Consider the following 288,358-nt stretch of genomic DNA (forward strand, 5'->3'; position numbering starts at 1 on the left):
TCCTTCTAAAAATTGGATCTCCAAAGGCAACATATCTCCTCCCTTAACACCTCCCTCCCCTTGACAAGGAGCCGTCATGACAAGATGAGAAGGCTTAGGCCTGTCACTTGTCCTTTCTGCAAACCAGTATATGCTTGTTAACCAGTTAACCTACAACTGGTATTTATTTTTGCTGACAGCATTATCTAAGAGATAAGGCTCTAGTGTGTGACTCAAGAGACCCGGGTTCTATTTCTGACTCCGGTACTAAGCTGCTGTGTGACATGGGCCTTGTCACTTCACTTTTCTGCCTATTTTGCCTTAACCCTCTTTGCCAATTGAGAAATAAATTGGGCAGGGGTAGCGGGGGGATTAGGATTGTTTAAGATTGTTAGCACTGCTATAACGCTAACTAATAGTGTGTCAAAATAAAGTGTAGCAGATGGATATATGGGAAAAAAGGATACGCAATGGCCTTCAGAAGGATGGAACAAATGCAATAAAAGACACTGCAATGACTGTAGATTTTATCATTAAATTAGCACAGCATTACCTTGCAATTGTATTTTCCACCAGTGAAATTAGTGGTATTTATTTCACTAAAATTTAGATGCTGCATCATAATCCTCACCACCACCTTGGAGGGACAAGACAAATTTATAATGTGCTTTCTGTAGTAAAATTTTAAGATATAGTAAAAATGTGTTTGAGGATTGTGAACTGATTGACCTCTATGATACTGTTTCTGGTTGATCTTTTTTTATTAAAAAAGAACAAGAAAAAAACCTCAATTCAGAGAGTTGTGCCTAAACATCTCAAGTTTAAAGATCAGCATTAGATTGTCATAATCTTTATTTAGTACAGTGTTGTGTTATTTGTTTAAAGCTGACACTTCCTGACATTATTAGGTTACATCTTAGGGAAATATTGAGAGTTGTGTTTGAAGCTGCATTTTAGATTTACTGCAGCTGCTGTAAATATCAGCTAAGCAACCTTCATAAATTATGCTAAAGGCATTTCTGAGTTATATAAGAATTATTCCTGTATATAAATGAATTTCTGTCTTTAGGTATTTGTAGACTATTATAAAGCTAATGAATGTATGGAATTTAAAATTTTATATTTAAGGTTTGTTCTAGATTACACTATTATGAACACATATATGTTACAGTATGTATAGCATACATGCACATTGACCTTGCCATTAGTACAATTATTACAGTTACAGTTTTTCCTATAGCCTGGCACAATTTGCAAATGTGTAAGACAATACAGAAGCATTCAGACACATCTCTCTGCTGACCCAAAGGTAATGAGGAAGGTTCATAGCTCAGGTATTGGACAGATGAGGAGAGAGGTTACCCAAGTATTCTAACGTACATTATAAAGATGCTTTGCCCCGAGCACTGTGCACACAGTCCTCACAAAGTAGCAAAAAGCTCAATCTCACAACAAGCAAACATGGATTCTTTTGAACTCAAGAGGACTGCTGTCCTCACTGCTGAAGCCATGAGACAGAAACCATCGCTGTACAGAATTTACTCACAACCTCCCCTTTGTTTTTGAGGTAGTCTGCCCTGAGTCAAACAAACAGATCTTACAGGATGAGACCCAGTGGAGTTAGGCAACTTATTTAAACAGGAGTTGTTAGCCAAAGACCAGGCTCAAGCCTCAGTCATTTCCCATGGACAATCCTTATATCCATCCTTAGCTCTGGTGTTTGTGTGAGTGGCTCCATTTGCGTATGCCATCTCTTTAAATTTTGTAGCACTCTGCTGCAGTCATTTACAGCTAGCACATGTACACACACACAGACACAGATTCAGACATGTGCACACCCACAAACACTGCGCTCTTCACTGCTCCCTTGCACTGATTTTACTTTTGATCTTTCACTCTCAGTGATTCATTTCTGATGAAGGGAAATGACAGGCAAGAAAGAGCCTACAGGCAGCTTTTGTGTCTAAAGACATAACTGATCAACTGGCAATATGAATCTTCACAATAAAATCCCATATACTCTACCCCAGAGGAATAAGCCAGTTTTATATAGCTGCCCTAACCCTTGCAGTGGCAGGAGCACTTCTGCACGGGTCTGGGAAAGATTTCTAGTGGGACAAATCCTCCAGATCTGCATGTCACGTAAGATACAAAGCAAGTGCAGGCACCAAGTAACTGAACTTGAATACATTTTGGGCCAGCTGGGCATGTACATAAGGCATTGCATGTGTAGTCTTATGTGATGCAAGGAAACCATTTACAAGGCCAGAGATACCTGGTAGTGGCAGACATTGCACGAGCTCTGTGATAGTGTAAGTCTAGGTGTAATGAACCCTGCCTGGCCCTCAATTATTAGAAAGAGCAGAGTGTAAAATGAGTAAGAGATTGGAGCAGTAATAGACTCTCCAGTGACACAGTAATGATGGCAGCTCAAAGGCAACTGCTGGCTGGACAGCCAGGAAAAGTAAACATACTATAAATCATTTGGCTACAGGAGTTTGGCTCTAAGCATGCTTCACAGCTTAGGCACCCATATCGCTATTTGCTTTCACTCATAGAAAAGCTGTAGTGGAGCTGGCTGTAGCAAATGTATAGGGAATACATAACCCTGCTTTTAAAAATTCTTGTGCACCTTTGGGGCATGTCCTATTGTCAGTCTTTGTCCCATTGTTTTCCACTGGCAGTGGTGGGATTTCTGAATATAGGGCAGTCTCTCCTCTACTGCTTGTCCCTTCATATTGCAGTGTGAAAGAGCAGCATGGTTCTTTGAGTTACCAGCCCTTTGTGCAATAAAACCATATTATTTTATTGTAAGTAGATCTCTGTGGAGACTCTGAACTGCCTGTGCCTGGCTCTGCCAAAGCAAATCTTTGCTAAGGGACAGTTGAGATGTATGGATTACATCTGTGATGCATTTCATAGCTGCCCTTGCATTGAGGGAGTCCCACTAAACACAACCCAATATAGGATGAGAATTCAGTAATTAACCACAGGGACACAAAATGAAAACTTCAGAATCATTCTGAAGAAACTGCCCATTTAGAATCTATTCTACAGTGACATCTAGCTCCTCCAGCCAAGGGTGAACATGTAGTGTGCAGACATGTCTGATCATATAAGATCTCGCAGCCTAAGAGGTCAAGTGGCATGGAAAAAAGTGGGAGGACAGGAAGGCAGTCAATTATATTTATGAAGGGCCTGATCCCAAGCCCTTTCTATTAAGGAGATTTCTATTCTTCATTCTTTATCTGTCTTTCTATTAACTTCAACACTGGCTTTGGACTAAGGCCAGGCATATTTGCAGTGACAGTGAATCTATTATTTTATCTTTCTGTCTGTGAAAGCAAACTGTAGGAATGGGAGAATTCTTACAGTGCAAAAGGTACTGAGCTATCACCTGCTGTTGCCAAAAAAACCTGTAATGTAGTTTTCCTATAATAAAAACAATAATAATTCTTCAGTCATAGCTTTATGATTACACAACATCGAGGCAATGCTTGTCTTCTTCTTGTCTTAATTTCCATAATTCCCAGGCTGCAATGCAGAAAAACCTTTTGAGATATTAACTAGATTATAAAAATGTCATGTCAGATTTGAAAACTGTCACTAACATGAGAGTTTTAATTATGAATAAATTAAAAAAAGAGAGAGAAACTGCTTTTCCAGTGGCAATAAGATTTTGCATTATGCACAAACAGTAAAGCCTAGAAATGTTCAAAGGCTGAAAAGTAGAAGTGAGATAAGAGAATGGATTATTCTGGAAAATAGGGGAAAGTAAAACTGATAAAACATTACTATTCAAATGATATCTTTACAGCAGTCATTACAACGGCATTAATGTTGTTGGAACATAGGGAGAAGCAAGGTTATAAACCATTCAAACCAGTACGCCAGAGGTTTATTTCAAGAAATTACTTCTGCTTGTAGCAACATATTACTAACCAGAGCCCTGATCTAGCCAAAGCTGTGCAGGGATTGCATGGGACTTTACACCATAAAGCACACATGCAAAACTCGTCACTGCAGAAAAAATTCACATTTGGCAGCAATACATTGCCAGAGTGCTATGCAGGATATGCTGATTTCACTGAGGCTACTTACATACTTCAGTTCAAACCTAGGTTTAAATGTCTTAGACATTGTGTTCCTGGCTCTGTCAGTGAACGTCTGTCTTCATTTAGGATTAACACATCACTATACCTTCCGACATATTTACCTGCCGAATGGGACCATAAGCTGCACCCAGTCTCCTTTCCATCGAGAATGTACCCAAATGCCTGCACAATATGGGCAAGAAAAGCGACATCTACCCCTAACTGTTCTGTGGCTTCATTTATCCAAAAGTAAAATGCAGGATAATACTCAACAGCCTTGGTAAGACCTTGCTGAGATACCAGCTATGTATGTCAGGAAAATTTATTGCATGCTAGGGAGCCCACACACTCAAGCTAGCAGAGGTAACTGCACATCAGCTCAGGTCTGAAAGCAGTTTAGCTCCATTTGCTCTAGCTTAGCAGCCCAGTGCCAGCACTGCACAACCATGACTACGTGGCTGACAAAACCACAGGTTGTCCTTCACCGTGCTGGCTTGGATCATCACCAGCCTAGAGAGGACCGCATCATGCCCAGTTGCACAACACAGATATACTGCAAGGGGCACGTACAAGTACTTGCCTGCCAGAAGATACATTTCAGCTGCTTGCCCACAGTGAAGTTTTTGCTGATGTGTCTTCACTGCCACTGCTTTCTATTGTATGCAAACTAAGTGTCTCCCATGCTGCAGCTACTGGTTTCCTTACTGTGTGGACAAACCCTTGGTGAACATGCAGGGAGTCTTTGGAAGACTGCTTAACTGCAAGCAATGCCCTGATAACCAGGGTAGAATCTTACTGCATCTAAATTAGAAAATAGTCTGTGTTCTTTGTGGATCCATAAAAGATTTGCAATTGTTGCGATATCCAAAAGATGATTAATAATTTAAAGCACCAAAATAAAATCATTATTGCCATCTATTCTCCTGACAAAGATTTTTCAGCACAGGAGACTAAAGCATTAGCAACCCCACATTTAGGTAGGAGCTGGAGTAGCTGCTAAAATGGTATTTCATGTTTAAACAGACTTAAATTTACCAGATCTAATGGATAACAATATTTCAAAAAGAGACTTAATCTATTTCATTACATTTTATATTACTTTGTTTAATAAATCATCTTCCACTAGAAGCCCACTCTAAGATGAATTTGACAGACTTTATAAATAATGGGTCAATATCAACTTTGTCATAAATTCATTTTTACTTTGGATACAGGCCCAGTGGGTACTTTTGTATTGCTTTCTTGCAAATGAACAATAATTCATAATTAACTTTGACTTAAAAATGTGACAATGCATTTTCTTTTGTCAAGTGTGGGATTTTCCCCTTTAATTTTCCAGTGAAGAAAAATTAATTCTCCTTTAATTACAGGTTTAGATAATGCTAATTTTAATTTACTTTTTTGTGTTACACTGGATGGTTTGAAATCCGGCTAGCAACAAGAACAGGATTAAAAACACACACTGGCAAAAACAATGCATGGAGGAGTAAGTCTAATGTTTGTCAATAGCTCAGGTTGCTGCAGGGGGAATTCACGTTCCTTAATTCAGCCAAAAAAATATTTCTTTCAGTTCTCTTATTACTTGTGTATTAGCTCTTGCAGAGATTTACAGCAAACTTCAATGTTCCTGTGTTAGCAAGAGGATGAGCTTGAGGCTGGAGGAGGTTTGTTCTACAGATAAGACCACTGAGTGGAAAAATTCCATCCATCTGTGGGGCCTGAGGGGAGCCCTTTCCAAGAATGCCAAAAAAAATAGAGGGTCCCTGAAAATATTCTGGTACCCTTCTACTGCAAGTTGTGGTCTGTTGGAACAATGGAAGGTGCTACTTTACAGGAACTGTAGGTATGACTATGCTAGCTATGGGTGAGGGGTTGTAAAGAAGTTGCCTTGCTTTATGGGAGCTAACACATTCATTTTGACCAATACCAAGCCAAAGAAATTTAATGATAATCATGAAATTATGGTGTGAGGGTGGAGAATGTCTCAAGGTTACAACTTGGATGGGAATGATGCAAACTTGGCTGTAAATTGATGTTCGGTTCAATGTGGAAAGCGTGTCAGCTCAACAAAATGAATAGTCTTCAACTCTGCATTGTACAGGAGTGAGGAATGAGAGAGAAAAGGAAACAGATGCAGAATGTAAAAGCAACACAAGGGGACCTATTTTGGCCTGAGAAACATGACTTAACATCTGCTGAATTTTGTGTTGCTTTCATTTCTGGAGTTAATAATTTACAACATTCAGTCTAGAAGGCAGGACGGTAGATCCTGTTGCTTATGAACAACTCCTTCTGATATGAGTGTCACTAATGGGAGTTTTACTATTGAATCCAAATCTCACTCAGTCCCATTCTGAAATGCAAAATTGGACTCCTGCCTTCAGTTGAAATTAATTTTTGTTGGTCCATCTGCAGTTATAAACAAAAAATTAAAAAAACAATGTACAATTTATGTCGTTCTGGCTAGTGCAGAGGATTTTGAAGCAGTTTTTCTCATAAATTCTTTTAATTGTGCTAGGTGCAAGAGATACAGTCTATAGAAATTTACTACGTCTCTCCACTACCTCAGGAAAGATAAAATGAAGGGAGCAAGCAGCATGTAAAGAAATAATTTGTCATAGGACAAAGTCTCAAAGACCCACAGAAATCTAAATGTCCACTCCTAGGTTTATCACGCAATTTGAGCAAAATTGTTTTGTAGTCAAGGGCCTAAGTCATGGAACTTAGAAGATCTGTATTCTGTTCTTGACTTTGCCCCAAGCCCTGTACGTGGCTATAAGGGAACAAATTATTTAATTTCTGTTGCCTTCTCCTGTCTTATACCCACTCATTGTCTTGCTTCTTTAGACTGGAAGCTTCTGTTAGCAGAGTCTCTCCTACGATAACTTAGTCTAGTGTGTTGTACAATGAGGTTGTGACAGGAACTGGATGTCTCAGTAGTACTGTAGTATAAGAAATAAATGTGAGAGAATTTCACAGGGAAAGAAGAGATATATTTAGTTCTTTGAAAGAAATGTTTGGACCCTCAGGGAGAAAAACAAAAAGCAAGTAACTCACTTGATATTCCACTGCTGACAGTCTGATGACTTTTGCAAGCTCCAAATGTATTCTCCTCCTTTCTTCTACCCGTATCTTCCTCCTCACCAAATAACTAACTGGACCTATAAACATACATGAATTCACTAAACCAATAGCTTAAATAGTGATAGCCTGTGTAAAGGGATAGATAGTTGTTCAGCTGTATTTATAACCTATCTCCTACTCACCTTAAGTTTTTCTTGTTTGATTGTACCTCAGCTGGAGTTTGTTCCTTGTACAGGTAGGTTTTTATTGTATTCATGGAAGTCTGTTTTTTGTCTTTAGGAGAAAATGAGCGAAATCAGTGACAGGCTGAAATTCTGATGAGCTGTTGTCCAATATCTGCTCCTTCCTTTGTCCCAAGTGAGTAGCCACAATGTTGGAGCTTTCAGAGCTGTTACCATTAGGATAACAGATGAATTGTTAGATACATACTTGGTGCAATCTTCTGCACATATGTGTGTGTATATATATTTGTATATATATAAAATGTATATTTGTACACACAAAGTCTTGTTTTATTTCGCTCAGCAGAAACATTCAGAGGACAGTGTTCTTGCTGAGAAATCTCAACTATGGCACTTCAGCAGATCTGTGCTTCTGCTTTCTCCTAGCTTCAATGCTCACAATTCCTTCCTCTGGCTTGTTCTGCTCTGGCATTCAGACCCTAAAAAGGTTGTTTAGAACCAGCCCACCTGTGACTTGATTTCTCATTATCCTGGGCATGGAACAGTCTTTGGCAACGAAGGGTTTTTATAACATCTTTGATCATCTCACCAGATGACAGCCAATAGCACCTGTCAACACAAAAGTAAGAGAAACCATATTGAATCCTCTTGTTTCTTTCCGATCTCTTTTGCTTCTAAAGCAAAATTGTATCTATTTTCCTCTCTGCACCCCACCTAAGATGACAGTACGGTGAGTTTTCCCTGCCTTGTTATCCTATTTGGCCACACTCATCAGATCACAACCTGGAAGAGATTTTCTGTGGAAGTCTTTTGGAGGGGGTGATGGATGAGTTGCAGAGGAAAGAATGAGGCAGCTTTAGAAGGCCTGGAACTGTTGTGTGCTCTCTCGGCTTGGGCACTGATGTGTTTCAAGTCTTTTTCACAGTTTTCCCCTACCCGATCACTAATGCTGTTTGGAACGAACTCTCTTTTCTTTCCCATTAATCATCTCTAGCACATCACTGGCATTTTTCTTTTTCTCCTAGTGTTCAAGGTCAGCCTTATCCTGTGACAGAAAAGCACGCACTGTGTCTTTTAATCGTAGATCTGAAAATGTATGGAAGATGTACGGCTTTAATTCCTTAATCTGTTTAATGCAAGCAATGTTCTGCTATTGCAGCTTAACATGCTGCCTGATAAATGCATCACAGGCACAACATTATCAGTCACTTTCTAGCTTTTTTCCCAAATCCTTTTCTTTTCCAGTAGGTAAATGAGGGATAATTCGACTGAGATCCAAGTAAACACTGTGAGTTAGCTCCCAGGTCCTCTATAAGAGCATGGAGTGCTTGCATGCCTTGATGAATTCTGCAAGGGCTCTCAGATGCTGGTTGGTTCTTCCTGTTTGAACTGCGTATAGAAACACGTGGTACTTACAGTTAGTGCACCTTTGCTCAGGGTTTGTGTTATCCAGTGGTTAGAGCTGATTTTAATCCCTGCTGAGAATTATCCTAAAAATGTGGGACTTTAAATCCTTACCCTCATTCAGCTGCAAGTTAGGTAAAATGTTGTATTTTGGCCAAGTATCATTCCAGTCTTTGTTTTTATTGAACATGATAAAAAACTGTATCTTTCTGAGCAAAAAAAAAAATACAAAGCCAACTCTAAGAATAGGCAAAAAACTAACTTAGCAGGAAGTTAAGGTTGGAGAAAAAAAAAAGGAAACATATCCACAGAGGTGCAACATGGCTTGTTCTGGTGCCATACTTCTTTCCTGTTAGAACTGGCAACAGCGATGAATTTAATTCTCTTACTGATTTCTGGGGAGTTTGGAAGTCAAAAGGGTCAGGGTCCAAGAGTCAATCAGCACTATCTAAAGATTAAGCAAACATGCCTTGGCTGGACAAATAAGCGAAAAAAATTGGCTGTGCCGTTTTGTTTGAAGTCCTACAATTGGGTTAAAATTCACTCTTGTGCTAAGAATGATAGGCAGGTTAGAAGCCCATTAGAAGTTGTGGTTCTTTTCCAGTTTAGTTGGCCAAATTTTGTGCTAGGCCCTTGCAGCAAGATTTCTTATGGAGAGTTTTCTATACGAATGGGTAAGCCATTTTAATTGCTGATCATCACAACTCTCCAAGCTAGCAGAGGGTGTCTTTAGAAAAAGACATTTCTAAATTCCCCAGGGATATTCAGGGAATGTGCTTCTCCTTCCAGAGGCCTTTGAACAGAGCTTCAAAACTGAATTACTAAACCTTTTCAATTTCAGAAAAATGTTTGGTTCAGATTCTTGGACAAAACCTCTGAGGTCTAGTTTTGTATAAGTGTCACATTTGAAGCTCACTTTGAATGTCATATTTAAATGGGAGCTTCATGTAGATTTGGGCCCGCTACCATTCTTCATGCAGAATCCACAATGATTTGAGAGGGAGGCCTAGTAAAAAGCTACCAGACAGAGTGTCTGTAGTTTTAATAAGTGACAGAAAAGCTTTTTCGTTTATTGGAAAAGTCAGAGAAGATTCTGCAGATAAAAACTGAAAATGTTCTGCATGGTAACACACACAATTGATTTTGCCAACATCTCAGCAGCTGTAATGGTGAGAAATATTTTACTGGCAAGTGCTATAAGCTTCTTAGAACTTCGCCATTTAACAACTTTTAAGACAGAAACTAGAGGGAAGGTAGGGAAGAGATGAGATAGGCCAACAAGAGTGCTGACCCTGTGCTAAGATAATTCTAATGCAGTGAAGGTTTAGATCCTTCCTCCTTCATTAAAGGAGAATCAAAATCTATTGAATGAGTTCAACTATGCTTTTGGATTTGATTATTCTTTAGCTGAATGAGCAGGGAACAAGTGATTAAATCCATCGCCATTCCTTAGGAACACAGCTTTCCTTGTGTGTTTGGGTCTTATATGGCATGCACCATAGTCTACTGTCAAAAAAGAAAGCAACAAAAATTTTTGATTTAAATTTATCACATTTTTATAAGCGGGGAACACACACATCCTATAACAAACTTACTTTGTGACCTATTAAAAATCCTCTGATAGAGAGAATTAAATATTTTTTTAATTGAATTTGAACTTTAAAATGCATTTCCACATGGAAGTGTATTCACCAAAAGGTGCTGTAACTGTCCACCTGGGATGTGAACAGGTAACAAAAGGCAACACCTGATCCTATCACCATGCTCCAATACCTAACAAAGCAGACATCAAACACAATTTGAACATCTGGTTAGACATCACCTCTCAAATAATTTGTTTTCTGGACAAAAAACAACCCTAAATATTGCTGCTTAATTTTCATCTTATTTTTCAGTCTATTGTATCGTTCCTTGTATTTTCCCTGAAGTAGATGAATAGAGAATAGTCATTAAACTACAGAGTACATCAGCTAGCCTGAATATCATGACACTGTTCCTAGGCTGATGATGCAGCTTTACCGTTTTACCCTTAATGAATGTACTTTTCCACACAGCACATAATTAGCTGCACTGTGTGCATGTAAGTGAGTTTGAAAAGTAATTATGTCAAATGAAAGACCCATCAAGGGTTAATAGGAACAAAGATGCAACCTCAGGTTCAGCAAGTGTAGCTTGCTGAGTTGCTGCATTGAGAGGAAATATGACTGTAGATTTGCCCTTATTTTATTTCCTTCATTCATTAAGCAGTGATCATTGTCAGAGTTAGTAAGATTGGGCAAGATGAACCTTTGGACTGGTTCACTTGGTCTTTATTCTTCTCTTTTCACCTCCTGGTATAGTTGCAGCTCATATAAAGTAGTGTCAAAATACCTACATCCTGGGTACTATTTCTCACAATTATTAGTTTGTTATATTTGGGGATGGGGAAGGATGAAAAGCTACAAATAGACTAGGAATTTCCTTGTGTTGATTAGCACAGTGATGTACCTTTCACTTCTATAAAGCATACTTGATTGGGAAGGAATAAATTGAAGACTCTGAAAATGGTTAATAATTAGCTCTACAAATTAGGCTTTGTAAGCTGGTTTCACTTACTATGTAGTTCAGCACTTCACTAACCAAACTTACTTAGCTCATGGTATTGGGGAAATCAAAAGGAATTAAAAACCAAAGAACTAACAAGATACAAAGAGTCACTGGCAAGTTGCTGGAGGGTTCTAGCAGTTGCAGTTAGGCTACTGCTCACATGTTTTTCTGAGTCTCTTTTCTGCAACCGTCTGTTGTTTTTACTATTTCAAGCTAAGTCATGCTCTCCCTGGATTCCAGTGTCTTTAATGGAAGCAGTAATGAGCCTTGAGATATTTGTATCATAACAGCCTTTGTTCACAAGTGTCTCTGATATCTTGACAGAATGATCCTGGAAGGGAAAACCTGTTATGTTCAGAAAATGCAGGACAAGTTGCTACCCTTAGCTACCATCTCCAAAATTGTGATATTAATAATTCTTTTTCTCCTGCCCTTGTTCATTTAGATAGAAAACTCATCAGAATACAGATTGCCTTTTGTTTTCCTCCTGGCCAGTGAGACTATATTCTTGGTTAGGGCCTCAGCATCCTACAACTATCTAAAGAAATATCTATCCCATCTTGGTTAAGTCAGCGGATGAAGGAATTGTGATGAACTCCACTGTGAAGTTTGGAATAATACTGCATAACTCTGTTTTTGCTCAAGGGACTTAATGGTAGAATGTCAGGGGGGTTGGAGATGAACGTTTTCCACAGGAAAATAATTATATTGTATAGTTCAATCCAATGTCATGATAATTACTTAGGCATCATAATTAAGTTCACCAGAAACTATTTTTTTGTGGTATTAAGAAAGGAAAGCATTTTGGACTTACAGCTTAAGGCCATTAGATGCATCTATTATCATGGTAGTGAGTATCAAAGTGAAAAATAATGCTATGTTCCATCTCTGAAATATTAATGGGCACCTTGATTTTCTGAGTTTCTGTCTTCAGTGAGTGTCTTAATCATTACAGGGTCATCTGATTTGTTCAAAGATCAGCTTCAAATCTAGAAAAATAATGTAGTTTTCTAACTCAGGAAATAATCCAGGTACTCTGAGCAGGGTAATTCATATTTAAACCAGGGACATCCAGATATAAGGAAAACAAAATGGGACATAGAAGATATGTTCATATGAAGGCAGATCATGTGAGAGGTACTCTGTCCCAAATGTCAGGGCACATGATAGGAAACTGTCTACATCCTAAGGAAGACTTTGAAAAGTTGGGATAAGGGTGATTCCAGGACTGTCTTGACTGACAAAGGCTATTAGATCCTAGCTTGGATCATTCTTATCAAGGTGGAATGTCAATGGTGCAGTTCTGGCATCCAGCTGCAGAGAGGTAAATATTTCCAGAAAAGAAAAAAGCAAGACCAGGGTCATAGGCTTATGAGGCCAGGCTTCAGAAACGAGTAGTGTGCATTCATAACCTGTTTTAACAGATACTGAGAGTCCTGCAATAACTAACAATCATGCCTGGAAACAAAATGGCCCTGGTGACATAGATTACAAAACCTACTACAACAGCTGCAGATGCAGTTGTGCCAAGTATTTAAATAAGAGCTTGGTCAAAGTCAAAAGCAGGAAGTTAAACTGGGGCAGGGAAGGCAAATCTGATGAATAGTGAAGACAGGCTGGTGTAAGAGCAAGCAATACCACCTGTACAAGTGGAGGTACACTGGAGGAGAGCTGATGCAAGTAGAAAGAACTGGTGGAACCAAGATAAGATCATTGCAAATCGTCAATATTTTTCTGTGATCTGAAAAGAAGAGGCTGAAGTTTCAGAGAGGATTTCTTAGCAGTGTTATTTCCTGACATTTGGGGAAACAGGATCCATTTGATAATTAGGTCATGTATATAAGAGATGGTTTCTTGAGTAGTTGTGAAACATCTGCTTGAGAACATATGTCCCTTAGCCAGAGGCAAGAGAAGAGTTTGTAATTCCAGTTGTGAGTACAACTATAGCTCTAAATGGCATCTGGACCATTAAACCAAATTTAAAATACTGAATTGCAGGCATTTTAGAGGAAGGCAGCTTGACTAATGCTCAATAATCACCAATTTCAGATGAAACTCAAGGAAAAACGAGACTAGAGAGAGAGCTGATGGGGCAATTCTAAATTTCAAAATAATTTTCAAGAGCATGGAATCTGTTTGGCAAACACTGAAATTGGAGCAAAATTAAAATTCATTTACAAAATGTTTCTGTATCTAGCTTCATCTTTTTCCCACATCAATATAACTTTCAGTCCTCAAGCTATAGTCTTCCAAGGGGAATGTACAGCAACCAGAGGAAAATTAAGAAAAAGGCTTATCTCTTTCCCAAAATCACAAACCTCAATTTTCAGAAAAAGAGGACAAAAGTGATAGCTCTAGGACAAAGGTATTGAGATCAAATGAAGCCAATTTGATATGTGATTAGAAATTTCAAAATATCTGAGAAGTCATGAGAACATTTGACTTCCTCCCCAGAAGAATTATAAGTGGATTTAACTGGAGCTGTTTTACTTTTTGATCTTTACATGTGGATATATGTATTACAGAAAAGCATCAGCACCCATAGATCATGGTGATGGCAGCATCTGGATAGATAAATAGAAGAAAACTCACTGTATGTGAAAGTCTGGCCTCATTAAAATCACTGAAAAACTCCTATGAACTCCAAGGAAAAGGAGGGGAATGTTTTCACCTCAAATATTTTTTTAAGGACAAAATATCTGAATAGTACCATTAAAAGAAAGGTATTCTACTATGTACTGATAAATAACCTAGAGCTTTAATCAACTTCTTACGCAAAGATGGACTTTTTAAAAATCTAACTGGAGATTTAAGATATCCTAAAGGAACTTTCTTTAAGCATGAGTAATTTCACTCAAACTGTTGGCACTAATCATCTGCTTTAGACTTAACATTTGCTTTAGTGCTGTGCACATTGGTGGCATAAACTGCAGTGCTGCAATGCACAGGCTCACCAGTTACTCCCTAAGTTTAGGAAGGACTGTCCCCACGAGCCCATTATTACTTGACTGTTGATGAACATGATGTTCAATAGAAAAATTTGTTATTAGGCACAGGCAACTAGATACACCTCTGGCAACTTTTACTGTAGAACTTTCTACACTTACAATATTAAATGCATTATATAAGAAAGCTTTGTTTAAACTAGGTGAGAGGCAATGGAATCTCAAAGATATTACATGAGGTTAAAAAACTTAAAACTTAGTGCTCTGAAGGACCATGAATAAGATTGCCTTTGAGCAGCTCTTCCTAAATTGCGGGTTATAGCCTCTTCCAGCTCCAAGCCCCTGTGTTGAAAGTGGAATGAATAAAATCTTTATTAACGTAGCAATCTGCCACTCTGGTATTTTCTCTGAACATTTGGGAAACCTGTAGAGGACTCACAAAAATCTCATTATATTAAAGAAAAAGTGATTTTAGTTGCAAGATGAGAATTATATGGATGAGTAAGCATCAGTAAATAAACTTATTTTAAACTGATACCTTGGAAAACCTAATTCTAAAAACAATTAGTGATGAATTACATTTAGCACTTGGGAAGGTCATTAAACTCTGTTCCATACATGAGCAAGTGCAAAAAATATTTACAGCTCAAAGGTGGGGAAGGAAATCTATAAAGTTTTTTCAAGCCAAGGAAACAAACTGGGCAATGTGAATTGTCAGCCTGGGTTCAGGAAACAAACAGTATTCCTACATTCTGTGCGTACAGCAAGGAAGTTCAAAGAGGCCAAAAGCTACATAAAACAGCAAAGCCTCTCAAATACTCCATCAGCTCTCAAGCATTAAGTTCATCTTAAAAAAACTTCAGGATTCCAAACTGACCAGAAATTGAGGTCAGTAATTTTTGTGCCACTCTAGCAGTTCCAAGTCTTATCCATTCACACTCCTTATAAATGCTACTCTATCAAACTCTTTCGTCACCACCTTGCCACTGTTAAGCCAGAAATGAGAAAAACAGGGAGCCCAAGAAATAAGTATAATAGATCTACTGTCAAAACTGTATTTGAGACAATCAATCTGTAAAATGACCCAGGGTGGGGCTCCTAGGGAGCCACAGCATGTTGAATCTGCTGGGCTTGGATACTAACATACAATTTACAGAATTCAGAAATTGAAGCAAAGAGCTAGCTGGAAATTTTTTAGTATCATCCTCAAATTGGGCTGAACATTATGATTATCTGAAGGAAGCAATGCTCTGTGGACACAAGATCTGCTAGAGGCAGAAGCAACAACTTCACTAAGGTGGGCTGTGTTAATTAACAATGTGGATTAAAGATATGAAGGAGCCTATCCCAACTAAAGAAGTCAGTTATGGTCAAAACATGGGACTAGGACTCTGGAGTCAATTTGGGACTGAAGCTTCAATTCTGGCTTAGGTTTCTGTTTCCATCAGAGACTCTACCTGTGATTTCACTGTCAATGGGAAGAGGTAGAGGAGCTTCTCTTCATTTCCTCATGGCTTAAACCAAGGCAGTGATACCTTTTGGCATCCTCTCTCTGTTTAGACCGATACTATGCCCCCTATGAAACCCGCCCTTCATCTAATGTTGAGATTAGAGCTATCTAACCATGCTGTGAGAGCTATCTAACCATGGTTATATAGAGAAAGGTGGAAGAATTTTAACTGAAGAAACTAGTATTCTGGTGTCTTCATACCACTACAGATCACAAAAGAAAGGCTTAGTAACCTATCTGCAATACATTAAAAAGCACAAACTAGTCCAGAGGATTAGTTCTAGAGGATTTGGTTCCAATATGCACTGAGCTCAGTTTAAAAGAAATCAGTTATTAAAACGAAATTTAGTCAAGAGGAGAGGCAAATATTGAAGATAAGGTAGTTAGTAACAAGGCCCAGTACCTATCAAGTCATGATTCCTCTGGTTAAATAGACTACAATGTCAAATGCTTTCATCATCTGATCATACATCAGAGCAATATGTGTAAAAAAAGTTCTCATTACTTTAAATGTTTGGCTTAAATAGGAAAGAGAAGAAGTAACCTTTTTCAAAGCTCTTCAGCTTATGTAAACAACCTGATACCTAATGCTGGTTGTACCTTTGACACTCACTCTCAAAGAGCCAAATTTGACAGTTTTTCCTCAGGTAAAACACCCATATAAATCAGTGCATGGGAGGCACAGGGACAGGAGAAGGAATGAAATTGAGACCCTTTGGGCCACAGAATATATGAATTCCTTTTAATGAGATTTTGATTACAAGCAGTAGTGCCTTGAAGCAAGAACAACAGCAATAATCTCTAACATTATTTTGGAGGAAAAATTTAAACATTATAATGTTAATGCAATGATTGTCCATTTAGGCTAGCTAATGATGAACCACTGTATATTACATAGTGCTAACCAAATAATATGAGGAAAGATATCTTTTATGGGATTATGTAAAAAGAGATCAGGTTTATCAAGATTGCAGTCACTCACTTGGAAGCTTTCCCATCATCAGGGATGAAAACCAGACATAATGAGATCCATTTCCCACAAATAAAAATGGAAATATGTGCTTAGCCTATTATACAAAATGAAGAGGAATTCAACACCACATCCGTATCCTCTCACATGGTAAAGCCTGACTAGAGAAGAGGCCTATAAAGATCATTTTGTTTGACTGAAGGATCCAAGTTCTTTCATTAAGGAGCCGTATTTTAAAGGGGAAATTGCAGTATTGTGCATTATTGATAGCTTTTTATGAGAGAAATGTGAAACTTCCAAAACAAGGCACAAAATGGATGAAATGAAGTCACTCTACAGTGCTTCATTATCCATTCAAAATTCACTAGAACTTTAGGAAACTATCTGGATAAGTTAGAGTATATATAAAAAAAAAAAGAGCTGCCTTTGAAAGAATCTTACTTTGCCTTTTCCCTTTCGCTCCAGATGAAAGTTGGTGATTTGGAAAGTTCTGGTCTGAATGTGTTTCTGTTAAAAAAATCAAAACCAACACCACAATCCAGGGCTGTGAAGCTGTGTGATGATAAATCTTGCAGAGACCAACAGGAGTGCTCCTGGAGACCTGAACTTACAGAGTGCTTTGTGTTTTTTGCCTGACCTGAAACTCCAAACTGAAATCCTAATGGCCTTCTAAGACCCATTTGTTCAAAGTGAGGTAGACCTCCCAGCACAGTATGAGTTATCAGACTATTTTTGTCATACCTCTGTCAACCAGAAAAGAGGGTAAAGAAACCATGGACTGGGTCTTGCAAGGATGCAGTCAGCAGTGAGGAAAGCAGGTTAGCTTTTTTTTTTCGACTCTCCCAAGCTGAGCTAACTGAATAGAGGAGAAAACTGCACATCTGCCACAGTCACTTAGAATGGGTCTCTGCCTGTTGTGCCTGTAGAGCCAAGAAATCTCAACAAAAAGAGCAATCCCTCTGGGCAAAAGCCGAGACAAGCCCAAGATGTGTCTGGGAATCCTGGGTGTATGAGAGTGTGATCTTCTCTCTTTTTTCATGTACACCGTTTTTCCTGACACGGGAAATGGAACAGCTTCCCCACAGCGGCTACAGCAATTGCTCCACAGGCTAGTGACTTTAGAAAGTATTTGATGCTTTTCTGATTTATTTTAATAGGGTTTAACTGTTGGAAATGCGGGAAGCTCACATGCGCCTGTCAGAATACTCTGCAGAATACTAGTGAGCTCTGCACGTTCCTTAGAGGAAACCCAGCGGTGCAGAAACTGTCGATGCTGCAGACCTGCTGCTTGAAATTTACTGCTCTGCTTATTTAGTAGATCATATAAGGTATTACCAAGGCTAAGATATGGAGTCTGAGTTTAATACAAACTCCATCTGCATTCGACAGCACAAAACCTAGTGCAAATGTATTCTCACATAGCTGAATGAAAATGAACACTGCCTCTGTATTAAGATGCGCTCAGAGATGTGCTATAAAAACACTCCTGTGCCTCTGGAAAACAAGCTTTTATTAAACAGACCCTGGATGCAGTGGGATAAAGTCTGTATTCGGGACAAGATAAACCCTGCTGCCTAGCAGGAGATGCTGCAGGGACAGTAAGGGAGGCAGGCAGGCAGCCAGCGCTGTTCGAGGGGGGTTAAAGTAACCTTCACGCAGCTCTTCCAGACCCACAGAGGCCCAATTTGGGGAAAAACAGCTCTGACTCCGCAACAGAGCCAAGGTGTTAACCCTCAGCGCCACTGGGGATCCTTCAAACGCCTGGTGAAATCGGTATACAAGAAAAACCACACAGAATCTTTTCAGTTAGGCTCGCTGATTGATGGCAAGGCATAACTAAGCCTTTTGCGTGAAACAGAAGTCTTCCATTTTTATGGGTCAGCCTGGTCACCCAGCTAGCGAGAGGAAGATTTCCCTTTCCCTTTGGTAGCTCAAAAAATTACTGAGTGCCAAATATATATATATATATATACGCCAAAATAGCCTCTGTGAACAGAGGCTCCCTATAAAAGTGCGGGGCGTTGTTTAGCGTTGGTCCACCTGCACCTACCTGCTCCATGGGCTGCCACCTCCCTGGCGAAGGGAGACCTGACCGCCGCCCACGAGGGGGCAGGAGCAGTTGAGTGCACCAATCAGAAAAAAACTCACCCCCAGCCTGAGCGGGATTGGCTGAGCCTGGCCAAGGTGGGCGGGGCGGCCGCCCCCAGGAGAATCTGCCCAGCAACACAGAAGGTTCTAGCAAGAGCTGGGTGTTGTAGCCTGAGAGCTGTGAAATGGCGGCAGCGAGGAGTGTTGGGGTTGCCCAGGAGGAGAAGATTAAGGCTGAGGCTTGCTGCCTACCTCAAGAACTGCAGCACTCTAAGGGCCTTTTGGCTCATCCACCCAAGGCCCCAGGACGGAGGTAAGGTTTCCTGTGTGAGTGCGCACGTTTGTTTTTCTCCCCTGTCTTTGATTAGGGCGTGTGGCAGTTCGACGCCCCTTGGCTGCAGCCAGTGGAATTCCTGCGGGCTTTGGGCTTGTGCAGAGGGGCTGCCCTTTGCCGTCGGAGCTACAGCGGAGGGCTGACAGGGTGCTGGGTTCGGTGGCCCTTGGGGCCGGGGCGCCAGTTGCAGCTGGTGGCAGTTGCAGAGGGCCCGGTAACTCAGGTGGTCCTGCCGGGCTGCGGCCTCTGGTGCAGCGGGAGTCGGGCAGGGGCTGACTGGGAACCCCGCGCTGAAACTGGTTTAGGGAGGTGCTGGGGAGAGTTCCCGCTGCATGCAACTGTGAGGGCCGCAGCTTTCCTTTTAGAGGTAAGCTTTGCTGTTCATTTAGGCTTTTGTTAGTTCAGGAATGGCGTGTTGGAATATGATATATTTATCATGGGGTTATTCCGAGTCTTCTGGATATTCCTGTTAATTCATAACCATAGAAAGCATTTTACATCACTTTTTTGGAGCTCTTTTGGCCTGCTCTGCTATCAACCTCTCAGTGTATAACTATAAAACCTTTCAGATTTTTAGCTGGAGAACCCTTAAATCCCACGAGTCATGCCTGCCAAAAGTCAAAGGTAGAGCCCAAGATCAGCCAGGAGTAGAGGCTGGGAGAGCTGCAGAATTTAGGGGTGAAATTGAACTTAGATGCTGCACTGCCAAGTGATTTCCTGTTACGCTCTAGGGCCTAGGCGTGAGCCTGCAGACTGAAAATGTCTGGACACAAGTTGGGAGATAGTAAACAAGCATGTTATTTCAGGCCCTTGGGCTCTGGAGGATGAGAATGGGGAATGCATCTTGAACCAGACTGACTGCCTTTTTCTCTGTTCATGGTCTGGACTTCAGCGAACTCTGAAGAGATTCCTGTTGAGAAATTGTACATGGGGCAGCATGTTTACTGGCGATGTCAGCTGATGTTTTTAGGATATAATTAAATAGCAATTTTTTTCTTTCATTTTCTGTCTCCATACAGAGAGTTGTGAAAAGAGCATGTTGAGATCTATTCTTGGTGAAAGTGTGCATTTGCACTTCTTTTTTTAATTATTATTTTAGCAAGCACTTTCTTTGTATAAATCCACACAGGAAACCTGACAGCATATATATGAAGCCTCTAAAAGCTGACATTAGTTCTCCTGGATCAGTGACATTGCAATAGAAATGGCTGAAGTAAATATTTATTGGATTATTTCTTAATGTTCTGTATCCTTTAACTAAAACAAGAACTAATGACTATTCACTGGATATTAATATTAACTGGATATTAATGTTAATAAAAGCATTTTGAGTTTTGTTGTTTCTGTAGAATTAGTTAATTTGGGTTAACTTCATGCCCAGTAAGGCCTGTCTTCAAAGTTGCCAGACATTTTGTATCTTTAGCTTAGGAAGTATTAAGGTAATTTTTGATAATCAGGCTGACTTGCTTGTCTCCCGTTTCCCTCACACAGATGTTTTCATAGATCGATATCTGTGTGTATATCCTTGCACATATAACTCTACTTTTCCTGGGACTTACTCCGGTAAATTATTTATATCATTACTAGAAACAAGAAAACTTGAGAGTGTTTGTCTTGGCACTATGACAGGCATGGATTCTTTTCTTCTGTCCTAGTCATGGCTGTATCCCTGAAATACATGCCTGATGTACAGAACACACGAAGAGAAATGAAACGCATTTGTTAAGTCATTGAAAACAAGTTTAACTGTCTTACCTTTCCAAGAATTAAATTCAAACTGTTAGTCTCAACTGCTGTTAACTCCCCTGTAGGCAAGACAGTTTACACCGGCTGTTGGTGTGGGGTGTAAAGGTTTACCTTTTCATGCAAAATTCCCTAATCTTTCATTTACATTATGCAGTTCTTTAACCGCATAGCCGTTGTCCAAAAAAAAAGTGCTTCCAAAAGTGCTTCCAAACAATTCACCCTTAGTAATTTGTCAAATACAGAATTTCTTTCTTCTACTCCTGGCTCACACTGAAGCCTGTGGCACTGTCTTTACGTAGTTCCTGATGATGAGATTTAAATGAAAGTTCTGACTGATGTGGCAATGAAATCTTGTGATGGTTTTACTCTGGTTTCCTATGGAAGTGACGTTTAGGCTGTCATTCTGGCTGTGTGTGTCCCTGTAATAAATATTGAACATAAAGGCTAATTTCAGACAAATGTGACTGGCAAGTAGAGGTCTCAGAGACAGTTAAATTCCTAGTCATTTGGGGAGGAGAGAGAAATCTGCTCCACCTGTGGGATAAGCTGCAGTGACAGTTTGCCTTGACTCTAGCATGGTGTAATCAAAAGGAGTGAGTACTATGGTAAATATCACAACCATAGGAAATATTTTAGTCACAACCTTCACCTCCTTGAATATCAATATCTGTGAATTAGCCATCAGAGACAAACTTGGAAGAACTGAGCTTTATTTTTTCTTGTTTCCAAGACTGGGTGAGAAGGGTTGTGTTCTTCATCCTAAATTTCTCTATAATATTCCAGGTTTAGTTATACCATTCTGTTGTCCTTTGTTTTCTCCACAGTTTCAAATGGAGACCATATTCTTCAAGATTTTGTCCGAATTCTTAATCTGGTGTTTCCTGGAGCTGGCATTCCAGATGGTTGTATTTCATGGTTGGATGTATTGGTTCAATATATTACTCCATGAAGTAATCCCTTTATGGAGAAGCCAAAATACCTTTAGTGTCCTTTAAAAACTGAACAAAGCCACATTTTTTGGAAAGGGTCATCTCCTGCATTGTTACCTAATGGAAGTGGATTCATTTGCTGTGTGGCTACGCATCCGGGAGATCTCAGAAGGAACAAATGGATGTTGCCACAGGAGAAGTGAAGCCCTTGAGAATCTGGTTCCCCATTTTAAATTAATTTCTAGCATGCCTTTGCTAGAACTAAAAAATCCAAAAAGCTAATGGATCCTCCAGAGGAAAACTGTCACATTTTTTTCCTTCAGTTGAACCATGAGTTTTAAGATAAAAGTTTCTTTCTAAACTGGATCTCACTGGAGTTCTGGGATGTAAGGAAGAAACAAACCTTAGGTTCAGTCTCTGAAGGAAAAAATAAAACATGCCATGATTCTAGTATGTGATTCTGGCCAAACAGTTTTAGTGAGTTCGAGAATAAATTATTCTTTCTCCTTACTTCTGTTTTTGCTTTATGTCTGAAAGGTTTTTTGTAGTATTTGTCTTTCAGTGTATTCAAACATTTTGTTCTCTGTATTTTGTGAGCTTAACATTGTTTCTAAGGAAACCTTACAAAGCATGGACTATGATTATATCTGTCATTAAGTATTTCTGATTTTTCAGCCCTATTGAAATTACTACCATTGTGTATCAGCAGAGTCAAAGTGCTTTAGTACATCAGCTAATTTATTGACGGCGTGGGTTAGTGGGAGCGTCAGTAGAATGACAATCAAGCAGAGTAATTCCCATGGCTCTCATTATAGTTTTAATCAGGGTTAGCAGAAAAAAAAAATGTAATAAGAGATTGTTCAATCAGACAAAAGTAGTGTTAATCCAGCTTTAAGTTTTGCTATTTATCTATCTCATTCCTAATAACAATCAAACAATGTAGGTAGCATGGATACAGCTTGTTACAGCTGTGACAAATACATTTATTTGCTTTGTTATAATTTACAAAGTTGGCAGATACTAATGTGGGAAATGGATTATTGGTTAGACACACATGCTGTTTATTGCATGATCCTAAGAGCTGCTGAGTGAAGCAGAGTGAAAAACAGATTTTTTAGCCTTGTGGCAGCTATGAAATTCCGAATGAAAACGATTCCTTAAGACTTTTGCTAGAGCTGCATTTAGAAAATGTTAACTTTTTTCTCAACTTCATAAGCAGTTTTGTTTTGAGAATTCTGAGTTCTTTGTTAATTTCTTGCTTTTTGTGATTAAAAAAAGTAAGAAATGAATGGAAAGTTAGATCCAAAATAATTTCTGAAAAAAATCGAGAAGTTTCATTAGAAGATTTTCAAAAGAAGCCTTTTGAAATTTTCAAAAATAACTTACATGTGAATTTTGGCAGACTAGGCAATTCTTCCTGAAGTTTCACGTCACTCTTGTGATGCGGCATCAGCATGTCATTTTTCTGGAAAAATATTTTATTAAAAATTTTGACTGGCTACATATGATTCAGTAGGAGTATGAAAAGGCACAGAGTCTTGGCAAAACTATGGCAGCCGTAGAGCTAGGCAAAATTCCTTTTAATGGTTGGGATGCAAGGTCTATAGTGCAAATAGAGTAGACTATTCATTGATTTCTGGAGTGAAGCTATGTTTTCTACCTCCCCAGATGGCTACTTTGCCCATTTCTGCTGCTTTTCACCATTTCAATTTTAGCTTGGATGATTGTGTGATAAAATAAATCAACTAAACAACACTGTGCATTACAAAAAACAATTTTCAAATATTCAGTGCATTGTCTACTGGGACAGATGGATGTGTTTGTGAAGTACTGGCACAAATCTAACCTTACAGTCAGCACTGTACCAGCTCTTGTGTCTTCCACCCAGTCCCACCTGCCTTGGAGAACTCTTTGTCTCTCTAGCCCATCTAGACTGGGTAATCTAAAAGTAATTCCATGTCAGTGCTTTCCCCTCGCATACTACTTTAGTTTGGCACCAAAAAGATGTATAGGAGATAAAACTTTTAAAATATGTTCATAGAGATAGTTTAGATCACAAGAATAACTCAGTACAGAATGTTCCTGGCTGCTGGAAAAAGAATCCAGCTCAAACACTGTCAGATTTCTGGAATCAGAGAAGCACTGAATGTTGGAGGTAGTTCAGAGAGAAGAGTGGGCTGTAGGGGCTCATATAAAAGGAAACATTAAAAGAGTGAAATATGTATAGTTTGGCTGAGCAGTGGCTACAGAGAGACATAACAGCACACAAATGTTTGAAGGATCTAAGCACCAAGGAGGGAGTGGAATTCTGCATGCTAAAAAGGGATTTATCTAGGAGTAATGGATGAGGCTTTATGCAGCGCATCAGGAAAATCTTTCTGAGAGAGCCTTCAGCTCTGCAGTGCTGGGGCATTAGCCGTGCCTAGGGAGCTCTAACATGCCAGAAGTACTAGGCTAGAATGGGCACTGAAGGCACTTTTCACTACTGAGCAGGCTTTTGTTTTCTGGCAAGTTGAATTTTCTGGATGTCATTCATTGCTTAGTTTTGGAAAAATGTATCTGCCACCTCTGTCAGCTGTTTTTAAATTGTGAAATCTATGCTTCCATTAATTCCAAAGAAGGCTATTTTGATGGTAAAGAACTGAAAGATTCTTGCTTAATCCTGTGTTCTGTCATAATGTGAAGGGCCACTAAACACTGTAATAGAGGAGCAGCATTATGTATGCAAAGGAGCACCTGCATTAAAGGCTTCACCTTGAAGATGGAGATGAAAGGAAGTATCTGTGGACCTTTCTTAGAAAGAAAGATAACAGAATAAGGGAAGGCAGGATCAGAGAGCAAGCACCTATGGTTCCATAGATCCTTCTAACTTGCAGACACTTGACCTTAAAATGATTTGGCATAACCTAGACTTTGTATGGTTTCTACTGAGGGGGAGTCCCCTAGACAGACAGCTCTCTTTATTGAGCCATCCCTTGGCCAGGTACAAATCCAGACAGGGCCATTAAAGTCCTGCCGCATGTGATTTTGTTGTCAAAACTGTTCCATGCAATTTGTCTCTTGATGATGTTTTTCTGTGTATGATAAGACACCCCTCACTTCTCCATAATACCTCCTTTAGCAGGTCATTTTCACACACTGTATAAGATTAAAAACTTACATTATTTTAGTGATTGAATTACTAACAATTTGGCAACTAAATAACAGCAACACTTTAATTACTGTGAAAATGCTTCTGTAACCATGAGCAACTCTAATTTGATGTCAGGCTTAACTGTTCCTTAAAACTGAAGTTATTTGTCCTTGGAGATGCTGAATAATAGCAGATATCTCTGCTATTGAACCTTGTCTGTCTGTCTTGCTGTTGTGTTTCTTTTAAAAGAAAAGGGATACTTTGACAAGGCAAATAATCCCCCCACAAAATTAATGGCAGGAGAGAGAATCTCAGACTAAAATATAAACAATTTCTGCCTTCATCTTTCTCTCAGTTTTCTGTGATACTGGCAGATCTGTAGATGAATTGGAGAAGGAGGTCTCAGTAAATACAGGCAAACTGCCTGAAGTCTCACAAGGATTTTCATGACAGAGAGAGATTAGTGCGAATACTTTACTGATGGGGAATTTTAAAAGAGGCATATATCCCACTGATCCTAATGATGCAGCATTTATTGACACACGAGGAATGTGACTCTGTTACGTGAATTGTTCAACATTACACATTAAAGAGCTGATCGCTTTCCAAAGGTAGTCTATGAAGTTTTGCCAGTGAATTCAGTGACAGCAGGACTTGCTCACTTTACAGTACTGAGAGAGAAAAGAACACAGAGCAGTGCTTCTGCCTAGAAAATGAAACTTCAAATATAATTTTTGGTGAAGGTGGAACTTCAGGAAAATTGGGGGTTCACTTTGGTTATGTCTTCCATAAATGTTGTCCAAATGTCTTTGCAGTCCTGGAGAGTCTCTCTAGGACAAACTTGGGCTGCAACTCAAGAAGACTTTGCATGGCAGCATTCTTGTTTCTAATTTTACCTTTGTCTAGCAAATAAACTTGAAAGTGTGCAAGAAATTGGGTGAGGAGAATGATTTGAACTTAGTGAAAATTTTTTTGGTACCATGGATCAGATAAGATTTCAGGTCCCTTTTATTTGTCTGTCACTACACTCTCTCTTTTTGCTTAATAAAAGGTGCTTTTGAAAGGTTTGTCACCTGTTCAGCTTCTATTGAGAAGTAATATTTTGGGGTGAGAATGAGCTTTTCCTACAAGAATAAGGAATTTAAGAGGAGGATTTTCACTTTTTTTGAAATAGCCCAGCTTCTTCATTGAAAAAAAAAAAGGAACATAATTTATTTGGATAAAAGATAACTGTTTTCATCAAAAGCTGAATATTTTGCAACATTTTGTTTTCTGTTTTCATCCAAAAATGGAAACACTTTCATTGGAACCTTCAGGGGAGAAAATAACAAAATGTAGAAGCTTCTCATGGAAAATGGTATATGTTACTTGGCCAGATGCCTTCTAATTCAGAAATTTTTCAGACACAGAATTAGAAATGGTGAGATCTCTCATAATTTTGCTGAATATTTTCCCTGAGGTTAATGATTAAATTTCAATCCAATGTTTATTCTTTACTTTTCTTAGAATGATGCTTTCCACAAATAGGGAAAGATCTCTAAAATGCATTCTCTTTAAAATGCTATTTAGAATACATATACTAATTTCTGGAAGTATATTTATAGTCTTCCAAATGCTTCTGGAGACAAATATTGTACTGAAAACAGCCAAATTTAGATTTATGCAGGGTGTCTCTTTAATAATGAGACAGATGTATCCACACCCTATTGTGAAAATATCAGAAATTTATTGTCTGTTTTTGCATGGTGGACACAAGGGCAAATCGTGTAAGTAGGTGTGATCCTTGAGCTCATTTGCCCTTTCTTATCCAGGTTAGGATGTAATCCAGAGAGAGAAGTACCTTCCTAGACAGATTTGGTGTTTGTGTTTTGGTGCAGAGCTCAGCCAAAAATTCTTATTGTGCACGATCAATAACTGTGGCCATTGAAGCAAAAGTAGAACAATTAGTAAGCGAAGTGAGCAACATGGGGAGTTGAATGGAGCAGGCTGGTGAGGAATGACACACATAGATGCCAGCAGTAAAAAGTGGGAAAATAAAGTAGAACATCTGTCCAATTTACCTAATTGTGTAATAAAAGAAATCTTGCTTCTTAAAGTAGCACACAGAAAGCTTGTGCACAAAATATTCAAAGCATTGCACCATTTGAGAAAGGGAAAGGTGATAATACCCTCTGTTGCTGGAAACCTGGCTGGCACGTTTTCTTTGGGTGAAGACGTTTTGGTTTAGTAGACTGAATGCAAGTCAGACCTGGTTTCTATTCCCAGGTCTGCTACTAACCAACTGGGTATATTTTCTCCAATTTGTGTTGCTCTTTCCCTGTTTACCTTTTCTCTATCTTGTCTTAAATTTCAGACTCTTTAGGGAAGAGTTGCTACAGCTCACTGTGATCTCAGTCTTGGCTGGACTTGGCAGGTGTTACTGTAATACAAACAGAATCTCATAATTAAGAAATCCAAGATGATAATTTACAGTAAAAATTGTTTTTCATATGAATACTTAAACTGAGAAATCTGTGCTCAGATATCGTGACAGCATTGGATAAGTAAGAATAAAAATTTAGCAGAGTATGTGATAGATACATGGGAGGGAAAGGGGTCTTGCTAAAGTATTAATGGAATATCCTGTATGAAATTTTTTCAATTTCATACTTGAAAAAAGTTTAGATATGTGTCATGAGACGATGTGAAAGAGTAGTGGGTATGACCAACCAAAACCTGTGAAGTGAAATTCAAAAGAAAATGCTAGATTACGAAATTCCCAACAGACTTTTTTTGCCTAGATATCTCTTACCTGGGAAACCCACAGTGGGGAAAAAAAACATCCTGATTCAGGGGAGAAGCAAGTTTTGAAACACAAGCATTTTCTGCAAGCTGAAAATTCCAGAGTTTGACTCAGGTGATCCAGCACAGTGTGGGTAAGTACTAATCATGCTGAGGCTGATATATGTTGCATTCTTTACTGTGTCAAGTACTAGCAAAATACGAAGAAGCAAAAGTTTCAGAGTTGTGTAGGTAATTAAGCTTTGGATTCCTAATAATGATAAAACTAATTTTATATCTAAAACATTGGACAATGCTCCCTTAGAGAACAAATGAAGAGAGTGAAAATCCTGTAGACAATGAACAGTGAAAGCTGTGTAATAGTCTTATCATTTTCTGTAGCAGCCTTGGTTGAGAGAGCTGTAATTAATTATAAGAAAATGACAAATGGTCAAGGCTGTGCTGAAGTCAGTGGCTCTGGTGCTTGACATTGTAATGTGGCTGGGGAAAAGCTTGTCAAATCAGGGTTGTGTTAATTTATTAGGCAGCTATGCATGCCAGGCTGAATAAAAGGAAGAAAAAATACACTCTGGGATGTTACCCCACATATTAAATATTGGGGAACTTTGATCATGTGTATACTTTAAAGAATAAAGTAATTTTACTCACCTGACTTCTGTGCCAGATGCTTGCTTACTGTTCACTCACACTTCACCTAGCAAGCCACTGCCAAAAGTCTGTACATGGTTATTGGTTACCTTTCCAAGTATCAGGGGAATAACAGTCTTGGGTTTGGCTCAATATGTGGTCAGATGCTTGTCAGTAAGCTACAAGCATTTCACAACATGTCTGGTTTAATTCTTAGCAAAACCTATGTTTCAGAATGTTTCCTTCAGCTCCTCTTCTTCTTTATGTGCTCTGTGAAAATCAAGACAATCCCATGGCTACGTTGGTGCGTTAGCACTTAAGCATGTTAGATTCCAGTCCTGGCTATGTTGTTGATCTCCTGTATGACCTTGGGTCACTACTTACTGTGCTTTTTTAAATTTCTGCTTTTCTGTCTTGCCTATGATTCATAATGACAGGAACTACTTTTTTGCTGTACTGACCCCAGCAAAAATTTCAATGGGGTAAACTCATGCAGAAGATTAATATTTGAACATAAAGGTTAATGCGCAGTTTGCTTTCAGCATGCCCTAACATGCCTCTTACCAGGGATTTTTATTTTTTATTTTTGTATATCCTAAAAATGTGGCAAAAGCCTTTGAGTGAAGCCGAGTGAATAAAATGTGACAAGCAGCGTCTAAGAATCTTGGGCCCCCGTGTTCTTCTGACACTAATATGCAGTCCTTAAAAAGCATCATTGTATTGTCAGTCCTTAGAGAGTATCGTTATACAGTCCAAACAGGCTTATGTAGGAAATGGACATTTTTAAGGCCATCAGATATTCTACTAATTCTCCCTGAGCAGCAGCCTGTGGGCATTTAGCACAGATGCTACTAAAATTGTGATATATTGGGAACTTTGTCAACAGTCCTAAAACCTGCAATTCCAGTTGCATGACCAAGTATAGGGAGAAATTATCATAAAACATGATAAAAACATGATTCTTACAGGCCCTTAATCTTTGTTGATCTGTGGCTTGCCTTAGAAACTTTATGTATAAATTTTTGTAAGGGTGGAAGAGATCCACATATGTGGTCACACTTATATTGTCTTCATTTTTCTCTGAATATTGGCTGTCCAGGTGTTTAGTTACATTGTGTTTGACTGGTATTATGTCTTATACCAGAATGTGAGGGTGTGTGATAGTGCTGCTTGTGCTGGCTCTCCAAGTGGCTGTCACCATCTCATCCTGCTTTTAACCAGTCATTAGACTGTATTGAGAAAAGGTGACTGATGCAGCTGACCCCTTCTGCTCTCTTGCAGCATGTTGCAGATTAGGGCATCTTTGGCTGAATGTTAAGCGTACATCTACTGTGATTCAATTCTAAGCAGTGCTATAAATCTGTCTATATAGATGTCTAAGATACGGTTGACATGCAAAAATTGTTTGAAGTGCTGAATTGCCAGTTAATTTCTTGGTTTGCCCTAGAGGAGTCTACATTTCCACAGAAGTGTGTGTTCTCTTTTAAGCACGAGTCCAGGAGCTGGAACTCCAGTGATCCAATGATGTGCACTTTGCTTCCACTGGCAAATTTTGTATTCAGAGGATTCTCACTGTTCCGTTTAGACATGGGCTGGTATGGCCACAGTCCTCTGGACTGTGGGGTTTTTTGTTTGTTTTTTGCTTTAAAAAAGGCTATGGAGCTTATAGCTAAAAGCTGTTTGTGGATTGCTTTTAGACCTCCTGATATCCCACTATACTGGCGATGAAGTCCCAAAAGAGCCATTAGAGTGGTGCCACAACACTGCAGTAGCAGAGCAGCCTACTGCCACTGCTTGCCAAGACTTGAGAGAGAGACTGAATACTATGGTACTTTTGAGACTGGCCACCCTGTAAATACTGAGCATCTTGTGCAGACCAGTTTGTGCTCGAAGGGGACCATTCAGACATCATAACACAGTTAGAATGAGTGGATTCTTGACATGGATAAGAATCCTCGTGTGGGGCAATGCCACTTGCACATTAATGGCACAATTAAAGCTGGCCCTGAAGCAATTGGCAAGCCAGGATGAGTTTTTTTCTTAGTTAAGTTTGCTGACTGAAGATGATGAGTCTGTGTTTTTATTTTTTGTTGCTGAGGCTCAAGACATGAAAATGTGTCTGAAGTCTTTCATTTCCACCTATTGAAAATGCTTTTAAAAGGAAATAAGCAGATGGCTCTCATTAGCACAAGAGTGCTTTAATCTTTTGCACATTTTAAATTTTATTTTCCTTTCAATGTTTGTAAGTAAATTGGTATAAAATTAAGACTTCACCAGAGCAATTGAATTTCACACATTTCAGTCCATGAAAGAAGTGGACTCGGTCCAAATTGCAACAACTGATGTAATCCTGGCATCACAATTATCTATTATGATCAACAAATGCATTCTAAGTGAATGAAATGCAGTGAGGCTGGCCCTTACACATCTTACTCAAGCAAAACCTGGTGTATGACTGGGTATCTTGCCTCTACAATTCAAACAAATAATTTTTATTTTAAACTCGAAAAATACAGAACTCATCATTTTAAGGAACGCATGCAAGAAACTGTGGATAGAATTTGCTATTGGTATAAATTGGCAAAGTTGCATGGATGTCAATGGAGCTATATAATTTTCACCACAAAAAACTGCCCCAGTAGCATGCTGTGGGAGTCAGCTGGCAAACATACTAAGTTACCTAGATTCTTCATATGGCTCTCTAGCTGAATAGTGCTCAGCCTATGGGTGAATGGGATCCTGATGCTGCATTCTGAGGAAACAGAGGTTCTTAGACCCTCTCTCTTCACAGCTTTGTGTCTTCAGCTCATTCTTCTGCAGTTCAGGCTTATTAAATTCTGTTTCAAGCCAGGGTGTATGTCCTGAAATGGCTGATGCCACAGTTTTTGGTCCTGCATGTGTTCAGTCAAAATACAATTCCTGAGTGAATTAATATAGGAAAGGCAGTGCTTTCTAGATATTAGAAGGTCCTGACTTCCCTTGAAGTGTTATCATGAGTTGTATTTCATGTCAGAGTGATCCATAAGACATTGTCCAGGGAGCATTCCTTGTAGCACTGTGCTGAACAGCTTAGAGTTAAGTTATGAATGGTATTACATCACATCTTGTGAAAGCAGTGTTATCAGTAGGTTATTACAGAAGCAAATGGAAGGTTTCTGATACCTATCCTGTAAACGGTGCTACATTTTTAGGGATTCTTTTTATATAATAGAAGTTGAGGTCTCATCCTCCCCTATTTATCTGAGGAAAAGGTAAGGTTGAAAATTGGAGGCCTAGTAGATTCGCAGCAGCAGAAAATGAAATTTAAGAGGCTTATGAGGGAAGATTTTTGTTCCGTCTGTTTAAAAATAGAATTGGGTATCGTATGGTGAGTTTTCTACTTCCTAAGTCACTTTTTTTTTTCTGAAAAAGAATGTTTATTTTTGGTGCCACTCTAGAACATTCTGATGAAAAATTAGCTTAGGGTTTCAGTTACATTGAGGCATTTTATTTTGAGCTTAGCCTTTTAAAATATTAAATGTTTTAATAGAAAATGATTCAAAACACTCATATTCTGATACTATCTAACTGCTTTATTTTGGATGAGGGGAAAGTGTTTCAAGCAATACTGTGTCAAAATCAGAATAACTTTAAAAGGTTCGGCATTTTTCTTTAATTCCTTTAATTTTTAAAATTAGGTGCAAATGATATTACTGCTGACATCCTTCAAGCGATTTTCATGGAAGCAGTTCAAGTGTCATCTTGACACTCCTTTAGGCCTCAAAGTTTTATAGATGTCGAGTGGTCTTGTAGACCATCCTTCTGCTTTATGGCAGGATGAAGTATACTGTGTTGGTCTAGAGAAATGTTTTTCTTTCTTGTTTTTCAACATCTGCAATGGTGGACAGTCCACACCCTCTGAAGCCAATTTGTTCCAGTGCTGAAATAGCCCTGCCATTTGAAAGCTTTTCCTGCTGTCTGCCCTTGAACTTCCTTGCTACATTTTTCCCTTATTTCTTTTGTTCTGTCTTTAAGGGTGAACATACTGTTGTCTTGTTGTTAACAAGTGCTTGTTCCTGTATTTAAAGATTGTTGTCATGTTCCCCCCTCATTCTTCTCAACCTGTACGTATTTGTACTTACACATGCATGTACATACAGGGTGTGTCTAAATAAAAACATGAAACTCATTGTTAATGATAACCACTTGTTTGAACAAAAGTAAAAAAGTGGGGCCCTCAAATATTTCAGAAAGCTGTCTTTTATTTGCCATCTGAGATTTCTTGCATGAACCAGATAGCATTACTACAGTGACAAGTCAATTATATGCCAACATTCTTGCATGAAAAATAATAATTTCCAGCAGAAAGCAGTCATACAAAGTGCTGGATAATCTGAATATCTCTGACTATCAGCTGTGTACCTGTGAATTTACAGTAGAGAGCACTGCCTGTTCCTTATGATACATTTGAATTCAAATATAGATGTCCTTTTGGGGAGATGCCCTTTTTATAAAGGGACCATCATATTACAGGACTAGGCTCTCATTTATACTGGGGAATGCCTGTGCAACAGGTAGAAAGCCTAGTCCTGTTGTTTTAGTAAATTAAGTTTCAGAAGAAGAATGTTACGCAGAAATTACTCAGATTTTCACACTTGTATTCAGCAGCTGGCCTAGTGAAATAAGAGATTCGGCCCTGTTTTCCAGTTAGTTACTGACTGGAGAAGGTACTATGATGGTCCTATAATCCAGAATAGCCTCTGTAACCGTATAGTAAAGTCTCAATTATTTATTCCTTCAGTTCATTAGTGGCTAGATTCATCCCTTTATGCAGTCACTGGTAAAAAATTATTAAGGTTATTAGAAAGAGGTGTTTTAGGATTAGCTAACAATTAGGTAACCTTGGAAATCCATTCTCATAGAAGCAGCTGCTGCACTCACAGCCTCAGTGTGTCAGAAACATCATGAAAATAGGTAAGATGCAGTATCCTGAAAAACAGCCCACAGGGCCAGTCTTTAAGTTTCTTCATATGCTGCGCATCCGCATATTCATTGTGGTGTGTATATATGACCCACACTAAATTCAAGGTACTCTGTTCTATTTGTTACCATAATTCCATTAACATGTGGCATAGTGATAATGAATCTTGTTTACCTAACTTGGTATGAATGTCTTATGGTTAAAAAGAATAATTTTTTATATTCTAGCTAGAAAATGTCTTTACTACACTGTTTATTCACCTATTTTGAATATTAAGTACCTCTTGCCCAATCAAAAATGCAGCTCATGATTTATATCCTTTAAGTCTAGAACCTCAGATGGTGTAAGCTAGCAATTGTTTCCCTAAAGCTGTTTATGCTGCCAGAGTATCTTTCCATTTAAATATGTGAATTCTCATGGAACTATCAAAATGTGGCTTTTTCGCTGAAGCACATTTAGTATAAAGTATTGAACTAGAATTGCCTTTTGACTGTGCTTGTTTACTCATGTTCAGAGATTACTTATTTCACGTTCTAAGGGTGAAAAAATACCAGGTCTGATCTTGGATCCACTTAGCTCTATTTCATGCTTTGTGTAACTTCATGGACCCTAATGGAGTTACTCCTCAATTACAACAATGTGAGTTAGATCAGAATCAAGCCACCAGCTTTATTCTAAGCACTGCTAGTTGAACTGAAAACTACATAACTAAATTTCAGCAGCAGTTATCAGATCTCAGCATAACAGATAAAAGGGCACTCCCAATAGCAGAAATCCCTTTGAGCTGCAGGAGAACAGAAAAAGGCAATTATGTGAACTGCATGCTGTTCTGTCAAGAGCAAACATTAGAAGGACTCCACTGAAATAAACTTGCTATGGCAATACGATTTCAACACTGCCTGTAGATTTATTTCACAGGCTCAGAAGAGCAAATAGAAAAAGGGGAAGAGGAAGATAAATGAGAACTTTAAAAATAAAATTCCAATTAAAATTATTGACTTTTCATTTTATATGAAAAATGAGAATTTTTTTGAATAGTCTTCCCTGTCTCATTCTCTGCACCTGGTAACAAACAGAAAGGAAAACCTGTCATTTCCTAGTAGGGGTCTACAAGCTCATGAGTTCATGAAGGGTTATCTGAGACTTTAACATCTAATCTAAACCTTTAAGTGAGATGATTTATGAGGGCCTTCACATAAAACTCTGACAGTACCAATTGTATTGTTCATAGATACTTACAGAGAGGATTTACTGGTGGTTTTTGAAAGGAACATAAGCCATAGCTCCATATGAGACTCGGGCCTGCATATCTGAGGGTAAAATGTGCCCCAATACTTGCAAATATTGCCATGGTATTTCCTACATTTTATCCAGTTAAATCTCATGTGGAGAGAATTTAGATCCCTGCTGATATTTAGCAATTACAGTCTAATGCTTTGATTAGTAAATGGGACTTGAAAGTTGACAGCAAGCCTATGGACAGCAGAGTTTTGGGTTAATACAGGGAGATGAAGAGTTCCAAAAAGATAATGCAACGGAATGAGAGTGGATAAACTGCTGTGTGGTGCAGTTTGGGGTTGCCAGTGTTTCTCCACACTCCTTTGAAAAAAGGACCTAATCACAGGACCAAGTTTGTTCTCATAGCACATGGGATGGGATTCGCCTCACCTAGTTGAACGTATCTAAAAGATACTTGTCTCAGCTAGCAGCCTAGGCCAGCTCTTCTGTCTGTTGAGGCAGGGGAAATAGGCTCCTGAAGTGGGTAGGTGATCCCACTACTTTTAGGCACCTCTCAATGACTGGGATAAGTTGCTCTCTGGAGATGTGTTGGCCACTGAGAGCTGACTTAGTCTTAAATAACTAACTTTAAAATAGCTGCAGGCAGGTGAGATGAATCTATCCTTAAGTATGCCAGTCTATGTTGATACTACCTCACCTTTTTTTTTTTTTTTTTTTTTTCTCCTTCAGGTCTCATCAAATCCATACAATATACAAAACTAACCTGACAGAAAAATAACTTTGACGGGACTTGTATAAATCCATTGCTATTGCTTATATTGCCACTTCTTTTTGGATACCATTTGACTTGACCATTTTAATTTTAAAGCTGTCAGCTGGTTTCAAAAACTAGGTTTAAAATTCATTTTAACCACTTTGTTACTCAGGAAGTTTTACTAAGTATCCTGTACAATAGAAATTTACACATAGATGGTTTAGAGTGGAAAACTTCTAGATGAGTTCTTTCTAAAAAAGCATTAAGGCAATCTGCATTTTCATTTGGAAATCAGGGTGTATGTGCAGCAGAGTTAAACTCCATGCTGAGCCCTAGTGAGAAGTCCCATTCCTCAGTGTCGTATTTGCCTTTAGCTCTACTATGTGAGGAATTAGTCCACAGCAGTGATCAACAAAGGTAATCTGTGCTCCGTAGGGCCACAAGAAGTGGTTCACTGTTGGTAAGCAGAACTACGTCACCTTTGTATGGTTGATCCTAATGATGTGTGCTGGGAGTTGGGAGGGCTTGGAGGATCTAGAAACCATAAAAGGTTTGGATATTATTCATGATTCTTTTATAGTGGTCATATGTGGTTACTAATGAGAGTTTTCAGCCAGATCATGTAACTATAATAAGATAAATTAAAAAATATTAGAGGAAAAAGCAGGATTTTCAAATCTCGCTCAAGCTGGTATTACTCTGAGAGATGAGTGCTAGTGTCTTTTAAACACATGTATTTAAGGGGCCGGTTACCCACTGAGAGTGGTGTGTATCTTGCAGTGTGACATGCTTCCTGAATCCGTGGAATGCCGTGTTTGAATATCCCACCCGAAAGGTACTTTCCTCTAAAGTACAAAACTGGTACTTGCATCCATTGGAATACTTCACCTCTTGGAAGAGTTACTGGCAAACTATGTATTTTTGCAAGATCTTTGTTACTACTTGTTAAATGAAACATGGAGAAGACAATCAGAAGAATCTTTTTTAATCTGTTTCAAGCTGGCATAAAAGATCATCTCTATTATTAAGGTTTGGTGCCAGTATTTTGAATGTGTATATATCAAAACAAACTAAAACTGTTCTTCTAGCAGCTAACTACCTATATAGGTGTAGTCCCATATTTTTCTGCCTAGAAGTTTCTCCTCTCATGTTTATTCTTCCCCTGGAATATGGTTTTCTTCAAGCAAGCTCATGTTGCCTTTGGTATCATTCTGCTGTCATTTTCAACCCATCCCCTAGATCTCCTGTCTCTTCTAATAGGCCTTTGCTTCCAACTGCTGTCTGCAGGCCTGTTTCACTTTATTCTTAGTAAAGTGATGCTGTTCTTTGCCAAATTCTGTCTGTCTTAGACACAAATTGTCTCTCTATCTTTGCCATTATATCCCCTTGTAGCTTCACTTTCTGCTCCTGCAGGCCATGATTCCTGGCAGACTCTCAGCTTAAAAAGTCCTTGCGTCTGCCACAGCCACTGGCTTGGGTCATTACTGGCTTCCCAGTCCTGTTACAATACATCTCCTCCCTGACCACTGTGAGTTTTTATCTCACGGTTTAATAACATGGTGATTCTTTTCAAGTTTGGTAGCATTCCTGGCGCAGTTACCTCAGTAACTGGACTTTTCCTGAGCTCTTATTTTTGTTAACTTCTGCTGGCCAATTTCAGATTGACAGGAGAGAATCCTGTGTGAGATGAGAGGTAGGAATAGTGAGGCCTGTCTTTCTGAGATGCCTTCAACAAGCAGTTTCATTCCCTGGATCTCAGTTTTCCAGCTGTCCTAATGAAAAAGTGCATATACTTCATGACATTTGGCAACTTAAGTTGAAATCAGGGCAATGCAGAACTTTAATACTGTTGATTTGCAAGTATCTTATATTAGGGCTAACACCAACTGTCAAACTGTTTAAGCAGTGTATGGGATAGATACCATATGTGTTTCTCTAGCTCCCCCTTACCCTACCACGTCTGTCCTCACATGCACTGTCCTCATCCTTCATTAAGAACTTTTCCAGCTTGAGTGATAGAGATTACAGCTCTGTACCCCTTGCAGGAGGTGCGAGGTGTTGTTATTTGGTAAAGAATTGTACATTAATAAGTTCAGGCAAACACCTAATACTGATGCCAAACCAATTGCTTTGCCAGCCCTTAAAGCACTGGCTTTATCTTTAGCATTGATCTAAACTTTAGGGAAAAGCTGTCGGGAGATGAGCCACATATTGATTTGGTTTTCAAGGTTTTCTTGTGTGTCAGCTTCTGTGAGAAAGCTGATATCACAGTGCAGCATAGTTACAAAATTGGCAAAGAAGAACATTGTTTTGGATTGGTAACTCTTGAGTTTGGGCACACTTTGCAATTGAATATTCAGTCATTTTCTGTCCAGCTTGTATTGTAACTATTGGCCTGCTTCTAATCTAAGTAATCAGAGGAGTCTTTTGGGGTATAGTTTCCCCTTGTCTTGGAATCTGTGCCCAGATCTCTAATGGGGATTCCCTTCATGCCCAGTAAGGTATCACCTTTTTTGTTACAAAGATAAGATCTAGCATTTTGGTCCAGGTTTCAGATTTTGATTTCCCTCTGTAATTGTTACTCTGATGATTATTACTGTTGGTACTATAGCTGATGTTCTTGCTGGGATATGGGTGCCTGTGCTCAGCACTGTATAGAGGAGGAGTCATATCCCTGAAGTGTGTGCAGTCTAAATAGCTGATGAATGAAAATGGTCAGGAAGAACAACTTACCATTAGCAGTTCAGTGACAGAACAGAGAATACCGATAATGTCTCTTATATTTGGGGAATATTCTGGCTTCTGCTCTAAGTCCATCTGTGGAGGGAGTCCTCAAGCTGGAATCGTAAATCTCAAGCATGGTCAGGAGAGAGATGAAAGAGCAGATCAAAGTATTTATGATATAGTAGATGACGTGATTACAACTCACTCTGTATGGAAACTGTGGCATTCTCCTTGCTTTGTTGCAATTTCCCAGGCATGACACAATTCAGAGAAGTTGATCAGTATTTATTCTGTTTCGCTTTACCTGTTTCCTCTTTTCAGAAGGAGTAACTGTACCATTATTGCTTACACTTGCTCTTTGGGGCAGGAACTTGCAGATAGTCTTAGATATAATGCTGTTCTTACTAGGCAGACTAAACAAAATTAAAAAGCTTTACAAGTAAAACAGAATCTAGTGAGATGATTGTCAAGGAATGGGAAATTTCCGGTGAAGGTAAGGGTATTTTTCCCCCAGGCCCTTAGACAGAGAGAATGAAAATAAGGAAATTAGTTTAAAATAAAATATTTTATCTGGGATCAAATAATGAAAACCTCATTTAAAGTATTACTTCTGTGCTTCATCCCTTCAATATATTTTCTATTATTTCTACAATAGTAATTTCTAAATGAAATTATTTTAAAATATGTGCAGTAGCACAGGCAATTCTATATATTATGGGAGAAATTTATTGTTAGTTCTCCACACTTTGTGCTGGGTTAACTGCATTATAATAGATTAAGAATGCAGTGTTGACTTCTCTAGAAACATGAGTTTATTCTGCAGCTCCATTATAATATTAAGTCTCTATTTACATAGTTAACTTTATGCCCTTTGGATAGAACCTTCCTTTTGTGTACATATAAACAATATTGATCCTATATTCAAAATTTTAATTTTTGCATCAAGAAGCCAGCATTCCTTAGAAATGAAGCTGCTTTGTACACTAATATTTGGCACATTTCTAGTTATTAAAAGTAAAGCATGTGTAGAAAGTACTGTTACTTATGAATTAAATGCTAAAGATATGTGCAGTTATGCAGCGCACTTCTGAAAGTAAATACAGCTTAGTTTTGATAGCTAATTTTTTTGCATTTTCCCTAAAATTGTTAAGGGGCAGTGAATCATGGGGAAAGGGTTCTACTTCTGATTTCCAAAAACCTGGCATTTCTCATCTCCAGTGTAAGGTAGCAGTTACAGTGCAATGACCCTTATACTCCTCATGTATGATATATGCTCCTTATACATCATAACCAGAGATTACATGGTAATACAGAAGTAAAATAGATGGGAAAAGAAAATATTCTTTTACTTGTTCCACATATAGGAAACTGAGACAAAGAGATTCGATGAATTAACCAAAGCAACAAAGGAGTAGATCACAGAGTTGAAACCTATTGCAAGCATTCATATTCTGGCCTTCTGTATTAGATTTAAGGCCTTTTTCTCCTATCTGAGAAGTAAACCTAAGTCCTGTTGAACAGGCCACAGTCAATATAATCCTTTAATTACCACTTCTGCATACTATCTAGCATATGAAGCCTCAGTATCTGTTTTGCAAGTGAGAGAGTCTATAATCTCATTGAGTTGAAATCCATTAACTGTTTCCTTTTTACTTTACTGGGAAGGAGTTCTGGATCTTAAAACCAGGATAATGAGTGGAATTCTCAGCCCTATAAAAGTCACCACTTTCAAGCAGCTATGAATGATGTTTTGAGAATTGCTCTTATGAAGGATCTAGAAGCAGTGACTTCATTGCATTTCCTTCATCCATAGTCAAGAAATTTTACATTAGTGCTATTAGTCAGGGTTACACTAATACATAGCTGAGTTGTTTGACTTATGGATTACCAGCTGGATTCCAACATCCATCAGAGGAAAGATTGGAAGGGCTAGAGAATTCAGATTTCTGCTTAAATAACCACCTCTGTTCAGATGGATTTATTGCTCACTTACTATTACATATGCTGAGAAGATTTGTGCATCTGTGTAGTCAGAAGCTTTACAATGTAGGAAGTTTGGGCAGATTCCTTTTCATGTTTCACCGTAACTTAGATTTTAACTTTCAGCCTAAACTGTAGGGCTGCTACAGCAGTGCTGATTCTTTGGAGGGAAAATGTGTCCAGTCATCTTCAGCGAAGGTATCTGAAGACAGGAAATGCTGAGAGGAATAAACGCCAAAGGGAACCTCTTTTGAGCTCTTGAAAAGAATGCAGACATGCTAAAGAAGCTTCCTTTTGAAGTGTAGAGGGAATCCCTAAAATCAGAAAGCATAGTTTCTGCAGATAATAGAGAAGACCCTGGCCCTGAAACTGTATTAGGCAGAAGACTTGACCAGGTGAGTATGGCATCAAACAATGTATTCTTCCCAGGAGGAAACACTGCAGCTGGACTCTGGAGCAGCAGTAGGCATGATACATCACCTTGCTACGGTGTGGGAGGAAACATGCCAGCTCACTAGAGAGATGTAGCTACAAGCAGTCTGCCAGATGCCACGTCTTATGGCCTCAGCTCTTCAAATTGCTTTAATAAAAAAAGAAAAAGAAAGGAAAAAGAAAAAAAGTGTATTCAGGTTCAGCCTCAACTGGCATTAACTTTTAGGTCCATTACAGAAGTAATGTTTCAGGCAGCATTTGATGCAATACTGAGTCCCTGGGAATAGGGGTGGGAATCTAATGGATGAAATGAGTAGTATACACCAGCATATCTATAATAAAACACTAATCCTACTTCTCCTTTCTTAGCTCTGACTTTTAGAGAGATGCTGCTCAAATCATGTGTAGTGTTTGGTCAATTTTTTTTCAACAAAACAACTAGCCAGTATATTAAAGTAATGTAATTTGATGGGTCCACCTTCCCGTTGTCTTTGATCCCAGCACAAACATTACACCTGTTATCATTTGTGCTGGAGGGTGTGATTATCCTCTATAGATAGAAATGTTCTATTGACTGAGGCGAAGGCATTTAGTTCATCCAGAGAAGTTATTGTTTGGAGGCCAAAATGTCTCCAGTTCATATCCTAGTTCTTGTTTCCATTATTATATGTGTGCGATATTAATTTCTGTCTTTGAGGTGAAAAAAAATCTATCTAGTGCTATAAGAAATGAAAGTGAATGTCTGTGGATATCTCCCCTGGCATGTCATTTCATCTTGGCAACAGCAAATAATAAGGGTTTCAATTCAAATTCATAAATAATTCCAAAAAATGGTGGAAGATGTCCCAATTTTTTTTATCTAAGTTCTCTTTTTTTCTCTAAGAGAGTGGCTCAAATCTTTGTGTTAAATAGTAAGAAACTAAAAAATCTCTAGGAGCTCAAAAATCCATTATGATGCACATAACATTTATATGGGAGAAGTAGCTCTCTCTAGCAGAGCCTCCTATGTCAATTTAATCCAAACATAAATACACATCTTTGCTGCAGGAATTAGTAAACTGAAACTGTGAAACAGTCAAGCCAAACACAGAAACAGCTGCTGTGATTTATGTTTATTTAGAGAAATGCATTATAGTCATCATTGCCTTTCATCTCAGCCATAGTGTGGAAAATTACCTTCCACTGTCACAATTTATAAAATACTCTTTGAATGTTTATCACCGATACACAATCATTACAACAGCAGCAAATGAGCTGGCTTCTTTTTAACAACTATGCATGTTATTCAGGTAATTTATACTAGTGATAGCCAAAAATTGGGAGAGAAGGAAAAATAAATGTCATAAAAATCATTGATGTTACTTTCTACTAATAAAGGCTCCATTATTTAAGAATCACAAAACTTCCTGGAAAAGGTAACACTTGTTACTTGTTAAGTAAGTGTGAACATATGGAGAGGAAAAGCGTGAGACAGAGGTCCAGTAATGTGCTCAGGGTTGCTGTGCTGATCCTTTGCAGATTCTCAGAGACTTAGTTCTCAGCCTCCAGTTCTTTCCTCAGGCAGTGTTTTCCTGCCTTGTCCCGGTGTTACTGGAATAAGGTCTTCCTTCTTCCAGTAATGTTTGCAGTTACAGGCTTACAAAGTTGGCCTTAAAAATTCCACCTCTGAAATACAAATCTAATTCTTTGGCATCCGTCATCCATACCCACATCCATTTAGCTGTGTTATTGTATAGCTGTCAGCAAGCCAGAGCGACTCAAGTCTCATAGAACAGTCATCCAAAACTGAACACACACAAAAAAGATTGAGGGCAGAGAGCGTTTGAATGGCTACCCTCCCCTACCTCTGTGGAAGGCAGCCAGTTAATTTATTTAAAATAGTATTTCAGCCAGCTGGATAGTGGCACTTGGCTGCCCTTGCAGGGCCTCCTTGGTGTTTACTCTAGCCATGGGGTAACTTAAGTATTCAGAAGGTGTAGAGGTAGCTATCGATACCTAAGCCTGTGCACAGAATGAAGAAATGCAATACTGTAGCAACAAGTGGTTCAGCATAGCAAACTGAAGCACCCTAGCCTGACCCTTCTTGTTCAGCCAATATGTTCTTGCTGCTGTTCAAGTTCAAGTGAAAAGCACAAATGACTGACTGCTCTTCAGCTCTCAGTGTGGTCTCCAAATAGGTGGCTGATTGTTCTCAATTCTCTTGGAAGCCTCTGTCAGGACTAATACAGTATATAATGCACAGGATTGCGTACCTGTTTGAAAATGCAGGCTATAGTAGGAAAAACAATGAGGAGCTATGGGTTACGAATTCATTTTCAGCAAGTTGTTTCTTTGAATTTCTCAACAAATAGATGTGAATGAATGGAAATTAATGGCATCTTTTGCATGCTGAGTATAAGAACTTATGGCCCTAAATTGAAACATGTAGGAAAACAAGGCCTTACCCATCCATATCTTCTCAGCTATGGCATTCTTGGCTTCAAGCCATCTGTTCACCTTTCAGAGGCAATCTGTAAGCTGGACTGGAGTATCTTGTCATCTGTGTTGAAGTGGGGTCCCCTCTCGGACAGAGGGGAGCATTGCTTAGCCTTCATGTTGGGGCTGTAGGGAGCTATGCTCTATGACAGGTATCTGTAGTGGTCAGAAGGGCACTCTGCACCTTGGCATGCAGGTTTCAACAGAGCAGAGTCAAAGGCTGCAGCATAAGTGAGCATGTATGTTTTGTGTATAGTCAAGGCCGGACAAAGAAACGATGCCTGTTCTTTAATTACTGAATACTGTACAAGGACTCCTAGCTTTAAAAGTGTGGCATAGCATTGGCATTTTTTAATCAAGTATTGCCACAATTTTTCTGTTCCTTACTACAGGTTGACGTATTCAAGGTCATGACTCATGCTGCATTGATTTCTTGCTAGGGGATTTAGACCTGAAGTGATGGAATGTGTTGTGAACTGATAAATTTTAAAAAAATTAGTAAAACTTCACAGTATACTTTCAATTGTCAGTGTTCACTGACCAGTGAACATATCATAGCTCCATGTTCTGTTACTGCTTCTTACTGGAAAGAGCATTTAAAACACAAAAGCGCTTTTAGGTGGCCTGCCATATGCTTTGATGGCTTTTGTAAATGCTTTCAAAAATGATAAACATGATGAGCCAGATCCTTAGCTGGTATAAATCATCCTCACCCCACTGGATTACAGCAGCTGTCACCCTCTGAAGAGTTGTCCAAAAGAGCCTTTCACTAGCTACCTGGCAGGGTTTGGCTGTGTCAGTCTGTGAGCTCTCCATGGCTCTGTCTGCAGCAGTGACTGCCCCATGTCTGTCTTGGACACTGGGAGACTTTTTGCAAGCCAAACTAAGTGTTGCTGCTGCAGAACCCAACTATACATGATGGCTTCCATCATCACTTCCTTCCTACTCCACTGGAAGTGGGTTTATGAATCTGAACCAGAGCTAAGCAAAACTTGGCTGGTACATATTTGAATCTTAAACCAGTTTTTAGCTGTATTTCTCCCTCTTTAATTTTCTGCTAATGTTCTATATTTGAATACAATGACAGGAATGCTTACTCGATTTTCTCTTTCTCCTTTTTATGGTAGAAAAGGGTAGAGGACATAAAACACTGTTACATTTGCCACCATAAGTATTCATGCCAGGAGCCTTTCTCTCTGTAGGTTTATCTAATCGTGGGAGCACATGACCTAGTTGTCCAATGCCAACTGATTTAAAATTTGAATATCAAGGAAAGAAAAGGTCCTTGAGAAGAGGCAGGTTTAGGAATTATTCAACGGAATTACTTGCTTGGTTGCTTTGAAGTTGTGTATTGATGGGACTGGGAGGTTTTGGTTGTTGTTAGTTTTGGGGATTTTTTTAATGTTCTCATCTGTCCAAAATAGAATTTTTAAGTAGAGAAGGGGAATCTACTAAATTTTTGGCTTTATATGTTGTATGCCCAGCTGTGCTCTGCCCTTCCTTTTTCATCCACTTTTTGGCTATCTCTGCTCATATGTTTGGAATAGCATCTAGTAGTTCAGGAGGGGGTTGATTTTTTGACTGCCAAGACTGGTGTTCTGTGAAGTTAAATGCAAAGCCCCTTTTCGCTCTATATGCTGCTTTTAATGGATAACTGGATTTCAGCTATTTATTGCCACAACAGTGAAGGACATTCCTCTCTGAATATGTTTTTTGGATTTTTTCATGGTGGTTTCTTATACCACACATAATCTTGCTTCTAGTAAGCATAATCAAAGCAAGCGTAAACTGTAACTGGGATGTGTCTTCAAATTGTTTTACACAGCATCCAGCACAATAGAAATCTGGTCCCATGTAAGCTTTCAGAACATAAGTCAGTAAGAACACTTCATAATATGAGTCCAAATAGGTCTGGCTCTCAGAACTGGTGAATAAATTGCTGTTGATAAATAGCTCCTTGTCCCAAGTCTAAGAATGACATAAATCAGTGACTGTATCAACAGGCAGGCAGTAGTATGCCTTGATTTCTGTGGTTAAACTTGTGTTGAGTATTTGCAATCTACAGCACTAATTTGCATGTCCACTAGAATTTTTATGTTGTCAGTGACTGCACAGGACAAAAGTCTGCGTTCACAAATGTGGTGGCTATGGCTACATTGTAGAGACTAGGTGACCAAAAGCAGAGATTTCCAGTCGATCCCCAGGATTCAAGCATGTGATGCCATTGCCTTTTGGTTGGCTTTCTGTGCATTTGGAAATGCCCTCCTTTTTTCCTAGTTTGTCAAATTCTGTTTTGTGTTTTCAGTAGCTAATTCCTTAGCACAAATATCGATTAGCTACTTTTCAGACCATCAAATGGTAGGCATAGTCCTTGTGAGAACAAGAACCATACTTGTGAATTTCTAGTTAGATCACTGAGGTGAGAGGAAGAAAGAGGTTTTGCATGCTGCCAGAGTCCACAGATGATGATACTGCTCATTGTCACCATCCATAACTGCAACTTGTGTTAAAGCTTCAAAAAGAACCTATCGTATGTCAGCATTGTAATACTAAAATACAATACTGACAAAAAAAAGGAAATTGTACCCCTCCACACACTACTCCTTAAGCTTGCTTTCTCCACTCTTAATTCTGGACGGGAGAACTTTGGCCCTGGGGTCCTCTGTCCTCTCTTTTATGAACCTATGTAGGAGATTACAGAAGGGCATCGGTCTCTCTGCACCATTTAACACCATGCCAATACAGCTTGCTTTACACAGGTTGCCTGTAATAAGCTCTTACTGTTACTTCAGGTGACTTCTTTCTCATATGCAAAAAAAGAAGGATTGTGATCCTTGAAAAACAGAACCTCTTTCTTCACCTTCACCTATTCACTGTTTAGCATTCACTACTGTGTGTTGCAGTGCTAAGACGCCAGTAGGACTTCATCAGTCATGGTGTTGCAGTCCTGCTAAAAAGAGTTCAGGTTTCATTGAACAATGTTGCACAATGAATGGATAGGGTAAAATTTAGTGAGATTAGCTGTGCTGGATTTGAGATGCTGGTCATATTTAAAGCAATGAGCAGTGTTAGGTAGATGAAGTACAATGTACCAGGGGAGTGTCACCATTGAGAATGAGATAGTGATTTCCATATAGAGCCTGGTGTATATATATGTATATTTGCTTTAATAATGTGTGAATGAGAATCTAAATTTTAATTTTTCATAATATCATTTGACAGAATTTGAGGACTCATGATATTTTTCAAAAAAGGCTCATATCTCTTGTAGAGGAGAGCAGGAAAGAAACCCTTCATCAACCTGTTCCTGTTAATCGTATTATTATTCACATACTCTTGTAATTATTTCAGTATCTGTTCCAAATATTTTTAGCTGGATCCTGATGATGATGAAATTTCCAGGCCCATTTTCCTACAGCTTGCAGTGTCATGCTAAATGGACTGCAGCAAGAAATCTTGTTGTGCCTGAGCCGTACTAGAGCCAGATCATAATTTGCAAATGCATTTTTTGAGAGCTGCTGAAATTTCTCACCACCTCCTTTCAGAGAGAACAGAACAGCACAGAACACTTCCCACTGCTGAAAGCTGAGATTGAGAACTTTTCAGGCTGATCCTCCTGACAGTGACCATAAGCATAAGCATAAACCAGGAAGGAGCTAAGGCATCTGGGGTACTTCAGTTCCGTTTTGTTCTCCAACAGACTTGAAAAAGAACCTGGGATTTTGGAAGGACAGAATATCTGCCTTATAACAGGTAACCCCCTTCTTAGGTATCTCAAGTTAATCCAAGGATAGTGTCTCCAAAATCAGTAGTCACGTGATTGCTATATTACTGGATTATTCAATATTTTCCCAGCCAGGGATATGTCTACACACAAACATATACATATACAAATACACGTGCATATATATATATGTAATGTATGCCATTTTAGGCAGAGATATATATACATATAATGTATGCCATTTTCACACAGATCTCTCTTTTAGAGAAAACTAAGGCGAGCAGAAAAGGTGAAGAGTAGAAGTAGGTAGTAGAAAGATTAGAGTGCTGAAGTAAGATGATAATTAAATAAGGTACACTAAACAATATGGAGCTCAGGATCCGTATTCTAAGAAATAATGCTTACCTGTTAAAGTCAGTGAAAACCTAATGGAGATTGCAGGTACTGGTGATAACTCCAGCCTGAGCCTCAGTTCCCATATTATGAAGACGCACTGTGTACAGACAGGATGGACAGGCTGTTCACCATTTGTTTAACTGGCAGCCATTATAAGGGGTTGGGTTTCTGCAATAATAAGTAGAATCCTGGAAACGACTTGGGTAGGAGTATCTCAAGTTGCATTCAAGGTAGTATAATTATCTGGCCTGTCATCATTTTTTTGTCCTAATGAAGTGGTTGCAAGCTTACACATTTTCCACTAGTCGTTTCCAAAAAAATTGAGCCAGCCTTACACAAAAGATAACAACTTGATTTTGTCCACTGATATTAGCAAAGTAATGAAAACTGCAACATTCTTAGGCAAGTGATATAATTAACATATTCTTTCTACATAGGGACACATTTTTTCCTTGTAATAACTAGAGTGGCTTGATTCCACATGGGAGGGTTGTGGGGAGGTTTTATTCTTCAAGAGCAACACTGTAATTTTTTCTCCCCCTTATCAGCCATTTTATTGTGCAACAAAAAGTGTTTCAGGAAAAATGTAACAAAGGATGAATGAACAATATGCCTGGTGTTTGTGGAGATAAACACAAAACAGACAGAATGGAAATTAAAGGCTGTCATCAAAAGTGTCATTTTTTTACTGCAGTGAGAATGTTTTTTTCAGCACCATAGTGGAAACTCCTAATGTCAAATATGAAAACATTTCTTCAAAAATAAATTCCAGTCACATTTCAGTAGTTATATGTAGTTGGATGGCTCCTAGCATGTGGGCCAAAATGCTCTTTGCTAGCTGAGCTTGTTATTGTCACTGTTAGCATCTCTCACATGAGTTTTTTTCTGCAGATGCTTCCTTCCTGTCACGGGGAGGTATCCATTCTGGTGTCTACAATTAAGCAGTGCTTTGGGAGCCATGCTTCTGGATTTCAAACTTAAACCGGCAACACTGGAAAAGCAAATTGACAGAACTTGTTTTTAGTACTGCTCTATTCTTAGAGAAAGGCTATGTTAGGAGGATGAGTTGTTTTAAAGGGTTTGCCAGCAAATGATAGCTACTGTTCTGGGTCACGAATTCTTATTGCCTTGTATATTAATAGAATCTGCCAGGGTTTCATCATAAGTTTCATTGCTTACAGTAACTCACGTGGGTGATAGAACCACAAAGATTTGAGCATCTGTGACCCATATACTGAAAAAGAGAAGGGAAGAAGAGCCGAATAAGGGCACGGTGTTTGAGACAGGAGCTTGATTGGCTAAGCAAACATGTTTATGTAATGCTCTGAAAATCTATTGCAAAGTGTTGCAGCAGTGTAAAGCGTTGTAACAAATATGGGCCTTTCTCAGTTATCGTGTGCCACCCTTACTGCATGTTCATGTTGCAGGGACATTTTGGAATGAGTCTTTCTCGAACTTTGCCCTCTTCAACTTCAGACAAAAATTTTTGTAAGCCTTTAGCAAGTGTCTGGCCCCGTGTATATCATCACAAAATCTATTTCCACTGGCAGTAGCCACCAATGCTCACATGCTGTGGTCTAAGTGTTTCATGGTAGTTATGATAAACAAGACCAAAGTTCATCTCTTGGTCATGTTTTCTTGTATTTTGAATGGTCAGGAGTTAGATGTGCTACAGGTGGCACAACAGACTTACCCCTGGGGGACTCACAATGCCAGATCTTAATGGGATTGCCTGACTGTCAGAGTATGGTATGTATTCTTAGCTACCCAGAATATTTTGAACCCACTGAAAGACACCATTGGGAAAAGACTTCACAGCAGGGACACCCAGAAGGACAGATTGAATGACCATAAAGCATCCCTGTGACCTCAAAATTTGAGGTGGTGAAGTCACTTTGTGAATTTGATAGAGCCAGAATAGTCAGTACCAACTGAAGATTTGCACTACTGGAATATGAAGTTTTTCTCTTAGTGATAATGGAATTGCTGCCAGGGAAGAGGGATAGATTCTCTCCCATCCTCCACTGCTTTGGATCCCTTTAAGATCTTGAAGCAACTGGGATTTCTGTTTCTTTTCTCCACTGCTTTTAGCAGCTTCCCCAGGAATACAATGGGAATATGAAAACTCATTGATTATATTTGAAAGTTCATTGCTATTCATTTATTTTAAATAGGTATTTTGAGGGGAGCTTGATATATCACAGCACTACCAAACACCCCTTGCTGCATGAGACATTGTCTTCATTACTCAACTCTAGTCTCAGTTTTCCTCTTCTCACCCCCTGGCATCCCCAGTGTTTTTTCAGCACTATTGCCCATGGCAGTGTTTCAGTGTCAGAGATAAAATTGTGCTGGTGCAATCAGCTTCCCTATGCTGGTGCATCTGCAGCTGATTTCTGCAGACTGACTCAAATTTGTCCTTCCTGATCATCCAAATCTCCAGGAGTAGCCCTATTCCAAATCTACTGAGAAGTATCTGTCAGATAGGACCAAAAGCATTGTTCCATGCAGTTAGTGAGCCCTAGTTTGTCTACTGATGGCAGCATCTTATAGTTAGCTTTTTAATTAAACGGTGAAGAAACAATTGAGTAATTAGCATATAGATAATGTGAATTAGCCCTTATGTTATACATGAAATTCTGTTCTGGTTTTTGGACTGTAGCACACTGTTGCAATATACTAAGCTGAAATTCATGCCCTAATTATTTGCTGTGATGTGCATGTCTCAGCTTTTGTACCAAATGAACGTAGGTGAAGATAGAAGTGTATTACAAAAAGCTAGGATTCTAATGTAAGATAGGCCAATGCTAATTACAGGCTAATCACTATGTTAGAGTAATTATATTATGTGCTTTTACAGCCTTGGTTAGTGCCAAATTGAATACCAGCATATAATTTGCCAGAGAGGAGTTAATTTTTCTTGTTATCGTAACAAGATATTATTTTCCTTTTTTCTCAGTATTTTTCAGAATATAGTGTATTACCACTGTTTTGAACAATTTTTCTGTCTTGTTTGCTTTAAACAACTGTTTTGCAAATGTTGGTATAGAATTTAGGGCAGGTTTCATTCTCTGTTGTGTTAATGGGAGCGAGCATTAGCAGGTCTTGTGACTGATCTGTTAAGTGGATGTGACGGCTATACAAGACTGCATTTTTGAGAAGAGTCTGTAGTATTAGCCTCCTTACTGGAGCCAGACAGAACTTTTCTGTAACAAGTACAATGGCAGGCAGTAATCTTTTTGCAGAGCCGGCTAAAGAAATGTCCCAGACATGATCCTGTTTACCTGAAAACGAGTGACAGGCCTTCTCTGTTTCTCTCCCCAAAGCAGTGCAGGTCCAGTACTTGTCATACGCTCAGCATCATGAGTATCTGAAATAAATATGCTCATGCAAGCTAATAGTAGTGCAAGCTAACACAATATTTTTAAAGACTGTTTACCAGGGTAGCAATTATCGGAAGATGGATAGTTTGAATCTCTAGAGCATGTGAATAGTTAGAAACAGCTATATTTTTTGTTTAACTTCTGTTCCCATTATTCCGCAGACGTGGAATATATCATTAATTTTAAAGAGGGAAATAAAACCAAATTGAAGGACCTAGGTTCAAAGGCAGTACCTAAGCATCGCATTTTATTCTCTCTGTAATGGCTTGAAAATCTGTGTTGAGCTTCTTATGACAGAACTGGCAGAAGAACGCTTCCAATTAAATACAGATTTTTGCGGCTCAGAATCAGAAACTTTTACTAGCTGAAGGTGACAGTGTTAAACTTGGTGGGGACAAATGGTTCTTAGATTCCTAAAAGTTACTCTGTATCTGCTTTTTTTTTTTTCTTTCTTTTTTCCTACAGGCCTACAGGCAATTTTTTCCATCTGGCTCACATAGTATAAAAACTATTTTTTCCTTTTTTTCCCTTTTTTGTTTCATTCAAAAGTAACGATTTAATTTATTTCCTGCAACATCTTTCTATCCTTGACATATTGAATCTACTTCTTGATTTAGACCATGTATGATCCCAAGGAAATGGCTAGGTTTTGGTACATTTTTTACAGTTATAGCTATATCTGAAAAGGTGTTCCTTTTCTGAAGATTCTGAGACAGATATTCACATGTTCATCATGATCTCTAATTGGAAATAATCTCCAAAAGAGTTCAATATCTGGCATGCTTTTATGAGAAGCTGGTCACTTATTTTAGTACCTAAATAGATGAAGAGCTCTTTTGAAAAATCTGACCCCAGCTGTAAGTGCTGAGCACATTTCAGAATCTCATTTGTTGTTTTCCAGCCAGCAGACAGTGAGATAATTATCTGTCTCTAGTATTAATAGTGAGGGAGAACCATGCTTCCAGTCTCTTGCCTGGGACTCCATGACTGCATCTGTACTAATAAATTAAATGGGCCTTGGACACAGGCTCACACACTAGCACGTGATTATCCATACCATTTACACTGTTAATGCCAGTGCCAGCGGGCCTTTTCCAGACAGTGCCTGGCTATGGTTTGCGGATAGTCAAGGACCACTTCCAGTATGGATAAAGCTACTTTGTATTGCGGGGGTGAAAGAGTTAGTTGTAGAGATGAGAGACATTCTTTTCCGTCTGTCTAGCCTGTGCATTTATCAGGGACATGGGAGGAGAAAGAGGGAAAAAGGCAGGATTAGCCAGTCATTTGAATGAGCTAGTATCCAAACAAGCTGATGGCTCCAGCCAAGCGACTGACTGATGGTGATGCTGTTAGTGCAGGACTCTGAAGCATTATTTAGTGTTATCTACTGGTAATAATAGATTCTTGTGTATCTACCTTTTTCTGAATGATTTATTATTTGGAGAGAAACATGCTCTCCAATGCAGACCTGAATGGAAAGGCTACTTCTTCTTCTGATTTATGGAGAGTACGTATCTAAACTGATGTCCCAAAGGTTGCCTTCAGAGGCTCTTTCTCAAAGTGTGATGCTAATAGTAATTTCCCTCCACATTACAGGATGACATAGAAAGCTTCAGAGGAAGCTACCAGTAATGGGTCTCCTAAAGATGTCACTAAGTTAACTCCAATGGCAGACGGAGTGTTAGAGCTATCTGTTTATATCTAATATTAATGCCTTCAGTTTTGAAGAGACAAGCTAGAATCAAGGCTGTCAGCAAAAATGTCCCCACTTTCTTCATGTGATGAATCTAAAGAACTGTCTAAACCTGACAGTGGAATCTCATTAATGGGGGGAAAATTACGTACAAGTGAAGACTTCAAGCCAAACAAAGCTGTGGTGGGAAATCTTACCTCTTTTATATTTGTGTTCTGAGAAAATGTCAACTAAGAGACACCACAAAGTTTCTGCAGAGACATCAGAACCATCCTCTGCATTCTAGGAAGCATACACTAAAGCTCGGTAATCACTTCCTAGTAGGTATGTAGTCTCATTAATTCTCATACAGATGTTCAGTATAACCTCATCCCAGCTTAATTTTGCTGCTATCAGAAACGGTAGCAAAATGTGAAACAGCTTTCCATGGAAACAAAAACAGACCCCAAGTCACAGTCAGAGCTAAGGCAGCGATTGCCTTAGTAGTAAAGGCAAGATTGTAATGCTGTAAGTTCTTGGACAGTCCTTTCCCCTCTTTGCGTTTCTATTTACTCTCTTCCACTGTTTGCCTATTTAGATTGCCAGACTCTGCGGGGCAAGGATTGGTTCTTACAGTGTTTGCTCTGCTTTTCATAATAGAGGCTGAATGTCACGTGGGCTGCTATTAATGCATGAATTATGTATTAACAATAATGTTGTGGAGTTGACTCACAAAATCTTAACTGATAACTGACCTAGATGAGAATTACAGGCTATATTCGTCTGTGATGTAAACTATGCTGTAAATTGCTGCCAACTGCCAATATGCTGGGGGATCAAGGGCAGGGTTGCCATGGGAATACTAACAGAGGGGAGACAGAAAAGGGGACTTCACACTTTTATTTCAGTTTTAGGAACACTGCTTCCATGCGTGTCACTTCTCAGTTTGGTCTCTGACTTTAGGTGAGAAGGAAAATCAGTTAATACACTGTGTAAGATCATGTTAATAAATGGTTGTAATAAAAGAAAACTCTTGAGGAGCCTCTTATAACTTTGAAGAGTTACTCCAGAGTCAGCCAATCTGCATCTGACTGTGGAGTTGTTGGCACTAGCAGGTGGAAGGCGGATTTGCTGCACAAACATGGTTATAGCGCATATAGAAAGCTACAAGAGGCAGCCAAAATGCAGATTAGTATCTGCTGTTTGATACCAGTACTGAAAGTAGGGAGAAAAAGGGACACGGTACAATTGAAAAGAAAAGGAATAAGCTGCACAATGTTGTAAATCTCCTAACATCCACAAACAGTTGCTTCAGAATTCACTTGATTTAAATTAGTTTAAATTTCCCTTTCCATGAAATTAACAAGAAAAAGAAAAAGGTAAACCAAAAGGGGAAAACAGCTGTCCACCGAAGTAAAAGCAGAAGCAAAAAAACGCCAGTAATTAAAATATAAAGCCTTACATTAACGAAATCACGTGTTTGCAGATTTGGGCCCTGGGTATGACCTGCTGCTTATTTATAGCTTTTAGTTATATTTGCTGCTTGAATATATCAAGGTGATGTGGTGCCGGGCTCATCCAGGAATGCTAGACAAGCTGCAAATTATGGCCATCTTTATAAGCGAAAAATGAGTGTCCTGAGCCTAATCCAGACTCTGGCTGGTTGCTTGTCCCTGCTGGCACAAAGCAGTCAAGAGGACAAAATACAAAGGAGGTGCAGTTATGAAGGCGGCTCTTTAAAAGTATAGCTCAGGGCTATGTAGAGTCAGACTGGTAAACAGAATGGTGGGAATGAATAGAAAAATCAGAGTAAAACGGAAAACATCATTGTGCTGCCTTATAATCTCTGGTGTACCTATACCTGTCTGAAATGCTGTGGATGGTACTTGCCACCAGATCACATGTGGATAGTACAGAAAAGTTACAAAGGCGAAAGGAGATACTCAGAGGTAGGGCATGGCTTACGGAGAAGGCAGAAGTAAACAAGGCAGAACTCATCAGCTTGAGGTGGCCTAAATGAGAGGTGTATACAGTCATGAAGGAGATGGAGAAGGCACATATATTCATTTTTTTATTGCTTTCTGTAACATGAGATGCAGGGGTTCCCAGTGACATTGTCAGACTGTTGGTTTAGAACAAATAAGAGGAATTAATTTTTTATACAAAGTATGATTAAACTGCAGATCTTGTTAGAGGAAGCTGCTGTAGAAGCCAAAAGTATAAATGGTCTCAGGCAACTTCATGAGAGATTGGATAGGCATAAGTGGCTCTTAAACAAAATGCTCTGGCTGCAGTTTCCAGCTGAGGAATTCACTGAAGCACTGAGTGCCGGAAGCTCAGAGGTCTTAAAAGGGAGAGGTTCGTTTACCTGATTTCTTATAAATTTTGCCTGGGCAGTCTGCCTTACCCACTGTCAGAGGAGGATACTGAGCTGGATGCACCTTTGATCTGATGCCATACTGTTGTTGTTCTTATGCTAGTGCAAAAATTGGCATAGCCAACACTTTCAGACATTTTCATTCAGGTAAAGCCTGGATGGTTATAAAGCCTTTGGTAAAGCTTGTACAGGCATCACTTTCTTTGCTGCTGTTGGACAGTATTTCAGGATCTTAATAGCATGTTTTAAAGTAGCCCTAGTAGCTTCTCTGAGTAACTCCATGCACTTGACATGATACTGTCATGATATGCTGCCAGGAGTTGAGCAGAACTTTGAATTCCAATGCGGTAAATTGAAGACTTGGAACAGCTTCCTCATCCTGAATGAGAAATAAAACCTAAAATCTTGAAAATTAAATATATCTGGCTGTTATTCAAAAAGCTCTATTTTTCTGAGGTCAAATCATTTCTCTGTTTTGATTAGTTTGTGATGTCTGTGGAAGGCAAAATGAAATGTTTCAGCTTTGTCCAAGTGAACCATTTCCATATGTTTTTAATGGTGTTTGTATTCCTGAAAATTTTTAAATGTTTCAGATTCACCCCCGAGTACAAGAAGCAAACTTTTATCAAAAGAATCCCTGTACTTGCTTTGCTCAGGCACACCAACAACACCGTTATTGCAATGTACGCTTCATTCAACTCCTGCAAAATATTGCCAGGTACTTTTTGCTGAAAATGTCATTGAGACTTATTTGTCTAGGTTATGGATAAAGCTAAAGGAGATTTTGTGTGTAGGTGCTGTAAATCAAAATGGCATAACGTCCTGTTTTTCCTTTGTTGTGTCCTCCCTGAAACAACCAGGTAAATGTTAATATGTTGTTATTAGCTTATATTTCCAAATTACCAGTACTAGCCATCATTGTGTTTTGGGCACTAATTGATCAGCAGAGATTAAGATGAAACATCCTAATGATTTTTGGCATATGACACCCCAGCTACCTATCATGTTCTATTAAATTATTTACTACAGATGGAGACAAGGCAGCAGACCTCTACTGTGGCAGTGATGGTGAAAATGATCAAGACACTATCCTCTTCAATGCTACTGTTACTGTAACAAGCTGATTAACACACTCCTGTTGTTTAGTAGGGTCTAGAACAGATGAGTCAGCTCTTCAGTTGCAGTATTTTGGACAGAGGTGATCGCAGGGCAACACCATAACCCTTTTTTTCCTAGAGAAACAATCAGGGAGTTGCAAGTGTTCTTGTGTAAAGGACTTACACATAGATAGCACTGTAATAGCCAGTGGGTGGCACTGTTGTTGCAAGGAAACTTAGGGGAAAAAAAAGGCAACACTTCAGAAATGTTTGGATGGAAGTTTTCCATTGAAAACAGCAGCTTTGTCGAAATTGAAACATTTCATGGCACATGTCGCTTCTCAATGAATTTTTAATGGAGAAAATGTAAATGAGTCTGTTTGACTTTATAATTTCAATTTAGCTTGTTTTCCCTTATTTTATTGATTCAGTTTATTAGTTTATGTGAATATGCAATTTTAATATAATTCTTAAATTTTATGGCTTTTTATTCCAATAACTTGAACTCTCAAAATGAAATAGTCTTACTTTGTGGAAAAGGAAACATTTCTGGTATTTGTAAAAATAAAAATAATAAAAGCCTTTCAGATGCTCTCCCAGGGAAAACATCGTCTTTGACTCCCAATTTGGAACAAAGATATGTTTCTTAAGGTCAGGATTTTGTATGTTCTGGAGGTTCTGTCTTCTGACCAGCTCTGAATGGGCTTCTTGATAAGAGAACGTGCTTTGAAATGCTGTTCCATGGTACTTCATGAGCAGCAGTGCTACCCAGCAGAATGGGCCCTAGATGGGCTGCTCAGGACATCCCAGTTCTGTTTGCAACAACTGTTCATTACTATATCATGTCAGAAGGTGGCACCATCCTTTGGTGTCTTTGTAAGCTGTCAAGAGCAGAAAATGGTTAGGTCTAGGTAAGTAAAGCACCAACACGGAGCTCAAATCTCAGGTTTCTTTTTAATTTTGCTTTTAAAAGTAAGACATTGATGGGGTCTCATTGGGAACAGCTCACTGTCTCTGTGAGTTAATTTGATAGTAGAGTGATGGATGTTTACAGGATCTCTAAAGGCAGTAGAGAAACTGGAAGACAGAAGCAAAGAGAGAACTCAGTGAAATGAAGAGGAAATACCTCTCTTCTTTTTCTGTCTTCCAAAATCAGAAAGCACTATAAATTCTTATATGGCTTGTCTGGATTATTATGGCAAATGTGCAAAACAGGGCTTTGTTCTACTTGGACAGGATTACCTATTTATAATGACTTCTGATACAGTCTTGTTGGAGAAAGCCCAAATGCTTCGCTTTGCCGTATGCAAAACTTACTGCAGTTATTGCAGACTTCTCAGACTGTGCCACTGCATGTGAAGTTAGGATTGCTACAGCTTCACTGTGCAGAGAAATAGGATTTAGAGAACCATGCACAGGGGCCCTATGGAAATAAAGCTAGTGACAGTGATGTTGGCTAGAGGATCCAGAACTGATATACATAAATGTACTTCTCTTCTAATTGTAAGTGATTGATGGCTATAGCAGCTATTATGGGTAACCCATGTCTCTGGAGTGCGTGGCCCTGCTGCAGCACCATACAAAAAATACTTAAGCATATGCAGTCATCTCACTGAAATCAAGATACCTAATTAGGTCAAGACAAATACCATAGAGATATTCAAAATAGGTATGTACATAAATGCTTTTTTAGATCAGGGTATACTGAAGGACCTCAGGATGTCCCAGAGGAAGATGACAACTCCTATAGTCCCTCCAGGGATACATAGCTCTGCTTTTGTTCTTGTAAGTGCTGCAGCAGACTCTTTGAGGAAGCTTACTAATAAAGAGAAGCACATCCTTTTTTACTTTCATTTGATGCAGTTATCGTGGTGTCTGTTTCAACAGTGGAGAAAGAGCCAAATTTTGTTACTACCTCTGTCAATTCTTAAATAGCACAGAAGAGTCCCCTGTCCTCCCCAAATGAGGAATAGAAGTTCACATTGTAATATTAATAACTGTGGGGCCCATTAGCCTTTAATAATTAACACACTGCTAACTGTAGCTGAACGTTCCTTTTCTGATTCCAAATACAGACTGATTGGGACCAGGCTCAGCTGAGAGAAGTGACTGAGCAACAGTGTTCTAATAAAGGCCTACATCTGAGTGAAATTGTTCTCCTTTGGCCCACACAGTAGATTAAAGAAAAGTTTGGTCTCTCTGACAGATGTGAAGCCTGTTACAGAAGAATAAAGTACTACTGTACCCCAGTCATTCCAACCCAAGGGACCACTTTGATATCAGAGCAGATTCCTGGAGCGTGCTGACAAATACACTCACCTGCCTAAAGTAAAATGAAATGTTCCTTATAATAGGTGACAACTGCTCATACATGTGCCCAGTTTTCCCCAAAATAGGAGATCTGGAATAAAACCATGGCTTCCTGAAGCTGGTGGCAAAGCACCTGTGGTCTCAAAAAGTGTTTGCATTATTCATGTGACCACGTTGGCTGGGCCTAGTCTATTTCTGTCTGAAATAGAATTGCTAGTGCAGCTTTAACAAGAGGTTTAGCATTTAGCAAACCTACTGTGATCTTTGCAATGTGATTTACAAGTCTTGGATAAATGTTGCTAGTGTTCTGCTGCAACATCATGATGTTTTGGCAGTATTCCTACTACCCTAGATGTTTCTGCTAGCAGACAGGCCATTTTAACAGTAACAGTTTAAGTGCTTCTCAAACCATAGTCCTATATCAAAAGGTCTTATGTTATGAACCCAGGTTGGGAGGGAAGGCAACTAGCAAATTTTAAGTCGTGATTACCTGGCAGATAAAGCTGAGTGACTGCCATATTTCCCATCTTCCTGCTCCTGATTGTTCAATCCCATAGCTTCCATTGAGCATGCAACTGAAGTGAGATGGTGTAGGGTGCTGATCCAGCTGAAAACTAACTTAACAAAATAAAATATATGTTTATATATATTAGCTTTTGTCTGTAAGGCTTCCCATTCTTGTTTAGATTAGCTTTAACTGTTAAGGGACTGTACCAGAGTTGACCAAAAAAGGTGGTGCAAGAGGCTTGGAATTGTATTGGTTTATGTCAAATTGTGGGATGTTTTTAATAATTATAACTCTGTCTTATAGTTACAATATCAGTCTTTTGTAATATTTGGTGAAATGTTAATTCTCATTGTCTGTGGCATAGCCACAGCTATGCTAATTTTCAGCTACCTGCTAACAATTAATAAAACTCCCAAGAGATTTTCTGATTTTCAGATTTTCTCACTGCTTAAATTTGAGAAGTTGTGAAGTAGAAACAGAGTAGGGCTTAGAGTAAGAAATTCTTTTGCTCAGTGATAAATGTGGATGGCAGCAGCAGAGTATTAGAGAAAATTCCACAGACACCTACAAAAATCTAAGAAGAAGGGAAGTTGCAACATTAGATGAGGTGACTCAAGGGCATTTAAACAGCATATAGGCCTGGGTTAGAAGTCATCTTCACATGCTGACCTTTGAGGGACAAGCAAGTTTCAGAATTTGAGGTACTCAAACCCAGATTAAGGTTTCAACAGTATGAAAGCAGGAGGCAGATTAAGAACTGAAGGCATGAATATGCAATAGAAATACATCTAAAAGAAGCCAAAATTTCTTTGCAGGATTCTAGTCCTGAATTTACTCCTGATTTAGGGAGGGATTGTAAGGTGAATTTTTAACTGGATTCAGTCAGGAGATAGAACTTATCTTCTGTTGCAAATGTAGAACTTTCAGTGGAGGGTTGAAATCATGAATTTAACTTATTTTATTTCTGGTTTTATTTTATTTATATATATATATTTATTTATGTATTTTATTGCAGTGTTGGTTCCTCATAGGCATTGTCATGCTGATATCTTAATTTCCCATTCTCTGTAGTATGTGTTCCATGGTCATGCTATACATCCTGTCACACATCTCTGTTCATGACCTGAGTGGAGGTAATGAATCTTGTGAGCCAACTGTCTGCACCACATCCCGGAAGATGTAGGCTCGGAGGAGAGCTCCAGTCACAGAGGACAACAGGAAGAAGGCAAGTGAGCTACAGTTCTCGCAGGGCATAATGGCAGTATTTCAGAATTAAAATATACTGTGTTCTGAAGGTTCAGCTTTTCAGTGAAATACCAAAATCTTATGCAAAAATTGCATATTGATTGCAGCTGAATCTTCCTTTGGAAAACTGGTTCTGACAGAAAAATTTCTAATGGATCTATGCTTAACCCTTCTCTACATTTCTTAATTGAGAACATCAATTCTTACCTGCTTCAGCAACACACACAGTTTCTCAGTGATTGGACCTAAAAATATAAATGAGAAGTACAACTTAAATGGCAGGTAGGTTTCTGTTACATAAACAAGAAAAAATTGGGAATGGATGAATATGAAGAAGCTAAGAAGGGTTAAGTACTATAATATTTTTTTAAATGACATTTCAGAATTTTTAGCAGTTGCACAGAGAATCAAAAACGTTTCAGACGTTTTTAATTAAAAGCATTCTAAAAAGCTCTAGTTGGGAGAAGTGAGTACTTACATTTTTATTTAACATCAAAATAAAGACAGGATTGCTTCACACATTTTGGACATGTTGGTAGAGGTCAATTTTTGGTTTCTCTGAGGCTGTTCACCCATCTGTGATCTTTTCAAATAACATTAATCTAAAAATGTTACACCAGCAGCAAGAAGATACTTGTTTTAAAGAAAAAGTAGTTGTTTGACAAAACAATAAAAGCAGAAGAAATCTGACTGCAGAAAAGAATGTCATAGTTAACAAAGCTAGAGCTAAAATATCAATGTTTTTGTCATTAGGTGTGTTTGTAGTTTATGATATAACTTTATGCAGGAAAGTCAGTCAGCTGGAAGGCAGTTGAATGATGATTATATGGGAAAGACCTTGAACAGGATCCTGAAGTTCTGGATTCAGTTCTGTGGTGTGTGACGCTCTGTTTGTGATCATATGCCAGTTAATCTGTTCTCTATTTACAACATGAAGATGATGATAATTCAGGGCAGGGACTGATTCCTTATTGTGTGTTTCAGTAGCACTTAGCCCAATCCCATCCCACTATTTATTGGGTCTTCTAGGCTTGTCCTGGTTAGGAAGTTGTTCTGCTGTGCCATAAACATTTTTGAGATTTCGAACACAGAGAAAAAATTATTCTATTTCAGAAGGAACCAAATATATCTAAAGAATTTACATGTAAAAGTTCCACCAGAATTGCTGGTATCAGAGGTTTGCACCTCCATGTGGGTGAGGGAGAGCAAAGTTCAAGTCCTTGCTCAAGATGAGTGCTTTGTCAGATAGTAGGAGATATTCACATGTATCTTCTTGCTGTGTGTTTTGACCAGAAGTTCAATCCCACAGTTGGCCAGGCTTCCAAAAAAACTTATGAAGACCAACATTCTCTCGTGATAATTTGCAGCTTCAATTACTTTACTTACTGAAAATGCATTTTGTCAAAAAAAGCTCAACAAACTCTGTTCTGGGCACTACTGTGGTATTAACAATAAACAATAATTACGATGAAATTTAAAAAATCTCTGCAGGTTCTGATTGGGATAAAGACCTGGGTTTAATTTTCCTGGTACGCTGGAAAACATTAGCTAAATTCTTCTAGTGCAGACCTTTGGTATGTCTCAATTACCCTGTTTCATGTCCATGCAGACCCTAGAAAGGCAGTGAGTCAGTGAAAGATGCAAATCAGAAGGGAAACGTTGCTCTTCTGAAATCAGTATGCCGGTTTTACCCTAGTACTGCTGAGAGCAGAGCTTATTTCAATAACTTTGGGGCTTCCAGCCCTCTTCACAGGATGTTTCATGTGCATTTTCATAGCCTTTCAAAGACCGCAAGAAGGATGCACCTGTCATTATTGTGGAAAGTCAGGATACTCAACAGAAAAACTGGCCAACACAAAGAGAGATTTTGAAGATAATCCATGAATAACTCCCATGAAAATGGTAGCTGCTCAGGGGGCGGAAATTTCGTTTTTAATGCTGATCTTTTCTCCCTGCAGAACATTGCTCCCACCTCATCAATATTTTAGAAAAGAAAGAGAAACCTTCTACAGCTGCAGAGACAATTTGGAGAAATTAAAAATTTATCCTGTTTTGAGCAGAGCTTTCAGCAGGTGCTAGAATACACTTAATCACAGGTGGATAACCTGCACAGCTTCCCTTTTCTAGGACCAGTAAGTCCAAGAGTCAAGGTCCTGGCAGTTGTTTCAGGCAGGAATCTTTCTGTCAGGACCTACTTTCAATTCCAGCACAGTGTGCCATAAGCTTGGCCTAGAACAGCAGAAAATTCAAGTCTAGGAAGTAAAGGTAACAATTTTTCTACCAGTTTGTTTCATTTGGTGAGGCAACAAGAATCAAGTCCACTCATAAAGCAGCTCAGTTGCTGTGGCAGGATGACACCAGGCTTTGAATTCAGCTCAAGAGTTTAAAGGGCATAGATTAATTAAAAAGGAGCACATCCATTGACAATAATTGCTCCAATAAAATTACCATGTTTTTACTTTTAAAATTTTTTAGCCAGTGTCTGTTTCATGTTTTTCTTAATGCTAACAATTGAGTGATGATCATAGCAGCTGTCAGCCGAATTCCATCTGATGGGAGATGAAGTCTTTCCTTCTAGTGTTGCTGTCGTTACTGAGCAGATACTGGGTGCTCCGGAAGTAGACATAAGAAATATCTTCTGCACTGTATGTTTGCAGTCTCAGAAGAGCACTTATGCTCTTGAAGTCTGCTTATTTTGCTGAGTCCTGTACAAATGAACTTGGATCAGGGTCTGACAGGTGATCTTCTCCCGACTTTCAGTTTTAGAGAGTCAGAATTTCAATGATTAGGGGTGGAGGTTTGTAATTAACATTAGCTGAAACTCAAAATTTTGGCTCTGCAAGAAGTTCAGACGATTCCATGTTGCTATTCACGCTAAAGTGGAAAAAATCATGTGGTTTGGAAATTTCCCTCCAAAATATTCCCCCCCTGAGAATTTACTGGGAGAAGGAAAAAGGAAAAAAGAAAACTTCAAATTGAGACTCAGAAATCAGAACAAAACCTTAATTTCTAAAAGCCTTTTAAACATGTATTTTCTTTCTATCTCCAAAGAAGACCTAACTAAAACATTTCAGGTGTTTTTCAGTGAAATTTCATCATGATTGTAGTGTTAAATGGAACGTTTTGCTTAAACATACCAGCATTTTGCAGATGTAGAAACATTACTTGGGAGTTGAGGAGACTTTTTTCTTCTTTTACTGGGTGTATTTGACACTACCATAGTTGGTTTACTAATCCATATGAATGAGCAAATATACACCATTGCTAAGGACAGAAGAGCACTCTTTTTTTTTCTGCTCTCAAGAGAGCAAGTTGTGGCTGACAGTGATAGACTGTGTAGAGTAACCGTGCCATTTGTTTACAGATCTACATGTAATTTCCACCCACTACAACTAATTGTTTTTATCAACACCAGTAATTAGAAGCACCAAAGAAGCATCAAATTTTCTAACTGGGCATGGTATAAAATGGTGCATAACAGGGTGTTGTGACAGTTTAGACTAGGGCAGATAGCAATTTGAGAAAAAATTTATTCAAAGAGTTTGTTGATACAAAGAAAGCTAATAATTGGAGCTTCCTGCTACAGTTCTAGAGAAATAGTGTAGAGCCCATGACGGCTTTTCTTGGTCATTTTCTTTAGAACACTTCATGAAAACACACTGGGATTTGCAGGGACTAACCACTTTTGAGTAACCTTTTTTGGGGAATGTCTTCTCAAATAAAGAATGAAGTGACAGAGAAGAATGTCTCTCTGATTCAAGTAGAACAAGGCAGTCAGATTGTCAGGATGGTCAGCTAGAAGTCAAGAGGTCCAGTTCAAAAAAGGCCTGTGAGTATAGATTTCCTACTGCAGACACGATCATTTTGATCGGCAGGGTATTTGGACAATGTTATGTGGGTAACTCTCAGCCTTGAGCCTGTCCCATTAAAAAGCAGGAACATGTTAGAAAGCTGGAAACCCTGCCTCCAATTTATTATGTGGCTCAGTAAGCATATGAAAAAAGCAATGTCCTCCTTCCCTTCATCCTTCCTTTCATCGTACCACTGCCTAGTAAGACAGACACTCTCATAGAAACATGGCAGTACTACTGCCAGGGTTGCATTGTTCTCCCGATCCAGATTGCAAGTGGATCCAGCCTCGCAAGACGTAGTCCAGTGAGGAAAAAAAAGTGATGATTTTCAGGCAGCGGATTCAAGCTTCATACCTCAGTGCAAGACAGGTTTTTGCATCATTTGTGATAGGTAATAGTGGAAAGCTATTTCTGACTAAGCTCTAAATAATTACTGCCAGAATGCCATCATGGTGCTGATGAGTATTTATCCAACAGAAGAAAAACAGCATGCTGATTCTTGAACCACAGAAAGCCATAATTGTCATTTAAAATCTGGCATGTTGTTTAAAATACTAAATTCATTATCTTTTGGAATCTTTATACATCTAAACTATCATTCTGAATACATTTGCCTGTGTAAGGAATAGTCATTCTTTTTTTCTGACAATGGTTTAAACCATTGGGTGGTTCCGTTTCTGAGATCTTTCTGAACCTAAATATCAAGGCCCAAGCAAAAAATGAAATAAAAAAATCCTACCTAAACAGGATGCAAAGCCAAATCTGTTTCAAAGGTATTAATTCCCATTAAAGTTATCCCAAAAAGTTATAATTATGAAACTACAACTCTCCTTTGGAATGTGTCATTCACTCACACAAAAACAAATGTTCCTGTTCCTGCTCCTCTTCTCACAATATAATGACCATATCAAATAAAGTTTTTCTTAAAAAAGTGCTGTGAATTAAAAAATAAAATGTTAAAACTTCTCAGCTCCAGATATGCCAAACTGTTATCAAGGACTGTGACAGGGTATAAATTTTCAGAAATCTTGAAGCTGGGGGGAGGGTGGAATCAAGCTTTGACTTAACAAGATGGTAACAGCCATTGGCTCTTGTTCAGTAACTTCCACCCCAGAATTTCAGCAACAAGATAATCAGGCTTTCACTGACTTGGATGGGAATGCATCTGACTAGGATCAGACTCTGCTCTTTGGCCTGGCTGTTGTTATGTGGAGTTATTTGCTGAAGAGTTTTGACAGAAATAGTAACGCCTAGGTTGATGTTTTCAAGAGCAGAGACTGTGTGCCAGACAGGTAAATCACAGACAGGTCCATATACTGGAAGTAGCTCTGCGCTTGTATAATGTCTGAATGTAAGCAGAGAGTTCTTGAAAATCCAGAGCTTTGAAAGCTCTGGAGACTGAGGGCTCTGTCCAGTGAATAAAATGCTGATCTCAAAATGAAATATTCTGCCAATTGAAGGGGGGGGAAAATAAGACATTGTTCCTACTCTGAAAAGCATGTTGTGGCTTTATGTGTGCCATGTTATAAAATAGTGTTACAGACATGCATAACATTATCAAAAACTTGAGAGTGCATAAGATCATTTTCACATCATTTCTTTCAGATGCAAGAAGCACTGGTCAGAAGACCTGCAGTATTTATTTCAGATTTGCTTCCTGGTGCGATTTCTGACTGTATATAGGCAACCCAGTGATTCAGTGCTAACAGTTAAAAGGGGTTAGGTCTCTCTGTTGCTTTTTAAATAATTGAGACACTGGTGCATATCTGCATCTCAAAACAAATATGTGTTTTCGAAAAGCTTCCTCAGTGCAGCAACACTTTACTGATGCTATGTTAATTGGTTATAAAATATAATCTCTTGATTCAGTGACTCTTAAGCAAGGAAATTCAATGGAAAGAACTGATAATGCCTCCTGATTTTTTATGATGTTACATGTGCAACGTTTTCTGGCATAACAATTAGTCTTTCTATTGCAAACACCTGGGTGTACTTTATTACATACTCTCCCCATCACAGGACAGCAGCAGAGAAATACTGGCTTTGTAGCCCTAGCTGAGGGTGTCTGCTCGTTCGTTGCTTGTTCCCATTCTGCTTGCCTGTCTTCCATTTTATTGCAAGGACAAGTTATTACTTAGATAACACTCCTGTTTCCTGGAGTAATAGTGTTTTCTTTTTTAGAGGGCTATCACCCTAAAGATCAACAAGGCTCAGTTTTCTCTAATTACAAGCCTTCGAGTATATGGGCAGCTGGAGCGGTTTTTATATCTTTATATTTTGGATGTCTGGAGTATTATTTATCGATAAAATCAGGAATTTATGGGCTTGATGTCAAGATTACACAAGAAGTTCTAGTTATGAGAAATATGACAAGAATGTGGCCAGGTACTGTTAGCATGTGTCTGCAGACATCCATATGTGCTGGGCTGGATTTTGGCATTTATTTCTGTCTCCTACATACTAATAAATGCTGCAGCATTTTAGGCACCAAGCCTACAAAGCAGCCCCTGTGGGTGGACCCCTTGGCAAAGCCCTCTCAAGCCTTTGCTTGCCAACACAGGAGGGAAACATTCAGCTCCCAGAAAGATTACATTGAGGCACATTTCAAAGAAATGTCAGCCTCAGTGCGATTGATTATGGGTTTTGTAAAACCTGTATTTCGGGCTCAAGTTAATTCATTACAGACACTTCGACTTGAGAGACAGTCTAGCTCTATGCCAAGGAACACCTAAAGTGTTGTTTGTTCTTCTTAAGTGGTTTGCATTTGTGATAGGTGTCATCCTGTTGGTGGTGCAGATGCCAGAATATTATTAGTAATATGACTGGGAACAGTATTCTAATTCACTTGTGCTGCACAGCCAGCACTGGTTTTGTATGTTCCCTGTACAACCTGTGCAATTTTGGCTAATAGGAAGAAGAAAAAAAATATATCATAAAACCTTGCTTAAAAAGTTCTTTCAAAGTTGTAGTGCATATGATGTGTTTCATAGAAAGGGAATTGAGCTGAAATAGTGCTACAGTGAAATGGTTGATCGTTAAGGAGAGGAGATGTAATGATTTTGGACAGCAGCTGTCAGGGTTAAGAAAGTTATTTGTTCCATTGGTTTATGGCACAGACTAGTAGTATTTTATTGTCAAACAGAATTAGTTTTATATCAAGAAGAGTGATTACTTGGGTTCACTCTGTTTGAGATTAAACGTGATGATTTCATGTCCATTATTGATTTAGGCTTTACATTCAGAGAAGTAGAGGTTTATATTTTACTTAGGGGGATTTGATCACAGTAGATATAATCTTCAGTGGTTTCTGCAAATAAATTTGTAAAGTTGCTACCCGTCTTACATTAACTGAAGAAGAAAAGTGAATGGGAGATAGAAAAAGACCTTATTATCTCAACAAGATCAGTGCAAAAAGATCTAGAGAAGATGGCAAAAAAAATACTACTTACCTTTCCCAGTTACCTTTCCCTTTCCCTAGGTACATGCTAACACCTGAGCATGATGCACGGGAAACCAGGAACTGTGCAAAAGATGTTCTGTCAGTGTTATATTACAGCTCCAGACTCAGACTCAGACAATATGTATTTGACATATGGAGGCCAAATACTTACTTACCATCCTTTTCTCTAATTTATCCTGAAATTGCACACAAAAGGAGAAGGGGACAGCAAAGGTGCTTTCCAACACTAGAGCAGGGCCGGTGAAGCACTGAACGTGGGCTGCTCTGTAGGATCCTAATGTGGAAAGTGTATAAAACGTTTCACTAAAAATAGCCTCTTTTGAAATGACTTAAATGAGATAACCTGTTAGAACGTGCTATGGAGAACCAACCAGTGCAGTTTGATGTTGGTTCTGCTTTGCTGCTGGAGAATCTGTAGCCAAGAGAAAACAGATGGTTTGTGGCCAGCCAGGGCTTTGCTCCCTTGGGCAGTGGTTCATGTCTACAAAGGAGGAGAGAGCGCCACTGTCAAAAGTAGGCCATGTCAACTCGAGAGCTCTGCAGCTTTCCCCAAGGGATGGATGGTATGGGATGCTGTCTGTTGTACCTTCACTGTCAGCAGTTGTGGGAGCAGCAACAAGTCCTGCTGGCTTTATTCAGAGCTGTCATATTCAAGCCATCACGATTCCAAGCTCCTCTGGCTTCCAAAATATCGTCCTTTGTTAGCGCTCTCCTCAGATACCTTTGTCTCAGTAAATGCTGAACAGAATTGCTCCCTTAAAGAAAAGTGGAGCTATTTGGCTGGCAGTGAGTCATGCTCCGTTTATCATCTTCCTTTTTCCACTCTACCATGTGCTTGTATGTTGCCAATGTGACTTAGGCAGTTTTCAAACACCTCAGAGCAGGGACCATAGTTCACATCCTTAAAGGTATTTAGACTTACCCAGCACAGAGGAGTTTCACCTGCATGCATATGTAGCCTGGACTCAGCCAGAATGGCTGTCATGTAACCTAAAAAAAAAAAAAAGTGTGTGCAGACAGTAAGTCTGACAGCACAGTAGGTACTGAGCACTGTCAGGGGATGGTTGGGGCCTTTAAAACCATAGTGCCTTAACACTGCATTGCGTTTGAAAAAGGAAGAAAAGGAAGAAGTAGATGCTTTGTTTTGAAACTAATAGGTTGTATTAGTTGAGATGACAGTTAAAAATAAAAAGCTGTTGCCTAAAACTTTTTTTTTTAACTAATTTTCTAATTTGGGGGGTTGTTTTTGTTTTTAGTTTCTCTATTCAGTGAACTGGTTCATATTTAATGGGTCACTAAGTTGTGGCTACAATAGAAATGACAGAGCATGTATTTTCTAATTTAGATATGTGGAAAAGTGCAGTCTTCTGAAGGAAAGAGAATAAAGCTAATATTGCTTAATGTCAAAATAGTTGGACCAAATTTTTCTCAATATATTTAGCAAAGTGAGTGAGAGGTATCTGTCTTTGTGGCTCTCATAATCTTTTCTGCTGTAATGCTTAAGCAAATAAAGGCAGATGTGACTAAGTCCTGCTGCCTGACTGGGAGGTTAAGGTCATAAATCATTTACGATGGTTTGTAAAATGTTACCCAGAGGCACCTGGGAACACAAGCCCTGTTAGTTTTCAGGACAATTTAGGCTTCTGCCTGCCTAACAGAATTTGTCAGAGGTATTTGGATACTGTAAGGGATGTCAAAATGGATGCAGATGCCAAAGAGTATTTGAAAATCTCAGTAGCTTTTTTTATTGGAGATTCATTCACATCTTGGACTAGAGACAGTTGTTAACACTGTTTAGAAAGGTAAGGCTCTGGTTTGCATATCCAAGTACCTTATTTATTTCCTCCCTCCCTGTGCACTCTTCTTCCCCTTTGAACAGTGGAAGGCTTCCATTACTGCCTGCCTTCTCTGGGAAAGCACTCGTACTCCCGTGGCAAGAGACTTGGTTTGTGAGATCTTTTTTTTCTGACTACAAAGGCAAACAAGTCTTGAACTATCTCACAGTAGCGATGTGCCAGGTTTAGTGTATAAAATGGTGTTTAAAAAAGATTAAACCAGGCAGAAATAGATTCGAAAAAAAAAAGCACATAGCTTCAAGTGATTAAAAGATTTGCAGCACTTTAACAAATTAGCCCTGTCCAGGGAAAAACAAAATACTATGAATCTAGTATTCTGCTTTCTCTTTTGATGCCATGAAAACAGCTAGCTGCATGGTATATTGTTTACAGAGTACATGATGCTTTTGCTGAGAAAATATCTAGTATTACCACCTTCTTTACCTGTTTGGCTACCTCAGTCGTTCTAGGCTCTGCTGTGTCTTTCCTAGAAGGTCCAAATGCTTTTTTAACACTAAATATTCTTACCTTTCGTGAAAGCGATTTCCAAGAAAGATGGTAGAAATCTTTTTGTTTTCCCCTCCCTGAAAATTTTCAGTCCTGCAGCTGCAGAAGTACCTTGTACCTATGTAACCTGTACATGTAATGCATTTAAATGTGAGTCATACTAGTCCTCTTTGAATTTTGTTAATATGAGGAATATTGCTTGCTAGAGGTTAGCTCAGGTCCTAGGCAGAAGGCGAATTTCTCTTTTGTAGCAGAGTCCTGTAACCTGCTAAAAAAACCCACCTGTGAACATCAGCAGCAGCTGGATTAATTTTAAGGATGAGTCCAAATTAATGGCCAGATTGAATGACTCAAGAGCTTGTATGAAGCAAATTTCAAAATTTACGGACTTAAATTAAGTACGCAGAAAATTAAGGCAAAAAACAGCGCCAGGTACTTGTATGTCTCTTAGTAGTGCCACTGTGACAGCTTCTGGCAAGTCAAGGGAACTAGTTAATTTATGAGGCGTATTGTATTGACAGATGCATACTTCCATTATTCACATGCTGGTATGTACTGCACTGACTCAAATCACTAGCATTTTCTTTAAAAAATACTGTACATCCTCATGAGTTACAATGGCCAAGAGCCTTACAGAGTAAGCTCTAGCAAAAAAAAAAAAGATAGCACAGTAAAATAACAGCTGAACATTCATCACAGTCCTTGCTCTGATCCTGGTTTGCCTTTGAAAATACTATGTCGTGTCCTTATTTAAATGAAGCTTAGTTTAAAGTGGAAGCAGTTGTTTTAAGAATGAGACAGTGCCTCTTGGGTGTATAATAAACTTGTTAAGAAAAGGGCCAACTGGCTTATCCTTTGTTACTTAAGTGCAAAATCCTCTCAGGCATATTAGGCTTCTGCATTTACTGTAAACCTTTTTCCTCTTCCTATGCTGCCACTGTCCGGTTTCTGAGGTACTGTACTTCTGCACTTACGTGCAGGCAAGGCACCCTAAGGAAGCACTTGTCTCTGCTCCGCTTCACATAGGGTCCAGGAGGTGGTGCAGTCGCATGGTTCTCAACCTGATAGACCTCAGCATCCTCCTGTTTGAGAAGTAATCAAGAATCCCAAAATGGTTCATTATATCCCTATTGTGAGCAGGTATCCTGCCAACTTTTCTTTTTCAATATACTTTCTGCTGGTGGTATGAATAGAAAGAAATTATATATATAAATATATATATATATATATATATATAAAATATATAGCAGGAATAAGCTGAACTCTTTCGAAATTAGAGAATGCCCTTAAAAACTATGGCTTCTAGTAAACCTTATCTAGAGGAATGCAGCTTCTGTGGGACATCAAATTAAATCCCTTTAGTTATGCACTCAGCTTCTTCTGACACAAACTCTAAAAGCCTGAAATCCCTTGCTATTTTATATTTTGGTGGTGCTTGTTTTGGTGCTTTTAAAGCATTTGCTTTGTTAGAGGGATGCATTAGAGACAGCTCAGAGCCAGAAATAGACTTGAATAATCGTGTTCTGCAGTGGGCCAAATCTAACCTGGAGCCAGCATAGGCACCATACACAATATTTACTGATATGGCAGATAAAGGAGCTCATTTTATACATTGATTTCCAGTAATCATGTAACCAGGCACCTAGACAAGTATACCTATCTCCATGGTTTTACCTTATGGAGTGATTTTAGAAAAATAACTGTATTTGCTCTGTTGAATAACAACCTGTATTTATCAGGCCTTGGCTGAAAACTGGCTTTTTCTTTGCACATGGGTATGCCGGAGAGGTTATTGCACAGGTTTGTGCCATGAGTTTTCCTCGACATTTGCTGAATCATCTTTTTGTAGTTACAGACTGTAACAGGATGTCAGCGTAGATGACCATTTGTGACCCAACATAGCAATTCCCATGTCAGATTTTTTTTCACAGAAGCCCAGCTTTGTCAGAACTTTGCATAAGTAGCATTTTCAAAATGTCCCTTCAGTGACTTGTTGTGTAATGCAGCTTGAGTCCATAGCAGCCACTGCCATTTTAGTGTCATGCAGAGGGACCTCTAAGACACTAAAATGACACCAATAGAGGCTCTCACTGGCAAAGACTTAGAACCAAAGAGCCATGCAGTATGGTTGGGGGGGGGTGTGCGTGTGCGTGCGTATCTTTGTATTCTTTCATGTCACTATCACATGGAGCACTTACTGGATAATTACATGACAAGCCAAAATACTGCTTTTGCACAATTGCATGGCTGATTCCAGCACGAGACTCAGCAAGGTAAGGAAAAACAGTCAAAACCATGCATGTTGGTAATCTGTGAGGAAGACTGTTTGTCACCTTATGGCTCCTAGTCAGATGAGCAGTAGGCTGCTGACTCTCTCTTTCTTGGATGCAGTCCTACACACAGACCTCTCCCTAGTCACGCCGACCTTGAGTCTCCAGACTGGGGTCCCAGTGTCTGACAATTTTGCTGTGGCCAGCAGAGAGCTTGCTAATAGTGCTGCTCTGGGTATTTTCAAAAATGTGATGTTTGGGTCCTCCCTCTGATTTCTCCCAACTTGTGCTGTGCCCTTTCTCCTCTCTTGATTGAAGAGAGCTTACCACCGCTGTGTTTCCTCTGTGCAGTCCCCTTCTCTTGCTCTGTAGGCAGATTTCTGTAATGTGTGGTTTCAGTACCAGTGTGCTGTTGCTCTTAAATGAAAACCAGCTGCTGAAACTGGCCTTTTGTGATTACAGTTAAGTGGATGGGGGATTCTAGCTGACCCCTTTTGTGCAATAGCCGACATGAGTGGAAAACTTCCCATTATCATCATGTGGCTTTGGATAAAGTCCTGAATTTTGCTATTTATACCCTGCTATGTAGCAATCCTTTTAGTCCTTGCTAAACTACTCCAGGAAAAGAGACTCTTAGAACCTTTCATTGTAAAACAGGCTTTTGGAAGTTAACAAGCAATTTAAACTTAAAAAAAAAAAAAATCCACAACATTTTCATTTGTATTGGTCAAATTTGTGCTGTCAGCTAGATATTAGTAATGATGCCATGAAACACATGGTACATGCCACCTGTTAGGCATATGTAGCATAGTAAAAGTCTGTCTTACTTCCTGTGCCTGTGATTAAAATGGATACCTACACCCAGCTCATACAAACAAAGGGGAATTGTTAACAAAGTCATAACTATGATTAGACAGAGTTTTCACCTCTATGTTTTATTTCCTTGCACTAGCCAGATGGCTTCACTTAGTTTGCCTAGGTTTTGGCTCTGACCATTCACTGCATTCCAAAATTGAATTAAATTGTGAAAATAAAACACACTATTAAGCTATCTATTGGAAATAAAATAAAGCACCTTGTCAAAATTAATTTTCCGTGGAAGGAGGAATATTTTACCTCAAGTGAAAGGTTGATTTATAGCTTGCAGTATGGTAAATGGCATCTGTTTATACAGTATCTGTTACACATTTCTGAAAATTTTAATCACTTGTTAATGCATAATGGACAATAATGCCACTTTGTATCAGAAATGTTAAGCTTTCAATATGAGATTTCTGTGTTTTGTTTTTAAAGAAGATGCAATTAACTCATGCTTCACTTTTTCAAGCACCTTTCATGATGGGTAAAGTTCTTTATGTGTGGAGAGAGGGAATCTCTGCAAAGACCATAGGTCACAAACTTCACCTAAAGAATGAGTTTCAGTTCTTATGTGGAGTCTAGTATTAGTCTGTACTAGACTTATGCCCAGACTGGTGGCTTGATTAGTATTTGATGCATAGTGTATGGATCCCTTGCCAAGAACAGGTCACAGTATGTTTTTGTATGGGCTTTTTTTGCCATTTTAAGCTACAAATATCCTTCATAAAAAACAAACCCATACAGAAACTCAGCCTACAGACTACTAGTTTCATTTTATGACATGTGCATATACTTGAAAATATAGGCTGTATAAATGCCACCAGCATATGCACGTAGCAAAAAAAGTAAGTAAGTATGGAACAATAAGCAAGAGAACATTTTCATACTGTAAGTACTGGTATGTATGTGTGTTCCTCTTGCCACTAGACAGGGTCAGACCTTGGCCAGCAGAAAACTGCTGTGGGACTTTGGTATTGGCTGGTAGCAGCACCCAGTATACCAGGAAATCCTGATATTATTGACATTATCATGGTTCCAGTGGGACCAGGATTACATCCTACTTAGAACATACTGTAACTTCTGCCAGCATGGTATTTGAGCACAGGAAGTAACTAATGGATAAGATTTGGGTGTAAATACATTTAAAAGGTCATCATTCTTTGTAATGTTTGTATATGGGTAAATTACAAAGACAGTGTAGACCTAACTGAAAATGAATGCTTTGTAATACAGTCTTGTATTTGAGTGAGATCAGAATTTTGTTCGTATGGACTATGCTTTTTAGTTAATGTTTTTAATGTTGATTGATTTAAAAAAAAAAAAAAAAACTTCCTAGAGATAATATTGCAGCATTGGAGAGTATATTCTACTCTCTAAAGTTTTAAAGTGTAAGAATAAAATATCCATTGGTCATTTCCACTAAATAGTGAGCTCCTTACTTGAGTTGTATAACATCAGCGCCCATTGATTTTTAAATAATTAACCCAAGACACAGCAGAAGGAATGATACAAGCCTTGGTCCATACTGGTTTATAAATCCTACTTAGTGGACACTACTTGGTGGAAGGGTGTCATAGTATGGTTTGAGTTGAGACCAGATACAATTGCCAGTACAAAATGTGTTATTTATGAGAAACGTTTCTTCTTTTACTGTTGAGATTATCAAGTGGACTGACTGGAATTTGTGCCCAAAGTACATGAAAATCCTTCCAATCCATTTATCCAACTGACCTCATAAAAAAGCAAGTTTCAATATGTTAGAAATTAAAATGGTGATCTTTAAATCATTCACATGATGTTAAGTTGCTCTCGTTAACATAAAGGCAGCCCATACATCTGCAGTGAGTTTGTGCAGCCAGATCTCAAACTTGTTGCAGCTGAAATCAGCAAGATGGAAGCATGTGCAGAGCACTGATGTCTGTTACTATATTTACTGTGGGAGGCGTAAGTACACCCAGAGGTGAAGCTAAAGGATTAGAGTCTGTATTTCTGGTTCTGCCACAGTCTCCAAGACCTTGAGCAAACAGTAAAACCTGAGGCTCAATTTCCTATTTTGGCATTAGTGGCTCTTGGGATGAGCTTAATGGTCACTTAATAATTTTGAGGCCCTTTTTGATTCTAAGGGAAACTTCAGAAATCCTAGAAGTAAATTCACTACAGTGGAGCAAAATCTGTCCCTTGATGATTCACACTGGGGAACCAAAGGGACCGGTTAAGTTTGTTATATTAACTCTCTATTTTACTTAGCAAAACAATGATCATTTGATATGTTCATCTGTTCTTTGCATTTGGTTCAAGGAAAGGATCACTTGCTAAAGAAACAGAGAGCTGGAGCACTGTCTTGCAAGGAGGGTTGGGTGAAACCCTTGGACTGTAATTTGGTAATTCATGATGCTTTGAGCAAGGAGGCATTTGAGCAACCCGTATGGTATTGATTTGGCACAGTGCTATGTACTGGTCACTTGCTGGTGCATCACCCTCAACCACACCAGCAGAACAGCTTGATCAGTATAAATGCAAAGCGGTTTAGAGTCAAATTTAAAAATCACATCAACAGTATGTTTATTTCTCCAGCAGAATTTGTGTCTTTTTCACAGTCTTTCAATTGCTTCTTTTCTGAAGAATGAAGACTTTATTTCAGAGATCTGTCTATAGAAAATGAACATTTTTTTAAAGGGCACATTTAAAGATGAAAACTGAGGCTTGAATAACTTACCATACAAATTACACAGATATAAAAGTTCTCTTTCATTGTCTTAACTTACAGTTTATTTTGTACAGAATTCATTATGTTACACATCTAAGACTTAGTATATTGTATAAATATTTTGGGTGTGATGTATATACATATTCAGTGTTATAGTTTCAGCAATTAATGTATGCATTTCACAATACACTAAAGTGTATTTCAATGTAGTGCACATGAGTTATATTTCAGAAAAGAGCATATCTTCTATGAAAAATTGGTATTTCATTCATTAGAGTACGCTACTTTGAAATACAAATATTTTCCATTATATAATGGACTGTTTGTACTGTGTCATATGGCTGTAAGAGTTTCTTGTACATTCTCCAATATGAATTAAGAAACAGCAGCTCAAAACATTAATCTATGTGGTTCTACATCAAGAGGAGAGCAGGGCACTGGTTTCCTAAATTCTTATTTAAATGAGAAAGAATGCATAGACAAGCCACATGGCGCTAGGCCGTGTAATGTCCAAATGAAAGAAGTTCTGCACAGATGAAAACTAGCTCTTGCTTTTATATTCTCTATGTGCCAGATCTTCAGCTGGCATAAGTCACTCAGCTCTGATTTACAAGAGCTGAGGGTCTGGCATCAGCTTTATTTATAAAGTTCACAAACTCCCTGTATTCCATTAATCCACTCTGTGTGTATACAATTTTTCCTGGATATCTCCTGGTATATGTATTGATACTACATACTCTCTTTCCTCGATAGCAGGAAAAGAAACTTGCCCACCATGTCTTTCCATACATGCCATAAATAAGATGTACTGTTTATGCAGCATTAAATTACAGGTTGCTTCCCTGGGAAACTACTGAAGCATAATTCTAATTAATCCATCAGTATAGTTTTTATTTTCTTTTTAGTCAATTCTAGTTTCTTGCTTACATAAATATTCTGCCTCTTAATCTCCTTGCTTCATTTGCTTAGTTATCATCTCAGAAGCAGAGATTCTTTTATTGGCATACAAATGATGGTCATTTAACAGCACAGCAAAGTACTGAATATTACAGCTGCATGAATAAAATACTTTTTTAAAGTTTTTTGACTCATTGATTGAACCAAAAAAAGAAAAAAAATTAGATGAATCAGAAAATTTTTCCTTTTTTCCCAATAATTTTAATTAAGTCATTTTACTTATATTTAAAATGTGCCATAATTTCAAAACTAAAAATTGAGATACTTCATTTAAGATGACTGCATTTCACTATTTTTCATAGTCATACATCAACTCAGAACTATTATTTTGCATCAAATATATTCATCTAAATTCTTCTGATTTTGTGAGAAGTAACATAAGCTCTTAAACCAGCATAAATCCAGAATAACTCCACTTGTTTTAATGGCATTATCCGAGCGTTGCTGAGAACAGAACTTTCTCTTCTCACTTCTAATCTTTGTTTCATGTATTGCCATTTTTCCATGTAAGAACTTTCATGTAACAACACATGATCTTTAAAAAAGTGTTTTATGACCCTGCAGTTGTAGGGTTTTTTCCCCCATTGCCAGATTTGGGGGTGGAAGGAGGTCTTTTTCATGGAAGGCTGTATGCTAATTATTTTTTTTTTATTATACACCAGTAGTGGCCATACTCCTTAGCTTTCTAACTGACTGTATTTTGTATTTTAACTTAGGGATGGATTTGTGTATGATGCCTGCGAGTGCAAATGTCAGGACTCGTAACCCTATATTCGACCACTGAGCCTGGTAAGACCTTAAATTTGACTATGCTAATAGGTGCTGTACTGAGCTAGAACTTTACCAGGATCCTATTTATACTTCAGTTTCTACTGCAGAGTGTTTTCTATACATACAAACACCAGCATGAAACTAGCTCTGGTTCAATACTAACAGTCCTGGAACCCTGTGTTTATAACTCTCTTTGGTAAAAATATCTGAGTGCACAGGGTTTTCAAGCTACATACATAAATGCTGAAAAAAGCCTCAGGTCACCTTTGGAGGCTTTTGGAGTGTCCACATAGCATGTAGAACTGTCCTGCTTCTACATTCAAAGTATCTTCCACACACTAGCGTGCAGCCTGAACATCTGTCAGTCTGTAGATACTATGGCCAGCCAGGGACTAGGCCTCAAGTACAAGGTCAAGCGCACATCAATATGGCAGTAGAGAGGCACCCTAACTTAGTGATAGTCTTTCAAGCCATATCCCTTGAGGGGGAAATTTCCTGAATAAATAAATAAAGCTTCTGACTTCTGTTCCGTATTAATGATTCAGAAGAGCATATAAGCACAACTGCAAGTGCCTTTGCATTCAGTGTGCTGAGATGGCATACTGACTAGGGATGGAGTTAGGCATCTACTGGTGTACTTAGCAGAACTGGGGCCACAGTAAGAAATGGGTCGTGAAGTCCAGCACACTGCTGTAAGATCATACAGCTTCACTGGTAAACTGATGGAGGTGCATTCATGAAAATAGTTATGCTGTTTGCCTTCTGCAACTTCCATAAGGAGGTGGTTTCCTCAGATTTCTAGTCTAAATTTATTTGTGATCAATTTATATTCATTTAGTCTTGTGCAAGCAATACTCTTGGTTTATGCTGGGGCCAAATACAGAATAACACAGTGGGAAGAGATGCTGAATTTTAAACAAGGATTTTTCTGTTGGTAATACTCAGGGTCACAGTATGAAATAATTATTTCCTTATGAGGCCTGGATCATTCAGAGAGGAGAGAATGTTAAACATCCTGAGATTTCATTTGACCTGCAAGTACCATATCCCTTTTCAAGTGGAAGCATCTTTATGGTCAATTATTTGACCTGCTTAAGACTGGATTACAGTATATGCTATCCCTTACTATGCAGTTCAGTGGCAGCAAACGTAAGTCTGTAATCATTTATATAGGCCTGACATCTTCATTGTCCTTTGTAGTGTCACCATTGATATTATAGCACAGTAATTATGCTAAAGGTGTTCCCAGTTTGGATCAGGATCCAAATGCAGAGTATAGGATGTCTGGCCTGTTCTAAAATCAAGACTAGATTATAAAATTCAAATCTGATTTTGATCTACCTAAAAGTTAGGGAATAGGATATGTAAGGCAGTTGTAGTTTGGATCTTGTGTTTATTTAACAGGATCCATCACAAGAATATGTACTTTATTGTTTTTGTTAAGCATTTTGTGGATTCATTGTTTTCTAACTGGAATTTTTAACATTTTTCAGTTATCCTTCAATATGAAAATACATATAATGTACATGAAATGACAGCTTTGACTCTCCAGCATAATGTTTTCCTTGTTAAATTTGGGAATAGTCACTTTTTAAGGTGTCCAGTGTGTGTTGTCTTTTCTTCCTTTTTTAATGAAATATAACATAAAGATCTTCTTTTCAGCAGCCTTATGATCAGGGATGTTTTAGACAAGATCTGGGGTACTAGCCCTTGTATATGGACTTCAGTGTACTGGTAAACTCCATCATCAATGCATTATTTTATCAGTACAGAGTAACACTGATTCCAAGTCTTCGCTTATTTGCCAGGAAATTTCCTTCCTATTTTATGCATTTCAATACCACATTTGAATGTTTCATTGTGATACTAATATGTGTCACCAACCAAGTTGCTGTTTCAGCAAAAGCATTTTTCTCTGAAATACATGCTGTTTTGTTGCAGGTTACCTTTTCAGGTCATCAATGACAAAAGTAAACCCAAGGCTACTCCTTGATTTTTATTTTCCAGGGTTTATTATTTTATTTACAGTTCCCTGTAAGAAGAGACAACCCTTTCCCAGTAAGAGTTCTAACACCTTTCTATGTTTCAAATATTAAAGACCCACATGGAAAGGAGAAAGGTATTAAGTGATGAAGGAGGTATTTCTATGGGCTGATATGCATGAATAGAAAACTTGAATCATTATAAATATTACTGTACTACACTTTGGTACAACCAAAAAAATCTTCAAAGAAAATATCTAATGTTCCCTAAGTCAAATAAAATTCATAAACAATATGAAGAACCACATGAGGGCTTTTATATGTGTAAAAAAATAGTAAGACTACTTGGCTGTATTGCGCATAAGCAATAAAATTAGATTCATTCAGATCCCTTTTAATGTAAGCCTTGTTTCAGGCTGTAAGCAAGAAATGTTCACTGTGCTTTACAAAGGACGACGACTAGAAAAATCAATGCAAAGATCCCTCTCTTTTCTTATTTACCATTTATCATGAGAGATAAACAAATGAAGTCTCCTCTGAGTCTGAGCGTAGTTGTATTAGCATTTTGCTAGTACCAGGCAGTATACAAAAACAGCCATCGTGTGACACCTCCAACACCTACAGGTAGCTGTTTTAGGGGCACATCCTGGTTTATGGTGAAACAGGTTTAACTCAGCCAGCCTCTTGTACCTGCTCAGTGATATCAGGTTATTATCTCAGTAACTCGAAGGTTGGACTCTCTTGTTCCTATTGCTGACTGGACTGACTGTTCCACCATCCATAAACAGAAGGCATAAAGGTGATTACAAACATAAGAAAGTAGTTTTACATATTGTCTTGCAGTCTTTCCATATAGTCCCTAAGTTCCTTGGAATCACCAAGATTCATATCTTGGCATACCCATTTAATATTATCGTCACTGTCAAATAGAATTGAGTTGGTATAGGGACCTCCATCCTCTGGCAGTATTGTTGTATATGAAGTGAACTTTACACGCTTCTGCTTTGGCCCAGAAGAATTTATAGGTTCACTTTTAACTTCTTTTTCACAAACGTACTCAGAAGATCTGAGGATATGATTATGAAGAGTCTTCTGAGAACTTCCATTAAGAAGAAAGTTGCTTTCTTCAAACTGCATTCCTCTGTCAATCATGGTAGTGCACTCCTCTGACGGGAGCGAAATGTCAACTGGGTTTTCCAGCAGTTCAACCTCATTTCCAAGCCATACCCAATCATGGGAATGGGGAATGTTGCCTTGCTCACTCACAGCAAACCTTTTATGCCTGTACTTCCAAGCAAAAGCCACACAGTTAATCAAAAAGACCAAGATTGCCAAGCAGAAGACACAGAGCAGGGCATACATGCCAATCTCCAAATCTGTTAATCCTCTTGAAGTCAATGTAAGATCACTTGGATTGTTTTGCTCTGGTATTTCTACTTGTGTAGGGAAACCTGTGAAGGCAGTTGGGTTATTTTGGAGCTGGTCATCCTCCAGCGACTCCTGATCAATGGGAGATGTGGAAGTTGTGCTTTTGTTTGCATTGTCATCATGATTACCAAGGGCTCCATTTTTAGACCATTCTTGTACTGTCCACTCTTGTTCTGCAGGCTTCTCTATAGAATTGCTTGCATGGCTTTTAAAGTCTCTATCCACGTCATCAATATCATTGGTGCTTCCTTTGTGGTCAGAATCTTTTTGACCAAACTTCACTTTGACACTTCCTTTTCCAACAGCCAGAATGCTCTTTCTCTTAGTCTTTTGACATGGCTCGCTGATGACCATTTCAATTTTAATCAGAGGTCCTTGCCCATCCCCTTCTGCTACTATACTAGGCCATTTTGACTGAAGATTTTGGTGTGCAGACACTACCATCTCATCCAGTGAAGTGATGGTGATTGAGAAATCCTTCGAGTCATAAATATCTAAAGGTGTCACTGATCCATCGCTGAACAAAACCCAAGCACTGACTATGGCTTCCTGGGGGAAGACAGGGTGAGAAAAAAATGTATGAAAGGTAAGAGACCACACAGCAGACTCTCAGTCATTTAAGTTTGACATTGGCAAAATAAATATACAGTATAACTTTGGTTTATTTTGTTTTTCAAAAAAGAAGTCAAAACTTCTGCTTTACTTATTTACTACTTGCAGGTTTGTATTCTCTAGCTCACTGAGGCATATACCTCCTCTTCAGGAACTATCAAAGAGACTGTCATCTACATTTATTAAAGGGCACTGACAAAAATATTTAGAAAGTTCTTTTTTCAGGCTGAAGTAAGAATCCTTTTTTTTGAATGCCAGGACCACATGATGTAAATAATTGTATTTCCAAAGTCCTGGTTAATTAATTTTGTAGAGGACCTATAATGGGGAATCTCTGTAATTCTGCAGTTTTAATGGTATATAATCAATGTGCAGAGTTATTATGGGTCAGAATAGCGATGCTGTTCAGATCATTGACACAAACTAGGTCAAGAAAATACTTGAATGCAATATTTTAAGTTTTCTGTCATGCTTTCAAATATATAATATTACGTGAAACATACAGAAGTGATTGTAGTTTGTTCTGGAAACTATAGAAACACTCACAAAACTGCCATATTTTAATGATGGTTTGACCAAACTAATTTGCTTCCTTATGGAAAATTTTGGGTGCTAAAAAGGTAGTTGCAGATTCTCTAGTGACAGAGTCTCAATTCTATAATAAATACAATGAAAAAAATGTATGTGCTTAATTCTGCAGTCTCCTCTGAAGCTGTTTAATTCCTCAGATTATATGGTTCAAAACCACAGTAAGCACAAAACCATCAGAAGATTTCAGCCATGCACATCATGAAAAATTCTACAGATGTATCTAAAAGGTTCTTTTGGCTGAACTGACTCTCTGAGACTATTAAAGCATAGGATTTCTACCTCTGCTTAAGTAGCTACACCATATTTTTCTATAGAAAAAGTGTCTTAAGAGGCATATGCATGCTTTCTATAGCATTTTGCATGCACAGACATGCACATCACTTTCCCTGTGATATGCAGTTCTGCATATCAGCTGTGGAGAGTTTAATGGTCCTTTTGTATGGGTGTTTGCACCTGTAGGAGTTGGTCACGAAGATGAACAGTCCTTGCTATACAAAGTTACAGCTTTTCATGCAGTCATACATTATACTTGCTGTCTACATTTTTCACTAGATAGCTTTTCCCTGGCTTCTGACAAAACAAAATAAACACATTCTAAATACTATTTGAATCATACCTGTTTTGGAGTATGAAGGATATCATAAGCAGAGGTGGTAGAAACGATAGCTCTCTTATTTCCTTTGCTAATTTGCAAAGAGAGGGACAAGCCTGAAACTAGTTGGACTCCTAGATCTGTAATTGTTACACGGTCATCTAGGACTACCACTGTCTTCTCCGCCAAGATGGAATCGGAAAGAGGTGACAGAACCTTGAAAGAGAAAGCAAATGTCTTGTATGAAACAGCAGCTTTCTCTGTGTTATAAGGCAAGATAAGACTCTAATCAGCATAACACTTCCAATTAATCTTAAGTTTGTCCCATATGTTTATAAGCTATAGTGATGTTTCCCCAAAACATTATACTCATTTGCTGTTAAATTACTATCTATACAAAAAATAGTTTAATAAAACATCCCATCACTTTAAAATTGCAGCTTTGTTTCAGCTATGGAGTGTAGATTAAATTAAATGGACTTATTTTTTCAGAAGAAAAGTCATTTTTGTATGTTCTATACAACCTCCTATAAACGCAGTACAGCGGAAGACATAGTGTAAGGCACTGATTAACGTTGAAGCTCAGTAAGGGAAGAAATAAGTGTACAAAGCCTGGCTGGTAGGAACTTGGCCTGACCCCTTTAGTGGCACAGAGGACCTGAATGAAATGAAAGTGAGATTTACAAAATGGTTTTGAAAATGCCACTGGGTGCCTGTCTGCATCTTTCCATGCCAAAATAGTCCTGTCAGTCTGCCCTAAGACCTTGTTTCCAGTACCCTCTGAAGGAGACGGTCATCTTTCTACTGATGCCAGGGACATGGCTCAAGCCCAAAATATCGGAGGTGTGATTCATCTAACCCAACATCAGCCCTCTACAGAGTAGGTAACTGCGTCTGAGCTAGCTGCCTTCTGCTCCTTTACAGTCGAGAGAAATTTTTAGGACCTAAGTCCCTTGACCTCTCTGAGATACTTGCTTTAGTATTAGAAGAGTTGAACCCTAAAAGTGCCCGCTTCGTTGTGTTAACTACAAAGGAAACTTTAGAGTGATTAACACATTACAGATGTGTACACTTCATCAGAGGAGCCGCAACCCTCCCATACTGTTATTTTGATTACAAAATATGCATGAAGATAGATAGAGAGTGAACATAAAGGGACTAATTTTTCAAAGATATTTGGGCATGTAGAGATGTGTGTAGATCCTTAGTAAAATTTTCTAACAGATTAGGTTTTTAAGTTCCCACTTAAATTCAAAGCAGCTAGTTGTGTGGATCATGCATTCTGTCTCACCGTTCAGAAAATCCCACTGTGTTGCTAGTCACATTTACATGTATAAATCCCTTTGGAAGTTTTACCTAAGTGTATTATATGAAAATGACAAACAGCAAAAATGAAAAGCTCTTCAGACTTCCTTTATGTTTAGCATATAGTTTTTTTCAGCAATTATTTTTCTGAAAATAATTGGATTTTTATAAGGTAAGTAACTATAATTTGTATGCACGCAGAACTCTGCTGAATCTATAGAAATATTTTAGGCTGTACCTGGACCGTGGTGATGCCATGCTCACGACCAACTAGAACTCGGCCATCTTGAAGCTTAGCAATCTTGGGTTCTTCTACCTTCATGAAATCAGTCACAAGGTCAGTGATGTCAAACTGCCACTCAGAACCTAGCATATAGGTCAGGTGGCCTCCAAAATCAGAGGATTCGGCTACAAACTGTGTGAGGACTCGCACCATGGCATGCTGATACTGAAGAGTGCAACCTCTTCCCTTTTTCTCATCATCTTCTTCATCCTCGCTGTCACGGGTAGGCCTGTAAGCAAATCCATGTTTGTTACCTATATTGCCATGATCTCCTTACAACCGTGCAAAGCTCCATTTGCATGGCATTTTTATATTAGAATAATTTTATCATTATCTGCTAACGTGAGAAATGGACAACCAGATTTTGGATGTGTGTGTCAATCTGAGTGCTATGTTTGCACAGCTTTTTTGCACTGTACAATTTAAAAGCTACTTTCACTTCTCTTAGTGGATTCTTTGAGTGGGACCTCCCAGCCACTTGCAAATATGTCTGTCCTTGCTGAAGTTTCAGTGGATCCCCTGCTTGTTCTTGTCTTCATTCAGCAATCAAATCCTGCAGAGAGCTAAGGAAAGCAGGATGAAATTTCTGTGAGAGGCCAGCTGTGGCACCAGCCCCTGAAATAGCTCAGCTGTGCTGGGAAAAAAAAGAATTTTTAGCTGCACAGTAGCTACCTCCTTAAAAATGACCAATCCTTTCCTCCAGCCATCCCTTCCCCCCCTCCCTGAACATTTGTATCACTTTGCTTATCTCCTCCAAACTATTATTATATATTCAGGATTCCCTGCTTGGGTAATGCTGCCCTGCCTTATCCTGGCTCTATCTCACAGGATCATTAAGCCCTCTGCATTTGAGAAGTAGACAATGATTTAACCTTAGATCTCATACAGCTCATGCAAGTGCCAGAGTATATTTAAAGTCATGTAATGACCACATAGGGCTTCCAAAAAATCCAAATTAGGCACTTAAATTACCATTCAAGACATTTAGTTACTCTGAGGTACAAATATTTTCTCAGACTGGTTAACTAGCACTCACCCTTATGAACAGTTGCACCAGTAATGACAATTCGTAATTTTCTAACTATCTGTCCTCCTTACAAAATATAACACTTATGACAAGGTAACAGTGTTCTGCAAACCTTCTATAAAGCATCACAGTGATATGTACAGTAACAATGGTGGTCACACCTCACAGCTTTTTCCCCTAGTTTAAAACCCAATTTCTTATCAGTTCTTTTTTTTTTTAATTCCTTGGGACAAATACATATATTCTCTTATTCTCTTATCTCTTGCAAGTCAGGTATTAAGCACTAGGTGGTCACACTTTTACTCATTACACCCCCATGCTGTGGAATTCATCATTGCTTAGAAATATTTTGCCTTCCTCCTTTACTCATATTGAGTCTGAAGCCATTTTTATAGCAAGGGTGTGAAATACAGTGTAAGCATCTTATTTTTCACAATGTTTTGGGAAGTAGTTTTGTGTTTACTGTGTTCATCTTCTCTTTTGAAATAGCAGTTATGAAAAACTATTATAAAACAGAATTGCTGTTGTTATAAATTGTTTTATAACAAAGTTGGCAAACTGTAAGCTGAAAATGTATCTATAAAAATTCTTGTGCTCTTCAAAATGCTAGGAAGTCCTCATGTTACAGAATCTAATACACTGGAAATATATTTTCAATGCATCATTTGGTAGCAGAATACACACACACACACACACACACACACACACACACACACACACACAAATGAGTCTCAAGTAAATGGTATTTGGTATAGCCACTTTGGTTTTGTGTGTGCATCTAAAACAACAGTGTCCATCATTAGTTACTGAATAAAACATCATTGAATAATCACTGAATTGTTAAGAAAAAACCAGGATGCTAAAATAGAATTTACATTACACAGAGAAGTTATTCTTACAGAATTAGACTAGCTGGATAGTTTATGGAAACTTCCATTTTTCTCTTTCTTCTTCCCAACACGAGTTTACATCTGGACTATGAGCTGAAGCAGAGCTAGTCAGCAAAGCAGCCATAAGGAGAGCACTACAAGAGGGATATTAGTAGAGCATACCTGGCCCATGCCTGTTTAGATTTCTTTTGGCTTTATAATGCTGTAAAAGAATTCATGAACTCCTTAATATTCCCAATTCCAATGGTGCTTTGTTAGTATATTCTGACATTCTTCAGCTAGCCTATACCAATAGCCCAGCTCTGAATAATCCCAGGCTTTGGGAAAACCAGGTTTAGCTCTGAGATTTGGGGCTTGCACCTACTTTTGGTAACACAGACCGTAACAGTACATGTGCAGAATTGGAAAAGGATGTGCAGGAGCTATTCAGGTGAAAAGTACTTGTGGGATTCTGGGGAAATGAGACACAGAACCACTGTTCTGTGGCTTAAGAAGAATGTTCGCATGTTTAGTATTCACATTTAATTATTTTGTTTTATGCATCTGTGTTTTCTTCTTTACTTTCACACCACCAGATGAATCACTCGGTTTGATCCAATGTGTTACTTTTATTCATGTTTATGTCTGTACTTACTTGTTTTTACTTTCCCTGTCTAAAACTTTCAACTGTGGGACTGTTTAAGAGGAAATGCATTCAAAACAACAGGGGGAGAGAGAATTTTTCAGCCCGAGTCCCACACAGCTCAGAAATGTGAGCTGTGAAAAGACTGGCCAGAGATGAAGGAGTGTTACCTAAGGACACAGAGGGGACACTGCTGTCCTTATTACCATGATTTGGACTATGTGGGCAGCCAGTACTACCAACCAAAATAAGATCAAGACTGAGTCCTTCCTTGTGGTATTTCCAGCAGACAAAGATAAGGGCTCCATTTCACTACAAAAATATTTATAGTTGTTTGCATCTGTACATTTCTCCTTCAGAGTTCATCATTCCAATTGCATGCAAATACAGAACTTCAGAAAGGCATCTGGGCCCTTCAACCATGGAGTGGCCAAGGCGCTTTCTTATGTCAGCACAAAGGAAAAAGAGAGGTGTTTGAATTTTCAATGCAAGTCTTGCAAGTCTTGATTTACCAGGTATCAACTTAATTTCTTTTTTTAAACAAATGATAGGCATTTCCACTTCAAAGCCACAAATCCCTGTTTCAGTTAAGAAGACAGAGCATTTCAGTGCTTTGTCTCCATGGACTCAACAAAATGTTTGAAATCCATTGAATTACATAGTTCCCTTTACAGTATTAAACTTCTTGTTACAGTGTTTTTAGTAGGCTTAAAATCCTTCCTTAAGCAGTGAGTTCATTTTCTTTTTAAGATATTACTCATGAATATAAGCTATTGCTGCATATTGTGCTTTTCTTCCCTTGGTCATCTCTGAAGTTAGCTCTGGATATCTCTCAGAATCCTTATCTTGTTTCTTGCTGCTTCTCAAACTTGCTTGGAAGATTTTTTGCTTTCTCGAGTGAATCAAGGTTGCCAGAATTACATTTAATTTACATTTCACACAGAGCCTTTGCCAGAGAGCTGAGTTAAAACAGCAGCCCTGTTACAAGGGTGCCTGCTAGCACTGATCTAATCAGTGATCTGTCGACTTTCTATTACAGACACTGTCCATGAGCAGTTTAAGCATGTCTCTTTTAATTTGCACCACATTCAAACCGTGTATCAGGTTATTGGCCAGATGATGCTAATTTTCTGTTTAAAACCCCCCTGAAGAAATCAGTTTTGCAGGTTCTGAATTTGATATACCCATTAAAGAGAGGCATGTATTTAAAAGACATTTGCAGCACCCCAATTGAAAAAAAAAAATCGAACTATTTCAGATGATACAAAATTAAAGCCAAGTTGATTTAGTAGAAGCTACAGAAATAAGTTGTGCATAGCTCCATTCACAGTTCCAAGAAGAAATGCAATTTGGTACCTTTACAGTTCCTGGGGAAAAAAAAGTTTACTTAAAAAAAAAAAAAAAAAAAAACCTATACGCTTATCTCCATGGGATATTATACTCAGTAAACTAAGGGAGTGAAGTTACAGTGTGTTCAAGCTGTGTGTGGATGTTCTTATTCACAAATGAAATGGTTTGAATCCACTTAATTCATGTTAAAGGATGGCTTTATTTCTGAGTGACAGTATTCACACAGATGTTTAACTAAAGCACTTTATTTTTCCCTTCATTTAACTCAGACTAACTTCCCTGCTTCTGTCCCTAGTAGACAGGACCACAGTAGGTCTACCACCTAAGTAACCATTGGCCCAACAGACTGCCATTCACAAGCAATACCATCTTTGGCTTAAACATGCTTTGACCATGCTTTGGCTTTAGCAGATTTTGAAAGCTAATGCTACTTTGAGGTTTGCAGTCACTGTGACTTAATGGCTTTACTAGCTATTGTTCACGAAGGCCAGGTGCTAGTTGACGTCCAGTAAACTACATGCCTGGCACTGACGCATATACTGCAGACGTACCGTGTGGTATCAGCCTCATGAAAGTGTGCTATCCCAGTTGGAAAACATTTATTTAAATTAAATTTCCAGCTAACTCTGTGAGCCTTTAGCCATGCAGTTCCTATTAACGCAAGCTGAAGCCACTCATCCCATGCAAATATCTGTGCATAGAGACAGAACTGTGCAAGAACTTCAAAGAGAGATAATTATTTTCCAGATGTATAAGGAATCAAAATAAATGTTCTTGTTAGACTGTCAGAGTCTGCTTGGACCTCTTCTTCAGTCTAATATTTGACTTTAATTTAAATATAAGCCTTTCATTTGCTGAGATCGTGGGCTTTTCTGCAGCACATTCCAAGAGTAGACTTTTATTAGCCCCTGACAGCTCGAGGACCCTATACCATACATTACTCATGAGTTGATCCATGGACCTGACTTTCCTCTGGAAAAGGTGGTTGTTCATATCTGTAGTACACATGCCATAGATAAGTTCTCCTCTGAATAAGAATAAATGTTTGCCATATATTTACAAATTGATCAAAAGTCAGCCATATTTCTGCTCTTAGATAGGGGAGACTGTTTTTCTTTTCAGTTTCTTGCAAAAAAGCAGCCTGGTCATTTTTCTTTCTGTTCTTCTAGCAAGTTATTGCTCTTACACCAGTTGAGACCAGGTAAAAACTGATGCTCCGTTCAAATGGAGCTAGGCGTTCTGCGTTTTTATAATTTTTGTAAAGACCCTGTCTTTTTCTTTCCTTTGAAGAAATTGTTCAAGAAGTTAGGTAAGCAAACATCTCAGTAATCACATGCATTTTACAATTACAAACATGAAAGGGTTTATAGGGAGAGTCAATAGATTCTATTAGATCAACCAGCATCATTGGCAAGAACAGATCAATTTGGGGCATGTGAATGCTTTCTCAGGTGTGAAACAGAAGCAGCTAAATACAGGTGATGAACAGGCATGCTGAGGCAGTAGTTTCACAAACATTTCTTTTGATGACAGCATAAAAGCATTTCAAAGATTACTGTGAACCCTGTTACATTTTGCCATCTAGCTCAGCCCTCCAGACAACTGAACCAGCATGGCCACACTGAGCATGTGGGAAGGAGCCAATGGGGGAACTATTGGAGGTGAAGGAATGGTTCGAGGTTGCTTAAGTTTGTCTGCATAATCCTACAAAGAAATGCTCAAAAACTGCGCCTTGTGTTTATTGATGAATTAGTCTATAGCAAGGTTTAGTTCTTGCAGAGCCCAGGTGATCCTAAGAAGGGAGTTGCGTGAAGGCATTAATCCTAGTGGACAGGAGAAAAGGAGAAAATGGTTTTGCCTGTAGTGAGGCGAAGAATGAAAAGGACACATTATGATCCTTCCATGACTAAATCTGGGGACAGTGACATAGTTTCAGTTGTCCTGTAGGCAGTGTGTAACTGAACCTAACTTCAGGACTGCCTAACAATATTGACAAGGACTTTCAACACAGTCCAAGAGTTAGATGCCCTCTTCTTCTCAAAACACAAAAGAACCTGGCACACTTTTAGTTTCCTTTAAGGACAGGTCTCAAAAACCTCATGTAAATTGCAAATACTGATTATATAGCAATATAATGCTATAGCTACTGTACCTGTTGGGAAGTGGTTGGATTTTGTCTAAAAAAAGATTAAAGCACTCTCTCTCTCTTTCAGACCTGTTCTCGGAGTTCACACAAGACAACCTTCTCACTGTTCAGCATTAACACAGTATTATACATACTGGGAATGTGAAGAATTACAGGCAGAACCATTGTTCAGAATAAGCAAATGTGGCCTTCTGATTAAATCACTTAATTAGGATTCAGGAAACCAACATTCAGCTCCTGACTGTAGCCCAAATGTCCTGTGTGACACTGGTCATGGCACAATCTTTGTGCTTCAGGTCACCATTTAAAAATCCATAAACTCCCCCCATGCTTAGATATATGGGGAAATATTTAACTATGAAGGATATGGAGACATAGAAGAAACTTTACAGGGAGATTAAAAATTAAAAGAGAAAAAAAAATGGAAAAGACAAAGTCTCATGTAAAACACAGCCAAATATAAAAATTAAAATCTAATGTACAAAGTAAATGTCAGTGAGAGCAAAACTAATGCTAGTCCTAGATTACCTTAATTTAGAATATCCCCAAAAGCTAAAAAATCCAAATGAATTTTTTGTAAAACACAATTTATTTCTACTTGAAACCTTTCCAGTTCACATGTGCATGGAGTGCTGGACACACAATGTCATAAACTACCAGCTGCAATTCTGGGGAATGATACAGTGTCCATACTTCCACCCTTCACAGAAAATTCTTGCTAAAGATGTGCCAGTGGTTCAGATGCAATCTGAGCAGCAGCAAACTCAGATTGGTTGCTGCCTGGCAAACAGAGCAGATTCTAATACCATTATCTTTATTTCAGCTGGCCAAATAAATCAGAACTAGATAGCAGGGGTTAAATTTCCAGCTCTGTTTGTAATGGGTTTAAAGTCAAAATGTCCACAACCGTTAACCACAGTTAAATGTCTAAGTCGCTGAGCTTGCTGCCAAAGTTTCCTCCTGTAACAAGCACCAGCAACCTAATTCTGCAGCCATTTCCTCAGCAAAATCCCCACTGGCTTTAGCAGGAGCTATACCTGAGGAAATGTTGCAGCTCCAGGCCCATTATAGGCAGAGGAAGGTAAATTAAGTGAAACTTTAAGCAGCTGGCATGTGTTCAGTTTGTTCATCATCTAGCATACATCTTCCTTCCACAAATGACAACTTTGCTTTTATCACTGAAGCAAACACAAAAGTTTCTATTGTGCCAGATCCTCATCACCTATTTCTCTGTCACAGCCAGAAAAACCATCTATATAGCCAAGATACAAGTCAGTCTCTTTCCTTTGAGCTCATTATCAGAACATCTTGTAAATTGCATCCTTTAATCCTTAGTTTTAGGCCCTCATAAGTGTTGGATAAATCTACTCCACTGTTGCCTGTTTGGGCTCTTTCAGGCTCTTCATTAACTGATAGGTTGCCCTGGGCAAATCAAGTGCTTTAGTTGGACCTGTGACAGTCTTTAGCACTACGGTTGCTGCTGCCAGAAATTCTTTTTCACTGTATTATAAATTTAAGCTAGTGTCATGCCTTGCTCTGCAGCAGTATTTTTCAACTTAGCCTGAAATAAACCAATGCACTAGTGCTCCTGCAAGTTCTTAATCTAGCAAATTGTCAAAATTATGGGTGTTTTCAGTAGGGAAGGATCCATCCACAGTTGTCCTGGTAGAACCTATTCATCAAAACATAGACTTTTACAGGATAATAAGGGGGGTTTTGCCTAAATCAGATCTGCTAAGTAATGCTTCACTAAGGTCTGCTGTAGAGTGCATCTATACAGAGACTGAAGAACCATCAAAAATCCTGCAGGTCTTTCACCTTTTTGCTGTCTGGAAGATTTCACATATTCTCAAGCAGTTCCATCTGCCTCTTCTTGAGATTGCTGCTCGTCAGGGACATTTTGTTGTCTCACTCTTAAGAGCCATTTGTAACTGTGGTGCGCCTACCTGCTAAGGTCCAATACTGGACAATGACAAAAAGGACAGAGCCAAAATATGGTCATAACAGTCAGCCTTTGAAAATGGCTTTTAAGAGCACATTATTGAGCTCTGAATTTGCTGACCATACTGGTTAAAAAACAGATAGATAGTACATCATTTCAACTAATGAGACAAAATGACAGAAACAATATTGTGCAAAGTGCATTTTTGCTGCTGCTTTTGAATTTAGAAATACCAAGGTATGCTAAAGAAAAATAAGGAGATAGTAGGTGAGTCGGTTAAGGGAGCTGTATACTGCATTACTGTAATGGAGAAGGGATAACCAGGGTCAACTGGAACAATCCACAGAAATGAGAACCTCATCTATATTCACACAGGTTGAAGAAACTGGACCTCCTGTTTTTGAAAAAGAAAAGATTAAGAGGCAATCTAATTGAAAAGGCCATGTCCCCTTCAGAGTGTTGTGTAATAGAACATAATGAAGCTTCTTAAGTTACACTAATGTCAAACAGAGAAAAAAGGGATAACACAAGCTCTAAAAGCATATATTTTCAGCTAGGCTTCAATATAGACTGGTTTTGCAGTGAAACATTGCACATGCTCAGAATGTTGTCCTTTTAATGAGTGGCAAATGCCAATGTTTGGAAGGTCCAGTACATGTTTTCCAGGCATAAAAATCTCTCTGTTTTTATGAACTTTATTTAAGGATTTGGTATAAGTTATGCTCACTGTATGCAGGAATAGACTGAACAGAATTCTCCAAACAACATGGTGAAACAGGCAAGAGTTACCCAGTTTTAGTGATGGAGAAGCTGTGTTTGGGATCTCAAGTACTTAGCCCAAAAGCAGCTACAGGAAATCAAACTCAGAATCAGAAACCCTGAACTGTTCTTAAAACTCAACAGCCTTAGATATCTGGATATTCTTCTCTAAGATTCCCCTGTTTTCTTATCTAAAGCTATGTCTTGACAGCTAAGTTCAAGATGAATGGCTGTGTCCATATTCCATGCACTGAGATCTGTATGTTCTCTGGGTCCCATGTGGTGCCCCTTTGATCCCTGGTGCAAGCTGTCTCCTGAACTGTGTCCAGCCATGGTCTTGCAGAGTGTAAGCTGTCATGGAGCTGCATAACATCGAAGTGCTATGTATGCACAATGCCTGAGATCCCTTGCTGGCCTTCTTTTATTCAGCAGTGTTGAGTATCACACACACAGTGTTACATACAAGGTGGGAGAGGTCCAGGTTATTTTCCTCAGATTCACAAATCAGAATGTGAGATCTGATTTCCTGAGTCCTGGTCTAATGCTCCAAGCAATGCCACTGACTTTAAAGGCTATAAATCAGGACAGAATGTATCTGACCGATATCATTGTTGGGTGTGTTATGATGAAGGCTAAGGCAGACTATTAAACTCATTTGAAACAGGAGAGCTTTAGATTCTGAGAAACACTCTAAAAATTCATTAAGTTCTAAAATCTGAGACCCTGGACATACATCTGGACTGTGCCAGTGCAGTAAGCATACCTTTTATTGGAGCTGACTGGTATCCTCCAGCCTTTGATCTGGCTAAGTTCTGTGTCAGAGATCTCAATCTGCAGGGGAAGCCGTGGAACCCAGACCGTCACTTCTAATTGGGTGGTAAAATGCTGGTAAGTGAAGTTAACAATAGTATCCACTTTGCTTTTCATTTCCTTGCCATTAACGAAGATGGAGTCACAGCTGTCAGAAACCTTAAAAAAAAAAAAAGATTAATTAGGAAATGAATAAAAGTTCCTGAAGAAGCACAAGGAATTATACATCAATCCAAAGACAATGCTAATAATGTGAGTCATGCATATTGTATTTTCAGTTTTAATTAGTTAAAAACAGTGAAAAATGTACCCCAGGGAAACAGTTCTGCCTTCCACAACGGATACTACTCAAACTATAAAAATAATTTCATGATGTTATATAACCTATGTCAATCTTTTATACTAGGCAAATTAAACTCTGCATGAATCAAACTCCATGTGCATCAAAGTTTATGTTTACAACTTGCTTAAAAAAACTGGAAAAGATGGAGCATATGTTAGTAAGAAAACGACTGACTCAGAACCATAAAATAGAATCCTTTTCTCTCTTTCCTTGAGCACTGTAATGCTTAAAGACAAAGATCCCCTTATGGCTCATGAGCAGAAATGCAATAGAAACATTAATTTTTAGAACTTCTCAGTAGTTGTTTTAGCAAAACATATCCATAGTTGCCTTGTGTCACTATGTGAAAATATTGCCAAAACTAGTACTGTACAGCAGGTGGGCTGTGTACTGCAACTTGTCTACCCTCTTGGTTTCAGGGATCCTTTGGCACAAAATCAAGGCTCTGGAGCACAGATCTTATTTTTGAAACAGTCCAACATAGCAACGTGTTTGACCTGCATCCTGGAAAGATGGAACTCTGTTCTTGATGAGATATGTTTTATATATATATATATGTGTGTGTGTGTGTGTACACAAACACACATATATGCATGTGTGTGTGTGTGTGTGTGTGTATATATATAAAAATGTATAAAGATTTGCATTCTGCTTTGAAGCAAGAGAGATGTGATCATTTCCAACAGATTCCATGTACTGTGGCTTTAATCTGTTAAAGTCATGGCTCATGGTATGTAGTTGAGTTACTGAAATGGACTTCATTTTCATGTCAGGACCATTCTGTGTCATGTTATATAATGTATTGGGACTCAGACCTGAAGGGATTCTGGCAAAGTCAGTGATTAGGTCCTGGTTTAGTGGAGTCACTGAGATAACTCATGTAGTCTTCAGTGGGGAATATGTTGAAACATAGGTTGATTTTGCTCTGCAAATGTACCTCAAATCTTCTCTGGTATTAAAAGAAATTAGGCACAGAGAAAAATTATAGAAAATGTCTAGCAGACCTTTTTTTCTTAAACCTAGCCCTCACATATGACTGGAATTTTGTTCTTTAAAACCCTGGTAACATCACATGGAATAACATAGTTTTTTTCTTGAGTTCTAACGTGGGATGTTGCTGTTAGATGGACAGTATCTGGAGTTCTACTACCATATGGAGAACATTTACATAAAAAATATTTTGCCTCAATGGATCCTGTAATACTTTTAAAATTTATAGGCAACTTGGCTAAGAATCAGCTACTTCAGAAGCAAACGAAAACAAACAACCCTTATGCCGATCATTAAATGGCAAGTTTTATTTCCAGAGTTATCATGATGACGTTATGGTTACTCCTAAGCCAAGAAGGGAAGGAAAAACATTTGGGAAACACTGTGCTAATTTATCTGCTGGTACACTGACGATATGAAGTGACTGCTTCACGCTTAGTGAGACCTATCTTATTTAAGTATGACAGCCAAACTTTTCACATTGTCCCTTTTATAGCATCACTGTACAACTGTCACTCTTCTATACTGCTAATTATTAGATAATAACCTCACTAAAAATATTGGTAAGTGCTTTTATATTCTCTTTAGAAAAACTCGCTGTTTGGTATTTTTCTCTACAGAAATAGGCAATACCAATATATAAAGTAAAACAGCTGCACTTCCACATTTGCCATTTTCAGGGCAGTTTCACAGATCCTAATTAATGTGCTAAAACTGCAATCAATTACTTTTTTGCAAAGGGACTAAGCCAGGTTACCAGGGATAGACAAAGGAAACTAAGACACTCTTCTGAAGATAAGATAATACTCCATCCACATCAATGCTTAATGAGTACAAGAATTTTTTTTTAAAAAATCTAGCTATCTGATAAAGAGCTTCAAATGGACTCCAGGCTCAGGAGTATCACAAATGAGATGGAGTGTACTCAGAATCCCTGTTTCCCCCTCATAATATGTCACAAGTGTGTCTGGGAAGTTTAAGCACATTAATCAAGCCCATTAATTGAGCAGCTGAGATTCTAAATCATAAAGCCCACATCTAGGGAGCTTTGTGAGAATTAATACAAGACAGAAATAATTAAGAAAACTCAGAGAAGGATAAACATCAAGACCTGATCAGGGGAGTAACTAATATCTGACATGACAGAGGCTAATATTTTAGTTTCTCTTCTTGCTGTTTAAAATAGTCTTGTCTTTTTGTCAGCAGGCAAGAAAGGTGCTAAATCAGGGAAAAGAAAGATGGAATTTAATTGTAGCTTTAAAAAAATCATCAGGTTTGGCTTGCAAATTTTATGGATTTCATGTCTATACAGGGCCACCCAGTCACTTACACTGACCAAGAGGTAAGTATAATTCAGGACATGTAACTATGTGCCCTTGTGCAGAGTTTGGAGTTCAGATTTCACTGAAGTGTATCTTCTAGAAAATCATCCATTCGTGGTAAGAAAATGTGAAGAGATGAATTATTCTTTTCCAACTCCCTATCAAGAGTTTGAGTTATTCTACTAGATACAAGCAAACCTAGTAATCTAAAGGAAAATTGTTTGATTGCACAGATAGCAATAAAAACCACAGCAGTCGGCTGAATCTAGTTGCTAGCCCATGCTGAAGTATCTGAAACCATGACCACTCTTAGCCATACTGGCTGCATTAAAGCCCGCCTGAGTAAGCCTCCCTCTGTTAAATTCACAACATTTAACCTAGGAACTACTACGCTCACTAAACCTTACAGCAGTTGTTAATTCACTTGAAAGTAGACTTGGTTCATCTGAAGGAAATGAGAACCTTTAGCATGTATAGCAAATGCCCAGCATTCCTATTTCACTAGGAATCTCGAAAAATAGTTTTTATTTCTAAAGGTGATTTCTAGTCTTATGAATCCAGTGCCTCTAAGGAGTCCTGAGCCTCTACTGCACCACAATTCCTATCACTCTAGAAAAGTGCCAAGGAAAGCCCCAGGGCAGCTTCTGCTGATGGTTACGCAAGAGCTTCTGTCACCAAAACCTCTACTTTTCTAATTCTAGGTCCTAACTGTAGCAGGTAGAAGGGTCTACCACAGACCTAGGACAAAACTCTAGTACAGTGGTTTGGGAAGTGGCACAACTTTGCAAGCGCTGCAGGCCTTCGATAAGCCAAGCCAAAGCCTGTTCCAACTCCTTGTACACAGAATTAATTTCATCCAGTTCTCGGATGAAAGCTGTGATTTCATGTTAACAGGAGTCTACATGCTCCTCCAAAGCAATGAGGGAATGAGATACACATGGAGCTTTGTGGATTCCGTGCCAAGAGTATTCGGCTTATGGGAGGCCGGGGGCCCCCAGGAACTGTTGTTTCCCTTCGCTTTCTCCCCTTTTAAGTCTGATCCATGCTCTTACAGTTGCCCTGTAACTCCCAGAAGTGGCATGTGAGCTTGCTGAAATGGTAACTCATAGGACCTGCTGCTAGAGTTTGGGGAGTGCACGTCTGTGTACATGGGAAGACCTACAGACTCATTGTGGGGCAAGCTGTGGTGCAGAGCTGTGATTCAGGGAGAGTTGCATTACCAGTGACTTACACACAGATTTCTGTAGAGCTGCTGGTATATATCTGAGGGAAGAGAGAGGGCAAATGCTGCTAAAGGAAATCTCTCCTGCAAACACTCCATAGTAAGAAGACATAGCAAAAACTTAGAACTGCCATCTTCTAATCTAAAATGCACAGAGCACGCCTCTTTAAAACAGTCTGCCACTATCCACTCCCAATTGCCTGGCAAAATCAGAAAATGCTATTTGAGACAGTGTGCAGCCAGAAGGGCAGGATGGCCAGCTATCTGCTCTGGTATTTAGGTCAAGAGAAAGAGAGCTGCAATTAACCTTTCTGGGCTTTGAAGCAGGTGGTTGGCTCCAATCCCCACAAGTAATTCTAAAAAGCACAATTTCCCCTGTACAACCTGTCACAGCCTCCTCATTTTAGACTTACCAAGTACTAAAGTAGCTAGCAATCCAAAAGAGTAATTGGGAAGCCATTTGATGTTCAGGTCAGCAAAGGTTTACACACCCTTTGGGTGAACAGGTAAAAAAAGAACTGTGAACTGACAAGAAAACAAATAAAGCTTGTTGCATGGTTAATTTTTACAATTTTAGAGACATGTTTTATTCAAAATCTTTTATTTTACCCTCAGCTTGTAGATCAGTTAGTAAGGAGACTGAATTAGATATAACAGAAATCAATCAAAACCCTTGTGTCTGTAAGAAGCTAGGAATTTAGGTGATGTAAGAGTAAGATGTAAGATGTAATACCGAATATATTCTTACAGATGTAAGAGTTAATACCGAATACAATACCAAACTGTCCTGTGGCACTTCTCATCTGTGAATTTTTAACACACACACACACACACACACACACACGCATGCTGGTGTTTTCATAACGCATTTTTTAGCAGAGGACACTGAGGCACAGGCAGTGGGCATCAGAACTGGGTCTAATGCACCGCCTGCTCAGCTGAGTGCTGCTGCCATTCAGTTATCCAGTCAGGAAAAAGCTGGTTCCCAACTAATTTTAATTTGGAGCTGAATTTCACCCTTAAAAAGTAGACTAGTCCTCTGCACTTGCTTTCAAAACAGCCTTCACCAGTACCTCAGCAGAACTGCCTTTTACAAGAGGATTTTTTTTACCTATAGTCAAGAACTACCAGTATTTAATAATACTCACGTTTAATGTGGCGGATGCACACAATTCTTCAGTTTTGTAACCTTGGCTTCTGAACAGCAAAACCCAACCTTACTACCATCCCCGTCTGAGACACAACACCATTCCTTGATGGCTGGCATATGAGATGGAGCCCAGATTTCGATCTGGCTGCAGCCACCCAAGTACGCTGTAAAACCGGCCCTCCCAGCCATGGGCTCAGGAGCTAGAGCTACTCCAGAAGAGGAGGGTGGGGACAACTGACCAGCAAATTACAGACTTTACAGAAGGTCAGAGGAGCAGTGTACAGTGCTGCTTCGCAGTGAACACATAAAGGATGCAAAGTCTCATTACTGCAGCTGAGGCTATAAAGAGAAGAATAGTAACAGGATTTTAAAGTGAAAGGTACCTAGCGTAAATGGCTCATTCTCATAATAATCTTAAAACTAATTTTGTGATATTTCATGAATGCCTTCTTTCCCACCTTTTCTGCTGTATTGTTCCCGGCATTGTCTTGTTAGCCAATTAAAGAAGGACTTGCTGAGCTTGAAGTACAAGCCTTTACGTTGTGTGTTTTTCTTATGTCTCCTCCATCTTTTTATATGGCCACAGCATGGCTATATTAATTTTTTTCTGTTTTGGATTATTTTGTGCTTTTAGTATTCTTCTTGTTACATGTTTGCTAGCAAGGTTTAAAATTACTTCCTCAGTTTGAGGAATCTGGCTAAGTGTTTGGGAAACAGTTGAAAATAAAGATTCTTTTTCTTACCCTCTTCTTTCTCCCTCTTTCAAAAAGCTACTTCACCCTGTGCCTTCCCTGCATCCTGTCCCTTTCTGCACTATGCACAGCCTGTAGCCATTGCTACATAGTCTGTCCTAAACCAACAAGACTGGGAAAGGTATGCCTCATGGCTGGAGACAAATAAACCTTTTGCCACTTTTCAGCTGGTTTTATTTAAATTCAGAACTTTCCTGGATAGTTGTCAGTCTGGAAAACATCAGACTTCTTGTTTTGGTTGTAGTTACATGTTATATCACAACATGTTAATTATTCTAGTGCATAGTATTTGCCCATATACATGTGTCAAGTGATAATATAAAAGTGGGAATATTCATTGGCTTTAATTCCCTTTCCTCTTTTAAATTGAAACTAGCTGGACAAGATAGAATTACAGTTCTGTCCCAGAACACAGACATTGTCTCGTCTGCAGAGCCTGTTGGCTTTCTGTGGCCATGACAGAGTGATGTCCCACCCTGCGGTTTTAACTGCATGCAAACCTCTGCAAAACATTTCTGGGCCAACCTGTGCCGCTCCTGTTTTTTCCTGTACAGGCAGCAGCACTGCAGTGCAGGACGCCTCCAGGGCGAAGCTGTGCTGTCCATCAGGATCCAGGGAGGTGAGAAGCACCCAGGGAGGAGGAGACACTGCACTTGCTTCTGACCCCCATGCGCCGATGCAGTGCAACCTTCAAAGAAGTTCTTGAGTTGTACTTATCCAAGCATTACATTTGGCCTGCTAGTCTTACAGTACATTTATTTCAACTTCTTCCACAAGCAGGAATTTTCCAAAGCAGGTAATTCTGGAAATAGTTCTGCCTCCTCGCTCCCTGCCCCAGCTATTTATGTGTACTGGGGTCTGCAAATATTGTCTCCAAACAATTTGAGGCAAATGGTGGATTAAGAATAAACAGAGTAAAGGAAGGCAAATGACATGATGCTGAAATTGAAACCAATGAAAACAGAAGTTTTATTCCCTTTTAATTTTAGACGTGTGCAGAATAGCCTTGGAAGTGTCACTTTTGAAACATTCTTTTCAAGTTAATTTGTTTTTATTGGCAAATTAGTTCTCCAGGTACTGTTCTCTGGAATAGCTGCAGTAGTTTCAGATATAAGTGTTGGCTACAGGAATCCCTAGAGATATATTCTAAGGTTTGTTTCCTACTTAGAAACAATAGCAAGAGTTTTTTACCCAACACTAGGGATGGGTATGTATTTCTTTTCATCTTATCAGTGAATAATAATGTTATACAAAAATAGTATACAAACTACATGATTCAAAGCAGTCCAATAACTGTAGTTACGAATATAATGTATTTTCTCCCACAGGTACCATTTCAATGGAGAAAATATGAGAACTGAAATATGTCAGGATGGGCCTGAAACATCTCAAATACTCATTTTAAGTCTTAAATTGTAAAATTTAGAGAGGAGAAAAACAGATACTTCTGCAGTAAAACAAGATGTATCCTTAATTGTCTGCTGTTAGGGGAATTTCGGATTCAAGGAAGGTTTATTCAGCCCCCACAGCACCGTGGCATCCTGTAACAACAGGCCAATCACATTATCTGTCAGCAATGTGTGGGGGACAATTATTTTCAGATATTTTTGTTCTTTTTTAAATTTTTTAGTTACTCAGAGTCTCAACCTTAAAACTGCTGAAGTCAATCACCTTGATTCAAGTGGAACATGCTCCAGTATCAAAGGCCAGAGTTTCAGAGGTTAGACTAGGTAGGTGGAGATTTTCGAAACTGCGGGAACATTTCCATCGGAAAGTCTAGGCCATTTTGAAGTTACTGTCTTCTAATGGTAATTATTTTCAGATTTATTGTTCTAAAGGACTAAGGTGGCAGATCCAAAACCTATGTCTGGAATTCAAATTTCTCTCCTTAGAGGTAGAAGCGCAATCCAACAACCAGTTGCTTTTGGAAGTACGGCGTTAGTGGGAGCACAGCACTACAGGGCTCAGCCCCGCAGGGGCCCAGTTGAAGGCCCCCACGAGCTCCCCATGGCTGCAGCGAGCAGCACAGGTAACGATACACATCCAGGTAATAACAACATCCATACCTGTTTGCCACACTAGGCCTATTTTTAAGTAAGACTACTCAGGGCAATGGTACAAAATACAAACTCTAATTTATACTCAGGCCCGAAGTGTAATGAGGAGGAGTTGGAAGGAAGATTGAAAGGAAGATTCTTTGTCCAGGAAAGAAGAGATTTGGAAAAGTGGAAAATAAACTGAAGTGCTGTATGGTCAAGAGACCAGAAAAACGTAATGGACTGAGCAATAGGCTTATGGAGGGGACTGTCAGTTACTCAGATGCACAGAACTCTGCATGGACAACATGAGACCGCATTAATACCAGCTCAGCAGCAATTAGCACAGTAGAATTAGTGATACCCTATTGTTTTATTGAAGAAGCCTCTGTTGGTTTTCTCTGTAGATGTCACTATTTAACATTACTGATGAAGAGAAGCAGGTTATTGAGGGAGGAGGGAGATGTGACTAGGTATAGTTTATAATGATGTGAATGGCTATTTGAAGTTTTAGAGTCTTTTTACCTTTTAACCCCCATTGAAATGCACTGAACTAGAGGGAAGGACAGCATGGAAGACATTAACATTTTGGTTTAACAATAGAGACAATTGCTGTGGCTTAGAAAAGGTGCAATGATCCATGAATGTACAATGAGAATTTAAAAACCTGCTGTATTGAATGAAGTGTGCACTATTCAAAAACTGTTGATCTATGCAAAATTATTAAACAACACATGAGATCTGCCAGGATTTCAGTCCCAGGTGCAGAACAGCTGCTCTCATTCACTGTCAGGCATGCCGTGCAGGGGCGTTCCTGCTGGAGATGATAAGTTTGGCGAGTGCATAGGTTGAAAGAGGAGGACCGAAGAAGGTGGGTGTGCTTAGAGACTCCAGCCTGCTGCTTGGCCTGACATAATTCAGGCTGAGTAATAACTGCTCTGCCTCCACGGTGGTGGTGCAGCTGCTAGGACGGGCAGATGTTCAGGCATTTCATTCTTATTGATTATGTACAGTGAATGCTGCAAGTGATTGGGGGGGCGGCTAATAGCAGTACATGGTTCCTGCCAAAATGTTTTCTGCTCCATGCGCAAAGACCCTTTGCTAATCAGCTGAGCTTTTAACTGCACTTTTTCTACAAAAATCAAGCTGAGGAATTCTGTAGGAATTAAAAGTTAATGTTTCTGCTCTCCCCACTGGTTATATCATCATCACATGCTGATTAAGAAATAGAAATCATTGCCATGAGGTCAGATCAATGGCCATATTAAGACGCTGGCGTCTTTGGAAAACAAGAGAATGCCTTTGTTCACAGTACCTGGAATAGATGGTTGTTGGTCCATCCAGATTGTCAGCTCCCCAGCACAAGGAGAAATGATGCTTGATACCAATAACTAATAGATAGAGGTGGCTATGTTGCTGCTGGTCTTAGCAAAGACATCTCTACAGTCAGTTGGGAAACGAGATGGGACACTTCGACATGTGAAAGAAGAATGAGATATAAGTGGTAGGCAATACAACATGCCTTTTTTAGGTTTCATCCAACAGCCGTTAAAGTAAATGAGAGACTTTCTGCTGATTTACTGGCCTCAGACCAGGAACTCCAAAGGGTGCTAGGACTTCACTGTCTATCGTAACGCAGTGACAGCCAACTGTGACATAACCTTGGTACAGGGAGATTTTTAGGCAATGTTTTTTGAGAGGCTGACGTTCTTTTGTATATTGTAGTTCAAACTGCCTGGACAAACTGCAGTTATCTTGATGGAGTGGCAGTTCCACTGCCAAGATGCAGAGGAGTAGATGCACATGAAACATCTCCTGTGGTTTAAGCTCATTTAAGCCTCAGCACAGTTTTGAGCGAAGCTTCAGGCGCACTCTTGTTTTCATTCAACCAGTACTTTTGTTGATAACATATGGGCCAGAGCTCAGAGCAGTATTTCCTACCTCCTTGTCCATTTGCAATCAAAATTGTGCCAGCCCCATTCTTGCTCCCTAAGTTTCTGTTTCTTTTAAGCAATCTCATATGCAGGTCAGCATAGCTTCTGCCTGTCTTGTCACCATGATGCAGTATCTCTCTGGGGCTAACTTCCTTCCCAGACAGGCCTACCTGTCTCTAGATAGACATCTTCATTCTTTTGCACTGAGATAAAAGTTCTCTCACTGGCACAAATTCTAAGCACATCCTTGTATGAGGTGGTTTTTGCGTAAGTATTTGATCCTTAAACTTCTGCAGATTAGGCATTACCAACACTTGTTGGTTTAAGTAAACATCCACACACTTCATATTCATCAGCTGGTGTCCCAGAAGGGATTAAGAGTTGTTTATCTAGTGAAACCCCAGCATATGGTGCCAGCTCTTTCTTGCACCAATTCTAACTGCAAACACTGAACTTGTTCTGTAGAAACTGCTAATTAGGTGAAACTAACACATATGTTTGAGCTATAAACTAAGGTGGGGTTTTCTCCTTTTTTGCACTTGAATTACTCGCACAAATGGGGCTGAAGGCTGACAGAATAATTTACACATTGTTTAGAAAAGTACAAGGGGAAAGTATTCAGGCAGATAAAACATACTTCAGTTCCACTGAAGTTCTTTGCAAAATAATGGGCTTAAAAAGTAATCTTCTGTGTACTCAGTAAACTTAGTGTTCATGATTCATGGCTCTAATCCCTGTGACTGAAATTTAAGATCTAAGGCTCCATGAAATTAAAAGAAAAAGGAACAATTACATGCGTATTCATTCAATTTCATGTGTTGCATACCCTTCAGTTTTTCCAATGAAATTTTAAGAGGGGAAATAGAGGTTTCTAAAGAATGCCTAATTCAAAAAACATTGCAGGTCTGTTGTAACTGCTGAAGCTGACCAAGTCTCCTGGGACTCCTGGTTTCTCCAGGTTGCTCTAGAACATAAGTCACTCACATGTTTTCCCATCTGCCCACAAACAGTTCGCGGATGCTACTGCACACCCTGGAAAACGCTCAGGGAGGCTGAGTGTGCGGAGCCCTCGTGGAGGACACCGGCCGCCCAGGCCTCCCCTCGCCAAGCATAAACACTGCCGAGGAGGTAAGGAGGACCCTCACGGCAGGGCCACAGCACACAACGTCCTCGCATTGCTCCTGAACTACTCCTTAGGGGAGGAGATCCCTATAGCGCTGTTTTGCGCACAGAGGGACGACTGCACACCTTCCCTATGCATGTAATTTGAATATATGGCAACTACAAAGTGCCAGAAAACCACAAGCCTAGGAAAAGACTAGAGAGCCAAGTAACAAAGCTTGTGGGCTTAATATAGTATTAAGAGTAATGTCAAAAATGTTAGTCACACTGATCTAGCCTTTAATCTTGTACCAGTAATGAAAGCATACACCATCCTTATCCCAAAGGAACATTTAGAAACCAGAAAAAAATCTCAAAAGAGCTTTTAAATACACAGCAGTACACTTACATTCTGCAAAAAAAACTTTGGTCCTATGCCTAGATTTTAGTGCATCTACATTCATAAGTCTTCCCAGCTAGTTTTTAGTCTCTGAGCAACAAATAATTCATTAATTAGTTAAAAAAAAAAAAAAAAAGGGACATTCAGACAGCAAACACAGCCAACAAAAACAGCCCTTAAACAACATTCACTCAGCCAGGCACTTTGATAAAGTTATTTGGGGAGAATGTCAAGGACCTTTACCTAAGAGATTATCTTCCTTCTCTGGTCATATATTTACCCTCTACTAGGCTGCTTTAGCATCTAATACAGGACAGTGCAGAATCAGCAGTAGGAGACAGAGTTCCCTGTGCAGTAAATGGGAAAAGAGACACCTCCCCGGGTGCAACTTAAAGAATCGAGTTTAGATATATAAAAGATGGTGCAATTTCCCCACATACACAAAATGGTCAAAGCAATTTCTTTATATTGCCAGATCACACATCATATTGCACTGCAGCAGTCCAGCTGTCACTCTTTTTGGAGGGAGGGGTTTTGCCTGCCCATAGAACCAGTATTGCTGCCACAATATTCCTATGTATTGTGTTTAGCAGAAAACACTTTCTGATGACAGTATTGTAACAAGGGGCCTTATCTATAGCAAAGGGAAGGTATGAGAAAAAATGTTCATTGGCTACAGAGGAGCAGAGCTATAGCGATGATGAAGGTAAAAAGGGGAGGAGGTCTAACATCTACCATCATCTCCATTCCTGCCTTGATCTATTAAATGATTTTTCTGAAATTCTGATTGCTCAGTAAAGTAAAAGATGAAAGAGTGCTTGGCCAGGGAACCCAGCACAGAGCCCTCAGCTACCACCGGTGGGCTCCCTTGAGCTGCAAGTGTCCGACCCAATTAGCCCTGCTGCGAAACAGTGCTTCTTGCAGAGGTCCACCCACCTCATAGTGCGCTGGGCCGTGCGGCTGTCCCAGCTCCGGTGCTTCCCGGCTCTGGGAGCCTCGCGCTGGGCCCCGCCACCCAGTCTCCTTGGCGACTGTCCCCGCCGAGCTGTGCTCCTGCAGAGTTACTTGCAATGAATATTCTTGGACAGTCACTCAAGGAAACAGAGGGAGGTCCTTTAAGATGAATGCACCGGAAAGAAAGAAGTCTCAGTCTATCAAAAATACAGCCAGAATTCTGCTCGTGTACGGTCTCAGGGCTCTTAAAATTGTCGGGAGGTGACTGAATGACACAGCAGATCTTTTCCAAAAAAATACTTCATCTCTCTAATGTCAGAATGACACAGTCATGAGATGCAGCTTAACTCCTTAATGCAAAGTCCTGGATTTGCTTGTTTCTCTATTTAACAGATTCTAAGACTGTGCTAAAGATGGTGTGGTTCAGTTTTGACTCAGCTTCAACTGAGAAACTTAAATTCTGCATAAAAATTCAAAGGAATTAGTATAACATATACATACATAAGCTGCACCTCAGTCAGCTGGAATCCCTTGAAAATAATACTGTCCTTTGAAAATAGGTTCTTATATAACCCACTGCCTCTTTCCTTCCCTCTCCTTCCCGAAATGGCTGTACACCTGCAAATCCTCCTACGCCTAGCAGAGGTTTCTTGCTAGATGAGAGGAGGGGAAAGCAAAGACAAGAACAGTGGAAGCTTATGGACAGAGGGAACAGCCTCTGTGGGATCAGAGGCAACCGAGCCGGAGGGAGCCCTGGGGCAAAGTTCCCCTTCTGTTACCCACACGGGCACAGCAGTTGCACTACTTCGGAGTCACAGCGGGGTTTACAGATACCTCATGAGTTATAAGCACAAAAATATGATCACTTTTGAGTCACAGTAGCGGCTGCACTTTGCGTTCTCCAACTGGAACAGGAGAGGAGTGAGTTGTTTCTCTGGTGCGGGAGGAAGCAGGGAGTGGAACAGACCAAATCCTGCAGGATTTAAAACTAGGAGCAGCCCGGTCGGGAGAACGCTCAGGGTGAAGTCTGTCTGTTGTCGTCTGTTACTTGACTTTTACTGTGTCAATAAATCCAAACTCCAACAAGGGGGAAGGCAGCACATCTTGGCTACATCAGCTGTGCAGAATGAGAACAGGCCTGGTGTGATTGTAATGCAACTGTTTGGCCACTATACTGATGGTAATGAACATGTTGCACTCGAGATGGAAATGTCTGTTCATTTCCATGCACAGATGATACGGGTGGTCTCTGTCTAGTGGGTCTGCAGGACTAAGAAAGGCCGTTGGCATCTCCTGCTAACCCTTCCTACCTCTTCTCTTTCATTAGTGTGCTGGAGCTCTCTTGACTTTTAACTGTCTTCCACTGCGAGCAAGGGATGGTGCTACGGAGAACAGCATTGCCAAGGGTGACATCTTTCCCCACATTTTAGGCTTATTACTACCCAAACATGCAACTCAGCCACACACAACAGGTACTACCTACAAGTCACTGAACAGTGCTTACATTACATTTCTCTAGCGGTTTTCTGCTAGTCATCTCTATACATTTTACAAAGAAAATTAACTGTCACAATCCTTGTTTTTACCAATAAGGGAACGCAGCTAATTAATAACCTCATACCGCACTCATGTAGCAGAGCCTTCTCTTTAGAGGAGGATTTTAGAAACTTTCTAATCACAGTGAGAACAAATGTCAAAATCATGACATTTTGCATGACACAAAAGCTACCTTTTTCCACAGAGCTCTTCAGAAACCATGACTTAACAAAATCAACAGACTGTTTGCTATTGACTTTAATTTAAAGGCAGAGATTGTAGTGTAGAGCTACTGACTCCTTCTCCATTGCTCTTTTCACTGGATCATCTTTGCTCTAAGGTCTATGAGATCTGGGTGAACCAAACTTCTTTCTCACCAAATTAAGACGCTGTTTATATCCAGCTACAAATGAGTATTCTTCCTATCTATCAGTCTTTTTTCCATCCACAGCTGTAGTGCACGTACTTTTATGAACTCTATCTAAATGCCAAGATAGATCTGTAAAGCTCTCAAGTTCCCCTGTTGAATCTGGGCAAAAACAGACGTTCCAACTCATGCATGAAAGATCAGTGACAAACCACAGAACGCTGCCATAAGTTTTCTGTTGTACTTTTGGATTTTTCTCTTTTGGGTTGTTTTTTATGCCTCCCCTTAGGGCTGTCTAGATACAGATGAATGTACCATAGTCAAAGAACATAAAAACACAGAACAGGAAAAAAAGCTTGCTTTCTTTTCTTAAAGTTATACCAATTCACTTAATCACAAGACAAATATATCTAAAAGCTATACACAGCATAAAAATACATCCCAAACCTCAGAATCACAGCAAACATACGAATCCATTTGGCTCTTTTACTAGCAATGGTAATTTCTTTTCCCTAACCAGAAGGCCTAGAGGCACATTACACACTTAATGGGAAGTGTATTCAAACAACACTATAAACAGAGGATAAAGAAATCAGGAATGGTCACTTGTCTTGATTATTTGTATTTCTTTATATTTTTTAATGATGCCACATCTGCAAAATGACACAGCTATATTCCCTAAGAGCCTCTGGTCTGGGCCTCAGGAAATACAGGTTCATTTAATACCTGTGCCAATGGTACAGAGTAGAAGTAGCCAGTCCCCCGCGTTAGACCATATCACTGGTGTGGGTCTGCAGGAGAGAGATGTTGCCACTCTCCCTGCTCAGAGGATCAAATGATGTCAGGGTTACAAGTCGTTCAAACAGTGATGCAAAGAGGTATTTAGACTGAAGACTGTAAATTTGTTGGTGTTAATGCAGTTCTTACACGCATTATACTACTGAATGCATACAGATCTAGACAATGTAAAAAGAGAGGACACTTTCAGGTTATGTCAGGAAAGGAAACGCTGTCTCATTGGAAATGGTGCTATGTTCAAAAGGCCTAGAAAAAGAGACAGGCAGGGAAAGCAAAATCGAAATAAATCAAAATAAATAAATAGTAATAAATAATAAATGAAGCTAAGTAATCCTAACACAGGGCAGGATGACAACTCTGGCAAATATACCTGATCTAGCTGTATATTAGTTAACCTGGGTTTTGGCAAAATTGTATTAGAGCAGCACAAAGTTCAGTGTCAGGCTGAGATGGGCTCAGGTCACTTAGCCCAAGCTGAAGTCTTTGCTGTAGCTGGTAGGCAAACTAGTTATTTTAAAGTTGGCAGAGAGTTTATATGAATTTTAGTCATACTGCTGACCCCAGCAGACTTACTTAAGGGGATACCGTGGCCCTATTAGACAGACAACCAGAGAAGTGTAATCCAGATGTGAGTTATTCCATGCACAAATCCAGAAATTACTTTCACATGAAATTCTAGGTGGTTATCTTGCTTTCATCTCCTAGCTTGCTATAGCTAGAGAAGATTTGTTAATGTAAAGCACAGATTTCATTTTTCACTATTGTTTTGCACTATTGTTCTCTGGAGATACTTCCTTCCCCATTTGTACAAATTAAACAGCGAAAATGTAATCGAATACTATGGCTGTCACACTTCTGCGCAAACAGAACACAAATTCTGGGCAGCGTGTCCCAGGCATACACCACTGTGCCGTAACAGGTGCTATACTGTGGTTTTATACTCTTTGGGAACATCAGCGCTAAAGGCTTTCTAGCTGATTTTGCCCTTATTTTCTTTAAGAAACTCACATTCCCTCTCTTCTTCACTGATCTTGGACTTTTCTTAATACTGGCTTCTCAGTGGTATCACATGAGTTTCTTTCGTTTACAAAGTTCATACTGTAAGTACACTTTGGACGCTGTCATCTCATCCTCTGTGGCTTTATTTCCTATTTCATCCTGAAAGCTTCAAATATTTTCTTGCATTGATCCCCCACTTCTGTGGCAATGGAGGGTTTCCTGAAGTTTTGTTTAGGATTTTAACTACACCTCCTGCCAATAACCACACACCTTTTTCTGTCCATTCATATTCTCTGATTTCTTATTCTTCTCTTTCAGCCTTCTTTCAGCTTTTTCCTTTCAGCTCTTCTTTCATTTTTGTCCCTTTAAGTTCCTACAGCTTACAAGTATGTGGCTTCCCCTATCTGTTTTCTTGATTCTCCATACCTGAAGACTTTCAAAAGGGTTTAAGAGAGTTGGATCCCCACATCCTCTTAATTTCCACTACTGATAAGCACCTAAGATTATGCTTTTTAGGCATTTTAGGGGGCACAGGGACACAGGGGCCTGCAATCCAGTGGAATATGCAGCCACAAGGGAGCTGTCTCCCCCCACATCTAAAGAAATTTAGACACCTAAGGAAGGATTATTAAAACCATTTTTAAAACACGAGTTCTTGAGCTTCTGGTGTACACGAAGCCTCTTCTCCAAACCTCCTGTCTTGCTAGGGGAGCAGCAGGAGAAGGGCAGAGTCACAGCGTTTCTCTGACCTTTGTCTGTGGTGCCCAAGCAGCCTGGCTTGCAACGTCCCACCTTGGGACCTCTGCCTACGGATATGCTGGAGAGAGAACACGTCCCTGGGGGTGCCCCAGCCTTCTACAAAGCCAAAGAGTCTTTCCACAGCAATCACTTTGGCCAGGGCAGCAGGTACTGGGGAACATCCTATGTCCACTTTATTTTCTGTTTGCTAAAGGATAACGTGAAAAAGGACACAGGGTATTCTCACCACTGACATGGTGCTTTAAGTGTAAATACTAACTTTCCTGGAGGGGAGAGCTCATGAGCTTAAAGGAAATGATTTCTATCGGCTAGTAATCTCATCTCTTTATAGCCTGGACATGTTCCTGCAGGAGGCATCTCTGAAATCAGCTTGTGGCTATCAAAGATTCTGTTTACTGAAATAACTCTATTAAAGTTTTATGTTTTAGGCAGGTCACAGATGTAGTCCTATTGATTTAACTTGGAAGAGCACCTTTTTTGTGGCAGTAAGATGTTTGCTTTTCTACACTTTGCTACCTGCCTTGTTGCCTAACAGGAGTCAGTCTCAGCAGCACTGTGGGCTGGTAGAGGTCACCAACTTTTGGTGAACTTGTGCTCAATGCAGGGCAATGCACAGGCATATTGATTCAAGGGCCATTCTTGTGCAGATATGTTCTGCCTTGTCAATCTATAGTCCACTGCATCTCAGCAAATAATTTATTCAAACTAGAATAGCTAAAACACACTTCTTCCAAGCAGAACTTCTGTTCCCAGAGCCTTTCAAGAGGCATGATACCTAGAAAACACAACCTTTCCCTGTACTTCAAGGCCTACATCTAACACGCTTTACAGTACCTGAAAGGCACAGTCTGAGTCTTCAAAAGTCATGGAAGAGGTTTGGTACAAAGGGTTAATTTCTCATGAAGTAAAAAGGCCTACTCTGTTGATGACAGTTAGATAGCACTGGTGGATATCTCCTTTGCCTTCCCCCAGAGCAGCATATGTACCACGGCTGTAGCTACAGCAAAGGGGCTAAGGGAAGGTTGCACAAATATCCTGTGTGGAGCTGGGTAGCTTGGAAGGGATGAACTGCTCCGCTCACATCTCTGCCTTTCGGTATACGTTAAATTTCTTGTCTTTAGTTGTTTTTTTTTGTTGTTTTTCAGTCTCATCCTAGCTTTCTTTATTTGGAATCACCTTCATTTTCAGGCACCTCAGGCATTTCCCTGAGATCACTGAAGCTCGTTCTGAACTCCCAGTGACAGACAGAAAAATAATTATTTGAAAGACAGGCAACAGCAGCCACCTTCAAATTTTCTTCAGTCTCTGTAAATAGGATCTCTTCCCATCCTGACCCCACAGACACAAACACAACATCAGAAACTTTCTCAAAGGAGCACGCTCCTGTACAGGACCATCTGTGTATTCTTCAAATGGGCCGAAGCTGGAGGCAATTTCTTACAAGAATTAAGGAGCTCAAAGTTGGCAATAATATTTTTTTCCTCAGCAAAATTAGTTACAGAAAATGAAAATATCAATAATAACATAAGGCGATTAAACAAGCCACATTGTCAAGTTTGCTAAGAACAGAAGGTCTTAGCAAATGGCTGTCTACTAGACTTTAGACAACCATCCTCATCAACAACATTGTAAAAAACAAACAAGCTGTATCTTAAATAGTTATAATTGCATGGTATCTACAGAGAATACTGGGAAACATCCATATGCTGTGAACATTTGCATTATTAAAAAGCATAAAAGAGAAGCCTCCCAGCATCTCCTCAAACTCTCCCCTTTAACGATGCTGGCTGATTTGTCCCATCTCACCATGGTCCTGTCACCAAGCTTGTTCTCGCCTACTTACAGACTCGGCACTAGAGCTGGACAAGAAGCAACCTTCCTCTCCCGAGAATACTTCAGGAGTTTTGGACATTTTTCCCAGTCTATCCTGGGATGAATCCAAGATTTCCCAGGCTTTCAGAGACAGAGAGGTAAAGCCATCTCAAGAAAACTTTGCTCCTGACAGAAGTTTCAGTCTTAACAGCATTTTCTACCAGAAAACAATGCAGCTGAAGAATTTCCAGACCCAGCAACTTAGTGCTGCTGTGAATATTAAACTCCTCAGAGATCGTTTGTCTCTGAAGAGGGGCCAGCAATTAGTCCCACAGGGGGACATGTGTTGGGCACAAAAAAGCGCAGGGCAGATGCTGGTGCCCTGGTCGCTCTTCCCTGCTCCTCTGCTCCTGAAGCAGTGGCCTTGACTGATGCAGCTCCCTCTTGTGCCAGGTACACCGCTGCAAAGATGCTGGGTTACAGCCGCAGAGACTTGAGAGTGTATCTGGCACAAATAGTCCTCTGAGGCTATGATGGGGAGCATTTCCCAGCCTCCAGCCCCAGGCCCTACTGGAGACCCACTTCATCTTGGGATGACACTGCGACATGCTCCCCAACTCCTTGCCCCAGCTCTTACCTGCTCTCCAGGCAATGTGGGAGCCTTGCAGGAGAACTCGACATGCCCCGTGCTTTAGAAGTTCCCTGAAGCCTATCAGAGCAGCAGTAGGTGAGCTGCCATGGCTCTCACGCTTGCACCTGATTAGTAAGTGCAGTTATTTAGGATCCAGCTGCGCCTCTGGTTTCCTTCCAACTTGATGTTGCATAAAGAGATAAGACCTCCACAGAAGGAGGCTTAGCACAAGAGGTGTTATGGGATGGGCTAGAAGCAGGAGACACAGCTCTGGGCAGCCTATTCTAAGAAAAACACAGCCCCGTACTTGCAGCCATTTCCCATCTGCCCCATATTTGATTCACTGTTACTTTGTTCTTGCTTATGGTACTCTGGTCCTGACCTGCCCTCAGTAATTTTGCAAAGATTTCCTTGGCATTTGTAATGCACAAAATAAAATACACTTTAAAACACAGAAAAGAAGGATTTATTCCGAGGAAGGGTTTTCTCATCTTACACTGATAATCTCTCATGCTGTATTTGCTACAGGTTAGGGAAATCTAAAAGGCTATAGCTTCTGTGTGGCAGGGACTATTTAAGTCTGTGGTTTTCCAGTATTAGTGTATTGAAATCTTTGATTTGTGGGGTGGCAATAAAAGATGTGGAGAGAAAATCTCCCCTGGCAACGTGTACTCTTGAAAGGCCCTTTCAAAGCAAACATTCGAGCAGTGAGAAATACTTCAGCACACTGCATTCTCATCTCCTCCCTCCTTTCTTCGCCGCCTCCCCAGCCTATGCTCTTAGTATCGAAATAATAAATATCTCTGTGCCCCATCTTACACTATTTCTGGAAAGAAACCATTTCACATCACCTTCGTGCATCTGGTGGGGGGAGACCTCACCATCAAAGGTTATAGTCTTTCACACAGGGCCATGAGTATTTTATGCTTATTTGCAGCCAAGTGTTACCAGCTGGCTATAGAGCGTTCAGGTTTGGGGAAAAAAATCATTGTATTCTGAAATACTGACTGCATCAAATGTCAACTAGATTGGAAGACAGTAAGCACGCTGGGCTCAGGCGATTAAAAACTCGCTTAGAAAATTGGTGCTTGCTGAGCCTCTATAGAAAGGAATGAATTAAGAAGGAAAACAATAAGGAAGGGCATACATTAATTTTGCTTTGCAGTGGCTAATGTGGAGTGCAAGAGACCTAAGGAAAGACTGTGTCTCTTAAGGATTTTCTCTTAATTTTTTAGGAGAAAACCTATCAGCCAGTGGGGAGCACTGCAACTTATATCCAAACAGTAAGCTCAGGAGAAGTCATCAGAAAAGAGCAAATAAATAAAGCATATAAATAGCAGATAGTATTTCCCACTAGGAACTTACCATTTCTGACAATAAAGCTCAAGCAGAGAACTCCCCCTTGCTGGCAGTCCTGCTGGGCAATCTCCATTTGCCGCTCCCTGGGTAATGCCATTCCCCTCCTCACTGCGAGGCTGCACTGGATATTTGTACAAGTAACTCAATAAAGGATTACTTCCCAGAAGGTCTATATTGTAGTAAGCGCTGTGTAACTCTTAATCAGCTGCGAGATCTTTAGGGTAGGCACTGTGTCCACACCACGCTTACACGGGGTTGAGCACACTGTCAGCACTCCACAAGTAATAAATACATGCAACTCAAATAAATGCCCAGATCTTCTTTGATAAAGTACCCATTCGTTTTACAGCCTTTTCTTGACACTTGCAAGAGTTCATGTATCTCTGCTCATTATTTCTCCATTTATTACACTATGTCCTTTCCTCTGGCTCATGACAGATTTCAGATCGGCTCTCATGTTTAAGGGAGGTTTTATCAGCAAGGCCCGGGCAGGACGGTGCTGCTCAGCCCGCAGGACAGCACAGGACTGGCTGGCAGGAGCGGGTGGGACTCCCTTGGAAGGAGCTGCAGAGTTCATTAGCTGCTGACCACATGCTGCTAAAGTGTATTTTTACGGGGTTTGAAGGCCATATCCTGCAATGCTTCCCACAGGAGTAGCCTTTACTCTCACTCTGTAAATGGGGCTATTTGCACAACTGTGGGGGCAAAAGCAGAACAGAAGCAAGCATTATAATATCTGCAATGTATATGTATTGCAGAGATTATAGACAGACAGACAGACAGATCAGTCTAGCTTCACCTTCTTTGCATTGTTATTCAGTCACTAGTCAGAACACATCTGCCAGCTCTGCCTGGTCTGAGTGGATCAGCCAAAAGCAGAGCATTTCACCTCAAAAAGTGCTGGTTTTTAACTAGGCTGCCCTCAGCTCCCATCGAGCCAAACCACCCACGCACTCGTCACTCGCCTGAGCTCTGTGCCTCTCCGGGCTAATGACGACCGCCGGGTCTCGGCCCTCTCCCACGCGGCGGTGTCACTCTGGCGATCCTGGCGACCGCTGCCGCGGAGCTTTTCTCCGGGCACGTTTTGAAAAGCAGAGCCTGTGCCCAGCTGTCGTGTCCCCCCGTTTCAGACCTGCACTGCGGCGGTGCCAACCTGTCTGGCCCGGGGCTGCGCCCGGCCGCTCGATAGCCCGGGGGCAGCGGTGGATGGAGGCGCTGGGGCTGGAGGGGTTGAGTGTGCTGCCACGAGGGACGACGGGATACATCAAGGCTGTAAAAATGTCTGCTGGAAGTTGTATTTGAAGGATGTGACAAAGAAAGATGTGAGCACAGAGGTTAAAAAGATGCAGAGGAATGTCAGAGCAGGATCAGTCCCTGCTGGAAGCGCTTTGCAGCAAAGACTGTGTTTTACCTGTCCGACGACCATGGATACCAAGCCTGTCTGTACCTAAGTACGGGGGTGTGGGGGGAGCATTTACACACACACACACACACACACGCATGCATCTATCTACGACCTATATAACTACGCAGATGACTCTGTATGCTCCAGTATTTTATTGCCTCTCAGTTTGCACCAGCACTTGTGGCTGTTTGACCACGGATTATTTTAATAGAAACACGTGGGGAATATGCTTGTTTGTTCTAGAATCACCAACCATTTCCAGCGCTTTCCCTCAAGAGGAATGCATCAAAGGAGTAAAATTAAGCAATCTCATATTAATAAAACAGTTACTCATTTCCATATTTAATTCAGTGAAAAGCTGCCCAGTTCCTCAGCAAGCGTCACAGAATTCCAAATTTGCCCCACTGAAGGGCTGTAAAATGTAGAGGTAATGAATTCAATACTATTTCATATTGAATAAAGGTAAACGTTTATTAAAAGTTTTAATCACTGCTTGACACTTTTGATTTTTACCTGTACCACGCTCCAATAGCCTGACTCTGGCTCACAAAAGCAACTTTTTACCACTCTAGCAATGAAAGGAAGTCTCACACCTAGTTTTAGGCCTCTCTCAGTGTTTTGGTGGATTGGCTTTAGTAGAAATGTAAACCAGACCTTAAGAAACCACAACACAAAACAAAATGCTATATCCTGCCATTTACTTAATCCCTAAGCAAGTGTTCCTGTTGAAGCTGAAAGGTGCTCGAGCCAGACTGCATAAAGCAACTGAAAGAAGAGAAAAGCCACACTCCAGCAAGTATCTCCCATTCCTTGTGCTTAATGTACATGCAATAAGAAACATCATTTATAACTTCATTTTGTTCTTTCACCCTTACTTTAATGAGTCATTCAACTCATTAATCCAGTAAATAGCTAATATTCTTTATGGCTCGATTTCCCCTCGCCACCCAGAATCCCGGATACACCGCAGTCCTGATGCACAAAGGTACACGGCTCTCTAGCTGAATGCATTTCTCCTCCTGTTGCTGTTTCTGTGAAGGAGATCAAAATAGTTCACATTCTGATTTCCCATTCTGTATGATGAGAATGCAGAAACATTAATAATAAAAAATACAGCAAGAACAAAAATGCCTTCTACCACAGAGGAGAAAGGGAGCTGGTAGCTGTCAATGGTAGATGCTTTTTATGTCAAATAAATTAACTGCACTTCAAAATGATGGTGGTGTGTCAGCCTCATCATCTCCATCCTCAACTCCAATTACGTATCTCGAGGGAGTGCATCTTAGAACACATTACCAGAACGCAGGTGTGGATAAATTAAACCACAAAGACATAAACTCAAGCTGCATTCGAAATCTGACTGTGACCTACAGAGCCGGGGGAACGCAGAGGCTCGGCTGCGGTGCACGCCGACGGCTGCCGAGCTGCCACAGCTCCAGCGAGCCGCACCAGCCGCACCCTTGGGAAGGCACACAGCTCTTCCGAAATAAGTCTGTATGTGGGTCGAAGGATTCAGCGTCGTACAGACATTTTGATGCTATAGGGCACTTCAGCACCCAAAATGCCATTGCTTACCTAAAATGGGGTGCTGCGCCATCCAAAAAGCATCATTTGCTGCCCAATCCCACCTCTCTGCACTACCACATCAGTGAAGGGGGCGGAAAGACTTATTTCTCATCCTTTAGCTGACAGCTAATGGCAGTTTTAACTTTCACATGGAGCAAATTTTGCCCTCTGGAACACCTCTGTCACTCCAGTGCCTTTCACACTGCTGCATGACTTTAACTGAGAGCACGTTGTGGCCGCGGGGTTGAGATGACAATGGGAATGTGAATTAATTTGCCCAGCCAGAATGATAGTTCAAGAGGTATAAAAGCCTCAGAATCCATGAGGTTCATGCATCTTCAATTAAAATATTTAAATGGCCCACTGCATTAAAGTTCATAAAGCAAAGTTCATTTCCTGCAGAACTTGGAGAAAAAGCCCCCAAGTTTGTCATTTTCTCAAGACAGTTACTTATTGCTGTATCTGCTTTTGTCGAGCCTGGACTGGGCTGTTTACTCTGTGCATCTCTTAGTATAAAATATTCAGAGTTTATCCTGAGCGGTACCGCAGTTCAGGCTAATGATGTTTCCCAGGACTGGGATCCATGCCCTTTGCATTTCTGCTCTCCGAGCAGCCAAATGCTAAGCCACAGAATTGTTTTCTTCCTCTGAAGCAGCAGCTGGTCCCTTGGAAGACACCATAAGCATCTCCGCCGAAATCTGCGTAATTGCACATGTCGGCATGGTCTGTTCTTAACGGATCCTCTCCCAGACAAAACAGTTCTCTCAAGCTGGCTTTGAAGACTGTGTATGTTTAAAAATAGCTTCAGGAAGATACACACATATATTTTGCTATAAACTGTGTACAATGTGCACTGTGTACAGAATATTAATTCTCCAATATGTGATTTTGCGAGATTGCCTCATTGGCATCCTTATTGCTATGCATGGAGCTATTTTGTCTGCAAATATGATTCTCAACCCAAAGTTTTAGCTTGGCACAATCGTAAAACACTATAGATTTCAACCTGTTGCTGTGTAACATGGGTCTTTTCTAAGATAAATCTTTAATATGCAGTAAGTGACTATGTTACTCTTTTCTGATCATGCTGTGACTGGCTAGAAAACTAATTAGCAGAATCCGATGACCCGAATGTCAGAACCTCTGATATTTCAACAAAAAACAAACTCCTTAATTCAGCAGTCAATATATTGTAGAGAGATTTGCCATATTCTCCTGCCTATTTTTTACGACTCCTAAAGATGAGCTTTGTATGGGGGCAAAGGGGGTGTTTCTCTGGACAAAACTAGAAACCATAAGAAAATCTAATTTACAAGTCTGATGCATTGCAAGCAGCTCAGCAATATTTAGTTATTGCTCTGTCTTAGGTATACCTGTCTACAGCTACAAAAGCCAAGATCCACTGCCTCGAACAGGTCTCCTGCCAATAAATCCTACTGAGACAGGAGTATCCTGACCATCCCTGCTCTACTACGGATAGGAGCTGAGGCAAAGAGAGACCAGGCAACTTCACAGAGGAGGTCTGAAGTAAGGCAGAGATGTACAAACTCGTGAGTCCTGCGCAGGATCCCCAGCTGCTGAATAATCCTTCTGTTCAGCTGAGGAACACTTTGCTGCCATCAACATCTTGCCTGTGTCAGGCATCGGGGGGAGGCATTATTTCAGGGGATTTGTAATGGACTGCAGAGTCCATCACCTCCCGGCTCCCAAGGATGGATGCAAATGAAGCTGACAGTGACCTGAGGTTGTTACCAGCTGATTTCACAGAGCTGACGATACTGATTCACTGGCACTAATCAGGTGGGATTAAAAGGACTGCATGGACATGGAGACGGACTCACCAAATTAAACATCTGCACTTCAAAAGCTTCTAGCTGAACAGGTGTCTGCTGCAGCCCCAGCCTGGCCACGTTCTGGGGAGAGACAGAGTGCTTAAGCCTCCAGGGCTGTCAATCTTGAACCATTGAGGAGCACTGAAGAAAAAAATCACTTAAAAAAATAAGATCTGGTTCAAAATGAATTGTGTAATAAACTGATTGGCACCAAAGTAAATCCATCATATAAACAAGTAAAGAGTATTTTCACTGCTTCCCGAAAGAGTTTGGGCTCCTGCAGTGAGCTAATTTCTAAGCAAGTGACCACAAAATAAAGCTCTTAGGCAGTGTAGTAATCGGAATTCAGAAATATGATAGATGGAGAAATGAGATTAGCTCCACTTCAGGTACAAATACATTGCATTCTTGATCACATATTTTAATGGCAAAGCAGCTGCAGAACTTGCAAATTACAAGTGCTGGCTTTGTTTTCAGAGCTCCTGCATAAATAGCTGTATTTAACTTCAGGCAGAAGCTGCCTTCTGTAAACTGCCCAAAGAATGTGTTGTGGGCCTGCAGCAAGGAAGCGTTCCCAGAAATTCAGTATCATCTAACTTAGATAACCACAATATCCCTCCCTCTTGTCTTTTAAACAACAAACAAACAGGTTCGTTGAAATAGAAGATCAATTAAAATGGCTTAAGCCAGCCTGAACTATTTGCTTAGTGTCCAGCAAGTGGTCTGGTTTAACTCCCACTCGCCCTATGATAAGTGCGAATAGGTGCACTGAAATTACAGGAGATACAAAGCAGTAAAGTGAGCACAAAGAAGAGGCAAATCATGCAGGCTGAGACTGAATTCTGTCCCAGTGATGCGAAAGACCATGCGGAAACAGCCCGTGTGCCCCAGAGTCCTCTGGGCCCAACTCAATCCGTAAAGTCCTAGCAAAGGAACCAAGCTGTACCAATACATACCTTTTGCTTGGACATTTTAGAGTTTAGCCCAGACCAAGATGGCATCTGCCACACAAGGACTTGCCATGTCACTGAAAAACTACAAGGCTGACAAGCTCGCAGCCTCGGGGCCCTCACAAATAAGGGAGGTTGCCTTCCCCCTTAGTCCGTGCTAACGCTGGGTTGCCACCCTGGAAAAGAGGGCTAAATGTGTTCAGATAATGTGTTCAGCGTCTGGGATCCAGGGCTGGAAACACTGCTCTGGGCCCCGACTAACCACGGCAAGGACACCTCCAGGACAGGGACGTTTGGAACAGCTATGAGAGAAATGCGGCAGGGCTTTCTGCCTTTGGTGGAAAGGCTCGTTCCCAGATTTACTGCTTATCTTTATGCAGGTCTTAAAGACTGGGATGTGCGAAACTTCCCCAGAACTATAACACTGCCAGAGCTCTGCTCCAGGTGACATGGTCGCGGCGCCTTGACGTAGCTGCTGTGCCGGAGTTAGAGATCGCTGTGCCCAGGGCTGTTGTATAAGGTCCCGTCTCACCCACCTGCTTTTTGCCTGGAAGAGGGAGGAACCCTCCCCAGATTCGTTCTAGTTCTGTCTACTACCTTTCCTGCCTTTCTTACCCTATTTTTACTGCACATTAGATAAAGCCTGGCTGGCTGCTGCTAGGAAAATTAGGTTTTCTATTGTTTTAACATTAATTATGGAGAGTTCAAGATAAGGTTTGTGTTAGAAAAGTAGGGGGTAGGAATGGTTTGAATTTGACTTCCATTATAATTAGACAGGAAATTATGAAAAGGTGTAAAATAATTCTTTGAAGTGCTTTCCTCTAGCAAGCTAACAAGGAAAGCGCATTCTCGCGCAGACGGGGCTCACGGTATATTACTGAAGCACCATTGTTTTTAATGCAGGCCTCTGCCTGGGCACATTGAGCCTGATTTTATTGCACTTCCCATGTGGGCAGAAATCAGCAGAGTGAGGCCCCCCGACTCCCTTCTGTTCAATTGAGGGCCCTTTCTGTTGCAAAAAAATTAGGCTAAATTAGTCCACGGTGTCACTCCATGGAAGCCATTTGAATTGCTGCACAGATTAATTGGAAACATCAGTCAATCTCTGCGTAACTTGCAAAGGACACGAAAATATGACTAATCTAAGAATGAATTAATTGGGCAGCTGCTTCCCTTTCATTTGTACGCTACTGAGATAAACATTTGGAGTAAGAAACTGTCCTCATTATAATTCCCTCACTTGACGCTGCGTTGTGGGTGATGTTTACGACTATCATGTAACTATAATGTTGCCGGAGTTTTTCTTCATATGAAATTACTATGGTGCAGACTTTTAAAGGCACTTTTACAGGGATGAAAAAGGAGTGCATTGACCTTGCTTGGAGCATCTCAGCAGCCGTAGGGATTGACTGTGCCAAAGTCCCTCAGATTAGACTTCCCTCTGCAACGCAACCATCTCTAGGGGCTCCCTCCATCAGCACCGTTGGTCTAATTCCTTCTTTCCCTCCAGCTACAACGCAAAGGCCAGTGGGGAGCAAGTGAGAGCCACAGGAACAGGCCATCAAAACTTCAGCAGTGCTTTACGCTTCCTGGCAGGATGGACGAGCAAAGGAGCTGCCTGCCACGCTACAACTACTTTAATCTTTTTCCTTTAAAGTTTTCTCCCCCACTTACAAAGACTGAGGCCCCATGGCGCAGCATATGTACAGAAAAGGTCCCTCCATCACGCTTACAACTCCTTTATCTCTCTGTTTTACCCGTCACCAGAGCAGCCGAATAATTTCTGCATAAATCTGATCACATTTCCACCACTCTTTCCAGTCTCATAACCCCATTTAGCACTGGTTGCAGGAAAAGCAGGGACACAGGGAGAGAAGTCCTTTAAGTAACTCCATGGCAGAAGACCAGTGAAGCTAGTGGGACTCCAGTGGAGATAAGGATTTTGTCCATTCAGAGTTAACAGCAGCACTAGCAACGGAGAGAAGGCAGGGGCTGGGAAAAGGATGTATTTTGCAGCCTTGTTTGCATATAAGGAGGTGAGATTCCAAGAGGAATGAGTGATTTACCCACAGTCACACAGGAAATCAGCAAGAGAGATGGAAATTAATGCCGAGAAGCATTTAGTGCCTTAATCATAAAGCCAATCTTTTCCCTCAAATGCCAACAGTATTAAGTGTTCCTTTTCAATGACGGAATAAGCATGGGAGTTTCACTGACTCAGAGTAATGTTTCCATTTAAAATTTTTAGAGGGTAGCCACTAGTTAAAACAGTCAGTCAATATTATAACCTATGCCCTGTGCACCAGCAAGAATATAAATAAAATAGTGGGAACTGCAGTCCAACCAAGCAAGTTTACCTGTAAAACTCCTTTAAGGGTCAGGTCACACTAAGGTCTGAAAATGGAAAGTCAAAAAGTAATGCATGTATTTTGTTATATTTACCGCTAATTATATAGGCTTTGAAATATGTAGACTGAAATATTCTCTTGCTCGGAAGCTATTAAACTGTTAGACTGGGGGAATATATTGCTTAGAATAGGAAAGATTCACATCCCTTGTCTACAAATAAATCACTTGCACATCATCTATCTACTTGACTGTCTCTGAGTAGTATTTATATCAACATGGTATCTAGGTAGCTGTCCAGAAAAGCACACTTAGTAATACCTATGAAGAGATAACAGCCTGGACCAGAGTCTGTTTTTATTTAAACTACCTTGAATACATTGTGGCTTAATTGAAAATAATGGTGTTACAGCAGTAATCAAAGAATTGTCTCGTTAATCGTCTATTAAATCATTATCTATTAAACAGAAATAAAAGGTTAAAAACACAACACTTTCTGTTCTACCCAAAAGAATATGAATATCTCTCAAATTACAAAGAAACAATAAAGCCAGAAATAACAGTGAAAAGAAGCTCAGGATTGGGCAATTACATCCAAAATGCCTGACAACTCTTATTAGAGGGTTTAGCACAACGACTTATATAGAAAAGGCAACACAAATCTGGAAGCAAAGTCAATGCTGACTTTACCAAAGGGGCTTGTAAAGGGAGTATGCATTTTTCTGAAAAAATACAGGCACATAAACCCTGTACTAAATTTAATTTGAATAATTAATTGTAATGGATTCAATCTTGCAACCAATATATATATTTCCAGTTAAAAAATCATGCCTGAACAGCATTCAGTCTGATAGCCTCTCACAGTAATTTAGGACTGAAATCCATTATAAGGATGCTGTAATTTTCACAAAAATAACATTATTCCCAATTTGAGACTTTTTATATCACTAGGATGAGGCAAGATGAACTCAGTGAAGACCACGTTCAGACCTCTTGGTTTTGTTCATTAAATCAATACATTACAGAGTTGGGTACCAGGTCTGGACAAAGAGTCCCAGAGGCATTCTCTGCTGTCAGGTGATTTGATGCCCAAATAATTTCACAAAACAGGCAAATGAAGACCTGATTTATACCCGACTTAGTCGCTAAGAAAAGTCGCTAAGAGAAGGAAAATATAGTGCAAGTCTTGTAAAAACTGTGCAGAATTTTGGCCTGTGTCTTGGTCTGCTTTATCCAAAGCCATTGAAAGGAATGGGAAGACACTCATCAACTTGAAGGCGCTTTGGAGCAGGTCTTTAATTCCACCTAAAAATACAACCCCTTTTGAAAAGCAAGAAAGGAAGGTGGTCAGAGGGCAAGAGCTTTGCTTTCTCAAAGTCTATAAATTCACAGCTGCAACTGGAAATCTCGTCTCTGCTCACAGAGGTCATGTCAAGCCTTGTTTAGTTGCCAGCTCCAGTGGACCTTTTAAATTTGGGAACCAGAACAACTTCACGCCCAGCTTTGACAGTATATCCATATGCACAACTGCTGCTTGAACTAAATGGACTTTAAACAGACAGTGTTTTGAAATGCAACTCTCCCTGAAGTCTGCATATGTTAACTTTAGTAGTGGAAGAGGAGGGGGAGTCCTTTTCCTGACCTTTCACTATCTCGTTCAATCCAATGTTCTCTAAAAACAGCGAGTCCTAGAAATACTAGAAACTCAATTAATACAAAGGTAAGTCCAAGTAAACCATCTTTTAGAACTGTATCTGATTTTCTGAAGTGCAAAAAAAAGACAACCTCAGCACTATGCTGATGATATATAACTTGGTTCTTGAGTTTACAATGTGAGCAATTCATTATGAACTGATAAATAATAGCCACTAATCAGATAAGAATAACAATATGGTACATAGCAAAACAAAAGAACATCAAAATTTATTAAGATAGACTGCTCCTTTGAAAGCTAAGTTAGAAATAAACAAAGATATTCATTCCTGTTCCTTCTGGTAAGGCCTTTCTTAGATTACCAGAAAAAGAAAATGTGATTTTTCTGTACCCATCTAATATATAGGGGAAAATACAGAAGCTAGAACACAGGTTAGAGACTTGAGAGACCTGCTCCGTGATGGACTGTGGTTAAACTTTGGAACAGTCACTTCCATGAAAAAGAAACATTCCACTGACCTCCTCTGCAAAACGCTTTGGGGGTTGTAAAGTGCTAGGCATCGCAATCGTGAAACTAAGCTCCAAGCTACCAACTCCTCCAAGGATTCAGTGGCACAACCGCCTCTGTTCAATAACTCCAATCTTATTTATGAATGATCTGCCTTCATGATATATAGAGATAAATCTTCATCAAAAAAGCTGGAAGCAAGTAGATGTTGCCTGACTAAGGCTTTCACCCAAACAGAAACCGATTTTGCCTTTCCTATAGCTACCTAGGATCGCGTGGATGAGATCCTTCATCTAATGGTCTCAGAGAGAGGAAACCTGCTACAAAATGTAAAGTTACAAAACAAGTTCTTTAACTGCAAAGGAATTTCTTTGTTGTTGGAACTGAAATGCAATGAGATTTTGTTTGTTTTAGAGGATGTAATTTATTCCAAAACAATGTAACAAGCTCATTCAGAATTGTCAAAAATAAGAAGGTGAATGTTTTGTTCCAGCATATGGTCTTCAAAATAAATAGCAGCTTTGCTGTGTGCATTTCTTTAGCCAGTTAAGAGAACATGAAAAATTATCTGACAAAGTACAAGCTATCTATTAGAACCTTTGTAGTTTTATCCACAAAGAGGTTACACTGATAAGTTAAAAGCACACAGGTCTAGGATGTGGGTTTCAAATGCAGGCTGAAGAGAACTTACAAAAGTGACCAGAGCTGGAACGTATTCAGACATGATTCAATTAATAGTTAGAATACCAGAAGGAGCTTGTTTCTTGAAAGCTACAGAGAGAGTTTATAATAATATCTACAGGTTATAGGTTTAAAAAGGATGAGTACACCAGCCTATTTTTATAGCATTTATATACAACATACTGTACTTTCCTGGAATGGAGGCAAAGAAACCACCATGCCAGGTCTACTCTTTTAACCTTCATGGAGGTTAAAAAAAAAAAAAGCCTACATGAAAGACATTGTACTCATTTATGAAGTTTATCTAAAACCAAAAGAAAATCCCCAGACCCAAACCACATAATAATACAAATAAATCCATTAAAGATATTCAAAAATACCCTTTTTATGCCTAAATAATGAGTTAAAAGCTGATAAAAAGTCATGAAATAGTGTCATAAGTCACGTAGTCAATGCCTTGATAAAGCCACATTAAAGCTATTTTCATCTCAGTGCTGGGGAGTGAGAACCAGCTGAACACATTATATTTGAAAGAAAAGCATTGTTTAAAAACTCCCAGATCTTGTTTTAAGAATTTTTGCGATATGGTTGTCATTTTCTATTCTCCGACCTGCTCCTCCAGATTTTGGCACAGTTCAGTATCTATATTTATGAGAAAATCCTGATTGGAAAGCAGGCAATGCAGTCAGGAGTCTGCAGGAAACTTTGCTGCACACTGTTACAATATACTGCCTTATTACTATTTAATAATGGATGCAGAAAAGCCGCACCATAATGAAGATCCCTGTGTGGCGAGTTGACTTTTCCCCAGTGGGACGCCTCAGCCAACACACTGCTCATCAGCGCTGGCTGGCTAGCGGAGGAGGACCAGGACTGCGCTCTCCGCCTCACCAGCCCTCTCTCCCACGCCATATGGAGAGCACCGGCACAAACAGCTCCGCATCAGGCTGTGGAAACGTGCTAAACCTGCACAACCTCTGGAGACCAAACCCCGTGTTGCACAGGGGAAACAACCCTCCACTGCACAAAACCCCAAGACTGCTAAAGACGGGTTCATGTGAAAACTGGAATTTGGGCTAGGTGCCCATATGGTGATGGCAGAGGAGAAAAAGGTGAAACGCCGTTATTCTCCCCCTCGTTTAGCTGCCTTACCTTTATGACGTCTTCATCTGCTGATTGGCATTCAGCGGACTCGGAAACATCGACCACTGCCCCATCCTCCTGCACGGCAACAACCTTGACTGGAACAGACACCGTTTTGCCCGTCAGGATGGCTGTGTTAAGGACTTCTGTGTCCTGTATGCACACACAAACAAGGGATGGATGTTAGAGAAGCGTAAAGACATAAGAATGCCAGTGGGGTCAGACCGATGAACCAAACCCTGCCTCTGACAGCGGCCAGGAATGGGCAGAAAAGCACATAGAGAGTGATCCATCCTTGCAAATGCCCTTTGGATGCCTGGCAGTCAGTGGTTTAATAACTTCCGGAGCCAAAAGTTGTGTCTAGCCCGTCATGTTTTGCTCTTAGCAGACATACGGACTTACTCTTTCTGAGCCCATTTATGGGTTTGGCTGCTGTGGCAAGAAAATCCATAGTGCAATCATGCAAGAGGGCACATCTGCAGCTTGGCAGAACCACAACCTTGTTCAGGCACAATCTTCAGAAGGTGCCAGCAACTCTTCCCACCCGTATGTCCCAAATCATGCCAGTGATTTGGGAGGTGATAATCAAGCATTTACAATAACAGCATTTCTACCCTTACTGTTCCAGCTTACAGAGTTGTCAGTTAAACACTTTCCCTTTTTTGGACTTAAATACATGATGAGAAAAGCTATGCATGAGGTGAGCTACTACCAACTAGGCAATGCCGTATACAAGTTTTTTAATCTTTCCCCATCAAAATCCCACCTAGAGATGTTTTACCCCATTTATCTCTACTCCTGATGAATTCACAGCTCTGGCACACTAATGACTCCATTAACACAGCCTTCCTCCACATCTCAGTGTGGCTGCAGTTTGATTAATTACTCCAAATGAGTTGCTACAATCGGTCCCTGCCTTGCGTAAGTAGCTAGGCAGATTGGAGGGGAAGAGCCTACAGAGGCCTTTAGAGGAGCTTGCCTCTGTTTAAGCAGTGCTTACTGCCAGGCCCAGAACCTGATACAAGTGTGTGGCAAGGAACGGTCTCTGCTTTCTTTCACAGAGGTTCAGCCTCAGCCTTCTAGAAGAGCCTGCAATAGGAAATACTGCTTTAAATCAATTTGCTTTTCATTTTTCAGCTTCCATAAAACTAATTGCTTGTCAGCTGGAAGAAAAAAAAAAAGGTTGCTTCCAACTAATCTAACTTTAAACTCCATGATTAGAATTGGTAGAAGAAGAAATGGATTTTAGCGAAAAATTTGATAGCAGCTTGCATAAGTATGGAGATACATTCACTATCATTTGCTTGTCTGCTAGCTAGATTGATAGAAAATAATGGGCATTGACCACAAGCTAAAGACAGCTGGAGAAGACCAATAAATAACTGCAACTAAGATGTATTATTAATCAATATTAGGAAACTTCTACAAAAAGGACCCTGAATTAAATGAGTTCAAGTACTAATACCACTAGTGCCAGCTAACTAATATAGTCTACTAGATCTTTATGGGCAGTCATGTTCCAGAAAAGCACTTAAGCGTGTACTTGACTCCATTTCTGTTCAGAACAGCACTAAAAGTACGTGCTCAACTTGACACTTAGACTTCAATGTGATTTAAGCATGTGTTTAAGTGTTGTCCTGAATAGAGATGCTTTTCTGAATAATACCTCATGAAATAAATATATGATCTCTGTTCTGCTCTCTGCGAGCCACAAACCAGATGTTTTACACAGTAAATGACTGTCTAGTTTTTGTTTATGCTGAATGGGCTCATTTATAACCAGCTGCCATCCATGAGGGAGGGAGACTGGGAGAGGGAGAGAGAAACATGTGACAGAAGTGAAAGGGTGAAAGAACAACTGCAAAACCTTTTACAAAGTCAGGGCTTAGAATAAAACTAAGGAGAAAATGCATTGCCATGTGAAAAGAAAAAATCAGATGCCTCTCAGGCAGAATGAGGTTGCGTAAGACAGATAAAGACAAACCAAGGGTGCTTCATCCACAACTATGTCAGAGAAGAGGTAAGTTAGACTTACCAGACCAATGCAAACATCCCATAAATCCTAAGCCATCAATCTGATATAAACATATGCCATATACATGATTTAGACAAGGAGGCTCTGTATCAAAATGCTCCCAAAAAGCAGTTTGGCAGCATACGATTTCTAAACCATTCTTCAGCAACAGAGATTCTTCTTCAGTGCATCAGGGGAAACAGTATTTTTGCCAGCGTCACAAAAATTGCCGCTAATTCTACTTCCAAAACACTTTTTGTTAGCACAGCCATGTAACTTGTGTGTGTCAGGGGCAGGGGGTGTCTGTATCCAATTACAGTCCGAGCCAAAGCCCTGCTGAGCCAGAGATGAAGTCCTGCTTTTGACTTCAGTGGACCTTGAATCAGGTTCACAACAGGCCTGAAGCCATTTCTCCCTTGCTTTTTGTGCTACCCGTTGCGTCACCCTCCTGGAGACCTTCACGCGTGACGCAGGACAACCAAGGCCCATGGCTTCCTTCTCAACCGCCGGACGCCGACGCTCCGAAGGGCGGCGCAAAGTTTGCAGAGGGTTTGAATCCGAAGGGGGACGCCGCGCGCCAGGGCAAGGGCTGCGCGGGGCCACCTCGGCAGCCCTCTCTCCGGGGGGCTCTGAAATATGCCCACCGGGAGCCTGACACAAGCGCTGCCCTGCACCGTCCTTCCTTCTCGGCGGGTGCAGAAACCCGCGGTGCTAATTAGCCTCACAAAAACTACACTTCAATTGTATGCAATTCTACTACAGAAATCAATATTTCAGATGCCTGATGCCTGGACCGAGTGTTACACAAGTATAATAGGCTGCGTAAAGACCTTTCTAAGAGCTCGCTATTTATAGACTGCAAAAATATATTTCCTCTGAGGAAGAAATATGAAGGCAGAACTGAACTAATTGACTGTCCATTAGATTTATAAACAAACTTTTTTTTTTAGTGCATCTTCAACAAGTAATAGCATTTCATCTAGATTCTATTAGGCTTGTTTTATATTGCCATGATAGGGTTTACTGCAGAAAAAAAAAAAACACCTGAATTTATGATACCTGTGCTGGTTATTACTGACAGCAGCTGAAACCCAGAAAGGGATAACAGCTCTGATTTACACGGGCAGGTCCTCCCCCGCGGCACAGCTTCCCTGCAACATCCACAACAACGTCCAGGGATCGCCAGCCCAAACCTCTCGCCCTAGGCGCCACAGGTCCCAGAGGAAAAAACAGGAATCCCTTTTTCCTGTTTCTTCAGTGAAGGGTTTCAGTTGCGATATCTTGTTCAAACCCTGGAATTCAAGCAGCCCGGGTGAGCGCTGCGTGTTCGTACTGCAGGCTCGAGCCCTGCATAATAATTGCGTGCACGTTTATCTCCAGCTCCTTCTCCGTACCTGAATGCATTAGCACTTCAGCGGAGCTCTTCTTAATTACAACTGTAACCTGCTAATAGCATTTCTTTGTTGTCTGAAGGAATCTACTTCTTATCCAGCCTAGGCTAAATTAAAATTTAATACAACATCAGGTCGCAACAGAACTAGGAAGCAAATGACAGCTGTTTAATTAAAACCTAAAGCTGATTAGATGGCACTACTGAGAGAAATACTCAAGAGGAAGAGCAGAAAACTACTGAAACTCAAGGCCAGGATAATGACTTTATTAAAATATGAATAAACCCTGCGCACAGCCACGGTAAATGTTTGACAACTCATTGCTTTGGACAAATGGGGGGGAAATGTGAATGGGAGACTTGTCAAGAGTCATGATAAAGCTGTGATTACCAACACCGCCATTAACCCCGTACAGATGGTACCAGAAGCAGGGATTATTGAGGAATGAGTGCAACGGGTACGCGCGAACCCCTTCTAGGAAGTCCGGCCACAAAGGTCCCAGTAACCAGGCTTTACACAGCACCGCTCCGGAGGACGAGGCTCTCCCTGCAACGCACGCAGCGTGGGCTGCAGAGGGGATCTCTGACCAACAGGTACCTGCGCCCACGGGCAGCTCCCCGCATCCGGCGCCATACGGCTGCCCTGCAACGCCCGGGCTGCCTCCCCAGCCCGCGGCTCTGCCTACCGCAGCTCACCTAAGCACCGCGAGCAAACAGCGATACAGTTTCTCCCCTTCCTGGTTAAAAAACAGAGACACAGAGAAATAAATTAAGCATCTTACGAGAACCATCTCGGGAGCCAGGACCTGGATGCAGGTTATCTACAGCCCAGCCTAGAGCCTCCACTGCACCTTTCCTGCCCGCGGGAGCAGCCTGCATCCCTCTCCCTTCCACCCCGTCTGGCCCAATTTGCTCTGATGGATATCACCCTTGTGATTAATGCATAAGCTGGATGGGGTTTTTTAGAGGTTAACAAAACATGCTGCAGTACAGTAAACCCAATAAACACTCAATGGTAAATCAGGAGGGAAACCTAAAGCCAACCCTATTCTGCTGACAAATGTTACAGCTAAATGCCTTTTGGCATTTAGTGGAAATGACTGTCTTTAGTGAAGAAGGCATAGAGCTGAAACATTTGTCTGCAGAATTGCATTCCTTCATTATTATTTTTTTCCCCAGAGTGTACCTCGTGAAAATACATTTGTAATATTAGAAGGCATCCTGAGGAACCAGTCCTCCCGCCTGGTAATGGCATCTCTTAAAAAATGTAAATTACAGGGCAGATTTTGGCATGTGGGCTGGGCTGGGTTTTTTTTTTTTTTTTTTTTTTTGATAAATTATTCACCACATTTTTCTTCAGATCAAAGAGCAAGGCAATATAAGTCCATTAAGCAAGCTTAATATATAAATTAGATGCTTTGCTGAAATTATTATAATCCAAAGCAATTCTCCTGTACTTTTTCCCCCACATAGCTGGATACTGTTTTAGGTTTCCAATACATATTAATGAAGCCTGGTTGGTAGAAAGCTATTTATATTTGCCACCATTATATCGGTTGTGACTCACAGGTAAGATTTACCATTTTGTCACCCAAGGGTGAGAATGTACAACAGGAATTATATGTTTGTTAAACATTAGAAAACATTTACAACCTTCCAAAGCGCTCACATAGTTCTAGCTTTAGTCTCCACCAACTCCAGCAGCTAGTGGAGCCGCGGGCTGGACCTGGCGCTCCTCACCCACCCATGGTTTAACTGAAGCCATCAGAGGCTGCACAGGCAAAAGGCATTAAATTACAAACCCTTATAAAGGGCTGAATGGTGATTAAATCCATGTTCTGCAAACAGCCCTAATCACGGCAGTGGAGCCACTCGTGGAATCGGTATTATTACCAAGTTCTCAGGTGTCCCGCGTCGGGCCCAAAGGATAACCCCGCACGAGTCCTCCTGCCCCGATGATCACTTGTGTCGCTAAAACGTCGTTGCCGCTCCTCCCCACCCTTTCTCCATTTCTGGCTGTTTCCTCATTTCAGCTTTTTATAAAGTGCATCGTCCTTAGGAGCGATCAGTTATAACAGATGGTAAATCACAAATACCACAGGCTATCACGTCAAAGTTAAAGGTCATCCTTTATCTTCTTTGTTTACCCATATAATAGCTTTACTTCATATTGGGATCCCTACAGAAGAACAGGCAGGTGTATATATTCTGCAGGAAAAATTAATTACTGCACTGTAGATTGAACCATACACAGAGGTCCTTAACTGACCCTTACAGAACAATGTAAGCAGCGACTATTAGCCTAATTGAATATTATTCTGGATGTATATTACAGCATGTGCTGCAAAAACAATTTGCTACAGCACAAATGTGCATTATACAGAGGCAAGTTTCCAATGTGGAAACTTGTTTCCTAACTTTTCTCCTCGCCCCAAATACACTGAAGGAAGTTCTTTCCTTAGCACAGTGTACATGGCACAACGCTACCAGCCAGAGCGGTAATTTTAGCTTGGAGTTCGTGGAGACTAAAGCTGAGATTTATGCCATCTCTATGTTTTTTTATGAAGGAAATTCAACTCATTTTGAGGTTTATGTAGGATGAATAAGCAAAACCTGCTGCTGAGGGAGAAACCTGATTAGAAGCGCAGATACTGTCATATCTATGACCTGAGGCAGTTTTATTTGATTTTTTATAACTCAGAACAGATCTGTCCCCATCAAGTGAAGGCTCAGAACGCAGCCTGATGCACTTGGCAGAAGTAATTGCAGCCTGTCAGCCAGTCTCCACTCTTCCAGCTAAGTAGCCCTGCCTTCTGCATGAGCAGAGGACCTTTCCCAAGACCGGGCTCAGGCTATTTCACTTCAGCCCATTATGTCCCAGTACAGTTTATTCTCCAAATGAGCTGTGTTAAACATCATGACACCACTGCTCCGAAGTGCACGCTTGAGGAATGGGAAATTTTCACAGCTGGAGAGTGGGTATCATGCATCTAATTTTAGTTGTCTGCACAGAGAACAGACACAAAGATCTGTAGGCTTGGGTTTCAGCACCTTTTAGGATACCAAGAAACAGCGGACCTAAAGTCAGCCAAAAACTTTATGGTAAATTGTGCCGTCCAACTCCACTGGAATTTACACCTACGTGTTTTTTTTCCCTTGTATTCCAGAAACACACGATATGTTTTGTGGGTTAATAAAATCGCAGGCTATCTCCAGTTGAAATCAAGCCCCTAAATTCAAGAGTATTCAAAATGGATAGAGATGTATGCTCAGATGCAATTCCACGAGCCTCAGTACAAACCAAAACACAGTTAATTCTTTTCAAATGGCCACAAAACAATCATCTCAACACTCCTCAAAGGCATTGTTTTTTCCATAGAAAAATCTAGGGAGGCCATGGTTTGTCCAGTGTAAGAAACACAACTAATGGATTCACTTGAGCACCAGCAGTAGTCAAAGACACAATTTTCTGGCTAACCTGAAATTTTGTCCCTGTATCTTTGCTCCAGTTCCAGTTTAAGAATATTCAGCAATGTTTTAGATAGCCGGTTTCTTTCCCACCCATCATAATTTCTTTCTTAGCAGGCTGGAGGGAGGGGTTTTTGGAGGCAATTCTACGCCACTGGTGCAATGGGAGAGTTGGCAACTCACCAGCTTGAAAAGGCTTCAGCTTCACAAGTGCAAAACCACAGACATTGAAACATAAGGTTGCATATCACATGAGTTTACTGCTGCAATCTGTGTGCTCATCATCTACCATGACTGCTACCTGGGCAGAAATCCATGTCCTTCTGTAATAACAGCTGTTTAATGTTATAGTAAAATGCACAAATTAATATACAGCATGTCTGCACATGACTTCGCATCCTGCAGCAACATCCTCTCATGGAGAGAGCACGAGTTTTCTCTCTGCTTTGCTTCAGACATGGCAACTTGCTTCGTTAGGCCATTCACAAAGTGGCTATGGCTTAATAACACATATTCACGAGCAGGACGAGGTATGTGGGAAAGTGACTGCGACATTTTTCAAAGTCCTTTGAAATCCTCCGACAGACAACACTGCCATCTAGAATTTGCTAGAGGGGGTTCAGGAGAACTGGATTTTCTGTCTTGTCCCTCAGCATAGTTCAAATACTGGTGTAAAGCCAGAGCTCATAATGTACCAATACATTTATTAAAGAACCATATTTTCTGGACAGAACTAGATGCACACACTTATTAACTATGTTTGAGAAGTGCATTATGGAGTTTAAAATGGAAAGGAGATATGTTGGATGCTCACATCCATCGTCCTGCAAAGAGAGGATCTGGAGGAACGTGGATCTGACAGGAAAGACCTGTGCTTATCCCAAAGAAGCAATTTTTTTTTTCCTTGAAGATGGTCTGTCTTATCTGTAAGGCCCAGATTGCTGTACTTACTAACTTCACCTGTTCAAGTAATTTCATGGGCTCCAATTCGACTGCTCACAGGATGTAACGCATATACACACATGCCGCTGCAGGACCGGCTTTTCCAACAGCAAACACTGTGGGAACAGCCTCTTTCCCACTGCCTGCTCTCCCTCAGAAAGGCTCTTCTCCCCCTCCCAAGTGCCTACGGCAGGCGATTCATTCTCTGGCTGTTCCTGACTTTGCCACATATCTTAGGACAGCGTAAGCGACACTTTGGAAGTTTTATCTCTCTGCATCGCCTCTTCAAAGGGCTCAGATGTCTAGTTTAGACTTGATGTCTAGAAATAGTGGAGCGAAAGACTATCCCTTCCCGCTTTCAAAATTATAAACATTAACATTTTTTACACCACTGCATGTTTCCTAGCAGCTACACAGACTTCACAGATGATGCAGTGGTGCTCTTCGTCTCCTTCACTTCATAAAGCTGCCTGCTGCTATATTCGATGTACTGAAAATAAAAAACAGGAGAACATATCTGTGCCCAGTTCAGGCATCAGCCTTTACTATCCACGCAAACTCAGAGCTTTCTGGTGTTTTACCCACTGATTTTGGGAGCATCAGTCAAGTGTATGTTGCTCATCCTAACACTGCCATTCTCCTTGAACGAGTTTTCTCTCACAATTCCTCTAGCATTTGCTTTCCACTTAAACAAACAAACACGTCAGAAGATGCCTCCTGCATGTGTTTAGAACTGCCTGGAAATGTTTCTGTCAAGCAAGAAATATTGTTTCTTGACAAAAACCCAAAAAGCTTAAAAAATACATTTTTGAGCATATTTTCTTTTCAAAAAACTGAAATTAAATTGTCATTTTTTTTCAAATGACACTTATTTGAAGTGAGTTTTTGAGGATCTTCTAACTGATCTAAAGACTTTAGGGATTTTTTTTCCTTCACATACTTCTTCTGGGCTTGATTTTTGCTCTTCATTTTAATTTTTCAGACTCTTCACCTCGTACCTGTTCAAAAGCACTTGCTTGCTCCAACATGCCCCTATGTCTGATTGCTTCTTTTTCTGCTCAGCTTTTATAAAGAATGACCTCAATTTAATTCAAGCTTAGTATGAAATGCCTTTTTTTTGTTTTCATGATTGAATTTCTCAGTGAACTCTTGTGCAGTGTATGTATTTCCTGCAGACTAGGACAGTATCATCTGTGTGTTTCAAAAGTTGAATCGGTGCTTTTAGAACATCAGTATTTTTCCAGAGTCCATTAGTTTTTGGGAGACATATTCCCTCAAACTGAAGAAGGTTGCAAGAACATGTGAGCAAAAAACTTACTGACCAGATTCTGCACTCAGCTATACTGGCACAGGCGAGAGTAATCATGTTAAAGACCATGAAGTTACACAAATGTAGAAGTCCTATGAAATCAGAATCAAACTATTTCATTTGACATCTTTTCCTTTGTCTTTCATCTGTTCAAAAAATGACATATTGAATGTTTTATATAAATTACTACTTATAGTATCTTCTCTTTCCACACCACTCTACAAAAACAGTTCTCACCTCTGCAAAAGACAACAGAACAATTATCTCCATTTTATAGCTAAAAGAACTGAGGCAGAAGAAATCCCACCAGGCCAGGTAGATACTGAATCCATATTCCCTATGTCCTATGTCCACACTTTATCTGCTAGGTTACACTCAAACTTTTTGTCTTCAAGCTGTTGATTCTGGACAGTTTAAATACTGATTTCCACATCTTTCCTACTAAATGACCTTTTTGCATAGCAAGTAAATGCTGAACATGCAACATCCCAAACAGTTAGTTTATTGGTTGGTTAACTGAAATTCAGCTGTGCAGCAAAACAAAACACCAGTAGCTTTAAAGAAATATAGATGACTACATAAAAAGCAACCAGTAACAGATGAAAGGAAGGAAAAAAGGACTCTGTCGCCTTAAGTGGAAAATGATAATGGCATACTAGCATGTACTCTAATGCCACAGAGGGTTGGAATCACTCTTGAGAAAATTACAGAACGCCTCTTAATATGAAAATATTGCAAGGTGCTCCATTTCGAGGGGCTTCTGATGTCATCTCACAAGTGCTTTGAAACGGGGCGAGACAATAGGAGACAAGGGGGATGACACTAATGTTTCCCAGGAACAGAAATGAAAAGTGACAGTATTATTGGTTTCTGATAGAAGCATTCTGTAAACAGACAAAGGTCTCCCACTTGTTATTCTATGAAAGCAAGTATGTACCAAAACACCAGCATGTCTCTTTGATACAGAGAATTTTAACAATGGCTCCTTGTCCTTACCCCTTGGCCCCCGAGGTCTTTCCAAGCAGGGACTCCAAAGTAGTTTCACTTTTAGTCTAATTGTAAGCTATATGGAAGGAGTGGCTTAGTTTTCTATCTTAACAAAAGGCACTGAAGGACAGAAGGAAAGATGAAAAAAGACCTTCTGTATTTGCTTCCACAATATTATCTTCATAATTACTCTTTACAACGCATTAAGACATTATTTAATTCAAACTTCTCAACCTATTCCTTTAGAACCTGCTACATTATGAGTAATGGGAAAAATACTGATCTTCCAGAAAGACAAACTAGGTACTGCAAGGGAGGCAAGAGACAAGCCCACTTCATGGCAAAGAATCTGCGTGCAAGCATCTGGCTCTCTGCTCCAAAACCTAACCATTGCCTCTGTTACTGACATATCCAGGTGGAGGAAAACATCTCCCATTTGCTGCCATTTTACTTAACGTGAGACACAAATGACCACACAGTCCAACTCACTTGCAAAGAGAATTTAGATCACCACTACTGAACTGTTCAAATGGAATGAATATTTGCTATTTGCCTCCATTAAGGAAATTTATCTTCCTTAAAATCGGCTGTGTTAACCATTCACTCCTTCCTCTCCCTCTGGAAATGGGCATATTTCCAAATGATAGCACAGTAGTTCTTCTTTTGCAGTACGGATTTCAAACTGTTTGCTGTTGTAAGGTGGGAGGAAGGGCAGGTCTAATGCCGTATTCCTTCTTGTGCTGCAGCTGATGGGGTCCTCTTGCTGCCTAGTCATTGCTCCTGCTAAGCAGACAGACAAATACAAGAGAAGGCACTTTTTTCAGAAGATGCAGCTTAAAAAAAGACATGTTTCTCCAGCATTTTGACACATTACCTTAGCAAAGGAATGACAAAGGAGGGGAAAGTGTTGCATCTAGAGGCCATCATAAATATTCCAGCTCAAAAGAACTTTCACTTGAAAGCACCTCTCTGCAATTACCACACAGACGAGAGCAGGCTCTCCTCACCTTGCACTTCTCCTTGGCCCCTTCCTTTCTTACACCTCGAAGTATTTGACCATGGTCTCCCTTCCTGATGGGATCTCACCTCCTCAGTGGTAGAAATGGGCTTCAACATGGGCCAGTACTTTCGCAGGTGACAAACGGGATGAAAGCAATATATCCTGTTTTTTTCCTCTTTCCAGTATTCCTAAAGTCCTATTTCAATCACCACCTGTGCCACAATTCTCTAGCCACCACCACTACATTTTTTCCGCTTTCCACATGTTTCTCCAAAAAAGGAGGGGCCCTGCATCTTACATGAACTGAATGAGAAATTCCCTCTGCGTGGTCTCAACACGCTCTTCTCAGCTTTTATAGGGGTAGTGCTTTAGGAATGAAATCGATGGTCACGTGGCAACTCAAGGGTGTTTATGTTAAAACCACTTCATGAAGGTGCCAACACAAAAGCGAGCGTAAGAAAGAGAGCACAGACGGCTCATCCTACACCTGGCCTTTGCCTTGCGCAGTCATTCAAATCCATCAAGTACGGCTCCCAAAGCCTGTCACAGCCCTGACAACGTTTTAAACACCCATTTTGCACAGGCATAAGTCTAATCAATTTAATGCGATGTGATCCATATCTACAATAGTCCCTTTGCATAACAACTCTTTCGAACTACTCTCTCATTCCCATGGTGCTAAATGCATCTTAAAACACAAAGGCTAGATTTAAACTTTTTTTGATAGCAAAATGTGGATGTGTCGGAAGGAAACTCTTAATGAAGAAGCAGCTACAGCAGAAACCACAAAACGTGTTACAGTAGCAGGAGTACTTTTAGATCATTAGAGGTGCATTGATGCCAGCAATTCTTCTGGTATAAAAACACTACAAAAACAAAGCTCCTGACCCACACTGTTACACTGAGAAAAGATTTTGGCATAAACCTAGTGAGAATACGCACCTACAAAAGCTAAGCCTGAGCCTTTGAGCCTGCTGGGATGAAGAAAGTCCACAGAGACAATTACTGCGAACATGGTGACTAAAGAATCTCATTTACACTGGTGCGATTTCAAATTTTCTGGGCAATAGAAATGATCTGAAAATGGACAAACTGGATTTTGATGCAGAAAATGTGTTTTGATAGCTACATCTTCTTTGTTCCTTTGCTACGATGCAACATCACCATTTTTCAAAAGCCCAAGAATTATTTGTGTCTGTTTCTGATGTCAGAAGACATCTTGTAACAAAGAGCAGAAAAAGATGATCAAAGTTTCACTCTACATCTCTACGTTCTCCTGCTTCACTGTAGGTTAGTTTTGAAGGACAAATATTTGTTCTTTTCATAGCGAACACGATACAAACTGGGCAAACAAATCCCGTGTTCTAAAGTCACATGGTTGCAACAATATCAAACATTTTTCTATTTGTTTTCCATTTTTTGAAAGATGACACTGACATTTAACTTACTGCCAAAAGGTTGCATTCTCTTAAATGCAGCAGGAGCTGGAATTTTAATATTCTTTTTCTCTCTTCGCTAATGAAGTCAATTGTACAAGTTGTTGTTGCCGCCTTTGTTTTGGGCTTTTTTTTCCCCCAATAACGTTTTAAGTGAGCTCTGGTATTCATGTACAATGCAGTCTGACAAGAGCTATCACAGAGAGCAACCCAGAATAAAACCGCAACCTGATTTCTTCCTCGTGACAAGTGGGAACAGGGATGGGATGGAACAGGAGGTGCAAGTCTCTCGGCCGGGCAGTGCCAGGCCGTGGTGCCGGTGCGGCCGAGGAACAACAACAGCCCGAGACAGAGACGACCCCGGACGGGCGAAGCAGAAGCATTTCGCGCAGCTGCCATCTGCCGACGCTGTCTCCAGGCAGCCACGGCTTGCAGCAGCTTCCCCCTCTGCAGCAGCACTTCTGTAATGTTTTTTTCCCCTCTTTTTTTGGCCAAGAATCTTATAAACAGAGATCGGATGTGAAAATCCTTATTCCTGCATGCAATGCTATTCAGTCCAGAGGGGAATAAAGTTAAAATCTGGGAAAATTAGTTCAGAGGAAAAGGCTTTAGAATCTATTAAGCATAACTGTGCGTAGGTTGTTATAGTCTGTATCTCACTAACTTTTATGATAACTCTTCCCACTTTTTCTGCAGAGTCTCTGGTGGAAAACAGCCAGAAACCCTGCATTTGTTTAAAAAAAACATTGACATGAAAGGTGGACTGGGATATGATACATAAAGATTTTGCTATTTTTACATGTGCAGTGATATTTAGAAAGGTTGGAAATGATGTTAAGGTTTTATCTATTCCTGGTGAAAGGGACTGCCAGAGGAATTTTCTGACAGCAGTTGCCGGGCATTCGTCTGTAATTCCACGGCAGCAAAAACGCTGAAAACACGCTAGGTCCTAGGCCTTCATTCATAAAATGTTACTAAATGAATTCAGATGGGGTGGGAGCAACGGTGGCTTTTTTCTGTTGTGGTTTTCAGAGCACAGCCCTTGCGAGAAGGCGCCTCTCCAGGGCAGCGGCTCCCTGAGCGCCGGTGCTGACTCCTGCGGCAGCCTCCTGCGGGCTGCGCTCGGCGGCTCTCCCGCGCTCGGCGGCGCCCCGAAGGGAAGGCGGCTGGCACACCACCGCCAGCTGCTCCAAGGGGTCCCACGGGCACCGGTGAAGAAAGCACTGCTGCGCTCTGCTGTGCAATGGCCACACTGACAGCAGCCAGATATTTATCGGGGCCAAAATGGCTTAGCTGGAGAGAAAGTCACCGCCGGAGACCACAGAAACATGCTCTGCTCCAGGTGTGGGTTTGCACATGCGTTGCCAAACGGTTCAGCCTTAGTTACTTCTCGAAGTCCAGAAATCAGCAGTGCGAGAAGGGTGGTTTTCCCGTCCTCATATAAAGAATTGGTTTAGAGCACCTCCAACTGCGACTTGCAGGATATCTAGGTGGAGGCTCCCAGATTACTTGGAAACATCAGCTAATGAAGAACGCCATGGTTCGCTTCTTCCACAAAACCTCCTGCAGCAAGCACATGCTTTTTGTGTTCCGCATCCTGCCCCGCTGGTGATCCTGATTAATAACGCTCCCTGCCAAAGTTTATGTTTCAGAAACCACCACCATTTGGCTGCTGAGATCAGCTCGGGTATTGACAACACGTGTACCTCTCCAACACCCGGTGTCAGCCTGAAGACAGCTTTTCATTTCACACAAGTTTTCTGACATGCATTTCACTGAAACCTAAAACCTTACTGTTATTCTTCTGTCCATATGCCTAACAGGATGGCAAGAACATTATTATATATTGAAAAAAAGTACAGAATGATTAATTGAGTAGATTAACCTCCAAAACACTTGGACAGCTGTTTCAGCATAGTGAGTCTTCGAGGCCAATATGCTGAAGCAGCTGTTCTTATATGTAAGGTAAATTTGTCCGCTTTGTTTTGCAATGTGAATACTCCAGGACTATTTTATATCTTACTAACTTTAATGTACATCTGGAGCATCGCCAACATTTTTGATAATAAGCCCGCATTTTTTTTCCATGATATTAGCAACTTCAAAGATGTCAACTCATTTATTCAACAACACGCTCAATAATAAAGACAAGCTTTCCGTCATCTTTACATGGGATTCACATACTCGCTCTGTATGCTGCTGTCTGTAGCAAGATGTTTAAGGAATAGATGAATGAACGTGATAATTTCGTATGTACTCTTACAACAGCACGTGCATTCCTTAAATGGAAACTCTACTCTGGTTCATGGCGCTCTCTCCCCTTGTTTCCAAGGCAATTCAATACAGACACATGCAAACACACACATGCATGTTATTAATATTATTTTCTGATGCGAGAAATTTCTTCATTTATCAGTGAAATGTTAGTCAGCTGTCAGTAGCAGTGAACAACTTCTCATGGAGTAATTCACATTGGGAAAACATTCAAGAAACCTTTCCCCTCCATTGTACAGTTTGAGCACATTTTGGAAACTTTTTGCATCAGGATCTCCTGTCTCTTCTGCCCACAAAAATCAGGAATCCAGAGGCCACCTCGCACTGTTCCTGTGCCTTCCCTCTATGGTGCAATGCGTTCAGACAAGCTCTTCCAAAGAAAAGGAAAATAACTTGGGAGGTTACTTGCACATACAGGTCAAGCTGACAAAAATGGTGGCAATCTGCATTTAAGGAGAGGTTATACAGCTTCAGGAGTCTTGGAAGAGCTGATGAGAGTAAGAGACTTGCACAGATGCCCTGACACTTGGCATTGGGACACGGCTGGATCTGTTCTTGGCATTTCTAAACCTAACTCATTGCAGAACAAGTAAGGCCCAGACACAAAAATGATTTGCCATGCTCAGCACACCATGCTAAATCACATTTCTGCCCTCTGATTCTCAATTGTAATCCTCTTCGGAATTTGCTTAATTGTTGGGTTTTTAAGAGCTGGGGGTCACATACAGGCACTGAGTAGTGAGTGAAAACTGCAAAACAAAGTAAGAGTCTGACAAATTCTCCTGTTTATCTGAGAAGTGAGATGTGACAAAGAAAGGAGGCAGCTGGAAATTGCAAAAGATGTTTTGAAAGAGCTCACTTTGAATCACTCTTGTTTTATTGTTGTTTCCATCTATCTCTGATTTTTTTCCCTTCGCATAACAAAAAGGCCTGCTGATTGCCAGCATTGCCTGGGGTTTTTTGTACTTGTTGTTCCCACGCTGAATGTCAGTGTTTTGTTGGTTTCCAGAGTACATCAGACTTAGGACCAGGGTTGACCCTTGCATGTCTAAAAATCCTGTTAATCACAACAGAATGGTGGTGCAAACAAATCCGGTCTATCCTTAGGGGTCAAGTGCCATTTCCAAAATAAAACCTACTTGCAAAGTATGTCAGAGATATTTGCAATAATACTAAGTTAAATGACAGTGCAAACTCAGGGCAAGGCAAATTCAGGCAAAGGGTCTTACTCAAATTTCACTTCTACCAGATATGGATTTGGAGGGACATAAATGTGATTTACATCTGAGCTTAAGAGTGGGCAATTATTTTGAAGTGGGGAATTACTTATGCTGAACTTAGTTCAATATAGGGGCTGATTTAGAAATAGCTGTCTGTGCTATAATATATAGAGAAGACAGGGTAATTTCATTAACATCAATACAATATCTGTATGATTTATTACAGCAACACAGTGGACCTCTTTTCCATACGCAAATACATGATGCTCCTTGATACAAATATTTGGGGCTATAGTTTCATAGCTCTGGTCTATTCTAAAAAGGATGGACAAAGAACGCAGCTTAGCTGGTAGACCAGAAGTTGCCTTTTATCACCTCTTCTTTATAAATAGGTTTTTAAAAAGAGTAAAAACCTTAAGGATGCTATGGGAAAATGCCTAAATTCAATGGGAGTCCCACATATCTGGTACTAAGAAAACAGTCTGTGAATACAATTCCCTTCATTTGTGCACTTCCTAACTTTTCAAAGTTGCTGCTATTAACTTGCACAACATGTAGCCTTAATGATTTTAGGTCACATTTTATATTGCATGGTTCTATTTATAAATGGTTTATAAGGGACTAATCAATATTTAATATGCATTTTAAGTGTGTAACACACACAAGTAGCATGTGTTAGGGAAGGTTTTAAGTACATCAACAGAGGAGACTAACACCTATAAGCTGTGGCTTGTAAGTAACTTATTGGGCTGATTGGATTCTGTAACAATTTTAATAGGAAGTTATCCAATTAATAAAAGTTCTGTTAATAACTAAGTCTTTCTAAACAATTTGGAAATGGAAACCTACTATACAAGGAGGCAACTCTGTGACCTATTCAGTGTACAAGAAACAGGGAGAAAACTGTAGGTTTGATTTTTAAATGCCACTCTCCCTCTGTAGGCTTGAACGAACACTGTAACATTTCCAATGCAAACACCATTACAGTGTCATTCGGGGATCTGGGCATTTCATCATACTTCCTTAGGGTTAAATTCTGCTCCAAGGCTCATAAATTTGAGTCTCCCAGGAGCCACTGGAGCTGCTTGCTGTGCATATCTGCATGTGTAGGAGGGCAAAATTTAGCGTTTTTATTTACAGTAACATTAATTAAATTACTGCAATTAAATATCAAATAAAATTGCATTACGATAACATTAAGAACACACAGGACTGTCAGAATTATCAGTTGTATTAGGGTTAATGGGAGACATGTGGTTAGTTTTTAATGCACTTCTCTGTAAAACATACCCCAAAGGATGCAGCTTAAATTGACACACGCAAAAACAAATTTTATGCAAACAATATTTTATGATGTCCTAGTTTTTACACCATTTCCCATCATTTGTGGGGGTTTGCTGCTATTTTTTCCTTAAGACGAGGTACCCTAAGTGAAACGGAGGAGCTTTATAAATGACACTTTCTGATCAACTCAGAGCAATTGATTCTACACCCCAAAGTTACTAATTAGCCCACAGGGCAGACGATTCGATACCAAATACTTTCGAGTTTATGATTTTGTGCTTGCTTTTCAATCTAATTCTTCTCTGCTTAACTATAAGAGAGATTTCTGCAAACAAGCCACAGGATTTAAAAAAAAAAAAAAAAAAAGTATTCTTCACTGCCACAGCCAAAAACCCCACAACGGATTTGTGCTGCTGCCGAGTGCTGAGGGACCCTCCGGACCACCAGTGCGCCTGTCTCTTAACCTGTTCTCAAGTCCTCCGCGCCGCAAGCCTGACCCCCCGCATCCGCCAGGCAGCCGGCGGCCGAGCGGGAGGCGCGAGCCGCCCCTGCGGAGGCTTCGCGCCCCCGGGAGACGAGGGGATCCCCCCAGGCCTGGCTTTCCGCGCCGCGGCAGCGGGGCGAAGGACGGAGGGGTCTGCTCCCCGTGCCGGCGGGAGGCACCGCGGCGCGCCAGGAGCTCCGCTGCAGACCTCCTACAAGCAGCTAATGAAAAATCAGTGCCGAAGTGGAAAACGCTGCTGTTACTGCATCAGACACCTTGTAGGTTCTCCAGAATTTAATGTTGGGGGAGGGGGGTTTGAGACTTTTACAGCAGAATTAAAAAATAAAAGATGTTTACTTATCCACTGATCAAATTAGCACAGAACTCTCTGTGCCTGTATTTTCAACTGGAGGAAAACATTAAGGAGATTCAATATTTATGTAATGTTTTATAGAAGTTCAATAGAAAAATCCAGTATAATTTCCCAATTAAAATCACCTGCTAGTTGACTTACATCCATTACTATTATCTCAAGCCGCTGTATACTGAAGCTATCCACACAATAGTGTTAATGTGAACATACATAGGTTAAACATTAGTAATTACTGTTCACTGTTAGCTATAGCTGAGTGAACATAATGAATAATTTATTTGATGAATTTTGCATTCCTTTTCCTCTTTGTGAATTGTTCATGACCAGTTAGGAAAACTCGAAAATGTACTCATTTGTCAGAATTATTTTATTTATCATAATATGTAATTTTTAACCTGAATACTTTTCCACCAACTACAACTAGTTGAACTTGTGGTTCAAAATTCACATTACAAGCTACAGAGACCATAACATACTGGTTCTCTTCTTCTTGAGCACATAATCGTGTAACTAGCAGCCACAATGCAAAAGCTCTTTTACAAAGAAAAACAGAGTTTGCAAAACTCATTTTGTTATGTAAGTCATCCAGTTAAGAAACCAACTATGTAACTTATAACCAAAAACCAATCTAAAATTTCAAATGGCAAATTTACAACTGAAAATAACTAATAAATATAAACTGATAAACTGATAAATAGACCTACCTGTCTTACAAGTACCTCTGTCCAAAACTAAGTTTCTCAAAAATCCTTGTGCAGGCTCTTTCTAAGCTGAGCTAAAGTCCCTGGGTACCTACATGCATTACAGACTACTAGAAAAGTAACTGCAGGAGGGATCGGAGCTGCTTTGGGAGCACTTGAGGAGCGGAAATGCTCGAAGGAGGACAGAGAAGGCTGCTCTTAACAGTCCCTGAACCGGAGCTGAGGTGGGAAGCACGACATGCTCCCTTGGAGGCTGAAAGTCCACAAGCAGAGGAAAAAAATAAGCAATTGCTTATGTGGGGGAACACTGGAAAAATACGTCATCTGGGTCAGAAAAAAAACCCAGATATTTGCCTCTCCTCCAAAGCCCCGGTGGCCGGGCGGCCCCGGCCCCAGCCCTTTCGCCAGCGCAGCTGTGGTGACCCCGGAGCGCCTGGCACACTGGAAGGACTCCGAACACACCTCTCCTGAATACCTGTAGGGGCCGAAACGTGCAGAGAGGGACCTAACCGGAGCTGGTGGCAAGCCCCGTCCAAACACTCCACGAAGTGACTACCTGCAGCTCCCGCTCTCTTAATAGCTTCCAGAAATCCAGTCCTGCGATGCTCCTGAGAAATCTCATCTCCGATTCTATAAAAGTGATTTGCAGTACTTAAGAGCCAGAATATCACATTTCATAAGGCTGGGGGTTTGTTTTTAACATAGACTGCTGGTCCCTGGAAACTAGATAATATTACATAGTAAAAATTTCTAATTTTTGTTGGTGGAATTAGATTTGAACTGGCAATCTAGAAGCAAGAGCCTAAACAACCATTACAACTCCCTACTCTGACACAGAATTTAATAGCATGTTTTTCCCTTTGAAATTTAGTTTTAATTAGGTGAGCCTCAAAACAGAGGCTGAAACAATGAGTGTTTTTAACTCTGTGGGAGATCAAATGCATTTTGACGTCCATGCTCTAAGGAAGAAATGACACGCTAATGAGAGACAGAGATCAAATACTCCATTTGTCACTTAAAGCTCTAGCAACACAAAGTACATCAAACCTCTTAAGTCATGCTGGGCATGCCAAAACGCTGCAGCATTCAAATGGCCCTGCAATTTCTTCTTAGCAAACTTCAAACCTTGCGGCTTCCCCTCTATCTCAGAGCCAAGCCAACACTGCATTACTTAGCTTGCTCCCGACTGCAAGGAAACAACACGGGGAGAAAGGTCTCCCAAGGAATAGGGATCAGCAAAGTGCTCTGACTGCTTTGCTATTTCTGGGTGATGTTCTCTCCCTTTTTCCTCCCCCGCTTTACACCGTACAACCCTACCCCGGACGCTGCACAAGCCGCGATAGCGAATGCTGGCTCCGATCGCAGCACCAGCTAGGGCAAGGCTCTTCCTCTGCGGTGACTGAAAAAAGCAGGTTTGGGCCCTCTCCCAAGCTCCGGAATAGGAGCCAGGCCGGTCCCGGCCGCACAGCGCTGAGGTTCTGGGCAGTGGGATTCCCGGCAGCTGCGGGAAGCGGGCTGGCAATGACAAAAATCCTTGCCACTCTGGCCCATTTACCAACCCAGAATTAGAAGGTCCCAAAAATAATGTGAAACTGTTAGCTTCCCCCCTCCTTGACCACAAATGTCCACCTGATGCCACCATCTCGTCCCTCGAAACCCGATGGATCCATCTCTTCCCCCGTCTGCCTAGCCAGCGCGGGGGAAGCCTTCACCACTCCTGAGCAGCCGGCGTTTGCGACGCCTGCTCCTGCCTGCGCTCCCGAGCGCGGCCCTCGCTCCGTCCCGCCGCCAGGCCGTGCTGCCTCCTGCGCAGCTCCCGTCCGCCAGCGGCTCGCGGGAAAGCTCCAGCCAGCGACAAAAGCCGCTTGGCCTCCCAGCTCCGCCTGCGGCAGAGCTGTGAAACCGCCGATTCCAGTACTTCCGAACTGAGCAATGCCAAGGATTGCAAGGCTGTCCCAAAGCACCGCCTCAGACTATCTTGATTATCTTAATAAAGCTGTAGCTTAATGTTTTCCGTAAAGCTGAGGCACCTTTGGAAGAATACCTTTTATGCACAATAGCTGCTTATAGACTATATTACAGCTTCTAAAGCTCTGATTGCTGTTCTGCTCCACCTCTATGATGCCATTTTAATTGAATTAAAAAAATAGAAATTACATGTAAAATAATTACGGAGCCCAGCTCCGATATTGAGGCTATGTAACTCAGAAGCAACCACATTAAGGTCAATACCAGCTTTGAGCAAGAGGTATGTTAAATACAAATGATTGTTTAAAAAAAAACAACAACTACTTTCAGTGGAACAACATGCACATAAGAAATATGGCACTGCATCTGCTTGGCAAGAATATGGTTCTGCCTGCATAATCTAAGAACTATATGCATCACTCAAACGTGTATACACAGTACAAAATTAGTTCATGCAGAAGGGACTCAGCTCGCTGTACATCTTATAAATACAGGCTGACAATTAAATAGTCCTAATAGGACTCACTCTCCAGCTAGCAGAACAGTCCAAAAACAAATATCATTTTGTTCACGTGCTCCCATTATATTCATGTGCTGATTTAATTAACAGTAATTTCAGTATCTCTGAGATTTCTTCTCTGTTTTACGAACGATGCCCTTTTGATGAGGGCTTCCGTTCAAATTACTGGCCAATCAACTGTAGACTGAGACTAGAATGCTAAGTTAATTGGCAATAAAACCAAAATGAGCATTCCGGAAAAAATTATGGACGAGCCAAATTATCGGCTAGTGGTTAAGGACCAAGAAGATCGCTCATTTTAGGTAAGCACTAACAGCTCTGTAGCTTCCTCCGGCATGCTGTGCTTCCCCGTTCTGGGTGCTCTTAACGGTCTGAACTGCTCACAAAATCACTTCGGGCTGCCTCCACTTGTCCTGCTTGCAACCGCTCCGCCGAGAAGCTCCCTCAGCCCTGGCCTGCAGAAGGTCCCACTGCTCTTGATTAGTCTGTCAAGGGATCCCTCCATAAGCTTGCACTGAACTCCCATCAGCAAATTTTCCATGAGGGTAAAAGCAGCACACCTAAAGGAGCAGAGGCAACCAAACAGCCCTCCGGAGGCATCACAGTCACATAAGCTCAGTGGAAGAGCACCTTCTAGCATTTTCCTCTGTACGTTTGTTTTTGGGACCACTCACTCCTAACAGGAATTTAGTGCCTGGGCATCCTTGGAAAGGGTTTCCCATGAACAGCAACTCTGCAGATGGCACAGACAGTCCCCAGGCCCCCTGGCTGCAGGAATTCGTGGATATCCTCCTACCCTGCCTAGCAGGAGAGCACACAAATTCCCAATACAGCCGCATTTAGAAACACCTAACTAAAGATGCTACAGGTATTTGTTGATCAGGCAAAGAGCCACTCTAAATTACAATTTCTTCTCAAAGACGTGGGCGTGCAGTGCAAAATTCAGGCATCATTAGTCTGATCTTCACTAAGAAGCATCTCCAGAGCTCCTGGGCAAGAGAGTAGGACAGAAGGAACAGGGAAGTGGCAATGCACGCATGCTCCGCACTGGCAGGATTCATTACAGGAGCAGACACAGCATCGATGGGGGGCAAGGGGCCACGGCTGCGCAGCTCCTCCGGCACGGCCGCATGGCACCAGGAGCTGCACATGCGACTTGTCAGCCAGCGGGCACGAGCAGGAGCGGGGAGCGATGCTCCCTTTACCTCCGCCCAGTAAAGTCCTGCCTGGAGCATCGTTAAAACTGCACTTTAATGGGATGAGGAGGAGGAAAAACCAAAGCCGGTCTTATGACACTTCTAGGCAGATTATCGGGCCGGGGCAGAGCAGGAGCTCCCACAGTGCCGGCAATTCAGCCCCGTTCCTGGTGGCCGAGAGAGAGGGAGTGTTTTATAGAGAGATGAATACAGAAAGCCAGCTTGCTGGGTTGGGAAGGGCCTTCATCTCACAGGCTAATCGTCAGCTCTCAGCAAAACTGAAAACAACCAGCAATATGTGGTCAAATCACTGCAATTTGGTACACTTCAGAGTAATTTCCAAGAGGGGGATTAGTGGAGAATGCTGCCTTTAGGACTGGATCCCCAGGAGCTTGCAACAGGATCTCCGGAGCACTTGGCATCAGCACGCCCCGCATCTTCATTAAGGGTTTGGACTAGAGTTGTAACAAGTTATCAGCAAATGTATCTAATTTTCTGAAAGAAAATTATTGCCACACAGAGGAATAACATGGTGGTTTTACTCAAGCAGGCATAAAACATGAGTATGAAATCCCTCATATAATCTCTAGCTATTGTCATTCAATGTTTATCATCCAACACAGTTGAATACAACTCTTATCTTTGATGGATGTGGCACACAATAGCTGTTTTCTTGAGTGCATCATAAATATTAATGGCATTCACAGGGCTTCTTAAAAATTGTCATGTCACATTGCTTCCACGGAATCTTTCAAAATGCCATTATTTTTGTCCCACCAGTAGCAAATTCTCTTTTGGTTTCTTTCATTCATTTTTACTTTCAGAATTAAATTATAGGAAATGTCTCACTGAGCAGAGAAAGAAAGGGATAATGGATGGTACCGAGCAATTCCAAGACCTCATTCAAATGCCCAGAATGAGAGTGAAAGAGAAAAAATGTGATATCCTTTTCGATAATACAGTTCAGTCAAAATTGAGACACTTGGTGAAATGGAGGGGATTTGGCTGGAATTTCATTTTTGGAAGAACTGAGCATTATTTAATTAAGTTTAATCAAATAAATTAATTCTACAAGGAAAAAATGTTTTTCCATTGTTAAAATAATTTTGACCAACCCAAAATAACTTTTTTTGAGTATTCGTTCACAAAGAAGGTTGAATTCCTGGCTTTGCTCAGTCAGGATGAAGCCTATTTAGAAATTCTTCATGGCATGCATTCTCCGCACATTTCCATTTCAGATTATTTCAGAGTAAAATTCTCCTCCTGGATCAAATTTAATAAAATTTTCAGAGGTTCGTATGCTGGCCGATACGGTTCAAGAAATCTTTTAAAATTTCATCTTTCTACATAAAATTCCCCCTGTGCTTGTTAGGACAGCCTTACAAAACAAAGCTATTAAACCCCCATAACAATTAATTTCAAGATGGTAATAACTGCAGAAGATATTATCTCTGCTACAGATACATAAAACACTACACTATGGGCATGTGAAATACAATAATACAAATGAAGAATTTCCTTTTTTCTCATCTTGCACTCTCTCCACAGTACTTAATTTGCTTTGAGTTTAAAATCTTTCCAGCATGGGATTTGAGCGAAGTTCAAGCTTCAAACCTGCTCCCATTAATCAGTAGTAAAATTCACATTGACATCTGTGATCCTGGAGTCACAGATTTTCGGTTTATTTTTTAAAAAGTTCTGATAATCCCCAATATTTCTGGGATGAAGAACTACTCTTATTTTGAATTTTGAATTTACTTTTAAGTATTTTTAACATACAAAATCATCTTCTGTGGGGTTGATTTTCTATGTCAAATAAAATAGGAACGTATTGTATAATTTTAAAGGGAACTGGAAGGCCAAAGACCAAAATGATTTCAAGTAAGAAAAATGCATTGAGTGCAATGGATAAACAGATATGGGACAGTTTGCCCATAAATACATTTTCACCAATCTTTTTTAAAAAATATGTAAATCATCGGGGTTTGCTACCAATGACTGACTGCCTGCCTATTCTGCTATTTTTGACACTCTAGGATTAAGCGTTCTGGGGTTTCATAGCTGACCCCAGAGGGACTGAAGAAAATAGGCTGGTAAGCTTGATGTTTTCTTATTTTATTTTAAGGAGAAGGTAAGCTCCTTTCTAAGTCTGGGTCAATTCCCATCTTGCCTTGAGCCGTGCTCCTTTAATTGGTATGTGAATGTAAGTTATATTGCCATTAGCAAAAAAGATTTCTGTAGGAAAAATAAAAAATCTTAAAGGCTTTTCACTCCCTTCTTGATAGCTAGATTCAACAGTGGCCTATGCAGGAACAGGAACACTCCAATTCACATTACTTCACACATCTTTTCACTTGTACTGAATTAAAATGAATGCACAGGAGAAATCTTTCCCCCAAATAAGGGCACAGGAATTGTCATGAATGCAAGTCAAGGTAGAATCTGAATTATGGAACAGGAGATAACCTAAGTAGACCCTCAGAAAAAAGCTACAAAACAGGAGGAGCAATACCAGGAAACAAGTGATTTCAAACTTTAAAATGACTTTGCTTATTTGTCCAGAAGGTCGCGTGGGAAATGCTCAGCGTGGAGAACCACCGCAGAACGTTGCAGGAGTCTTCTGCAGGTGGATCTGCTTGGAGACGGTGCCACTGCCTTGGGGGGCTTGAGGGTCTGCGCATGGAGCATGTGACAATATTCGCAGCACAACCAAGACACTCGAGTCCCGTCTCTTATGCAGGGCAGACCAACCCAAATAATTTAGAGCAGGGTTTTTTTAGGCAATCATTTTTGGAAAATCTTCCCCCAAAAATATTTTTTAATTCAACCATTGGGCTGAAAAGGCATGCAGCCTGGGAAAAGCCACGCCAGAACGTGACGGCAGCAGACTCTCCATAAGTAAGAGCACAAGGCCATGCCGTCCCTTCTTCAAACGGGGATTTCGTGGCTTTCCTCCCGAGCTGCCTTTACCCTCCTATTGCTCAGCAGCTACACTGCAGCCAGAGCTGGAAGTACATAAAAAAAGAAAAACCTGCTCTGCATTCTTGCTCTTCCCAAAACAAATAAAGTGTTGCACTCAGCAATTCTCTTTCAGCTTGAGTTATAGAAACGGGCATCTTTAAGGACCATTTTTCCTGGGTGTTCCTGTCAGCATGTTCGCTAGCAGCAACTGGAGACGCTATTATTCAGCCTCCCATTTAAAAGAAACCTTACGAGAGTATATACAGCCATCTGTGCTTCTAAGTGATTCACAACATTAGTCAACCATTAGTCAACCAACAGCTTACGTTTTTGGGGAGGAAACAAGATTTCTGAAGACACAGATTAAATACTTGTAGCATATACAGAAATGTTTCAGGCGGAGGGGTTCAGAGCACTGGTGAAATATTGATTGTTGCATTTGAAAAGCACTTTAGAACGATGACAGACTGGGAATTACAGTCCTGCTACTATACAACAAAGGTTTTGTACCATGTGTAGCTAAAACACCAGCGCTGCCAGTCACAGTCCAAACTATCATCTTCCTAGATAAGAAGAGCACACTAAATATTCGTCTATTATTATGCATTCTGTCCCTCAAGCCTTCAGCCTCGGCTGGAGCCTTCTTACAAAAAAGAGTTTAAAGTATATCTCTGCAACGTCTTGTTCTTTACTTAGTCAAAGTTCCTGGTTGCCTAGAAACTCTCTAAAAGACCTGGATTCTTCTTCTTCTTCTTTTTCCTCAACTGTTAGTTAGATAAGTTTAGTCCAATCACATTTTTTTTGTGGCAGAAACCTGGACAGGCTCAGAACCGGTGAAGTGTTTATTTCTTGTACCCAGGAGTCAGACTCCACTGACAATCTCGCTACTGGCAGCTTCCCAGAACTATGGAAACTTCAGATTATGTCTATTTTGATCAAGACAGAGAACTGTGAGAATTGTATCATCATTGCACATAACGGATTTATCTGTGCTACCAATTTCTATAAATAGCATGATATACTCTCCACTTTGCAAGAATACTATAGATATAGCACTGGTTTTATCGCTTCTTAATGAATTAACCAGTCAAACACACTCCATTTACGTGCAGAAGACAATTACTACTACTGCAGCCCGACAAATGCCACCTTAGCCAGAGGGGCAGGAGAGCAGAGACCCAAGCAAATGCCGTCCTTTGTATTCAACAACATCAGCGCCAACAACCTCAACACCTCTGCTACATCAACAACATCTATCAGAAGTGTCTTTTTCCTATGCTCTTTCCTCTGTATTAAATGTAGCATAGAAGTTAATTGATGATCCAGGAGAAGGAAGAGAATTTAGTTTACATCCTGCATTGTGCTATTTTTGAAGTGCTAACAAAAGCATAAAACAATACACGAACACAGTGTCTTCGCTGAAGTCAATGATCAAGGTGAAAATTAAACCTTTTGGGTAAGAAGGTGTCATTATTACTAATGTTTCAAGGACTGTGCTTTGGTGCTTTTAGACTTAATCGTCCTTTGCAAAAAGGATCCATTTCAGCCCCCTGGCAAGGTAACAGGAATAGAAAGATGTTGTAAATGCAATTTATGCCCATTCAAAAACAGGTATAAGCTGCCAGTAGAGTTACGCCCTTAGATGTTGTAAATTGTGGTAACTCTGCTGTTCCCACTAATAACAGGACAACCATAACAATTTCTAGGAGGTCAGAATACGTCTCTATCGCAACCCTTTCTATAAAAGGAAACAAGGTCCTTAGCTTGCTTTGTCACTTATTCAGCCACTGTAATGACTCTGCCTGCAGTCCCAGGCGTGCCCGTATGCAGCCTCGACATTACCCGCCTCGCCTTGCTTGGGCACCAGCCAGCTGCTATGGGTGAACAAGTAGAGTAGCAACAAAGACCTCCGCGAACAACAAGAAATTAAAATTCAATATAGGTGGAAAACGCTAAGATGTTGAGAGCTCTTCCTAGTCATCTGCTGTCTCTTCACAGAGAAAGGAAATGCATGACACCGGTTTAGGCCGTTAGTTTTGTACCACCAGAACTTCGCTCACCTCAGCAAAGTCGCTTGTGCTTTTTTATGCAAGGATGTAACAGGAAGGTGGAGCAAGGCATCTAATTTTACTATAACCCTAAGAAAATCCAGCTGTGCAACAATATGGCAGACCTGCCCGAAACACACCACCTGATGCGTTAGACACTAACCAGACTCACAAATCGTATCCTGCACCAGTGCCATAGAAAAAGAAAATAAAATCAGCCACAGTATTTATATTTATTAACTGTAGTATCAAAAAAGCAAATCCTGGTATTCAGTAACATCATAAAACAGCGGAACTGAGAAGAACCTCCAATGTGCTTTTGATATTCCGTTTCTTCACCTCGGTCTGTTATTCTACTCATCATGATGAAAATGGATCACCTTTCCACTTTTGGGGACATTAGTGGCATGTGTTAAACTGTACACCAGCTGTTGAAAGAATCAATTACTGGAGACATTAACTGCCAAAAAGAAAACAAAATAAGCCTCACAGGAGCAAAACAGCTGACATTTGCGTGTGACCCTCGGCACGTCGCGGAAGGTTAAACGCAGCAGCCGGACCCAGGTCCTCGGAGGCAGCTGGAGGCACATTTGCTTCTCTGTATCTGCACTAGGACGGTGCAGGCAGGCTCCAGCCAGAAGCCCCCGTGCTACATCCACAACCACCTCGGCACAGTGCTCGGCTTCATTCTTCATTTTCTATAGGCAAAATTTCTCAGCAGTTTTTTCTCTTAAAAGCTTACGGTAAAAAATTAGACAAAATGAAATCTTTCCCCTGCAAAACCTCCATGAGTCAAATATTCTGGCTACTAAATAGACTTCAAATTGAAGGAGTAATCCTTCCATCCATACATTTTTACCTGAATTAAATTGGCTTAAATAGTTATGCACAGCTTTGGGTGATAAAACAGCATTTACATTCTCCAAAGCCACTCATCTGTGCTGTCATTAGTTCTTGACGTTATAAATCCTACCTCTTTTCTAACTGAAACAGTTTTCAGAGATATTAAGCAATATTACTGTGGGATTTTTTTTGAAGTGTTTTAGAAAGTACTTTCAGGAGTATGAAAAGTGACTCATAAATCATTCAGAAACAGGTAAAACTGAGTAACAGTGACTTAATTTCCCTATAATTTTTCATTCTTATGAAGCTTGGTTTAGTCAGGTCTGATTAATTAGTACCTGGAAAGTATTTGGAAAATATAGAACACTACATAAATGCTACATAATAACAGGATTACTAAAGGAAAAAATAATTTGTTAATTTGTATGGAGTTTAAGGAATTTGCTTTTCTTATTATCATTTATTATAATTTAGAATTATTTGCAAAGTTGTATTTACAGAGACGCACACAGACTGCTTTCTTTCATTTTTAAATCCAAATTCCTTCCTAATAAGAATCTACCTGCACGGCTTCTGGGATTAAAATAACAGCGCTCTAAACTATTGCAGAGGCTGCTACAGTTTTGAGCTACGTATTTTCTCAATTTGTTGTCCAAAGATCTTTGAATTTCACTGACCACTTCTACAGCAGTCTGAAAAAAGTAACTAAGGATGGATCCAATATTCACCTACATACTTATATATACACCCTGCCTCAATACATATATATTTTTACCTTTAAAGCAATATAAGAGGAGAATTACACTTACACCTACTAAGAAATCTTGTCAATGTGATTTTCTTGGTCACAAAGACTGAATTTCCCAGTCTATTTATCTACAGAAACAAAACCTTCGAGGAACAACAGACGGACTATTGGTATAAACAGCTCAAGAACACGACAGATCAGTTGGTTATAAAAAACACTAGGTAGAATGGGTAGGTAAGGCCCAGGAGCATGTCTGATCATCTCAGCATAAGTCAACGACCACCAAATACTAGACAAAATAAGCAATCTGTTTCCATAACGGTGTAAAACGCACACAGCAATACCACCTGGGATCAGCCCACGAGAGAGGCTGGAAGCGGTGCCAGTGATACGGTAAGTGCTTTGCACTCCGGATTGATTTTGAACCGATGCTCTCGTCACCTGCCAAGAGGAAACAAGTCCGTGCTTGGGCTAGACAAAAACTGGGGACTATGCTGGGGGGAGAGGAGAGATACGGGGGGGACACAGGGACATGTGCAGGCTGAATACAGTTTGTCCTCTTACGTCCTTCCGTATCTCAAAATATTGCTCAAAGAAAACCGAATGCTTTTGCTTTTTCCCATAAGGCGCGGGCTCTATGGCACGCAGATTATGTTGCTTCCTTTTCCACGCTCTTCTCAGCAGCTGGGAATGATGGAAATGACAGTATAGCTTAACTAGAGCATTCCCCACTATGTTTCTCTATAAAAAGAGCTCTAGGACTGAAGCCTCTCAGCAGGCATGTGATTTACAGGCACAGATATAAGAACAACTCTACAAACAGTCGATCCTTTAGAGCAGCAGTAGGGTTATCACAGCTGTCATCCAAATCAGCTCCTGAGACAAGTGTAGGTTACAGGCAGTTGTGATCACCCATCTCGGTATTTCCTCCTTCCTTTGCCGTGTCAGCCAGGGATGGTCTGCATTCGCATCGCGTCCTCCCTGCGCGCCTCCCCCTGCATACAGCGTGTGCACAGCCCTTCTAGGAGTGGAGGTGCCACTTTCGGAAAGCAGATCCTAAATTACCAGACTGGGCAGTCTCCATCCAAATGGAGTTCCTTTGGAAATCCCTATGGAGTTGTTAAACATGATGTTTCAATTAGAAGGGATTTAAGGATGTGGAGAGAACCGCGTCAGATGATGCAGAAAGCAGACTCTTTTCTGGTATGAAATTTTGCTTGGTTTTCTCTCATTAGTTAAAATGTTTTATTTATTTAAATATTTAGTTTGGGGCAATTCCCAATATTCCAAGATTATACATTAGTCTCTTCTTCCGAACCTCCTTCCCCCCCACCAAAACAAACAAACCAAAAAAAACACACAGCATTTTTACACTTATCAATTAAATAGAATAAAGCCAAAAACAGCTGGTTTTGTTACACTAAGTATTTCTAACCTAATTGTGCATGCTAGATCGAAAAATTTTTTGCATTTAAACTAATAAGATGCATTTAAAAAATAATAATTCCAGCAAACACTTTCAAACTTCTCTATGATGGAGGTAAACATGGAAATCCATCTAGATATCCAAAGGATATCCAGAAGAAAAATGGATATAGGTAGACTAACATTTATTGGATTTAATAAAAATTAAGAAGGTCTGAGATTGCAGGGTTTGATTGGGCTGCATTCCTCATCTCCTTTTAGTTAAATTTACTTGAACAACAGCCCAGTAACATCATGAGTCAAAAAAACAGCATCCATCCTCTGCAAGCATTAATGTTTTTCCTGAACTTCTCATTAATCAATTCACACTCTGAAACTTAAGGTTTTATTTCTGCTGTAAATTATATTAGAACTTTCTCTGAATTTCAAACAAAGTTGCTTTTTAAAGTTTGGAGACAAAGTTCCCAAGTAATGCCGTTTCTCCTTGTCGGGGATTTGCATTTAACTCCCAAGAGAATCAGGTCCTTTCTTACAAGTTAACAAGTTTCCAGGAGCTTCCTAATGTCCTTACCAAGGCTTTACATTTTCTGTTCCTTTTTCGCCACGGTACATAGGCGTCGCAGTTTATCGTGATGTTCTTTCACTGAGTGTATGTCAGATAAGCTCAGCCGAGAGCCCAGCTGCCCGGTGGTGCCCTGGCCAGTGCTTCACCCGCAGACTCCCCCGGCCCCACTTCCTTCTGTGCATCTCAAAACAGTGCTTATTAATGCACTGCTGATTTGATACCAAAGGACTAGCCAGAAAAAAACTGCAATATCAGTTCATTTCAGCAAGATTGTCTGCTAATACAGAGCTATTTTTTGTTACATAATGTGCAGAAATCAGCTTCTTTACTTAAAAACACAGACACACACACCAAAGCAAAAAAAAAAAAAACCCTCAAAATGCTTTTCAAGCTTGCTACAAAATGTAAACGTTAAGAACATCAGATTTGACGTTAAGTGCTTCATAAACGCACTGAAGCAAGAAATCAGCTCTTTTCATCAGATTATTATTCAAATGTTACCATGCAGTCTACCACACCTTCTTTATCCATGAGAAAAAAGCAAGTTAGTAGTGAGAAAAATGTCCCCACCACTATTCTCAGGAATAACCACAACGCAGTGACAGAATAAATCATATGGGGGCTTTTTCTGTTTTCTACTGGTTTTTTTAGAAGAGTAGCATGGGAAACCTAAAGATGAACTCATGATCAAATGCAGCAAAAAACAGAGATATTCCAAACCCTATGGAGGAGGACATCTTTATATTAGAAGAACCAAAGTAGCCTACCAAAAGAGATCCACAAATTTAAGCTCAGCTTAAATCTCTTAAGAAAAGTCACAGATGTTTTGCAGGATTTCACACTGAATTTCTCTTCCAATGAGCATATAAACTACTACAGAATCCACCTCAGTCCTCCTACTGGAAAGAAATGTCTCCTGTTCAGCTTTATGCCATACCCACGCTGTGATACAAGAACACTACACTGCACTTCTTCATTCAACTGTGGCTGTCGTTAGCACCGAACAAACATGAGATTTTGGTAATCCCATCCAAACACTCGCTCCTGCATATCAAGGACCAAACTTTGCACTCACACCTTAAACTCTCCAAGAAAATACAGGTTTTCATCTATAAATATTCAATGCTTACATTAAAACAATGGATACACTGAAAAGGAACAGCAAGTCACTCATGTTCAGTGCAACAGCAAAGGCATGGAAACCTACTGGTTCTTGGACCCTTTTGTAGAGCTCTTAGGGGGAAACAAAGGTCCAGGAGACGACAAAACTCTCCTTTCTGCATAACCACATGCACTCAGGGGGAGACTGCCTTACTAATGTGCCAGGCAAATCTTGGAGAGGAAAGTTAAAACGCATTTCGTTCGGTCAGGAACACCTTTCACTGAGCAACACGGGATTATGCACGGAGGAATTCTTTTGCTCCAGCAAAGCAGTGTGGGACCTGCTCCAGGTAGCGACTGCTGCGTGAAGCAGCACAACAAACCGGCAAGCACAGGGGAAGGAGCGCAAATACAAGCTGTCGCTCTCGCTGCTGCCGTCTTCAGTTCTCCTGTCAGCCTAGGGCCAAGCCAGTTAAGGACGCTCACATGCAGCAGCAAGATAACAACCCCCGAGACCCCCATCTAAAAACTGAGGCCTTGTGACACAGCATTTAAAATGTTCCAAAGGGAGATAAAAAAGTATAAAAGAAGCATTTTTCTTTCCTTCGCAGTTAATTTATTAGGAGGAAGTGTCAGAGATTAGATTAACTCCACTTCAAATTCAGATTCAGATTTTGTCCAAGGATGTTTAGAAACAGTTTATGTAGCCAATAGCTGCCGTAACTGCAAAGAGATGAAGTTAGCCCCTGGCAGAAACAGCAGCAAAGCTCCGATCCAACATTTGCAATGGGCTTTTGGGTTGGACTTGCTTTTCTTTTATACCTGTCGTGCTCTGCATGGCCCAAACCCCACGCTAACCTTTGAAACGGGCAGTGCTATGTGCAAGTCAGGTCATGCACCACTTTCTGTCGCTATTATAGTTTGATTCACCATTACTACTTGATATTCCATTCACATAATTAGAGTTTTGTTTCATCTCCTCTGGCCACGCTGACTGCTTACATGCTTCAAAAGAACACTAGAATAAAATACTCTATAGACTTTTCCCCATACAATTTCTCCTCTGTCACTGAGTGTATCACTATCATCGGGCAGCCAATAAGTGTAGGCTTTGGCAGTGGGAACTGAAAATAAGACTCATTTAGGCCTTGTTTATCTTTACAAGCATCTTTGCTGCTGTCCTAGCAAGAGGAGGTAGTGGTTGTGCAGGGAAAATGCCAGTATTTGTTGGTTGTATGGTAGAACAGAAAGATAACCAATGCAGACACGCTCACAAAGGAAAGTTTAATCTTCACGAGAAAGCAAACACGGCCACAGTGTTTCTCAGGGAACTGGTGTAACAGCCAGGCACTCAAATCTTATTTTTAGTTTTTTAAAAAAGCAACAGGGGGAGATGGGAGAAAAACAATCAACCCTTAAAGGTGCCTAGATCAAATTCACATAGATACAGCAGTTGCTCTAGTTTTATACCAGAATATCCCCAATGAAATCACAGGATTTGTGCCAGCCTAAACCTCTAGTACTAAAAGGTCCATCAGGCCCAAAGGTAGGCCAAAGGTTCCCCCTAAGAAAAGCTGCATTTGAGTTTGCAAGCAGATATTTGCATTTTTCATACAAATCGTCAGCTTCAAGCTTCCTGCACAAGGACACATTAAACCCTGACTAGAAAATACAGCCTACATCTAAGTCTTCAGAAAGTAGCTTATCCCTTCTCTATAACTCCAAATGAACCTTTTATTAAATCGACACTTTGCAGCTCACTAAACTGTGATAGGCAAGTGCATGCGGGCACTTTGGGGAAAAAACAAAGCAGAAAACAGTCCAGTAGTTTGGTTTAGCAATGAAGTTTCCCACACATGCATGCTAATCTATTTCAATGAAAACGTCCCAACTAATTGCAACATTTACCCTGAGAGCACATGCATGGCAGGCACATTAGCACACCAGAAGACAACGGCTCCAGAGGAGCTATAACCATGTACCAGGCCAATAATCCACAAATGGTAAAGGATTTACACAAAAGACTCAAATGGTTTCCAAGGAGCCATTGTGGCATATCAGGTAAATAAAATATTATTGAAATGTATTTTTTGCATTTAAATGACTTGCAGCAGGTGCATAGGAAGTAGCACATAATAAAATGGCTCACATTTCCTTGAATACTAACAAGAAGCAAAGGAAACATTTAGCAAAAAGAAGCAGCAGCAGGTTCTTACCATTGCAAGAGGAACTATTCCCACAAACATAGTTCGGCTGACAAAGATCTCGGAGACCACTAGATCGCTCACGGAGTCATCTCGAGGGTACTCCACCTGCCAGGTAATTTGCTGGGCCCCTGTCAGGCTGCTACTGTTGTCGATCTCAAAGTCCATCTGCAGGATCTCATAGGAGGAGATGTTTACTCTGGAAAAAAAAGCAAAAACAAAATTTCACATAAATGAAACATCTGTAGGATGTCAATAACAAAATACATTTTGATTTTTCTTTTCAACACCAGAATTACCATTAAATTCAACACGTAGACTTCAAGATACTAATAAAAACCTAAATCAAATTATGCATTGGGCAACAGCTAAACTTTATAGATAACATGACAGTACATCTTTTAGTTTCCTGAAATGTAGGCATTAAACTCAGGCATTCATTCTAAGTAATCACTATGAACTTACAGAATAAGCCCCAGATCATGGGAACTGGTTTGCACAGATGTTGCTGAATTATTTAATATAGCATTATTATAATTTTGTTGCTGCAAATATTGATGCTCCAAAACGACACAATACTTGGCTGTTCCTTATGCTGTATCAGAAATGAGCTCGTGGGGCAGTGGGAGGGGGAAGTCTTTCAAACCCAAACTTGTCTTTACCTTTGTGGAAAAGAAAATGGATTTGCATAAATTACATATGACAAAAATGGGGGGGGTAGATTATCTTCATTTTCAATTCATGAAAACATTCTTCTCATCAGTGATGTAGACTTGTAATTGTATGGTGATCATTATATATTTTTCATCTGGGAATAAAAATTTAAAGGTAAAGGAACGGATGTAAATGCATAGTATTCAGAGCTGTATTCACAAATTACTTCTGCTTCTTTTGTTAACAACAACACTTAGCACTCTCCTCTGGTCCAACACTATGTAAATATTAATAATTAATCCTCAGGTTAGAAAGACAGATATCCTTATCTTCAAGTTACAGAGCAGAAAACAGACACCAAGATTTACCCAACAGCACTCAGCTTACCCACAGCTGAGAGCTATTCAGAAAGCAAACTTTTGCTCATCCAGTGCTTTTCTTCCACAAAAATTCATGCACTTTACAAAGCAGCGTGCAAGTTCCTGCCCCATTCTGCAGACAGGCACATCAGCGTGGGGACCTGATGCAGCTTACAAAACAAGGAGAGCAAAGAGTTGGAGAAGGCTGCTAACCTGATTGCTGACCCAATTGCTTCATCTTTTTACATCAAAAGACAACTGATGTGATCACTGCCACTCGAGTTTCAGTGCACATGCTCACAAAATAGGTTAAAACCCGAACTTGCAGCACGTTAGCCATTCTGTAACGACTTGAATGTGCTCTTATTGCATGCACAAGATAGCATGCTCCTGCTCGAGGGACGTGACCCTCTGTAATTTCATACTCTGTCCCATCCCATGGTACATTATTCGTGTGTCCGTACCCTAAAGCAGTGACACCAAGAGCTCTGCTTTTAGAAAGTTTTAGCCTGCCACTGCAAAGAACAGAGACTTAAAGATCCTTTTCCCAATTGCACAGAGGCAGAATCTGGCTTTTGCCATATGTTTTTGAAGGCACATTGTAAAGGGAAAAAAATCAGAGTAGGAATTATTGATTTTCATGCTTTCTTTCCGACAACAAACAACACAAACATATGCTCCAATGCCTGGAGGATAAATATTTTCCATGCTGACAGAAGATTGTATCCACCTTCAGGCAAAACCAGAAGCTATTAATGCATCTTTTGGGTGGCCAACCAGACAATCAGCAAAAACTCTTTAAGACAAATTTTATTACACAATGCTAGGGCTGTAATTAGACAATTTCTGTCAAAAAACACTACCACTGTGGGCACCATGGCGAAGTACTCAACTTCATTATTTTCTGCTCATCTCTTCTGGTGGCTTGTTTTATCTAATCATCAAATGAATTCGCTCACAACACAGCAATAAAATTCAGAGATGAGCTTTACACTAACTATGGATTTGGATATTAGACCCATCAAGGTATGTTTGGATCTGCAGTTTAGGTCCAGTCTGTTAAAGTCAGCAGTTGCCACTCACAAACACTCAGGAGTAGTTTCAAACTCTGAACAAAACCTCTGATGGATGAGTTTGCTTTAGATTCGTCACTTAAGTAATATGTCAGGTAAGTTTGCACTGATAAATCAATTCCACGTGTCCCCCTGACAGGCACTTCTTTGAGCTCAGTTCATCATGCCTTCAATTACTCCCTTCCTGTGTTTCTTTTTATACATCCAGAAAAATAACCGTAACAGCGGTTTTATATTCTTAAGACCAAGACTCCCTGAGGAAAGCACGTGCACGCATCTCACCCATACAGCCAACTGAAGTAATTGCCAGGGAGTAAAATGACTCCTGTCCCTGCAAACATGCAAAGATCTGCACTGCATCTTTGGCGCGGCAAAGAAACCTTCACTGTATAGCTGTACAAGCCACACGTTTCACTTAAAGGCAGACGTGTTTATATACTGCTGGACTGGAAATCTGTCTCTGAGGATCTAGAAAGCAGCAGCAATTGAGATACATAAACCTTCCGTGGCTCTAACTAATATTAACATACAAACTAAAGCAAAGATGACAAAGCAAAGCTGACCCAAGATGGTGGTCTTGCTTCTGTGGAGAATCTTTACCATTATCTGGAAAAACAGCACGCTTGTCAAATGTTTTCTGCTTTGTTTCAGAAGAAAATCACGTACCATGAGATATTAACACTGATTAAAGAAGGATCCACTTCTTTTCATTTGGAGTTTTGGTGAAAGAGCTGGACTTGCTGCATTCTAACCAGGTTTCATTTTTAGAGTTTCTCCACTGAGCGTATAGCTTTAACAAACAAGTATCCAACTTTCTGGAATATATTATTCACCAGCAGATCCCTAATTACCTTCAGCAGGTCACTGAATTCTCTCTAAAACTATGGTCTCCCTTTTTTCCTCTTTAGGACAAAGATTCAGCCTTCAAGCAATGCCAAGTGTCACAGTATCTGGGACACAGAGTGCCCCACGGACTAATCCACCGCCTTTGTTCCGAGTCCTTACCCAGGTTACAGCTGTAATGAATCCATGATAAAACCTGAAAAGTGAATTTCTTTCTTCCTCAGACCAGAGCCTTTCTGCTGGCCACTGCACCTCTTATCCTACAGAGACTTCTCTTTCAGCAGGAAGACCGATACTATATTCATAAGTCTTGAAATACATTAACCACCCTCTATATTAGAGTTTGGGAAACCACCACCTTTTCTGTGGAAATTGATGAAAGTTGCCAAAGTAAAAACAGAGGTAAATTAAGTCAGAAGCAAGACCCTAAAGGTTGGCATTTACTTATGTCAAGTCCATCAACTGCTAACTCCACATCACCATACCTGGCTCTGAATTTCTCTCCTGGCTCTGCAGCTTTCCACTACCTCCCCTTTTTTTTTTAAATAGTCATTCCACCCCCTGATGGCAAATCTTCAGCTTTTCCTTGGTCTGATATGTAGTTTGTGACCAGTATGTTGGTCTTTGTGGTCACTGATGATCTGTAAGTGTCTGGTGAAGACAAAATGCTACAAGTGGAATATCCACAAGCAGATAACACGACAACTATAACTCATGCTGTTATCAGCCATTAGATCCCACTAAACCAAACTTGATTCTATAAAGATTTTTAAGTTTTTTCTTGAGACTTATTCTATTTTTATCTTAAGTAAGTTTGCACTATTGAGAAGAGTCTGATGGAATCTAAGGACTGCAAACCATTTCTCCTTTCCAAATCTTTCTTCTCTTTTTAGTTACACATTTTTTGTTGTCCAGTAAAGTCTTTAAGCAGTTTAGAAGGACTTTGCCAAACGCTAGTTTAGAAGAGCAATAAAAAATAAAAAGTCAAAATTACTTTTGTAAAAAAAGATTATTTCCTGCAAGCACAAGGAAAAGACCTTATAATTTTAGGCAGCTGGCATGCTTGCTAATAAGTCCATTTCTATGGAAATGAGTTCATAACTATTAATTTTGCCTGCTCCTGATCTATTCTTGATGAGCCTTTCAAATTTAGAAAAGCGCTTCATGATTCTCTCAATTTGGTAATTACTAACTCCCTTTGATGAATCCAGCCCAGTGTTTCAGACATGAGACATTCATTAGACATTTTTCTTTCTGGTGAGAGGAGAAAAAGAAACCATAGGCTTAGATTGATTTCCTCTCACAAATTCCAGCAAGTAGGCCTTCCTCTTCAAATCACAATTTGCAATCCTATTTGTGTACTTTCACAATACTGCCTCTGCTAGGTGCTAGAAGAACCCCCAAAGTCTGAGATTTTTGCACAGCTTCATGATGTCTAGCCTTATACATATCTAATATATTCAAAAACAGGTCTCCAACAGCTCGTTCAAGCTTTGGAACATGTACAGTCATTATTCATTACACAGTAGTATTAGTAGCGGGCATGGCTGTGATTCCTACCTAGAACAGTTTCAGCATGGAATACACACACCGATAAATCCTTGCCAAATAAAGTCCAACCAGAGTCCATCAGGGTGTCAAAACGTTAAACGCCAGAACTGGGCTCCTGTTCTGCAATGGGCACATCCAGGCAGACTGCTGTACGCAGGCAAAGCCCTACTGACTTGTCCAGCTTGCCGAGTTGAACCTTAAGTATTTCCTCTAGATGTATATTAAGTCAGTAAAGGAATGAGTACTCCACCCTGAGCCAGAGCATTGTTTCCAGCTAAAAACACTCTCCCAGGGGAGCACATCATGGGCTGCAACAAAGCAGTATAAAAACAAGGCTTGGGTTTCAAGTGCTCCTAAATACCTTGGGAGCCAATGAGAACTCCTCTGTTACTGTATTCAGATGCTTTTTAAAGATTCATACTGTCATTGAAGGCCTATCTATCATGTTACCTTGTTACATATATTCTGACTGATTTTTTTCCCCTTAATCTGCCAGTGTATGCAAACAGTAGGAAAAATATCTGTGTTTTAAATCTGAATGTAAAAAATCCAATGTTGGATTTTGTTTCTCTATATTTATTACCTTACAAAGTATTAGCATTGAACTGCACAGGCTGTTTTCAGACTTGCAGATTACTGTGAACGTCCACCATAGCTCTAATGTTAGAAGTTTTAGTAAGTACTAGAAAATCACTTAGCAATGAAATATTACTGAATTAAATTTATTCTTAACTTCTATCTACGCAAAACACTGAATTAGTGAATTACGTATTGGAGTGATACACAGTGATTGATGTTATGATGGCAGTGACAGTCTAAATAGTTAGCAGTTAACTTAAATAAACAAATGACTATTATTAGCTGTTAAGCTAGATCTACATTGCTAACCAAACCACAGAGCCTGCCCTGTGCATTTTTAGAGAGGATGGAATGTGCAGAATGGCACAGTGAAGGATGACAGCGAAGCCCACTTCGCAGCGCAGTCAGCTGGGGTGGAGGGTTTGCCGGCTCACACAGCCAGTTCATCAACAATTTACTTGATAAAAGTCAGAACCTTCTATTAGTGCAGTTAGCTATTACAGGAAATCATGAGTTTCATTCATTCATGAAATAACGTTTTCAGTAAATGGCAATCTGTTTATGAGACACACAGCAGTGTAAACAAAACTCCTAGAAAATGGAGCAGACACTAGGTAATTGAAAAATAATAAAATGTCTGATATCATGTTGCTTGAGAATATTTTCTATCTTTTCAAGGCTAGTAATGGTCAATTTTTACTCTCCTTGATGAATTCTTACCAAATTCAATGAGAACAGGATTATATAAGCAAGGTACATGAGTTTATATAATATTTCAGTAATACAGATCTCATTCCTTTGATCTCAAGGGCATGAATTTCGTAAGTATGGTTTACTGAAGAGCAAACACAAGAGCAGACTTTTGGAAATGTTCAAAACCCTAATTTCCTGCTGAAGTGAAATGCAGTAGCAGATGGTTCGGACCTCTTGGTAAAAAGATCCAGATTAAAGGTCCTGCCCCTGAAGAAATTAAGATCCCAACAGTCAAAGAAGAATGAAATCAGACCCAATAGCTACTAACAGAGCAGCATCCAGTTCCTGAACTACGACCATGTGCCTACCCTCTGCCCTTAAATTTTGCTAGCTGCTGCTTTCCTGACTGCAGGCATTGGATATAGGAACTAACAGCAGATAAATGCCTCTAAAGCAGGGATGTCTTCTACCAGATACACCATCCTCAAGCACACGATCTACTTGAGGCCAAGTGACGGGGTGAAACGCTGTACCTTGCGTTGCGTATGAAGTTTGACTTGGCAATGACAATGGATGTTAAAACATACTAATCTAAACTCTTCAGCATATTTTTTTCATTATGCTCTAATGGCACATCAAGACACGAAACTGTATACAAGCTTGGACGCAGCCTCGTCGCACTGTTCTCCCCAGCTAGTTTGCCGAGAAACGGGCCTTGTCCCGAGGAGCACTGGAGATGGGCCTGGCTGTAGCCCCACATTACCGAGCACCCTGCTGAGAGCTGCAGCGTCAACCAACATCCCTGGAAGTCAGGGGAAACTACCTGGACGTCCCGAGTATTTCCACAGGCTTCTGCATCAACGTGAAAGTGTTCAGATGACGCAGCGCCAGTGCCCTCACTGCGCAGCCCCACAGATTTTGTTCTGCAAAGGCAGCTGCGTGGTCGGGGGGTGAGAGACAGGCACAAATGCCTCGGAAGAGCCCTGCTCACCCTTCCGGCTCAGCTCCGTGCCCCAGCACATGAAGCGCAGAAAGCTAAGGCAGAAGTCCCACATATTCAATACAGGATGGATGTCAGGCTGTAGGCAAATCTGCAGGGTTAAAAAGTTTGCTCTGTTTCCTTCCCTGATGCATTTCAAAATCAAAATTTACAATTTGCTCTGTTGGCTAGTAGGCACCTAACTCTAATATCCAGTTTACTTATACCAACCAGGCTTTTTCAAACCACCCCTTGGTGCCTGATCTTCCCTGTGAGTCCCTGTTCTTCACAAACGCATGGGCTATGTACATGGATATATAGGATAAAGTCAAACTATTAAACCTGTTAAGAATAGATGGATTGACACAGCAGGTTTTAGTAGTCCAGTAAAAGCCATATAAAGAAGAAGAAAACCTTATTTTCGTTCAAAACACACCACCAAGACCAGACATTATTCATGTTATTTTTGCTTAGCCAACATTTTCCCACAACTGAAAACAATAAATCTAGATAATGAGAAAACCTTTTAAGCTCTTCAGTTTCTTGCACTGCCAATTCACAACTGTGCTGCTCACTAACAACTTGCAATAACTTCCACTTTATTTGATTTTATCAACATCATCATGACAACCCTGGAGACAACTGAGACAATTGCTTCAATTATTTTTATTTGCTTCTATCTTTGTGACAGTGTACAGAAATTCTTCTGGTAAAAGAGTCCTTAGATACTATTTTAGTTAGCCTTTAACAAAATAGGACTTTTAGGACCAAATTCAATAGGAGCGTAATTGGTGCGCTCCATTGGTAACTATGTATCCCTGTGCACTAGGACTCCATTTGTTCCTTTGTCTTGACTTTCCCCTTTTGAAACTACATGCCATCTTTTGGGGTTTAAAAGAGCATTTCAATTGCACTGGAATATTTTTGACTGCTATTTAGAACCTCTTTATTGCTGTGCTGTGTATTTCTTAAAATAAAGCTCCTCTGCCAGGAGAAAGCATCTTTCTGGGGAATATAACAAATGCATCCAATAAGAAGTTGGGGCCAGGGTTTAGCTGATGTTGGATGCAAATATAGAAGGAGCTATTTTTGCTTAAAAAAATATAAATAAAAAATAAGATTTTATGATGAAAGATTTATGCTGAATCCTAACCAGCTAATAAATATCACAGCCCAAATGGTGCTTATAATTTTTCTTTAGCTATTCAGAAATCCTTAACATATTTACATACCATAATCACATGGTGTATTTTCACATTGCTGTGCAAGCAGCTGAAACGCACCATAAAGCAGTGATGGATTTTTAAACAAATGATGATTGAAAATTCAAGATAAAAAATTCAGTGATATAAGAACTTCTTTGCAAGGCAGTAACTTACAGACAAAAAAATCCCTCCCTTCAGAGGCTCTCAAAAGACCTTTAGAAGAACAAGAACACAACCTTGGGAGACACTTCATTACTGTTGCCTGTGCTGCAGCTGTATCAACCAAGGCATGGGTACCTTCGGCCATTCTGCACGCAAAGTCAGCGTGTCAAACGTTTCACTTAAACTCAAATTAAACAGCATGAATGGCTAGGGTCAGCCAGAGAAGTGGAGACTTCGATGGTGGAGACCACTGGTATATTCCCCCAAAAGTTACCTGTTGGAAATCCTTGTTGACACACTGCAAAGCGCTGGGATAGACTCTCGGTCTGTCTGTAATACCACCACATAACAGCCAAAGAAATGTGTTGCCTGCAGGTAACTAAGCAGAAGAAAAAGGCCAATCTCCCATCGAGCTTCTCCTCTATCCCTATACTAGGTTAGTAGCTAATAAGTCAGCACAATTGAAGGTGCTTCGTTCATGGTCTTGGTCTTCTCTAGCAGACTATGAATTGGAAGGCAGGTTCAATAGTTTAATTTCCCTGTATACTGTTGGAACCTCCTTCCAAATTTATTGTGGGTGTCAGGAAGAGTGACACTAAGTGATAGCTCCTGAACTCGGACAATCATGTAAGGCGCTTGGATCTTGTATTTACAAATATGTACAGAGGGTCCCAGTCCTCCCAGCTAGAGAGAAGAGCATGGGAAAGCGACCTGCAGGAACCCTGAGGACTCAAACCACAATTCCAACAAGAAGCTTCCTTGGTATTTTTAACACCTTTTGATTTTTACATGCCTGTCATTAGCAGTAAGTGATCACACTCATTTACATACATCAAGCGCCTCAGGAAAAAAAAAAAAAAAACAAACAGACCTAGGAAAAAGTTACTAGCAATCCAGTTGCAGTTTTGATTTCAGAATTGCAACTGAGGCTGACAGCTGTATCTCCTTGGGGAGAAAATTCAACCAGAGGGGATTTAAAGATGCAAACTCCCCACGCACTGGATTTATGAATGAAAGGAAAGGGGAGACAAGCTGCAGACTGTGACACGAATATGCCTAATGTGCTGGAGGATACATGAAAACAGTGACAAATGGTGCTCTACACTTGAGGATTTTAAAAACCTAATGCAGCACCTTGAACTTAATCCTCTGTTTAATGGGCAGACAGTGAAAACGAGTAAATAACAGAATGCCAAGCAGTTGCAAGGACAATGGAAAATTAAAAGAACAGGTTATTTTTCTAAAGCTTGCTAAGAGTGCACAGAACTCATGAGTCCTCTGCATAAGCTACTATAATACCACCTGCATGAAATAATTAAAGAACAAATCAAAATAGGAACATGGGCAAGAATTATTTTATTCCTCCTCCATTCTGTTCAGATTTAAACAAGATTAAGCATCTAATGAATTAGACCCAGCTTTTTTTGAATCTAATGTACCTACTGATCTGTCTCAGATGGAGAGATAATGTGCAGGGTATCATGTGGCTAATTCACACTTCTGCTAAGAAATAAATGGTCATGACAACATCCTCAAAGAACTTAGGGCAGGGATCAGCATAGCCCATTAACATTAACACAAATGGGACGTCCTCTCCCCTCACTTCCCTGGGACACATGCTGTGCATAAAATTGTTTTATTTTGTAGTCCGATAATTACGAAAGAAATTGAATTAAGATCTTCCTCTCACTGTTGATACCTCCAGACTAGAGAGTAAAAACCTGAAAGTGAACCTGGCATATAGGCATCTGAGTTTCCCCATGTTTTAATTAATACACAAGATTAATTCATCCAGCTGACCAACACAGGGTGGATCAGGGTCTGCATTTAGTGCATCAACAGAAAAGAGCCACCTACAGTAAATTTATGTACTTTCTCCCTTCACTAGTCAAGATCAGCTTACAGTCTTGATCTCCTCTGACAAAACTAAAAGCGAGAGAGAATAACAAGTAGTTATAATGTAAGTTACTGCCCTATTTTTGTCCCCAAAATGAATCCAAATTGCTCTAGAACTGCAAATGACAAAAAGCAGAGGGGTAGATTTAATATTTCTCTCTTTAAAATTATTCCACAATTATTTTCTAATGGCATGAAAGTAAGGTCAACATCATGGTCACCATGTAACGTCGCTAGGTCACCTTCTCAAAGGGTAATCATTATTTTGTCACACTTGCAAGACAATGATTTCCCAACATGTGATGAATTCAAATGCAGCGACAGCTAATGGGATGCACTAGGGATTGTTGGGATATTGCTCAGAGCTAAGGTCATACCATGAATAAATGAGTCTGGCCATGAGTGAGTAATAAGTGAGGTTAATTCACTTAGGCTCTGAAAAGGAATAATTAGAGCTGGAAAGGGGAGAAGTGGTGTTCTAGCCCATCTTCCCCACTCCCCTGTTTGTATGATAAAATGTCCCCCAGGACTTAATTTCAGTGAACTTCCTTGCAAACGAAGGCTTTAACAACCTGCAGATGGAGCTGGGCTGAGCCATGCCAGCTGAGCCGCTCGTCGGAGTGAGGCAGACCAGCCCCAAGCGCCTTTGGGAAGGAGCACCGTAAGGATACCGCACTGAGGACTTCGCTGCTTCAGCCAAACCTCATTTACATCAGCACTAATTTACCAACAGGCCACCGACGGGTGCAGATCTGCAAAGGGAATTGCTTCTTCTTGCAAGAAATGAGGGGACAAACTCCACAACTGTGCTCTGTATATCCTGGTGCCCTACTGACGAGGAGCAGAGGAGCGCTATTACAGAGCCTGGTGATGCTGGAGGCAGCCACCAACTTATCGCCATGCTAGGGACAACTTACTGCCTCTGGCCTCAATTCAAACAGCCAAGCACATTTTTCAGTGGGGTCTACAAAGGGCTGCAAGGACTAGAAAAGCCTATTTTCTCAAACCAGGGCCATCTGAGCAGGATACGACCTGAGCAGCCCAGTGCTCAGCAGGTGCGTAAAGGAAGCCAGGCTCTGCTCATGCGCTTCGCAGCAAGCCCACCCATAAGCACCTCTTCCTCTCTGCACGCCGGGGTCACTGCCTCTTTCCCTGAGCTCATTTTCTCCCCTAGGCCTCCTTAAAATCAAAAGCCATGAGGTAACGAAAACACCGGCTGGCTGGACAGGACGGTGCACTGACTCCCTCATCGCCCACTGCGAGAGGCGCAGGGCTTGGGACTTTTTTCATTTTCCTCACTACAATTAAAAGCATTACCTAAGCAAAATACCAGCTGTCGCCAAGAACAAAGAGTCACATGAAAGGATTTTTAGGAAAGGATGGCAGTTTCCTGCAATTGCTGCAAATCATGCTAAACTACATAAAATATCTGGAGCCCTAACATTAACGGTTAATGTAAAGCAGAATTTACAAAATCATCCTCTTTACATTCCTCTATTTTCTAAATCTTTTCAGGATTTCATAATTCCTTCCCTCCTCCTGTCCCCCCTCCCAGCTCTCTTCCTCCCATTACGAGAATATGCTCAGCCCTGGAAAATTTTTAGCTGAAATCTTTAGATTTTGTTGAGTTCTGGCATTCTTCGAGACAGCTGTATTTACACCCATTGCTGGCGGGTAGTCATGCTGGAAGCAATTAGCTTTCATGCTGTTTCAATATCCCCTTTCAAAAACTTTGAGATCCCTCACTGCTATTGATTTAGATTTAGGAAGCACTGGGGAAAAAAAAAAAAGTTTACCAATATGCTCCAAGTTCCTTTAGCCTAATTCAAATGCAGCAACTTCAGCTCCCCACCTCCCAGTTCATCCCTCCACAGGCACATCCTCAGACCCCCCCAGTGAAAACGCTCAAAGGCCTTAAAAACATCACTACAACACTCAAAGATGGCAACTTCCAGCACTGTTGTGTCCACAAAGGGTACAACCAGCCAGCAGCCATCTCTCATTTATATCTACAGGTTGCATGTGGGCATCTCCGTTGAGTTTAACAACACTTTCAAGTGTGTCTTTTATATTTACTAGGAGAAAATCTGTCACTGCTGGACTACTCCAAAAAAATGGAAAGAAAAACACGGTATGATAAGACAGTGGCTAAATGTATACTGATTGCAGTAATTGCATCCATTCCTCTGTCGGAAAGTCTTGTATTGTATTTCTAATATGCACTGATAAGTGCATTCACAACATGATTAACTGCCTGGAGACAAGAATGGCTATTATGTTTAACAGACTGATTAGCAAGTGACAGAGCTGCAAACTGTACTCCTAGTAAATTGGCTGCTTTTAAATTACAGCAGCTTTTTTATTGTTCCATTTTTAAAATGCAATGGTTTGTTACACATATGCAACGTAATTCCTAACTGACAATAAGTAGTAGAGGATACTGAGCTTTTAACTTTTAATCTTCAGATCTCAATTAAAGCATTGCTCATTTTCCTTTTAATTGCACTGAAATCTGCATCATACATGGCACTCATTATGCCCTCTCCTGTCTTAAATGACTCTCAAAAAGCATCTCTAAACGCAGGGACAATGATTCCAGTCCAGCTCTTTTATAAGTCCAACCTTAATTAAGCTACCATTTCTGCTGGTCCTGTAAGCAGTCAACTAAGACAGGACTTACTGTATTCCTCCCAGCATCTGATTAATTTTCCTCCTCTTACTGCTGTCAGTGTGTTCCCCACGGACCTCCACAAGCTCCGGTAACCCTCGGAGCAAGGCAAAGGGAACAAGTGCAGTTACCTCCTGGAACAGGAATCAAGGCAGAGATCTCAAACCTGAACTCAGTTCAGACTTGCCATTGCACACGGCTCGCCTCTGCCATAACCAGGACTGCTTACACCTCCAGTGAAATGAGCTCCTCATTAATTCCCTGTATTTTATAACAACAAACGGCAGGATTTAGGCACATAGTTGTGTGTTTCTGAAAATCCTGCTGTCAATTTTGTGGTTCTGTTTTCATTGACTGTTCATATTTTTATCACTGTAACATATGAGAGCACTAGTCTTGGATTTGGGCCCTCTATTTCATACAAACACAAAATATAAAGACAGTCCTGGCCCCAGAGAGCTTGCAATCCACAAGACAGAGAGACAGAAAAGAGATATAACAATCTGCACCAATTTAAATTCATACAAAAAGCACAAACCCCTTAAGTATGAATTTATCTGGAGACTTTCAAGCTCAATGACATCATGTGCTTCAAGACAGTTTATTTATAACATAAAGCTTAGTATAACTTGTAAGGAGACAGAATAAATCAATTTGCTCTATCAGAGAACTTCATCAGATACAATACAGATGGTTCTGCTACCATGGTTAAAAATAACCTACACATTTTGAAATCAGCTCAAGGCATTTATCAAATGAGGAAACTGGTGAAGGAGGATGTTGTCTAGCTTGTACACAGCAGTGGGAATATCCACCTAGCAATGTGGTGCTTTTATTACTATTATCTCACGTGTTCATCATTCTTTTCTGGAGAATCAACCGAACTGGGAGAATTCAGTTTCCCAGGCCATTTACTTTTGTTAAATAGCAGGACAGAACAACTTGAGGTTGTTTATTGAATGTAGATAAGAGAGGAAAAATCCAAAGGGCAACGTGATGGTAGAACAGAGCGTGAAACCCCTCAGTAACAAAGCTCCTGCAAAGCCAGTCCAGGGGCCCAGCTGCTGCAGTCCAACACTTCACGCTGGATGAAAAAGGGCGATGGGAATCAAACAGACCCCAAGCGGGAAGCCCTATTCTAAGTTAGTCCTCAGGGAGAGCATGCCACAGAAGAGGCCCTGTAGATCCTGGCATCCTCCTGCATGGTCCTCCAATGGGCGGCTTGTGTTTCCCAGCTAATCTGAACCAGGCAAGGAGACAGAGTCCAAAACATCCTACAGCCCTGCAAATAATGCCATTCAAGATTATACTTTGAAGAATGAAATTCATTTGTTTCCCAGCTTTCATCACTCTCCTCCTCACATTCCACCCACAGAGGGAAAATTAGATGTTGCTCTTTGCTGAGGTTTTATTTGCTGAAGGATTTTACAGCAAGACTTCTGAAGGAGCTCTGTCCAGCTCTTGTACTAGAAGGCAAACCACGATAGCCAGGAGCCTCTCAAGAGAAGGGATACAAAGCCAACATGAACAGCTCAGAATACCTATACCCAAAGAGGGAGAGTCATTCACTGTGCTAGAAGGAGATTCCAGTTACTATGTTACCCCTGCAAACTGAGGAGGGAAAGCTCATGATGTGACTTTTTTTTTTTTTTTTTTTTTTAGTACCAGGTATAACAAGCTCCCAGGTCAGCCAGAGCTTTGACATCCACTACCTAGGATTTTTCTTCATAATGAGCTCCCTAAAGAGGACCAAAAGGCTTTAAACCTCAGAAAAGCTAGGTTTCATCACAATAAAATCTCAAATACGTAACTTATTAAACAGAGAAAACTCACAGCAACTAGACCTGACAGAAGAGAAGAAAAGGCTTACACCCAGCTCTCCCCCAAACCATGGTGTCGCTGCAGGCTGGTCCTGCACCTTTGGTCCCAGCTCACCCAGTGACTTGCTGGGCAGCAGCAAACCCTGCCCCATGCCCAGCGCTCCCCAGGCAAATCCCCCCTGCCCGCGCAGCCCGGCTGGCTGCTCCCGGTCTGCAGCGCACCTCCGTGCCGGCCACAGGCTCTCAGGTCAGCATCCAGGGCCTTGTATCATCTCTTTAGGTCAGAACAATGAAGTATGATCTACCAGCTATTTGACCAAAAATAGTGGTTAGGAGATCATTCCCTAAAGTAAATGCTCAGTGCACGGGGCAGGACCACACAGGACACCAGACTCTGAAGGCAGTGTGAGCTTTATGGCTGATTTCAGTGGGCAAAAGACGAAGACCTGTTTGCATCTAAATGTAACTCCTTTTCCTGAGGAGGACCATAAATTAAAAAAATATCGAGCTATAATAAATTCTGGCTAGAAGATCAAGTTCAAAGTTTACATCTTCCTTTCTAAGTTAAATTAAAAAAAAACAAGATACCATCGGAATTCATTAGATACACACTTTAGACTTATTGCTTATTAAAATATATATTAGCTGTTTCCTACTACTTTGTCAGCTGCACCGTACCCAGATTTTGTTTTCAAGAGGATTACAACAGCACATCTAATTATATGAATGCTCCTGCAGGTTATAATTGAAAATGAGATCAGTTGATAAACTGCTTTGCTAAGAATTCAAACACATACGAGGGGAGGAACGCGGCTTCCACCCCTTCTGGTTTTGCCCCTTGGCGGTGGCCTTAGAAGGGTGCCAGGAGGTTTTCCTGCCCTGCTCCGGCTCATCCGCGCTCAGCCCTGCCTCCCAGGACGCCCGCCGCGCGTCCCCTCCCTGCTCCTCGCCCGGTGCGAGCCCCGTCCTCACTCGCTCCGCCGTCCCGTTGCCGTTCCGGCAGCGCTGCCGCCGCCTCCGCTCGCCTTGACCCCTTCTCCAGGTGTGCTACCTCGCGTGCTGGTGCGGCTGCGTGAAAGCTGCCGTCGCCCGGAGCCCCAGGAACGCAAACCGCAGGGGAAATCACACCGAGGAGCACGAACACCGGTATAACCCAAATGGGGTGAAGGAGCAACAGGAATTGCCATTACCGTGTCAGAATATAGGCTTATCTTTATCAGCTCACGTGCCGGTGAAGATTTTGGAGATGGCAGCAAATACAAATGCCATCTCCTGACCACAAATACAAACTGAACTATGATTAGCAAGGATGCAATTAATACTGACAATAAAACGTATCCCAATCCAAAGGGTCTTCTCCTGCTTTGTGAGGCTGTTAGCAGCACCTCAATCCTGTACTGTGGGGCAAATTCAGCATCTGACAAAGGTTTGGTCTGAAGAGCAGGAGATTTCTTTGAAAAAAATACATCCATTTTCAAAAATTACTTCTGAAAGACAAGAAAACCTTGAGGGGGTTTTCCTCTGTTCATAAGCAGAGTATTGAAACTGGGAGGCAAGAGAGAAGCAAGCACTGCCGTGTTTCTCGCAGCGTGGTGTTAAACAGCATTCTCAGTTTCGGAGTTATACTTGTTTTTAAATTGCTTTTAATACAGGAACATCAGGTTAACGAGTTTTATCCACTTTGACTGGAGGCACCGAAGCAGACAGTCCCTTTGTGCAAGTCTGCTTGCTTTAAAGAATAAAATAACTGCAAATATATTTATTTTGGAGTAAAGCAATCACATCTTCAGCCTAGGACTGTGGAGCAATCTAGAAAGCTTGGCAGTCCTGAAACACCGAAACATCAGAGGAGAGGGGGAAAATTTGTAAAAAGAATGCAAGATTTCAGAAAGCTGAAAATTTATCTTCAAAGTTAAGAATCAGAGGGAAAAAGAGACTGTGAATTTAGAAAAAACTGCCCAATAATTTCCAGCACCCCTTTTTGTTCAGACCTTTTGCCGTCAGAGCTCCAACCTTTCACAACAGTTCAGGCAAATGGAGCCAGCCGTAGGAGGCAGCTGCAGATTACCAGCTTCAGCTGCGAGACCTGTACTTCTGCATTTCATTTTCAGCACAGGCAATGCACAAAACCAGAAAAACCTTTAAAACCATATCGCAAAGCAGTCTATATAACATTTTATTAGAACACTGATCTTTTCATCAAAATATCTTAATACCTGGCTTTTCCACCACATGCAAGTGATTGCAGGAGTTGTTACTTTAAATTAAGTTAAAATAACTTTCCATTTGAGATAGTTGAAATGTGACTGTTCCAAGGAGACCTATAAATCAGAAGAAACAAGACAAAGGCTCTCGTTTCCCCTCATACAGTACACAAAGTCACATCAGTTTTCAGCTTCCTTTAACATGCCCCGTACGAAGGCTCTGCGTGTGGCGCGTGGCCCTGAGAACATGGGGATCTTCATGGACCCACCTCAGCTGGCAGCTTCGTTTGCTCAGGGTCCTCCCTCACTGGCTTTTTTGACTCCTAGAGTTTTTGCTCATCTGTCACCTTCTTCTAAACAATGTGAGTGAAAATGACCTCTCGCGAGCTGCAGCGCAGGACGGGGTGGCATCCCTCGACCGAGCGCGTGAGCCCTCGGGGGGCTCGCTCTGCTCCCCGCGCCCCGGCCCCGCTCGACGCAGCACGCCGGACAGCCCCCCAGCCCCCACGCATCCCGCATCCTCTCTGCACCGCATAAAGAACAAGCCCTCAGAAAGTCCTGCCTTACACATGTGCCTTGCTGCAATAAGCTGTGTAAATAATTTCTCCTGCTCTGTCCTCTCCTTTCAGGAAAAGCCAAGGGCTCACTGTCCCACACATGACACGACCTACCTGGGACATGAGAGCCCCTGCAGCGCCGGGCCAGGGCCGTGGCGAGCCCACCAGCAAAGGGGGCCTTGCAGGTAAAAGGCAAATAATCCACCTCCATCCACGAGGAGCACGGTTTTTCCCCTCCGTTTCAACTCATATTTACAAAGCATCCAAAGCCCATTAGAAAGCTGCTTCCAGTAATGAAAGAATCCTGATAGGAGGAAGCCAGAAGAAGATCAATCACACAAACGTCTAGCGAATAACCCAGCAGGCCACAATGTTTCTTTGGAGATCTGCAAACAGCCAAGAGATGACAATACTCTAATTAAAACAGTAAGCTTCAAAATGTATCCAAAAGGCTTTCCTTACCATCCAGCTCCTGCTCAGATACTAGGCTCTGAAGAGAACATCAAGTTGCACTGGGAGTTGTTTCCATAAAGAAAATACAGATAATGAGGCATCCCTAAAACTCTCCTCTTTTTCTCCCCTTTTAATTTAAAATTGAGAGCCATGTGAATAAAAGGGATGGTGTCTGAGGCAAGAGGACAGATGGTTCTGCTCCCAGAGCAGTGCACAAAAACGAGGCTTATTAAAAGCCTTTTATTTTACTTATTTTTTTCTATTTACTCTTCTTTCTCTCTTCACTCATCTATTCATCTATCCATCAGAGTATTGAAAACTCAGGTTCTTCTTCTCATTCACATTCAAATTCAAACACACATAAATGCACAGCACAGCTTTCAGTGTAGAAGTTTGAAGAGTTTTGTTGGGGATTTGGGGGGCTTTTTTTTCCCCCCCAAGTGTATAACAAGCCAATTACAGAGGCTGAATCAGTACCTTCTAGATGAATACACAGGAAATGAGAGGAACGTGGCAACGGTGACACATTTTCCAGCCTGAACTCCCTGGAACATGTGGTATATGCTATTATTTTATGTATAATGAGTAACTTGTAATGTGTTTATCTCATCAAGAAAACCACTTTTCCCCTTGCTTTTGCATTCTCTGGATGCTTAAAGAAGTGGTTTTGCTTGTGATGAAGGCAAATGCATAAATAATCTCTTCAGAACGATTCCTGTGCTTTGGCCATGGTCTCCATAGATGCACTCACGTCCTCAGCTGTCAAGAAAAAAAAAAAAGAAAAAAAAAAGAGGCCACCTGCTTTAAAGGCCTGTGGGTATAGGAGATGTTCCGTAAAGCACAGTAATCACATAGGGCCCAATTCTGTTTTCATTCTTCAAGATACGCACATATTTCCTGCGTATTGAGTCCCCAGTTGGTTACACCCTCTGAGACCCCATTTGTACAACGAAGCAGGTCCAGCGCTGGCCCAGGCGGGCGCCCATCAGAAACGCTTGCTCGACACTACGAGAGCACGAGCTAAGCCCTGCAGCACACTTCAGCGCGAACATCTCAGACCATGGAGGAAGGAGTCAGCTTGGCTGTATGGAGCGCGACGTCAGACTCTCTATGGGGACTCCAGACGGATGCCCGAACACCAGCTCTCTCTGGCCCTCCGGCTGATATATTAGCTAAAATAAAAAGACTCTGGATCTAAGGTGCCCCTGAGAGTCAATAGGAAAAGCTTTTCCTTCAAGAATGATTGACCCAGAAGTGAAAACAGGGACTAAGCAGGCCAATGTCCTGCTGGGAAGAAGCTTTTTAATGGCTTTGTTGAACGGATTTCAACTGAAACATTTCAGATCAGTCCAATAAAGTAAAATATTCCAATTCAGAGTGAATTGATCTGAAATGAAACATTGCATTTACAGTTTCCTGGTGTTGCATTGAACAGTTGCAAAAAAGCTGGGCTATATCTTTGATTTGGTAGATCCTGGATTTCCTGTTAGAAAACTATGCTAAAACCAAACTGTCAAGCAGTTCTCGTCCTCTCAGAGGCGTTACTGCGGCCCTGTTCAGTGGGGCTTCTTTATTCACTTTAAGATACATAGGCTCAGGCCTTCTGTCTTGCTGACCCCATTGTCTTCATTCTTTGCTTGCCGAGGAAACGTCAGAGGACTTGCTAGCATGGAGGACAGCAGCCCCACAAGAGCCACACTACGATATTCCACATGAGTTTAGAACAGAAGTAAACTATATCCCACTGAGGAAAAAAGGAAAAATCTAGGGAGACACAGTGTACTTAACCAAATTGGATGTGGGAACTAATAGCCCTGCTTCTGCAAAAAGTATTAGAGATGTCTAGATACCAGAAGCAGTCGGGAAGACCACTGTTGTCTGATTTATACGGAAGTTCTCCTTAAACCACTTGGATCATTGCTCCAGTCTTGAACAGTTGAGCAACTGCTACTAACTGCACTATCAGTTCTAAAATCAGCACCCCATAATGATACTTTTTCCCCCATATATAACATTTTCTTGGCCTACCATTACATCTCACCTTTAACCTTGGAAAAAAACCATATGCTTTGCAATTTAAAAAAAAAAGATTTAAAGCTAATAGTCCTTACTGTTGCCACAAAAAAATTTATGGGAAATGCATTTAATTATAACAATAGCTATTTGGAAAATGTTTTGTTATAATAAAATACTGGAAGGTAATTGTCCTTTTAAACAAATTCATGAATTAATAATTTAGGACAGCTTTGTCAGAGTAAATTTATTTGCATACATTACAAATAACATGCTCTCATGCTATTTTCTCTTTAACTAATAACGTCTTCTATATGCATCTTTAACCATATTGTAGTAATTTTAATTTAGAGGACAACAGTACCTATATGCTTTCATTTTACTCAGTTAGGTGCATTTATGTCCTGTGGCCACCCCACAGGCCACAGGCAGCCAGGACTGAAGCATGTACCTCTAGATCCGAATCCATAAGCTTCCCTTGCTTGAGCAAGATGAGTGTTCTTCAATAAACAAAGATGTGACATGCTAGAAATCTCAAGATAAGGTCTAATTTTTACTACATGGGTAACTGTACCATACAGGCCAAATGTGTGCAGAGCTGGACAAAACGCATGTAGAGCAAATCATTCTCTGGGCTAAAAAGTACAGTTGCAGCAGCACGTTTTGCTGGTGCCTGTATCACTGCCAGTTGTTGCAGTGAAGGAAAACAGAACTAATGAAAAAGTCCATTGTTTGTTTTAAAAGACTGCCAACATTTTAAAAATCATTTTTATCTTTCAATTTGAATTCATCATGTTTCCAAATGGCTTTTAATTCTAAATTTAAGAATTTGAAACTTTGTATTTTAAGTTGAAAGAAATGCTTTGATCCACCAAAAATAACCACACGACTTGAAACAGAAGAAAACCAAAGCCTATTAGGGCCTTGACTTCTTCAAAATTGACTTCTCTTCACTTGCTGCCCACTTATCACCATTTTTAATAACAGTGTTGGAATTGCTGCCAGCAAACCAAAAAAGCAGTTATCACACAGTCCCAGGAGATCCCGCCGCCACTCACCAATGCGCGGCTCGGAAGCGGGCGAGCAAGGGGGAGGAACCCGCACGTGCCGAGCAAAACCCTGCACCTCGCTTGCAGGACCCCTCCCACCCACGGGGCGGCTTCTCGCCGTACACGCCACCCTCGTGCTCGCGGGACTCGCTGTGCGCGTGCAGCACTGCCACGCAACACGCACCAGAGCATCAGTGCGCACCGGGTGGGAAAAGCCCTTCAGGAAGGGTTTTACCCAGAGCCGCAGGGAGCAATGGTGCTGGTCGTGAATCACCTCGGCACGACGGCTACCGTGTGCCGCGACCGACTCCAGCAGCCGTTCGTTCTAGCCCATGTGCCCCCAGAGCTCCAAGCTTTTAGGAGGGTGGCAGGCATTCTCATTCCTGGTGCGGTGTGAAGCAAAGGGGAAGCACCGAGCAGAGAAGCACAGCACTGAGAAAGCTCACAGCTCGCCACCTGCACACAAATCTACAGACAAAAGTCATCTGCGAAAGTTATATGGCAAATCATTTCAAATGTCATATAATGTGGTCGAATCGCAAACAGCCTGTGCACAGTTCAAAACAAGCAGAAGCAAAATAAAGCGTTGGCTATGAACTGTACATCCAGCTCAGGAAATTATGTTAAATAACTCACTGTTATGTTCCAGAACAGCACAAAAATCTTTGCTGAAGAATAGATGTATGCTATTTAGAGTCCCATCCAGCAATGATTTTATATGGTTTGCAGGTGTAGGTCACTGGTGAAATATAGACCATGATCCCTGTTGCTTGAGATATAGATCTCTATAAACAGTCTTATAAAACAGGTACTGTCTAGAAAACTGCCACACTGTTAAAATTTAAAAAAAAAAAAAAAAATAGGCACATGCCTGTTACCCTGTTAAAATAAAGATGTTTCTGAAGGCTCTAAAGGGAATTGGAAGAAAATCTGAACCATAAGGACATTTAGTACATAATTATTTAAGCAGAAGACCCTTAATGAATTGCATAAACAGGCTCAGTTTATAAACTCCATTTCAAAAACTAGTAAGTTCAGTTTCTGGAAAAAACAGTACTGGTCTTAGACTTGCAATGTATTTCAGCATGCCTGTTTCTTCCTATCTATAAATTAGATAATGTGAAATCGGGAGGAAATGCAAACATCAGCCAGGGCAAAGAATCATGAAAAAGCACCTGAAGAGATCATATATCTAGGCAGTAAATAACTATCCACTTGGAAAAATAAAAATAAAGTGATACATCTCAGGAAGATCTGGGTAAAATATGCTACAATGCTGTCAAGAGGTTTGGGGAGTGGCAGAACTGATGAAGCTGAGTTTCAGACTTGTATTTAAAAAAGTGTAAGATCCAGCGGAGACGTTTCCTGACTTTGGGCTTTCATAACGGTGCTCTCCTTGGTGGGTTCTCCAGCATGGAGATGATGCTGTGGCTTTTCTGCCAGAAGGAGCCCTAACACAAACCCTCTTCTCTATCTAGCAATTTTTATTTCATGAAACTTACTGCAATATGGTATCTTTGAAAAATCCCACCCCTGTCTACTTTGTTTAAGAACAGGACACACACCTCTCCACCTCATTTCTTTAGGAAAGCAAGCTAAAACCAAGCCAACAGATGTAGATGACAGGAAAGATGAAACATGATTTTCCAGTAGACTATATCTGCAAAAAAGCTGGAGAAAGGTTTGGCCTACAAACAGGAGATGTTTGGCAGCGCAGGACTGCAGCAATCTCTCTCCAGACAGGACTCAAGGGAATATCGCATCCCCTTGCGGTCCTGGGCCTATTGGCCACCCTAGGCATATTACTGACACAGGTGAGGCAGCCCAGAAAAAGAAGTTAACTACTGGAGGGACTTGCACGGAAACAGAATTAAAGAATGATGCATGGGTAGACATTGAGGCAGGAATTTATCAGTACTCAGTGTGTATAAACAAAAAGAGAAACGACTTGGTGCCAGACTGCAGAATTTGCACAAGATTGCAAAAGGAACTGCACCATTCCAGAGTTGAGAGAAAAGGGCACAGCACCGCCATCCTTACCAGATATTCACACGATGGCCAACTAATAAATACCCAAGCAGTTCTCAGGAGGTGCAAGAGCTGCAGAATGTGGTCTCCCATGACTTGCTTAAAATCACAGAGGAACTGTGGCAGAGCAAGAGCAGAAACTAGATCTACCTTCAACTACCGTTTTAACCTTTCTTCATCAGGACCATAAGAACTCCTGAATGTCATCTCCCAAAGCATGCACATGATGCCATGCAGAAAGCTGCCCACTCTGGCCTACTCTCTCAGTACTCAGGATGATGCATATGGGCTCTGTGGGTTAGTGTTAAGTCTTTTCTGTTGCAAGTGCAGCTTCACAGTAAAAGGAAAGTCTGAAGCCCATGTCAGTACATCTGCAGTCTGGCACCACTACGCCTTGTGGCTGCCAATTTGAGGAGATTTTCATGGATGATACTGTTCAGCAACACCAGTGACCATCTGTTTCTTCCTCCTCCTCCTTTTCCTTCTCCTTTGCTTACACTTAACTCACTCTTAAATGACCAAGATATCCTGGAAACAAAGGCAGATAGAAATTTGCAGTGGATTGTACAACATCTGCTGATTTAATTCCCAGGAACATGAGGGAAAAAAATTGCAATGGGGCTTTGAATGAGGGTGTAATGCAGAGGGTTAATGGAGAAAAAGGAGCAGTGCGAAGTTAAAGTCACGGCAGTCGTATGATTTGACAGACTGTTTCCCTGGGTGGCAGGTGGAAGAGCAAGGCCCCATAGAGGGTGTGTCAGAAGCAGGAATGATGTGATTGCAGTGTGCTGTAACCAAAAATAAAGGCAAGCCGAACCCTGCTTATCTCTGCAGCCGCCTGCTATGCAGGGGGGTGAACAGAAATGGAGATTAGTAGCTCCACTCAAGTGCAGTGTCTCACTGCTTTACACATTCAGGGCTTTAAAGCAAGCAATCATTTTGATGCTTTGGATTTAAATGCTTGCAATCTACCTCTTCCCGTGACAATGTACCAAAAAAGTGGAAACACTCCTTCTAGGGCTTTAGATTAACCAAGGAATACCCTCACCTCCTAATACAAAATCAGATACAGACTTTGCCTTAGCAAAAATACTGACACATGATTTGACTTTATCAGGTGACTTCTCATTAAGGGAGATATTAAACAACAAGATCTTGTTCAGCACCCAAATGGTCATTGGAGGCCAATGAACTGCATACATAAGTAACCATTACCCAGCTGTTAGACCTAAGTGAGAGAGGGGAGGGGAAACAACAACAGCCACCAAACAAACAAAAAAAAAGAACAACAAAAAAAAAGAAACAACCCAAACAGAGGTGATGCTTCCATTTTTCCATTTGCTAAACTGCTCCTTCCTGGAGACACTGAACACAAGAAACGCTGTGGGTTCAACAGGGTCCCATCGCTGCCCCATCCCAGCTCATTTCATCATCTTGAAACAGATTAAGAAACAGGCAGTGCTGCGCAGAGGAAATAATACAGATTCCTCGTTTACCTTAGGCCTGTCCTCCGCACAGCCAGCCAGCCACGTACCAACATGCTGGTGTAACTGTTCTGGTGAGCGATTAGGAGAGAGGTTTTGGAAATGTAAAAAAACCATGCCGAGTAAAACCAAAGGCACATCTCTCTGCTCACTGTGACCCCACAGTCCCTGGGGGCGGCTGCCCAAGGGGCAGGGTAAGGGCAGGGTAAGGGCAGGGTGAGCAGGCACGAGGTGTGCCCCAAGCCCTCTGCCAGCCGGCAGCAGCCGAGGGCAAACGTCTGCGGCTTTCCAAAGTGGTGCCAGCATTTAAAATTAGCGAACGGATTTTCCTTCTGTGAATATATCCATTCTCCTTCCAAACCCCTGTAAACTTTTATCACCTACAGCATCCTAGGGCAGTGACTTGCACAGGTTATGCGGTCTGTGAAGGAGCACCTCCTTTCATTTTGAACTGCCCAGCTGCTGGTTTCTTCACCTGAAGCCACCAATTCTTTTTTGAAAGAGACAGTAATTTCCCTTCTCACCTGATACAACGTTAAATTCTTCAGACCTGACCCATTCACACTGAGGTAGGCATACTTTATGCCAGTGGATATATTCCCTTTTCTATAGAACACAGATGTTGCATTCCTAGCTGCTAATTTAAATCTTTTTCTCTTAATTGAAATTACCTTTTGCATCATTAGTTTCATAACTGTCTAGTATATTTAAGGTAATGCAGTTCATTGAAATTCAGTTGAAGAAAGTAGGTAAATAGCTTTAAGTAATAAATATTACAATGACATCCATTAAAGTCAATTGAAATGATGTTATTTTGAAATTAAATGGTTAAAATTATGATTTCCTTCAAATTTAGAAAGCACTCCAAAGTGGCTTCTCTCTGTTTCTGCAAAGGACATGTTATTGTGTTATTTTCTGATGCAGAAGCATTTCAAGCAGTCATCCTAACAGTTTCAGGAGACCCAGCTAACGCCAGTGGGCCTCATATAAGGATGGAGAACTAAAAGGCTCTTACATTTAAGTCTTGCTTTGACTTTGCTCACTGAGATCCTGATCTATGTGTGCATTTGAGTCCACTAGCCAGCCTTTCAAACAGCCAGGTCTGCACTGATCTCAGTGAGGACCTATATCAATACTTCTCTGGCGTCACCCTTACCTCCTATAGAAAAAGATTTTCTACCTGCTTGAAAACTAGGGTCCTTAATTTTTGCAATTGCAAAGATGATCTCCTAGGTTTCAAAGCAAGGCTAATACAGTGCTGGCAAACAAGCAACACATCTTGCAAAGAACTGGAGGATCCAAAAGGAAAGATTTTTCTTTCTAAAATAAGCTAATATTCTTAAAGAGAGGCATATATCTCCAGTCCCAAACTGCAGCAGCAAAAACCTGGAGTAACAATGACGGCCAAGTATTATGCAACCTGTAAGCATGGCGTGACTGAGTAAGCCTTCAACCAAGCATTTACAAGAAAGCAATTCTAGTGCTCAGTGCAATGTAGTTTTAGAGGGAAATGGATGCTCTGTTGTGATATAACATAAATGAATATAAATGAATTAAACCTCTTTAACAGCTTCTCAACAATAATGCATATTAAATGCTTGGAAAAATTCCTCCAGGCAGCAGTGATTAAATAAATGTAAAAGGCTTTCACATTAAAAGGGCACGATCCTGTGTCAGAAAAGAAAGGGTTTTGGCTTCCTTTTAACTCCAGCTTCAAAGCACGTGCATTCAGCACAGTAACATACTCATAACAGGTCAGACTCAGCATCCAGGCCCCAACAGAGGAGCACAAGGAGCAACACAAAGCTCATCAACAGCGAGAACAAAGCAGCACCAGTTGCCTCCATGCAGGGGGAGAGAGGTGCTATCAGCCAGCCCAGCTCCCAAGGTAGACAGAACTTGCTGGGATGATGACATGGGGACAGGAACTCTTAACAAGAGCCAAATCCATAAATTCCTTGTGTTGGTCAGTTGCTATTATAGCTGCGTTTCTGGCGAACGGAGATAATATTCTCCCTTCACCCCAGCACAAACGGCTGCCTGAGCCCAGCTGCGACAGTCAGGTGCAAGGGGAGGCAAGGATGAATCACGCACTCCAGCGTTTTAGCTGCAGAGGTCTCTATGTTAATGATTGGTTTAACAATTATTTATGCACAAACAAGCTCCCAAATATTCTCTGTAGAAAAAATACAGCAAACTAGCCACAGGCTTTCAACTGACTCGTCTCCCTGCCTCCCACATCCATATGAATGTGACAGGTTTGCGCACCAAGTCATAGGCAATTGACCCATGACTTCGAGCTGGTTAAAATACAGCACAGCTGCCTGGTTTTCTGCTGGGATGCAAAAAAATTCTTCCACTGAGAAGCAACACATCACATGAACCTCACCTTGTCTGAAGCTCCCTTACCAAGCTGGCAGTCAGGAACAATGTTGTCAGGAGGTTCATGAGAGGTCGGCAGCTCTTCCGTCAAAGCACGGCCTGTTTAGTGGGCTTATACAATTTAAACCTTGATATTGGCTTCGTTCAAAGGTGAAACACAAGGCAGACATTGGGATGCCACTTAGAGAACCAAATTCAGATGGGGAGAACCAGCCCTTCCTGCCTGTCCAGTCTGTCAAAGCTTTCGTCTGGCTCTCCGACATCTCTTACTTTGAACAGCAGTGCTTGATTTTTTTTTTTTAATCAAGAACAAAGCTCCAATTTTTCTGCAAAGCCTTCTGAAAAGTTCACGTTGTGATGACTACCATTCAGCCCCTGCTCGTGTTCCTCAGTGGCAAGCTGACATTTCTGTTTTCCTAGCAAACCCTCTCTTCCCATTTGCCTGCTTTGTCCCCTCGTTGCATTCTGCCTTGCATCACGTTCGTGAAAGCCTAGTAGTGGGGACAATATTTTTTTGTTTCTACACCGCATCATTTATAACCCCTCACCCCTACAAGGTTTTGAAAGCACTGTCTACTATAAATAATACTAATTACAACAATTCAATTTTTTTTACCATCATGGCTTTTCCTCTCCTTTGTGACTTCTTTTTCTCTGTTCTTTTTCATTTGTCTTTCCAACTTTTTCAATTTTATCTATTCTTAGCTGTAATCTGTTTTTAAGAAAAATACTGAATATTCTTTTAGATGAACCCAATCATCTCTGAGTCACCTCTAGAAATAGTAATTTCATGCTCTACACACACAAACATACACACACTTTTTGTCCCCCAGTGCCTGACAGCATTTCAATGGTTGGGTCATGATTCTGGCTCTAATAAAACAGAACAAACTCTTGTCACAATTGATTTTATATAATGATTCTTCATAATCTCAAAAATAATTCCATTCCACATCTACAGTAAAGAAACTTGGCCACCACATACTTAAATTAAACAGCCAGTGGAGTCTGCTACTTGGAAACAAGTGGAAGAAGTTTTACTGAAAGCAGATAATGGTCAGGTTGCCTCAGTGGGAGCTGTAATTGAGACTTATCAGAATTGGAGATTCAGGGAATGGAGGCTTGCAGAAAGATTAGAAACCATTTTAACTGCAGAGCTCCAAGTTTTGACTGGCACATGTCACAAGTTGTCAAGGACTGATATCACTGCAATCATCCTCAAACTGTCCTTCCCAATAACATTAGACCACAAGAGCTTCACCTTCACTCGGCTCCAGGCAATAGTGATAATCTCAGCATTGAGAAAAGGGATTCCCCCAACAGCTCTTTTCTAATATGAAAGGGAAAACTTCTCTCCAGCTTTCAGGACAGTCAAGAAAATTAACTTTCTTGTTCCCCTCGGGATACAGAGAAACAAACTGGTGTAGTCAACGACTCAAGCAAGGCAAATGGTCTCCTTTCCCTCAGCCCTGCCATCAGGGCGTGCTGAGCCCTAAAAAGGGTGGCAAGAGGAAAGCAACACCTGCATGCACCCTGGGAACTGCACCAGCTCCCAGCCCAGCCTTGAGTTGCAGTCGGCCACTCTGAATCGACCCGATGGAGAGGACTGCCATGCTACAGGCTGAAAAACCAGCAGGACCTAGTGGGCTTCACCATCTCCCTGAATGCTTACTCTCATGGTGGATCAGCGCTGCATGGTGCCTTCTCCAGCACCTCTGCCTTTCTCAGGTTTTTGGCCTGCATAAATATAGATAGTCCTACACATACACAATGGTCCTACTTTTTTTTCTTTTTTTTTAAACAAATCTTTTGCTACTTTGTCACTCCCATGCTGAGAAAATCCTCTCAGGACTCCTTGCAACATGAGAGCAAAGGGAATCCACTGAGCACCAGCACAGCGCCCCGAGCCCATGGCTTGCAGCCAGCACCAAGCACAGCGCTGCCAGCCGCAAGCTGCTGTTCACTTCACTGTCAAGAAAACCAGAAGACTGTATCTCTAAGAAATACTAAATTTACAAAACAAGCTGAAGTAAAAACAGTATAATAACCCTAAGGCAGTTCTCACTTCTATGATCCCTCCTCCATCCTCATTACTAAGCTGCTTTCACCTGCATCTGCTGCCACTTGTCTCAGGTTTCGAATGAAAAACACATATGAGGCCCCCTCTCAGCAAAGCATAAGGACAGAGCTGGACTCTTCTCAGATTCAACTCCACTGCCCCTGAGCACCAGGGAAATAAATATATGGTATTTCAGAGGCATGGGACATAAATTCTGGCTTGGTTTAGAACCCTGGGGGTAGTAAAGTGCTCTGCCCGTTAAAACATAAATTATCATCTGGGTATAGGTGATGAGAGGCTGGGACTAATAGGAAGTGGTACTAAATCAGAATTATAGGAATGCTCTTTCCAGGCTGTCTGTGGGAATTTACTCTCCTCCCTAGCGTGCCTTGAGATGACAGAAGAAAATTAAGGTAGGGTGGTTTGCATGGGAGCTCACAAGTAAATTATAATCATCCCCAAATACATCCGTATCAATAAAGTATCTTCTTAATCCCATCAGCTATGATTCTGCAACACCCATCATCCTCAAACCTCCCACTCTTTATGAAAAGGAAGAAATTTAATCTCATAGTCATACTGTGAATTAGGTAGCAACAGCATGCTCAGGTACCGTGATGGAAGATAGATGGACATTCCCCGGCATCAAGAAATGGCTTGGCCAAAAGCAGCAAATCTGGGAACAAAACACAGGTCTCCTGAGCCTTACTCTCATAAAGGTCATGTCCAGGACCAGTAATGAGCAGGGGCTTCAGAAAGGAGGCCTACTCTCCTACCAGCTCACTGGGGCAGAGCGCAGAGGCAGCTTCTCCTGTCGGGTTAGCTCTCACACCTTCACACCCACCCTCAGTGTACAGGTTGGCTCTTCCACTGCCTCCCGTAAGTGTTAACAGTCATACCAGGTCTATAGGGAAGTGTAGCCCAGCACTCATCACCAAATTTGGGCTTTCAAAATCACTCAACATGGTGGCTATGAATTTCCTTTCAAAAATCGGAACCTGTAACATAACAGTGCTGAGTTTCCTTGGAAAACCAGGCCCCCTGGAGCACGCAGAAACCCCTGCACTCTCTCAAAGACACAATGCCCAACAGTTTCCGTACAGACAACTACTCATCTACTCGGAGCAGATCCTTTTCCCCTCCATTATTAGGTCCTATCCAGAAAAAGATGCGATCAGGATGAGACACCAGCTGCAGCTCTTGCACTGCGAGTTTCACTATTGTAAAGCAAGGTGTTTATGCACACCTGAAAAGCATCCTAGGAGGCAGGAAGAGAACTAGGCGATCACCCCAACTCGGTGCTTCATGTCTTCTCAGCGCTGAGAACTGAAATCGAGGTAGATGGCCTCCCAGGTAGGAACTTTCAAAGAGGAGTTTTAATTTGGAGCAAAATTTTACAGCCGTTTTTATGAAAAGGGCTATACTACAGTTGTAACAGTGATAGAACTTAAATTAATAACACAAATGTCATTGCAGTATTTGCAGAGGACTTAACCGCAAACATTTGCATGTGCTCCTGCTTTTACCTCACTGAGGATGGGCATTATTAAGTCAGCCTGTGAGATTTCTTTTCAGGGTATAAATGTCAATTAGCGCCTATCAGCCTAGCACACATGTCTTCAGATCCTCTCACGAAAGTCCTTTGTGTCAAGGAAGGCCTGTTACCTTGGCTGTAAAGATGGGGAATTCAGGCAAAAGGCAATAATTCAGTGATGCACCCAAGGCTGCATTAAAGTCCTCAAAAGTTCTAGAAATTTAATCCAGATCATTTCAAATTTTGCATACAGTTTTAATCCAGACTAATTCTTAACACCTCTTCAGGGAATTAAGGAGAAATAATCAGGACAAGATTAAAGTGTTGGGAGGGATAAGCTTATTTATGATCTACAGATAAATCCATACTTTCAGACAAAATTTCTATTTACCAGCAATATGTTCTTTGACTCCTGAACTTACCCTTTCCCTCAAATGGTTGTTTCCTAAGCAACACTAACTTGCACCTCTTATTTATGGTCTATCTATGCTATTCTTTACTCTCCATTCTACAACGGGGCTAAAAGATGCTATTGAGATACAGCTCCTAAAGAATGGCTGCTCACTAGTTCGGAAAGTGTTGTCAGTGACACAAAGAAAGATTGCACTTCGGTTCCACTTATATAATCTGTAACGCATGCTTCCGGATCTGCCATGTACGTCCCTGGGCATTACTGAGAAAATAGGATTCTTGACCTAGATATATATTTTGAAAACAATGACTGAAAGCCAAAACAAATTGAATGTCTGTGTTTAGGAATAAAGAAACTGTACCCATAGTTGCTGTGAACAACTGTGAAGGAATCCTTTTAACTACAAGTTTGGCTCCTTGCAGGATGTAACTAATGTTACTTAAAGTCTGCTGGAGACATGGATAGAGCAGAATAGCCACAAGTTAAAGCAGATTACAGTGGATTCTCCCCCACACCCAACACAGTGAATGTCCTATTCTCCATTATAAGTAAAGTAGAAAATCAGTCCAGCATTGAAATGGCAGGCCTTTGCGACCTGCGACACAACTGGACTGCGTTTCCATGCCATCTGAACTAAACAGCAAAGGAATTGTTACACAGGTCCCAGAGTGCCCACTGAGCTGTGATTTGGTTTTTACTTATTGCAGAAGACACTTGCATACGCTGGGACAAAGTTATTTGTTGGCCTTAAATCATCCACGCAGCAACAACTGAAGTAAGCTTGCAGATATATCAAGAAGGGATTTAGGACTGAATATGGAAAGACAGGGTTGAATAAGCCAAAAGAAGATGAGTGAAGATAGGTTAAAGAACTACAGGTCCAGAAAGAGCAATATATTTTTAGAGTGGAAGAGTAATCTTGACTCCAGGGCTCCTATGGGCGCCAAAGACACTTTTCACTTTCCAAGCAGGCAGTCCTCCAGCCAGAAGGACCACACGACCTTGCAGGCCAGGGGATGCTGCATGCTCTGGGGCAGGGGGATTTGCAGAGACCCTAACAGCTACAGAAGAACCCACCTCAATTTCAAGTTAATAAGGTTCTCCTACCTTAGAGATCCTCCCTCTTTTTGGCATACTTTTTACATGCAACAGAGGGGTTTGGACCACAAGAGTCTTGCATTTCCTTGGGGCTGCAGCTTGATGTGTATCCTGCAAATGAAGTCAGCAGAAGGGGGAGGACAGAGCAGCAGCATGGTCCCACTGCCTCCATACCAGCCAGCTGAGCTGGGGAGCAGACCCTACTCCTTCTCCAAAGGAACCACCATGAGAGCTGTGTAAGGGATTTTTCACTTAAGAGGCCAAACCAAAAATACCATGCCTTTTGTTTCATAATGTCCCAGAACAAAAAAGTTTTAAAGCAGAAAGCATTAGCATCATTTTGCATCAAATGAAGCACTTTAGCCAACCTGAAAGAAAGCACTGTTTTGTTTTCTCCCATTTAAAGCTACTTTAATCAAATGTAAACCAATTATTTAGTCTCTAAAACACAAAATCAAAACATTTCCTTCAGGAAAGACAGAAATAAAAGGTTTATTGTCTCAATCAATCTAAAACTGCCTTTGCGGTCCCTAGATCCTACCTGTCTCTCGCTGCAATGATGTTGGCTCCCGAGAGCTTCATGAGCTCTTCTGCCTGCTAATGCTCAGCACGTGCCATAACAGACCAGCCCTAACGTCCAAGTCGGGGAACGGTCCCGCCTGACGCGGGCTCTCCTCCATGTGCCACGTACTGCACCATCATATTCACCTACTGCACTATACAAATCATGCCAGCCACAAGAAAATAATGAGAATGGTAAATATTATTAAATTCCAAAGAGTACAAACTATGGCCAGCCCAGATATTATTTCCTTGTCATTAATTTGTACTCAGCATTTCGTAAAACTTAATTGTAAAGAATGCATTTGGAGTTAAAAGAAATTCTGAAATTCAGCAATATCCAGTGATTATGCTCAGTGTGTACTCTGGATGGGAGAGAAATTGTTGAGTCTGTTTGCTCGTGCCCTTGTGAAGTGGTTACCCATATGTTCCTCACATTAGGAAGATATTTAATGTATGCCCTGGGCAAATAACAGACTATGGAGTATCTGAAACAAATAGAACCATCACCCAAAGATGATGCATATTCCTGTTTTGTTTTGTTTTTAGTTTTCTTTAAAAAAAAAAAACAGAGAGAAACAAGCAGCTAGTTAGAGTAAATTAAAAAGATATCTACCAAATCTCATTTATGGTAATATAAAGCTATTCCTGAACTTTAATTATTATGACGAACCGGTCTCCTGTGGCTTGTTCATTTCACACAGCTAAAAAAAAAAAAAAAAAAAAAAAGTTAACAGCCTTCTAATTATATCAGTTTTCTGTGTAAAAAAACTGGCTCACATTTATTACTCTGTCTAGGGAAGCTATGGATCATCTTGTCATTCACTTAATGCTTTAAATTTACATATCAGAAATACTAATAAGTGTGGCATTATTAGATCATATTCCCTTTCGCTTCCAATCCAAGAAAATGGTCCATTTTGTTTAGCTACCACAATTAAATTAATTTATTTTTCTATGGCAGAGTTTTTGATAAGGGCTTTTATCAGAAATTTGACTGCATTAAGCTTAATAGGACATCTCTCTCATTAAAATAAAATGCAAAAAGAAAACATGTTTCATTAAAATCAAACAATGGCTTTGCCCCCCACCCAGCCCCGTTTTGGATTCATTAGCATTTTTAATAGAAGGTCTAATTGTGCCTTTCCCTTGAACAAGAGCCACAATCTGAAGCTCTGGATTTGTTTAAAATTCAGTGATTACTTCAGTATCACTTTATGAGTGGTGCTACTGTGTCTAGAGACGACCAAAGCAGAACTGGCTAAGAAGTTAGATTTGGCACATTGTGGGTTTGTTTGCTATCGATTTACCCGTGGGCATTTCTCCTGGTGCTCACAGCACAGTACCTAAGAATCTGCTTTTCACTCCTTAGAGTATTAACAATATATTTCAATAGTATCTATTATATTTCATGGATTATGAACAGCTTCAGTACCACACAAAAAGATATGGTATAGTCCACTCCTAACAGACAGAGCCGCAGTCTGTAAAACCAACCTCTAAACACACCTCACCGGGAGAGCTAGTTCTTCTTTCCAACAGAAACAATCTGAGATGACCTTTGGGATCATCCTTGGTGAAGCCTCCAAAAGGAACAGGAAAATACAAATAATATTTCAAAAGACAAAAATTCTGCCTCCTTTTTCAAAACAAGCTGATGCTTGAGAGAGACACTGAGGTTTCAACTTCTTGCTGTTTCATCTGATTTTAACTCCCACTTCCAAACCGTTTCATCCAGGTGGATGTGGCATCCCCTAACAAGCCTCGTTGTCAGATACTCTCCGCACTTCTGAAGCTCCCTTACCATTTCCAATAACCAGGGATAACCTCATGGGTCCAGCTAATACTGACACTTGACCAAGAAAAGAAGAACACATCCTGATTTGCTTTGATGCTGGATAGGGAATGGAAAGGGAGCTTAATGAAGATTCGCGGAGTTGATTGAACCAAACAAAGATGCTTTCAGACTGCCAAAACAGTGGAAAAGAGTTTCAGCGTAGATGAAATATGAGCCTCTCATAGATAAGTAGAAATTGCTTAAAAATTAGATAGTAAACTCTCCTGGTAGGTAACAGACAGGCTAGGAAAAATAAAATGTACAGTGATCAATGTTGTATACACATCCCATCCACCATTGCCTGAATGGATTCAGAGAGTGATTTTATCCCACTAACACTATTTCAGTTAGGTTCATTCTTTTGTTCTTTCCCTGGCACCTACTCAATTCTTCTTCTCTTCCTTTTCATGAAGTTTCTAAAGTTGAAACTTTTGCTTAACCAGCTGTATTGCTATCTCATATCCTCTTTAAACAGATTTCTGCTCACAGTTGAACAGACATTAGCTGCCGTAACAAAGCGGCAGTCCATATGCAAAGTTTGCTTGTTTGCACCATCCTGTCCTGTGCTTCAGCTCAAAGCCAAAATGCCCATATGGCCTCTGGAAAAAAGAAGGGGGAAAAACAGAGTAAAATGTTTAGTTGGTTCTGCTGCAAGGAAAGGAGTGTCAATACAGAAAGTGGATTAACGCCTTAGCCTTGCAAAGCTTAAAGTCTTTCTTCTGCTCTACGCTATGGAGGCTGGGAATTGAACAGCAGCAGCACAATTTCTTCTAAACTCTTCTGCCCTTCTCCAGGCCCAATCTCCTATGACGAGAGACCTCCAAGACCTGCTAGGATCACAGAGCACGTGTCTCAGATCTGAGCAGCTCAGACACATGCAGTGAAGGCAAAATGGCACACTGAGGTCATGACACTATTGATATAAGGCAAAATTTTTCATCAAGCTTTTGTCAAAGGGTACACTTCATAAGCTGCACGTGTGTCACACATTTATGTAGAGGAGCTAAAAAAAGACGGTTGTTTTTGGTGTCAAGATCAGTTTTAGGGAAGAACTCAGGTTTAAAACCAAATCAGGGCTAGGTTTGAATTCTTATTCAAATAGCTGTAAGTCATATTCTTAAGATTCTGGCTCAAAATAATGCAGAAATCTTTCAAAACAGAAGCCCCCAGATCTCTGGGTATTTCTGCTCTTTAGGGTAGGCCCAGGGATGGTACCTTTTTAAACTGCACACCTCTGAGAGTCGCAGCGTCAGGAATACTTAAAGCAGGACTGCAAATTACTGTGTCGGTTTCAGGGCTGCATTTGGGCAGGAGAATAGCAGCAGCAGCAGCAGCACCACAAATGATTGCACAGAGGAAGCAATCTGCCAGCCCCTGTGGAGAGTACCTAGAGCATATGTTCAGTGCAGCATGCAAACATCTTTGATTGTACCAGGCAGATCAACAATGCTCTGGCTACACATTTTTAACAGTGGGAAGCAGGAGATTGTAGCATGAGGCTTCTCTAACTCTGCTGCTGCTGTCTGAGTTTATTATATTTATACATTTTATGGATCATCACTTCTGCAACTCTGAACGTACACCGTGTAGATCACAAGAATGGGAAATGCACTGGACATACAGTGGGGTCCTGGTGAGAAACAGGCTGGCTTATCTGCTTCTGCTGCCTTAGAGGTTGTTCCAAGTCCGCAGTTTTATTCAGACTCTCTTGTCTGAATGCCATCTGCATTTTCAGTCCTGCTGTTGCTTGCATTTGCTCCTGAGCTAGGCTGAATTCTGATGTCCTTCCTGTCTGCCCAAGGTTTCTTCGTACACAACCCTTGGCATTTCTTCGGGCAAAGCAGACAGAAATATCAGCACTCAATTTACTACTGTGCCCTTTTTGCCTTACCTAGAGGGCTCCTAGACTCAATCCTCTCAAAATAGACCTGTGGACCAGCAAATGTCCCTAATACATATAGCTGCACAAACAACTGATTTTTTGAAGTGAGTGCATATGAAAAAAAACGTCGCAATATTTTTTCAGTTCAGGTCAACCAAAATTAAACATTTGATACCAGTCTTGGAAGGTCAGGGCCTGCACTTTTTGAAATTCATGGTAAGAAAATTTTAGAAGAAAACAATTGAAAACAACAATAAATAAAAAAATCAACACACCGCTTTTTCCAAGGTCTAGAGAGAAAAGAATGGATCAAATGTTTACTTTTAGCCCAAATGATATAAATTTATAAGTAGTTTTCACTGACTCAAAACTTCACTTTCTTCAGTGAACAAATTAATTTTTGTCCATCTCTACCAGTAACTATGGGTAAATGAGAATGAATGAGATTAAGTTTCAAAGAAGAAAAAACCAGGAAGGCATGAGATGGCAAATTTCTCCGTTCTCTCTAGCTCATAGCAGACCACAGCATTTCCCGCATGGCTGCCATACACTTTCTATGCCAGATTTGACAACCACAACAGCAAGAATATAAAGAAGCTGTTCTGTCTCATTCACTTACATTTTGAAACAAAAATTCATTTTCTAACCTTGAACAATCAATAGCTTCATATAATTGAAACAATGATGGAAATTTTGATCTACAAAATGTAATTACCCAAGCCACAATTGGGCCAGGACACAGGGAGTTACAGCCTCATTTCTGAGAAGAGAACACTGACTTCCCTTATATCTTTAAGTATTATGATCTTGGTCTTGCCACTGAGATCAAAAATTAGCACTAAACCAGTCTTTAATTCTCTGCTGCTCCTGAGAGGAAACACTTTTCCTGGTGCAAATTAAATCCCCCTTTTTACCACTTATTCCATTTATTTTCTGAATCTTGGCAAGTTCTTAACCTACTCTGTGCGACCGCAGGCTACAGTACTCCAACTATTAGACATTAATGTTTCAGTCATTCATCCACCCCAAAAATAGACAGTTTGAGGAATTACCAGCTCCCAATACATGAAACCTAACTGCACCTGGACAGCTGTATCAGTGAACAACCCAGCTTTCCGTGCTAATGTGACCCTGCACGACACACAGCACTTCAGGTTTCATACCAGCTCGTCTGCGAAGAGCATCCCATCTCCTCAGAGGTGTAAAGCAGGAAAGAGACACCACATTTTGCCCGACTATGAAGTTACCAGGCATAACTTAGATACACAGCTTAGATCAACATCTGTAACTAAAATGAAATGAACAGTCCATCCGATGTGAATTGCATACATTAATCGTAATCCCCTCCACTCTTCCTAATGCTTCTCTAGTACAGTTCACTGTAATACCTAAAAGAAATGCAAATTAACTGTTCCTCTGAGTGCAAGCAAAGAAGTATACAAAAGAACCTTCATATTAACTACAAGGAACAGTCTTCAATCTCCTCTCTTCCAGGCCCTAGATCTTCCAGATCTAGGATATTCTACATCTCCTGCTCCATCCACACATTCTTCACACTTAATGTTAACAAAGCTTAAAAGTTTGGTAAGGGTATGAAAAAGAGAGACTGGGACACAATTGCATAAAACGAGGAACAACTTCAAATAGATGAATAGCAAACCAGATTCCTCCCACTCATAGTAAAGGAAACTATAAACATGCAATTGAACTTAAAAGCAACTATATTTTAAGATTTTTTTTTTTGTGCACAGTTCAATCTTGATTTATTGGAGAGTCTGAGAAACTGGCTGACCCAAGGTACCACTGAGGTCAAGAACTTAGAGGTTTTAATTAAAAGGTAATGACTAATTTCTGTAGCGGAAAGATTTTGCCACTGTTTCCACAATGCGATTTGCTGAGCCTTCCTTGGCAAGCTCTAACCATGACTTTGATCAAGCACAAAGAGGGCTCCCAGTGCAAACCAGCTGGCTAAGAATGATCTCCTGTACAGTACAGACCATCAAAAACGTAGAGCAACTTCTCAGGCAAAGAGCGCATTGGACTATTGATTGGGGTGCATCAATGCAGGGAGACTCTGGGCTCCTAAGAAGTATTTGATAATAACAAAAAAAAAGTTGGGATGAAGAGAGAAAAAAAAGAACAAAAGCAAAACAACCCTCCCCACCCTCAAAAATAAATAATAGAGGATGACAAACTGATGAGGAATAATCTAGAAGAGACTTTTTAGAGCAGAGAATAAGAGAGAAGCAGAGCTTTCACCATAAGAAGGAAGAGAGGCCTGAAGGTAAAGAAAAGGAGCTGCAGATTATTGCAGAAAGGGAGGAAAGACCACAAATACCTTCAAGAATGAAGGTGACAGCAATACAAATGGTTGCATGGCGTCCTCCACCACAGACTACGAGTAATTGCCATCATCTGAAACAGGAGTTTCCTGGACTGTCAGTGGGAGACCAGCATCTAAAGAAGAGCCTGCAGGCTTGTAATTGTAAGAGAAAATTTGATCTTAGAGCAGGCAGGAGAGACAAGCTGGGGAAGAAGCTAGAAAAGAGCAGGGATTAGTAACAACAGAGGAAGGATCTATTTTGTGGGACACGGCACAGCAATGGCTAACAGTGCTCTCATTTAGCTGAGGGATCTGGGCCACTGACTTCAATAAAAATAAACTTGTGCCTTAAAGTTGCACTGAACTATTTATTAATTAGTATGCCCTAAATGTTCGGAGAAAGCTATTATTTAATGTGCATTATTCTCCTCTCCAATCTTCTTTAAATGAAAGGAGCTGATTGGATTGATGATAGGATTGAGAAACACAGACTCTTGCCATCTGAAGATGCCCAGTTACATGGTTTTCTGCTTAAATTTCATCAAAAGCCAGCACAAAAGGGATGTCAATGACACAAGAGCAGAGCCAAATGCATCTGGCTTTACTGAGGGTAATTGTAATATCAAGTGCCTTGTTGGGTTGTGTCTTTTGGAAACAAAAACAATGCATTGTGATACTTTGGAAAGGTTCCTTCTCATCAGCATGCAACTCATTTAAAAAAGATGATTTAAAACAAAAGAAACATTATCCAATATTAGAAGTAACCGTTAGAAAGGCTCATTAATGCAACGCACTGAAGCTACAGTCTCCGCAATTCTATTGCATAGCTAAACTACTGTAATTAAACCATAGTTCCTCTGTGTTATTTAGCAAAGTAAATAATTACACCATGCCCCTGAGGTTTATTGTTAATTTGCAGCGTCAGGCAGAAACCCTTGCTGTCATTTCTAAACCTCCATTTTATGGGACCATACACCTATAGTGCTGTCCTGCTACTGTACTTAATGTCAAAGCAACTGCACTGACATTTTATCCTTTGTGTTCCACATCGTGAATACTAGTCGTTACACAACTTTACATACATGTACATTTGTATCCAAGGCAGCCATCAAAACTTCATACTTTCTAGACAGGTCTTAAACAATCAAGGTGGGCTTTTTTTTTTCCAGGGTGGGAAAGCTAGCATTTTCTGTATGCACCAAAAAGGGTTTGGATTCACTCACTTGCTGCAATTTGACATTTTTTGTCCAGACACATAAATGCCAGCTCAGCAAGACCACAGTCACTTCCAGCATCGCTCCTGCCTCAGTAAGCAGAGTCCAGCCTGCGCTCCCGTCCTGGGCAGAGCCTCTGCCCTTGAGTTCCCAGGCTGCAGGACTGTACCTGAGAAGAGAAATTCAGCCCTTCCAAGAATGCTCATTTTTAGACATCCTGCTTATAGCTGCCCAACTAACTTAAGAGGGTAGCAGGAGGAAACAGAACAAGTAATGAAGACAGAGATTCCTTCAAAGCCATTGCCAAAGTTTTTAAGGGCATGCAGTAGGGGCACGAGCCTGCCCCGCCAGCTCCTGAACGAGAGCAGGGCCTGCTAGGATTATAACTGTATCCCAGCAGAGGAGCGGTAACGGGGCTGCGACCACCTGAGGGGATAGCCAGTCCATTTTTAAAGACTCTTAGGCAAACATCCAACATCCCTGGGCAGTTTATAAGGGTCAAAAAGGGAGAACAAAAGCACGATGCCCCAATAATCGCAACATTCAAACAAAAAAAATTTTTGTTTACTGCCACCCCAAAATAACAGACCACTTATTGCCACATATCAGTAGGTAAAACTGATAACGGATGACAACCTTAGTCCTTCCAGTCTGAAGGTAGCAGCCATCTGCTGCTAGGGAGGAAGATGTGGTTTGGCTTGTTTTCATGCTCCTCCCAGCAGCAGAAAGGAAAGACCTGTCTGCTGCACTACAAAACAGAGACTTTATTTTCCTTCCCTTTGGCCATTCCTACAGCCTCTTTTAGCTAAGAGCTGGGGAAGACTCATTACAATGCTCTACATGCCCTGGATGAATCAGGAAAAAGCTCTTACACAACCATGAATTTATTATTCCAGTGCCCTGGAAAGCCTACTACTGTATGTCAAATGCAGTAATAGTAGAGGTGATGGAATAAAGGCAGCCAGAATAGGGGAAACAGACTCCAGAAAGAAAAACTTTTTTTTTCCCATTGAACACTGGTTTTCTCAGAAACTTCTAATATTTCCTAGCATTTAAATCAGTATTTCATTTCTATATGCCAGCACAGGATAATACACTTCACTTCTTCACAAAAGAGGTTCATAAGAGAAGCTCTGAAAAGTTGGGTGTTTATGCATACATACATATAGTAACACAGCATGTTTAAAATTGTGTATTCACTCCAGTACGATTTGGGAACTGCAATGCTGGGCCAGAGTCTCAGCTAGCAGTTAAATATTATGTTAACTAGCTAAACACAACGACCGACATGAACGCACGTCAGCGTTGTTCCCCCAACTATGCCGATTTATACCTACCGCGCTTCTGGCCTGTTGGGCCGATGTTACTGTTTCCCTGCTTTCCCCTGCTTCCCAAGATGTCGGGATGACAGCCTGATTATTGGAGGTTTCCCTACCTGTTATTAACGAATGGCTGCATTTCAACACAGCTAAGAGTATGCTTTCATGGTAAACGAAAGCACCCCACCACCATCCCTCTGTGTTGCTCTGGTGAAACTGAGATGCCTTACAAGTATCTATCATGCTCAAATACACACACACACACACACACACACACACACACACACACGTACATGGTATGCAAAGGAAGAGAGGGACCCAACATATACATACATACATACATGCAAAAAACTCCTCTCTTGCAATCTTCATGGTAAATCAACATCAACAGCATTCTGGGTATTGCAGAGAACACATTAGAAGTGGTGAGATATACTTTGAACATCAGAGAAGGAAAAGCAGGTCAGAGTCTGTCAAGGATTCAGGGATCCTTCAAAATGAAAGAACAGAACTGTAAGATATTTTTATGTATATATTATGGCATGCCATCATTTCTTTTAGGAAATACATTCTAAAGTTGACATTCCAACATAAGTCAAGAGCTTAAAGATTTATTTTGGCTAGAGAAAATATTTCCACCTAAAAATTTGAGTCTAAAAGTAAACAAAAATAGACTTCCTTGGCGGGTGACACTGAAAAAGGCACCATATAAAATCTGTGGGTTTCTACAACTGCTATAAATCCTAATGGGTCTCTGCAGTTCCATAAGGCTAATTAGCAACATATCTGGAGTTTGGCATCACTGATTAAACTTTGAGCTCAGAGTGATTCCTGAACACCAGACTTTTACACCTCAGGGTACTGTGCTGACTTTTAATACATTTACTCAAGCTGACAAATAATGACATTGTCCAAGCAGTCCAAAATTTGAACCTCATGAACTTCTGCGTCACTGCTGTCAAGACCTCTTTATTCCCTAATAAAGAAGAAATAACAGAACATAGGTTGGCAAAAGACCATGAATAAGCTGTTATTTGTTTTACAGTACTAAGTTATTATAGTCTTTCTTTCAAAGTTGGCATTTAATTTAATGAATCACTGTTCTCCATAGCTGATTTTTAATGTACTGCACCACATTTCTTATGGTGTCTCAATCTCACTTCCTTTTGCTTTTCCTACTGGCATTTAATTTACTGAAACGAAAGAATTACTACTTACATCTTATGGTTAGACTGTGATAATTAAATGTCCTCCACCATGTTATTTTTAAGCAGCTGTTTATTTAGCCTCCAGTGAATTGCTACATGTATAACCCAACTTCATTGTGTATTGTGATTTGGAAGGTAAAATATTGTCACTGTTACCATAGTTCAAGACACTAAACTGATTCAGAGACTTCCCAATACATAAGAAAAGACGAAGCAGGATTGGAGGTGACCTCCTGAATCAACCAGGCTATTCCCTAGCTATCACAGGCAAGCGCACTGTATTATCCCCGTTGTAAGCTCTGTTTTAACGGTGGTTGTTTACCTAGTTCCCTCCTTAGGGAAGCCATTCAGAAGCTCACCCCGATATGCATGATGGCCATCGGACTGAAATGGCTGCACCCCTATGGCCAAAACATAGCACAAACCCCCCAGAAGCAACAAAATGGCTTTATAATATAAAAATGCTTTTGAATCCTGAACGCTCATGGAAAAGGTTGATACTTCAAACTTCAAACTAACTTCAAAAGTTAATTCTTCCATTTTTAGATGCAGAAAATGCACCTCTCGAGATAAATCTCCAAAGAAATACCAGCCCCAGCTATCTCCCTCTCAGGTAAAACCAGAGGCTATTAGAGAATTTGCGTGTGCACCGCTGGTATTACAAAAACAAACTTTACATTGGATTTTGTTCAAGAAAGGCTCATAAATGCTCAGCCGTGATGCCCAGGAGAATTAACTGTAAGCTTGCCGGTAAGTACAGGCACAAGCACTTTCCTCAGCTGTGTCCTCTATCAAAACATGATTTCAGACTTCTTCCACCAAAGGCCTGATCCAAAAACTAAAATTCAGTGGAAGTTTTTCCACTGGCTTTGCTGAGATTTGGATTAAGCCCCTCAGGAGAGGAGCACACACTGAGTTTGGATAAATGGGCCACTCTTAGCTCCTAATGTGAATATACCTCCATCTTCAAAAATGACAACATCCCTTTTCCAAACCTCTGGATAGGATTATCTTTTCTCTTGCTATAGGTTTTCAGTCTTTATCTCCTTTTCGAGAGAAAAAATGCTACAGAGTAGGCAAACCTGGTCTTCCGGACAGCTCTACTCCCACCTTGACCGCAACTGACTTTTGTACAAATAGTGCTAAGTACGGCTCCTCCAAGCCCTGACTCTGCTCTAGCATTGCTCTAGTGCCCTTTGCATCACAGGTCCTTCCAAACAAGATTATCTTATTAGGGCAGATATTTCTCTAGTAGTTATTAGTTATTAGTTTCTCTAATCTAGTAATTTTCTAGTATTTCTCTAGTTCACTTCTGATTTCATCTAAAGCTAGGAAAAGAAAGACAAGGAATTATATGTGGAAGGCAGCTATCCCTCATCCCGATAATTTTTAACAGGTAGCTGCATTTTTTTTTTTAAATCAGTTTCTCCCTTCATCAAGGTACAATTAAGCAGGCTGACTGGATTACAAAGTTTTGGTAAAAGAAATCCCACTTCTCCTGCCTTTTCAGTTGATCCTTTCAAGCTTGTCTTTAAATAATGCTTTAAAATGTTGCTGCTACTATTCAAAAGAAAAGAGGCCTTCATGGGTTATAAACACGGTCCTTAGAGCCTTCTCTATAGCTGCCTCCATACCTCAGCCTCTTTAAGAGCTCTGCCCAGTAATGCCTACAGCTAAGGTCTTTTCCTAAGAAGCAAACCCAAGAGTCATTTCCATGGTATCTCTAGTTGCTCTCCCTTTCTAATTTCTATTTCAGCCCTCTGCAGGGAAGTTTCTTAGGTACCAGCAAGATGAGGCAATGCCAGAGACGTTCACAGACACTGCTGCCTACGGGAAGTAACAGCATTCCCATGGGTGATGTGCACAACGATAGCAACAATAAGCCAGGGCATAAAACTCTCACTTCTACAACAAAAATTGAGTATTCTCTATCTCAGTCATAAAAAAATAAAAAAATCTTTAATATGAAACTTGGTCTTGGAGGCCTGCAGATTACCTCCTCGCCTTTTACACCCTTCCTGTATATGCCAAGTGCCCAAATCCATTACCTTGACAACACTGTGCATCACTGTAATAGCATGAGTCAGACTTGTGATTTTTGTGACCACAACAAAAGCAGACTCCCATCGATTGGTGTGGGGCTCCCTGTTTCAAACTATAACTTCAGAAGGATACTTGCTTTAAATCTTGTTACTCTCTGCTTTGGGTCTAGCCAAACTTGCACATATACCAAAACCAGTGGCTTGTTTTATGGTCTCATTTTAATGGGTTTGTCTGTATTCCAAGGCCCAGCAAACAAAACAGAACAAAAACCCTCCATGAGAGGTTTCATTCAGGGCTTCTTCCTCGTCCTTTATTTATCCAGTCTTAGGGGGCTCAGTACGGTGTTTGAATCTTCAGTGTTTTCCAAATGAAGGTTGTGATGTTCTGCTCTAGACTAAAATCTGAGTGTGCAGGTACTTCACTTGTAAAAAACCTTTTGACATACTTGGACCTGGGCCAAAGGCTTAGATTGGCGCAGGGAGGAAGGAAGGAAGGAAGGAAGGAAGGAAGGAAGGAAGGAAGGAAGGAAGGAAGGAAGGAAGGAGGGGGTAAACCGACCAAGCTGTACTTCAGATTTTGTACCAGAGAAACTACAGATCCCAGCAGGTATTGATCCAAAGACAGGGATGACTGCTGGCTGGCACATGCTTAGCTGACAAGTCAAGAAAGTAAACCAGGTTACAATAGTGACAAAAATGACTGTCACCACTAACACAGTGATACATCTTCTTTTACAATATTCAAGAAAAAGGCTTAGATTTCTTCTGGTTGTGTCCTTCCCTTGTCACCATCCCCTTCAGATCAGCTGTGCTGTATCTAGCTTAGTGTACAGACACATGGCAGGGAGACATCTTGCTATGAGTTTCTGCAGACTACTCCAATGGTAAATTGGAAGAAGCATGTAGAAAGTCACATGAAATCCAGTCCTAGTTGGATTTACTATCAACAGTGTGGGCTATGCATTGACACATAGGGCATCAAGTAAGGCATGGTTTACTGCTTTTCACCTGGTACCTGTTCACGGTTCTCATACAGTTTTGCAAATATCAACATATAGTGCTAGGCAGAAAAGAACGAGGCTCCCAATTCAGCAATTCGGTAAGCCACTCACCTTTAGAGCAAATGCTAAAACAGTAAGAAAGGTGATTTCTTCACCGGGTCTTAGTGGATATTAGGATATGAGCAGAATAGGAGAAGATGCCAGCACCACTGAATACCAGTGACTATTGTACATGTAGCATGAGAAAAATCTTACACTACTCATTGACAGCTGTATCTGTGAGGGGGTGGAGGACTGCTGCTCAGGTCTCTCCGGAGATCCCAAGTATTTCACAGCCCTGAGCCTCCCATCTGTTCCTGAGAATGGGATGAAGGATCTAATTAAGGCGAGATTAACACAGTAGGCTTGAGGTAGCAGAGTATCTGCTGCAGAAAATTATCCCTCAGTAACTTGCTGGAGTTCTTTGAACAGGTTAATACAATAGTAGAGAATGGTGAAAGGGAACATAATTTTCCACAAATTTTTGACAACTTTCCTTGTAATAGAGCAAAGGCCCTATCCTTAGGGGATACAGCACTACAGCCTTAGTTCAGGAGAAAAAAGAAAAGTTAATCAAAGTAAGATACAAATTCACCATCACCCCAGTACTGTGGGATACTTGCTGTCAAACGAGGAATGATGCACTACCAAGCCCTATCCCAAGAAAGGACCCATCTCCGGCAGGGAATTCAGTGTCCCAGTCTATGCAGCACATATTCTTCCTCCAGAGCAAGAGGTTGCCAGTGACCAGGCTGTGATGGACAAGCCAGCAGCCACCACAGAGGACTGAGAGGCTCTTTGGTCGAATACCACAAGGCGACCAACAGTGGTGCAACTGAGGCAAAGCTGCAGGGGGCAATGCCAGGAAATAAACAACCCTCAACTAAAGGGTGAAATGAATGACTTAAGATATGCAAGTATCAGAAGACATAAATAAGGGTCAAATGGGATTTTCTGCCATACTGCTGCAAACTTCAACCAGAATTAGTTGCATGGTACTTTTTAAAAGCCTACTGGAGTTTATCTGCATATTTAGGCGCAAGGAGAGAGCATCTATTTTACTGTGTTCTCCTGATTACTCCTCTTTCTAAAGCAATCAAGTAAGACTCACTTAGGTTCAGTTGAAGCTTTGCTGGGGAACTGAAGTCAATGCTTGTAACTGATGTGCTAGTCATCCTTAGCTAAAGACAAGGTCCAAGCCAGACTAAAATCCAGGAGTGCTGCTGTCCATCTCTCTGAGGAACATATACCATCCCCCCCAACACATGATTTAACCCTCTATGACTAGTGTGTTTGTAAGTCCCTTGCAAAAAAGGCAGATGTTAACACTTCCACTTCATGATTAGAAACTGAGGCACAGAGTGTAAGCGACTTGGCCAGAGTCACAGAGGGAGCATCTGGTTCAGCAGGGAGCTGAAGCCCAGCCGCCTGAGCGCCAGGCGAACAGCCAAACTCCTGGAACAGCTTCTGTCAGGAACAATTCCCAGATGGAAGCAAGCCACGAACACAAGGACACCCTAATTACAATTAAAAAGGAATCTGCTCAGAACCAAAATAGGGCAGCCGCAAACAACATGGAGTTAACCCATTACAGCAGGACCCTACATCAAGAAAGCAGGGTCCTACCAACCAGAAGGGTTTTGGAAAGTGCCTGCTGCTCTAACTGCTGCTACCGTGATGTGGGCTAAGGGCAGAGTGCTAACCAAGGCCCCAGTTTCATTGCCCAGGAGGGTCTCTTGCAACAGCCAGGCAGCCCTTCTTTTCCATATCCCTTCTCCCGAAGCATCAGGTGTTTAGCTACTGCTGGAGCCACCACACCAGCCTCGAGACAGAGCTCTGACCTGCTATGGCAAAGCTAATCCTAGTGTTTCTTCTACCCCCACCCCAGTCACATTTTTCTGCCATTTTTCTGCAAATACTCTAGTTAACTCTAGTTAAATCCCCTCCATGCTTTCCTTTGGAAGGGAGGATTTCAAAATTTGATTTGTTTTACTCACTAAGCACTCTCTGGTATTCCCAGCAGCTCCTTTAGCTGACAAGGCTTATCCTTGTCGCCACTTTGTTGTGTTTTATGAATAGGGACCCAGCAAAACCCAAGGCACCATTTAACATAGTGCACATTAGTCTTTTTACTCTGCGCTGCTCAGTGCATAGTATCACTCTCTCTACCAGAGTGTTACACACAAAATGGTCCCTCTAGGCAATGTACTCAGTCAGGAAGGATATTAACTCCCTCCAGCAGTGTTGTGTGACTGCAATTCCTACAGTCCCTGTAGTTTAAAGCGCAACCAGGAAGACATTTGTGCGTGTCGGAGAGCTGCCGACACGGCTGAGCACGGCAGGCAGCCGTGGGACGAGAGGCAGGCCCAGGGCGAGGCCCCTGGGCACCGCGCCGCGGCAGCGCCGGCCGCTTCGGCGGGGAGCAACCGGTGCCCTGACCCCCTCCCCGGCACCGGGCACCTCCCTTCGGGGCCCAGGCGCCGGCAGACGTCTCTCCGCAGCCGGCTGCCCCACCACCGGGAGGGAGCCCACCGCTGGGGGCACAGGACGGCAGTCCCGTTCCCAGACATTTCTGCACCTCTTGCCCCCCCCCAGGCGAAGCGTCCCGCGGGGCCGTGCTGGCGAGCGGCCCCCACTGACCCCCTGCGACAGGGGCTCAGCACAACTTGCGGCCTCCTCACCCCCCCTTTTTGGTTAAGGCAAATAGCAGGCAACTAATGGGTTATGAAAATCTAATTGAAATTTCTCCCTCTGGCACCTGATGGTTTTATAAAAAGTCAGTGGAAAGGCCTTTGGCCCTGGTATCTCCAAACCCTTTTTGGCCTGTTCCAGGACTCCCCAGGCCGTCTCTCCATGAATTTGTCCACAGTCTTCCCACAAGCCCCTGTTCACCTTCTGCACAATTTTCCTCAAACTTACCGCCGAGCCCATGTGCCACGAGCCCCTTCCCGGCCTCTTTTCCCCCAGCCGCTGCCCACAGGGCAGCACCACCTTAAGCCTCCTCCTGTCTCTCACCTCTCGCAGACTAAATACGATGCCGAGTCAAACGGACTCCACTGGCAAATAAATGATGAAAACTAAATTCACTCCACTTTGCACCGATCACCCCCTTCCTTGGGGCAACGGGACGCGCTGTTCACGCCTAGGCTGCGGACACGATCGAGGCAACCTTGTCATGCCACTGGAAGGCAACAGGTATTTCACCAGCGTGGAGACAGAAAAAATAAAATAATGCCCAGCGTGAGCTTTCCCTAACCACAGAGCCGAGCCCGTAGATAATAAGATCAGCATTTACTCCACTGAAAAAGATGACATCCCAAAAGAAAGCTGCTACCCAGCGAAACGTAAGAGCTGATACAGAGATTACCTGCTACAGGCAACCAGAGTGGGCAAACAACAAAGAAACACAAAGAAAGGAAATCAGAATGAGAGAGAAACAGCGCTGCTCATCTCCCACAGCAAAAAAGGACTAAAAACATGTAAACATGTGCATCGGGGAATTACAAGAGAGTTCCTACTCCCATTTCTGTGTGAGAATATTTGCACCTGTGTAAGCACTTAACTGAAAGACTGAGAAATAAATCGGAAATAGTCCTGCTTTCCCAAAGCCTTTGAGTAAGTTCTCTGCGTTTGAAACTGTACGTTGTTAATTCTGATACTCTGCTCTCTGCTGAGTTTTTGTTCAAGGAGAAAGACAGGGTGTCTGACAAACTCAAGGTAGCCTTGACCTTGTGATATACCCACGAATCCAAAAAAAAAAAAAAAAAAAAAAACCTGCTGCTGTCTGGCACTGCGAAAATGCAGCTGGACTATAGCATAACGGCTTGCTTCAGTTCCCACTCAGACTAGTGGGAGCTTTGCTACTGGCATCCTTAGAAACAAAATCCCTCCAAGTAATTCCAACTTCCCACCAGTCTGCCGCTCAGAAGAATTTAAGCTGGAATTAATCAACCTAATTCATAATATTTAAGTGAAATTCAGTTATGTTTAGGGTCGCACGTAGAGTCCTATTAAAAAAAAAAATCCTACTTTATTTTCACTAAAAATAATTTTCAAAGCATTTAATGAGGTGATAGTAAGATCTTTCCAAGTATCTCTGCTTCAAAATTCTGCGATGTATCATATTCATTAGCATCTGTCACATTATGCTGTGGGACAGAGTTTACTACATGAGTGACAGAATGTTTTAAGTCACTACATGCAGGTGTGTTACAAACAAAATCAGTGTAATCACAAGCCTCACAAAATGGCTTTTAATGTTATGTTTATATATATAATTCTGCTAAATTACCTGGGCAGGATATAGATGTATTTTACCTTTATACAACTGCCTGGAAATCCTAAAATTGCAAGTACGAAAGTGGAACTTTACCCACACTTTACTGTAAAGATATAATGCAAAATGTAAAGATGGGTCAAGTAGCAAAGTGACATTCCTAAGACCAGCAATAAAAAAGCATCCCATTGTCTAAAATCAATGGTGGGAAAAGGTTTCAGATATATTTAAGTAAAGAAATGAGCAAGTGAACGTATTCTCCTTCAGACAGGGACATATAAGTATAAGCCACATAAAAATTTTTCTCACCTAGATCTTTAAACTTTAATGGAAAGATTTTCAGGGTAGCCTGTGAGGAATTAGCTGGTTGACCTCTGCAAGAGCTATAGAAATCATCCCCAAGCACCTTGCTAAAAGAGCGTCTGCTCTGATAACGGGATACAGCGCGTTTCATTGCTTGGTCACTAGTTCAAATCTCGCATAAGCCAACGATGGCCGGGAGTCATTACCACTGGAACGCAGGTTGCTTCCTGACGTGAAAGGAGCTATGAATCTTCCTCTATTTCGCAGTGAGTATCACCCATATCATAAAAGTCCCTACCATGTTTAGCGCTACGTGGCCCCCTTACTGGCAGTCTCATGGACATTGCAGGTAATCTTGCCAGGTCAGAGGATAGGGGCTATTTTGTACCGCTTCTGTTTTGCATTATGGTCAGGACAGAGAGATTTTTAGTCCTTCATGTAGACAGACTCGGACCTTTAACAAGCATTAAAAGAAAAAAAAAATCACATTTGCAACTAAAAATAAAATGCCATTTCATTTGGCAGCTGTGTAATAGTGATTTTATACAGTGCCGTTAAAAAGTAAAATTCAGATGGGAGAAACTGCTTACTGCTGCTAAACTGCAAAATTTTTAAGTTCTTTGAGGTAGGAACATGTCAATCTTTTATATGTCTGCAAAATGCCATGAACACCTATGGCATTCTATAAATCGTAGAGAGAATGATACAAGCAAACAAGAGTTATGGGATCTTATCTCTTCAGCAGATTTTGCCTTATGGTTAAGGTAGCTTACAAAGCAATAATGAAATATTATCAGCAAAATAAAGTTTTAGGGGCTTTTTATTCTTAACAGTATTTTGCTAGCACCATGTCAATAGAAGCAGAGCTTCATCTGGGACCAAAAAGTTCTGATTTGCATATGTTATCATGGAAAATGAGATTTTATTCTACTCTTGCTTTCAGAAACACTGAGCCATGCATAAGATCAGATCACAAAATTAAAACAATTTATTGTACTGGAAGTCTCTTCTGTTAGCTTTGGCCAAGTTCCCAGTTTAAGTGATTAGTGAAACCACAGAAATACTAATTAGCAGAGCAGGGATCCTCAGAACTTATAGTGTTTGTGTTCATGGTGTATTAACAAGTAGACTGACCAAGCTCATCTTAAAATTACTGCCTGCTCCATCATTAATTGCCAAGACAGGAAATCAAATGGCCACTTGCAAAGGATGATAATTTATGCCCGAAAACATGGAAGCCCTCCCTACCACAGCATGCGCTCCAATAGCGCCTAAAACATGAAAAAGCAAGAGCCCTCCTTTGCATCACCAACATGAAAAAAATCATTGATCAGACCTTGCACATTCATGAGCTCACCTTAAAGATTCCTCAAGTTTTCAAGTGTTCCCTCTTTGCTTTCTCATCTTTTGACTCTTAATTTTCCAGATTTTCTGTCAGTCATGAAAAGCAGAATTGCACTTTTTCCTTTAAACACAAGCTGAATCTTCTTTTGAATCACTTGGCTTCAGGAGTCAGTGCTTTAGAACATAAATATCTGGGGGCACACAATAAAAACTGCAAGAGTTGTCAATATGTCTCACTACTAAAGTTTAACAAGACTCCACTGTGCATCAGAGCACCAGCACTGTCCTAGTATTTTATGGTGAATAAGTGGAACTGCAGCTGCAAACAACTTTTGCGCACGTAACCCGCAAGGAGCCTAAGTACCACACAAGTCATTCCTCTATAGCATTTTGAAAACTTACAGAGGAGTCCAACCAGTCACCCAAGGGTCAGATCCAGAGCAGGGAGCAACTCAATCCTGAACAACCCCGGAGTCTGGACTCCAGAACAGCCTTCATTGTACAAGATACCATTTTGCGCCTGTCTCATCCAGAGACCTAATTAAAGCTCTATTTAAAAGAAAATTAAGTGAGGGACAACATGTGCAAATGAGTAAACCTAGGCTGGCCCAGCCTTTTGGGGTATAACCTGTCTCCAGTGTTATACATTACCAGCACCAAGCATAATATTTGCAAATACTAACAACAGAATAAGACTTTCAATGGCAAGAAATCAAAGGTTGTTAGTCATCCAGGGAAAGTGTCTTCCTCCATGTCATCAGATGAAGAGTTGTTTCCAGCCTTTTGTCAAACATCAGCTGCTGGTATAAATTCAGGGGGTTCACTCCTGATCTCCCAGAATTAAGTGATGCTACATTCACTATGAAACCCCTGTAGCATGAGACCCTCAGAAAGAACGCTTTCCACTTGCAAAAACTGCTCAGGAAATGACAATCTAATTGGCAGCTCCATAGAAAATGTCCAAAAAGCTAACTAAAAGGCTCCTCCCAGACGGGGCCCTAACCCTGCCATATCCCAACTGCAACACACGCTACATATTCCAGAAGGCATCTCCCACATAATGGTTTCGCAACCTACACAGTTGCCAGGAATAGAAAACTACATCAGACTTGAGCAATTAAGTTCTTCTGTGCTATACAAGCTGGAGAAGAACCATACAAAGAAAATAGCAGCACAGAAAATGAACAGAATGGATTACAGGCATCAGCATTAGCAGATAAAAGGTTTCTTTTTTTCATTCAATAATATATTTGGAGGAATAAAGCCTGTGCTGACAATGAAAAATGTATCAAGTGGGACTACAAATAAACTTGCAGTTAGCATTCATTTTATTACAGAGTTCCAAATTCAATTTAACATCCACATTTCATAGGAAATTTCTACCTAGGTCACAGACCTATCCTAGAATTTGGGGCCAATATGAACCCTTTAAATTGAATTTTATTTGGAAAAGAAGGACAATGGGAGTTATGGGAAGTCAGGCATTCCAAAAAACATTTTATCATTGCATTTACACGTGAGGTGTTGGTGGAAAAAGAGAATAAAGAATAAACTGGGGCTTTTGTGTGTTACTCTGCTTTGTTAAAAAAAAAAATTCCTTATGTATAGAACTAAAAGGTACCAGAATCTAATCAACTACTCACAGCAGGAATCCAGAAGTACCACTTACAGTGTACAGCAGATTGACATATAATCATGGTTGAAACAGAATTACAGCTCACATCACATCAGTTCTGTTGATCTCCGCTGGAGTTTGGGGGTGGAGGGAGAGGTGGAAGGAGGAAGTCCAGCAGACATCCCCTCATCAAATAAATAAAGGACTAAGTGACAGCCAAACCAAAAGCTTCATGAATTCACTGAATCACAGGAGGCAAAAGCACAAATTGTCCCACTGCAGGTGATCAATTCCTTGTTCCCTTCAACTACTTCAAAGAAATCCTGCTCCCGCCCTTCCAGTTCTCCAGCTCTTTATGTTTTTTATTTTTAAATATATATGTGTGTGTGTGTATACATATATATGTGTGTATATATATATGTATGTATATAACAACAACAACAAAAAAAGCCCACAGAGAATTTTTTTCTGTAAAACAAAGAATGGAGCTCTCGAGTTTTTAAACGCTTGTGCAGGGAATAAATGCACAAATGCCTTGGCATCTCCAAACCAACAGAAATCTGCTGTTATTTTCAGCTTCTAAGAACATACTCGAGTTTTTTGTCTTCACCAGTCTTTTTGGAACATGCATATGTTCAGCTGTCTTGAGGCAGCAATATATGCAAAATACAAGGAATCAGACATGAAAAGCTGCACTGAGAAAAGAGGAGGGGAGCCCAGCCCTGCGTCTGACCTGTTCTGCTCCGCTGTTAAGCCCCTGCGAAGTGAACGGGAAGTCCCTGCAGGCATGCAAGCCTTGGGGTCGCCTCTGCCCCACTGCGCACCACGGCGTGAGCCCCCTTTACCCAGCTGGAGTGAATATTCTAAGCAATACAGGAACTGGGGGGAAAAGCACTGTTGGTTGCCATCACCAACAGGATTAAAGTATTTTTTTATATCATATATATATATGAGAATCCTCTTCACAGAGGCCAGAGACTGATATTACCCCTGATGATAGCATCGTTTCATAAAGCTTTGGACACAGTCAATAGAAATGCTTTTGTGAGATGGTGAATACACTGTGATGAGGGCTTGAACTTCTCCTTTCCTGTCTCCTTGTAATGAATGAGAAAAATAGATGTTCTAGTGTGTGTAGTGAGGAACAGAGCATTCGTATCTGCCTAGATCACATGCTGGATTGGGACAGTCGGGTCCTATTTCAAGCAAGTAAACAAGTGGCAAGTTTTCCATGCTACTGGCCACTGAGCAGCCCTCAGTCTAACATCTAGATTACTTACCTGATTTCAAAGGAGTCCAGCATACCATTTAAAAAGAAAGAAAAGAAAAAAAAAAGGCATGAAATAAAGGCATACAAAACAAGGTGGGAAGCTGCTCTTCGGCTTAATGAACTTCAGCCTAGGCTCTTTAATGAAATCTCCAAAAGTTTGGGCCTGAACCAAGGACAGACCTTCTGAAGACAGTGTCCTACACGTGCACTCAGTGCCTACCACAGTCAATGCCAGAGGCAGAAAAGACTTTTTGGAATATTGCCATATTGAAGACTAATAACTGATTAACAAACAACACAGGTATTTTGACAATCAGTACTCAAAAATGTTCAGCATATGTAGGGGAGAGAAGGAGAGTAAGGATGGAAGTAGTTTCCTTAAGAACTGTTTTTAAATTTATATCCTTTCCACATCAGGTAAAAAGCTTGTCCTTCTGAAAACTACAGGATTACAAGATCCAGCTCTGAAGAGCCCAGGGGTAAAGGCACTCAACCTGCCATGTGGGAAAACCACCCTCACGCCTATGAACTACCTGAGCTACTATTTTTCAACTGTTACATCTGCACTAAGGCAAAAGGAAATCCCTATGAACATGTTTTCAGCAGTTCTGGGTAGGTTATAAGGACAACAGTCACCAAAATAGTCAATATTTGCCGAGGGCTGTCACTCAACTAAACCACATCATAAACCAAGGGAAAAGCTGTTGTACTCTCAGATAACAGTACCAGCTGACATATCCTGCAAATTATTAACTCTTTAATGGTATCAAACGAGAAGCAGAATGTTTCCAAGAAACAAAGGCTTGGATTAATCTCACTCAATTTAATATTTCTCTAATTTAGATGTCTCCATCTGAGGTAGCCCAGTAGCCACCCTATATGTTCAGTGCAGAGAAAAGGCACTTCTACTGTGCAATTTTCTGGCCTGTTTTAGGTATCTCCCTTGAGATGCATCACACCTGGAAGCACTTCAAGAGAATGCAGGTAAGCGAGACCCAAGCATCTTCCACTGTTGACACCCAAATGCATCATGTGATTCCCACTCTCAAAGTCTGAGTGTGTACTGTGCGAAATTCAATTTCATGCCACTATGTCAGTATTGTATAGAATGAGTATCTGCCAGAAGAAAGCTAGGGAAATTCAAAAATACAGAGAGGACAAAGGACTGCAAAACTGTAAAATACCGCTTCTCTCATGCTAGATGCTTTGGAAGGCTGTTGAAAGAAGTTATCTTCTCCTACGATGTGTTTGGCCAGCAGGGAGTCTCTAGGTGTTGTTCACTGGATAAATAACAGTTTTCATTATTAAGGCAATTAAGGCATTCACAGTCAGCATGTTCCATACTCATCATTATCATTTTCATTAAAAAAAAGGAAAAAAAGGAAAAAAGATTATCTACTTTTCCTTTATGGCAAGGCTCAGGAGTGACAGATGATCCATCGGTTTATCTGCTGATTTTTAATGACAGCATTTTGCATTCATTATTCCCTACTTAAATCAGTCTTTTTAAAAGAGGAATAACTTATTTCCTCCTCTTGTCACTGAAGAAATTAAATGGTACACCATTAAGAAGACTGCTTATCTGACAAAAAGAAACACCAGCCATGCATTTAGAAAACAAGCCTGGAAGAAAATTGTCTAAAAGGGAGACAGAAAATGGGAATATCTATCTCCAAATATCTCCACTATCCATTCACTGCTGAGATCAATAACTTCTAGAGTTAAACTTATGCACTGAAAACTCCTAAGAGACAAGACCAAGTATTTCTTTTTGATTGTGCAGTGCTGAGCGCACCCTTGGCTAAAGAGCTAAAACATGGTAAGCATCTCAGTGATGCAAGACAGCCTTGTTCTTAGCTGACAGTAACAGGGATATTTGTTTGGGGAAGAAGGGATTTTCAGCAGGGCTACACAAGATGATTCGGTCCCAGCCCGGCAGCCGCAGGAGTACAGTGCAATATGGTATCAGAAAGAGCTCAGCACTCGCAGTCCTGCTATCACAGACCAGCCTAACTGAACCTTAGCAAACATCAGGGAGGATTTGTGTTTGCCTGTCCTCAGCTCAGGGCTGCTCACCATCAAAGCACAGGTTAAGAATCCCCCCCAAAAAACACAGCATCTTTAGACGACACCCACAGAAGAGCAAACCCCAACAACAAAGCTCTCCTTCAAGATGCCCTCACTTCATGAAACTTGGAAGCACCATGCCTTGCTAAGCTTTTGAGCCCTGCAGGCCCAAGAACTTTTAAAGAATCAAAACATGCTCATTAATTAGACCAATAAAAAAAAATGGAATTTTTCAAGATCAAGCTATTGGCAGTTGGTTTTTAGGAAGGCTTTTTCGCTAAAGGTTTAGCAATTTGCCTTAATAACTGCAATATTTCACAGCAAACCCCTTAACAAGTATCCTGGGAAAATCCACATGGACCAAATTGTACAGAAAGAACAGACAGAGTTAGCTTTCAAGTACCTGCATGCAAGATCCTACAGGCAATATGTCCAAGTTTATTATAAAATGGTGGCCTACATTTTCAGCCACGGACTGGGGGGACATAATTCTTCTCTCATTACGGCCCCAGCCATATAAGCTGGTGAACGGTCCTGAGGCAAGCTGTTCCCTCGGAATGGGAAGCTACAGTAGTCGAATGTGTTCCCCTGTATTTTGCCTCTTGAGAGGCTGGGAGCTTTCCTAATTACCAGTGCTTACTGGATGGTACGTCCCAGCTCTCCGGGCTCTCCTGGTGCTAGCTGCCCTCTGGATCCATACACTCTTCAGATACCCTGCAGAGCCAGGGAGCTTGCAAAGGTGTCAGAGGCCCAGCTTGCAGATTCATCCCACTAATGAAAGTGTGAGGGCTCTTAGCTCAAATCCAGCTTAACATTCTTCTCAAGGAAATACTGAGGTTTAAAAAGAAATGAGAGGGGAAAAAAAAAAAAAAAAATCACATGCTGCCTCTCACAGAATCAGCCAATTTCCAGTCAGCTTACTTTTATTTTATTCAAGTTACGTTATGGGCTTCAAAAAAAATGTTAAGCTATGGGCACAGGCAAGGAATATTTTGGGAAAAACGAGTGAAAAATACTAACTAAAGCAAAAGTTGATTTCTGCAAAGTTAATGCTGGGATGTTTCATAATGTATTTGGCAAAGGGTAATCAAATAAATCAAAGAAAAATACATAATATTTGTCTGTCTAGCAACAGCACCTCCTAACAACAAAATGAGTTTAAATTTTGGCTAAATGCCTAATAAATGAGCTTTTAGTTTTTGTACTTTAATGCACTGGCTGTTAAGTAAGCAAGTCAACACATCTCGAATGCAATTCTGAATGTGCACTGGAGGTTCCGTTACCAGGCAAACTCATTAATCGGTAAAGGTGGGAATTAAACATACCTCAAATACAGGCTCCCCAATTTCACATTCATTCATTAATTTCTTCCAGTCCTATTATATCAAAGACCAATCCAATTATGGACCTTAAATTTGTGTACAGTTGATGAAAGTAAATTCTTCAGCAACATTTCCAATGTACTGAGAAAGGTTCTGTATTACAGAACAGTTCAATTTCTGATTTCTACAACATTTTCAGATGTGACACACTAATGCCTCTCATTATATATATAACATGGCTTACCATCAAGACTTATATTTTCAGCATAGTGCTGTCTCTAATTGCTGGCTGAGTACCTCCTTTATCATTATAACCAGCATCAACAGAACTGAGGTAGGTACTTAAAACCAAGTACGTACTTAAGTGGCACCCTACATAACGATGCTCTTCTGAATGTAGACCTAACTTTGCCAAAAGAATAGTCTTTTAAACTGAGTATATTAGTAAGGAGAATATTTACAGAAGAATCAGCTTGTGTCTTTGTGGCATAAAGCTTTTGATCACCTCTTCTCCCTCCTTCCAGACTCCCCGTAAGGCCCATTGCAACTTTCCCATCATATAGGTGAGGTTAGACATCTAAAGGTGCTGTATGGAAACCTAAAGGTGTGCAGAGCTCACATTTATAAGATGAACTCTGGCAAAGAATTGTGTTTCCTTGCTACTTAGATCAGTGTACACCTCATATAAGGCTTTTCTAAGTTATTAAGGGAGAAGAAAAAAAATAATCTATGACTAAATTACAAAAACAAATGCCTCAAATCCTACATTTTCGATCTTGTTCCTTGGGTCAGAGGATCTGTTATGAGAGTGGTGGGTTCAGCAGCCATGCTTACTTGGGCTTTATCATTCAGTCTTGAGCTGTCAGCTAAGCATAGCTGGAATGTGCACACGTATCTCCGTGGCAGTGAAGTAAAGCTTCAGAAATTTTCCAGAACTGTACAGATTTTTGTCATGGACCTCCTATAGTAACTCACGTGCAATCGTCCACAGGAACATTAATACGTATTGCATAGGAAATAACACACAGTAGACTGGTAGAGATTCAGAGAAGCCCATTGACTCTTGAGTATGTCATCACTCCCTTTGGCATCCAATATGGGAAAAGCACACAAGCGCCAATGGATGAATAACTATTTCAACAGTCAGTCACTCGCTCAGCATGCATTTGAAATTTGCTCACAGCCTTCCTGCTATATTCTTGCAGTCCTAATTACGCAGACTACCCTACCCTGAAATTAAACTTTGCCAACTGTTACATCAATATTAGGATTCACATGTAGGAATGATGTACCCAAAATGAAGCTAATTAGGTCAAATTAAAAAACAAGACTCGTTTCAGAATGATTGGGCCCATCTTTCAAAAGAAACATCACTCAAAATGGCTGGATTTAGTCTGATCTAGTCTTTAGTCCTCAGGAATGCCAGTAGGTTTTGGATCAGATTCTGCGGACCAGTCTTGTGAAGAGTTTATGCCACTTCTTGGCATGTTCATTGCTGCACCAAGGAAGAAACTAACGGGCCAGTGAGTTCCAGCGATCTCTTTTTAAAAATCATTAACACAAATTATATTCAAAAGCAAAGTCAGATATTAAAAAATAGCTTCCATTTTCCTTATGCTTCCTAAACTGTTAATACAGAGAAAGGAGATCAAAATCAAAATGTCTTAAATTCTAAGCTCAAAATTTTCCTGTCCAACCACTTCTAGAAGTAGGAACCAGTCTTTTGGAAAAAAAGTTTTCATCCACAAACATGGGTGATAAACAGCTATCAAGCGAATTCAGTGAATCAGAATTGGCTCTTTTGAGGCAAGAATCAAAATCAGGGGGCGAACATGACCAGCCGGCCAAACATGTATGTTCCCTTTCTCATGCTACAACCCTCTACTTGCCAGAATTTTCTTCCTATTGCTTCTGAAAAGGCAGAGGATGAGAGGCAAGAAGAGTTTCTCAGCACACTCCTTTCTACACCTAAGAAACTTTGTCGTCTTCTCAGTTTGAGTTATATAATTCCTCTGTCCCTTACTAAGGGGATACCCTACATATAGCCCAAGTTTGATGCTTCTCATAACATTATACCTATCCTCTACAAAGACACCTTGCAATCAGAGGCTTTTCTACCTAACAAGGGCATGGCAGCATATTTATCAAGGTACAACTGAGCCTTCTAAGCAAAACTTAACTTTTGTAAGCTAAAAAGTGATTTTTGTCATTCAGCATATGCCCCTTAGACAAACACAAATACACTACACTGGCAGAAGGAATTTTCTGGCATATTTCTCTGGATTTACACAGAGCATTTTACTAGCATAGCAAGTTAACGGACCTTTACCTAATATTAGTTTTCTAAGTCATCTTCACGCTTCTGTTTGCACTGTATCATCTTACTCCACTCCACAAGTGAACACTACTGAGTTCTTCCCAAAAGAAGTTATGCATTTTTCAAATTTTACAAGACAACAGTACATTTACCTTGTGGGGGTTCCCTACTGCACTGCTCAACAGCTCTTTTCACCTACCAAAGGTATATTTGTTCAAAAAGATATCCTTGGGCCATAATAAAGGTACCATACCAGCACAGCAAGGATGGAATGAGAAGAGTCACTGAGTTACAATCTTCTTGGACTGGTGAACTGGGGCCAGGAAGCAATTATCTGAACTACCAGTTGGTAATCCTTGTGATCCATCTCTACTGGGGACTTCGCCAAAGCAGCAATGAGCCTAACTAAGTAAGAAGAAGAAACAGTCATCTGAAAAAGCCGGCAGGCCAGGAGAGGATTCATGTGGTTACCGGGCTATTAGGCTCCCTACAGGAAAGCGATAGACAATTTCATTGTTCCTGGCCTTGAATGAGGAAAAACTCCAGAAATTATATGTTCCCATTTGATCCTAGAACTACAGCTTTCTACACTAAGTGGTCCTTCCTACTGCTGTTAATTTATCTATTATTTTTATGTCCTCTCTAAGCTATTGTGAGATGTCAGTGCTTTTATTTTAGAGAAGCATTTTCAAGGAGGCTTGCGTTCTTTTATACACAGAGGCATACATGTAAAGAATAAAGGTTAGTTAAAATTCTTATAACTCAGGTTTTCTTTGAGACTCTGTTGAGTCATTTATGCTTGAAAATACATGTGGATGCTTCTCACTGGAACACTCTTTACCAGACTCCATCACTCATAATAGGGGTCACAACCTTAAAACTGGCGCATTAAGGATAAAACCCTCTTCACCAATGGCTCAAGAGACAGGGCTGTCTTGGGGTCTGGCCAAAGGCCAGAGAATGAACTCCTGCAGGAACTGTAGGCCATTTCCATTCTACAGTCAAAGCACATTTCTTTGCCCATGACACCTCTGACCTAAGCAAAATGACAAGTGCATAAGAATTGGGGGGAAACGCCCAAGCCAGCACACTACGCTGCACACACAGCTTTTCCCCGCGTGACAGAACAGATGTTACCCAGTGACTTCCCCAGTATCAGGATGCCCTGGCCCTGAATTTGGGGGCTTGGTGTCATCCTTTCTCTGAGGAGCAGCTCCAGCCCCTGTGTGAACACCACTGGCAAGCAGGAGCCTGCGAACAACATGTAAATCCTGCCCCAGCTCAGCCCTTCCCAAACCCATTTCCTCCCACAGTGCGATCCCATTTTCTCCAGGGTCTTTGCTGAAGAGTCTATGACTTCTTCCCATCCCTTAAGCTTTTTTTTTTCTTTTAAAAAAAAGCAAAACTTTCCTTTTCAAAGATCCAGATATGGCTTTCCTGGTGAAAGGAGAGCCCAAGTGTAAGGAAGGATGGGAGCCTGCAGAAGTCCAACTGCTTCACTTATATCAGACCAGTCTGGCATAGGGGGCTGACAGCCATCAGCTTTCCCTTGCCCATCTCTCTGGCTTTTTTCCCCAGCTCTTCTCTATTGGCTTTCCCACCTGCTTTATGCACCGCCTTGTGTTTCTTTGCTCCCTCTGCTCCTCTTACTCATGTACTTTTCTCGGTACTGTGTGAACTTAACGGCATCCAGCCCACTGCCTTTCCATGGGCCTAAAATAAAGCAGAACAAGGCTGGCTGTCTATAACACTTACCGCTCTTTTGTGTAGGAGCAACACACAAAATTGATCTTCTGTCAGCCAACTGTTGTTGCTGATGGCACTTTACATGCTCAATGTCCTGGGGCCAAGCAAGTTCCTCTGGCAGTAAACACATCTGCAGTGTTTCACTGCATGTCCTGGTGCCTTCCGCACTGTAGGTAACAGTACACTGCCGTGTGCTACAGCAAGTTGCAGCCACCCATACCTATAGGCTGATTTATCTAACAGAAGCACCCAAGCTCCTCGTTCTAGCTTCAGCACACTGTGCACTGTACCAACCAAGAGCACGGATGCTCCACAGCCAACCGAGCTGCTAAAGGAGCTAATCAAACAACCTGGAGCAGAGCAGGCTCGGTTTTGGAGACAGTGGGAATCTCTCATGCTGCTTGGATGCAGCATGGGGCCCAAATTAAAAAGCCATTCTGGAGTACAGAGTGATGGGGAATTCAGTGGAGAAACACCACAGTGCCACGAGAAGCAGCCCAAATCTGGCAGAGCCAAGGCTGAACTGAAGCTAGGAAGCCCCCTCAGACCCACATGGGATCCAGGGAGAGTCTGCTTATTGAGCTTGGTAAGGTGAGGGACTGGAATACCTGGTGGGGAAAATGGTATTTCCAACAATAAAGGGATTATAGCAAATCAAGGCTGTTGATGATGAGATGAGAAGCCAGAGGAAAGAATCTCAGCTCTTATTTTTGAGACATACCCAGAGCTTTAAAAACAAAACCAAGCAACACAGCATTTTTGCTCAGTTGACCATGAGCTCCAGTAATATGTATTTGCATTTGCTAAATATATGCAATATATCTTAACCGGCAGCCAACTTTATATATTCCTTTTGAGTGATACTTCTAGTTCGAGGAGTATTCCCAAGCACAAAAAAAATATATATGTATTATTATTATTTCAAAATTGGAGGATCTATTTACATACCTAAAAACACATGAAATAGCAGATTCTACCATTTTCTTGATTTAAAGACATATCTATATATATACGCACACATCACAATCACGATTTTATAAAATCATTCAAATTATTTGAATTCTGTGAGCACCTTTTAAAACAGTAAAGAAATGGAATGATCACTATGGACTCTGACATTCTTATCCCAGTTTAAAGTCAGATGATTTCAAATGCCAGATAGTGGAGCTAGTTTGCATCAATTAAAAAATACAAATTTACAGGCAACAAAATAAATACTTCTTGATGAAAACTGAAAAAAATTGCTCTGAAGACTTTTTTGAAGATTGTCTAAGTTTTTGCGTTAGTGATATCTTGTCACTCCTGAGCCACAGGTTCAGGTCTCATTAAGATTTTGTTCTTTCCTTCAGCTTTCCAGGGGAGAAACCAAGCATCATGAAAGCTGTCGTACTGTGGGGCCTTTCAACAGAGGCTTTAGAAACCCAGCTCCCACTCACCAACAATTTGAAATAATCTAGTCCTACAAAATGCTGAATCACTCTGCAAAGTCCTGATATCCCATTCCTCTGCGTGTCAGCATTGAGCAATGGGCCAAAACCAGACCATGTTCTTGGAGCATTTTTTCCAAGGTGTGTCGAACTGGTCTTATGGCAGCACAATTTGTGGCTATGTTCCCAAGGTGCTTGCAGATAGCTCTGACGTGCAAAGGACAAAAAAATTGCAAGGCTCAATCCATCTTCTGATGAATACAGTGGAAAAAACATCCGTGGTCTTTACAAGAATAGGATCAGTTTTCTGGATACTACAAACGATTTGCATCTGGCAGGCTACCAAATTTTGGCCTTCTATGTATTTCAAAAATACTTTTTCAACAATTCCGCGTACAGCCGTAGACCTCAGGATAAGATCCCAATCCTTCACAGACACAGTTATTCTGTGTGGGAGGTTGAAACCATACAATTTTTATTCAAGTCCACCAGCCTCGATTTTCCTTGATCCTTGCAAGAAGCACTCCGCACTCATCACAGAAATCCGCAAAGATCCTTTCCTATGGAATGGAAGTACCCGGTCCCAGCAGTCTCTACAATGCAGTGGTATTTGTGCTTGAAGTAGAAACTGTGTCTTTTTGAAACAAAGCACCCTTTTGGTTCAGCTAGCCCTACCAAAAGGAGATTCAAAGAGTCCTGCTCCAAGGAGAGAATACAAGAGAGAATGAACACACACGGCAACAATCAATCACCTTGCTCAATGTGCTACCAAAAGAGTCCTTTGAGATGACAGCAGTAGGGGCAAAGTGAGACTCCACAGATCAGGATAGGTGTGTGCATACACACTTGCGTGTGTATATTTAAAATAAATCTCTTCTTTTAATGCTCTTTGTTCAACTGCATTATCAAAAAGAGGTTTTAAATACAAGCTTATGGGACTACTAAAGAGGTGAATTTATAAATGTATTCCTAACAAAACACACTCTGGAAAGCTTTAATCTATGAATTGTGACAACCTTGGACAAAATGGATTTTTAATAGAATATAATGTAAACTGCCTGAAACATTGTGATAAGTTTTTTTTTTTAAAGTGTTGCACAAAAAAGGCATGATGCCCTCTGCATGAAAGGAGGAAAGGTCTTAATTTAAAACATTTTAATGAACACTCAATTTGCACGAGGAAATGTGAGAAACGGAGATGAAAAACTCACGATAACAATAACATTGCAGAGAGGAGAAGGAGAAAGATTAGAAAAGTAAGCAAATTTGAAAAGGCTCCAGGAGATAACACTAGCTAAAAGGAATGAAGGCTGGATCACGAACGCGTTACAGCCGAAAGCTGCTGTTCCTCTTGCAGGCAATGTCTGGTCTGACTCAACAGCCCTTTGGGGCTCTTATCAGCATCGCACACTGGGGAAGAGCGAGCAGCCGAAGCGCGAGCAGCAGAGACCAGATCTCTGAGCGAAGGGCATCGCGGATAGCCACCAAGACTTGGGCAAGCACCGCTCTGACTCGCGGAGTCCCTCACTTTCCCCGAACCTCCCCGATGGCAGCATGGGTGGCCGCCGAGGCTCTCCGCACGACTGCGGAGCGGAGCCGAGGGTGGTCGCCAACGGTGGCAAACTCAGCAGCCTCTTCCTCCCTGCAGGTCTCCTCTTCCTCTGGGCTCGGAGGCTCAGCCCCAGCTCACCCTGCCTCTAGCAGCGTAACGCCTCCAAGTCAGCAGAATTAAAATGACTTCCAAGAGAGAAAACTGGCTCCCCTGAGGTAGGAACTATTCTGTTTACCAATAGCTTCTGCTCGACAATGAAAGAGATTGATCCTGTGCTTCCACTCATACATAAACTGCCTTTAATGAAGCTACTTGAATTACTAAAAGGAGGAATGGATGAATCCAGTCTAGTGACAGTTTTGCTACACTGACCTTAACAGAAGTAAGTTCAAGTCCCCATTGATTTAAATAAAGCAGCAGAATCCCCACATAAATTTTTAATGCTCTTCAAAAGAAACAAGAGTGCCACCATTATGACCAAAAAAGCAAATTAAAATAAAGATCAAAGTTAAATATTTACTCTAAGCACTACAATATTGCAAATCTGGAAACAATCTTTCAGCAGTTTCTATTTGCATACTTTAATTAATCCAAAAATATTAAAACTAATCTCACAAAGGAAAGGGTCAAAGTATTAATTAACTTGAGATTCGTTGCTTTTGTGCAATTTAACAGTTCAACACAAAGCAAAAAGTGGTTTTAATAAAAACTAAGTTACTGTGACAGGTATAATTTCATGGATTAGTGAAACCACGCACAAGGCAATAAGTTTCAGTGTTCTCCCTATTTTTTGTCTAACTTTAAAAAATCGTCACTTAGTTTCTATAGACAGATTCCTTTGTAGCACCAAACAGTCTTAAGTCTTCCTTTAATCTCAGCATTGCACTTCCAAACCGATGGCTTTCCACATTGCTCCAAACAGAACAGAGGTCACCGCTGTTTTAGCAGAAAACCCGACCCACCACGCTCAGCTGAGAGCGGACACTGCGCGAGCGCCTAGGTCACTGTCTGGGGCAATCCAGGTCAAGATTTCACTGCCGAGATCGTCGTGTGACGACACGTGACAGCAGGACGAGGGCTGCGGTTCCCCTCCGCTGGGCGGGCTCCCCCTGCTAATGGGACACACTGGCTTCTTTAACCGCTTTTTGAGGAACTGGGAAATCTTGCTGAAAGACCAAGGATTCGGAGACAAAGCAGACGGTGCCAAACGAAGCTGCCAGAGCTCTGAATTATCACTATAATAGCCTGTGAACCCCAGCAAAAAAATGATGAAGGTGGGCTAGAATTGCCTACAGCCACAAATTCAAATTTACAACTTTTATAAATGCGTTTAGGAAGCAAGAGGAGACTTTTTCTTTCTTTGTTTTAATGGAGAGGAATTCAATGAAGCAGCTAATGAACTGAAATGTTTTCCTGACATTTCATGCCAGAAAGCTCTGTACCCCTTGACTTAACTAGAGACACAGAGCCTGGGAATCACTTCCCTTCACTTCATGCATTTACAATGCAAATGTTTGCGTCTGAGTTAGTCACCTCCAGTCTCTGCATCTTTACTGGAAAGAAACACTTTTCGCTCGCTGTTCACAGGCCTGCTTCACCTTACCAGTGCCTCCGTCTCCCTGTCGCTGAAAAGGAACCCACAGCAAATAGCTTACACTTCAGCACATGTATCGCAGGTATTCAAAATTAAGTGGGATTAGTTTGTTCCTCTAATACAGCTTCAGAAACCAAATAGGAAACGAAGCAGAAACTCACTTTGCACTCCCAACCTTCAGCAACAATCTTCCTAAGTCTACACAATCACTAACACACTAATATTATTTTTTTCTCCCTTAAAGGAGCTTTCAGAAAAGGATGTATGCAGAAGGAAGACTCCTGAAATTAAAGTTTTGACATAAAGTTTTGTGGTTTTCTAATTATGATACAATTTCAAACTAAATGTATGCAAAGTGTACTTTAAGTGTAGAGTAACCGCACGATAATAGAGAGAAATTGCTTGTACTGAAAAATACATAATTCTGACTAACAGTGTAAATTTCTCATTACTTTTGATATAGCTTGCTGGAGCATTACCACAATAAACATACACAGTATTCATGAGACATTTCATAGACACTCATAGGTGTTTTGCAGCAATAATGAATAACACTTAATAGCTATTACCTTTATAGCTTTTCAAATAAAGGAGACAGCATTGTCCCATATTGCTCTCAATTATTCTTCATATTTCTCTATTTTAATCCATTTCTTTTTGTTAGTTCTTTGGCAACAGGAATTCTCCCACTGCCTGAAGGTGCAAGAAAAGCAAACATGAGCTAGGACCAGTTGATTGCCTCCAGTTTAAGTAGATCGTCTACTTCTGAAGCTCAGAAGTGAAATGTAAGAGAAGAAAGCTCTTCACAGATCACCTATAGCTTTTCCAAGGACGCCGAGAAGGATAATACACTGCTACTAAAAGAGTAACCCCATTTATTAAAGGAGTCACTGTGTGTCTCGCACGGCATTTCAGCAAGAGTTAACGCACGAAAGCGCTCAGCTGCCTACCTGTTCTCCGCGGTTGGATCGTTGTGCACACATGTGATAATGGCAGTGGTCCTCTCACTGTCCGTCTCCTCCTGGATCCCCCACTGGTCTGCATCACTGACTCTGACATCCGTTATCTTCACACCTGGGGCCGTCTTAATTCTGTTGGGAAACAACAGGGATTGCTTTAGTTATGGACTTCATATAAATAAATCCAAAGAGGGAAACAGGAAAGATGAAAGAGGAAATATTCCCTCTTGCATCAATAATAGACTGATGCATTGCAACTGTAAGTCACTCTGTTTTCAAAATATAAAACTGGTCCCATTATTTTAAAGAGATGAAGTATGAGTTTCATTATGTGCAAAGCCGGTTAGTTTTCAGCTTGAACAATGTGGAGAGAGTAAGAATGTTTTCTGCTTCAGTGGCACCAGTTTGATATAAATGAAAAAGATGTGACTAAGCATAAGTTGATTCAATTTGTTGTGTCTGTCCTGCAGTTTAAGACTGAAAACCAGAACACTGTGATACAAAATAAATCCTTCTGTTTGTCAACCCTCTGTTTGTCAACCCCCCCTAAAAACTGGGGAGAGGCCTGCATGGAGAAAGCATGCTCTGTTGGTTGAAGACCATAACGCAGGAAGGAAGGAAATGTGTTATCATAGACCCTGGACTGAGGGACAAAAACAATTTTGCAGTTGCGCTGGGGTCTATCAAACTGGGCTTGTTTCCTAATTGTTACATAATCGTAAAACTCTGCTGCCGAAACTCATAGATGCCAACATGGAAAACCTTAATTTCTGAAGCACAGGGAGAGTCTAAAAGCAGTTCAGTAGATGGCAAATGCTTTTGCTATTTGTTTAAATAATTTTTTTGTCATTTGTTAAAAGATAATAATAAGTCCGTGCTGCAGTGGGACTCTACATTAGGAACAGATTGCCAAGGAATGGGAAACAAACTGCCTTAATAGCAGCAACTTCATTTGTGCAGCTTGAGTCCTGAAACAAGGCTGGGATTTCTACAGGAGAGCTGCAAACATGCCTGGAGAACAATTAGGCTGAAAGCAACTGCTGTAGTGTTGCCTTCACCACTACTGTGGCTTAATTAATTAAAAGCAAAGCCAAGAGGGACCTCTTAGTTGTATGGAGGAATGAAACAGCACTGCTGAGACTTGAAGCGTTACTTAACAGTTAATTGTGACAGATTTGCCCCGATGCCTCGTGGCCGGTTGGTGCTCACACTACGCTGCTAAAAATTTCCTTTAAGTTCTAGCCGAGTTCATGGTTTTGGATCAAAGCGCCTGCAAGACTCAATGGGTGGTCTTCTCCTCTGAGATGGAATTAATTCACCCTGCTTTGATGATGCCCTTACTTCTCCCTGTAAGGCTTTATTGAACTTGATGGACCAAATTCATGCCTGGCATAACCAATCTGAAAAGAAAAAGTTTCCTGTAGGGAGAGAATTTTACTTGATATTTTTCTGATTGCTTCCTTCATGTTTCTCCACTGACATTCATATCTCCAAACAACACGCCACAAAGCTTACGTGCCCCTTTGTTATCATCTCTTCCTCCTTTTTCAGATGAACATTCATTTATTTTGTACTAACTACACTGGACCACATCCTTCCTGCAAGGTCCAGCTTTTCTCTTACAGGCATCTACGTGGCTTCCTTTCAGACTGACTTGTTATTTACCGAGACAGAAACTCAGGCCTTCAAGCAAAGGATTCAATGATTTTTTTTTTAGAATTAGTCAATGACTCTTGAAAAAAATTATCTGAGCATGATAAAAAAAAAAAAAAGCTTTTTAAGTTTTCTCATTCCCAGATAAAATTATACCTTTTGACAAATTTGCCTCCCCATCATCTCCTCAATTTCCCAAGTTTTTCTTGACAACAAGTCTGCAACCTTCTACCCTAAAATTCCACCCAAGTCATGGCCTTGACTAATTAAAGGTATTTGGGCAAGAGAAGCAGGGGGCACAGGACAGCTGGATTTCATCCATGATTTTAGGATTCATCAGCCTTTTTCCATCTGTCAGAAGCTTAATATGTCCTCCTATCCAGTCTTGCACTACAAGTATCTTAACTCCACAGCATTTACTTTCTTCTACTCTGATCTGAAACTACCAGGTCAGTTTACCCAAGGGGATGCAAAGCAACCACCCCCAGTTCACTGCCACATAGGAGCAGACTTTAACCCCTCAGGGTCCAGCGCTCGGCTTCCCCCTCCGTGGATGCTGAAGCTGTTGCTTCTCTTCACTTCCATCCACTGGTTCCCCCAAAGACTATGGGTAAGGATGCAACAGCCTCAAATATCCACATCTATCCACGTGCTCACAAACACGCACCCTGCCCTCCTCCTCCTATCCAGTCCCAGGGTACCAAGCAAATGGGGTAAAAACGCTTGAGGAAGAAGAGAGAGCACGGTTTATTCAGGGGAACATTTCAATTAGAGAAAGGGGATGCGCAACAAGAGTTTCCAGAGGCCAAACACGTGCAGATCCTGCAGATAAGCGGTGACCTCTGTCGTCACCACCCTGGGCTGTTCCCAGCCTTTCCTAACCTTCCCCAAACATGCAGCACACTCGAACACCAGCACACCTCCTGGACTAACCCACTGGCTGGCATCTATCCCTCCCGGACAGAAAGCTTTGCTGTTTCTTCTCTTGTGGTCGAATATAGCTATGACGCTGGCTTTGCCCATCTGGCCAGCAGATGAGGCTCTCCTGGTGCCCATCCTCTTGGCTCACCACTTGGCTCCTCCTTCAGGGCACTGTCCCTTAACAGGAGGCCTTCTGGTTTTTGGCAATGCTGTCTTGGTGCCTGTGCCTACAGAATTCCCTTGCTGTATATTTACTGTCTTGCTGGGTTAGCATCAAGTGAACATCACATACTCTGCTTCCCAGCTACATTTTCCAAAAACATCTCAGAACACTGCATTTTAGGGAAATTTCCAGTCTAATCTCCTGCAATGCATCTGCTCTGGTGGGCTGAGACAAGATGTCATTTTGCATTTTTGGATATCAGGAGAGCCAGAAAGGCTGAAAGAAGGAAGAAACTGAATTCAGCTTCTCACTCAGAAAAAGTCAAGAAATTCAAATCAAAGCAGCCTTACATATGGAAGGTTTGAGTCTACTACTCTTCAGATAGGTGATTCATATCTTTAAATCTACCCCCAAGCTCCACAGGCACAAAAAATGTTGTAAGTGTTGATAAATCAGGCTATGAAAAAGAATGGGAAATTCCTACCAGAGCTGACATTAACTGGAGAAAGGATGGCGACTGATTAGCGTGCGAGTCCAAGAGCTGGGTACGCTGCCCTGCTCTGTGCCAGGTTTCATTTATATGCTTGGGTGGATCACTTAGTTTTCTTCTACCTCCCTTTCCCAAATATAAAATATTGGAAGTGCTGCTCTTCCATCTCCTAGGGAGTTGTAAAGATAAATACAACTGAATGGAAAAAATAAAATTAAAAAAAAAACAAAAAACACAGATATCCTTAAATTTACCACCTGACAAAAACTGTGCCATTTCTGGGCTCGAAAACATCAAAATGATCCTACTGAAATATTTCACAGAAGCACAGTCAAAAAAGTAACGGTTACCACTAAGATGGCTTAAATTCTCTTTTATAAGTAAAGCTAATTATGAAATAAATTATGAAATAAAAAAGGGGGAACAAAACATACCTTTCCAGTTCATGCCAGTCAACTGGAAATTTGGCAAAACTGACACATTTCCACAAAATACTTTTTTCTGACAAAACACAGTTTTCAGACAGAAAACCATCCCGTTAAGAGCTGCACGCCCTCCTTCCAAACATCACAAATTAGGTGTAATTCTGATAACGCAGCTAGCAGAGAAGTAACCGGGACAGATGACTAGGGATGGAGCTCACCCAAAGTTCGCCTGCCGCAGCCCCCGGCACAGCCCATGTCCCCACTCTGCTCACGATTTATTCCTTGGACTCGCCTCCCCAGGGAGAAGGAGGCCCAGCAGAAGCCGACGTCCACACGCCTGGCCTTTCGTGCTGCTTCTGCCCAGAGGATCTTAAAAGGAGGTAGCCGGTGGGGGGGAGGGAAATGTCAAAGCTATTTGGAGCAAGGAATCAATAAAATAACTGCTTCCCAAGTGAATTTAGTCCTGTTCTCCAGCTATAAATGCAGAATAGAGGGAGCTCATTTCAATTTAGACTCCAGGATACATTTGGTATCCCCGGCAGTGTTATTTTCCTGAGCAGCGCGTCCTCTGTTTACTGGGGAATATAAAGCTGGAAACATGATAGACGAATGGAGTGGGAAAGCAGAAGTGTCCCCAGCCTGCCAACTTGGAGCAAGAAAAAACCATGCTAAAATGCAATCCCAGGCTTAAATGCATCCGACCCCATGAATTCTGCAGCTCTAAACCTTTTCTCTCAATTACAACCACAAAAGGAAAGGAGAAGGTACAAGTAATCACCAGGGCTCAGAAGATAACTTAAGGGCTGCAAGGGGGATTTAAACAGCCCAGCACTTACGGGAAGTGGTGCAGGGACTTCCACTGCCTCCCATTCAATTAACTACAAAAACTGAAAGGTAAATGCTTGCTTGCAATATCCCACCAGCAGCAGTAATTGGAAAGGAAAATCTTCGCCAAAAGAACTTTAAAATAGAAATAGAAGGAAAAGATATTTAAGCAAATAAACCAGGAATGTGCTCACAGCAGATGGAACATGCTCAAACTGATGAGAAAGGAGACTTTTTCAGAGCTATTTTAGAAATCCTCTTATCTCCTCCCCACTCCTCCTCCTCCCTGTAATGGGGGAAAACATGATCTAAACGAAATTCACTCTGAGTGAAGTACTACTAATAATGGCTATGATAATAAATTTCAATTGTAATTTCCAAGCATCCCAGTATTCAGTCTTCAACATGCATTTTTAGCTCAATTAAAAAAATATATATATGTATATATCCTTCCCTTACAGGAAATTCAAGCCATAGGCCAGTTTAGTATCTCGCCTAAAATTATACAGTCTCTGCAGAGCAAGAATTTGGACCAATACATCCTGATTCCCAGGCTTACACTTTGGCTAGCCTGGTATCTTTAAGACTAGACTGGAGCAAAGTCTAGTAATTCTGAGTCCTTACAGAGCATTTTACATATTTGAAGAATTGCACAAACAGCAAGCAATTAGTTCTGAACAAGGTCCCTGGGGAGCTGCTAGCTAAAATACACATGTTTTAAGCTACATTAAGCCAAGCACTATAAATTAAAATAATCATTGAATTCAGACATAACATCTAGGGAATCTGGGGGTATGGGTGAGTCAGGCAACTTTTTCTGTATAAGAAGGGAAGAGCAAGGAAAAAATAAGTGAAGTTTGCAGGAAGATATAAGGAGAAGAGAGTATGTGATTCATAGAGCCACATCCACATGCATTAATGGCATGCGGAGGGAGGCACAGAGAGTTTGAGTTCGTGGGCAGTGAGGGGAGAGAAAGCAAAACAGTTCGGGAAACACTGCTGAAGCAGACGGAGGGCGGGGGGGGACCGGAGCTCCCCCAGCAGAGACGATCACACCCTCCTGCTTGTCCCTGACAGCTCCCCGGGCAGAACCGTCTACAGAGAATCCAGCAGCATAAGGGAAATGAGGAGACCCAGCCAAAGTCACCTAGGGAACACATGACAGAACCAGGAATTAAATCTAGAGCCACCAAGGAACATTTTCATACCTTCTGCATAAAATCACCCTGCTCTCTCCTGCCCTGACCTTAGACCCACTAGGAACAGCCAGCGGGTCCCAGGGCGCCCAGGCAAGCTGCACTGCGTCCGGAGCTGTGGGAAAATCTGTTTGCTGGTGCTGTTTATTTACAGTGAAATGAGAGTGCCCCACCCACGGGATGATCATCCTGCACATGCTCGCCCTGTCAGGGAAGCCGGGATGTACTGCAAGTCATGGCATCCGGCCCTAAGTCTTCACAAGCTAAGCAAGCATTTATTTGCTAAAGTACTTTTCCAAGAACTTCATTTATTTCTTTGTTCTTTTATATTTTAAAAGACTTGTCACTGATTTATGTTCAAACCAGCTCCCCATCAAATTCTCCTTAAAATAGCAACACTAGACCAGCTGTGTTTGTCTCAGTGCTTCACCATAAGTAAAGTTATCTAAGCATGTAAAATACACATCAAAATAATACAAAGACCCTGGGATAAGCCAAGCCCTCTCCAAAAGGACATGAGTGTAGAAGCACAAATAAATCATACAAGTAAAATCATATAATCATGCAAGTAAAACAAGCAGCCTACAAAGCCCAGTGGAGAGCTGAAGATAGACGGCAGACAGATGGCAATGTGGAGCAGAGGGCAATTGCAATGCATCAAATAACAGGAAACCCCAAGAAAAAGGATTTGAGTAATGACATCAGGGGAAAAAAATAAACATGACCTGGGGATATTCCCAGTGGCAAGAGGTGTTACCAGTAGAACAAGGTGGGAGCTGATGGAGGGACAAAAGCCGGTGTCGGCCCGTAGGGAGAGAGAGAGAGAGAAAGAGCTCGGTACTTAGAGGCAGCAACTTGCAAAGCAAACTGGAGTTTTGCATCAGATTTCACCCACACGTTTTATCCAGGCTAAAAACAACTCCAGTGACTGCCCCTTCATCGCAAGTCCAATGCATAATTAGCCCAGATTTGTTTTCAAAACAAGACTTGGATTTGTTCTGCTCTCCTGTCTTGGCCTTACGCCGTCCCACTGAAACGCCTCCACGTTGCAGGGCCGAAAGCTTTCTGAGCTGCCACCGGCCTCGGGAAATGCCCTTGCTGCGGCTCAGCCCTCCCTCACATTTAAACCTTACCAGGAAATTTGCCTTTCCTCCCTCTGGTATACCTCAATTTCTCTCTGTATCTGCTATTTTTATATAACCTTTTGTAGATGTCTTAGTCAACCCTGTCAAGCATTTGGGGATGCAGTTGCAATGAAAGCGGTTATTACTGGTTTCTATCAGAATATCTCCATCCAACGCACGCTGAATGAAGAAAGTCCACGCCAAAACACCGAGCGGAAAAAGGCAAGACAGAAGAGGTACAGGGACCAGCGGAACGCAAGGCAGGAACAAAGTTGCTCAGTAAATATGATGGCTGACAAAAGAAAAAAGACCAATGGCTCAGAGAACGGGAAAACCGCCGGCAGCTGGGGAGGGCAGTAACGCTAAAGATGTAGCGAGATACAATTACCACTCCGCTACCCGAAGAGGTAAAGTTATCAACCTATTTTTTTCAGCCCACCAAATGTTTCAAAATATGCTAAGCATCATGCTCACTAGCATATTGGATTTTGAATAATGAAAAGCGTAAACAGGATTTTAATTTGGATTCTGACAGTAAAGTACTTTCCATGTGATAAATTAACTATTAGGGAAGACAAATTAACACAGCCTACCTTGAGTATGATGGCTTATGATTTTGAGGAAGCTTTTGCAGAAGCATGATCAAAATAAGGCAGGATGAAAAACAGAAGGAGGTGACGGGGGGAGTAGTTTATCAAAATTCCTCTCTCCTCCTTTTGAGTGCAAGTATAACTTGTATAAAAAAAGCACAGCAGATTTTTTCAAGAGCCCCCCATCTTTCCTAAAAATTTCTAAATGTTTAGCGGAGATTCTCAGCTTATCTAAACCACCAGAAATTGATGAATTTTCTGGCCATTTTTTAATTTTGAAGTTAAATTTTAAATCTGTGAAACAAGGTCAGAAAAGGAGGTGTCACCCCTTATGAACATTTTGAAAGGGGAAGGTGTCTCAGAAATGTTTTCTAGATAGAAGATTATATTCACAATATGAGCAAAGAGGATGTGAACGCCTTCAAAGCAGTCTAACATTATCTTGTATTTCCATAGCCAGTGGAAAATTCCCAATTTTTGCACAATTTTTTTTAAGGGAAAGAAGATATTTTAAAATTTTATCTTCATATTGGGGCAGAATTTCCACTTTTTAATCAGCTCTTCCCCTACTCGGATAAGCAAATAGAGCTTAAAAAAAGAGTCATGAAAATACAGTGTAAAGATATCCTGAATGGCTTGAAATTAAAGCTATTAATTTTATACTTATTTATTCCAGTCACAAACCAGACCTGCTTCTATGGCTTTGCAACACTGCTAGAGAAAACTGAGAAGCTCTGAAGTCTTATGCAGTATGAGATCAAAATGTTATCTCCCGCAGTGAATGCTGTTTTCTTTAAAATATGTCAACAGAGGAATTTTGTCATTCCAGGAGAAGAATGGGGGCCAGGCACCGGAGCAGGAGACCTTGCTCTAATTCCATCGGCTCAGTCTGTTAACCATGTAGCTGTTTGGGGAACTTCAGAATGGGAATAAGGATGTTTACTCACCTTGGCAAGGAAATTCATCCGTGGAGAAAAGAATTACTACTACTGTGGAGACACTGTGCATTTGTGCAGTTAATCTTTGTGCGCATACTGCATTTCAATATATTTCTGTAATTTCCCAGTGGGTCCTAAAAACTGTGGATCAAAGAGTTCCTTAGCAATTGGCATTTTTCTTAATAAAACTACTGCCAACTCTAGAGCTTCTCATTTTCAGTCCACCTGAAAACATTATTGGGTCTTTGACATACAAATGACTTTAATTATGGTATAAGCAAACGTAGCTCTAGATTGTGTTGAAACTCAACCAAACTCTTCACACCAAGAGAACGGGTTGACGCCTGGCTCACCGATCCCAGCATCCCGCTAACAGGGCTCCCGTGACTCCTGCCATGCCAGTGCTGGGAGGTGGATCAGGTCTTGTCCTTTGCCTGCCTACAGGGCAGGAAACACTGCTCACAAATTGCAAATTGCAAATAAACACACAATTCCTAATACTTGCCTTACACTTTACACTTTCAAAGTATTCAATAAACATTAACCAACAGTTATTACTATTGATCAAAAGGAGACAGTGAGTCTACCTGCAACTCTAAACGATCCTTGTGCTACCAAACAACCTCATAACATTCCTTTCTCATTAGCATGCAAAACCAGCTGACAACTCTGCCTCCATGGAAAAAGAAGAGAGCATGTTCTCTCTCGCACTGCTTCAGTTCAGTTAGCTGAGTTACGATGTGTTGGTCATTATTCAAAGAGCTCAAGAGTGCCTGCTGTCATGCCCCGTTAGACATCTCCAAGAACTGAAGTACATGCCCCTTTTTGTCCAGCACAACAATCTGTGGCGTACCTTCTCTGTAGAGAGAAGGGCTAAAATGCTGGAATGGTTTTCTGTAACACAGGTCTACAGAACAAAAATCAAAGCCACTTGGTCTGTTCAGCCTTTCTCTGGAAGATCTAAAACACTGAGTCTATGTCCTTTACCTTGAAACCAGTGCAATGTTATAATAACTAAAACTGTTCCTTAAAGTCTGGAAGAAGAGGAGAGAATGCATTATCGAGTCTGAAGATGTCCGAAGTATTTGAACTTGGAATTCTTGCAATCATGCAGAAACACAGCTTTGAAAACCATAATGAAAAAATCAAAGCAAGTCAGAGGTTTCCTCCTGCAAAGACAAAGATACTTACTGGTTTTCTTTTATTGAAAGGCTCCCATCAGAAATCAGCACTGCAAAAATGTTTGCAGCCTGAACGAGTTCAGTCCTCACAGGAGAGAGAGAATCTTTGTAAAGGGGTCATTTTTCCACCTTTACAAGTAAAAGAAAACCTGAAGGTCATGGTTTCTGGAAGCACCTAAACAACAACAAAGTCAAAACTCCCCATCTCTTCCTGCAGAAGTAGATAATGAGCTCCACAGTATTGTTTTGCTCAAAGTTGGAAGGGTTTTTTTTAGTATTTAAGACAGTCCATCACTCTGCCGCTAAATTTGCTCACCACCTCAGAGACGCATACATTTCATATGAGGAAGTAGTATATTAAATATAGTTCAAACTAATATAATTAATAACTATCTTTTACCAAGCATCCAGGCATACAACTTAGGACAGAAACTTTTCTGAGTTGCTGCTGAGTACTACAATAAACCTTTGGGTTTATTGCATTCATTAGACTGTTGGTGGCATAATCCTTCAGCTCCAGTGGCAGTGCAGGGCAGGTTGTGCTTGCAAATTATTCGATTAGGAGACGCACAAAAGAGGCCAGCAGTAGCCATCTGTGGCTAGTCTTGAGAGAGAGTGTACAGCCTGGCCCACTAACAGGCCCAAAAAAAGTGCATTACAGAAGTGCTCTGCATGCACTGAATGAGGTCTTCTCTCAATATTCATACAGGCGATACTCCTCTTTCAGTGGTTTCAAAGGTACAAGGGAGAAGACCAACAAACAACGATGGGCAAATGGCACCATGATATATGCCTCCTCCTCTTCGGAGATGACACTAAAAGCAAGAGGTCACTCAGTAAAGGTCATCTTTTGCTTAAAACTGCACTAGCCAGAACAGAAAAAGAACATGGAAAAGAGTAGATTTTTGAAAGGTGTGAACACATCTAACTCCTACCAAAACCAGTCCCAACCCTTGGCACTTCCCACAACTGCTTGACTGCATGAGGTGGTCTGTAAGGGATTTTTCATACATTTTCCATGCTTGTTCAGTTCTATGCATAAACAGGCAACGAAAAAAGCATTGTTAATTAGGAACAATACCTATGCTCTTTGGAGGAAACAAGGATCTGAGAACAAAGGGGAAGGAGTTAGAGGAATGAGGAAAAAGAGCACAGCAGGGAAAATCCTTCCAGAATTAAAAAGGCCACAGGAACTTTGCCTGAACTAGTAGTTGTTGTTTTTATTGGATTATTTTATGGGGTTTTATGTTGTTTAATCGAAGAAAGAAAATGGATGCCATAAAATATGCAGAGCTAACTGGGGCTACAGAGTACATTGCTGAATATTGCCAGTAATGCCATTTCCCCTTTACTGTCAAAAAATAAAAATATCATTCTTTATATTCCTGTCGCATGGAACAGCGGTCCCCTCGTGCTTGCCAATCAATCATCTTGGTGTGCACCTTTACCTTGAGCAGTATGTGCTAGGACGGTGAATAAGGAAAGCTCAGGAAATAATCTCCCTTTACACAAGATAGAATTCAATTTCCAGTATAGCTCAGACCAGTACTTTCGTTGAAAAGGCAGCACCATATATTACACCAAAAAAAGCATTTTTATGTTGCTAGTGAAAACTTTAGTGAGCATTATGATTATTTGGTTTGTACTCCAGGCACCAATGACCACCAAGCAAGCTAATAATGTTCGAATTCTGATGAGAACGGGTCCTCTGGCTGGGATAAACCAAAGACTTTTTTTCCTGTTTTTTTCATTCTGCTGTCTTTACTGTAAGATTTTTCTTCAGCTGCAAACAACTTTCCAAGATTCTCCAAGAGAATAAACACTTCACAGAGAAATTATCAATCTCCAGGTTGTGTTGCTCAGGCAAGCCCTAGGTAGCCCTTTGGTTACTGTCCCAACAGGTCTTTGTCTTTGAAAGCCCTGGTTTGGTTTCTACATGTGGTACTTCTGAGAACCTTTCCTGAAGAGTCTTTGCAGGTAGATCTAGCTTTTCCCCACCAACTCTTGGGACCCCTTTGGATCTCAGCAGGTTTTGCAAGGATTGACTTAGCACAAGTCCCAAGCTTTGTTCCTTCTCTGAGCAAAGCAGATTCTCTGCAATTTCTTCTACTAGATTACAGACCCAGCCAGCCTCTGCCGCATAAAGTTCCACAAACAGGAACAGTGCCAAAGCGGTGGCTCTCTGGATTTGTCTATGATACTTCTAACCAGGAAAACGGGGAGAGCACTTTTCCCGTCTGAAGCCTCAAGTCCCAGCCTCCGCTCTACAAATCTGGCCACAATATCGTTCCAAAAGCTGTGCCAGATCCTGGCAGACCCAATGCCTGAGATGGCCAAAGAGGTCAGGAGGATGCAGCCCTTGAAAAAATCTGTTGTTCCCAGTGCTGCCGCAGCTCAGCGTGCTTATCCAGCCTTGCAAAACTGTCATGAAAATTTACCAGCCATGGCACAAAAATTGCTTGCCATTTACCACAATGATTGATGATAACGCAAGAAACTAATGGCATTTTACTTGCTTGTCAAAAGAAATTACTCACTCTGGGCCAGTAGGATTGGGGAAGGATTCTTTAATTCTTGCAGCATTTTTTTTTAAATTAAACTCTAGTGTTTGCAGGGCTGAAGACGAGTCAGTCAGACAGCAACCTGCTTCAGGATGAATTCAAACATGATAGAGCACGTGGGCAGATTGGTAAGGCAAAGCAATAAAACAGAGAGAAAGGCAGCCACATACCATGCTTCTGACTTCAAAATAAAGTGCCACAATTTCAGGGGGCCAAACCCATTCCCAGATCTTTACTCTCTAACAAAGACCTACGTCCTGGCACTGTCCACGTAATGAAGAGTTGGGGAACTAACAGGACAAAAAGGCCATAATCGCTATCAGAGGCAACTGATCTACACGGTGCAGCAAGGAAGGGAGAAGCGTGAACGGCCACTACATCCTCTGCTGCTCCCCCCTTCGCTCCTACCCTCCTCTCCCAATAAATCCTTGCTCAGCTGTGATTAAACCCTTCAAATTCCTGGAGACAGTCAAGGAGGTGGCTGCAGGTATGTGGGTCTGGAGGCGAGGATGGCAGGAAAGGGTCTCTGCTGCTTCCCCATCCGCAACCATCCGCACCTACCAGCAAGGCACGCGCTGGAGCCAGAGATCCACTCCACGTGTCCAACTCATTTTCTCCACATGTCCGGCTGATTTTTACACACGAAATCAGTCCAGCACAGCCCATGTACCTCAGACTAACTGCATACGTTGTAGAGTGTTACCTGCTCCCATACAGCAGTTGTCAGCAGCTGATGGATATTCAGCAGGTCTGTATGCGTGGGGGAGCACAGGGGGCCACCCGCTTCCTAAATCAGTACAGTTGATAGGATTGTTCCCTCTGTGGCTTTCCATCTCCTTCCTAACACTACTTAACCCTTTCCCTTCCCTTTATCATCAAGACTGGCCTGTTCACCACCAGGACTACATTGTTCTGGTTTTGTCTGCAGCACCGCAGCTGCCCCAGCGTGGATGACAGACCCCTGTCATGGTTCAGCTATGACATTCTTCATTGCCAACATGAGTTACTTCGATAGTTTGGGGGCAGAGGACATTCATTTATTAGCAGGCAGGTCAAGGGGCTCCAGCATCCTTTATTGGGAACCTGTAAGCCGTAGCACAGTGGGGCTCCAACACCCACCACTGCCTCAGGGAACTTCAGTAAGACAAATGGTGAGGGACATGACACAGCGCTTTTGTGGGTAGCAACAATCCACTCTCACACATTTTTGATTTTGGTTAGCCTCTGTTCCCTTGACCAGCCTTTGTCATTCAGCTTCTATACGTCCTCAGAAACCGGACGAAAAAACAGCTCTGCAAAATGTCACAAACACAAAGGGGTAGAAAAAACAACTCACTTCAGGAAGGCTACATGTTTCTTAGGTGCTAGCTACTAAAAAAAGTCTCTTGAACTTTCAGCATTTCAAAGCATATATTGTGTTTGCAATAACAAACACTTTAAAAACAGGTTTTCACACTGGGAGAGTTGGGGGCCACTGAATCAACTATCTACAAAGAGGCTACAATCTTTTATAACGTATTCAGTGGTTTTCAGTGAAAAATGCTCACAGTGAGATGCTGTGTCCCACTGAGCATTAAGCATTTTCCATTCCTGTTCTACAGGCTGCTTTTTCAATTCTAACTAGTCCCTAACCCTGTTAGTCATGAATTTGCAATTAATGAGCCTTGTTTAGAGGATGTGAATACTGAAATTGTTCTGATAAACGGGTTCTAACCACAAAAAGACAAGCTCATTCAGCAAGGGAATCTGTTGTGCTTAGGGGTATTCCAAACCTTCAATAAAGGAAATCAGCTGTTAAGTCATTTTAACAAGGGGCAGCATGCTGCGCTCTCCACTCGGAGGTGCCAAGCGATGGTCTCGCAGCTTGGCATCTGGGGACAAAATCATCTTCATGCATTATGGATGCTTAACATCTGCTTGTAAATCTGGGGCCAGTCAAAAAGTGGCTATGACTGAAAGAAGAATGATGCACGTGTGATTTTCCACCAGAGCTCTTAACTATGAGAAACATGCACACATACACCCACACTTCTGATTTAATAAAGCACAGGACCAATAACCTAGGGCTAAGGTAATTACGACTAGTTATGCTTGAGCAGAAAAACAGCAGCGGCTCCTCTCCTGCTCCAAGGGGAGAAGTAAAACAAGTCCCTTACTGGCTCTTCTTCCCTAAGCCTGAAGGGAAGAATTACCCCAGGGAGACTTCCCCTCCCAGGGCCTCTAGAGGAGCAGATTTTCTCCTCAGCTGGGGAGACAGGGCATGGGTAGGACAACCCTTCACTCTGGCCTTGATAACAGGGGCTGTATGCAGCCCCATCAGCCCAGTCTTGTTGTTGACACTAGAAAATGGATTTCTCAGGCCATGAAAAATCTGAGAAAAGAATGAAAACCAAAACGACAGTATTTTTCACAAAATGAAATCCTCCATCACGTACCCATCAGTACTCAGAAATAGTTCATTTTGGGGTGGGGGAGAGCTTAATTATATTTGAAATAGTTTATAAAATACAAAGTGGAACAAATGTGTGAAAGAACACATTCTAAACAAAATAATAACTTGTCACTCAGAAGTATAATATGGGATTATTTTTTTCTCTTTCAAGTCTTTCCCACCATTCTTTCATCAAATTTCATCAAGGTGTCCATGATTCTTGTGATCACATTCATTTCACAAATAACACTACTAGAAACCATTTGACAAAAATATTTCCCGGAAAAGCTAACATCCTCTGAACATCCTCTCGCTCCTTCAGAGGGCACCTAATGCTGCGCTGCCAAGAAGCACAGCTCCCTGTTCTGTTACGGCATTCGCTTTCAGACACCTTTCAGGAGGCTAATCCTGGAGACCAGGAGATTAATTCCAGGAGACCAGTCCTTTCCCCCCTCCCAGCCCTTCCCCAGCTATTCAGAAAAAATGACCTGGGCTGATCTTAGCACATCTTGAAGACGACAGAAGGTTTAATTTTGCTCCTCCCTATTTCATCTTAAAGAGAGCAAGCCCATCTCAGCTGCTTCTACAACTGTGAAACCTTTATTTCCCCAGGCCTTTTTGATTGTACCGCAGAGATATTCAAAGGCTCATTAAACCTGGGGAAAACATATATATATATATATAAAAATAAATTGTGTGTGTGTGTGTGTGTGTGTGTGTATGTATGTACGTATGTATGTTTGTTATATATCTATCATATCTGACCTTATCCTAGAGTCCTATACCGAGGCACTAAAGTGCCAATATCTTCCTGGGCAAGTAATTGCTGATACGAGACCATATTCATATCCGTACTCATATCAATAGCTTAAGGATATGAAAAGAAAAAGAAAAGTATTTTGCTGGGGCTGAGGTTTTTTCCTAATCTGATGTTTAGGATATGAATTATCTGATTTACTGATGAAGAGCTCAAATTGCAAAACCACCATTCACAAAAATGCTAAATATATGGGCAAGTTCCTCTGATTTTAACTGACATTGAGGAACTGCTCAATTCTTTCCTGGTATGGAAGCTTTCCGGACTTGATTCCTCACTGTCAAGTTGTCATCCTCAACTAACTTCAGACACAACTACTTTCAGGTATAACATTGTGCCTGCCAGCATAGCATAGCTTCAAAAAGCAGGCCTTCAAACCAGTGTCTAACGCTCATCTGTTAGAAATTCCAATATTCATCCCTCTTTCTTACCTTTGTAGAATTGTGCAACCTCAGCAGTGCCATCAGAATCAAGGTTAAACGTACTTCTGGGAACATTTTACCTGATTTTCACACAGGGAAATCCCTTCTTTACTGTACATTCCTGCAATCAAGATCTCTCTGTAGTTTTAGGTGAAATTAAGTAGCTAATGTCATACAGGGAGTGCTGCAAATAGCAAATCAAGATATTAAGGGAAGCGATGGTTCAATTTCCCTGCATGCAGCAGGTGAGATATATGCACTGGGAAAGCGGAGATCTGGAGAACGTAATAAACAGCAGCAGGTGAATACAAAATATAAATGCAAAATGCACTTCATATTTATTACACTTTTTACATCTAAATCAGGCAGATTTCATTCCACAGATTGAGACTGATCTGAAGTAATTTAGTGGGAGGCTGGTAGTTGAAACACATAATCACATTTCTAGAACAATGTAATTACATTGAATTTAATGTGATTTCCTGCCACTGGTTTAAAAGTGCAGCCTCCTCCACATTCTCGATTTACACTGAACATGACACTTGATGTAAGACTACTTTTGCGTAGCCAGATAAAGTATTATATAATGGGAAAAATTACACTAAGACTCCTTGAATCCACAAGACCGCCACATAAAGATGTCAGTCACAGAAAACCAGAATGTTCAAAGAAAGTATTGATACCAGGATATTTTACTAATTTTAAATTTCTAGGAAGATGCAGTCTTAGCAGATACCCTTGATTTGAGAATTCACTTTCATTAAAGTATCTCACAAGGAACAATTTTGTTGATCTTAAGAACTTGTGCATGAGTCAGCTCTGCTCTACGGGGAAAAGCAAGCTGAAGTGAAATTTACTCTTACCAGAAGAGTTTTGAGGTTCTCATATTTTGTACATGCTTCTAAGGGTGCTATATTAAAGACTTTTTGTAAAGAACAGACTAACAGACAGGGCAAGTCATGCCTATTGAGCATAGCTGGGAAGATATTGGGGGAAAAAATCATCACTGAAATCTGAATGCAGGCCATGAATTTGAATCTTAAAAAGAAGACCGAAGGGCTGGAATTTTATCAAATTTAGGAATAAAACAGCCACAGAAATTGATATTCACTTAACTCCTGAAAATCTTTAAAAATCTGATCAGGAGAGACAAAGTGTGCAAGTCAGTGCATTGGGAGAGCCCACACTGCCAGCCAAAGTGTACTTCATAAACAGCAGTTACTCTTGTGAAGAAATACCATCATGCTTATATATAGCTGATCAGATGAAAACCTGATGCAAGCCCACCTAGCAGGAAATAATTCATGTAATCTCTTTACAGAATAATTTCAAATAGCAACCAAACTTGTAAAAATCTAGGCATATTTACAATTGGTTTGCAAAAGGAAAGAAAAATGATTAAATTGATGAAAAATGCTATTTACTGCTGGTAGTTCTTTTAGCTTTCTGCACAATGTTTCAACATTTACATGCCTACATTGTTATAAATAAGTATTGGAATATAATGGGTAATGAAACAGATGCTAAAAGACAATAAAAGAGCATGCATTTTTTTCTTCTGGAGACCAATGCAAGTTTGAATGAAATAAAAGTTTAAAAGCAGGTTTTAAAGCTGAGGACTTATGAAAAGTGAACAAACAATAGATTTAAAGTAGTGTAATTATCGATGAATCACAATTCTATGGAAATGGCCTGGGAGAGCTACGAATGCATTATGCACTGTGCTGGGGGAAGGGAGAGCAAGGGAGAAAAGGGGCTACTAAACGGACTGAATCCTGCAGCCCGCGCTCAGATAAACCGTTCTGTATTTATCCAGCAAACTCAGCTGCATTTGGGGCATAAGGCTGGACCCCAAGACTCTTCCTTCCATGGAATATCTCCTTGGCAGGAACAAAAAAGCGGGAAAACCTCAGGACCTGGATGCTAGAAAGACACCCTTGAGCTGCGCGTTTCGATGTCATCAGCGCAGCTCCCGGGCACTCGGATTCGGGGCTGCGATTCGGGGCGCTGTAGGGCTGGACATTGCCACCGGTCCAGCCCAGGGAGGACAGGGGAGGTGGGGGCACGCACCAAGCGGCCGCCCTGTCTCAGCAACGCGCAGACACGCCTCTGAGCAAGGCAAGAGGTTGGGAATGGCTTTCATAACCGGGCGATGTTAGACCAAAACGTGAGCGATGAGTACAAATGTGTTACAAAAACTGACAGGAGGAAGAAAGGAGACGCTTTGTGTGAGCATCGGCGGGGTGTATTATTGATGAGTCAGCAGCCAGAAGACCTCAGCTCGCAGAGAGGATAACGGATTTGTCATCTCCCTGGAAGGAAAAAGACTTGAAGAGGGTTCAGCGGAGGCAGCATTTCAACTCTGCGTTCACCAGCTGGGCTCCCACTCGACCGCACCGCACACAGGCTCAGTGGCGCCCGCGGGGAGAGTGGAGCAAGGCCAGTGACGCCAGCTCGGACACACTCAGCCCCAGCAGGGGCCCAACGGGAACGGGGCTGAGGCTTCTCTTCCAGAGCTGGAAAAGCTTCCCAACAGACTCAACTTTCTGAGATTTCAAATCCTTGCTAAGAATTCTTCAAAGAGCAAATACATTTACAGCAAATATTTTTGGACTGCAGCTTCTCAAAATGCACCCATTTCTACATCAGGCAGATTAGCAGCAGAGCCTGCTACAAGTTACGGTCTTAATTAAAAACAATAATGTACTAAGCAGATTTTCCCTTTTGTTTACTGAAAAGCCTACTTTCTCCAAGGTGACTTGAGACAAGAGGCAGTTTGCTTAAACAGTAAGAGATTTGCTGAATGCCAGAAGGCCCCTTTTTCATCTCTGATTTCACTCTGCAGCTCAGGAAGAGAATTCTGCAGAGGGCACAGAAACACTGCAGGGGTGTCAGCACCCTTCTCTGGGTAAATCATTCAACTGCAAACCAGGACCAGCCAAACAGAAACTTGATCATTCAAACTCAGACAAAAGTAGTCCGAAACGATAAACATTTTGGCTATTGCAGGATTATCACTGCATTAGCTGGGAGGTCCACCCAGCTATTCAGGACTAGAAAATGTGGATGCAGTGGTACCAACACTGTTTTATTACACAGCAAAAGGACTGAAAACCTCTGCTCCTCCCATCACCTCTACAGCAGTTACATATTCAAATTTCTTTATGGAGCAAGTGCAAAGTTGCTTTGATTGACTGACATTTCACCACTTAATACATTCACAGCATGTCAAGGGAAAACTTGGCTGAATTCACAATGTGCTAGTGATTGAGTTTCTAATAGGAACAGTTGTCAGAAGGACTGGTAAGGATAACTCAAAACTACATTTGCTTGTTGGCAGAGGACTTTGACACACAGAGATGGACCCAGAGAGATGGTCTTCCCAGTCACCATCAGCCGATGCCATGGCAGCTGGCTGCAGTCACCCAGTCTGTTGCACAATACCATTTCTCCAAAGCTGGACACATGCAACTGTGGAGTTGGGAAACACTTCACTGGAGATTCACGAACCATGGCCATGGAAGAAGAGCTGGAGACCAAACGTGGGGCAAAGCTCCCCTTTGTTCCCTCCTGCCACCAAGAAGTCCCCTGCATACAAACCACCCTGCCAGAGAGCTGGAGGGAGACCAGAGGACACACAAGGTGGCACAGCCTGAAGTCAGCGTCTACCCTAGACGCCAAGAAAAAACACCACAAGAGGAAACTCAACTCAAGTTGGAGCCCTGTGCCAGTGTCCTGGCCACAGGACAGTCCTGTCTGCCCTGAAGTCAGTCCCAGAGGGCAGCTCCCTGCTAAACTTAGTCACTAGCTACGAATTCTGTAGAGTTTTCCTTCACTCATGATCCCTCCTCTGCAATTGTCTCATTCCTAAGGGCTTCAAAGATACAGCTTTCAAATAAAGCTAAGCATTTCCAAATTCCTTCTCTGCAGGTGCCTTTAAGACCATGAAATGACCTATCTTCAGCACTCATGACATGGGTAAATAGGATTCCCAGCCACCTCCATCCTGTTTTAATTAGACAAAGGGGGTAAAAAAAAGCAGTGTTCTTCAATACTTAAAACCAAGAGGTATTGATTAAATATTTAAAGTTGTCCTGATTGTTAGAGAAGCAGCTTCTGCAAAGAGATTGCAAATGTTGCAATTGTTTTGCAATATGGTTGTCGGCAGCTGGAGGCTCCGAGATGCCCATTTCAATCAGAAATTTTCCATTTCAAATGTATTTGGCAGTTTGTTCATGGTGAGAAGTGCTTCTCAACATGCGAACTTTCAGAGAGCTGCAATGAGTGAAACGTGGCTTTTCTTAAAGCCTGGGTCAAAGCACAATTTCCCAGGTTTCTATAAACACTCCTCTTTTAAAGAAAGGTGCTGTGCCTTACTTTCTGCACTGCTATTAGGCAGCAGTGAGGCTCCTGTTAGACCAGACAAAGCCTTTAGTCAGTCCCACAGAATATTCACAAGACATATGAAAAGAACAGTGGGAACAATTGGCTTAAAAGTGCATTCATTGTATTTCCCTTTTCTTTAAGCATAATAATATGCAACAGCTCCTTGTGGCATTGAATGGACAATACTATTAACTCTTCTTTTGCTCCTGCACTTCAACCATTTATACTTACTTTCTTCCACCTAATCACTGCCTAGATGTTATTAAAAATCCATCAGGCACTATGGGCCAAATCTTGAAGTCCCCATCCTCCCTTTAATTAGTTCTTAGCTAGATTTTAGCATGATTAAGCATCACAGAATTTTTTCCTGACTGATACCTGAATAAGGAACTCAAGACTTGGCCCTGATCATTACCATAAGGCTTTCATGTTTTCCCCAATGCCACTCACAAACCTAAATATATGGTATACAAACCCTGCAGGGAATTAATGTAAAGTATCTGCATTTGTACCAGCAACCAATCAGTGAAAGAAAGAGGAAAAAAAAAAAAAGTATTTGAAATAAACCTCGAGGAAGCATTGGCAGGAGCACTTCTGAGCAACTTGCCATTTAAGGCACGCAAGGGACAAATTTATCTCGAGAGCCACTTCAAAGGGAATGGTCCATAATCAAAATTAATTTGGCCTCAGTTTCGCCTCAGAGAGGCAGCGTCCTGCAGTCAGGGTGACGGCAGCCCATGGTAGGAAGCAGATCAGAGTCCACCTCTGCGGTATTGCCAGTTCTCCTGCTATGCTGGTGCCGCCGTAAAACGTTGCAGCAGGATTCAGGCCAAATTTGCCTATCAGCTCTGAACCATGAGGCCAGCCAGCAATGTGTGCTGAATGGCCCTCTTTTGAGGATGTCATCTTTCTATTTATATTACCCGATTCTACTTCTCCAACTCCCTGTGGCAAACCAACAGTTGAAATCATATAGTATAAGCTAATAGGGTTATATAAATGTCCATTTGCTGCACATATGCTGTCCCCCCTCAGGCAAGTGATCACCATGATTCTTTGCAGCACGAGAGGTACATCTTCCACGTTTGATGTTTACACACGCCAAAGTTTCGGAGACGCTTTGGAGAGCGTCTTGTGCCCTCATCAGAGGAGCACGCGAGCAGTTTGCTGAGCGAGGAGCAGGCAGCGGCAAACCGCTGCGGAGGCAGAGTGGGACCTGACGAGAGGTCGCAGGGGCATCTCCTGCCCCTTGTCTCCCCCCTAAAAGAGGACTACGCTAAAACAAGACAGAGGATGCCAGCTTCACACATCACAGCTTTCAGGGTATTGCCAGACACAAGCTTCAAGGTTTTCGCCTGGGCTAATTCCTTCCTCTGGCTGCATGAAAGCAAAAATTTTCCATGGTGAGCGCCCCGTGCACCAAGCTGCAGAGGATGCAAGAGCCCGCTTCTGTCTCTCGATGCCTCTCAGCCTTCACAAGCAAGATTTGAGTTTTCAAGCTAAATCTATTTCCGTGTCCTCTTCTGGTTTTCCCAGCATCACTCTCCAGCTCCAGTTATTTTTTGCCATGCAAAGGCAAAAAAACTTAAATAAGCAACTAAGCTGTTGCAAAGCAAACTGGTTGTACAGACATGGGTACTTCCTTTCTTTCAAGTATTTACCTTGGACTACTTAGAGTCACAAAGAAAAACGTTCCCTGCGCTCTCTGTATTCCTGCGCCCTTCTCCCCAAGGTACAAGAAAATGGCGCAGACTTTCAGCAACAAATCCCTTGCTCTCTAGAAGCATCAAGGGTTAAAATCTCAGAAAATGTCTAGGAAATATAAATCCATGCAGTGTTAAGTTTAAAGTATGCATTGTACTCATGCATATTTGCTTTTTGTTCATTTGATTACTGTTTTCTACCACTAAACTGCTCTCAACTTCAGAAAGACCCATTTCTAGATACAGTTTGAATCCTTCTCTGGAAGGGTAAGAATGCCCAATATATCAGAGGCGGGGGCTTAGCTCTCTTACACGTATATCTGCTGCACATACCATTTGATGGGTAGCACGTCTCTTCTTTTACCCACTTCTTAAGACTGCTACTGCTCCATCCTTGGCAATTTGGAGGGCACAGATGCTCAGAGCTCTCCGAGAGACTCTCACATGGACAGCAGTGCCACTTCCCAAACTGGCTGCCCCCTTTGGTTTTCCGGCCAAATCCATTAATAAGGTCTGATCCAGGAGTCCGCATGTGCATGTACTATAAAAATTCCCTTATAGGGCACTGTTTTTCCACTGAAATGAACTGTTGACTGCCAGGCTCCCCGTGGCCTGCCAGCTTCGGAAAACAGACAGCATAAGCTAGCAGAGCCCTGCAAGAGTGCATTTGCCATACGCTACGTATCCCTGGGGTAAGCAGCTCCCCGCTTGACCGTTTGACTGAAGGGATGGGACGGCTTCCCGCGGTCCCCGCGCTGCACGCAACAACAGCAACTTGAAAATGCCTTGTGTTACAGTGTTGCGCTTCTCTTAGTTCTCTTCTATGGCGCAAACAGCAACCTTGCAGGAGAATTTCTCTTCTGTGCTTGTGTCCTCCTAGCAGTCACATCAGACAGTTGTGTGTTGTCCAGCTTGGAAACAGCTGCTTTTACCCTCCATATGAAGCACTGAAGCAGGTAGTGTGCATACATTTCTAAACAGTCTTTGGTAAAAAAAAATTCAAGGATCTTATTCAAGGGAATAAAGTGATTATGGGCTTTTTATCTTTCTGTTTTTCAAAATGATAAAAGCTGCTTGTAACAAGCAGTAGCAAGTTTCCAGGCCTACACTGACCTCCCCGTTCTTCTCAGCTACTCTTCGTCTACTCTGGTCCTCTTTGCAATAGCTTCCAGTGTTGTCTGTGTCACCGTTTCACTCTGATCCGCCGCGGATGACAACACCCGCAGTGTAGTCCGCAGCTAGCTCCAGCTCCTGGAGCAAACAGGGTGTAACGCTATACTGCCCACTTGTCTTCATATTCCTGTTGCAAGCAAACCCGGTTCGCTTGACTCCAAGTTCTCTCGCACAGAGGAATGCCAGCATCAACATAGTTACCTATTAATGCTGACGTATGCGAGACCTTTTTAAAAGGCCTGGGGAAGATAGATTTCACTTTGTTGAGACGCATTGAGATGCCAGAAACTACAAAGGCGAGGGAATCCAATAAAATATCATTTATCTTTCTTCTCCATTTGAATAGAATTTGCCAATCTATAGCACTATACTTTCACTAGCATGCCAAAAATCTGTAAATTCACTTAGTCTAGGTGTCCAGTCATGTGAGGACAAAAGTGATTCATGCTGTCCATTCTCCCATGTTGAACATGTATTCTCGAAGAAAATCTTCCCAGAATATAGTATTATCAAACTTTACTCCAAAAAAACTTAGTTTCAAAAACTTTGAATAATGTGAACATATCACCAGGATACACGAAATTCAGCAACAGCAACTGGAAATGTTGGTTTCTTTGCTGCAGAGCACTTACTGTCTCCTGCCAGCAGATAAGCTTTACTGAACTCAGTGAAAATGATGTGAGCCCGTGTCAGGCTCTAACATCGCAGAAGAAGAATGAGCCATCACAGTAAATGAGGAATGTGTCATTTTCTCCATCTCTTTCTTGGACGGTGAAACAGAAGCACGAGGAAAGCAAGCAAATCACTGAAGGCCACTCCAAGAATAGTGTCAAAATCTCCCAAGCCATAGGATTCGCTACATACTTGTAGTAACAAAAATATATCTGTCATTCCATGTCACCCAAGCTCATTCAAACTAAAAATTTATCACTTGCTTCAGACTCCAGCCAGGTGACAGCAAATATATCACAGAGCTGTCAACAATCTGCTAATCTTAGATGTGAAGAGTAGGAATACAAAAGGCTTAAAAATACACCAGCTCCCCAGAAACCATAAATTTTGCTGGCTCTCTCTCACATACAGCTGGCTAATATGTCTACTCCAGATATTACACTCCAACCTTCCTGCAGTTAAACAGTTTCGTTTCACATGTCTATTCAGAGAATGACAAGCATACATATAAGACAGTGGGAATCACCCATACGTATCCAAACCAAGAATCAAAGACCCTCTCTGCTCCCTGACCGAGAAGAATTACCGGTGGCAGATTTAACCACAAGGGCCGGATAGAAGTCCAAGGAGCATATGCAGCTGCATTTTCAGACCCTCTGCTGATACATCTGGAATATAATCTCTGCCCATCTGGAAAGCTCATCTGTTGTTCCCTTTTAAGAAGGAAAGGCAACATTTCTTCCTTAATCTGAAACCAAACTAAGGGCATGTATCTTTTTCAAGAGCATGCAATATTTAGCCATCTTTTCTTTGAGTGCCTCTTAAAAGGACGACATAGACCAGTGAGCGCATATTCAAGCAGTGACTTACTTTCTCATGACAGACAAATTTTGACAGAAGTTTGAACCAGGGTGTGAGGAGGAGCTGTGATTATAAAAACAGTACAAGTTGCAAAGGACATTCTCCTCACAAATAAGGGCGCTCTCAAATGATTTCACATTGGCCATGTTTTTAGGAGACTACAAATTAAAAGCAAACCTCCCTGTTGGCCGAGTTGCGCTGCTCTATGGTCAGCAAGCTCACTAACTAGTATATTAGCCTACTTAGCTTAAACACTACCTCCAACCTTCTAGACCGCAGCTGTGGGACAGCGCAGAGCTATAGGGGGCAGTTTATCTCACTATCTTTAGTGCAAATTCAGTTCTTTAAATGAATTTCTCTTGTGTCGAATGGGTTGGTGTACCTGCCATTCTTCATTTCCTGCTCCGGTCACAAACTTCAATTTTCTCTCCATAGCACTTAAACAGCGCATAATTACAACTAATTATTGATCACTGAGGGATTACGAGTTGACAAATCCAATTTTCACACTGTTATCAAGCATGACTGACTATAGACCAGAGAGGATAAGAGGTACATACCTGCACTGCCTTGGAAGTGCGCAGTTCAATAAAGCTGGGTGTAACCAGCACTGCTACTGTGACTGTTATTAAACACATTAGACTGCAGTGGCACCTGAAGGCCAATGTGTTTAGGGCCCTATTATGCAAGACACTACAAATCTATAGGAAGTGACAGTCCTTACCCCAAAGAGTTTTGCAAACCCAGAAAAAGCCCAGCCTTTTACATTTGTAAATGAATTCAATTTGGCTATGTTCAGACACCACTTTTGTGTTCCATTTCTGCAAATATTCTCCCAAGCAAGCTAGCTGGCAGAGCTGTTCAGAGAAACAGCTCGTTCCGGGAAAGTGCCACACAATCTTCCTCAAAGCAAATTTTAAATTTGCATGCTTTAGTGCACCTGCTGATCTCAACAAATTGGCTCAATCAAGGAACGGAGAGTGCCATGCAACGCCAGCACCCCAGGAGAGCGGCTCCAACACGCAGCCCGCCGACGCTATTTCTTAGCAGCAGGAATCCAGTTACCTACAAATCAGTACTTGATAGTCGAATGGTTGGTACGGGATGCAAAGAACTGCGCAGAGGGGGTATCTAAGAAAAAAAGAGTTCAAAAAAAATCTGAAGGGAAAATCATGGAGCTGGTCACCAAATGTTCCTGAATGGAGTAAAGAGCAACATTTTCATAATGAGTCGTGTGATGGATTTTTTTCCCCAGTTGTATTTCAGTTGAGTTATTCACATAATTCAAGTAGCCACAAATCCCAGTGTGAAAATATCTATGCTCTTGGAGCCTAGTGGCAGCCCTTCTAGCATGACTTACAGCAAAAGAGAAAAAGTCCATTCCCGTGGTACGCACAAATTGGTGTATTAGAGCTCGTCCAGCAACATTATTTTCTGACAGAGAATGTATTTTTAACACAATTGAAATTTCTGTGAAGAACATTTTTCCTGCAAATGTTTAACTTTTCTTTTGGGAAAAAACACATTTTTGTTTCATGTCTGTTTAACATTAAGATACATCTCCCTTTCCATTCTGTTCCAAAAGAATCAGGACAATTTAGAAAATGCTGCACTAAATCTCCCTGGCTCCTAAAATACAAAGCTGAGTATGAGCCTCACATAAAGAATGATTGCAAGTGCCTTACCAAGGACTTTATTAAAACAAGACTCAACTCTATTCTGCTTCTTGTCTATGAAAGTGAAATATGATTTTATTAAATGAAGCTCTTAGCATGTTTGCTAAGGCTCCGTCAGGCTGAACATTAACTACATTTCCATTGTTTTTCAAGTCCAAAAAGAAAGCTGCTCTGCAAAGAGGCAAGCTCACTTATGGTTTCTGAACCCACACACCAGCCAAGGAAGTTTGCTTTATTAAGTGCATTTGCAATGTTCAGCACACACAAGGGCTACAGGTCATTTGTAAAGAGAAAATGCATCGCTTTCAGAAATCATAAAAAACTGTATTTTGATCTCTGAGAATGCCTGTAAATGCCTGCATACGGTTGCTCAGCCACAAGAGACACGTGATAATGCACAGCCACCTGCGCGATGGCCTGGTGCACCAGGGACGCGCAGGTCCCCCAGTGGCAAATTGCTCCAGGCGGGGTGGCAGTAACCCCGGGGGCTCCTTCGGGCTGCCCCTGCTCCAGCCCCTTCGCAGAAGGATTGAACGAGCAGGTGAACATGCTGCTTAAGTGCACCCACGGCCGGGGGGGCATTTTTGAGGCGAAGTGCCAAGTCCATCACAGGGATCACAGCCAGGGAATCAGCATCGCAGCCGTGCTGCCTGCGCACCGACGTCCCACCCCTAACGCCTTGCCCAAGAGGATTTTCTCTTCTGGCTCCCTGTTGACTTTTGCCTGGGTTTTCTGCTTCGCTCGCAAACCAGACACAAGTCCGCTCTGCCCTCTCCTGGCCTGCGTACAGACGCGAGCTGGTGCGACGCTCCCTAAGCTCCCCGGCGCAGGGACAGAGGCCTGCAGAAGATGGAGGGGATCTGGGTGGGCTGCGGAAAGCCCAGGGCCTCCCAGGCAGGAGGGGCGGGAGGCAGAGCTCCTGGCGAGCACGCGTTGGGCAGCACCAGTTTGGGGACAGGCACGCACACACCACACAGCGTCTCCACTCTCCCCCTGGCAGCAGGTACGCTTTTGGCCATCCACAAAACGGATGCCTTGGCGACAGCCCTAAAGGGAAGGGCCCTGCTGTCCTCATTCGGGGATAGCAGAGTTTGGGGGTGAAAGGGTTACTGCCTTCCTCCTTTTGGAAGGCATCTCCCACACAAGGTGTCACTGGAATGTGAACAATAAAAATAGTAATTTGCAAAATGAAAGCAGCGAAAGACAGCTTCTATAAAAGCACCATGAGATGTTACAGATGAAATAATGTTGCATAAACAGGCCAAGCGTTACAACTATTAGCATCAACAACAGCATAGGGGACACAGCAGATTAGGAAAGGAAGTGAAAAATAGTGGATGTGATTTAAGAGGCAGGCACAATCTGAGCTGGCACGTTGTAATTACTGAAGCTGAAACCCAGCCAGGATCCTGGTTGGCCGCCTCCGGGCTTGTGAAATGCAACACAGAATCTTTAAATGACCAAGTAATTGGGACCGGGGTTTTATAGCTCCGGCCAGCGAGACGGACCGTGGCACCAGAACGAAGTGGCCCAGCACAAATGCAGGGAAAGGTGAACCGCAGGCACCAGCCTCCGCAGGCCTTGCCACTGCAGACGTCAAAACCAAACATCGGCCTGAACCAGATTTGCCCAGCGTGATCTTTTTTCTTCCCAAGGTGGCACAGCTGCAGGTTTCTTTCAACCACTCAACTTCAACACCTAATGGCTTCTAATGGCTACTCAAAGGACATCATTCATCCATTTTACGGCTCCCAGAATGCAAAGGTATCTGCCCAATTTCCTTAGAAACATTAATATTAAAAGTATGGCTTTCTCAGCCCAAATCATGCTGGCTGAACAAAGTTCTCCTGACGTTTTATGACAAGGTGATTAATAATACCACAAAGAAGAATGAAATGATACCAGATTATAAACTGCTGTAAATCTTTCAGTCATTCCAGGAATAATGAATGCGGATTTCTTAGGAGAGCAGTACAGATTTAAACAGAACCATTTTAGTTTTCTTGTCGATCATGATGCTATTTATATAATAGCAGAAACAGACAATGAACTCGCAAACTTAAGACGAAGGCGTAGCATATTCAAGGTAAGGGTTATAGACACTTCTTTATTGTTCTTTTCATTACAGAAAGGAATAGAAAAACCAGCCTAAGCTAGAACTTCCAAAATTGTTCAAGAAAATGTTCCATCTTAACCGTAACTTCTGAGCACTAACCTTCCCCTCTCAGAACGAGGGCCACGGCAGCAAGAAGGTCAGTGCTCAAATCACCCAAAGTTAGCTGGGCTTAGAAAGCCTGAGCTGACATGACCTACTTTTTTCCCCACATACCTAAGGAAAAAAGTTTCAGAGTATGCTTTAAACTGCACTGGCCCAAGCATCCACTGGACCGAAATGCCCCAAACTTCCCTGACGCAGGTTACGCAGTCGAGCAGAAAGAAAACGCAAACGCTTCACAACTCATTCTGCAGATGCAGGTGGCTTGCAGCCCCCCTGGAGTGAGGGTTAGGGCCTCATCCTGTTTCTCGACAGTGGCTAGTAGAGGGGAACTCTGCACTCTCTGACCCTTTGGCAGACTGCCCTAGACATTACCTCAATACAATAATTAATAAATAATAATACTGAATTTTAGCTCATGCAACCCGTACAGGCTGAATGTTCCAATGAAAAATGAATAATGTATGCAGAAGAGAGATTCATTTGGGGAAAAAAAAACTAACTTTAGTTTGAAATAAAGCCTTAGTGAAGAGGATTTAATTGCTGTAATCACTACATCTCACATAAGGTTGCTGTTTGAGGGAGTCCACAGTACTGCTATTCATTCTGTACCTGCTCCATAGCAAATACAGGAACCCTGGTCCCAAGAGCATCAGTCCAACTGTTTTGAAAGGCTTAAATTATTTTTAAAGGGTTATTAGCTTTGGCAAATGAGTCCAAAGTCATCTCAGCTAAAGAGCATAGTTACTTATGCCAAGTTATGGAGACCACAGCAGGAAATGTCTTAATTAAGACTGTATTACTAGTGCTAATGTGTATCACTAGAAACAGTACTCCAAACATCCCTATCTATCCATGCCCATCTACTCACCCAAGTGCCACTACTAGCCCTAATGAATTTCCCAGTAATTATCAGAGATACTAAGTTAAACACTGACATGCACACGTGCCTTGCACAAAACCAAATTCAAGCAGTTTTATTGCCACAAATCCTAAACAACTCTACAGAAGTCAATTAAATCACCCCCCTTTTCTGTGTACACAAGAGAAGAATCTGGCCAGGCAAATTAAATCCGAGATGGGGCTGAGCCAAACTCCCAGATTCAAAACAACCCAAAAATCACAAAGCTTTTGGATCCTGGTGCAAATTCTCACAGTTAGCTACCTCTTCTCCCTCACCCTGCACCACCTCCTGCTATGGGACAAGCCTTTCAGACTGCCCCCAAGTATCACTTGGTGCCTTTTATCACCCTCTTCCATGAGGGATCTCTATGAAAGAGCCCATATGTGTGCTTCCTGTGGCCGCTTGGCACATTTCTTGTCCAGACCCTCATTAACTTGAGCGGATGCTTAGAAAGCCCATGAACAAGGCATCATCTATCCCTCACTTTTACTTCTCTTCCTTTCCCACTTAGTGTCTTCTAGAACCAGTGCAATTAGAGACGGTGATGCAGTGTAACCACATTTGACTAGTCCTTCATTAATCCCACATAAAAGCTTGGGCCACACAGCAAGAAAAAAGCAACTGAGAAAGCTCACTTGCCCAGAACTTTTCTTCTTTAAAAAAAAAAAAAAAGGGGAAGTGGGGAGGGGAAGGTGTATTTTGGTCACACTGAGCAACTTAAATCAAAGCATGGCGGGAGCAGAGGGCTCCTGCTGGAGCCATGCCTGATGACTCAGAGCGATGGGGATGACAAATGTGCCCACAAACGTGCTTATTTGAATGCAGCCCTCCCAGTGGGCCCCCTTCTCATTCGGATACTTCTGGAAATACTTCTGCTGCTCTTGACCAATTCCTACCCTGCCGGCAATACCCACAGCACCTGCGCAGGGCCAGGGATCCTCACCTAAGAAAAATATGTTTGGAGGAAATTTTCCTCTTAAGTGTTTGTATATAACTTTCAATGCAAGATGGAAGGAATGCTCAATACAGGGTACCGATGCCCCTCACTGCTCAGTGCTGGGGGCTTCTAAGCTGCAAATTTAAAGTGGGAGAGAAACAAGAGAATTAAACCCCTTCCTCGTCCTCCTAGGAGAAGTAGCCTCTTACAGCACTAGTCCTTGTGCACAAGGAAGCTCAGGTGCACGAGAGCCCCCATGCCAGCTCCTGGATGCAAAGTCATGCTCTGCCGCAGAGCGGCATCGTCTTCCTCGTGCCTCTGCAGCCCCACAGCCCCAGCCCAACCTCTCCTCTGCCCACACAGCTTCTAGGGGCTTGAGGCCAAACACTGCCAGAAGTGAAATAGCTTTAACTATAAGCACCATTTGTTGCGCCTCAGGATGGCAGAGTCATTTGTCACTGTTTTCTTCTCCTGCAGCTCTTTTGATTCATCTGGGATCCAATAACTTTGTTAATAATATTACCTTCATACACTGATCGAGTTCAGCATCTGAGGCACATGTGGCATCCATCTGAAGCATTAAAAACCTCACACAAAGCACAGGTCCTTTCTCTGCTTTTTCCAGAAAAAGAATGTCTTATCAGTTCTTTATTGGTAGAATTGGGGGGGGGAATGCACAAAAGAAGAAGAAACATTTTTGACAATTTTCTTGCAATATTCTGTTTCTTCTGTCTCCTGTTCTTCCTGAAAGTCATCTCTCCTCAAGGCTGTCAGCTAACCATCGCACTGGCTTTACTATATCATACCATACAAACGATATGATAGGTAAACACAAGGACAAAAGCAGGTCTCTGTTGCGTCAGTAGGAATATGAAGAAATTGAGATCAATGTGCTCACTCAAAGCAGTATTTCATCAACTTCATGTGGTGCTACTCAATTTCTTTTTGCCAGGATAAAATGACAGCAATGGACGGCCCAAAACATTTATTTTAGGAAGAAGGCAAATTTCGAAGCAGACACATTTTTATACTTTTAACACTATTCATTACACATAAAAACCAACTGCAGCAACAACCGAATCACTGTTGCGTCTGACTTGTTTAAACAAGACTGTGATTTACTGCGCTGCCAGCTAATGAAGAGCTGAACAAAAAGCTGATCAATGCCGTCATTGTCTGGCAGCACAAAGGAAAGCACACTCAGCATATTGTCTAAAACAACAGCCCCCTCCCAGCCTCCCACCAGGGCTCGGTCACCGGGACGCACAGTTTGCAGAAAGCCACAACGTCTCCTAGAACCCGAAATGATCGCTCAAAGACAAGAACCTTCTCTGATCTGTTTTCTCAACTTGAGTACAAGGTGCAAAAAAAAGCATGCAGAAAATGTTTGTCTCACAACTGTCTTCCTTAAACTACTTTTTGTGACACCGAGTATTTCAGAAGTTTTGTCAACTGTAGGCAGCTTTGTGTTCATTAATGGAGATAAATGAACTCAGAGGTAGTTGCTCACAGGCAAAACTCCACTCCTAATTCCATCATCGGCTGCTTTCCCTGCCCATTTCATATTCCCACATGCGAATCAAAACAGGCTTAAATCATCTGTCCCTTCATGGAAGACATAGTACAAGTGACTACAGATAGGCCAACCCCTAGTGAAAGAAGATTTGAAGAAGGGAAGCAGCGATACCCCGTGGAGACAGGAGAGACTGAATCTTGGAGAAGTTATACAAGAAGTAATGAGGTACAGCCCCGCAGTGCTTGGCTCTAGTATAAAAAGGAGTCAAGGAGGTGCAAAACCCTGGCTGCAAAGCTCTCAGTGCCTCATGGATAAATGGGATTCCCCTGTCTTTATTTCAATTAGTCCAAAATGGATTTTCTTCTAAAAAACACCTCTACATAAGTGCTGCAAAACAGCAGACAAGCATTTGGGAGCGAGGCAAGCCACAAGGAGTGTGAACACACCTCCCTGCACCACATACCTCCTTCAAGTCTGCTTAGCCCACAGGGAAGGGGACAAACCTGACTCAAACCCCCCGGCATATGCCGCCGGCATGGGCAGGCTTCTCAGATTTAGCGACTGCAGCACCTCGTTACGCTGTGGCGGTCTGACGAGTGCTCAGCTTCAGCCCTACGAGTTACTCCCTCTCCGCTCAGCAGAGCACATCTGTGCATGCCTGTGTATGCGGGGGCACCGGGGCTGAAGCCCACAGGTCCTGCCGCCCAGCCACCTGCAGGAAGCACAGCAGAGGCAGCTGCCGGGAGGCTGGACATGGCTCCTGACACGGCTCCTGGACTCCAAGCTGAAGTTATAGCTTCACAGGGAAGCTTTAACTTGCATTACTGATGGGCAAGACTGGGTGCAGCCGAGCCTCCTCTCCCCGCTCCTTCCCTCCCTTCCTCACCACCCCGGGTGCCCCTCCGGCCCCTGCCTCCGAGACATTCTCCCCGGACACTGAATAGCAGGTCACTTCTACCAGATTGATCTGCCTCGGTGTCCCGTGAGATGCAGCTACTTGTCTGAGAGGCATCACCACCCAGAGCATGTTCGTGTTGCATAAACCACACAAGAAGACCTAGCGGATGAAGAAATCAAGCGTGTCCTTGTAACGGCAGTCTCCTAAATCCACGCGGCTCCTCCCACGGCACACTCTCATCCCAGCTCCCCGGGCAAGGCGTACAGCAACTAAAAGCCCTTGCATGCGTCACAGGCATTTTAACTGCGGGCGGCACAGTGCTCCCAGGGCATCCTCCACAGCACGCGCTGTGCAGCAGCTGCCGATGGAGTCCTCCAGATCCTGACGCGCTCGGAAACAAAACGTCAAGTTGAGCAGAAGCTGCCTGGCGTTAATTAGCTGGAGCTGTCACGTCAAAACTTTTGGAGACAAGCATCAGTCTAGGAACAAGCTTGTAAAATCCAAACCATTTAAAAATGTAAAATCTCCTTCCATTACTGTCAACAAGGCTAAGTTCATGTCAAGTCACATGGTGTATTGGCACCTTCCAAATACACGGGAAACACTTTTCACATCATCTCCCTGTTTGCCGATTATAGCAGTGTCTGCTAACACCCTGGTAGACAAGAGGTTGTCAGGGCTTCTATTATAAACCTTATTTGTTACGCACGTGTAAAACTAGCTCATGCGTCAAATGAGATGCGCTGCCACCAGTTACACACAGCTCTGCTTACCCGCTCGGAGCTCAACATTGCGTAGACGAGCTGCCTGCTCGTGCACCAACCAACTTAAAAATCAACATAAATAACCCCCTCTCTCCACTTTACAGTTCTGAATATGAACCACAGCAAATTAATTTACATAGTATAGCTACATCCCTTAGTACTCATAGATACAGACGGGCAAATGAATGCTGCTGGCAGAACTAGAGCAGAGAAAGTGCAGTCTCAAGTCAAACCAGACACCTTTTCCGATGCGAAGTGGGGCGCTGCTGTAGTCAGTGGCTCTTCTCCCTCCCCCCCATAAATGTGGAATGTCCTAAAACTGTCAAAATTAGACTTTTCTAGTTAGACTTTTCTAGCAATTTTTATCTTCTCAGAGGACAACACTCTGGTGAAATACATGCACATGCTAAATATTTCAGTTAATTAACTCTGCATTTTGGCCAACCACTCCCTTCAGCTCCTGCGAACCCTTCCCCCAGCCCCTGTGGGAGAAGGGGGCATTGATAGCTCCAAGGCTACAGCGGGGGCGAAGGGCCAGAGAAGCTCAGTGACTTGCTCACAGTCACAAAAACTCAGCACGGCTGTCTCCAATCACCTCCCCATCCTCATTTACCTTAATAACACCTTAATAATACTGTAATAACCATCAGCTCTGTTCCCAAATAAAGTAGCATGTTCGCAACCCCTTTGCAGGGCGACAGAAGTCACGGTCAGAAAACTCCGGCAGTAAGAAAGAGCGTGTTATCGCCGTGACGCCGCAGTCACTTCTGTAAGTATTTCAAAGCCTATATTCAAAAACCAACGAGAGCTTCGTGCTGTTACGCGGAGTTGCTACTCTGCATGGTTTTTTCCTACAGGAGCGATCAGCGACGGGTGATATTGTAGCAGGTAGTTGACCTTTATCTAAAATTCCATTTAAAAGCTTTATTGACCGAAGTCTTGGGGGCTCTTTCCGGTCTTGCAGGATTCACTGGGTCATTTATTCTCTGTTGGACATCCATTGGTTTTTAAGCTTTTAGGACTGTTCTAGCTTTAGGAAGGAACTATTTTATTTTGTCATTTTTAGCGATTTTTCAGACTGCACGAGGGGGTGGTTTCACTCCTCCTCCCTCTCCAGCATGCTCAGGGCAGCAAAGGTTTTTTTAAAGCAACAAACAGAAAAACTCCCTCAGCAGAACACTGAAGAAATTTCTCACACCATTTTTAAGAGAGAGGCTCTAGCGCCTGATGGAGAAGCAACAGGACCCTCGTAGCGCGGTGCGACGGCCCTACGCGGTGTCCATGCTCACACGGCACAGCCAAGCCAGCCGCCCGCACCTCCGCAGGGCCGGGAGACGGGGCACAGCGAGGCGCCGCGGGATGCACCGCACCGCACCACAGGCACGGGGCCCCACAAAACTCCTTTCCACTTCAGTGGACCCAAATTCAGGTCTGACTGCTTCGTACACCACCCTCCTGAGGTCTGCAACTCCATACCGTTTCACATCACATAAGCACCACCTATCCAGAGTCTTACAGCACTGTCAAGCTCTAATCACCTGAAGGGCCTTTTTCTGGGCCAAGTGCCCGTCTCAAACAGAAATAAGAAAAAAAGAAGTGGTTTTACTGTTTATGAAAGGGAATTTATAGAAATGGTTGAGCCAAGCTAAAAAAAAATTCTGGTAACGGCTCCCCTATGCCATTCTTTGGAGGAGGGTCCTGAACAGACGTTACTCCCTTTCCCATTCAATGGAGAAGAGAAAAGAAAACAGCGGAAGCAAGATCATCTACACACTGAAGGAGGTGGGAGACCCAGAAAAAAGTAGTGTGATTGTCTCTTTGAGGAGTATGTTCTAATGCATACATACATGGGGACAGAATTAAGGTAATACAGACACCTCTAGCATTTTCAGACTTTGCAATGATTGATATTTTTATCAATATTAAATATTATTGTTTCATATTTTATATTTAGTTCGATGCAGAGGAAAGAGAGAGAAATAACCAATTTCAACATTCATTCTGGGTTTATTAATGTCTTCAGGTAATTAATGTAATTCAGGTTAAAAAAAAATTCCCAAGGCTCCAGCAATGATTTAATTTACAATTATTTCTAAATCTGAATTAGTACTTCTGATTAATTTGAGAAGTATATTTTTTCCCTTCTCAGCACTTTCACTTATGCTGGATTTTCATCATAAAGTAATGCTTCAATTCATCATTTTATTTCTCTGGCCAGTAATAATTCTGCCCTGCTTTCCGATTCATAATGGTTTGGTTGCAAGCGAGGAAGCCACCCGGAGCCTGTTCCACACACAGACTGGGGGGAATGCAGCCTGGCACTGTATTCTCTCATTTCCTATGCATTTCCAGATCTAAAACCTTCTGTTTTCTTTCCCTTGTTTGCTCTTGGCAGCTATTGGCAGGAGACATCCTCTTAATGATCTTTTTCTGGCCTTCTAGACAACTGCTCAGACTTCTACAGATCTTTCATTATTAACGCAGAAGCCTTGTAAGTCAGTTTTAATGGCCTGTGCAATTTTTATTCCTCAGCAGGAGACATAACCTCCTCCATATGGATATATGTTTATTAATATAAATCCTTAATATCATTTTTCCTAGTGAGAATAATCAGTAAAAGCCAACTCATGTGTATTACACCCTGTACCGGTTCATCCAAAAATCAAAAAGTAATCTTTGCCCTGCAATATGCGGAGCATGGCACAGAGACACGTATAATCCTTTTCCTTTGGGTTGCCTAGGCACCGAATGACAGCCAGGTTTCTTTGCACAGTCCCGCCATCCCCCTCCAGACGGAGAGGGCCGCATCCCAACCGAAGCCTCTTTCATTTGTCTAGCACAGGATTCGTTACCTGACTTCAGCCCCTTCCTGTCATTCTTGGAATATCTCCAATTTCTGTGTCTATTCGGATAGAGGATAAAAGAATGATGGGATATTCGCATCAGGGATGTGTAATGAATGCTGACAAACCTACTTTTCGTCTATGACTCGACAAATTGCTATTAGTGCTCAGGCTTCATTACTGTTATAGCCTTGCTGACAGTTTAAACAGGGAGACTTGAAACTGGGACAAAAACTCCGCCATTTATTTATAAACAGAGAGTCATGGTTTCTTCCCTCATAACCAAGGCGTGATTGTCTCCTTCTTCCATTAAATGTTTTCTTGCTGTACAAAATGACTCCATTTTTCTTTTAAATCTGTCCTTTGAGTCTCAAGATGGAGTTAAATAGTAACACACAAGAAAGAAATGCAAACCATTCCCCAAAACTATTTGATGAGATTTCCGTCCTTTCAGTTAAACAAGGATTATTTTGTTCTCTCATTTCTGCTACTCCTCCATGTATATCAGGAGACTTCTTTAGTTCAGTAAATAGCACAAAAGATGGTGTTACCCCTTCTTTTGTCATAATTTCCATTTTTCCTTGTTTACCTGTTTTATCTACACTTGTCAGTAAAGAAAGCATCAGTGTAAGATATTCCTGTGCATCAAAAGACAGAAAGCAGACCACCGTTTAACACTGATGCATGTATTAGTCCTGCAGGATTCTCAAAGCTGTGCCTCCTCTTTCTTTTTTTCAAACTAGATAGCCCATAAAAGAAAGTTTAATCATGACAACATAGCCCATTTCGCCTATCTTTATGGCTAACTATGTTTAGTGGTAACCCACCTAACATAACGGGCGAAATTTATGTTCACAGATGGCAAATTTTACAGTATGGACCAGACCAGCAAGGCCACAAATTAATCTCCAGTGTCATAAGAATTTCATTACACACATGTATAGATCATCTGTCAACAAAACGAGCAATATGACTATCAGACACAGCAAAAGCATCAAACCCATGCTTAGCCTCCAAATTCTGCCCCTTAACATATACAAGTCTTTCAATTACAACAACCTACACTGTCTGGATTGCAATATAAAAAGAAATAAATCTCCCCGGAGCGTAGCAAAACTGAAGCTTCAAATCAATCTTAAATTCTAATTATTGTATTAAAAGCAAACATTCTTAGCTTAAGGAGAGCAAAACCAGTTTGGACTGATGGCAAGGACTGGAAGTGATAGATGGAGCTTCACATAGAACTTGCAGCAGACTGCGGTTAAAAGGGGAATTTCTTTCCACACAGAACATTGCTCAGTCAAGAAACTAGTTCCAATTGCTTCCCAATTTCCAAGCTGGATTAAGAACCCAGAATTTACCAAGACAAGGAAGAATCTTCTCTCTTATTTACTTAAGTCCATTTTCCTAGAACAAAATCCAACATAATATAATATACTAAACAGCGCACCATGAAATAGTAAAGAGGCGCATAAAATTGAACGTAGCTGTTCTTTTTGCATACTGTCAGAGCTCTGAGGTCTGCATCAAACGTGATGTTGAGAATGACTTGATTTGGATCTATTGTCCCATGAATGAGCCACCCTGGAATACACTCCACATATAAAAGATATGATTAAAAACAATCAGTTATATTAGGCAAAAATATATTTCCCAAGGCAAACATTCACTTGAATATATTTTTCTCTGGCTATAACACACAGAAATTCTATGTATATAAAAGCCTTGTGGGTTTTTATGGACATTAGCAACGAGCTGAAGAATAGCGACTGCCTGTGAAGGAAACTGCATAAATTACATATAGGCGCTATAGTGACTGTACTTCCCTCAGCATAATTCCCTGCTTACTGTGTAAACTTCAGCTGAATAAACTCTCCATGGGCCCAAAGTATGTAATTTGAAGTACTCATAGCAGCAGCTGCTGGTGCTCCTTCCACCCTGGAGGATGAGCAGTTAGCAGAGCTGCATTCTGCCTCTTACCTTCAGCATTTAACTGAAGGTTAAATAAAAATACTTGCAGTTTGTCTGATGAAAAGCAAAATATAAACAAAGCCAAAGAAAAGACGAGACAGGCTAGGCTACATAAAGCCGATAGAGAATTTTCGAAAGGAATATGTCTGTGCACATAAACCATGTGGATTTATTATAACAAAAACATTTCCTGGAGATGAACTGATTCCACTCGCTTCTTAAAGAGGGAAATCCCCATGGAAACCTGACTGCCTTGCTAGCTGCTCGGGAGCATGAACACGCGCAGTCCACAGCACCGGGAGAATGTGGCAGGAAGGCTCCCTGCAGCTGAGTGGGAAGCCCTGCAAGCCACCGCTGCACACGGGAGAAGCTGAAGGTCCCGGCGTGAGCCGAGCTCCCATAGCTCCTGCAGTCCTTGACCCAAAGCTCTCCAGCTTCAAGGCTCCTGGCTGCCTCAGTTGCTGGTTCCTCAAAACCTTTGGTTAGTTAATATGCTTCCAAAAGCTCTTTCCCCCCCCCCCATTTTTTTTCTTTGCTAGAACTTCAAAAACTCTACCCTCATGCTGTTTGCTCCAAAGCAAAAATTATTTTAGAAATTCCAACAAAACAAAAACATCTCAGTCTTAGGCTGTTGCCAATACCTACAGAATTTTAACTGTGGTGAGACAAAGAGAGCAAAAAAACTTAGAATTAAAAGCTGATGTGAAATACTTGCATAGCCTTAGGCTAACTCCATCATTTCTGTTTTAACTTTGAGAATCACAACAGGACAATTGGGAAAGTCTGACTACCCATGATGTTGGTCCATCTGGTAGAGTACTCTGGCTTCGACGTTGGCCAAAACCAAGTTTATCAAATAAAAAACAGTAAACCCAGGCACAGGCAATTACAAAATAACTTAGTTTTATAGGAAGGGCCTTCCTGACCCAAAACATCTAAAGTCTGGTTAAGCCCAATGACATGAGAGCGGGATGCGTGAGCCATTTCCTGTTCTTTGTCTGCACACCACGCTGTGAAGAGCTTTTCCTCATTCAGGCTGCAATCTCTAAGTTTATTAATATGGATATGCTACTTCACAAAAGTTGAATGATTTGAAAGTACTGCATAAGATTTGCTGTTTGTTTTCTCAACGTCTGCCACTAAAGTGCACTTCTGCCATGTTCGGCCCCCATCGTTCTCGGATCAAAAAGTTAGGAGTAAGGAAGGAATCTGCTTTGAGGTTGCCAGTGCGTGCAGCAACTCCTTCCCTCCCAAGCATCTGGCATTCTCTCAGCATATGACACTTTTCAATTGCCTTTTGGCCCTTTTATTCCCCAAGTCTGGCTCACATTTCTCTGTGAATATGGTCTCTACATAGCTTTGAACCAAGAGTCTGACAGCTAAGTACATAACAAATATGTAACACTAACCCTCTGGGTGGCTGGAAGTGCCTGAATTCTCCTATGATAGGGAGATTCACAAGTAAAGGTCACCAGAAAATTTCAAAACTTAAAACAGAAATGGGCCATGCAACAGGCAGTCAAAAGCATGAGGAAGGTAGCCTTGCTGCAAAACCAAACTGGGACTTACAAAGCCTGGATACAATCCCACCTCTGTCACAGACTTCCTATGCAACCTGGGGCATGTCTCATTTTCTCACCTCTCAGGTCCCCCCTCTGTACCATACAGTGAAATAATTCACCACTGTATAGGACCATGGCAAGAAGCATCCCAAATGCTTTGGAAATACCCAAATGCTATAAAAAGGTTTATAAAAAGAGAGGAAGCTTCACCAAAGCAATGGAAAATGCCAGATCAACTGTCTAGCAAAATAGACCAAAACAGTTACTCTGGCTGACTTAGAGGAATAATTTGCAGAGGCACAATTATTGCTAAAAGCAAACAGAACTAAAACAAAAAATATCATACAAACATTAATGGCTCATACTTTAAAAATCAATTTCCATGTTTCAAAAAGTATTATTTACACAGATTATTCAATACCATTCACAGTTTTCCCCAACTGAAGAGCAAATGCTGAAGTTTTTTCAGAAAACACTGAATGTAGCCAAAGGAATTACACTCGAGATTCATTTGTCCCTATTTGTAGACTACTTAGTACACAACATTTTAAAAATTCACTTACCTTAATACAAACTGATCTGCTAGAGAATCATCGGTAAGGGAAACATGAAAGGTTACAACATCGCCTTCTTTTACGGGGCTAAGCGGTAAGCGGATCATGACGTTATCATCTAGCCTCAATGCAGACTGTTTTAATTTGTCTTGATTTGGATAAACAATGATGCTACCAATCCTCTCCATAGCTGGCAATGCCTTGTGTTCATTGTCTTCACCTGCATGAATATTGTTTTCCCATGCTGCATCCTCAGGAGAACACTCCCCATCTGCTGTATAAATCTTATAGAAGAGCTCCACAGTAATCCCTTCCAAGGAGGCCATTTGCTCTGAAACCAGTGGTGGAGGGGAGCTGAACCAGCTAGGAGACAATTCCAGCTCTGCAACACATAATCCTAGGTGACCTTTCAACCTACAGCTGGCCACAACTTCTCTAGACTCCAGGAAAGCAAACATCTTCACACAAGGCAACATCTCCGCAGAATTATAATCATCCCAGTCCTTCCCCGCAATATAGAACAAGGTTTGTATTTTAGGTTTGTTGGAGTATATTGAGCTGTCGAGTATGTGCGATTTTAATTTCCAGTTAAAAGTGAATTTATCTGTGAAATCAAAAGATGCAGTAGTCAGCATGAGGTCCAAGGGAACAGCCTGTTCAACAGAAAAAGGTCCATACGTGGCATTTAGGACAGGTGGCAGTTTGGCTTTGTATATAAAGAATGAATCCACCCTAGACTGCAAACTGGAGTTCCTCATGATATCCTGGTTGGCTTCTTTGAGGAAGAAGAAAACATCAGCATTCCAGATGTGATAGCTCGTGGGGAGATACGTTGGCAGGTTTGAAAATCTCTGCATGCTGTCCATGATTCCTCCTCGGCTCTCCACCACTGCAGGCCAAAAACAAAAGGAAACAGAAAGACAACTCTAATGTTTGCTTAGCACACCCCTCAGTTCTTCTCAAAAGCAACGTATTGTTGGAGATCAACACTGTTAGCTGCAATCATGAAACAATTTGACACTGGTACAGTGGAATAAACATTTTTTGTTCAAAGCTAATATACTTAAAATATCCTATTATATTGGCTGTACAGCTCCCTTTCCACCTTCCCCAAACTAATACCTACTTTAAAGCCATTTAACAAGCTCTGAATAAAATGTGGGGGGGGGGGAGACTGAGTGATAAGGCTAGATCTCAGTCTAAAATCCAGAACTTTTTCTGGTTGGCTTTTGTTCTTTTATAACCAAATCAAACTTATGACGTGTTCCCGTCCATATTTCAATACACATAAGCAACCACCATATTGCAAATGAGTAGACAGTAAAACAAAATGTTTTTCTTTAGACTAACGTTACTAATGCACAATACATAATAGGCTGGGATTTGCAAATCTGCATCAATCCCAACTTGGTTTTGCCAAGTTAGCTGCAAATGGATAAAACCTTTGTATTCTTGAAACCAAAACGTTTCATACAAAAAATACAGGTTTTGATAGTGGTCTCAGTGGACTGGACTTACAGGCAAGGGTGAACTTGAGCAAAGGAGAGGAATCTTTTATGTACAGAAGGTTCACAAATGCACAGAAGGATATTTGGTTTAATTCCAGTGGAGAATGAAACACATTTGGAAACCACAGACTTACTCTAAAACACAATGGTCAATCCTCCAGCTAGCACTAGAGCAATTTTTCCTGGGCAAGAAAGATTCCAGAGGGAGGGATGTATCAAATAGAAGTCTGCAGCTTGGGCCTATCTCTAATTAATAGTGAGATATATTCTATCAGGGCTGCAATTCTCCCAGAAAGAAACGGTGGGTCTTTTAAACTAACAATTCATACGCTATAACAAAAAAACAGTGAATGCAAGCTCCTGGGACTGACACAGAAGAAATAAACAGAAACAAAATGAATTAAAATGAAGTGTTTCCATAATGTGCAGAGATAACAAAGGAACAATGACAGACACTAAGGTCAAACCTCTCATTGTCCCTCGCTGAAGCTTAGCAGTGATTTTGCTGTTTGTCAGCACTGGGTAGAGCAGATGCACAGTGCGACAACCACAGTAACAATTACACCTGCTACGAGCTAGATGACTCAGATACTTAAGTCACAATTTAGCACAAACAAAAGCTCTAATATTTAAGCCGTTTTTTCAGGTTGTGTTTTAAAAGTCTATATTTCTTGAAGACAGATTCTAAAGTAAATAGACCTTGCTCCACTCTTGTTCTTATTTGAAATTCTGCTCCTTTATCTTCAATGCCTTGATATTTTCTATACTTTTTAAAATACTTCTCATTTCAATATATTTCTGCCTTTACTTTTGCTATGTATTTGTGTTAAGCTTTTTATGCAGCCATTGCAGAACATATGAATATGCAAAACTATAGAAAAGCATAACAAAACTTCTCAGCAGAAAACAGTATTAACAATCTCATCTCCCACTTCTCCACAGCCTGCTTGGGGATCAGTTCTGGACTTCCTCTTAGCTCCAAGAGCCAGCAAGTGATTGCAGAGGCCTTCAGCAGAGCAGGGAACCTCGCTGCACCAAGCAATCACGGCACTCAGGTTTCCTCTCTTCCTTTGCCATCGAGAGTTACACACACAAACCTTTCAGCTTCTCTCTCGTAATGCACCAGTGCAACCAACACCTTCCCCCAGCTGCACACACAGCTGAGGGCCTGGGGCCTCGCTGAAAGAAGGAAACATGGATGAAGAGAAACTTTATCCTCCTCTCCGCTGCATGGGAGCACAGCTGGGCCAGCTCAGTATAGTATCATAGCTCACTTAGGGAACAACCAGTTTTCTAGCAGAGAAAAATTGACTTCATCTCTTCCCTTCCACACTTCTTTTCGTTCAGGAGTGAACCATGAGTAGCTGCAGTGCTCCCCATAGCATGCAGAAATTGGAGAGACCACGTTTCTCCATGGGAAGCCATAGGGTAGAAATGGTAATGAAGTTTGGAAGAAGGAAGAGGTAAGCTCTCAAGGCTGGAGATTAACCAAGGCACAAGTAGTATAAGAGGTAGGAGACAAAGGTGAGAGAGGCTTTTTGGAAGCCAGTATGTGCTGGGTAGGAGAGATGGACTGACACTGCCCGTTAGCACTGGGGCATGGGGTGACTACACAGGACGAGGAGCCTCCACAGCCACCTACAACTGAGGACTCAAGGGAAACAGCAGAGCCTGTTCATCACCATCTAGCAGGGGCCAAGCGATGTTTTAGGACACTCTAGTGCCTTTTGTGCTGCTCTAGCACTGACCGCTGTCAGGTAGAAGTCCCAATGCTTTTATCCCACCACTGAATGATAAAGCACTCTGGAAATCACACAGAATCACAGAATCGCTGAGGTTGGAAGGGACCTCTGGAGATCATCTAGTCCAACCCCCCTGCTCAAGCAGGGTCACCTAGAGCACATTGCACAGGATTGCATCCAGGCGTGTTTTGAATATCTCCAGAGAAGGAGACTCCACAACCTCTCTGGGCAACCTGTTCCAGTGCTCTGTCACCCTCACTGCAGGACAAACCTTGTCTTGCTTATAGCAGGAAAAGAAGGGAGAAGATCAATGCCAATCCTAGCACCAAAGTCACCAAGGAATGTTTTAGCAGCTCCATTACTGCTCTGCTATTTATAGAGCACCTTGACACGGCACGGCTTGCCACAGCAGAGTTTGCAATTGCAGAATTCAGTAGCTGAAATTGAACTTTGTTCCTGTGAAAGCTGAGGCAGGGAGGGGAGGGAGCTGTTTCTTTGCTGAAAAGTCAAATGCAGACAAGCACTTTCCTGGATTAATTGTAGATAAATCTAGCTACATTTGAAAGCAATACTTTTGAGAAGTCTCATTTATCATAACAACTGTGCTTCCATACAGATAAGCAAAGGACATAGAGCAGCAAGAGTACCCTCTGATTTCTAGGAGAGGAGCAAAAATTCGCCTTCTCCCAAGACGCACCATATTGAGGAAGAGATTTAAACACTGACATAGTTCCAGAGACTAAAGAGAAACTGAAAACGAGGCAAAGCTTAAATACATTTGTATTTAGATGGTAGCATTTTTTTTCTCTCATCATCCTTTATGCAGATATTTTATTTCCCTCAGGCACTGATTTACAGGAACTTTAAAAGGTATGTCTTCCCCTTCCCTCAGTTTCATTACAGTGGCAACATTCGGTGCCTTTTCTGAGAACTGGTATGAGGCCTAGGATATCAGCCTGCTATAACTCAAACAAAATGAGACACAAATTTTGTCTGAAAGCTTATATGGGAAGCCATAAACACCAGCAGACAGGGCTAGACTTTGTCCTAGAACCAGCCTGCAACAAAATATGATATCTGAATTTAGTAGCATTTTATGATGCTGTAGGAACATCTAAAGAGAAATACTTCATACAATGGCAGGCCAACACCCCGCCTTTTTAATTCCGCAAGTCAGCGCCACAGCATCAATCTCCTTACAGTAACAGTCAGAAACGGGACACATTTCCAGCTTTCTGATGTGCAACAAAGCAACTGATAAATCACCTGCTCCTTTAATAACCACTTCAGCAGGATCAAAAGAGGGCAGAACATCAGATCAGAACATCGGTTAGTCCAAATTACGAAAGAAAGAGCAAGAGTTGAAGAAAAGTGAATGGAGGCCACACGAACATCCCCAGTGCCCGGTGCTATTTCAAAGGCTGACCGCAGTGCGCTTCGCAGACTACTTTGGGATTAGGGCATTCAGGGGGGATACAGGGAAATAACACGTTTGGCCATGGCTTAGGATATTCAGCTTGAGAGTTAAGAACAGGTTTTCAGATGATGATTTGCCCCTTTTAAAACACCTCTATCTGGACTAGCCAAAAACCAAAACCCCTAGAGTGATGGGTCAACTTCCAGAAAATCTCGTCCCTCTCGTTTTGTGCCAAAACCCCCTTCTCCACAGTAAGGCAAGACCCTCCCAGCCAGTAACCACCCTGCAGACTTGGAGACTGCACATGGAAAGGAAACTCATTCCTGATGTTTCCGAGGAAGCAGAGAGGAAGTCGCAGCGCACATAACCAGCCCCACAATCCCGGGCAGCAGGAGAATTTTCCCTCCTGATCAGCTCATCCCTTAAGTGGAAATTACTTTCTGTTGTCTTGGAAGTTCTTACTTAACTGTAAAAATATCCACCATTTTTGTTTTAAATCCAGATATGCCAGTTGACCCAGGACTGAAGCCATAAAATGCAGCACAAGACTAGGACACATGCAAGCCCCTGGCTGTAGATCACACTGTGCAATAAAAATCTGACATTCATCCAACACAAAATTTCATCCATGCTACGTTTCTCAGGTTTCATAAATTCTAACTAACAAGTAAAACAAATAGCCTCCTATAAGGTAGCGGTGGCAACGGAAAGTCAGTATTATAAACTAATGCATCTCTATTAAGCTATAATAGGGGGGAAGACTTTAAAATTTATCTTTTCATAACTGAAGAGGAAAATACTCCTGTTACAGCATAAATCCAAATTTCAAATCTAAATCTTACCTCTAGCTTAGCTAACTACTTAACAGGAACCAAGTTTCTCCTAATGCCTTAGCAATTCAGAAGTGGGAGGTGTGAGGAACAGGAAGCGTTTAAAATATGCAGCTTCTTCAATATTTTCTTTCCTGAAAACAAACAAGAAATCCAATCCTGCACCTGTGAAAACTGAATATGTGAAAATTCATCTTTCCAGCAGCATCATCAGAATTGCAGCATGAGATCATATAGACACTCCTCTTTGTAAAAGAAGAATAATTTCAAGTAATGTGGTGCCAGTAAGTACCATGATGTTATCCATGACTCACACAGAAGCAATCAATGGCTTGTCTGTATAGGAGAAAAATCACCAGCCCTTCCCACCAACCCTCACTGCAGACCATAAAGACCAAGCTACACACATACATTATTCCAATATAAAAATGGCTCTATTCATAATAATTATTTTGCTCTGGAAACGCGGGCATTATCCTAGAATAAAAACACACTGTATCCCAGAATAGAGTCTCTTCACAAGGAAATCTATTCTAGAACTGTTAAATTACAGCAGACTAATTAATTCTGAAATAGCTCTGTTGGTCACTTTTATGCACGCAAGGGTTAAGGCCTAATTATTGTCACAGACCACAGCCGTGCGAGGATACGCAAGATGATTTGTCCCACAGGGAGATTATATAGGACCATGCCCGCCTGCAACCCTTAGTCCACATACAGCTGGTGATACTGCAAAGTGTGAATTACTCCAACTCTTAAACCTTGCTGCAAGAAAATGAAGATGATTACACTGTAAAAATTCACTATGAGTTTAGACCTTATTTGGGCACCACCCCCCTAATATCATCCCACCAAGGAACAACTTCCATAATCCAGCGTCCAAAACAAGCCTTACTCCTTTTAGTATTGATTTAGTTACGCAGTGAACCACATTGGCATGGGGTGGGGGGAGGGAGTGATAATAAGAGTCACTTCAATTGTAATGGAAGAGTTTGCAGATACAAATGATACGGCAAGAAATAGCTAAGAAAGGTTCCCAGTACTTTTTTTTTTTAAACAGTAAATTGAAGTCAGTCCAGCAGCTGTCAACATATAAAAAAACTGTAACATAAGAAAAGATGATAGGACCCCTTTAAACTTTCTTCATTCGCTCTTTTCTTATCCTAGTTTGATCAAAGGATGGAACAATACTCAGAACCAGTTTACAGTCCTTATTTTCAATCTAAGCTACACATTTGTAGAGATAGAGATTCACTTTGCAAAATGTTGCTCACCAGGCAGCTTGTTTTGAAAGACCAAGGCAAGAGAAAGGATGCAATTTAAAAAAAAAAAAAAAAAATCTATTTCATCCAAACATCCAATGCTGAAGAGAAGTTAATTAACTTTCGTAGGTTTTGGACAATGTCTCACATACTTATCTTTAAACGTCTCAGTCAAACTTTTGTTACTGGGTTTCCCTGCAGCTCTGCATTCTGGCCACCCTCTGCGGGAGTCACTCCATCTCGTTGGAGATGGGTATCTGCACCCAATACACACTCCAGGCTCCCCTCTCAGTAAATCACAGAAAAGGGTCCCTCCGGAGTTCATTTATCCTCTCCTAGACACTTATATCTTAGCAATTGATAAATCACCCTTGGGAGGAGTCTATATCTCTCCATTGACTCCAGAGAGCTAAAGGTGGCTGGCTTAGACATGGACATTAGCAGTTCAGATGTCTAAGGGCAAAGGACTTGCAGCCCTTCAGATCGAGATAGCTCATTCTTCACTGAAGCTTCTCCTCCCACACTGTATGTCTGTGTTTGCCAGTCACTCCTCTGCTTCCAGAAAGCAAGAAAGCAACATCTCCATTCTCGGAAATCTTTTGTCTACTGAAATACATTTTTTAGTGCAAAATTAAGCCATGCATATGAATGAAACCCTTGATCAAGCCGCAAGTTCACTAATAAATTGTATTATTGTGTTCCAAAGCAAGTCAAGTGCTTTGCCTGGATAGCTTAGCCAAAAAATTAAGCTGGATGTGAAAGTTTATGAGCTGGTGCTTACTATATTTTTAGCTTGCATGCATTTTGCACAGTCACCCATACTGAAAGACATGCATATAGCAAGGCCACCTACAGATAGTAATAAAACTGTACTGTCTGAAAGGCTGTCTATAAATCTTATTAAAGTAATCCCCTCCCTGAATCCAGATTATTATATTCACCTTTATGGTAGAATAAAAATTAATTTTCTCAGCTATAATAAGTGCACGATAAGAAGGCATCGCTTGGGACTGAATAAAGATTATAATTAACTCCAACTGAATAAATCTAAATTTAGCTTGGACTAGCAATTTGTTTTCATACATTTGCTTCAACGACTGAATGAATAGGTATGGCAGGATTAGCATCCCATGCCAATTCCAGCACTGCTGGCATAGAAAGGAGTGTGGCAGAGTGCAATCCAATACCCAAAAGGCCTGAAGATTAATTCAGGGTTCTCTATCAGCAAAAGTTTGGAGAACCAGAGAAAAACAAAAAGGCATAGAACTGCCATTAGTTTGGCAAGGAAAGCACAAAGTGTTGGTCTCCACGGAAAACACTGCTCACTGCACCCTCTAAATCAGCGTTACACAGACATGACCTCCGTCACCCATCCCGGGCGGATCTGCGGTCTGACCCGGTATGGCCACTGCTACTCAGTCTGCAGTCCCTCGCCTACACAGCCTCAGAGGCGATCCGTAAAGCAACCGCAAAACAAAAAGATGCCACGTTACACAAGCACACGCAAGCACACAAAATGGGGGAAAACAAACACATCAAACAAATATGCAAAGTTTAGCCTTTTTTTTTTATGTAGTTGGAAATGAAAAGCCCTATAGCAGCACTATATATGGCAGATCAGAGATTTATTTATTTTTCAAAGAAATGAGACTATTTATAAAAGGTTGAGGAATTGCCTCATTAAGTCACTGCCTCATTATCTGACCCAGTCTGGGAAGATGACTGTTAACAACTTTATTACTGAGAGGGAGGAGTTCAGACGTGTTTACCAAAATAGACCATGTATTTATCCTAGCCAGGGGATAGCGTGCAAAGCTAAGCAATAAAGTTATTGTGCTTCTTCCTCTGATTCCACATGCTAGCCTGTGCAGACATCCGATTTGCCTGCATAAGAAAATTTTAACAGTTATAAAGCTACAGCTGCGTCATTATTATTACAGCAGTTTAGTTCAGCAAGTGGAGATATTTATTTCAGAAGACAGCTTTCTTTAACTTAAGGGTGACGCAGTCGAAAACCAGAAAATATTTTTATGCTGAAAGAGGAGTATATACATAACGTATTAGACTACTATAACGACTTAAATTCACCCCATGAGGGTTTGACTTCCCTAGATAGGGACGCCCTTCTCCTGAACACTGCAATACCCAGCACCACCATTTCTTTTTGAAATCCACCAGTCTCAACCACAACTCCCACCCAAATGTGGGATTTCCCAAAATTACCCTATCCAAACCCGAGGGGTGCAAATTCAGTCCTGAATCATTAACAGCAGTTGCTATGGTTAAATTTCTCACAGCTTCTAACTTAGAGATCTGGCATCTCTGTAGCTTATAAAATGGAAACTTTACTTCACCATGGAGAAGAGAGATCCCCTTTCCTCCAAATGCTACCCTCACGTCAAGGCCTGGAAGGACCTGAGATACAGGACATTAAACCTGTGACATTTGTAAGTGTAGGAAGGCTATTTTAGGTAAGTTTTAGAGGTTTTTATTGCTCCCTCTGAACCCTGTACAGTCAGAAACATGGTAACTAAGGCACCTGGTTTTATGGGGGAGAGTGATACAAAAAATAGTCCCAATAAAAAATTTTTAAAAACTCTCTAAAACATCCCTAAAATAGGTTTTCTTGAAACATATTGGGGATGGTTTCACCATCTGTGAGTAATGTGCCCATCCCCTAACCCCATAAAATCTTTATGCCGTCACGTATTCTATTTATTAATCTCTATCTCGCTCTCACACACATGCTTCTAGACAAAGTCTTCCTTGTTATAAGCATTTATTCAAACGTGTCTGATAGAAAGAGCTAGAAGTTAGATCAGCAAACATAAAATATATTCTAGTAACACTATATGTTCTGCAAAAGTATTTTGTGGTCCCATCCACAAAAGCTCTGGATAATGGTGGTCCAAAAGCCAGGTATTCATGACTTTCCAGGTCCATTGAGTTCTCTCCCTAATCTTTTAGGTCTCAACTATTTGCTTTCCATTATGGAAAATGGGATCATTCCAATGGGTGAAGGGCACAGAATAAATATTGAAGGTGAACCTATACAGAAAAGGTACGAGCATGAAGTGAACATTTTTCTGGAGATGCTGAACACTCCCTCTCCTAAGATCCACGCAGAAATTAAATGAGAAATTCACGCGGCCTCCCCTTTGAGTTTTCATCAGCTGTCTTCAGTTCCTTCCTCCACTGACAAAAGCAATAAAACTATTTTCAGAGCTAAGGTTTTCTAGCCCATACTCTAATTCCCTGAGCTGCTGGAATGGAGTTTTCTTCAATGTCATACTCAGCACAGCCGATGCCGCTTCAACGCAATGCAGATAACGCACAAAGCTGCTTTAATTGCCTGAATCGTAGTGTGGGGAAGGGGCCAAAGCGAGGAAACTCCCCAAGAGTTTTGTCATTTAACAGGACTATTGTTATTGCTTAAATTGCTTTGCTGGGTTAATCGTTGGCCTGCTTGCCATTTTAGTTTCAGTTAGAGGTGTTGATATGGTGGTTAAAGAAGAGGCGAGTGTGCATCTCATTCACTAGCAACCAGGAGATCGCCCTGCCACTTACAATTAGAGGCATTAGCACAGTGGCTAAAGGTCACAAATTCACCAGCTGAACGAACGGAATTACAGAGTCACTATTGCAAGCTAAACAGAAGCATAAACACACCTGATTAACCAGGGTTTCTATTCTGGTCACCTGGAGGGGAGAAACCACCACGTGCATGCACATATTTTGTGCGCCCTGCCCCTCCGTAGGCATGAACAGCGCAGCCATAACGTTCAGAGGGCCAGGAAAACAGGGAAGGGGCAGGCAAGCAGCCTTAGTGTATTTAGGGGACAGGTGGATAGAGAATAAAATCCAGCACCTCCTGAGGGGCTCAAGGCGCCTATCGCAAGCTTGAGTAAACCCAGATTTCCTGCTAACACCTCCTCCTCCCTTCCCAGGCTCCCCTGAGCTCCTCAGCTGGTGGCTGAGATGCCAAGATCAATCCTTCCAAATGGGGTACCGCCTATGTGGGAAGGGTTAGCGCGCTCTACGGGCACAGCCAGCTGCATGCCTTCACTGCTGAGCAAGTTGCAACCATCCCCGGGTTAAACAGAGCCAGGGTAACCGTCCCACAGGCCTTGCTGAGGCCGGGCACATCTCCTGCCCAGCTCCTCGCTGCGACCTGCGCCCCGTGGCTTCGGTCTCAGGGTCCTTCTGGATTCCAGGAGGACGCTGGTGCTCCCAGCTGCCAGTATTGCAAAGTTCTGCTCTTCCCTCTCGGTACCGAATAAATAAGGTTTGTCCTTACAGCTACTGGTGGGACTCACTGCTAAAGAGGAGGTTGAGAGAGGGCTCTGTACAACTGTTATCTGAAGCAAAACTCATTTTCCCTTGGTGATATTTCATAAACAACAGAAAATGAATGTATGTATGGGAATGTGTGTATATATTCTCTGAAGAACAGAAAGGGGCCTTACAAGGGGAACACATTTACTAAAGGCGCCAGGTGATTGCAAAAGTAAATCTCATAAATATATGCTCTAAACTATTAGCCAGCTGTGAAATATTTGTATTCAGTGTCAAAACATCGATGTCACACAAAGCCAAGAGACTGACAGGAGAAAGGCTAGGATTTATGTTAGCTAGGGTCTATCTGTCACAGAGATAGGAAAGCTGAGAGAGAGCCCTTTTATTAAAATCACTCTCCCGCTACAGATATTGATCTAAGCAGCTAAGGTTGAATAGCAAGTGCACCCCCGTCTCTCACAAAGTTACTCACGGGTACAGCGGCAAAGAACTGGCAAAAATGCTCTGACACTCTCCAGCAGCCCCAAAGGAAAGGGGCAGGGAAGATCAGGCACGGGTATAAATGCTGTAGCGGGATGCTGCAGTACACAGATGCCTCCCAGGAGCCAGAAGGTGCCTCTCAACTTCACCTTCCAAAGTGCCAGGAAGCCCACTTTGCTCCCAAATCTCTAGTGTAGGCTGCCCATCAATGGGACATATTACTCCCCGATTAAGTTCGCCATTAAAATAATCAGAAGGGAGAAATACAGTGATGACTGCATTACTCACCCTTCTGTTTAGACCAGCAAAAAATACCATTTCTTAAGGATTCTTCCTTGAACTGGCCTCAGCATTTTCAGTTTTTCCCTCTGAACAACAGCCTGGTTTCAGACTTCTGCTCCAGTTTGTGCTGACTCTACTCCGACTCTCCCTCCACTCCAGAGGATCCACATTTCAGCTTAGTTTTTTTTTGCAAACCCCAACTTGTGACAGTGGTCAATGGACCAAAGTATTGTGCTTAAAGATGAAACGCAGTGCAGTAACATGAAGTTCATGCCTATATACTTTCTACATTCCTACACCCACATATTACACAGATACGTCATTCTATAGCGCTTCCGGTTCTCCCCACAGAAGCTTTTGCCTTTGATGATACTGAAAAATTCTTTGCATGAGACAGAAATTAAATGATATTAAAATGCTGGCAGTTGATTCTTCAAAGGCATTGGCCAGAAAAAGGTAAAGTCGGTCCAGAGCCTTTCTCCAGAGCAACGGGCTTTCACTGGATTCTCATCCTGTTGTTTAGAAGCTCTTGGATGAAACAAGCTCCAAACCGATGGGCCCAAAAGGCCCAGGTAAACTATAAAAGAAGCTTACAATAAAACCCCTGTAAATTTATTAAGAACACAGATGTGTCTTGAATGCACAGAAAATCCTCTGTCTTACCAGCACTCATCCATATCCCGCTGAAACTTTAATCCCGGGAAGAGGATGCCACACGCGGCCCCACTGGGGAGCTGCGATAAAGCACAACGGGATGGAGAGGCCCAGGAAGCAAAATCTGCGGTGCAGCCACCAGCCCCACGGCTCTGCCGAGCACTAGCATCATTCCGATTAGCTCCCCATTACTGTCAGACTTCTCACCTGGCTACCCATGCTGATTTTTGAGGCTGCTCGCGATGTAGAAAGTGAAATTCCTGGTTAAATCTTTGCAGCAGTAAGGCTTGAGTAAAGAAGTCAGCTTTCCCTTAGCTCTCTCCACCGAGCACCAGAGGCGCAGGCTGGTGCCTCCTGCACGTGTGCATGCACAAACACAACTTCAAGCACGCAGGCAGTCTCACTGAAGTCAGGGAGTTTTCCCACAGGGAAATTCAAGCACAAGCCTGCACAGTGTCAGGACAGAGGCACGCGAGGCCATCCAGCCTTTTAGCTGTGTCAGAAAATGAAGCCAAACGAGAGCTCCACGGCTTTACAGATTCACCCACTATTAGTTCAGGGATATCTGAGCTTTATTCTCTGAACCCAATCTTTAACCTGCACTTTGCATTGCTCTCAGAGGCAACCAGTATTAGACTAACTAGACTCCCAAAGCAATATGTACTCTCAGACTCTCCTAGGAACAACTACACACTCCTGGTTCTGCAGTTCAAACATCATTAAGTTATCAATTTATATCTGCCTCTCAAGGAACAGCACACAGAAATAAGAATTCTTTCCTTTCTAATGGCAACTCTCCTTTTTTTTTTTTCCACCTGAAATACCCAGAACAAGAACAAAAGTTTCTGTACTCTCTCAGATGCCTTTACTTAATTCAACATTTTATTTTTGAAATGACAACAGCCTCAAGCAATTCCATTAATTTGTGATGGAGTAAAAGAGCTTTGCATTCCTAGGGTAGTTTCTGACCTCCTCCCCTGTTCCCTTGCTTATTGAAACAGTCCTGTTCAAGCACATCCTGGTATCAGAACAAAGCATAATTTTTCTGTGCTTGAATGCATTATTTTACGTTTTCAATACACATTTGACATATTTTACAAATTCATGGCAGATGCTGTCAGAAAGGACAAAATAACCATCCCTTGGTACCGCTTTTCTCTTACTACAATGATCAAAGGCTGCAGCCTGTCACTCATACACGAGGAGAATGGCTCCTCTTGGGGAGAGCGGGACGAGCCTGCAGCTTCACGCAGGACTTCTTGGGCGTTTGTGTCTCCGCCTGTTGCCGATTAGCAATTTAGAGTTCGATTTCCTAAGCACAAGGAAAATTCCCAATTGCTCTGGAGGAAGCAGCTCTAGGAGATCTTGTCAAAATATTGGTGTGTAAAGAAAGTGAAACCTTATTATGGCTTTCACATTGTGATGCACCAAATATGGTTATCTTGCTGACAGACAGTTATTAACTTATAGGCAGAAAATAAAAACTCTCAAGCAAAAAACAAAGTTTGGTCTCCATGGATGAGGTCACGCTTGCTGTGTGGTTCACCTGTGTTAATATATTAAGGTAATAAAAGATAACGAGCATTAGCAGACGGCATTTTCAAACTCTTCAAGAGTTGAGAGAAGTAAATTAGATCAGATTTGAGATTGCCCGCAAAGGCAAAAAGCTGGATCTAATTCTTTTTTCAGTGACAAGGCAATTATACAATTGAGCAGAGGGTCATAGGTGCAGAGCTATCATAGCCTGACCCAGGGGACCTGTTAGGAAACTACGGATCGTCGGCATGACATTAGTTTAAAACAATGGACATATGTCAGTGTCTCAACCAGAGCAGAAAGCGCTCACGTACCTGGACAAACTATTCCAAGGGTGTGAAGCAGATGCACAGTAATTTACAGCAGTGTTTCCAAATTTGACCTATTACCTTTGAATTGAAACAATTCACAGATACCAATATGTAGCAGGCCAGGAAAAATGCTGAGGACTAACAGACCTGGAAAGTCTGAGAACAGCCTTTCCACACCAAGAGTGTTAACATACAGGGTTAGCCTGTAGCAGTCACTGTCAGCTATTCCAATAAAACGCAGCCATTTAAGAAATATGAACTGAATTTGGACCAGTAATAATTTAGTACAGAGATTAGAAAAATGAAGAGCTAGGCCCCAGCTCTTCTGTGCCAATTCTCGCATCGACACATCTGTGGGCCCAGTTTCTGTTTTGAACGACACCATTGTAAATCTGACATGACCTCAACAACCTCAATCTTGGCTGAAAACCCAATGAATTTAGAGCTTTGTCCTACTCGTACCCAAGGCAGAAGCATCGTTCCCCCCCGCAGCAGTACATAATCACACCTGCCATCGCTCCGGCTGCCCTGCAAGCCAGGTTTTGCACACTTAGGAAAGACCCCAGCCGCACATGTGCATGGCACCGTGTCTGTGGGTGCTGGTGACACTGCTCCACCCCAGGCGAATGTCAGCATTTGCCTGGCAGAAGCTGCCTTAGCCGGCACTGCAAGGGAGCAGCAAAAAGCAGTGTTCACCTTCTACTTGTACAAGTCTTTGTAAGGAAATGACACAAGTGCAGTTCAAGTTTGAGTCAATTCAAGTTCAAGTCATATCTTCTTATATCCAATACTGTTCACCTACCCATAGCCCAGAGAATAAAATCCTGCAGAAACTCAGCACACAGGTCACTTCAGCATTCTGCTTCGTCTGGGGTTTATAACTAGAACCGAGCACATAATTCACACTGCATAACTTATCCTTGAGATTTAGCCCTTGGAACACCCAAAGCAGATAACAATTTCTTCATAGTCATTTATTTAAAAAAAAAAAAAAAAAAGAATTTTTTTTCTGTACTTTTTACGAAGCCTGTAAAATGATTATGAACCTCTGCCTATATTCTTCCAGGGCTTGAGCTCCTGGCTAGCTGTCATCAGAAAGATTAATTTAGCTCTTTCTTAGTCTTATACCTTCAACTTCTCTAGTTTTGTGAGTGGAGGAAAATGCATGCAAGCACAAAGTCTCAAACTTGCAATTCTAACATTTGGATTCCATTGTCCTAGAGATAACATATAATTCTATAATGATATGTAATAAATTAACATTTAATCTCATATCAGAGAGTTCAAAGGGATCACAGCCAGCTGGTGCTAAAATAAGCATTTGCCAGAGGCTGCTGCAAGAGTGGGAGCAGAAGATGAGAAGTGAGAGAAATCTAAGGTGCTCTGACTCTTGGGCTTGGCAAGACTGGCTGGCAAGGAAAGGATTAAATAAATCCCTGATATGAAGGGGAACATTTCCCAAATCAACCAACCTGTGCTGCTCCACTCTGAGTGTGGTCCCTAGAGTCGGCTCAGGGTGGAAGGAGGCGAGATTTTCCACCTATAGATGCTAACAAGTGGGGAAGGTCATCACCAGTTAGTGCTGCACAGGGGACTTAATTCAGTACTTGATTTGTCTCCCGTTTGTCAAGCTGAAAACAGGACAGAGGACAAGCCTCTAACCCAAGGGCTGGGATCACTCTAGCTGCAGACATCCGCAGCCACCCCTTTTCTCCCCAGCCCTACTTTATGCAGATAAAGAATTAAAGAAAGAATGCACAGATTCAAACATAGGGAAGCCAAAAAAGAAACCACTTGTCATTTTGTTCCCCTTGCACACACTTTCATACACAGCACTAATATACAGATTGCCCTCCATTCTTCATTAATAAACACAGCTATTAACAAAGTTTTTTCCATAGAGGCTTCTTTAATAAATGCACAAACTGACTCTGGTGACAGTAATTTGTTTCTCTCAGAAACAGACACAATTAAAAGGCCCCTACCAGGAAAAAGGAAGGAGAAACCCAGATAGGATAGCCACTAAACTACACAGCGAGCTGAATTTCAGAACTTCAGGCCACAATCCTGTACTTAAAGAAAACTAAATAAAAATAACAAAAAAAAATAGCCTTGGAAGCTGTGCTTCACTAATGCATGCACCAGCCATTAATAAACACACGGAGGGCTGTTAACCAAAGAGGAGAGAGAAATCCTTGACTTGTGCAAGTCAGCAATGGGATTCCCTCTGACCGAGATCTCACTGCTGGAATAACAGGCTACAAACCGCAGCCCCGAGCGCAGCCTGCAGTGTCCCACTCGCATCCTACAGCACGTGCGTCTTTCTGGACATTTGCAGGCCCCAGTGCTTAATCTTTGTTCATGGGCGGCAGCAGCAAAAACCCTACTGACATCAGTCAGATTCAGGTCTTTTCTCTGAATCCAAAGACACTGCTCCACCTCATACTGGAACACACATTTTAAAAAAGAAAAAGTCAGGTTGCTAAGAAAGCCAAGAATCCATCACAGAGACAGTATTTTAAAAAATACTGCAAAAGCTCTTTACTAGTTTTCAGGGGAGACATCAACCTTGCTGCCAAATTAGCCAGAAAGTAAAGGCATTTTAAAAAAAGTCAAGGAAAAAGGAAAGACAGAAACTCAGACAGTATAGCCAATAAAAATATACAACCAGCTGAATTTCAGAACTGCGGACACTGACCGCAGTTCTGTATCTGAAGAAAACTAAATAAATAAAAATAACAAAAAAAATGTGAAGCGTTATGGAGTTGTCTTTGCTCTAGCATATAACACACATTTCTATTACCCTTTCTAGATTAGCCAAATGAAGATCAATGTATCTATAAAACTCAATGACATGTTAATGCAAACCTTAAAAAAGATAAAATGCCTTTTATCTCAGTCTTAGGAAAACCTAATAAAGAATTAACAGTCCATGAAGCCATGGAATTTCACTCAAGGCTTTACTTTATGCTAGGACTTCCTACTCCATTAATTTTTAACAGACAGGTTTCCCCAGGCTTTGGGGCATGTTAGTACAATTGTACATTGTCATTAAAATTGGTCCTATATTTTCCAGCAGAGGTGGGATACAAACCTCGCTGCAGAACTCCACAACAGTATGTGGACTTAAAATATAGCCAATAGGCACAGTGGATCACAACTGTAAACTTGAAGCAGCTGTTAAGATAAATAAATTTGCCAAAAAGGGGAAATAAATAGTGATTTTGATAATGATCTTTCTGACAGTTAATGAATTTATGAGCCAAAGCTTTCACTATTTTTTACACCTGCAGGATGAGCAATTTGGATCAGAGCTTATTTGTAACATTACCATTCTGAGTCTGTACCCGAAGCAACTGCCAGGAATCTACTAACCCAATACTAGATGCTGAATCTTTAAAGCGAGGAAGTCAAACACATTAGCTGAGGATTCACTTCAAGATTTGGCTGTCAGAATTAGTGACGTACCGGGAGGCGGGGATGCACAGCTCCCACGGGAGCGGGGCACAAACACCCCCGAAGTTCAGTGGGAAACCGCTCTGTTCCAAGTTCTCACCTATATTTATTTCCACTGACAAACATATGGCAGCAAGACCAAAAGTTTTAAATGCCAGGACTTAAAAATCAAATTAAATCCAAGACTTTAACACCCAGTTAAAAACTGCTTGCTCTCGAAAGGGCCTGAATACCGGCAGCCTCCACGGACTGTAAAGGCAATACAGATGCTTCCCACTTCTGCAAAGCAGGGTGGGCTTCACTCGGACGCCAAGGAAAGGGGCCCACTCACTTTGGACGCCTGCGTGTGAAGTCTGAGTCTGCAGTTCCCCACTGCAGAAGCATGACTTCCTAGGGGGAACGTGCCAAAAGCCAGGGAGAGGCACAGTGCAGGGCCCAAGCCAACCTGTGCGGCAAGACCGGCTGGTCCGAGCTTGTGAACCCGCAACAGGGAGAAAAGCGACAGCAGTAGGCAAGGAAAGGGTACTGAGGAAAAGCAGGAGGCAGCAGCCCAGGAGAGAGCAACAAGAAGAGTGGAGAGCAAAGAGGGGGCAGCAGGAATGAGGCTTGGCTGTAAAAAGAAAAAAAAGAAGATTGAAAACCACTGATTTCAGGGAGGAAGGGGGAGGGGAAAAGGGAGGGAAAGGGGGAGGGAAAAACAGAAAAAAAGAATCATTACCTGAAAAAGCTAAAAGCCACTTTGAAGCCTTCCCCTCCTCCCCTGGATGAAGTTGTCCTGCCCTTTACTCACCTGTGTCAGGTTTGGAGAAAGGCTTTTTGGCCAGAGGTCCCACCAGCACAGCATCTTCCCTGGGAGCATCTGCTAAAACTGCTCAGACGCTGCCTGCCCTGAGTGCTTTTTGCACCAGTTTATCTGGGACCATCCTCACCTCCCTTTCTACCCTCCGCATCTCCCCTTGCTTCGGGAGAGCAGCTGCTTCTCCCAGGCACTCTGAGCCAAACTCTGCATTAATTATTCTTGGTTCCTCTCTCACACAGTGCCTTGATCTGGAAGCTTTATATAAACATGCTGACTGGGAAGCTATGTATCTGCAGGCCTCAACATCTCATTGACCATAAAAGTCATTCCAGTCAGAAGGAGACCGTCTTCAGAAAACTCTCCCACCATTATTCTGATGGACTTGGACCTCAAGGACGAGTTTCTCCCCTGCACAAGCACAGGCCTCCGACAGCGCAAGGAGCCGGCCGTGGGGTGTCCACAGGGTGAGGGGCCACCTCTCTCCCAGCTGCTCCCTGCTCCAGCCCAGCCACACTGCCTTCAGCACCGGAGTGCAGTGCTGCCTGACCCACACCACTGCTCTGCCACTCAGACACGAAGAAGTTGGACACAGAGACCAAATTTGGGATGAAAATAAAGAAAAACACCACCAAACACATCAGGTAGGGAAGTCCACAAGATGACTCCCATTTCTACAGTCTCCACCCTGAGCAGCTGCCAAGGAGACACCAGCATCCTTGGGGCTTTGCGGTTTAGTGAAACAAGTAGCACCAGAATTTTTTTCTGTTGTATCAGGCCAGGGTACAGCAGAGGCAAAAGAAAAAAGTATCTATCACTAGCACATGGCGTTTTTAAGCACCAGGCCCAGAAAGGGTAGATGGTTCAGGACGGAGAAGGGAAGGAGACAGAGCAGTGAGGCAGCTCCTTGGCTTGGAAATCAGAAATCTTCTAAGGGGCAGAGAAGGACTGAAAATCACCCATCTCCACCCCAGGTATTGCATTCACCACACTCTTGCTCTTTCAAGGCATGAGGCTATTTGTAGTGATGCCCAAAGACTGGGCCTGGCTTGTGTTTGCACTTCAGCTCAGGATAAGGAGTTGAATGACCCAGTTGTCCTGCTGTGAGAAGACAGAAACAACGCTTACGTAATGAGCCATGGGCACTTCTGCCTCTAGCTACAACTGGTGGATACAGAATAAACATCCCTGGACACATCCTGCACCGCAAACACTTTTGTTGACAAAAAAGCTTATTTCACCATCTTTACTCACACGACATCTCATACACACCAAGTATATTTGGATCACCATGGTGGGATGCTAACTTAATCAACAGGAAGCACTGTCTCCTAAGGCAGCCTATTCTAGACCTATTCCTGGCTAATCTTCAGGCAAAGCTCTGTCACTCTTACTCATACAGAAAATTCGTAAAAACAGCAAATAGAAAAAAAAAAAAAACCCACACTGCTGTGTGTAGTGTGGTTCAGACCTGCATCCTTTGTTGCTTGACATGGAAAATTCCACCACCAGCCCCCAAAATCTGCTGACAGCCCCTTCTGAGAGTCACTAATTCTAAGATTTCTTAGAAAAGCCCTGTGCAAACTTCAATAAAGCAAAGAGTAAGAAAATAGACCTATTCTATACAAAGCAAAAATCCTACCCTTTATCTCTCAAAGGCACCCTTTGAACCTCACCATCGCCACTGAATTTTAGATGAAACTTAGAGCCAAACAGTTAGACACCAGACTATAAATGAACATCCATTTTGCTACCACCCTCTTAGCCTATAGTTCACAAATGTGCAAAACAAACTTAAACACGGAAGGTGAATTAGCTTAAGAGGAGGAACTTGTCAATCAAAGCTGCTAATGCAAAACCGCAACAAAACTCAGGTTTAACCTTAGCAGTGACCACTCATCATAATGTGGCACTTTGACTGCTTGTCAGCAACCTGCTTTGAAGAACAAGGATGCTGCAAAAGTCTTTCTGAAACTAAGCAAAAATGCACCTGTGTATTAGGCTTCCATCAAGGCTTCCCAAAGTCTGCAACCAAGTGAATTCTCAACAAGTTCCAAATAAATCATGGTGAAAAAAAAAACACAGTATAAAGGATTAATACAGATACAGGTTTCAAAATGCCATACAGGTTTCACGATGACCTTCTATGTGCCTTGCACATAATTTCTCAAGGAAAATATAGTACTAGTCCCACAGACAGATCCTACTAG

General features: G+C 41.3%; 1 protein-coding gene and 1 long non-coding RNA gene across 3 annotated transcripts; one reads left to right on the forward strand and one right to left on the reverse strand.

The window, feature by feature from the left end:
• Nucleotides 1-19,139: 19,139 nt before the first annotated feature.
• Nucleotides 19,140-94,096, forward strand: LOC106489908 (uncharacterized). 2 transcript variants are annotated; one of them, XR_010885932.1, is made up of 4 exons: nt 19,140-19,155; nt 76,830-76,902; nt 93,360-93,475; nt 93,986-94,096. It is a non-coding gene; the product is annotated as an uncharacterized lncRNA (long non-coding RNA). The 2 variants fall into 2 exon arrangements; XR_001293493.2 differs by lacking the exon at nt 19,140-19,155 and having other exon boundaries at nt 75,021-76,902.
• Nucleotides 78,505-227,265, reverse strand: LOC106489907 (transmembrane protein 132B-like). The gene is made up of 7 exons (XM_013949195.2): nt 227,198-227,265; nt 160,246-160,432; nt 125,782-125,925; nt 93,177-93,382; nt 83,633-83,906; nt 82,114-82,305; nt 78,505-80,843 (listed from the first exon to the last, which is right to left on the reverse strand). Exons 2-7 carry the CDS (start codon nt 160,399-160,401, stop codon nt 79,692-79,694), a joined length of 2,124 nt encoding a protein of 707 aa, XP_013804649.1. The 5' UTR covers nt 160,402-160,432; nt 227,198-227,265; the 3' UTR covers nt 78,505-79,691.
• Nucleotides 227,266-288,358: the final 61,093 nt, after the last annotated feature.

The sequence above is a fragment of the Apteryx mantelli genome, chromosome 17 (genome assembly GCF_036417845.1).
Source record: "Apteryx mantelli isolate bAptMan1 chromosome 17, bAptMan1.hap1, whole genome shotgun sequence".
NCBI classification, from domain to species: Eukaryota; Metazoa; Chordata; class Aves; order Apterygiformes; family Apterygidae; genus Apteryx; species Apteryx mantelli.

Excerpts from the sequence above, each read along its gene's own strand:
- LOC106489907 (XM_013949195.2), bottom strand. The coding sequence starts at position 160,401 with ATGGACTTTGAGATCGACAACAGTAGCAGCCTGACAGGGGCCCAGCAA. Across the intron at positions 125,926-160,245 it reads GAATAGTTCCTCTTGCAATG|GACACAGAAGTCCTTAACAC; the intron begins GTAAGAACCTGC and ends GTGTGCATACAG. Across the intron at positions 93,383-125,781 it reads CAGATGAAGACGTCATAAAG|GTTTCTGACAGCTGTGACTC; the intron begins GTAAGGCAGCTA and ends TTTTTTTTTAAG.